The 288,358-nt window shown below is 45.5% G+C and overlaps 1 protein-coding gene across 1 annotated transcript; it reads left to right on the top strand.

The window, feature by feature from the left end:
- The first annotated feature begins 53,148 nt into the window (after window positions 1–53,148).
- LOC143767062 (uncharacterized) lies at window positions 53,149–272,691 on the top strand. The gene is made up of 3 exons (XM_077255084.1): window positions 53,149–53,183; window positions 268,056–269,149; window positions 272,675–272,691. The coding sequence occupies exons 2-3, from the start codon at window positions 268,513–268,515 to the stop codon at window positions 272,689–272,691; spliced, it is 654 nt and encodes a 217-aa protein (XP_077111199.1). The 5' UTR covers window positions 53,149–53,183; window positions 268,056–268,512.
- The last annotated feature ends 15,667 nt before the right edge of the window (window positions 272,692–288,358 follow it).

Raw genomic sequence — 288,358 nt, 5'->3', positions numbered from 1 at the left:
GTCCTGTACTCCCTCCTCATTACTGTCAGGTGGACAATTTTTGCGTTGGTGCTGCATGGAATTATTTCTGAGAGTGCGCACATTATCAGGGGTGCTTTCTCTGGAATATTTCTTTAATTTCTCAGCAGCCCCCGCTCCTTTAGAATGTTGCATGGCGGTTAGCAGAAGGACCCCACAAAAGGATCACACATATAGTTATAGCTGGTCTATTCTTCAATAACTGATCTGCCAATATTAAATACTGAGATGGCTCCCAGGAAGATCATCGGCTAGGCAAGGGACCTTTCAGATGTTCACAAAAACAGCAGCACAGGGTTTAACAGGCACTACATCCCAGAGCAGCCCACAGCCTCCACAGGCAGCACAGCAGATAGGGAGGGGTTAATCCCTCCAAAGTTTATGGCACAAATAGGGGCTTGTCAGACAAGGGGGGTGCAGAGCCCAATTTTCCAGGGCACATACCGCACTACCCCTTTATTATTGCTATGATGCGCTCACCTCCCAGATTGTACCGCTGTCTTATCATGGAGCGTCACTCTCCTTGCTGCTGGAGAGCACGCTGCAGTAATGGCCGCCGCCTCCCGGGTGCCGCCCGCCGCTCCGGACCCAGCACCTGTACTTCAGCGTTCCACAGTGCTCCCGTCCCAGCGCAGGTGCCCGCTCTCTCCAAGGGAGATATGTCCGGCTTCAGCAACCGCCGGCGCCGCGTCCCCGTGCAGTGGAACACGCGCCCAAGATGGCCGCCGCAGCCCGGGGATCACACTGCCCGTCCAGGCCACTTCACTTCCCGGCGTCCCCGGGCTCCAAAACTGCCGTTTTCAGGGGTCGCCGGTCTCCTGGGATCTTAAGGGCTCCTTTCCAGCCGGTGTAGCCGGTGAAACAGGGGAATTTATGGCAGGATTTGTTCAGGATGACCGGAGCTCTCTAAAAGTGCATCCTTTCTCCTGGATTACATAGCCACGCCCCAGCTGAAATAAATTTTGTGTGAAAAAAAAGTTAAATGTTCATTTTTATTTAAACATTCCAAAAATTCCTGTGAAACACCTGAAGGGTTAATAAACTTCTTGAATGTGGTTTTGAGCACCTTGAGGGGTGCAGTTTTTAGAATGGTGTCACACTTGGGTATTTGCTATCATATAGACCCCTCAAAATGATTTCAAATGAGATGTGGTCCCTAAAAAAAAATGGTGTTGTAAAAATGAGAAATTTCTGGTCAACTTTTAACCCTTATAACTCCCTAACAAAAAAAATGTTGGTTCCAAAATTGTGCTGATGTAAAGTAGACATGTGGGAAATGTTACTTATTAAGTATTTTGCGTGACATATGTCTGTGATTTAAGGGTATAAAAATTCAAAGTTGGAAAATTGTGAAATTTTCAACATTTTTGCCAAATTTCTTTTTTTTTTCACAAATAAACGCAAGTTATATCGAAGAAATTTTACCACTATCATGAAGTACAATATGACACGAGAAAACAATGTCAGAATCGCTAAGATCTATTGAAGCATTCCAGAGTTATAACCTCATAAAGAGACAGTGGTCAGAATTGTAAAAATTGGCCCGGTCATTAACGTGCAAACCACCCTCGGGGCTTAAGGGGTTAACGTGCAAACCACCCTCGGGGCTTAAGGGGTTAAATGTATAAAATTTCGAGGAAAGAGGCACAAAATGGCAATTTTAAACCTTTTACTTGCTGTTCCAGATCTTCCATTTCTTAGAATATTTGTAAACACTGCTATTGTTAGCCGGAAATTTCCATTCCAGAGCGCTATGTTAGTGAATTTTGTCCAAAATATCTGAGAATTTGGGTGTTTTGGATTTTTTCCACCATAATGCCAATGCATTTTTGGCAACTAGGAGAATCTGTATGATGACATATCTAACCGGGGGGTCAAATTGCTCCACATCAAGGGAAAGAAGCGCCCTTTGAGGGCAATCAAGGGTGATCACAAAGTTTTCAGAAAAGGAGTTAATATGGCGCGATACCTGGAACCAGAGATTTTTTATTATCGGACAACAAAAAAATAAGTGAAAGAGATTACCCCATTGTCCGCAGTCTCTCCAACATAAGGGAGAGTGTTCCTGGTTTATATGTGACAATCTGATGGGAGTGAGATACCATCTTGTCATTATTTTAAAATAGGACTCATGGAACGCCATTGAAGATTTTGCTTTATGTTTTGGATCATTGTCTTGTTGGAAGACAAATCTCCATCCCAGTCTCAGGTCCTGTATTTGGCATTGTTGCCAAAAAGTTCCCTTTTGGTTTCATGTGAGCAGAGCACCTTCTTTCACATGTTTGGTGTGTCTCCCAGGTGGCTTGTTGCAAACTTTAAAAGATACTTTTTATGGATATCTTTGAGAAATGGCTTTCTTCTTGCCACTCTTCCATAAAGGCCAGATTTGTGCAGTGTACGACTGATTGTTGTCCTATGGACAGACTGCCCCACCTTAGCTGTAGATCTCTGCAGTTCATCCAGAGTGATCATGGGCCTCTTCGCTGCATCTCTGATCAGTCTTCCCCTTGTTTGAGATGAAAGTTTAGAGGGACGGCCGGGTCTTGGTAGATTTGCAGTGGTATGATACCCCTTCCATTTCAATATGATCGCTTGCACAGTGCTCCTTGGGATGTTTAAAGTTTTTGAAATCATTTTGTATCCAAATCTGGCTCCAAACTTCTCCACAACAGTATCACGGACCTGCCTGTTGTGTTCCTTGGTCTTCATGATGCTCTCTGTGCTTCAAACAGAACCCTGAGACTATCACAAAACAGGTGCATTTATACGGAGACTTGTTTACACACAGGTGGATTATATTTATCATCATTAGGCATTTAGGACAACATTGGATCATTCAGAGATCCACAATGAACTTCTGGACTGAGTTTGCTGCACTGAAAGTAAAGGGTCTGAATAATATTGCACGCCCCACTTTTCAGTTTTTGAATTTCCACAAAAATGTAAAATAACCAATAAATTTCGTTCAACTTCACAACTGTGTTCCACTTGTTGTTGATTCTTCACCAAAAAGTTACATTTGGTATCTTTATGTTTGAAGCATGATATGTGGGAAAATGTTGAAAAGTTCCAAGGGGGCTGAATACTTTTGCAAGGCACTGTAACTATATAGGTTACTTGGGCTCCAAATGTTTTATTGTTTAGGTTGCACGGCAGTGATTTCAAGATTCAAGGCTTTACCGGTCAGGAGTTTTTGTATACTGTCCTTTAGCATAATAATAAGGACCAGTTCAGAAGAGGGTAAGTTGTATTTAGATTTTATCTCACTGAATGTGAGGAATTTAATCCCATTGTGAATATTCCCAATTCTCTGTGATTGTATTCAGGGACCCGGCTGAAATAAGCCCCTAGAATCCCGGCACCTCCGGGGAGGAGATTGTATGTTTGCATGACCACTGACTGCTATCAGTTCGGCAGTTAGCTTGTGCTCCTGTGAGTCTAACAGGGCGCAGTGCTTTCCTTTCAAGGCTACTCTGTGAAGTAACAGAGCTAGTCTATACCGCCAAATAGTGCCGCCATTCACTAGCAGCAGGTTCTCCTGCACGGTGGACCCCGGCCTGCGAACGCACCAATAATAATAAACATCTATATTTACTCGGTGCGTTCCGCTAGCCCTAACATACACAGATAGGAATAATAGAGGGAAATATTGGGGAACAATACATGTAATATTGAGATGGATCCAATCATTGTTTTATAAAAAAAAATCTACTTATTAAACGAACAAAGCTCCGCTCCATACACACACGGCTCTGCTCAGTACATGTCGTAGACACACGGCTCTGCTCAGTACATGTCGTAGACACACGGCTCTGCTCAGTACAAACATGGCTCCTGTCCATACACAAACAACTCAGCACCGTACAGCCTGTACACACGCAGCTCCACTCAACACACCCTGTACACAGGCGGCTTCTCTCCATATATCTCTTACACACACGGCTCCGCTCTCGTACACACGGCTCTGCTCCGTACACCTCGTACACATACGGCTCAGCTACATCCACACTGTAAACCCCTCCGGACCCCACACATAAACTTCCCCTCATCCAGCACCATGACAACCAGCACAGCAGAGTCCTGCATACACTGAGGCCCCTGATCATGTGACCCCTGACTCCTCACCTCATCACAGGTCCTGTGCGCACAGAGCAGCCATATATGTGGGTTGAGCCTAGACCCCCGGAAATGACGTCACACCTGGAAGGAGCCCATACACTCTAGCTTCGGTTGTGGCTAAATCCCAGTCGGCTAAAGGACCAGGTCCTTCTGTGCACTAGGATTTAGCTTTCTCACACACAGTCGGCTATTTCCCAGTCGGCAGAGGGACCAGGTCCTTTAGCCCAGAGGTCCCCAACCTTTTTTGCACCAGGGACCGGCTTTAAGCAAGACCAGTTTTCCATGGCCCGGTGGGGGTGGGGCAGGGGCGGGGCTTTGGTCATATGGGGGTGGGGTTATGGAGGGATGGAGCTTAGTGCATACTTATCATATAATTATGACATTTATAATGAGAATGTGATTCAACTTACCATAGGTTCAGAATGAGTGGGAGCACCATGCTTGTTTCCCTGGTGCTCTGCACCATTATTGCCCCATAGCTGTGCCATATAGTGCTCTGCACCATTATTGCCCCATAGCTGTGCCATACAGTGCTCTGCACCATTGCACCATAGCTGTGCCATATAGTTTGCCCCATAGCTGTGCCATATAGTGCTCTGCACCGTTGCCCCATAGCTGTGCCATATAGTGCTCTGCACCGTTGCCCCATAGCTGTGCCATATAGTGCTCTGCACCATTGCCCCATAGCTGTGCCATGCAGTGCTCTGCACCATTGCACCATAGCTGTGCCATATAGTTTGCCCCATAGCTGTGCCATATAGTGCTCTGCACCATTGCCCCATAGCTGTGCCATACAGTGCTCTGCACCATTATTGCCCCATAGCTGTGCCATATAGTGCTCTGCACCGTCCATTATTGCCCCATAGCTGTGCTGCTGCTGCTGCAATAAAAATAATAAAACACATACTCACCTGTCTTGCTTGCAGCTCCTCGGCGCCATCTTCCCAGCGTCTCCCTGCACTGACTGATCAGGCAGAGGGCGGCGCGCACACTATATGCGTCATCGCGCCCTCTGCCTGCAGTCAGTGCAGAGAGACGCCGGGAAGATGGAGACAGCGCCCGGCGTGTGGATCGTGGAGAGGTAAATATGTAATACTTACCTGCTCCCGGCGTCCCGCTCCTTCCCCCGGACAGCTGGTCTTCGGTGCCGCAGCCTCTTCCTCTATCAGCGGTCACCGGCACCGCTGATTAGAGAAATGAATTATGCGGCTCCGCCCCTATGGGAGGTGGAGCAGCCTATTCATTTCTCTAATGAGCGGTCCCACGTGACCGCTGAACCGGCGGTTGGGGACCTCTGCTTTAGCCGACTTGGATTTAGTCTGCTCTATATAAGAATGCTAAATCCCAGCAGATAGAAGGACCCTTATTGTATATAGATATATATATATATATATACTGTCATGTGATTTTTTTGCAGTAATATTGAGCCGCAGACTAGATATGACATCTGATTACACATTTATTTATATGTGACAATTATACACACGAATTTTCCCCGTAATCCCAGTGTGTACAATATTCTGCGCCAATCTCATCCTCGTCCCGTTTTATTTACTGGTGATCATTTTTGTAGATCACACAACCACAGATTTATTCCATGCATGCACCTAGGAGTGTTTAACCCTCAAGCGATTTTCAGTTTTTTTTATTTTTTTTTTCCTTCCCATAACTTATTTTTCCATCCACATCGCCGCTGGGAATTTTTTTTATTTTGGCGGGACGTTCTTATTGATACCATTTTGGCGCGGATACCATGTTTTGATCACCTCTTATGTCATTTTATTGCAATGTTGCGGCGACCAAAAAAAACTCAATTATGGCGTTTCTAGTTTTTTTCTCGTTATGCCGTTTACCGATCAGATTATTTTATATTTTGATTGGTCAGACCTTTCTGAACATGTCAAGTTCCAATTTTTTATTTTTATTTTTTTTTTTAATGCAGCAAAAGCGATATTTTTTTTTTCTTATATTTTTATGATATATGACGTAACTTGTAGATCACACAGCCACAGATTTTTTCCATGCATGCACCTAGGAGTGATTTAACTCTCCGGCGATTTTCATTTTTTTTACATTTTTTTTCCTTCCCATAACTTATTTTTCCATCCACATCGCCATTGGGATTTTTTTCTTATTTTGGCGGGACGTTCTTATTGATACCATTTTGGCGCGGATACCATGTTTTGATCACCTCTTATTTCATTTTATTACAATGTTGCGGCGACCAAAAAAACCGTAATTATGGCGTTTCTAGTTTTTTCTTGTTATGCCGTTTACCGATCAGATTATTTTACATTTTGATTGGTCAGACCTTTCTGAACACGTCAATTCCAATTTTATTTATTTTTTTAAATGGAGCAAAAGCGATATTTTTTTTTCTGATATTGTTATGATATATGACGTAACTACATCATGCGTTGTGAAGGGGTCAATACTATAATTATTGGCCAAATGGACCAGGTCCTTCTGTGCACTGGGATTTCGCTTTCTCACACAGAGTCGGCTATTTCCTGGTTGCAGAGGGACCAGGTCCTTTAGCCGACTTGGATTCAGCCTGCTCTATATAAGAATGCTAAATCCCAGTAGATAGAAGGACCCTTATTGTATATAGATATATATGAATACTGTCATGTGATTTTTTGCAGTAATATTGAGCCTAGGACTAGATATGACATCTGATTACATATTCATTTATATGTAAAAATTATACGCAAGAATTTTCCCCTTAATCCCAGTGTGTACAATATTCTGCGCCAATCTCATCTGCGTCCCGTTTTATTTACTGGTGTAGATCACACAACCACAGATTTTTTTCCATGCATGCACCTAGGAGTGTTTTATCCCTCGGGCGATTTTCCTTTTTTTTTTTTTGTTTTTTTTTTCCTTCCCATAACTTATTTATTTTTCCATCCACATCGCCGTTGGGAATTTTTTTTTATTTTGGCGGGACGTTCTTATTGATACCATTTTGGCGCGGATACCATGTTTTCATCACCTCTTATGTCATTTTATTGCAATGTTGCAGCGACCAAAAAAAAGTAATTATGGCGTTTCGAGTTTTTTTCTCGTTATGCCGTTTACCGATCAGATTATTTTACATTTTGATTGGTCAGACCTTTCTGATCACGTCAATTCCAAATTTATTTTTTTTTTAAATGGAGCAAAAGCAATATTTTTTTTTCTTATATTTCTATGATATATGACGTAACTGCATCATGCGTTGTGAAGGGGTCAATACTATAATTATTGGCCAAATGGACCAGGTCCTTCTGCCGACTTGGATTTAGCCTGCTCTCTGTGAGAAAGCTAAATCCCAGTCGGCTAAAGGACCAGGTCCCTCTGTGCACTGGGATTTAGCTTTCTTACACAGAGTCGGCTATTTCCAAGTTGACAGAGGGACCAGGTCCTTTAGCCGACTTGGATTTAGCCTGCTCTATATAATACAATACCCTTATTGTATATAGATATATATGAATACTGTCATGTGATTTTTTGCAGTAATATTGAGCCTCAGACTAGATATGACATCTGATTACATATTTATTTATATGTGACAATTATACACACGAATTTTCCCCGTAATCCCAGTGAGTACAATATTCTGCGCCAATCTCATCCGCGTCCCGTTTTATTTACTGGTGATAATTTTTGTAGATCACACAACCACAGATTTTTTTCCATGCATGCACCTAGGAGTGTTTAAACCCTCGGGCGATTTTCCGTTTTTTAAAAAAAATTTTCCTTCCCATAACTTATTTTTCCATCCACATCGATGTTGGGATGCCGGAAAGGTCAGAGAGGCCCGGCGTCTGCGCACTGCAGTACTTTGCTCTGCCCTCAACAGGGCAGACAAAGTACGCCTGCGTCGGAGCCGCGGCGTAAAGACCCGAAGAGGACGTCATGGAACGAAGATGGGAGGCGCAGGAGCGGACCAGAGACACCCATCCGACCGGACCACAGAGGGACCACCCCTGGGTGAGTATAATCTAACGTCTTTTTCTCCTCTTTCAGGATACATCGGCGGCTTATCTACAGCATTACAGAATGCTGTAGATAAGCCCCTGATGCCGGTGAGCTTACCTCACCAGCGATTTTGGGGGTGACAGGTTCCCTTTAATACTAGACCTAGCAGGCTAAAGGACGAGGTCCTTCTGCCAACTTGGATTTAGCCTGCTCACAGTGAGAAAGCTAAATCCAAGTGGGATAAAGGACCAGGTCCCTTGGAGTGGTTTAATACCACACAGTAAGCTAAAACACCAGGTCCTTCTGCCCACTTAGCTTTAGCTTGCTGTATATAACAAAGTCTAGTGGGCATTGCAGTCCAACAGTGATTCACCAATCTGATGCACTGTAATGATCCCACTGGTTCACTGTCGGACTTCCGTACTGTAGTGCCCCTGTGTCACGCTGGATGCAGTCCGGCAATCCAACCTACTACAATGTTTCCGCCAGGTTATGCGTATTGCCGGTCACTGTGCTCCTTGAGTTCACCTCAAGTGACAGTTGATAGCTCAGAGGGTGCTGTGATAACCGCAAACAGTAATCTCCAGTGACCTCACAGGTGGCGGCTTCCATGCCGCCCTTAGTGTGTGTACGGCGGACACGGGGAGGGGTCACGTTTTATGATGTCACTGTGGCTTCTGTATGTTTTGTAGCAGGGGATCGTCTTGGGACCTTGATGTGGATTACGCTGGACCTTGTGGATCTCATAGAACCTGCAGGTGTTTTTTTTGGTAAATGGGTGAAAGAGGGTGTCTGTTTTTATATTTTAATTACATGTTTTTAATCTGTGTTTCTTTATTTTTACTTACAGTGTTAGTAAACGGGGTGTTTCATAGACACCTCTCTATTACTAACCCTGGGCTTGATGTCAGCTGTGATTTTTGACAAGTCACAGTTGTAATTATACTAACAGCCCTGGCAAAAATTAAGAGACCGCTGCAAAATGTCCAGTTTGTCTGATTTTTCTCTTTATAGGTATATTTTTGAGTAAAATGTAAATTGTTCTTTTATTCTATAAACTTCTGACATGTCTCAGAATTTTCAAGCAATAAATTTAGTATTTTTTTCTAACAAAGAAAAATGGTCAAAATTAAAAACCCCCCAGTGCTTTCAGACCTCAAATAATGCAAAGAAAACAAGTTCATAATCATTTAGAAACAACAGTACTAATTTTTTAACTCAGGAAGAGTTCAGAAATAGTGATGAGTGAATGTGCTCGCCACTACTCGTTACTCGCCCGAGTATCGGGGTACTCGGCGAGCAGCGAGCATTTCCGGTACTATTCGGCGGTAACTGCAGTCTCCACCCAGCAGTTTTAGCGGACTTTAGAGACCCAATCATGGTGCAGAGATTGTCTGCCAGGCCATGAAACGCCGCAGCTATCTTTGTTGTGTCGTGCAGTGATTGGCTGGGCCGTACAGCATCATCCCGAGTATAAGAGACCTGGTGCCGCCCTGCTCGCCGCATTCTGTTCCTGTTTCAGCGAGAATAGGGAGAGCTGCTGCCGAGATAGCTTCAGAATCGTGGTTTTAGAGTTAGTGTAAGTATGCAGCTCTTACATCCACAACTCCTCAGAAACCAACAGTCCTTTTTAGGGCTAATTTGTGGGTCCCGATATTGCAGCACTAGGTAGGCAGGGCATAGCATATCCACATCAGTGCAAGGCCTGCAGGCACTGTATGTGCGTCCATTGCTCCCACTGCATCCTTCCCAAAGCTCCATAACTGCCTGCAGCTGCAGCTTATTTACTGTCTATATATCTATTTTTCCTTCTTTTTTTTTCAAAAATTCCCCCCCCCCCCCGAAAAAAAATACAGTCTGTTCTGTCATACTGAGGCCTGTTGAAAAGTTATAGTTTGTCAGGCATACGTAGCATAGTTGTCTGTGCAACCATTGTGCTCCCTTTTTTTTGGTGTTTTAAATTCACTGAAAAAGGCCTCATATATCTGCGTGCTCCATGTTTGGTCATTGGAGGCCTGTGTACTTATTTTTTGACTGTGTGATAGTCAAATTCTATACAGCACTATTTCGTATCAAAAAAATTCAAAGGCCACAGATTTGCCAGAGTGGTGTTTCCGTTACAGCCGTTATATAACTCTGTGCTCCAAGTTTGGGCATTGGAGGCTGGTGTACTTATTTTTTGGCTGTGTGATACTCAAATTCTATACAGCACTATTTTGCATAAATTAACTTAAAAAAAAATTAATACAGTCTGTTAGGTTAGGCTGAGGCCTGCCTGGTGTTTGGGCTTGAAAAATCATAGATTTGCAGGCATACTGATCACATATTATTTCGCTACTAATAAAGACATTTGTGTTGAGCATTTGAAATAGTGCAGTAGTCCATTTAAAATGGTTAAGGCAAGGGGCAAAGGACGGGGAAGTTGACGTGATGCTGATGGTGCATCCAGAGGATGAGGCCGTGGGCAAGGTGAAAGTGGGCAACAACAAAGACCCACATCTTCTCGCTCGACATTCCTGTCCCAGTTTCTAGGGGACCGCAGCACACAACTATTGAAGCCAGAGCAGTGTGTAACGGTTGTTGGTTGGATAGCGCATAATGCTTCCAGTCACTTAGCCACCACCACCACCACCTTGTCTTCCGCACGGTCAAGTCTGAGTAGCCGTGAGTGAGGCCAGGATATTCCTCACCCTGATCCTCCTTCCTCCCACCATGCCGAGTGCCCTGAGACAACTGATCCCACACTTGGACACTCTGAAGAGCTGTTCAGTTTTCCATTTCAAGATTCAGAAATCTCTCCCAGTCAACTTGAAGTGGGGAAAGATGAGATCGCATGTAGAGCTGCCCAAAGCTTTGACCAGCCCCAGTCACACGAAGGCAATGGTGGGAAAGTGTCACAAGAGGTGGACCATGATGAGACCTAATTTCTAGAAATACTTAAGGAAGGAACAGCATCCGTATCCAGGTGAAAAAATAAAGTCTTTATTCCGCCATTACAAGATGCAACGTTTCGGCCGGCAACCAGCCTTTGTCAAGCATACAATAAAACATCGGTGGCCATCTTAAATAGTGTAAAGCCCAAATCTGGGCCAATCACCACAAAAGGGCGGCCTTTAATACATATCTCAAATAACACACAATATATACATATATTAAAATCAATATCATAGCGGCAGTTTAATGTACCAGAAATCCAGATGTTGTATAAAAACTAAACAAAAATACATAAGAATAAAGCTAAAAAGGACATCACACAAGATGGAATCCACCAATCACCTCTTTGCTACATGGTTGTCATAGTAATCACCATTTTATATGTATAAACGCTATCCAATCATCATTGTCGATAATGTGCGCGCCACACTAACCTCACACCCCCCATTCCTGGAGTCCATCGGTTACAGGACGCCGGCGCAAGCGCACAGGGACACCCACGTCACCGGTCACATGACCGCACGTCGGTGAAAAACCTCCGCGCATGTGCACAGCAGCAAGGAGCCGAGCACTCACCCACAAGTCACCTGATCCCTAACGCAGGCACGCATGAGGCAGGGAGGCACTGGAGCGTGACGCACTCAGCCACACCCCCTGTCACTCACCGGCCGCGCTGGGTCCGTGTTCTCGGGGAGAGCAAGAGGACCAGCCATATCCATGGCTACTGAACCATAGAATGGGTAATGGTGTAAAAACAAGAATAAATATAGAGATACAGCCGCACAGTGATTTGGCAGGCAAGGAGAAAGGAGGAAATAGGCGGAGATACAGCATAAAGCTCATCATGGTCAGATAGTGGACCTAATCCACATATACATATCCCTTGTATCCTCCTGATGTCCCTGGGTGTCAAATCCCGTGGTTAACTAAAAACAAGAGAAAGAAAAAGAGAAAAAGAAAAAAAGCATAAGTACATAATATACAATATCGAACAAATAATATGTACAACAATACAAAAGAGGGACTCCAACCCTGTAAAGGGAAGGGGCTTCAGGGTAAACACACTTGGAGGTTGTATTCAATGTTCAACCCCTTTGGTTGCAAAGTCTCCAAAGTGGAGATCCACCTTAATTCTTTTTGCTTCAATTTTTGTATTCTGTCTCCCCCCCTCCTCAGTACAGGGACCCCATCGATAACCCTAAACCTTAGTTGATTAATAGAGTGCCTACAATCATGAAAGTGTTTAGGGACTGGCAAATCAAGCATTTTTGTCCTGATGGTACTTTTGTGTTTGTTCACACGTGCTCTTATCTCCATCGTGGTCTCACCAACATAGTCACCACTTTGGAGACTTTGCAACCAAAGGGGTTGAACATTGAATACAACCTCCAAGTGTGTTTACCCTGAAGCCCCTTCCCTTTACAGGGTTGGAGTCCCTCTTTTGTATTGTTGTACATATTATTTGTTCGATATTGTATATTATGTACTTATGCTTTTTTTCTTTTTCTCTTTTTCTTTCTCTTGTTTTTAGTTAACCACGGGATTTGACACCCAGGGACATCAGGAGGATACAAGGGATATGTATATGTGGATTAGGTCCACTATCTGACGATGATGAGCTTTATGCTGTATCTCCGCCTATTTCCTCCTTTTTCCTTGCCTGCCAAATCACTGTGCGGCTGTATCTCTATATTTATTCTTGTTTTTACACCATTACCCATATGGTTCAGTAGCCATGGATATGGCTGGTCCTCTTGCTCTCCCCGAGAACACGGACCCAGCGTGGCCGGTGAGTGACAGGGGGTGTGGCTGAGTGCGTCACGCTCCAGCGCCTCCCTGCCTCATGCGTGCCTGCGTTAGGGATCAGGTGACTTGTGGGTGAGTGCTCGGCTCCTTGCTGCTGTGCACATGCGCGGAGGTTTTTCACCGACGTGCGGTCATGTGACCGGTGACGTGGGTGTCCCTGTGCGCTTGCGCCGGCGTCCTGTAACCGATGGACTCCAGGAATGGGGGGTGTGAGGTTAGTGTGGCGCGCACATTATCGGCAATGATGATTGGATAGCGTTTATACATATAAAATGGTGATTACTATGACAACCATGTAGCAAAGAGGTGATTGGTGGCTTCCATCTTGTGTGATGTCCTTTTTAGCTTTATTCTTATGTATTTTTGTTTAGTTTTTATACAACATCTGGATTTCTGGTACATTAAACTGCCGCTATGATATTGATTTTATTATATGTATATATTGTGTGTTATTTGAGATGTATTAAAGGCCGCCCTTTTGTGGTGATTGGCCCAGATTTGGGCTTTACACTATTTAAGATGGCCACCGATGTTTTATTGTATGCTTGACAAAGGCTGGTTGCCGGCCGAAACGTTGCATCTTGTAATGGCAGAATAAAGACTTTATTTTTTCACCTGGATACGGATGCTGTTCCTTCCTTAAGTATTTCTGTGAGTATTAGTCCAATTGGATTCTTGGACTGTGGAGCGTGCACCGTGAACACCTGAGTGCTGTTGGTCAATTATCTTTTGTATGCTAATTTCTAGAAAGTCAGGAGGAGGAGCAGGGTGCACATGTGGAAGACGAGGTGGTGGATGTCATAGTAAATGACCCAAGCTGGCAGGAGGACATGCGTAGCGAGGACAGCAGCACAAATGGGGAAGGAGGCATATCCCCCAACAGGCAGGAAGAAGCAGTGTGGTGGCCACAGACAGAAGGCGTGCATCCGTTCCCTGTAACACCAACATGAGTGAAGTTGCCATTCCACCTGTGAGATCTTCCCGAGTCTGGCTATTTTTTAAAGACTCTGCCGATAACCCTAAACAGGCCATTTGCAGCACCTGCCATGCCTGCTTCAGCAGGGGTAGCAAAACAACCAGCCTGACCACCAGCATGATCAGGCACATGCAAGCAAAGCACCTGACTTCGTGGGCCGAACCCCAGGCTCGAGGAGCACTGCACACTGCATGCTGGTCACACCACTGCTTCTTCCACTGTTTTGCATAGAAGCCAATCCCTAGTACACCGTGCATGTGAAGATGACTCTAGCCCTGCACCTGTTGTGGCCCACAGTCAAGCAGCACCATCAGCAAGCCCGTCCACGTCCTTGACCCAGCACAGCGTTCAGTTGTCTATGACCCAGTCTTTGGAACACAAGCAGAAATACCCAGCCAACACCCCACAGGCCACAGTCCTCAATTCTAATATTTCTCTTCTGCTTGTGCTAGAAATGCTGCCTTTTAGGCTTGTTGAGACGGAAGCATTCCGCAACCTGATGGGGGCGGTCATCCCAAGGTACTCGGTCCCCAGTCGCCACTATTTCTCCCGGTGTGCCGTACCGGCATTACACCAGCATGTGTCCCACAACATTACCCGTGCCCTCAACAATGCTGTTACCGGGAAAGTCCACCTAACCATGGACACGTGGACAAGTGCTTGTGGGCAGGGACGGTACATCTCAATGACGGCACACTGGGTTAACATAGTGGAAGCCGGGACCCAGTTGGACCTTGAGATGGAACACATCCTCCCCACGCTGACTATTGCTGGCCCTATGTCAATCAGGGTTGCCCCCACAGTCTACAGCTCCTGCACCTCCTCCTCCTCCTCTTCATCCTCCATCTCTGAAATCAACACATCAGTCAGAAGCTGCAAGCACTGCAGCACTGCCTCAGCCAAGCAGCAACAGGCTGTGCTAAAGATAATCTGCATAGGTGACAAACCGCACAATGCAGAAGAGTTGTGGACAGCGCTGAAAGAGCAGTCAGATGTTTGGATGACACCGCTGAACCTACAGCCAGGCATAGTCATGTGTGACAATGGCCGTAACCTGGTGGCGGCTCTGAGGCAAGGTGAGCTCACACACGTACCTTGCTTGGCCCATGTGCTTAATCTCTTGATTCAAAGTTTTCTGAAAAGCTACCCGAAGCTGCCGGATCTGCTAGTGAAAGTACGCCGTCTGTCTGACCATTTTAGAAAGTCAGCTACAGCTTCAGCCGCCCTTGCCGTGCTTCAGCAGCGTTTTCAGATTCCAGCTCACCGACTATTGTGTGATGTCCCCCATCCCCACACGCTGGAACTCTACGCTGCATATGTTGGAAAGGATTTGTGAGCAGAAGAGGGCCGTTGTTGACTACCAACATTAACAAGGCCGTCGAATTTCAGGTCAGACTCCACACATAAGACCTTAGGAGTGGACATGGATGTCAGACATATATAACATCCTCCAAAACTTTGAGGACTGCACTAAGATGGTGAGTGGCGATGATGCCATAATTAGCATCACTATCCCGCTTCTCAGCATTCTGAAAAACTCTGCTCACAATCAAAGAGGATGCATTGCAGGAGGAGCACAAGGACATGGAGCAAGGAAACATACAGGGGGATTACACTCAGCCCAGCCTCATATCTTCTCAACGTGGATTGGTAGGCAATGAGGAGGAAGAACAGGAGCTACTTTCATGTGCTATAGATGGTACTACAAACACATCTGTATTAGCTTCTGTTCAGTGGGGATGACCTGAGGACAGGGAGGAGGAGGACAGCATCGTCAGTCGTCCTGTTGATGAGGACACGGAAGTCTTGCCTGTTAGCAGTCTGGCATGCATGGCTGACTTTATGTTGCACTGCATTTCACGTGACCCTCGGATTATCAAAATTTTGGGTGACACTCATTACTGGTTGGTGACACTTCTAGACCCACGCTACAAGGAGAACTTTCAATGTCTTCTGCCTGAGGCAAAGAGGTGTACTAAAATTTTGCAGTACCACAGGGCCCTTGTAGCGGAATTACTTAGAAAATTCCCGTGTGAGAACGCTGGCAGCAGATGTCAAGAGTTTATTGTACAACCAAGGACTCCAAGCAAGAGAGAGACAGAAGTACAATCCAGCTCAGGCAGGGGAACAATGGCCAAGTTCTGGGACAGTTTTCTCAGACACTCCCATCATGGCGGCACAGAGGCAAGGGGTGCTGTCACAAGAAGTGCAATGTTTGGGAAGATGGTGAGGGAGTACCTTGCAGATCGTGCAAACATCCTCCGGGATTCCTATGTGCCTTTGAATTATTGGGTATCCAAGCTGGACACGTGACATGAATTAGCTGTCTACACCTTGGAGGTCCTGGCCTGCCCTGCTGCTAGCGTTCTGTCAGAGAGGGTTTTTAGTGCCGCTGGTGGAATTATAACAGAAAAGCGCATCCGCCTGTCAACTGAAAATGCTGACAGGCTGATTCTTATAAAAATGATCAAGGGCTGGATTGGGAAAGACTTCTGCACACCACCAAGTGAAAACAGCGAAACATAACCTCAAATACATTCTCTCTTTTGGGGAGGCGTATTCTTATGCACCTCTTCACAACCCAACATGGGTATACGCTTACAGATTTGGTCTGTTTGTTCTTATCCTCCTCCTTATCCTCATCCTCCTCATCCAGAACCAATATATCACCAGAGTGAACGTGGTCTGTACAGTGCATTTTGGCCAAGGATGCTCTGATGGCACTCTTATTTTTTTTAAAAAGGACAACACATTGGGGAACTGGGCATGACATTTCATTGGGCCTACTTCTTAAACCGGTCTCCTGCAAACTGTCCTGTACCTGCCAGTAGATCACCAGGGTGAACGTGCTCTGTACTGTTATAGGCCAGTGAATTTTGGGCAAAGGGGCTGTGCTGGCACTATTTTTTTAAGTCCAAAAAGGACAACACATTGGGAAATTGGGCATGACATTACATTGGGCCTACTTCTTAACTCGGTCTCCTGCAATCTGTCCTGTATCTGCCAGTAGATCACCAGGGTGAACGTGCTCTGTACGGTGCATTTTGGCCAAGGGGGCTGTGATGGCACTCTTATTTTTTTAAAAAAGGATCCCACATTGTGGAATTGGGCATGACATTCCATTGGGCCGACTTCTTAACTTGGTCTCCTGCAATCTAAAATGTTCCTGCCACTAGATCACCAGGGTAAACGTGCTCAGTACTGTTATAGGCCGTTAATATTTGGGCTAGGGGCATGCGATGGCACTAGTCTACTTTTAAAAAAGGTACCCCCATTGGGGAATTGTTTGGCAGATCATGCACTGCATTACAAGTCTCAGAGACCCACACCACTACATTGGCCCTAATTCTTAACTGTCTACTGCAATGTTTCTTCCTTATCTCCGACAACATGACCTGGGTGAACATGCTTTGTATTGTTATAGGCCCTTGAAGTTTGGGCATGGGTGGCTGTGATGGCAATAGTATATTTTTAAAAAAGGTACCCCCCATTGGTGAAACCACATCCTTGATAGCAAACACTTCACATTTGTGTACCTTAAAGAGCTCACTGGAAAAGCTCCTTTTTGTGTTGCCTGGTTGCGCAAATTGGACACAATACACTTCATATAAATTTGATAACACAATGATGTTAGTTTGGCTCAGTAGTTTATTACAAATATTTATTTGTCCACTATATTAGTTTCTCTCCTTGAGAGCCATAACTTTGGCTGCCTCAAATGTACAAATGGCGAATATACAAATGGCGATTTGTAAACAAGATTGAAATACTGTACACCGAATGCATTCAGACAATCACATAGCTGCATGTCTTGTAAAACATTTACAGATGTGACAGACAATGCTCATAGTGACACAATCTTGATAAATGTTTGTTTTCTCACTTCAGAAACAGTTCGAAGCCTCTATATGTTTGCTGTTTGTCATTGTAAAACATTAAGGTTTACTGAAACTCTGCCTGTGGTGGTTTGATCTAAATCCTTGTGGTTTTTATTTTCTAGTGGTTTATGGTCACTTGTCTGATGACTCCATGATATCTCCGTTTAATACACCCGTGAAAGCTGGCCACTTGAAGGTCTGGGTGAAACTAGAGTTACTACATAGTGTAAATCACTATATAAGACCAGAGAAACATGACTAAGACAGATGCCAAAACTGGGGTACCTGTACATGTACAGTGTGCTGATACCTGCATAATTGGGGACGCCCATGCAGTGTAGGTAATCTCAAAGGGGTTCTCTGTCTTGGTGTTGCTTCTCGGATATTCCAGACGGATTATATTTAAAAGCCTCTTGGTGATGATCTAAGTAGACTGTATGAAGTTAATCTTCATATATACACGTAATCAGTATATTTATGTAATCCTTATATGTAATCATTAACTTTTTTATGTTAGTGGTAACATATACAAAAATGTACGCACTCACACTATTCAATCTTAATATTCCTTGAATTTTGTAGTTTGCAATGAAATTGCTTTGTATTGCTAGGATTAGACTTTTTTAAAGCCGTATCTGAACCTTAGTGTTAAAAACATGGCAAACACAATTGCCAAATTCTCCTGTAAATAATTCTGCAAAGAGGGAACCATCATACCATAAAAAATACGAGTGGATTTTCATGGGAACATCCAGTATGTGTGTTCCAAGGCCTAATGGGGTGCATATGACTATGCAGCAGGGCTGGCCTTGCCGCCAATGTGTAAAACAAAGGAGTACGGAGTACAAAATGCATATTGTGAAGTGGATTTTCATGGGCCCATCCACTATGTGGGTTCAAAGGCTTATTGGGGTGCATATGAATTGGTAGCAGGGCAGGCCTTGAATTCAATGCAACACTTTTTCAGGAGTCCCCCCTGGACATCTTATGACAGGGGTACTGTGGTGCGTCATAATTCTTGGCAGCCCTTCCACTCACAGCATAGGCTACAACAGCTTAGGAGACCCACTGTTTCATATTAGCCCTTTAAGAAGATTAATGCCACCTGATGCACCAGTAAAAATAGGCTCTGTGACTTTAAGAGTCCCTCCTTTGTAAATGAAACAAGATGGGTCTGCTTATGTGTCACACACCACATGGCCAGCTAGGGGGGTTACATGTTACAATGACATTTCCCAGTGAGTACATTTGTAGTGGTTGAAAGCAATGTTAAAGTTGCAAAACGCTTCAAAAATGCTGCGTCTGAACTAAGCCTAAGAGGGAGAGGAAATTTTCGGCCTGGGGTTAAATATTTGGCCTTACAGGCCAGCAAAACCCGTTTTGGTTTCGTTTTAATGTGTTTTTTGTGGCACCGGGAAAAATTGCATGAATGTCGGAAAAAAATGATTAAGGCTGTGAACTAGGAGTCAGGAATTCTTTCAGGGGCGATCCCCATGATGTTCCTGTGTCTTTTGAGCAGTGTTTCCATCATTTTTAGACCTTAAAAGGACCCCCAGGGGGGATCGTAGTAAAAATACTTGGGTCTCCCATAGACTTATATTGGGTTCGCTGTTCTGGCCGAGTACCCGAGTATTCCAATTTGCTCGACCCGAGCAACGAGCATTTTAGTGCTCGCCCATCACTATTCAGAAATTAATATTTTGTGTAATAACCATAATTTTTAATCACAGCTTTCATGCATCTTGGCATGCTTTCCAGCAGTGTTTCACACGGCTTCTGGCACAAAAATGTAAGCAGTTCTTTGTTTGATGGCTTGTGACTATCCATCATCCTCTTGATTACATTCCAGAGGTTTCCAGTGGGGTTCAGGTCTGGAGAATGGGCTGCCCATGGCAGGGTTTTGATGTGGTGGTCTCTTAATTTTTTGCCAGAGCTGTATATATTACCCCATTTGCCACTGCACACATGCAATCAGGAAGAGCCGAGTCGATGCTCAAGAATTAGCGCTTCTAATAGATGCTCCATTTCTCGTGCGGCTGAGGACTAGTCTTATTAGTGTTGGCAGGGGCCAATATCCATGGACCTTCACAGCTTTTTAATATCAGCCCTTAGCTGTCTGTTTTGCCGTAGCTGGTTATTAAAAATGGAGGGGGCCCCAATTAATTTTTTGGATGAGTCCACCCATTTTTTAATAACCAGCAAAGAAAAAGCAGACAGCTGTTCCCTGATTAATAAGCTGAAAAGTAAAATGTTTATTGGGCCCTTCCCAGCATAATGAGACCAGCTCACAGCCAATGTGGTGTCGTACTTTCACGTGGTAAAATGGGGGTAGTAAGCGGTAAAGGTGAAAAATAGAACAAAAAGGGGGTAAGGAGGACAATAGCCCTGAAAACAAATGTGGATAGTAAGATCACTTAAAGGGAACCTGTCACCCCGTTTTTTCCGTATGAGATAAAAATACCGTTAAATAGGGCCTGAGCTGTGCATTACAATAGTGTATTTTGTGGACCCTGATTCCCCACCTATGCTGCCGAAATACGTTACCAAAGTTGCCGTTTTCACCTGTCAATCAGGCTGGTCTGGTCAGATGGGCGTGGTGTCTTCCCCCAGATCTTGCTTAGTTTTCTGTTGGTGGCGTAGTGGTTTGCGCATGCCCAAGGCCCGAATCCACTTCATAGGTGTGGAAAAAGAGCGCAATCTGCGCCATTCCCCTGGTGATCGGTGGGGGCGGCCATCTTCCTGTGGCTGCGCGTGCGCAGATGGAGCGCTCTGCTGCACGGGGCTTCAGGAAAATGGCCGCGGGATGCTGCGCGTGCGCAGATGGAGATCACGGCGGCCATTTTCCTGAAGCAGAGCGCTCCATCTGCGCATGCGCGGCCACAGGAAGATGGCCGCCCCACCGATCACCAGGGGAATAGCGCAGATCGCGCTTTTTCCACACCTATGAAGTGGATTCGGGCCTTGGGCATGCGCAAACCACTACGCCACCAACGGAAAACTAAGCAAGATCTGGGGGAAGACACCACGCCCATCTGACCAGACCAGCCTGATTGACAGGCGAAAACGGCGACTTTGGTAACATATTTCGGCAGCATAGGTGGGGAATCAGGGTCCACAAAATACACTATTGTAATGCACAGCTCAGGCCCTATTTAACGGTATTTTTATCTCATACGGAAAAAACGAGGTGACAGGTTCCCTTTAAAATAACAGAGAATAAAAAGTAATAATAATCTTGAAAACAGAGGCATAGGTCCAAATGTAGGAGGAGGTGTAGTAGGTGGATGAGCTTGAGGCGAATGTGGCGATGAAGGTGGAAGAGGCAGGGGATGAGGTATCCAACAGTATTTTGGAGGGTTTCTTATAAATTTTTTTTTTTAGGGACAGCATTTAAAAGAACATAGTATAAAATAAAAAAGAACAATGTAGATACAGTAGTCGGATGTCCTAGTGGAGGAGGTGGTGTAGGTGGACATTGCAGTGTAGGTGGAAGAGGCAGGCCTGATGGTTTCCAACATTATTTTTGTTGATTTTACTTCTCTTCCTTTTTGTTAAGGCCCCAAAATAAAACAAATGGCAAATAAAATATAACAATGTCTGGGTGCAGATGGTAAATTTGTCTGGTTTGCCAAAGGCAAAGACAAGTCCTGTGGACTCCACTCCTGGTTTCTTTTAATGAATGCGAGAGTGCCCATGTTGGCTTTGGACAGGTGGATGTGCCTATGTGTGACTATATCCCCTGCTGTGATAAACACATGATTAGTGTTGAGCGATACTTTCCGATATCGGAAAGTATCGGTATCGGAAAGTATCGGCCGATACCGTCACAGTATCGGAATCCAATCCGATACCGATACCCGATCCCAATGCAAGTCAATGGGACTCAAGTATCGGACGGTATTCCTGATGGTTCCCAGGGTCTGAAGGAGAGGAAACTCTCCTTCAGGCCCTGGGAACCATATAAATGTGTAAAAGAAAGAAGTAAAATAAAAAATATCGCTATACTCACCTGTCCGACGCAGCCGGGACCTCAGCGAGGGAACCGGCAGCGTTGTTTGTTTAAAAATCGCGCTATTACTTGGTTACGTCAATTCCCGGCTTGTGATTGGTCAGGTCGGCCATGTTGCCGGGACGCGGACCAATCACAGCAAGCCGTGACGAAATTACGTCACGGCTTGCTGTGATTGGTCCGCGTCCCGGCAATATGGCCGCCCTGACCAATCACAAGCCGTGACGTCACGGGAGGCTGGACACGCGCTCATTTTAAAATGGGCGCGTGTCCAGCCTCCCGTGACGTCACGGCTTGTGATTGGTTGCGCCGCGGTCAACCAATCACAAGCCGGGAGGCTGGACGCGCTCATTTTAAAATGGGCGCGTGTCCAGCCTCCCGTGACGTCACGGCTTGTGATTGGTTGCGCCGCGGTCAACCAATCACAAGCCGGGAGGCTGGACACGCGCCCTTTTTAAAATGAGCGCGTTTCCAGCCTCCCGTGACGTCACGGCTTGTGATTGGTTAATGGCGGCCATGTTGCCGGGACGCGGACCAATCACAGCAAGCCGTGACGTATTTTCGTCACGGCTTGCTGTGATTGGTCCGCGGCCCAGCAACATGGCCGCCCTGACCAATCACAAGCCGGGACTTCGCGTAACCATGTAAAAGCGGGAATTTTAAACAAACAACGCTGCCGGTTCCTGCGCTGAAGTCCCGGCTGCGTCGGACAGGTGAGTATAGCGATATTTTTTATTTTAATTCTCTCTTTTACACATTTTAACATTAATGTTGTTCCGATACCCGATACCCGATACCACAAGAGTATCGGAATCCCGGTATCGGAATTCCGATACAGCAAGTATCGGCCGATACCCGATACTTGCAGCATCGGAATGCTCAACACTACACATGATCCAACATTACACTTGCCACGGGGCATGCCGGCACTTCCAAGTCAAAAAGTACAAGCCTAGGCCATGTGTCCAGTTTGGAAACCAAGAAGTTAAATGGGCAGACCCATCACTTAGTACATGCAGACGTGTGGACATTGACATGTACTCTTCCACCATGTTGTTATAACGCTGGCACCTGGTTGTATAGACCATATCAGATGGTGGTGCTGGATGCTGTGTCATGCTGACGAATTTTTTTCACATTTTAGCCATGTTAACCCTCCCTTCTGAGGTGGTGCCACAGCTGCGTTGGCGACTTCCTCCTCCTCTGCCTTGTGTTTCTTCTGTCAGGTGGGAACGCCGTCAGTAGTGCCTCTACCAGCATGTGCTTGTATTCACACATTTTGCCATTCTGCTCCAGTAACGGAACAAATAATGGTACTTTGTCTTTGCAGCAGGGTGGCCACCCGGTAATCAGTAGGGAAGATCTGGGCAACTCTGCGGTCGTTGCGCAGGCACAGCAGACTGTATTGGCTCATTCCGCCCTCTCTCTGTTGGAGTCCCTCAAGGCTCTGTCCTGGGGCCCCTACTTTTTTCCATCTATACCCTTGGCCTAGGATAACTCAAAGTCCCATGGCTTCCAGTATCACCTGTATGCTGATGACACTCAGATCTACCTCTCTCGCCCAGATGTCACCTCTCTGCTGTCCAGAATCCCGAAGTGTCTAGCAGCCATATCCTTCACCTCTCGCTTCCTAAAACTTAATGTAGACAATACCGAACTCATCATCTTTCCTCCATCCCACGTATCCCCCCTACCTGATCTATCTATTATGTTAAGCGGCATCACGCTCTCTAACACACCTGAAATACGCTGCCTCGCGGTAACTCTCGACTCTGCCCTGTCCATCAAACCGCACGTCCAAACTCTTGCCACCTCCTGTCGCCTCCAACTCAAAAATATTGCCATAATCTGTCCCTTCCTCTGCCCTCAATCTACTAAAATGCTTGTGCATGCCCTCATCATCTCTCGCCTCGACTACTGCAACATCCTCCTCTGTGGCCTCCCCGCTAACTCTCTTCCACCACTCCAGTCTGTCCTCAACTCTGCTGCCTGGCTAATACACCTCTCTCCTCGCTACTCCCGTTTCTCTCCTCTGCAAATCCCTCCACTGGCTCCCAATTCCACAACGAATCCAGTTCAAACTACTAACACTGATCTACAAAGCCATTCACAACCTGTCCCCTCCCTATATCTCTGAACTAATCTCCATATATCTTCCCTCACGTAATCTCCGGTCCTCCCAAGACCTCCTACTCTCCTCCACACTTATTCATTCCTCACACAACCGCCTCCAAGATTTCTCCCCAATATCCCTCATCCTCTCGAATTCCACGCCTCAACACGTCCGATTATCCACCACCCTTGGATCCTTCAGACGGAACCTGAAAACCCATCTCTTCAGGAAAGCTGACAGCCTGCAATAACCATTCTAACGCCTCACCACCACCAGAGCTACTGCACCCCTGACCTTTTGTCTCTTCCCCATTATCCCATAGAATGTAAATCCGCAAGGAAATGAAATTTCAACTCATAGCTGTCAAACAAGTTTATTACAAGACGAATAGTTAGAAATAAAAAAGAGAAATATATAAGTATGCATACATACAAATCAATAATAAAGAGTTTTAGAAATCAAAACAATGAATTAAACATTAAAGACAGATTAACCCCTTAATCCCATATGACGTACTATCCCGTCGAGGTGGGGTGGGCCTTAATTCCCACCGACGGGACAGTACGTCATAGCGATCGGCCGCGCTCACGGGGGGAGCGCGGACGATCGCGGCCGGGTGTCAGCTGCCTATCGCAGCTGACATCCGGCACTATATGCCAGGAGCGGTCACGAACCGCCCCCGGCACATTAACTCCCGGCACACCGCGATTAAACATGATCACGGTGTGCCGGCAGTACAGTGAATCATCGCACAGGGAGGGGGCTCCCTGCGGGCTTCCCTGAGACGATCGGTACAAGGTGATGTACTCACCTTGTACCGAGCGTCTTCTCCCTGCAGTGCCCGGATCCAAAATGGCCACGGGGCTGCATCCGGGTCCTGCAGGGAGGACTTCCGGGTCAGGAGCAGGCTGCAGATGAAAGCTGCAGCCTTCTCCGATGAAAGTATGATCGCCGATTTGACAGCATGCTGTGCACACTGTCAAATCGGCGATCTGTGATGTCCCCCCCGGGACAAAGTAAAAAAGTTAAAAAAAAAATTTCCCCATGTGTAAATAAAAAAAAATAAAATAAAAAAAATTCCTAAATAAAGGAAAAAAAAAAAATATTCCCATAAATACATTTCTTTATCTAAAAAAACAAACAAAAACAATAAAAGTACACATATTTAGTATCGCCGCGTCCGTAACGACCCAACCTATAAAACTGTCCCACTAGTTAACCCCTTCAGTAAACACCGTAAGAAAAAAAAAAAAAAAAGAGCCAAAAAACAACGCTTTATTATCATACCGCCAAACAAAAAGTGGAATAACACGCGATCAAAAAGACGGATATAAATAACCGTGGTACCGCTGAAAACGTCATCTTGTCCCGCAAAATATGAGCCACCACAAAGCATCATAAGCAAAAAAATAAAAAAGTTATAGTCCTCAGAATAAAGCGATGCCAAAATAATTATTTTTTCTATAAAATAGCTTTTATCGTATAAAAGCGTCAAAACATAAAAAAATGATATAAATGAGATATCGCTGTAATAGTACTGACCCATCGAATAAAACTGCTTTATCAATTTTACCAAACGTGGAACGGTATAAACGCCTCCCCCAAAAGAAATTCATGAATAGCTGGTTTTTGGTCATTCTGCCTCACAAAAATCGGAATAAAAAGTGATCAAAAACTGTCACGTGTCCGAAAATGTTACCAATAAAAGCGACAACTCGTCCCGCAAAAAACAAGACCTCACATGACTCTGTGGACCAAAATATGGAAAAATTATAGGTCTCAAAATGTGGAGACACAAAAACTTTTTTGCTATAAAAAAGCGTCTTTTAGTGTGTGACGGCTGCCAATCATAAAAATCCGATATAAAAAACGCTATAAAAGTAAATCAAACCCCCCTTCATCACCCCCTTAGTTAGGGAAAAATAATAAAATTAAAAAAAATTATTTATTTCCATTTTCCCATTAGGGCTAGGGTAAGGGTACCGTCTCACATAACGATTTACCAACGATCACGACCAGCGATACGACCTGGCCGTGATCGTTGGAAAGTCGTTGTGTGGTCGCTGGGGAGCTGTCACACAGACCGCTCTCCAGCTACCAACGATGCCAAGGTCCCGGGTAACCAGGGTAAACATCGGGTTACTAGCGCAGGACCGCGCTTAGTAACCCGATGTTTACCGTGGTTACCAGCGTAAAAGTAAAAAACAAACAAACCATACATACTCACATTTCAGTGTCCTTCAGGTCCCTCACTGTCTGCTTCCCGCTCTGACTGAGTGCCGCCGTACAGTGAGAGCAGAGCGCAGCGGTGACGTCACTGCTGTGCTGTGCTCTCACTTTCCGGCCGGCAGACAGTCAGAGCGGGAAGCAGACAGCGAGGGACCTGAAGGACACCGGAATGTGAGTATGTACGTTTTTTTTTTTTTTACTTTTACGCTGGTAACCACGGTAAACATCGGGTTAATAAGCGCGGCCAAGCGAACGCATCGCTGGATCTACTGGCAGATACAGGACAGATTGCAGGCGACCGAGTTAAGAAGTAGGCCCAATGTAATGTCATGCCCAATTCCCCAATGTGTTGTCCTTTTTGGACTTAAAAAAATAGTGCCATCACAGCCCCTTTGCCCAAAATTCACTGGCCTATAACAGTACAGAGCACGTTCACCCTGGTGATCTACTGGCAGGTACAGGACAGTTTGCAGGAGACCAAGTTAAGAAGTAGGCCCAATGTAATGTCATGCCCAGTTCCCCAATGTGTTGTCCTTTTTTAAAAAAATAAGAGTGCCATCAGAGCATCCTTGGCCAAAATGCACCGTACAGACCACGTTCACCCTGGTGATATATTGGTTCTGGATGAGGATAAGAAGGAGGATAAGAACAAACAGACCAAATCTGTAAGTGTATACCCATGTGGGGTTGTGAAGAGGTGCATGAGAATACGCCTGCCCAAAAGAGAGAATGTATTTGAGGTTATGTTTCGCTGTTTTCACTTGGTGGTGTACAGAAGTCTTTCCCAATCCAGGCCTTGTTCATTTTTATAAGAGTCAGCCTGTCAGCATTTTCAGTTGACAGGCGGATGAGCTTTTCTGTTATAATTCCACCAGTGGCACTAAAAACCCTCTCTGACAGAACGCTAGCAGCAGGGCAGGCCAGGACCTCCAAGGCGTAGAGAGCCAGTTCATGCCACGTGTCAAGCTTGGATACCCAATAATTCAAAGGCACATAGGAATCACGGAGGATGTTTGTACGATCTGCAAGGTACTCCCTCACCATCTTCCCAAACATTGCACTTCTTGTGACAGCACCCCTTGCCTCTGTTGAAAAAACACAAAAAACACAAAAGGGCGGGCACCGCACACAATAAAAACTGAAACCCTTGCCTCTGTGCCGCCATGATGGGAGTGTCTGAGAAAACTGTCCCAGAACTTGGCCATTGTTCCCCTGCCTGGATTGTACTTCTGTCTCTTGCTTGGAGTCCTTGGTTGTACAACAAACTCTGACGTCTGCTGCCATCGTTCTCACATGGGAATTTTCTAAGTAATTCCGCTACAAGGGCCCTGTGGTACTGCCTCAGGCAGAAGAGATTGAAAGTTCTCCTCGTAGCGTGGGTCTAGAAATGTCACCAACCAGTAATGAGTGTCACCCAAAATTTTGATAATCTGAGGGTCACGTGAAATGCAGCACAACATAAAGTCAGCCATGGGTGCCAGACTGCTAACAGGCAAGACTTCCGTGTCCTCATCAACAGGACGACTGACGATGCTATCCTCCTCCCTGTCCTCAGGTCATCCCTGCTGAACAGAAGCTAATACAGATGTGTTTGTAGTACCATCTATAGCAAATGAAAGTAGCTCCTGTTTTTCCTCCTCCTCATTGCCTACCAATCCACGTTGAGAAGACATGAGGCTGGGCTGAGTGTAATCCCCTCGTATGTTTCCTTGCTCCATGTCCTCGTGCTCCGCCTGCAATGCATCCTCTTTGATAGTGAGCAGAGAGTTTTTCAGAAGGCTGAGAAGCAGGATAGTGATGCGAATTATGGCATCATCACCACTCGCCATCTTAGTGCAGTCCTCAAAGTTTTGGAGGATGTTACATATGTCTGACATCCATGTCCACTCCTGAGGTCTTATGTGTGGAGTCTGACCTGAAATTCGACGGCCTTGTTGATGTTGGTAGTCACCAACGGCCCTCTTCTGCTCACAAATCCTTTCCAACATATGCAGCGTAGATTTCCAGCGCGTGGGGATGGGGACATCACCCAATAGTCGGTGAGCTGGAATCTGAAAACGCTGCTGAAGCACGGCAAGGGCGGCTGAAGCTGTAGCTGACTTTCTAAAATGGTCAGACAGACGGCATACTTTCAATAGCAGATCCGGCAGCTCCAGGTAGCTTTTCAGAAAACGTTGAACCAAGAGGTTAAGCACATGGGCCAAGCAAGGTACGTGTGTGAGCTCACCTTGCCTCAGCCGCCACCAGGTTACGGCCATTGTCACACACGACCATGCCTGGCTGTAGGTTTAGCGGTGTCATCCAAACATCTGACTGCTCTTTCAGCAACATCTGACTGCTCTTTCAGCACTGTCCACAACTCTTCTGCATTGTGCGGTTTGTCACCTATGCAGATTAGCTTCAGCACAGCCTGTTGCCGCTTGGCTGAGGCAGTGCTGCAGTGCTTCCAGCTTCTGACTGATGTGTTGATTTCAGAGATGGAGGATGAAGAGGAGGAGGTGCAGGAGCTGTAGACTGTGGGGGCAACCCTGATTGACATAGGGCCAGCAATCCTCAGCGTGGGGAGGATGTGTTCCATCCCAAGGTCCAACTGGGTCCCGGCTTCCACTATGTTAACCCAGTGTGCCGTCATTGAGATGTACCGTCCCTACCCACAAGCACTTGTCCACGTGTCCGTGGTTAGGTGGACTTTCCCGGTAACAGCATTGTTGAGGGCACGGGTAATGTTGTGGGACACATGCTGGTGTAATGCCGGTACGGCACACCGGGAGAAATAGTGGCGACTGGGGACCGAGTACCTTGGGATGACCGCCTCCATCAGGTTGCGGAATGCTTCCGTCTCAACAAGCCTAAAAGGCAGCATTTCTAGCACAAGCAGAAGAGAAATATTAGAATTGAGGACTGTGGCCTGTGGGGCATTGGCTGGGTATTTCTGCTTGCGTTCCAAAGACTGGGTTATAGACAACTGAACGCTGTGCTGGGTCAAGGACGTGGATGGGCTTGCTGATGGTGCTGCTTGACTGTGGGCCACAACAGGTGCAGAGCTAGAGGCATCTTCACATGCACGGTGTACTGGGGATTGGTTTCTATGCAAAACAGTGGAAGAAGCAGTGGTGTGACCAGCAGGCAGTGGTCCTCGAGCCTGGGGTTCAGCCCACAAAGTCAGGTGCTTTGCTTGCATGTGCCTGATCATGCTGGTGGTCAGGCTGGTTGTTTTGCTACCCCTGCTGAAGCAGGCATGGCAGGTGCTGCAAATGGCCTGTTTAGGGTTATCGGCAGAGTCTGTAAAAAATAGCCAGACTCGGGAAGATCTCACAGGTGGAATGGCAACTTCAATCTTCACTAGTCTGTGGCCACCACACTGCTTCTTCCTGCCTGTTGGGGGATATGCCTCCTTCCCCATTTGTGCTGCTGTCCTCGCTACCCATGTCCTCCTGCCAGCTTGGGTCAGTTACTATGTCATCCAGTACCTCGTCTTCCACATCTGCACCCTGCTCCTCCTCCTGACTTTCTAGAAATTGTGTCTCATCATGGTCCACCTTTTGTGACACTTTCCCACCATTGCCTTCGTGTGACTGGGGCTGGTCAAAGCTTTGGGCAGCTCTACATCCGATCTCATCTTTCCCCACTTCAAGTTGACTGGGAGAGATTTCTGAATCTTGAAATGGAAAACTGAACAGCTCTTCAGAGTGTCCAAGTGTGGGATCAGTTGTCTCAGGGCACTCGGCATGGTGGGAGGAAGGAGGATCAGGGTGAGGAATATCCTGGCCTCACTCACGGCTACTCAGACTTGACCGTGCGGAAGACAAGGTGGTGGTGGTGGTGGCTAAGTGACTGGAAGCATTATCCGCTATCCAACCAACAACCGTTACACACTGCTCTGGCTTCAATAGTTGTGTGCTGCGGTCCACTAGAAACTGGGACAGGAATGTCGAGCGAGAAGATGTGGGTCTTTGTTGTTGCCCACTTTCACCTTGCCCACGGCCTCATCCTCTGGATGCACCATCAGCATCATGTCCACTTCCCCGTCCCTTGCCTTAACCATTTTAAATGGACTACTGCACTATTTCAAATGCTCAACACAAATGTCTTTATTAGTAGCAAAATTATATCTGATCAGTATGCCTGCAAATCTATGATTTTTCAAACCCAAACACCAGGCAGGCCTCAGCCTGACCTAACAGACTGTATTAATTTTTTTTTTTTTTAAGTTAATTTATGCAAAATAGTGCTGTATAGAATTTGAGTATCACACAGCCAAAAAATAAGTACACCAGCCTCCAATGCCCAAACTTGGAGCACAGAGATATATGACGGCTGTAACGGAAATACCACACTGGCAAATCTGTGGCCTTTGAATTTTTTTTGATACGTATAGAATATGACTATCACACAGTCAAAAAATAAGTACACCGGCCTCCAATGACCAAACATGGAGCACGCAGATATATGAGGCCTTTTTCAGTGAATTTAAAACACCAAAAAAAAGGGAGCACAAGGGTCGCACAGACAACTATGCTACGTATGCCTGACAAACTATAACTTTTCAACAGGCCTCAGTCTGACAGAACAGACTGTATTTTTTTTTGGGGGGGGGGGAATTTTTGAAAAAAAAAGAAGGAAAAATAGGTATATAGACGTAAATAAGCTGCAGCAGCAGCAGGCAGTCATGGAGCTTTGGGAGGGATGCAGTGGGAGCAATGGACGCACATACAGTGCCTGCAGGCCTTGCACTGATGTGGATATGCTGTGCCCTGCCTGCCTAGCGCTGCAATATCGGGACCCACAAATTAGCCCTAAAAAGGACTTTTGGTTTCTGAGGAGTTGTGGATGTAAGAGTTGCAGACCTACACTAACTCTAAAACCAGGATTCCGACCCTATCTCGGCAGCAGCTCTCCCTATTCTCGCTGAAACAGGAACAGAATGCGGCGAGCAGGGCGGCACCAGGTCTCTTAGGCTGGAGTCACACATGGCGTAAGACAATACGCCACGTATTATACGTCCGTACTACGGAGAAATGTTCCCAAAATATTGATCCGTAGTCAGGGTGTGTCAGCGTATTTTGCGCATGGCATCCTCCGTATGTAATCCGTATGGCATCCGTACTGCGAGATTTTCGCGCAGGCTTGCAATACCGACATCTAATGGATTTATGTGCTCAAATGTTCGGGAAAACATATATACAGTATATATATATATATATATATATATGTCATTGAGACACATATATATATATTCTGTATATAGATTTCATTCAGCGCGATATCTGTGAACAGCCGGTAATTCAATTGCCGGCTTTTCATTTCTCCTGCACAAACCCGACAGGATATGAGACATGGTTTACATACAGTAAACCATCTCCTATCCCCATTTTTTTTGCATATTCCACACTTCTAATGTTAGTAGTGTGTATGTGCAAAATTTCAGCGCTGTAGCTGCTGAAATAAAGGGTTAAATGGCGGAAAAAATTGGCGTGGGCTCCCGCGCAATTTTCTCCGCCAGAATGGTAAAGCCAGTGACTGAGGGCAGATATTAATAGCCAGGAGAGGGTCCATGGTTATTGGCCCCCCCGTGGCTAAAAACATCTGCCCCCAGCCACCCCAGAAAAGGCACATCTGGAAGATGCGCCTATTCTGGCACTTGGCCACTCTCTTCCCACTCCCTGTAGCGGTGGGATATGGGGTAATGAAGGGTTAATGCCACCTTGCTATTGTAAGGTGACATTAAGCCAGATTAATAATGGAGAGGCGTCAATTATGACACCTATCCATTATTAATCCAATTGTTTGAAAGGGTTAAAAAACACACACACACATGATTAAAAAGGATTTTAATGAAATAAACACAGCGGTTGTTGTAATAATTTATTGTTCTCGCAATCCATCAGGAACACCCTCGCTTGGAAAAATAATAAACGCACAAGATACATACCTTCTGGTGAACCGTCTCGTCCCACGATGTAATCCATCTGAAGGGGTTAACTAATATTACAGGCACGAGCTGCGATAAACCACTCGCTCGTACCTGTAATCCCCGGGTGCTGAAAGGAAAGCAGTGATCTATACTTACATTGAGTCGCGGTGAGGCGCCCTCTGGTGGATGTTCTCATGAACTGCAGCCTGGGAACTTTTTCCCACGCTCCAGGTCATATGAGGACATCCACCAGGGGGCGCATCACCGCGACTGAAGGAAATGTAGGTCAATGACCTACATTTCATTAATTCGCCGGGGATTACAGGCACGGAGCACAGCTGCATTAGCAGGGCTCCTGCCTGTAATATTAGTTAACCCCTTCAGATGGATTACATCGTGGGACGTGATCTGACATCAGAAGGTATGTATCTTGTGCGTTTATTATTTTGCCAAGCGAGGGTTTGCAAATGGATTGCGAGAACAATAAATTATTACAACAACCGCTCTGTTTATTTCATTAAAATCCTTTTTAATCGTGTGTGTGTGTTTTTTAACCCTTTCCTACAATTGGATTAATAATGGATAGGTGTCATAATTGACGCCTCTCCATTATTAATCTGGCTTAATGTCACCTTACAATAGCAAGGTGGCATTAACCCTTCATTACCCCATATCCCACCGCTACAGGGAGTGGGAAGAGAGTGGCCAAGTGCCAGAATAGGCGCATCTTCCAGATGTGCCTTTTCTGGGGTGGCTGGGGGCAGATGTTTTTAGCCACGGGGGGGCCAATAACCATGGACCCTCTCTAGGCTATTAATATCTGCCCTCAGTCACTGGCTTTACCATTCTGGCGGAGAAAATTGCGCGGGAGCCCACGCCAATTTTTTCCGCCATTTAACCCTTTATTTTAGCAGCTACAGTGCACAAATTTTGCACATACACACTACTAACATTAGTAGTGTGGAATATGCAAAAAAAATGGGGATATGAGATGGTTTACTGTATGTAAACCATGTCTCATATCCTGTCGGGTTTGTGCAGGAGAAGGAAAAAGCCGGCAATTGAATTACCGACTTTTCACTAACACCGCTGCGTATTTCTCGCAAGTCACACTGCAGGTCCGTGTGGAATCCGTATTTTTCTCGCCCCCATAGACTTTCATTGGCGTATTATTTGCGCAATACGCTGACAAACGCAGCATGCTGCGATTTTGTACGGCCGTAGAAAGCCGTATATTACTGAACCGTAATATACGGCTAATAGGAGCAGCCCCATTGAGAAGCATTGTGCCGTATGTAATGCGAGTTTTACGTACGTAGTTTTTGCGCTCTTACGTACGTAAAACACGCATGTGTGACCCCGGCCTTATACTCGGGATGATGCTGTACGGCCCAGCCAATCACTGCACGACACAACAAAGATGGCTGCCGTGTTTCATGGCCTGGCAGACAATTCCTGCACCGTGATTGGGTCTCTAAAGTCCGCCAAAACTGCTGGGTGGAGACTGCAGTTACCGCCGAATAATACCGGAAATGCTCGCTGCAGTGTACTCGGGCGAGTAACGAGTAGTGGCAAGCACGTTCACTCATCACTATTTCTGAACTCTTCCTGAGTTAAGAAATTAGTACTGTTGTTTCTAAATGATTATGAACTTGTTTTCTTTGCATTATTTGAGGTCTGAAAGCACTGGGTTTTTTTTAATTTTGACCATTTTTCTTTGTTAGAAAAAAATACTAAATTTATTGCTTGAAAATTCTGAGACATGTCAAAAGTTTATAGAATAAAAGAACAATTTACATTTTACTCAAAAATATACCTAGAAAGAGAAAAATCAGACAAACTGGACATTTTGCAGTTGTCTCTTAATTTTTGCCAGGGCTGTAAGTATAATTACAACTGTGATTTGTCAAAAATCACAGCTGACATCAAGCCCAGGGTTAGTAATAGAGAGGTGTCTATGAAACACCCCGTTTACTAACACTGTAAGTAAAAATAAAGAAACACAGATTAAAAACATGTAATTAAAATATAAAAACAGACACCCTCTTTCACCCATTTACCAAAAAAAAAAACACCTGCAGGTTCAATGAGATCCACAAGGTCCAGCGTAATCCACATCGAGGTCCCAAGACGATCCCCTGCTCCAATACATACAGAAGCCACAGTGACATCATAAAACGTGACCCCTCCCCGTGTCCGCCGTACACACACTAAGGGCGGCATGGAAGCCGCCACCTCTGAGGTCACTGGAGATTACAGTTTGCGGTTATCACAGCACCCTCTGAGCTGTCACTGGAGGTGAACTCAAGAAGCACAGTGACCGGCAATACGCATAACCTGGCGGAAACATTGTAGTAGGTTGGATTGCCGGACTGCCCCCAGCGTGACACAGCGGCACTACAGTACGGAAGTCCGACAGTGAACCAGTGGGATCATTACAGTGCATCAGACTGGTGAATCACTGTTGGACTGTTGGACTGCAATGCCCACTAGACTTTGTTATATACAGCAAGCTAAATCTGCGTGGGCAGAAGGACCTGGTGTTTTAGCTTACTAAGTCTGGTATTAAACCACTCCAAGGGACCTGGTCCTTTATCCCACTTGGATTTAGCTTTCTCACAGAGAGCAGGTTAAATCAAGTTGGCAGAAGGACCTGGTCCTTTAGCCTGCTAGATCTAGTATTAAAACACTCACTGGGACCTGGTCCTTTAGCCAACGGGGATTTAGCTTTCTCACAGAGAGCAGGCTAAATTCAAGTTGGCAGAAGGACCTGGTCCATTTGGCCAATAATTATAGTATTGACCCCTTCACAACGCATGATGCAGTTACGTCATATATCATAGAAATATAAGAAAAAAAATATTGCTTTTGCTCAATTAAAAAAATACACAAATTTGGAATTGACGTGATCAGAAAGGTCTGACCAATCAAAATGTAAAATAATCTGATCGGTAAACGGCATAACGAGAAAAAAACTAGAAACGCCATAATGACTTTTTTTTGGTCGCCGCAACATTGCAATAAAATGAAATAAGAGGTGATCAAAACATGGTATCCGCGCCAAAATGGCATCAATAAGAACGTCCCGCCAAAATAAAAAAAAAATCCCAATGGCGATGTGGATGGAAAAATAAGTTATGGGAAGGAAATTTAAAAAAAAAAAAAAAAAAACGGAAAATCGCCCGAGGATAAAACACTCCTAGGTGCATGCATGGAAAAAAATCTGTGGTTGTGTGATCTACAAAAATGATCACCAGTAAATAAAACGGGACGAGGATGAGATTGGCGCAGAATATTGTACACACTGGGATTAAGGGGAAAATTCGTGTGTATAATTGTCACATATAAATAAATGTGTAATCAGATGTCATATCTAGTCTGCGGCTCAATATTACTGCAAAAAATCACATGACAGTGTATATATATATATATCTATATACAATAAGGGTCCTTCTATCTACTGGGATTTAGCATTCTTATATAGAGCAGGCGAAATCCAAGTCGGCTAAAGGACCTGGTCCCTCTGCAACCAGGAAATAGCCGACTCTGTGTGAGAAAGCGAAATCCCAGTGCACAGAAGGACCTGGTCCTTTAGCCGACTTGGATTTAGCCACAACAGTGTGTGCTCTGTCTTTTCTATGGAGGAAGAGGCACCGCCCCTTCCGGTCACATGGGCATGACGTCGGCAGAGGTCCTTTAGCCGACTTGGATTTAGCCTCTACCCATATGGTTGCGTCTAGTTTGGAGTTGATTTTTTGTGGTCCTCAAAAAATCAACTCCACTCTAGCTGATTCACTAGTGAGCCGTCTAGATCGGAGTTGATTTTTTGAGGCCTCATTTTATCAACTCCACTCTAGATGGCTCACTACTGAAGTGACTAGACCGGAGTGGATATTTTGTGGTCCTCATTCCAGCCACTCCACTTTAGCCGGTTCACTGGTGAGGTGACTAGATTGGAGTTGAATTTTTGAGGCCTCACTGCAGTCACATGCCTTTGATGACCTCATTTTAGCCACTCCACTCTAGACAATTCACTGGTGAGGTGACTAGATCGGAGTTGATTTTTTGATGATCTCTCTGCAGCTTCTCCATTCTAGACAGTTCAGTTACTACAGTGATGTCCCTCAAAAAATCAGCTCCAATGTTCAGAATGGAGCTGATTCCAGGAGCCTCATAGACTGCAATGTAGTGGAATTGGAATGTATACACACACATTGTGTGTGTGTGTGTGTGTGTGTATATATATATATCTCAGCTTTATAATTGTAATAATATAATACTTTTATTTTTTAGATACTTGCTTAAACTGTTATATTTGTTATGTATTTCCAAAGGGCCAATTTTTTTTTTTCATGATTAATCAAACTTGCATTTTATTATTGCTTTTTATAATATAAATAATTACACATAGCGCGGTTTGTTGATTTTTGCCTGAATTTTACTTTTGCTGTATTACCAGTCCTGGCCGCAGCACGGACATTGGAAGAGTGGACGGAGCCTCACGGGGAAAAACGTAACATAGCGCATCAACAGAGTCCTCATAATTAACATTGGATCGGAGTGGATTTTTTGAGGACCTCATTTTAGCAACTCCATTCTAGCTGATTCACCATTGAGCCGTCTAGATCAGAGTGGGTTTTTTGAGGACCTCATTTTAGCAACTACATTCTAGCTGATTCATTAGTGAACCGTCTAGATCGGAGTGGATTTTTTGAGGATCTCCCTGTAGCCTCCAATCTGTACAGTTTGGTGCTGAGGTGACTGGAATCTAGTTTTTCAAAGAGTGAGTGGAGCTTCGCAGGGAGAAACATAACATAGCACAGCAACAGAGTCCTCATAATTTACAATATTGGATCCTAGTGGATTTTTTGAGGACCTCATTTTAGCAACTCCATTCTAGCTGATTCATTAGTGAACCGTCTAGATCGGAGTGGATTTTTTGAGGACCTCCCTGTAGCCTACAATCTTGACAGTTTGGTGCTGAGGTGACCGGAATCAAGTTTTTCAAAGAGTGAACTGAGCTTCACAGGGAGAAACATAACAGAGTGAAGCAACAGAGTCCTTGTAATTTACAACATTGGATCATAGTGGATTTTTTGAGGACCTCATTTTAGCAACTCCATTCTAGCTGACTCACCATTGAGCCGTCTAGATCGGAGTGGATTTTTTGAGGACCTCATTTTAGAAACTCCATTCTAGCTGATTCATTAGTGAACCGTCTAGATCGGAGTGGATTTTTTGAGGACCTCATTTTAGCAACTCCATTCTAGCTGATTCATTAGTGAACCGTCTAGATCGGAGTGGATTTTTTGAGGACCTCCCTGTAGCCTACAATCGTGACAGTTTGGTGCTGAGGTGAATGGAATCTAGTTTTTCAAAGAGTGAACGGAGCTTCACAGGGAGAAACATAACAGATCGAAGCAACAAAGTCCTTGTAATTTACAACATTGGATCGTAGTGGATTTTTTAAGGACCTCATTTTAGCAACTCCATTCTAGCTGATTCACCATTGAGCCGTCTAGATCGGAGTGGATTTTTTGAGGACCTCATTTTAGCAACTCCATTCTAGCTGATTCATTAGTGAACCGTCTAGATCAGAGTGGATTTTTTGAGGACCTCCCTGTAGCCTACAATCGTGACAGTTTGGTGCTGAGGTGACTGTAATTGAGCTTTTCAAAGAGTGAACGGAGCTTCACAGGGAGAAACATTACAGAGCGAAGAAACAGAGTCCTTGTAATTTACAACACTGGATTGTAGTGGATTTTTTGAGGACCTCCTTTTAGCAACTCCATTCTAGCTGATTTACTAATTATTTATTACTAGATGGTGGCCCAATTCTAACTCATCGGGTATTCTAGTATCTAGTTTATTTATGAAGATTTTAGAATAATACAATGAATGCACAGGATTCGGCTGGCCGAGCGCGACCAATTAGCGGTGCGTAGTTCAAATCCTACGCCAATTTGCGACCGGACTGCGCGTGTCGCTGATTGTTCGCTGCCGACGACATAGTATATAGCACAGCCACGTAGTATATAACAGCCCACGCAGTATATAACACAGCCCACGTAGTATATAGTGCAGCCACGTAGTATATTGCACAGCCACGTAGTATATTACAGCCCGCGTAGTATATTGCACAGCCAAGTAGTATGTTGCACAGCCACGTAGTATGTTGCACAGCCACGTAGTATATTGCACAGCCACGTAGTATATTGCACAGCCACATAGTATGTTGCACAGCCACGTAGTATATTGCACAGCCCATGTAGTATTTTGCACAGCAACGTAGTATATTGCACAGCCCACGTAGTATATTGCACAGCCCACGTAGTATATAACACAGCCAACATAGTATATAGCAATGTGGGCACCATATCACTGTTAAAAAAAGAATTAAAATAAAAAATCATTATATACTCACCCTCCAACGGCCCCCGAATACAGCCCAGGCATTCAGCAATGCTCCTTGCGACACTCCGGTCCCAAGAATGCATTGCGGTCTCGCGAGATGATGACGTAACGGTCTCGCGAGACCGCTACTTCATCATCTCGCAAGACCGCAATGCATGGACTGGAGCGTCGCGAGGAGCGGGAAAGGCACCGGAAGGTGAGAATATAATGATTCTTTATTTTTTTTTATTATTTTTAACATTAGATCTTTTTACGATTGATGCTGCATAGGCAGCATCAATAGTAAAAAGTTGGTCACACAGGGTTAATAGCAGCGTTAACTGAGTGCGTTACACCGTGGCATAACGCGGTCCGTTAACGCTGCCAATAACCCAGTGTGAGTGCTGACTGGAGGGGAGTATGGAGGGGGCACTGACTGCAGGGGAGCGTAAGGAGCGGCCATTTCGCTGCCGGACTGTGCCAGTCGCTGATTGGTCATGGCCGTTTGGCCGCGACCAATCAGCGACTTGGGATTTCCATGACAGACAGACAGACAGAAAGAAGGAAGTGACCCTTAGACAGTTATATAGTAGATTATAATACATTTTTATAACGCCATTTATTCCACGGTGCTTTACATGTGAAAGGGGCAGATATAGGCAAGCACAATAAGCATTAGCAAAACAAGGCACACACAAGTACAGAAGGAGGACCCTGCCCGCGAGGGCTCACAGTCCACAGGGGATGAGTGAGGATACAGTAGGAGACGGTAGAGCTGGTCATGCAGCGGTTCAGCAGACTAAGGATCACTGCAGGTTGTAGGCTTGTCAGAAGAGGTGGATCTTCAGGTTCTTTTTGAAGGTTTCCGTGGTAGGCGAGAGTCTGATGTGTTGGGGTAGAGAGTTCCAGAGTATGGGGAGGCATAGGAGAAGTCTTGTATGCAGTTGTGGGAAGAAGAGATAATGGGGGAGTAGAGAAGGAGATCTTGAGAGCTTCGAAGGTTGTGTGTGAGTAAGTACCGGGAGACCATGTCACAGATGTATGGAGGAGACAGGTTGTGGATGGCTTTGTATGTCATAGTTAGGGTTTTGAACTGGAGCCTCTGGACAATAGGAAGCCAGTGAAGGGCTTGGCAGACAGGAGAGGCTGGGGAATAACGGGGAGACAGGTGGATTAGTCGGGCAGCAGAGTGTAGGATGGATTGGAAAGGTGCCAGAGTCCTAGAGGGGAGGCCAGAGAGTAGGAGGTTGCAGTAATCAAGGCGGTAGATGATAAGGGCGTGCACTAGCGTTTTTGTGGTTTCATGGTCATTGAATGCACGGATCCGGGAAATATTACTGAGTTTAAGTCAAAAGGAGGAGGCAAGGGCTTGGATATGAGGCTTGAAAGAGAGGGCAAAGTCGAGGATCACCCCGAGGCATCGAGCATGCGGGACTGGGGAAAGTGAGCAGCCATTGACATTGATGGATAGGTCTCATGGAGGGGCAGATTGAGATGGGGAAAGATGATGAATTCTGTTTTGTCCATGTTCAGTTTTTGAAAGCAAGCAGAAAAGAAAGCAGAAATAGCAGACATTGTGGGATTTTGGTAAGAATTTGAGGTCGGGTCCAGATTGGTAGCTCTGCATGTCATCGGCGTAGAGATGATACTGCAAACTGTGGGATTCTATGAGCTGTCCCAGGATGAAGGTGTAGATGGAGAAGAGCAGGGGCCCTAGGACTGAGCCTTGGGGAACACTGACAGACAGGGGGCGAGGTGAGGACGTGGTGTGGGAGAGGGAGACATTGAATGTTCGGTCTGTTAGATATGACGAGATCCAGGATAGAGCCAAGTCTGTGATGCCAAGAGATGAAAGAATCTGTAGCAGGATGGAATGGTCGACAGTATCGAAGGCAGAACATAGGTCCAGGAGGAGGACAGAGTAGTGGCGCTTGCTCTTGGCAGTTAGTAAGTTGTTGGTGACTTTAGTCAGGGCTGTATCAGATGAGTGATGCGGTCAAAAGCCATATTGTAACCGGACAAAGAGGGAGCAGAAGAGGAAGGAGGACAGTTCAAGATGGACATGCAGTTCAAGTAGTTTTGAGGCATAAGGGAGAAGAGATATTGGGTGATAGCTAAACACAGAGGATGGGTCAAGGGAGGTCTTTTTGAGGATGGATGTGATCGAGGCATGCTTGAAGGATGAGGGGAATTTGAGTGAGAGATTGAAGGTGTGTTAGGATTTTGATGAAGACTGTGGCGAGGTTAGGGATGAGATGGGACGTGAGCCGGTCAAGTGTGCAAGTGGTGAGATGCGATCTTGACAGGAGGGTGGAGATACGGGGTCAGTGGGTGCTCTCGTCCGCTGGCCCGGCTGTCTTTAGCAAGACTACATGGACCACGGCTCATACCACTGAACGCCCGCTCTATCTCCCAGTGGGCAATACACTACACAGACAACACAGGGTTAAGGTAAAACAGTGTGGCAATACTTTATTGAACCACAACACACAATAGTCAACAGAACACTCCCACCAATTACCCCAAGATGGTGCACATTACAGGGCCTCACCCTTCCGCTGACTCGCCGAGACAATGGTAGATGTTACGTCAGAGCTCCCAGGGTCGCTACTCCATCTGTGGATGCACGCACAGAGAAGGGATAACGACAAGCATAGGGAGATGACCAAGAACTGTCCATAGAGTCCATACAAGGGCCAAAGCCAGTTGACACGAGAGTCACCACCTGGCTTATCTGACCATCTTCATGGAACCAGGCGACCAGCGGGTCCCAAACCTGGCTTTCTCCAAACCTATCCATGGTTTAGAGATGGTCACTGGATCAGATCTGTGTCCTTCCAACCGGAGCCGAAAACCCCTAGGTTGTTTCCTATAGAATCATAGATCAGTGTCCCTCGTGATGGTGCCATGATGAATTGGCTGCAGTCCTTTCTCTTGTCTGTTGGGTGGTTTGCAGAATGTCTGGCTGGTAGCTCTGTGTTACTTCCGTCCCCCAGGATGTGTTCTCTGAGTCTTTTTATACCCAAGGCATGCAAGCTATTTTTAGAATTACCCAGGGTCTTTCAGTCCAACATCAAGATAAGGTAAACAATGGTGATGGAATTAAGTAGCACTATTAGCATATAAGCACACATCAATAAACAAAGCTTAACACTCTCAATGTACAGTCACTATTACAGACTGAGGGTATGTGCACACGTCCGGATTTCTTGCAGAAATTTCCTGAAGAAAACCGGAAATTTTCTGCAAGAAATCCGCATTTTTTTTTTTCCGTTTTTTTTTCCGTTTTTTTCAGCATTCTGCAAGCGTAATTAGCTTGCAGAATGCTAAAGTTTTCCAAGCGATCTGTAGCATCGCTTGGAAAACTGACTGACAGGTTGGTCACACTTGTCAAACATACTGTTTGACAAGTGTGACCAACTTTTTACTATAGATGCAGCTTATGCAGCATCTATAGTAAAAGATAGAATGTTTAAAAATAATAAAAAAAAATAAAAAAAATGCTTATACTCACCCAGACATCTCATCAGCGGCGTCCGTTCCTCTTCCTATAGCTGGTGTGTGCGCGCAGGACCTTCCATGACGTCGCGGTCATGTGAGCGGTCACATGACCGCTCACGACCAATCACAAGACAGTGACGTCACCGGCAGGTCCTTCACCGCACAGCAGCTATAGGAACCGAAGCGGTAGCATGCAGCGGTGAGGCGGGAAGACATCGAGGGTGAGTATAGGACTATTTTTTATTTTAATTCTTTTATTCTTTTTTTTTTTTTACCAATTATATGGTGCCCAGTGCGTGGAGGAGAGTCTCCTCTCCTCCACCCTGGGTACCAACCGCACATAATCTGCTTACTTCCCGCATGGTGTGCACAGCCCCGTGCGGGAAGTTATCAGATCAATGGACTCCTAGGTGTGCGGAATCCCCGCAATTCCGCATTTTTAATGAACATGTTGCTTTTTTTTCCGCGATGCGATTTTTTCGCGGAAAAAATCGCAACATTTGCACAAAAAATGCGGAATACACTGTAAATAGGAGGCATATGTTAGCGTTTTTTTCGCGTTTTTATCACGTTTTTATAGCGAAAAAAAAACGCTAAAAATCCTGAACATGTGCACATGGCCTTACACAGTATGTTAGATAGTATATCAGTTGGCAAGTCTGTCTTCTTGACCCACCAGACATAAACACTTAAATTCACAAGCCAATATACAGCTAAAAAGCCAGTTCTTTTGGTTTTGCAAAAACATGGTTGTCTGGGAAATTAAGATACAATCTGGTTTCTTCACAACATCTTCTGTCATGGAGAAGCTGGTTTGGGGGGAACAGTGTTGAGCAGCTAAGAGGGGTATTGGGGGCGGCGGGCCAAAGCTTTCTCTGATCATAACAATCTTCTGCTTAAAGAGGCAAAGTCTTCAGCAGAAATGAGGGGAGAGGGGGAGGTGCTGGGGGATGTAGTAGAGAATTGAAAGTGTTGAAAAGCTGTTTAGGGTTGTGGGACAGGGAGAATATGAGAGATGAGAAGTTTGCGTGAGCCTTGACTTAAAGCTGGGAAGGGACTGCTTGTATGCGATGAAGTGCTCGCTTCTATCTCTGCTCAGTGACCCTGGAAGCCCACCTCAGTTCTGTGGTCAGGCTGGTCAGCCAGGGCTGCCTGTTGATTGTACGAGTTTTGCTATGAATGTGGGGGCAGCGGAGTCAAGTGTTGCTGTCATTGTGCTGTGATATAAAAAGTGGCAGCAGTATCTGTGTCATGAAGGGAAGCTATGTCTGTTAGAGGGAGAAGGGACTCAGTGATTGTAAATTGAGGTGTTAGATTTCTGCGAGGGTGAGTTTGTGGAGTAGGGGTTGCACACTAGGAGAGGAGAGAGAAGAGAATGTCAGTAGGTTGTGGACAGACAGGGGGAGGGGTTAGTTAGTGAGATTAGTAAGGGAACAGAGGCGGGTGGAGATAAGGTCCAGCATCTTTGTGACAAAGAGGACCATTGAGTGAGGACAAAGGAGGCAGTGAGTGATAGAAGTTTAGAGGCAGCTGGGGTGGAAGCATCAATGGGGATGTTGAAGTAGACCATGATGATAGTGAGGATGTCAGCAGAAAGGAAATGAAATAGCCAGGTGATGAAGTGGTCGAGAAAGGTGGAGATGGCTAGTTCTGGGGGGTGGCAGATGAAGGCCAGCTGGAGGTTGGAGGGGGAGTAGATGCGGACGGAGTGTACCTCAAACGAGGGAAGAGTAGCTGAGGGTAGTAGTGAAATTGGGGTAAAGGAGCAGGTATCGGACAAAAGCAAGCCAACCCCTCCACCGCGTTTGTTGCTAGGGCGAGGGGTGTGAGAGGTGGAATCTGCCATAGGAAAGTGCAGCTGGAGAAGCTGAGTCAGAGGTAGTGAGCCAGGTTTCAGTGATGGCAAGGAAGGAGAGTTTGTTGGTGATAAAGAGGTCATGGATAAACGGCAGTTTGTTGCAGACAGAGCGTGCGTTCCATAGAGCGCAAGCTAAGGGGACCGGATGAGTGGGTATGAGGTTATCATCATTGAGAAAACATGTAGAGGATCGTGGTGGGGTGTTCGAAATGAGTGTGGGGATGTGTTGAGGAGGGCCAGGATTTGGGGATACGTCGCCAGCAACGAGGAGTAGCAGAAAGAGCATTAGAAGGTGGGAGCAGGATAGGACATGATGAACTGTCTAGACTGGCCTCTATTCTGTAGTTTGGTGCTGAGGTGACTGGAATTGAGTTTTTCAAACAGTAAGCGGAGTTTTTCCTTGTAGCCTCTATTCTGTACAGTTCATTGCTGACATGACTAGAATGGAGTTGCTGGAGTGATGTCCTCATAGGATCAAATCTAATCTAGACGGCTCATGACTGAAATTTCCAGAATGGAGTTAATTCCAGGAGCTCCTCCTAGATTCCAATCTAGTGGCATAGGAATTATAAATGTATGCATGTATGTATTGTCACTTTTTGTAAAAAAAATAATTACACACAGCATTGAATGTTCAGTTTTGGCCAAATTTGACTTTTACTGTATTCCAACCAGTCCCAGCTCCGACATTCCTGGAGTGGGTGGAGCTAGACCGGCTGATAACCTCTGAAGGAGCATACGACTTTTGCCATTTGTTGTGTGCCTGATTTTGCCTATCGGGACTTTGCGACGCGTCGGACCCTTCTGATGAAGATGTGGAGAGCCATCCAGAGGCCGAGATCTGCGGCGGCTCGTATGTGAGCTGTGTCTGTGGTGGTATAGGGAGGAATGACTTTTAGAGGGATAGGAGAAATGTTGGCGGGAATTATTAGATGATTGGGAAGACGTGTGGCGTCTACGCTTGCGTCCGCTGTGGCTATGGGGTAAATGAATGGGCAGCCAGGGGTGGGTTACTGGCCATAATCGGTAACGTTGTTTTGATGTTTAGCATTGGGGGTGTTATAGTGCTACTGTAATCAACATTATTGTTGGGATATGAAAGAGCGGGGGTTAATAGAAATTCTTTATTAACTATTTGGGCTATAGGGAATGATGTAGGATGCCCCAAAATTGCCATAGAAACACAGCTGTGACCTAATAAAATAGTCTGTAGGAGGAAAAAGATCTACATTATTGCAGACCTATTATTGTGGCTATTTGTGTAAATATTTCTGGATTTTTTTTTTAAAGATTTTGCAAGAAAACACGTTTACATAGCTTGATAGAGATCAAACAGCCAGTAACCTGTCATTAATGCCCCAACAAGCTTTTCTCAAACTGTTTAATTAACCCCTTAGTGACAGAGCAAATTTGGTACTTAATGACCGAGCCAATTTTTACAATTCTGACCACTGTCCCTTTATGAGGTTATAACTCTGGAACGCTTTAACGGATCCCCCTGATTCTGAGATTGTTTTTTGGTGACATATTGTACTTCATGTTAGTGGTAACATTTATTCGATATTACTTGCGATTATTAATGAAAAAAAACGGAAATATGGCTAAAATTTTTAAAATTTCGCAATTTTCAAACTTTGAATTTTTATGCCCTTGAATCAGAAAGATACATCACACAAAAAAGTTAATACATTTTTAGGGACCATCTCACATTTAAAGTCACTTTGAGGTGTGTACATGACAGAAAATACCCAAACTTAACACCCTTCTAAAAACTACATCCCTCAAGGTGCTCAAAACCACATTCAAGATGTTTATTAACCCTTTACGTGCTTGACAGGAACTGAAACAATGTGGAAGGAAAAAATGAACATTTACCATTATTTTTTTTTGCAAATATTTTACTTCAGAACCAATTTTTTTTATTTCGACAAGTGTAAAAAGAGAAAATGAACCACAAAATTTGTTGTGCAATTTCTCCTGAATACGCCGATACCCCATATGTGGGGGTAAACAACTGTTTGGGCGCACAACAGGGCATGGAAGAGAAGGAGCACCGTTTGACTTTTTCAATGTAGAATTGGCTGGAATTGAGATCGGACGCCATGTCGCGTTTGGAGAGCCCCTGGTGTGCCTAAACAGTGGAAACCGCCTCACGTGACACCATTTTGGAAACTAGACCCCCTATGGAACTTATCTTGATGTGTGGTGAGCACTTTGAGCTCCCAAGTGCTTCACAGAAGTTTATAACATAGAGGCGTGAAAATAAAAAATCGTTTTTACACAAAAAATGTTTCGCCCTCAAATTCTTATTTTCACAAGGGTAGCAGGAGAAACTAGACCACGAAAGTTGTTGTGCAATTTCTCCTGAGTACGTTGATACCCTATATGTGGGGATAAACCGCTGTTTGGGCGCACGGCAGAGCTTGGAAGAGAAGGAGCGCCGTTTGACTTTTTCAATGCAGAATTGCAGAGCTCCTGATGTACCTAAACAGTAAAAAACCCTCACAAGTGACCTCATTTTGGAAACTAGACCCCCCAAAGAGCTTATCTAGATGTGTGGAGAGCACTATGAAGCCCAAAGTGTTTCACTACAGTTTATAACGCAGAGCCGTGAAAATACAAAATCATTTTTTTCCCCACAAAAATAATTTGTCAAAATTTTTTTCTTTTCCCAAGGGTAACAGGAGAAATTAGACCCCCAAAGTGGTTGTGCAATTGTTCCTGAGTACACTTATGCCCCATGTTTGGGTAAACCACTGTTTGGGCGCACGTCGGGGCTCGGAAGGAAGGGGAACACCATTTGACTTTTTGAATACAAGATTGGCTGGAATCAATGGTGGCGCCATGTCGCGTTTGGAGAGCCCCTGATGTGCCTAAACAGTGGAGACCCCTCAATTCTAACTCCAACACTAACCCCAACACACCCGTAACCCTAATCCCAAACTTAACACACCCCTAACCCTAATACCAACCATAACCCTAACCACAAGCCTAAGCTGAACCCCAACACACCCCTAACACTATCCACAAGCCTAACCCTAACCTTAACCCTAATTCCAACCCTAACTCTAGTTCCAACCCTAACCCTAAGTGCCCACATTGAGGATTTTTCCAGTTTTTGAAAAATCCGCAGGCAAAACGCACTGCATTTTACTTGCGGATTTACAATGTTTTCTGTGCGGATTTCACCTGCGGATTCCTATTGAGGAACAGGTGTAAAACGCTGCGGAATCCGCACAAAGAATTGACATGCTGCGGAAAATACAACGTGGTGTTTCCGCGCGGTATTTTCCGCACCATGGACACAGCGGAGTTGGTTTTCCATAGATTTATATGGTACTGTAAACGTGATGGAAAACTGCTACTAATCCACAGCGGCCAATCCACACCGTGTGCACAGAGCCTAATTTTAACCCCAACCCTAATTATAACCCTAATTGCAACCCTACCCCTAGTGGAAAAAAAAAAAAATTATTATTTTGCCTACCTATGGGGGTGATAAAGGGGAGGGGGTATTTACTATTTTTTTTATTTTGATCACTGTGATAGGTTGTATCACGGGGATCATGTACCTGGAATTAATCTGCGGGCCGATTCGGCGGGCGCACTGTGCATGTGCCCGCCATTTTGGAAAATGGCGGCGCCCATGGAGAAGACGGACACCCTGACTTGGTAAGTATGGAGGGGTGGGATCGGAAAGCGGAGGGGCGCGGGCGGAGAGAAGACTGATGGCGGCAGATTGCCGCTGTCAGTCAGTGGAGGGGGCAGATCGGGGTCTCCAACCATGGCTGATGATATTGCAGCATCGGCCATGGCTGGATTGTAATATTTCACCAATTCTCAGTTAACCCTTTCACCCGATCTACAGGAATGCGATACTTAATTATTTGGGCCTACTGTGTCAGTCACTCATTACAGTTGTCGTCCACTGAACAAAGCAATGCCGCCTGTTTAGTCCTGTTACCAATTTTTAACTGCATTTAGCCTACATAATTATTTGGGCCTATATCTGTTTCCTCCTCATCCTGCCCATTGCCCAGCCACTGCTAGATGAGTCTGCTGGTACATTGACCCAGACCACTACATTCCCCTTGCACTCTACACAGCCAAAATCTGACCCTGCTGAAAGTCAGGTTCCCCTTCCCGCATACTATACCACCTTACACAGGGACAAAGAGGAAGGTGCAGATGAAAGTGCAGGTTCCTTCATCAGGTGGGGGGGAGGCATACTCGGCAACGTCACTGGCACAGGGCCCTTCATAGTACGCAAAAGTGTCTCTGCCGGTGGGAGGCGCCACCTGCCGTCAAACACACCGCCGTACTATGAGGGGCCCTGTGCCAGTGCCAATGAGTGGGTCCCCACTGCTTGCTCAGGATCACAGCACTTGCAAAGTTGAAATACTTACCTCTCCCTGCTCCACCGCCGTGACGTATTCCGCGTTTCCTGGGCCCACGAAAATCTTGAGCCAGGCCTACCCCCCAACTTTAGCCAAATGACCCCCAGTTTTCAATGCCTATTATTATAAAGTATATGAAGATTGACAAGCTTCAGTAATAAGAATTGATGTTTTTGGCATTAAAATGGGTACTGTTGGTGTTTTCCTGTCCTCCACTCACTGCCTACTTTGATTCCCCATTGACTTGCATTGGGTTTCGTGTTTCAGTCGGCCCCCGACTTTTCGCAATAATCGGCCGATTTCACTCGACCCGACTTTTGACAAAGTCAAACCCGACTCGATCCGAAAAAAGTAAAAGTCGCTCAACTCTATTCATTACTAAACATCGGGCTTGGTATTATCTATATATCTATCTATAGATTCATCTATTATCTATGTGTGTGTAAACATTATTCTCCAATGGAGTATATAAAGGAAAAGGTTGAACAAGTAATTACATCACAATTTTTTTGGGGGGTTAAATAATAGATCTTTATTTAGCTTACAAAAACACACACAAAGCCGCATGAAAATCCGCATCAAATCTGCACGGATTTTTCTGCCAAGAGATGCAGAATCTGCACAGAAAATTCCACAGGCAGATCTGCAACGTGTGCACATACCCTAACGCACATTTCCCCCCCCAAAAATTGGTGCGAAAACAGGGTGCATCTGAACCTTAAAAAAAAAACTTACTGAGGGGGGTTGTGGTGGTGGAGCAGTGATGCATGCCCCCTCACACCAGCCCCCTGGATGCAACACAGCCCCCTGGATGCCCATCTACATACCCCCTCACACCAGCCCCCTCTATATACCCCATGCCCCTCACACCAGCCCCTTGGAAGCCCCTCTACATACCCCCTCACGCCAGCCCCCTGGATGCCCTTCTACATACCCCATACGCCAGCCCCCTGGATGCCCTTCTAGATACCTCATGCCCCCTCACACCAGCCCCCTGGATGCCCCTCTACATACCCCATGCCCCCTCACAACAGTCACAAGCCCCCTCACCTACATACCCCATGCCCCCTCACACCATCCACACAACACTCTGGATGCCCCATGCCCCCTCACCTACATACCCCATTCAACAGCCCCCTGGATGCCCCATGCCCCCCCTACATACCCCTTTCCTCACACCAGCCCCCTGAATGCCCCTCTACATACCCCCTCACACCAGCCCCTCACACTATGCTACACAGCCCCCCCCGGATGCCCCTCTACATACCCCATGCCCCCTCACAACAGCCACAAGGCCCCCTGGATGCCCCCACTCACACCAGCCCCCTGACACTATGAATCACAGCCCCTGGATGCCCCCTCACCTACAAACCCCAGGCCCCCTCAACAGCCACAAGGCTCCCTGGATGCCCCATCACCTACACCCCCCATCCCCCTCACACTATGCAACACAGCCCCCTGAATGCCCCTCTACATACCCCATGCCCCCTCACACCAGCCCCCTGGATGCCCCTCTACATGACCCATCACACCAGACCCCTGAATGTCCCTCTACATACCCCATGCCCCCCACAACAGCCACAAGGCCCCCTGGATGCCCCTCTACATACCCCATGCCCTCTCACACCAGCCCCCTGTATGCCCCTCTACATACCCTATGCCCCCTCACACTATCCACACAGCACTCTCGGTCCTCTCCTCACTGGCTCCTTGCTGCAGCCCTTCGGTCCTCTTCTCACTGGCTCCATGCTGCAGCTCCTGGGTCCTCTCCTCACACGCTCCATGCTGCAGCTCCTCGGTCCCCTCCTCACTGGCTCCATGCTGCAGCTCCTCGGTCCTCTCCTCACACGGCTCCATGCTGCAGCCCCTCGGTCCTCTCCTCACACGGCTCCATGCTGCAGCTCCTCGGTCCCCTCCTCACTGGCTCCATGCTGCAGCTCCTCGGTCCTCTCCTCACACGGCTCCATGCTGCAGCCCCTCGGTCCTCTCCTCACACGGCTCCATGCTGCAGCCCCTCGGTCCTCTCCTCACACGGCTCCATGCTGCAGCCCCTCGGTCCTCTCCTCACACGGCTCCATGCTGCAGCCCCTCGGTCCTCTCCTCACACGGCTCCATGCCGCAGCCCCTCGGTCCTCTCCTCACATGGCTCCATGCTGCAGCCCCTCGGTCTTCTGATCACACGGCTCCATGCTGCAGCCCCTCGGTCCTCTCCTCACACGGCTCCATGCTGCAGCCCCTCGGTCCTCTCCTCACACGGCTCCATGCTGCAGCCCCTCGGTCCTCTTCTCACACGGCTCCATGCTGCAGCTCCTCGGTCCTCTCCTCACACGGCTCCATGCTGCAGCCCCTCGGTCCTCTCCTCACACGGCTCCATGCTGCAGCCCCTCGGTCCTCTCCTCACACGGCTCCATGCTGCAGCCCCTCGGTCCTCTCCTCACACGGCTCCATGCTGCAGCCCCTCGGTCCTCTCCTCACACGGCTCCATGCCGCAGCCCCTCGGTCCTCTCCTCACATGGCTCCATGCTGCAGCCCCTCGGTCTTCTGATCACACGGCTCCATGCTGCAGCCCCTCGGTCCTCTCCTCACACGGCTCCATGCTGCAGCCCCTCGGTCCTCTCCTCACACGGCTCCATGCTGCAGCCCCTCGGTCCTCTTCTCACACGGCTCCATGCTGCAGCTCCTCGGTCCTCTCCTCACACGGCTCCATGCTGCAGCCCCTCGGTCCTCTTCTCACACGGCTCCATGCTGCAGCTCCTCGGTCCTCTTCTCACTGGCTCCATGCTGCAGCCCCTTGGTCCTCTCCTCACTGGCTCCATGCTGCAGCCCTTCGGTCCTCTCCTCACTGGCTCCATGCTGCAGCTCCTCGGTCCTCTCCTCACACGGCCCTCACACGGAGGTATGTGCTGGAGGCTCCATTATTCTCTATGTGGAGTGCCGCTCTGCGGGTGGAGGTCGGTGCTGGAGGCTCCATTATTCTCTATGTGGTATGCGGCTCTGTGGGTGGAGGTCGGTGCTGGAGGCTCCATTATTCTCTGTGGAGTGCGGCTCTGCGGGTGGAGGTCGGTGCTGGAGGCTCCATTTTTCCCTATGGAGTGCGGGTGGAGGTCGGTGCTGGAGGCTCCATTATTCTCTATGTGGGGTGCGGCTCTGCGGGTGGAGATCGGTGCTGGAGGCTCCATTATTCTCTATGTGGGGTGCGGCTCTGCGGGTGGAGGTCGGTGCTGGAGGCTCCATTATTCTTTATGTGGAGTGCGGCTCTGCGGGTGGAGATCGGTGCTGGAGGCTCCATTATTCTCTATGTGGGGTGCGGCTCTGCGGGTGGAGGTCGGTGCTGGAGGCTCTATTATTCTCTATGTGGAGTTTGGCTCTGCAGGTGGCGGTTGGTGCTGGAGGCTCCATTATTCTCTATGTGGAGTGCGGCTCTGCAGGTTGAGGTCTGTACTGGAGGCTCCATTATTCTCGATGTGGAGTGCGGCTCTTCGGTTGGAGTTCGTTGCTGGAGGCCCCATTATTCTCTATGTGAAGTGCGGCTCTGCGGGTGGAGGTCGGTGCTGGAGGCCCCATTATTCTCTATGTGAAGTGCGGCTCTGCGGGTGGAGGTCGGTGCTGGAGGCTCCATTATTTTCTATGTGGAGTGCGGCTCTGCGGGTGGAGGTCGGTGCTGGAGGCTCCATTATTCTCTATGTGGAGTGCGGCTCTGCGGGTGGAGGTCGGTGCTGGAGGCTCCATTATTCTCTGCGTTATGGAAGATGAGTCTGAGAGAAACGTATTCAGCTGCCGACTCTGAAGAAGAAACTGCTTGTTGTCTGTGGCCTAAATATATAGGTTTTATTAGTAGATGTCAAAGAAGAAAACTAAATAGTGTAAAATAATCTCATATGTTTCCCTTATTATCTCCAGTAATTGTATTATTACACAGGACTTTTATGATATTACATCGGCTCATCTTCTTATTCAGGCCTCTGATCTTCTCAGTGAAGATCCTTCCATAGAAGAGAATTTTTTTGGCTTATCCGTCAAAGATGGATATGGACAGAGACAAGATGGCGGAGAGGATATTACACCTCACCCTAGAGATCCTCTTCCATCTTACTGGAGAGGTGAGAGATTCTGATGACGTCACATTACATCATTCTTATCTATGGGAATAACAGATGGACAGAACTGGAGAGGTGAGGACTCTGGAAATGTCTGTAGTGAGATTTATTAATGTGTCTCTCCATAACCAGGATTACACCGTAGTGAAGAAGACCTCTAGTGAGCGCGATCAGGCCCCTGTATCTGAGGGATGGGGAAGACCCCTGAGCCCAATCACGGGGCCTCCACCTCACCCCCTGATACATAAGGACATCAATGACCAGAAGATCCTAGAACTCACCTACAAGATGATTGAGCTGCTGACTGGAGAGGTGACACTGCTGGGACATTATATAGTAACGCTATGATGGGATCGGGGGGATGACGGTATCATTGTATGTGTCAGGTTCCTATAAGGTGTCAGGATGTCGCTGTCTATTTCTCCATGGAGGAGTGGGAGTATTTAGAAGGACACAAAGATCTGTACAAGGACGTCATGATGGAGGTTCCCCAGCCCCTCACATCACCAGGTAATACACAGGACTAAATACACACGGCCTATAATTATCTGTATGTAAAGAATGAATTCAGTCCCTGTATGTGTTTCCTCCAGATCTATCCAGTAAGAGGACAACACCAGAGAAATGTCCCCGTCCTCTTCTTCCACAGGACTGTAAACAAGAAGATCCCAATGTTCCTCAGGATCATCAGGTAGATGGAGAGAAGTTGTCAGGAGATCTCCCCTATGATGTGTAGACGCCGGTGAAGATCTTGTGCTCCGTCTTGTTTTATCCACCAGTTTTATGTTTTATACTTGTGTAATCATAACAATGGAGATGGCAGGATTAGAGCTGATCATAGATGTGACTTCTTCGTCTCTCTGTGATTGATACAATATATGTTTCAGGGTGAAGATCTGACCTATATTAATACTACAGAGATATATGTGAGGGGTGATGAGCGGTGTAAAGAGGAGATTCCTACATATGACTACCCAGGTGAGTAGTAACCACTAAGTATAGAGAAGTAAAGAAGTAGTTCAGTCATGTCACACTATCCAAATGACTGGGTATTGAAAGCTCTTTTCTATAGAACTTACAATCTGGGAAATCCACCTACCAACATAAATTAGGAGGCACTGACCATTACCTGTCCAGGTCTGTAAACTACAAAGCCAAATGACAAAGACAAAAGAGCACCACGCAGTCATAGAGTCCAAACATAGAACAACACTTTATTGGATAAAATTATACATATAACAACCAGAGAGTTAGTGTTAGAAAGGGCTAAAAGATGACAAAAATGCCAGCAGCAACATGTGAACAATAAACCAGCCCAAGGTACGGCGATCCCCAGCTGCAGAGAATTTAAAGTATACTATAAAAAGATGGTATATAGTGCAATTCGTAGAGGCACAGCCCCACAGGATAGCAGAACTTCATCCAGAGTACTTGGAAGAAATGTAAATAAACCAGTGATTATACAGGTAAAGGCACATAAATGAACTACTACACATCACCTGGTAATAGCGATCCCGTGGTAAACCTCCGCAGTATGGGGACCCCGATCCACCCCGACGCGCGTTTCAGTTAGGATACCTTCCTCAGGGGGCGCGTACATAGAATGGGCATAGAGGAGTATATATAGGAAACCCATAATGGAGACTGCATGCCACCGCAACACACTGCTTCCGCCCAGTCCAGCACGCCGAACAACGACGACCGGAAACGCATGGGGCCCCATGTGATCCGGAAGTACGTGCGCGGCTGTCAGAGAAGGACGGAGCAGTAACAGAGCGGCGCATGCGCCTAAAGTGATCAGTGCGTAGACGCCATCTACAATAGGGGCAATGGAAAGGGCAAACAGAAGCGTTTAGAAGCAACTATTAGCGTAGAAGGACAACAAGGAGATATGCAGATATAACAGCATATCAAATAATACATACGGACAAATGCAGTTATAAAAATGAATTGTACAAAGAGATAGACACATTGGCCAAGAGGAGACTGTGACCACTTTACATAATATAATATATCAAATAATAATATAAAATACAATGACCATAAACAAAACAATATAACATGGTACAGTCCCACAAGGCACATGAGCATTGATGATAGCATCATAAATAGTAATAACAGTACTAACAGCATGTCCGCATATGTCCCCTACACCCCAATGGGGAAGGGAAGAACCCAAACGATGGCTTTATCAGGGTAGGGAAAAATGACAAAAATAGCAGTCCATCAGCTTCAATTTCCATGTCACATAGTCCAGATGAGTTCCAAAAGCACAATAACCAATTCAGTATAGCGATATGGGAATCCTAAGTAATAAAAAGGTGAATTAAAAACAGAACAACAATAAAAGAATTAAAACAAAATGTGCACAAATTGCAAGAAGGCACACTAAGCACACCAGTGCAGCGACTACAGGAAGGGAGCATAACTAATGTTCTCATTCAGACCTGCAGGGTATACAGTATTGAGGGACCAAATCCAACGTGTTTCCAGTTGGCCCAAACGTTTAAACAAATTCCCGTCACGGATATTAACATTGAGCATATCTATACCCCGCACCCGAAAAAGGGAACTGTCACTATGATGTTTAGTCCTGAAATGTCTCGGGATTGTTTTGAGGCCAAATGACAGCGTAAGTAGACTGTGCTGACAGGTTAGAAAATCACTTGAAGAAAAATATTATAATGGGCCTGTAAGAGAAATCAGAGGGTAACGATGCTGTTACATTTGTAAAGGCAATTCTGACGTCCCAGTGTGGTCATTCTCACTCCTGTGGCACGGATGCCAACATGCTCAATGTCCCGGCCAGTCGGCGATCTATCTGTTCCCTGTTGTGCCTTCCTGCTTCTCTAGGTCTGCGTACACTCGCTCTGATTATTAAAGGGGCAGTGCTCGCACTTTGGGAGTTGCTCCAGCCAAAAGCTGGTAGGCATCAGGTACAGGTGCTTCTCACAAAATTGGAATATCATCAAAAAGTTAATTTATTTCAGTTCTTCAATACAAAAAGTGAAACTGATATATTTTAGAGTCCTTACAAGCAGAGTGATTTATTTCAAGTGTTTATTTCTGTTAATGTTGATGATTATGGCTTACAGCCAATGAAACCCCAAAAGCCATTACTTCAGTCAATTATAATAATTAACGAAAAACACCTGCAAAGGCTTCCTAAGCTTTACAAAAAGTCCCTTAGTCTGTTTCAGTAGCTCCACAATCATGGGAAACACTGCTGACTTGATAAATGTCCATAAAGCAGTCACTGACACTCCACAAGGAGGGGAAGCCACAAAAGGACATTGCTAAAGAAACTGGCTGTTCACAGAGTGCTGTATCCAAGCAGATTAATGGAAAGTTGAGTGGAAGGTAAAAGTGTGGTAGAAAAAGGTGCACAAGCAACCGCGATAACCGCAGCCTTGAAAGGATTAAGAAAAGGCAATTCAAAAATTTGGGGAAGATTCACAAGGAGTGGACTGCTGCTGGAGTCATTGCTGCAAGAGCCACCACACACAGACGTATCAGATGAAAGTGAATTTTGCTTTTCATTTAGCAATGAATATCTCAGAGTCTGCAGGAAGAGTGGAGAGACAGACAATCCAAACTGCTTGAGGTCTCATGTGAAGTTTCCACAATCAGTGATGGTTTGGGGAGCCATGTCATCTGCTGGTGCAGGTCCACTGTGTGTTATCAAGACCAAAGTCAGTGCAGCTGTCTACCAGGAAATTTTAGAGCACTTCATGCTTCCCTCTGCCGACATGCTTTTTGGAGATGAAAATTTCATTTTCCAGCAGGACTTGGCACCTGTCCACACTGCCAAAAGTACCAATACCTGGTTTAAAAATAACAGTATCACTGTTCTTGATTAGCCAGCAAACTCACCTGACCTTAACCTCATAGAGAATTCATGGGGTATTGTCAAGAGGAAGATGAGACACCAGACCCAACAATGTAGACAAGCTGAAGACTGCTATCAAAGCAACCTGGGCTTCCATAACACCTCAGCAGTGCCACAGGCTGATCGCCTCCATGTCACACCACATTGATGAAGTAATTGATGCAAAAGGAGCCCCAACTAAGTATTGAGCACATTTACTGAGCATACATTTCGGTAGGCCAACATTTTCGATTTTAAAATAATTTTTCAAGCTGGTGTTATAAGGTATTCTAACTTACTGAGATAATGACTTTTGGGTTTTCATTGGCTGTAAGCCATAATCATCATCATTATCAGAAACAAACACTTGAAATAGATCACTCTGTTTGTAATGACTCTATATAATATGTGAGTTTCACTTTTTGTATTGAAGAACTGAAATACATTAACTTTTTGATGATTTTCTGATATTGTGAGAAGCACTTGTATGTAAAGCACCCTCCTTAGGCTGCCGTCACACTATCAGTATTTGGTCAGTATTTTACATCAGTATTTGTAAGCCAAAACCAGGAGTGGCTGATAAATGCAGAAGTGGTGCATATGTTTCTATTAGACTTTTCCTCTTTGTTCCACTCCTGGTTTTGGCTTACAAATACTGATGTAAAATACTGACCAAATACTGCTATTGTGACGGCAGCGTTAGTAGGGAGGTGCCTGTACAACTCCTGTATTTTCTCTACTTAGTCTGTGTATGTAAGTAGTATGTAGCCAGGTCCCTGGTCCATAACCTGTTCCTGATTCCCATGTTGTCTAAATATGTTCCTGAAACCTGTGTTTATTGAATTAGTACCAGTGTCCTTCCTGGCTTGTCTCAAAATCTGCACTGTTTGAACAAGGATCAGTGTCTGTCATCTGGGTGAGCCAGAATCCATACCATCTGTATATTCTCCTATAGCTGGTCTACCAGTATCCAAATCCTGTACTGCCCTTGACTCTGAATCCATGTCCTTGACTGCCATCCTGACCTATTGGGTGAGCTTCTACAGTACCAGGGACTGCCCAGGACTGTTAACCGACGGCTATCTGCTGTACAAGCCTAACTCCATTACGAGAAGCTCTAGCAAAAACCAAGTAGCCACTCCTGGTTCTTCAACTATCGTCGTGCAGGAGCCTAATCCCTGGCTGCCCCTAGCGATGGACCCTCTTCTAGCTTGAGAAGACGCCAAAGAGATCACGCCAGCTATCCTTCCAAGAGAACACCAAGAAGGAACTAGTTGATTACAAGTACTTCCAACCAGACAAAGGGAAATAGTAGAACTATCACTGGCTCCTTGCTGAAGCGACTAAAGGAATTTAAACATCCAGCAAAGGTGTGTTAATCAGCAGTAGTGAAGATCACTGCTAGGTCCTAGAGGGAGAAGGATATCACTTCGCAACAGAGGTACAAGATCCAGAAATTGCCTGCAGAGCTCAGCGCAAAGACCTTCTGTAGCCGGATCCAGAATGACTGACTGATGCACCCGTGACAGTATCCTCCCCTTCTATGAGTGGCCTCCGGACACTCAGGACCTGGTTTTTCAGGATGAGGCATGGAACGAACGAACCAGCCTAGGGGAATTCACTTCTGATGCAGAAACCCACATCCTCTCTTCTGGACCATATTACCTCCAGTGCATTAAGTACTACAGGACACAATGTTGAAAACGGGAATAAACAATCATCAAAATCTGGAACTCCAAATTACCATCAATAAGGATTGAGGGTGGCAGCAGGGAGAGGACTCAAGAAGTTCTACATATTTATTGAGTAAAGACCTGTGGAACACATTGTGGATCTTAAGAGCCTGAGGTAACTCAAGAATGACAGTGGTTATTTTAAAGGGACCAATAAACCTAGGTCCCAGCTTCCAGGAAAGGATCTTCAACTTCATATTCCTGGTTGATATCCACAAAAAGTCATTCACATTTAGGTCTGGACCTGTCGAGTGTTTCCTGTCAGCAATAGGTTTCTACCTGTCTCCCACGATCCTCAAATTACTCTGAGCCCCTCACCACACAGAGGAGGCAGATAAAGCAAAACGTTCCTCCTCAGGAACTCCTGAAGCCCCCCTCCCTCACTAAAAGTACTAAACTGTGGAAGGAAACTGTATGCACAAACAAATACTGACCTGCCGGTAGATTCTTGGCAATGATTATTAATAGTATACTCGGCCAACGGTAAGTAAGATGCCCAATCCTTCTGGTTTTCAGAGATGAAACACCTGAGATAAGCCTCTAAATTCTGATTAATGCGTTCGTTATGTCCATGCAACTGAGGATGGAAAGAAGAGGAAAAGAACAGCTGCACCCCAGTCGAGAACAGAAAACTTTCCAGAACTTGGAAACAAATTGGGTCCGATGTAACACAACAGCGGAGGGAACCCCGTGAAGCTTCATGATCTCATCAAAAACCTGAGCGATAGTCTTAGCATTCAGAAGCAGCGTCGGACTGGAGTACCTTGGGCCCACCAGAGAAAAATCATTCTTGGGGCCCACCATGCAGTTTAAAAATACCACACAGGATAGATCCTATATGCCACACCACACATGAGAGCTGACAGATCCTCTATATACTACACCACACAGGAGAGCTGACAGATCTCTCTATATACTACACCACACAGGAGAGCTGACAGATCTCTCTATATATACTACACCACACAGGAGAGCTGACAGATCCTCTATATACTACACCACACGGGAGAGCTGACAGATCTTCTATATATGACACCACACGGGAGAGCTGACAGATCTTCTATATATGACACCACACGGGAGAGCTGACAGATCTTCTATATATGACACCACACGGGAGAGCTGACAGATCCACTATATACTACATCACACAGGAGAGCTGAGAGATCCTTTATATACACAATATATATATATATATATATATATATATATACATATACATATATATATATATATATATATATAATGTGTGTGTGTGTGTGTGTATATATATATATATATATATATATAATGTGTATATATACATAATCACATTAATCCCATAATCCAACAATTAAATTGGCAATAGCACTTCGATCATGGATGCTTACAAACGTTTACCTAATAAGGTATGAAGTGACTAGAAGATAAGTGAATACATTTTTTTTTTTTTTTTTATTAACATAATGTTAAAAACAGATAATATTATATAAAAACACAGAAAGATGTAATAATGGGACCTCCAAAACAAGTCAGGGCGTGACACTTGAAAAGTGGTGGGCGCCGAACAAAGACCATTGACAATCTCCCCATTCCCACCCTCTGCTGCTTACCACTCCGCCCTCCTAATTACTTTACACCCGCCCTTAGGATATAAAAACCTACTCCCCTACCTAGTCTCCATCACGCCCCCTTTATGAAGAAGCAGTCATGCGAAACGGCGCTCGTCGGGCGCAGGACGGGACATCATCATCTCCCCAGGCTGCCCAAACCCTCATTTACTAAATTCAGGTAAACTCTGACTGGTCTTCGACCAGCTGTATTATGTGCTAATCTAGTTTCTACATCTCTTGCATGTACTGCTTACCTGCCCTTATAACTGACTGCCATGTAGTGGTCTCTTTGTACTTTATGCTCATGATTATAGACACACCCCAGCAGAGATGTAACTTATTGCACTTTTTCTGTAGCCTGTGTTAGTAACTTAATCTTTGGCAGTTTGGGCACTTTGTGGGATGATCATTACTGTCGTTTCTTCTGGTCAGGGTTCCCTTTTTTTTTGGTAAGGATTGTGTAAGGAAACAATGAGATGCCTTATCGTGTCCATCCATTACAGCAAGTCCACCTAACCAGCCTATAGGGCCGCTTTCCAGTTGCTGTGAGATCACAAAACCATCACCCTTCAAGTGTCATGCCCTGACTTGTTTTGGAGATCCCATTATTACATCTTTCTGTCTTTTTATATAATATTGTCTGTTTTTAACATGTTAATAAATAAAAATTATTTTTTTTTCTTCACTCATCTTCTAGTCACTTTATACCTTATTAGGTAAATGTTTGTAAGCATCTATACATACATCTCTACATACTGCACCACACAGGAGAGCATAAATATAGGTCCAGTGTGTGTAGTAAAATACTTACCGGAGGCCATATTCCACTGCAATGAAGAAGACAGAAGAACGACACAGCGGCAGAAGACGGCGACTGCTGCGTATTTTATTACACACAGGGAAGCGGTATCATAGCTTTCTGTTGGGGGCGAGACATTGTTTTTGGCGAACAGAAAAAAGTGCATTTGGTGTTTTTGAGTTGTTTCTGTTTATGGTGTTTACTATGAATTGCAGCCAATCAGTGTTTACTCTGCTGCCCAGGGCTTTGTGGAAGAGGAGCAGAGAGATACAGTACAGGAAACGGGTGACTGCGGGTCAGCTGTTGTGTGCGTGTCTCCTCTCAGACTCAGCCGCACAGTCAGCTGTTCCGCTGACTTGTCTGGCTGAAGTGAGGGTCGGCACGCACCCAGAGCTCTCCTGGCAGAGTTACAGAAGTCCGGCAGCGACAGCAGGTGATGTGAAGGAGCTGCGCATGCACTTCCCATCACCTTTGCAGTCTGCCAGCCGGTGCCGACTATACAATAAAGTGCGCACTGCTGGACACACGCTAGGAGCATGCAGGGCAGGCACAAATGAAGGAGCTGGGGCTGGGAGCGGGGCCCACCGGAGGATTCTCCGGTGACCCAGTCTGACCCTGTTCAGAAGTCCCGGTAATGCCATGAAATGCACCATTTAACTGAACCTATCTACAACCACCAAAACACCATCTTGGCTGCCAATACCGGAAGGTCACTAATAAAATCCATGGACTAGTGTGTCCATGGTTTACTAGGAATGGGCAGTGGAATAAGAGAACCAGACGGACAGGTATGCGATATTTTAGAATGCGCGCGAACACTGCAAGCAGACACCTGTTCAACTACATCCCGATGCAACCATGGCCACCAAAAACAACGAGAATGGAGGTCTGCGGTTGCCTTACCCTCTGGATGACCAGCAAGCATGGAGTTACGATGTTCCTATATAGCTTTACGCGCAAATTATATGGTACAAATAATCTCCCCGAAAGGCAGGTGCATATCCCTGAGCATCGAACACCTCTCCCTCCAGGTCAGGGTACAAGGCTGTAATAACTACTCCCTTCTGTAGGACTGAGACAAGGTTCTCATGATCACCACCACCTGGTAAGCTATGGGACAAAGCATTAGCCTTGGTGTTTTTAACTCCTGGATGAAAAGTGACCACAAATTTTAATCTAGTAAACAGTGACCACCTAACTTGCCTTGGGTTGAGACGTTTAGCCAATTGAAGATATGACAGGCTCTTGTGGTCCATGATAACCGTAATAAGATGGACTGTCCCTCTAACGAATATCGCCATTACAGGAACACCAATTTAATTGCCAGAAGCTCCCTATTACCCATGTCATAATTTCTCTCAGTCGATAATAATTTTTGGGAAAAGAAGGCGCATGGACCCCATTTACCAGGTGACGGTATAGCCCCAACCCCCACCTCCGACGCATCCACTTCTACTATGACAGGTTGAGAAACTTCCGGTTGACAGAGTATAGGTGCTGTGTCAAAACAACTCTTTAAGGAGGAAAAAGCCTGCTGAGCAGCATTCGATCATTTAGAAAAATCAGACCCCTTCCTTGTCATGTCAGTAAGGGATTCCACCATTACCAAGTAATGAGCTTAACTAAGGTTGAGCAAGCAAGCCCATGAGTTCTAGAAAACTCAGCATCAACCATCTTGACTTCAGCTCCACTGTCTACAAACTCTGAAATTCTGTTGTGCTCTCTGTTATGGACCTGGTGGTTAGGAGCACCCGGAATGACCTGATGGTTAAACTAGAAATCGGGACAAGCTCTGGGGAAGTGGGAACTCTGCTGACCGCAAACCCTTATCCTACCACACACTAGAAATAGCCGTGGAGCGTACCTAACTCTCCCTAGACGCCTCTTCACAGCCTAAGAGCTAACTACCCCTAAAGATAGAAAATAAAGCCTTACCTTGCCTCAGAGAAATTCCCCAAAGGAAAAGGCAGCCCCCCACAAATATTGACTGTGAGTTAAGAGGAAAGTCACAAACACAGGAATGAAACAGGTTTTAGCAAAGGAGGCCAGTCTTCACTAAATAGTCAGAGGATAGAAAAGGAAACTGCGGTCAGCACAAAAAACTACAAAAACCACGCAGAGTGTGCAAAAAGACCTCCATACCAACTCACGGTGTGGAGGTGCAACTCTGCACCCCCAGAGCTTCCAGCTAGCAAGGAAATATCATGATAGCAAGCTGGACTAGAACTTAGCATGTACTAAGAAATATATTCAGAAAGCAATGAATAACAAATGAACTAGCAGGGACTTTGCTTCTGCTGGAGTAGACAGGTCATCAGAGAAATCCAAGAGAGATCTGAACCAGTACTGAGACATTGACAGCTGGCATGAAGTAACGATCTGAGTGGAGTTAAATAGGGAGGCCAGCATAGCAATAAACGAGGGCAGCTGAGAAAGCTAACCTCAAGGACCAGCAGTTCCACTCAAAGCCACCAGAGGGAGTCCAAGGACAGAACTCACCAAAGTACCATTCATGACCACAGGAGGGAGCCCGAGAACGGAATTCACAACAGTACCCCCCCCCTTGAGGAGGGGTCACCAAACCCTCACCAGAGCCCCCAGGCCGATCAGGACGAGCCAAATGAAAGGCACAAACTAAATCGGCAGCATGGACATCGGAGGCAACAACCCAGGAATTATCCTCCTGACCATAGCCCTTCCATTTAACCAGGTACTGAAGCTTCCATCTCGAAATACGAGAATCCAAAATCTTCTCCACCACATACTCCAACTCCCCCTCGACCAACACCGGAGCAGGAGGATCAACGGAGGGAACCATAGGCGCCACATATCTCCGCAACAACGACCTATGGAACACATTATGGATGGCAAAAGAAGCTGGAAGGACCAAACGAAATGACACAGGATTGAGAATTTCCGAAATCTTATAAGGACCAATGAAACGAGGCTTAAACTTAGGAGAAGAAGCCTTCATAGGAACATAACGAGAAGACAACCAAACCAAATCCCCAATACTAAGTCGGGGACCAACACAGCGACGGCGGTTAGCGAAACGTTGAGCCTTCTCCTGGGACAACGTCAAATTGTCCACTACGTGAGTCCAAATTTGCTGCAACCTGTCCACCACAGAATCCACACCAGGACAGTCAGAAGGCTCAACCTGCCCTGAAGAAAAACGAGGATGAAAACCAGAATTGCAAAAAAAAGGCGAAACCAAAGTAGCCGAACTAGCCCGATTATTAAGGGCGAACTCAGCCAATGGCAAGAAGGTCACCCAATCATCCTGATCAGCAGAAACAAAGCCTCTCAGATAGGTTTCCAAGGTCTGATTGGTTCGTTCGGTTTGGCCATTTGTCTGAGGATGGAAAGCCGAAGAAAAAGACAAATCATCTTAGCACAAAAGGACCGCCAAAACCTAGAAACCAACTGGGAACCTCTGTCCGACACAATGTTCTCTGGAATGCCATGCAAACGAACCACATGCTGAAAAAATAATGGAACCAAATCAGAGGAGGAAGGTAATTTAGGCAAGGGTACCAAATGGACCATCTTAGAAAAGCGATCACAAACCACCCAGATGACAGACATCCTTTGAGAGACAGGAAGATCAGAAATAAAATCCATGTAAACATGCGTCCAGGGCCTTTTCGGGACCGGCAAGGGCAAAAGTAACCCACTGGCACGAGAACAGCAGGGCTTGGCCCAAGCACAAGTCCCACAGGACTACACAAAAGAACGCACATCCCGTGACAAGGAAGGCCACCAAAAGGACCTAGCCACCAAATCTCTGGTACCAAAAATCCCAGGATGACCAGCCAACACCGAACAATGAATCTCAGAAATAACTCTACTAGTCCATCTATCAGGGACAAACCGTTTCTCCGCTGGACAACGGTCAGGTATATCAGCCTGAAACTCCTGCAGCACCCGCCGCAAATCAGGGGAGATGGCAGACAGAATTACCCCCTCTTTGAGAATACCAGCCGGCTCAGGGACTCCCGGAGAATCAGGCACAAAACTCCTAGAAAGGGCATCAGCCTTCACATTCTTAGAACCCGGAAGGTATGAGACCACAAAATCGAAACGGGAGAAAAACAACGACCATCGAGCCTGTCCAGGATTCAACCGCTTGGCAGACTCGAGATAAGTCAGATTCTTGTGATCCGTCAAGACCACCACGTGATGCTTGGCTCCCTCAAGCCAATGTCGCCACTCCTCGAATGCCCACTTCATAGCCAACAACTCCCGATTGCCAACATCATAATTAGCAGCAGGCGAAAACTTTCTAGAAAAGAAAGCACATGGCTTCATCACAGAGCCATCAGAACTTCTTTGAGACAAAACAGCCCCTGCTCCAATCTCAGAAGCATCAACGTCGACCTGAAAAGGGAGCGAAACATCTGGCTGACGCAACACAGGGGCCGAAGAAAAATGACGTTTCAGCTCCTGAAAAGCCTCAACGGCCGCAGAGGACCAATTCACCACATCAGCACCTTTCTTTGTCAAATCAGTCAAAGGTTTAACCACACTAGAAAAATTAGCGATGAAGTGACGGTAAAAATTAGCAAAGCCCAGGAATTTCTGAAGGCTCTTCACAGATGTAGGTTGAGTCCAATCATAAATGGCCTGAACTTTAACAGGATCCATCTCGATAGTAGAAGGGGAAAAAATGAAGCCCAAAAAGGAAACCTTCTGAACTCCGAAGAGACATTTAGACCCCTTCACAAACAAGGAATTAGCACGAAGGACCTGGAATACCTATCTGACCTGCTTCACATGAGACTCCCAATCATCCGAAAAGACCAAAATATCATCCAAATATACAATCATGAATCTATCCAGATACTTTCGGAAGATGTCATGCATAAAGGACTGAAACACAGATGGAGCATTAGAAAGCCCGAATGGCATCACCAGGTACTCAAAATGGCCCTCGGGCGTATTAAATGCTGTTTTCCATTCATCGCCCTGTTTAATACGCACAAGATTATACGCCCCTCGAAGATCTATCTTGGTGAACCAACTAGCCCCCTTAATCCGAGCAAACAAATCAGACAGTAGAGGTGAAGGGTACTGAAATTTGACCGTGATTTTATTGAGAAGGCGGTAATCTATACAGGGTCTCAGAGAACCATCCTTCTTGGCTACAAAAAAAAAAACCCTGCTCCCAACGGTGACGAAGACGGGCGAATATGCCCTTTCTCCAAGGACTCCTTTTATATAACTCCGCATAGCGGCGTGTTCTGGCACAGATAAATTGAAAAGTCGGCCCTTAGGAAACTTACTACCAGGAATCAAATTAATAGCACAATCACCATCCCTATGAGGAGGTAGGGCACTGGATTTGGGCTCATCAAATACATCCCGGTAATCCGACAAAAACTCAGGGACTTCAGAAGGAGTGGAAGAAGAAATTGACATCAACGGAACATCACCATGTACCCCTAGACAACCCCAACTAGACACAGACATTGATTTCCAATCCAATACTGGATTATGAACCTGTAGCCATGGCAAACCCAACACGACCACATCATGCAAATTATGCAACACCAAAAAGCGAATATCTTCCTGATGTGCAGGAGCCATGCACATGGTCAACTGAGTCCAGTACTGAGGTTTATTCTTGGCCAAAGGCGTAGCATCAATTCCCCTTAATGGAATAGGATACTGCAAAGGCTCCAAGGAAAAACCACAGCGCCTGGCAAACTCCAAGTCCATCAAATTCAGGGCAGCGCCCGAATCCACAAATGCCATAACAGAGTAGGACGACAAAGAGCAAATCAGAGTAACAGACAAAAGAAATTTAGGCTGTACAGTACCAATGGTGACAGGCCTAGCGAACCGCTTAGTGCGCTTAGGACAATCAGAGATAGCATGAGTGGAGTCACCACAGTAAAAACACAGCCCATTCTGACGTCTGTATTCTTGCCGTTCAGTTCTGGTCAAAGTCCTATCACATTGCATAAGCTCAGGCCTCTGCTCAGAGGACACCGCCAAATGGTGCACAACTTTGCGCTCGCGCAAACGCCGATCAATCTGAATGGCCAAGGACATTGATTCATTCAGACCAGCAGGCGTGGGAAACCCCACCATAACATCCTTAAGGGCTTCAGATAGACCCTTTCTAAAAATTGCTGCCAGGGCACACTCATTCCATTGAGTAAGCACAGACGACTTTCTAAACTTCTGACAATATACCTCCGCTTCATCCTGACCCTGACACAGAGCCAGCAAGATTTTCTCTGCCTGATCCACTGAATTCGGTTCGTCATAAAGCAATCCAAGCGCCAGAAAAAACGCATCTACATTAAGCAATGCAGGATCTCCTGGCGCAAGGGAGAATGCCCAGTCTTGAGGGTCGCCACGTAACAAAGAAATAATAATTTTTACTTGCTGAATGGGGTCACCAGAGGAGCGGGGTTTCAAATCAAGAAACAGTCTACAATTATTTTTGAAATTCAGAAACTTGGATCTATTCCCAGAAAACAAATCAGGAATTGGAATTCTAGGCTCTAACATCGGATTCTGAACTACATAATCTTGAATGCTTTGTAGCCTTGCAGTGAGTTGATCCACACAAGAGGACAGACCTTGAATATCCATATCTACACCTGAGTCCTGAACCACCCAGGAGTTAAGGGGAAAAGAAAGACAAAACACACTGCAAAGAAAAAAAAATGGTCTCAGAACTTCTCTTGTCCCTCTTTTGAGATGCATTAACACTTTGTTGGCCAGTTGTACTGTTATGGACCTGGTGGTTAGGAGCACCCGGAATGACCTGATGGTTAAACTAGAAATCGGGACAAGCTCTGGTGAAGTGGGAACTCTGCTGACCGCAAACCCTACTCCTATCACACACACACTAGAAATAGCCGTGGAGCGTACCTAACTCTCCCTAGACGCCTCTTCACAGCCTAAGAGCTAACTACCCCTAAAGATAGAAAATAAAGCCTTACCTTGCCTCAGAGAAATTCCCCAAAGGAAAAGGCAGCCCCCACAAATATTGACTGTGAGTTAAGAGGAAAGTCACAAACACAGGAATGAAACAGGTTTTAGCAAAGGAGGCCAGTCTTCACTAAGTAGTCAGAGGATAGAAAAGGAAACTATGCGGTCAGCACAAAAAACTACAAAAACCACGCAGAGTGTGCAAAAAGACCTCCACACCGACTCACGGTGTGGAGGTGCAACTCTGCACCCCCAGAGCTTCCAGCTAGCAAGGAAATATCATGATAGCAAGCTGGACTAGAACTTAGCATGTACTAAGAAATATATTCAGAAAGCAATGAACAACAAATGAACTAGCAGGGACTTAGCTTCTGCTGGAGTAGACAGGTCATCAGAGAAATCCAAGAGAGATCTGAACCAGTACTGAGACATTGACAGCTGGCATGAAGTAATGATCTGAGTGGAGTTAAATAGGGAGGCCAGCATAGCAATAAATGAGGGCAGCTGAGAAAGCCAACCTCAAGGACCAGCAGTTCCAGTCAAAGCCACCAGAGGGAGTCCAAGGACAGAACTCACCAAAGTACCATTCATGACCACAGGAGGGAGCCCGAGAACGGAATTCACAACAGCTCTCTAGCACCATCTCTGCTGTCCGAGCAAACCAAATATTACAGGTTGGCGACAAGCATTCCCCTTGATTATCCAACTCCAGACTCCCAAGGGTTACTCAAGACTTTTTTAGCTTAGGAATCAAGGGGCAGGCCCCAATAAAATGTCCGTTTCCCCTACAAAAGAAACACACTCCCTTTTTTCTTGCGAATCTCAAAGGAGACATATGACGTAGAAGCACCTCCTAACTGCATGCGTTCCTCCTAACTCCATAAGTACTGGTACACCCCCAGACCATCCCCCTACCGGCACAGGAGTATTGTCCCGGAAAGAGGGCTCCAGAGAAGGTGGTCTTACCCATCTATCCCGCAGGATGCTGTCCACATGTATAGCCAATGACATGGCAGCCTCCAAGGACTCTTTTAACCTTTCTGTAAGGTCTGCCTTGCTAAAATTGGCTTTTATGACCGGGTCATTCCACTTGGTATCGGTTGCCCACCTGTGGAATTCCTAGCTGTAAGGCTAGGTTCACTTTGCATTAGCGCATGCGTTAAACGGACTGTGTTAATGCAATTGCAGAAAAAGATCGCTTTATGCGATCGCGCTAGCGCAGATGCTCTATCTGCGCTAGCGGTGACGGACCCGGAAACGCTGCAGCCCACGTCTGGGGGTCCGTCACAGAATGACGGCACATCGCTAGCGCATGCTGATTATGGCATGCGTTGGAGATGTGCCTGATAATAGGGGTTAATGGCAGCATTAACTGACTGCATTACACCGCGTTATGCCGCGGTGTAGCGCAGTCCATCTAACGGACTGTTATAACGCAATGTGAACCCAGCCTAAATCTTCACTGAACTTTTCTCCTGCTGAAGGCGACACAGCCTAGAATCAGCCAGGGAAATGCAGTTGAGCATCATAGATAAGGGCTAAAGCCCCCACAGTAGGCGTCTGCAGCAGCTGCCATTGCTGCTGAACCTCAGAACATAGGTCAGTCACTTCCAGTGACAACCTCTGCAGCTGCTCTGCCAGCCCAGAAATGGGATCCAAAAAGAAAAAAAAAAATACACACACACACACAAAAAATGTCATAGAATGGTAGAGTTGGAAGGGACCTCCTGGGTCATCTGTCCAACCCCCTGTTCAAAGCAGGATTCACTAAATCATCCCAGACAGATGTCTGTCCAACCTCTGTTTGAAGGCTTCCATTGAAGGAGAACTCACCACATCTTGTGGCAGCCTGTTCCACTCATTGATCACCCTCACTGTCAAAGTTTTTTTTCTAATATCTAATCTGTGTCTCCTCCCATTCAGTTTCATCCCATTGCTTCTAGTCTTTCCTTGTGCAAATGAGAATAAGGGCTTATACTCACCTGTGAGAAACTGAGTCTCGCATGTTAATACCCGGCACTCAGATCGGAGCATGCGGCCGCATTGGAATACATGCAGCCACACGCTCTGCTCCTGAGTGCCGGCAGCAGCGCCGGGTATTGACATGCGAGACTCATCCATTTTTCTCGCAGGTGAGTATGAGCCCTAAATATGATCCTTTTACAATGTGACAGCCCTTGAGATATTAGTAGACAGCTATTAAGTCTCCTCTGTCTTCTTTTTTGCCAGCTAAACATTCCTAAATCTTGTAAACGTTCCTCATAGGACATGGTTTGCAGACCGGTCACCATTCTGGTCGCTCTTCTTTGATCTTGCTCCAGTTTGTTGATGTCGTTTTTTTTAAATGTGGTGCCCAAAACTGGACACAGTATTCCAGATGAGGTCTGACGAAAGAGGAGTAGAGGGCAATAATGACTTCACATGATCTAGACTGTATGCTTCTGTTAATGCATCCCAGAATTGTATTTGCCTTTTTTGCTGCTGCATCACACTGTTGACTCATGTTCAGTCTGTGATCAATTAGTATACCCAAGTCTTTTTCACATGTGCTGTTGCTTAGCCCTATTCCTCCCATTCTGTATATGCTTTTTTAATTTTTATTGCCCAGATGTAGTACTTTGCATTTTCCCTGTTAAAAATCATTCTGTTAGTTGCTGCCCTCTGCTCCAGTTTGTGTTTGAATCCTCTCTCTCTCTTCTCTAGTATTAGCTATCCCTCCTAGCTTTGTGTCATCAGCAAATTTTAATCAGTTTACCCTCAATGCCTTCATCTAAATCATTGATAAGATGTTGGACGTTACAGAGCCCAGGACAGAGCCCTGTAGTACCCCACGTGAGACATTCTTCTAACTGGATGTGCAGCCATTTACGACCACTCTTTGGGTCCGATTAGTGATGAGTGAGCACTAAAATGCTTGGCTGCTCGGGTCGAGCAAATTGGAATACTTCGGTACTCGACCCAAGCAACAAGCCCAATATAAGGGAAACCTCAGTATTTTTACCGTGATTCCCCCCGGGGGTCCTTTTTAAGGTCTGAAAATGATGGGAACACTGCTCAAATGACACAGGAACATCATGCGGATTGCCCCTGGAAGCATTTCTGACTCCTAGGTCACAACTGTAAGCAATGTTGTCAAAGTTTCACGTCATTTTTACAGGTGCACCAAAAATACTTTCCAAAACGTAAACAAAATGGATTTTGCTGGGAAATATGTTAAGGTACGTCCTTTCCAGGGTAATGACTTGTATGCAAGGCAAAATAATTAACCCCAGACCAAAATGTTCCTCCACCACTTGGGCTATGTTCACACGCAACGTTTTTGATGCACTTTTCAACTTTCACATTGCTTTCAACCAATACAAATACATTCACTGGGAAATGTCATTGATGCTTACAGATGTTACCTAATAAGATATGAAGTGACTAGAAGATGAGTAATTAAAAGAATTTTTTATTTATTAACATGATGTTAAAAACAGTATCATATAAAAACACAGAAAGATATAAAATTGTATATAAAAAGTCAGGGCGTGACACTTGGAAAGCGATGGTTTTGTGATCTGTCAGTACCTGGAAAGCGGCCTTATAGACTGGTTAAGTGGACTTGCTATAGTGCATGGACACAATCGAGCGTCTCATTATTTCCCTACACAGTCCTTACCAGGAAGAAGGAACACTGACCAGAAGAAACGACAGTAATAATCATCCCACAGTGTGCCCAAATTACCAAGATTAAATTACTGGGGCAGGCTAAGAAAGAAGTGCAATAAGTCGCATCTCTGCTGTGGTGTGTCTTTAAATATAATCATAAGCATAAAGTACAAAGAGACCATTAGATGGCAGTCAGGTATGAGGGTAGGTAAGCAGTACATGCAAGAGATGTAGAGACTAAATTAGCACATAATAAAGCTGGTCAAAGGCCAGTCCGAGCTTACCTGGATTTAGAAGATAAAGGCTTGGGCAGCATGGGGAGATGATGGTATCACGTCCTGCGCCCGACGAGCGCCGTTTCGCATAACTGCTTCTTCATAAAGTGGAGGCGTGGTGGAGACTAGGTAAGGAAATAGGTTTTTATATCCTAAAGGCGGGTGTAAAGTGATTAGGAGCGCGGAGTGGTAAGCAGAGGGTGGGAAGGGGGAGGTTGTCAATGGTCTTTGTTTGGCGCAGAAGTCCGGTCGAGTACACCCCCAGCACATGTAGAGTAAATGGGGAGGGCGGAGTTGTGTGCGGTGGGTGGGGATTTGCATGGGTGTGTCTGGCAGTGGTAGCCGGTCAAAACTCCCACAGCAAAGGGGACTTCCGGTCCTGTGCCTCATGACACGCGATGGGACGCACCGCGTGTCATGGAACTGGCGCTGATCGGAAATCGGATGGAGATATGAGACCGGCGCATGCGCACTAGCCAGGGGAATGGTGTTTGTGAATGTGACGGGCACAATGTGTAGTACCGCCCCCTCCATTCACCCTGTTCTACGCGGCCGTGGATGAACAATAAACAGCAGAGAAGGGGAAGGTAAAAGGGAAGAAAAGGACAATCATGAGGGTGGGGGGGGAAGCTATATCTTTTGGAGAGAGGGCCGGTGCCATTATATGCACCAAGTGAAAGGGGGCAAATGAGACTAAGTGCGGTTGGAAACCAAAAGTGAAGAGGGTTATAAGATGGGTGCTAAATTGGTTTTCCAAGCTGAAGATGGAGATACTAAGTAATTGTTTTTATAATAATGTGAGTGGATGAAAGAAAATCGAAGGACTAAAGAAGTGCTGAAAATAATTTTTTTTAAAAGGCAGCAAAGGTAGAGACGTTGTGTTGAGAAAATAAAAAAATATAATCATAACCGTAGTTATAACATATAGAAGGAGTGAGGTATGGGGGGATGAAGGGAGTTTATATATTGGGAAGGTGGTGAGATGGGGACCCAATAATTGGATCCAGTGGGGATGTTAGAAAATGCACCAGGGGTGCAGTGACATTGAATGGTGGGGAAAGGGTACATGCCTGTATAAGGTGGCAAGGACATTGTATGCTTATAAAATGCAATAGTACTGATAATATAAAAAGTTGGCTAGGGGTGAAGTGAATGGAAAAAGTGTAAAAATATATATCCATATATATTATACACATATGTAAATGTCCAACGAATATCTTACTTGTCATGTTAAAATGTTAAAAAACCAATGCTAAGTGATAAACATTACATAATGATGGAATGTCCGTATAGATCCCTTGTATAACGAAGTTTCCTTTTCTTGTCCTCTCACTCTATTTTCCAGCTGGGATGGTTTTTCTTGAGAAGAACTGCCAGGAACTGACCATTAGGGCTGCGCCAAAGACAGGAGACACATCAAAAAAAGAGTCTATACACCAGTCCTCCGGAGAACTAGCGGCCCAGAGAAGGAAGAATAGGATACCTACAGGTATAATTGTAACATTTAACAACCCTAGCTGGCCATGTGGTGTGTGACACATAAGGAGACACATCTTGTTTCATTTATGAAGGAGGGACTCTTAAAGTCACAAGCCTATTTTTAGAGGTGCATCAGGCAGCATTAATATTCTTAAAGGGACATTAATAAACAGTGGGTCTCCTATGCTATTATTGCCTATGCAGTGAGTAGCTGGGCTGCCAAGAATTACAATGCACCCCAATACACCTTTCACGAGAGGTACAGGAGGGCCTCCTGAAAAAATGTTGCATTGAATGCAAGGCCTGCCGTGCTATAAAGTGATATGCACCCCAATAATAAGCCTTTGAACCCAGGTACTGGATGGCCACAGGAAAACCCACTTCAGTGTTCAGTTGGTCCTGCCATACAGTTTCCTTATGCATTGAATGCAAGGGCTGCCTTGATCCAAATTTGCACCCCTTGGAAGAAACATGGTGGATGGCCTACTAAAAACAAAACTGTCCCATTTACAAAGGAGCGGGTCTCCTAGACTCGTGATGCCCATACACTAAGTGTATGGGCTGACAAACATTTCCCCATGGGGGGTGAAATTTATTTTTTTTTTAAATTCAGCTCAAAATAGTGTTTACTGTTTAGAGCTAGGGTAACACACAGAAAAAAAATGGTGAATGGAAGCCTGAAAAGCACACTTTGTAGACCAAAGATACATGAGGCATGTCACGGAGATACCACACTGTAAAATATGTGTCCTGTGTTTTTATTTTGGCCCCCAAAATAGTGTATAGAAATCAGGTCAAAGACAGCAAATACAGTGGAATGTAGCCCTCAAATACCACAATTTGTAGGCCACAGATACATCTGGCGTTTGACTGAGATACCAGACTCTTCAATATGTGGCCTGTATATTTATTTTTTTACTGCTAAATAGTGTTTAGAGCTAGGGTAGCACACCACAAAAAAAGGAGAATGGAAGCCTCAAATGCACACTTTGTATCCCACAGATAGATGAGGTGTGTCACAGAACTACCACACTGTAATATGTTATTTTTGCTTTTTTTTTTGTTTTAACCAAGATAGTGTATAGACCTAGGGTATTAGACATACCAAAAATTGGAATGTATGCATGAAAACAACTATTTTTAGATCACACGTATGTGGCCTGTATTTTTAAAACATTTAAAACAGCAAAATACTGTATACACAAAGGGTAGCAGACCAAAAACTGGAATGTATGGCTGAAAAGCCAAGATTTGAAGACTACAGATAGATGAGACGTGTGACTGAGATAAGACTTTCAATATGTTATTTTGTAAAAAAAATTTTAAACCAAAAAATTCTGTTTACAGCAAGGATAGCAGACCAAAAAATGATATGCATGCCTGCCAAGCAAGGATTTGGACGCCACAGATACACTGTGCATCTGACGGAGATAACAGTCGGGGGGGGACCGACAAAATCTTTTTAATAAGTAGGCTATGACACTATAATAAAACATTTGAATTACTAAAATTGTACAATATTTAGCGCAATGATATGCGATGCGTGTGGCGTACAAATCACAGTGATAAAATATTTAGCTACAGTTCTTATATTTCTTTGCCAGCTAAAGATTTTTTGGTCACCAAAATGTTGTTCAAAAATGTTGTAAGACACTCCAAAAAAAAACTATAGTACCAAAAAAAGGCCAGAATTTTATGCTCACTCTCATCTGATGCCTGGGACAAAAACAGGATTTTTGGTTGCTTACCGTAAAATCTGTTTCTTGGAGCCTTCATTGGGGGACACAGGAACCATGGGTGTATGCTGCTGCCACTAGGAGGCTGACACTATGCAAATAAAAAAAGATAGCTCCTCCTCTGCAGTGTACACCCCACCGACTGGCATTATACTCTTCAGTTAGTGAGAAAGCAGTAGGAGATAAAGAACAAGGTTGAAAAACCATAACCACAAACTTGAGAACTGTAACGTGAGAACAGTCATATAACAGATAACAGAAAACTTGGGAGGGAGCTGTGTCCCCCAATGAAGGCTCCAAGAAACAGATTTTACGGTAAGCAACCAAAAATCCTGTTTTCTTTATCGCCTCTCATTGGGGGACACAGGAACCATGGGACGTCCCAAAGCAGTCCCTAGGGTGGGAAAACAGACTTCCATCAGGTCAGAGGACTCACCACTGCCGCCTGCAAGATCCTTCTGCCTAGGCTGGCGTCCGCCGAAGCGTAGGTATGGACCTTGTAAAATTTGGCGAACGTGTGGATGGAAGACCAAGTTGCCGCTTTGCAAAGCTGTAGGGCGGAAGCCCTGTGGCGCACCGCCCAGGAGGCGCCGACTGCCCGGGTAGAGTGAGCCTTAATCCCAGGAGGGGGCACTCTGTTCTTGACCCGGTAAGCCTCCAAAATTGCCATTCTGATCCAGCGAGCAATAGTCGCCTTAGAAGCCGGTTGGCCTCTGCGCGTGCCATCAGGAATGACGAAAAAGGAATCAGTCTTTCGAAAAGTGGAGGTTCTATCCAGGTAGATCCTCACTGCCCTGACAAGGTCCAGCTTGTTCAAAGATCGCTCCAGAGGATGAGTCGGAGCTGGACAAAAGGAAGGTAAAATTATGTCCTCGTTGAGGTGGAAGGTTGAAACCACCTTAGGAAGAAAAGAAGGTGGAGGCCGGAAGACCACCTTATCCTGGTGAATGACCAAAAATGGAGGTTGGCAAGACAGAGCCGCCAACTCGGAAACGCGGCGAATAGACGTGATGGCCACAAGAAAGGACACCTTCCAAGATAGAACTGATTGAGGAATCTCCCGAAGGGGCTCAAAGGGAGAAACCCTCAGAACGTCCAGTACCAGGTTCAAATCCCATGCATCCACAGGAGCCCTGTACGGCGGGACAGTGTGGGCCACTCCTTGAATTAAGGTCCTAACCTGTGGCCAAGAAGCTAAAGTCTTCTGAAAGAGGATGGAAAGCGCAGAAACCTGGCCCTTCAGGGAGCTAAGAGCCAGGCCCGAATCCAGTCCTGCCTGAAGGAAGGCCAAAAGAGAAGGCAGGGAAAAGGTCATAGACGGAACGCGGTTGGACTCGCACCAACGGAAGTAAGCCTTCCAGGTACGGTAGTAGATCCTGGAAGACGAAGGCTTCCGAGCCTGAATCATGGTGTGAATCACCCGGTCTGAAAGGCCGGACGCTCTTAGAACCGCGGTCTCAACAGCCACGCCGTTAAACTGAGCGACCGAGAATTCGGGTGGCAGATCGGACCCTGAGACAGCAGATCGGGCCTGTCTGGAAGGCGCCAGGGAGCGTCCGCGAGAAGATTGACGAGCTCCGCGAACCAAGCTCTCCTGGGCCAATCCGGGGCGATCAGGATGACCGGCACCCCTTCCGCTTTGATCTTCTTCAACAGCTTGGGAAGAAGTGGAAGGGGTGGGAACAGGTAAGGCAGCCCGAACTGTGACCAAGGGATGGCCAGAGCGTCGACGCCCACTGCGAGAGGATCGCGAGACCTGGAGACGAACTGCGGAACCTTCCTGTTCATTCGAGACGCCGTGAGGTCCACGTCCGGAGTCCCCCATCGAAGACAAATCTGATGGAAGACCTCCGGATGCAAGGACCATTCCCCTGCCGCGAGGCCCTCGTGGCTGAGGAAGTCGGCGGCCCAGTTGTCCACGCCGGGGATATGCACCGCGGATATCACCGGAACTGTAGCCTCTGCCCAAAGGAGGATCTTGGATACCTCAGCAAGGGCCAAGGAGCTCCGGGTCCCCCCCTGATGGTTGACATATGCCACGGCCGTGGCGTTGTCCGTCTGGACCCGGACTGGCAGGCCCCTGAGAATAGTTTCCCAGTGGCGGAGGGACAGAAAAATGGCTCGAATTTCGAGGACATTGATTGGCAGAGACGACTCCTGCGACGACCAACGGCCCTGGACCGTCAGGTGACGAAACACCGCACCCCAGCCGAGCAGGCTGGCGTCCGTCGTCACCACCTGCCAGTGAACTGGAAGGAAGGACCTGCCCTGGGAGACAAGAGGTGACGTCGGCCACCAGTTGAGAGACCGTTTGACCCGAGAAGAGAGACGGATTGGCCGATCCAGGGAGAAGACAGACCTGTCCCATTGAGACAGAATGGCTTGCTGGAGGGGTCGCGGGTGAAATTGGGTGAAGGGAATCGCTTCCAATGTTGCTACCATCCTCCCAAGAGCCCTCATGGCCGAACGGAGGGAGGCCGAGGACCCTGGAGCAAGCGTATGTCCCGACAAAGGGTGGATTTCTTGTCTTTGAGGAGGAAGACTCTGGTCTGACGAGTGTCGAAGAGCATGCCCAGAAAGATGATGCGCTGAGAAGGGATAAGGCAGGACTTCTTCCGGTTGACCAGCCACCCGAAACGGACTAAGGTGTCGATAACAATAGACAGGCTTTCGTGAGCCTGAGCAAAGGACGGAGCCTTGATGAGGATGTCGTCGAGGTAAGGAAAAACGACCAGGCCTCTGACTCTCAAGATGGCCATCAGTGCCGCCATGATCTTTGTGAACACCCTTGGAGCGGTTGTGAGGCCGAACGGCAGGGCGTCGAACTGAAAATGTTCCCGGAGCACTGCAAAGCGCAGGAAACGGTGATGTCCGGGAAATATCGGGACATGGAGGTAGGCGTCCTGGATGTAGATTGAGCACAGAAATTCCTGGGCCTCCATGGAAGCAATTACTGAACGAAGAGATTCCATCCTGAAGCGTCTCAGATGAACTCTCCTGTTCAGCAATTTGAGGTCCAGAATGGGACGAACCTTGCCGTCCTTTTCCGGTACCACAAAAAGGTTCGAGTAGAAACCCGTGAAACGTTCTTTTTCTGGTACGGGAACGATAACCCCGGCTTTGAGAAGAGAAGCGATGGCTGCAAAGAAGCCCGGAACTAAAGCGGGATCTGTTGTGAAATTGGATTCTGGGCTCCCCCGGTGGCCACTTGTGGAATTTAACTTGTGTGCATCATCCCCTCTGTTCACCTGCTCCTATCAGGATGTGGGAGTCGCTATATAACCTTGCTCCTCTGTCAGTTTCATGCCGGTCAACAATGTAATCAGTAGCCTTTCTGTGCATGTTCCTGCTACTAGACAACTCCCAGCTAAGTTTGACTTTTGTCCTTGTGTGTTTTTGCATTTTGTTCCTGTTCACAGCTGCTGTTTCGTTACTGTGTCTGGAAAGCTCTTGTGAGCGGAAATTGCCACTCTGGTGTTATGAGTTAATGCTAGAGTCTTAAAGTAATTTCTGGATGGTGTTTTGATAGGGTTTTCTGCTGACCATGAAAGTGCCCTTTCTGTCTTCATGCTATCTAGTAAGCGGACCTCGATTTTGCTAAACCTATTTTCATACTACGTTTGTCATTTCATCTAAAATCACCGCCAATATATGTGGGGGCCTCTGTCTGCCTTTTGGGAAAATTTCTCTAGAGGTGAGCCAGGACTGTCTTTTCCTCTGCTAGGATTAGGTAGTTCTCCGGCTGGCGCTGGGCATCTAGGGATAAAAAAACGTAGGCATGCTACCCGGCCACTTCTAGTTGTGCGGCAGGTTTAGTTCATGGTCAGTATAGTTTCCATCTTCCAAGAGCTAGTTCTCATATATGCTGGGCTATGTTCTCTCGCCATTGAGAATCATGACAGTTTGACCGGCCCAAAAAAGGGTTAAATTACTGGCTGAGAAAGGAGAGAAAAAAGAAGTCTGCTACAATTTTTTTTTTTTTTTTCTCTCCCTCTAGTTCTGAGTGTGCTCTTAATTGAATCACTTGCTAGTCGGCCTATACTGCAGCCTTCCTCTCTTCCTCTCCTTCTAATCCTTGAATGGCTCTGTGTTCACCTGTTTCAAATGGATCTTCAGAGTGTAGCTACAGGTTTGAATAATCTCGCCACAAAGGTACAAAATTTGCAAGATTTTGTTGTTCATGCACCTATGTCTGAGCCTAGAATTCCTTTGCCTGAATTCTTCTCGGGGAATAGATCTCACTTTCAAAATTTTAAAAATAATTGCAAATTGTTTTTGTCCCTGAAGTCTCGCTCTGCCGGAGACCCTGCACAGCAGGTCAGGATTGTAATTTCCTTGCTCCGGGGCGACCCTCAAGACTGGGCTTTTGCATTGGCACCAGGGGATCCTGCGTTGCTCAATGTGGATGCGTTTTTTCTGGCCTTGGGGTTGCTTTATGAGGAACCTCATTTAGAGCTTCAGGCGGAAAAGGCCTTGATGTCCTTGTCTCAGGGGCAAGATGAAGCTGAAATATACTGCCAAAAATTCCGCAAATGGTCTGTGCTTACTCAGTGGAATGAGTGCGCCCTGGCGGCGATTTTCAGAGAAGGTCTCTCTGATGCCATTAAGGATGTTATGGTGGGGTTCCCTGTGCCTGCGAGTCTGAATGAGTCCATGACGATGGCTATTCAGATCGATAGGCGTCTGCGGGAGCGCAAACCTGTGCACCATTTGGCGGTGTCTACTGAGAAAACGCCAGAAAATATGCAATGTGATAGAATTCTGTCCAGAAGCGAGCGGCAGAATTTTAGACGAAAAAATGGGTTGTGCTTCTATTGTGGTGATTCAACTCATGTTATATCAGCATGCTTTAAGCGTACTAAGAAGCCTGACAAGTCTGTTTCAATTAGCACTTTACAGTCTAAGTTTATTCTATCTGTGACCCTGATTTGTTCTTTGTCATCTATTACCGCGGACGCCTATGTCGACTCTGGCGCTGCTTTGAGTCTTATGGATTGGTCCTTTGCCAAACGCTGTGGGTATGATTTGGAGCCATTGGAGGCTCCGATACCTCTGAAAGGGATTGACTCCACCCCATTGGCTAGTAATAAACCACAATACTGGACACAAGTGACTATGCGTGTTAATCCGGATCACCAGGAGGTTATTCGCTTTCTGGTGCTGTATAATCTACATGATGTTTTGGTGCTGGGATTGCCATGGCTGCAATCTCATAACCCAGTCCTCGACTGGAGAGCTATGTCTGTGTTAAGCTGGGGATGTAAAGGAACTCATGGGGACGTACCTTTGGTTTCCATTTCATCATCTATTCCCTCTGAGATTCCTGAATTCTTGTCTGACTTTCGTGACGTTTTTGAAGAACCCAAGGTTGGTTCACTACCTCCGCACCGGGAGTGCGATTGTGCCATAGACTTGATTCCGGGTAGTAAATACCCTAAGGGTCGTTTATTTAATCTGTCTGTGCCTGAACACGCTGCTATGCGAGAATATATAAAGGAATCCTTGGAAAAGGGACATATTCGTCCTTCGTCATCTCCCTTAGGAGCCGGTTTTTTCTTTGTGTCTAAGAAAGACGGCTCTTTGAGGCCGTGTATTGATTATCGACTTTTGAATAAAATCACGGTTAAATATCAATATCCGTTACCACTGCTTACTGATTTGTTTGCTCGTATAAAGGGGGCCAAGTGGTTCTCTAAGATTGATCTCCGTGGGGCGTATAATTTGGTGCGAATCAAGCAGGGGGATGAGTGGAAAACCGCATTTAATACGCCCGAGGGCCATTTTGAGTATTTGGTGATGCCTTTTGGTCTTTCAAATGCCCCTTCAGTCTTCCAGTCCTTTATGCATGACATTTTCCGCGATTATTTGGATAAATTTATGATTGTGTATCTGGATGATATTCTGATTTTTTCGGATGACTGGGACTCTCATGTCCAGCAGGTCAGGAGGGTTTTTCAGGTTTTGCGGTCTAATTCCTTGTGTGTGAAGGGTTCTAAGTGTGTTTTTGGGGTTCAGAAGATTTCCTTCTTGGGATACATTTTTTCCCCCTCTTCCATCGAGATGGATCCTGTCAAGGTTCAGGCTATTGGTGATTGGACGCAACCCTCTTCTCTTAAGAGTCTTCAGAAATTTTTGGGCTTTGCTAACTTTTATCGTCGATTTATTGCTGGTTTTTCTGATGTTGTAAAACCATTGACTGATTTGACTAAGAAGGGTGCTGATGTTGCTGATTGGTCCCCTGATGCTGTGGAGGCCTTTCGGGAGCTCAAGCGCCGCTTTTCTTCCGCCCCAGTGTTGCGTCAGCCTGATGTTGCTCTTCCTTTTCAGGTTGAGGTCGACGCTTCTGAAATCGGAGCTGGGGCGGTGTTGTCGCAGAGAAGTTCCGACTGCTCCGTGATGAGACCTTGTGCTTTTTTTTCCCGTAAATTTTCGCCCGCCGAACGGAATTATGATATTGGGAATCGGGAGCTTTTGGCCATGAAGTGGGCTTTTGAGGAGTGGCGTCACTGGCTTGAGGGGGCCAGACATCAGGTGGTGGTATTGACTGACCACAAAAATTTAATTTACCTTGAGTCTGCCAGGCGCCTGAATCCTAGACAAGCGCGCTGGTCGTTGTTTTTCTCTCGGTTTAATTTTGTGGTGTCTTATCTACCGGGTTCTAAGAATGTTAAGGCGGATGCCCTTTCTAGGAGTTTTGAGCCTGACTCCCCTGGTAATTCTGAGCCCACAGGTATCCTTAAAGATGGAGTGATATTGTCTGCCGTTTCTCCAGACCTGCGGCGGGCCTTGCAGGAGTTTCAGGCGGATAGACCTGATCGTTGCCCACCTGGTAGACTGTTTGTTCCTGATGATTGGACCAGTAGAGTCATCTCTGAGGTTCATTCTTCTGCGTTGGCAGGTCATCCTGGAATCTTTGGTACCAGGGATTTGGTGGCAAGGTCCTTCTGGTGGCCTTCCCTGTCACGAGATGTGCGAGGCTTTGTGCAGTCTTGTGACGTTTGTGCTCGGGCCAAGCCTTGTTGTTCTCGGGCTAGTGGATTGTTGTTACCCTTGCCTATCCCGAAGAGGCCTTGGACGCACATCTCGATGGATTTTATTTCGGATCTGCCTGTTTCTCAGAAGATGTCTGTCATCTGGGTGGTGTGTGACCGTTTCTCTAAGATGGTCCATCTGGTTCCCTTGCCTAAGTTGCCTTCTTCTTCCGAGTTGGTTCCTCTGTTTTTTCAAAATGTTGTTCGTTTGCATGGTATTCCGGAGAATATCGTTTCTGACAGAGGGACCCAATTCGTGTCTAGATTTTGGCGGGCATTCTGTGCTAGGATGGGCATAGATTTGTCTTTTTCGTCTGCTTTCCATCCTCAGACTAATGGCCAGACCGAGCGGACTAATCAGACCTTGGAGACATATTTGAGGTGTTTTGTGTCTGCGGATCAGGATGATTGGGTTGCTTTTTTGCCTTTGGCGGAGTTCGCCCTCAATAATCGGGCCAGCTCTGCCACCTTGGTGTCCCCGTTTTTCTGTAATTCGGGGTTTCATCCTCGATTTTCCTCCGGTCAAGTGGAATCTTCGGATTGTCCTGGAGTGGATGCTGTGGTGGAGAGGTTGCATCAGATTTGGGGGCAGGTGGTGGACAATTTGAAGTTGTCCCAGGAGAAGACTCAGCTTTTTGCCAACCGCCGTCGTCGTGTTGGTCCTCGGCTTTGTGTTGGGGACTTGGTGTGGTTGTCTTCTCGTTTTGTCCCTATGAGGGTTTCTTCTCCTAAGTTTAAGCCTCGGTTCATCGGCCCGTACAAGATATTGGAGATTCTTAACCCTGTGTCCTTCCGTTTGGACCTCCCTGCATCCTTTTCGATTCATAATGTTTTTCATCGGTCATTGTTGCGCAGGTATGAGGTACCAGCTGTGCCTTCCGTTGAGCCTCCTGCTCCGGTGTTGGTTGAGGGTGAGTTGGAGTACATTGTGGAAAAGATCTTGGACTCTCGTGTTTCCAGACGGAAACTCCAGTATCTGGTCAAATGGAAGGGATACGGTCAGGAGGATAATTCTTGGGTCACTGCCTCTGATGTTCATGCCTCCGATCTTGTCCGTGCCTTTCATAGGGCTCATCCTGATCGCCCTGGTGGTTCTGGTGAGGGTTCGGTGCCCCCTCCTTGAGGGGGGGGGTACTGTTGTGAAATTGGATTCTGGGCTCCCCCGGTGGCCACTTGTGGAATTTAACTTGTGTGCATCATCCCCTCTGTTCACCTGCTCCTATCAGGATGTGGGAGTCGCTATATAACCTTGCTCCTCTGTCAGTTTCATGCCGGTCAACAATGTAATCAGTAGCCTTTCTGTGCATGTTCCTGCTACTAGACAACTCCCAGCTAAGTTTGACTTTTGTCCTTGTGTGTTTTTGCATTTTGTTCCTGTTCACAGCTGCTGTTTCGTTACTGTGTCTGGAAAGCTCTTGTGAACGGAAATTGCCACTCTGGTGTTATGAGTTAATGCTAGAGTCTTAAAGTAATTTCTGGATGGTGTTTTGATAGGGTTTTCTGCTGACCATGAAAGTGCCCTTTCTGTCTTCATGCTATCTAGTAAGCGGACCTCGATTTTGCTAAACCTATTTTCATACTACGTTTGTCATTTCATCTAAAATCACCGCCAATATATGTGGGGGCCTCTGTCTGCCTTTTGGGAAAATTTCTCTAGAGGTGAGCCAGAGGTGGATCTTCCGGTCCTGGGCCTGGAAGATCTACCCTGGGAGTAGCGAGGACGCCAGGACGGAGTGGGCCTAAAGGACACCGCCTTCTTCTCTTGACGTGCCTGAGGCCTCTGTTGCTGCTGGGCAAAGGAGTTTGATGCCGCGAAGCGTCGAAAAGGCCGAAAGGATCGAAACTGCCGTTTAGGAGGAGGGCGGCGAGGCTTAGCCTGGGGGAGAAGAGAACTTGTACCCCCAGTGGCGTCCTTAATGATTTGGTCCAGCTGGGGACCAAAGAGACGAGAGCCCTGGAAGGGCAGAATGGTAAGGGACTTTTTGGAAGATAAGTCCGCCTGCCAGGCCTTGAGCCAAACGGTCCGGCGGATGGCAACAGCATTGCTGGAAGCCTGTGCCGCACAAGACGCGGTATCCAGGGAGGCGGATTCACCAGGTATTCACCAGCGTGGGAAATCTGGTTGGCAAGCTCCGCTAGTTGCGCGGGAGGCGCCCCGTCCAGGATACCTCGACGGAGATCCTTGGCCCATTTGGAAATAGATTTTGAGACCCAAGTGGAAGCAAAAGCTGGGCATAGCGCTGCCGCAGCTGCTTCAAAGGCTGACTTCGCGAAGGATTCTACAACTCTATTGTTAGAGTCCTTCAGAGATGCTCCGCCGGACAGAGGAAGCACCGTGTTGGTGGACAGCCTGGAAACAGGGGGATCCACCGAGGGAGAGACCGTCCAATTGGCGGTAAGTTCTGGAGGAAAAGGATATAACACACCCAGGCGTTTTCCCCTCTGAAACCGTCTGGTCGGGTTCTCTCTCTCTCTGGCCAAGATTTCCACGAATTCAGGATGAGGAGCAAAAAACTTGGAGGGTGGTTTGGCCCGTCTAAACTAAACCGCCTGATCTGCGGGTTCCGTAGAGGGATCCTTGATGCCACAGGTTTGGTTTATTGCCCCAATGAGATTCTGGACCATATCTCTCATGGTGGCGATTTGGTTAGAATCCAGCTCCGAAATATCCTCCGAGGGCGCATCAGAGAAAGCCTCGCCTGACTCAGGGGAGGAGGATCGGGGGGACACCGACCGCAGGGGAGGGCCGTGTGGCGAGATAGAACGCGAAGAGGACTCAGACCGACATACCTGCCTGGACCTTTTGTGGCTTATCAAAGAGGGCTCGGGCGGCGGTTCCTGGGACCCGCTGGCTACTGCTGGAGTCTGCAGGGGTAACCGATCCAGTACTGACACCAGGGTTTGAGACACCCGTGTTAAATCGGCCACGGATTGAGACAGAGAGGAGGCCCAGCCTGGGATGGGGGTATCACTCTCGGGCGGAGCGGCCGGGGGATCCTGGGCGGTGGGAACAATCGGGTTGCTGCAGGCCTGACAGAGCGGAGAGGACTGACCTGAGGGAAGTTTGCTGTTACAGGACGAACAAGCAAAGTATTTGACTAAGACAGAAGACTTAGAGGAGGAAGTAGGAGGACGAGAGCGGCCCCCTTTAGAGTTAGACATTATGGAGAGCTCCCTGAAGAAATGCCAGCAGGTTAGGGGACAGTGGAGCAGAGGGGGGTGTCAGTCTGCAGTGCAGAGCTACTCACGGCAGACGAAAAACCACGGAGGCCTGGAGGAAGATGCTGTGGATCTCCGGTGCAGATTTCCTGCTGTGTCCTCAGAAGAAGAGCGCTCTGCGGAGTGCGTGGCACGAGGCACAAAACTCGTGACCTGAGTGTCCAGCAGCGGCGTGGAGGAAAAGGCGGAGTCAGCCGAGATGGCGCCGGTGGGTGGGGAATGCAGGGCAGTCTGTCGGGCGGGAGAAAGCCCGCCCGAGGCAAAAGGAAGTGGGCGGAGCGCGGCACCGGAAGTAGGCCCCGGGAGAAGCCGGGGCCTAAATTAGAAGCCGGTGGCCGCCGAAGTGAACAGCGGTGCGGCTCTCTTAGCTCGCGCACCGCCGCCCGGCTAATAGGTGCGGCAGCCGCCGCATGTAATAAGGAAAAACGCCGGTACCGGCGCCGGAAGTAGGCCCCAGGGAAAGCCGGGGCCTATATTAGAAGCCGGTGGCCGCTGGAGGGTCGCGGCCGCGAGTCACCTCCAAAGGTGCGGCCGCCGGAGAAAACCTGGCACGGCTGCCTGAAGGGGAACCGCGCCGCAGAATTAACCGGAAAAACGGTCGCAGGTAAGCAGCGTGACTGCCTAAGAAACGCAGCCGCCATGGGAAGGAGCGCGGAAGGTCATCAGAAGCGTCGCGCAAAAGATAAGCCCCAGACTTTTTTTTTTTTTTTAAGTGTGCGGTGGGACCCTTGCGCAGAAAAGGTGCGGCCGCAGGGGCTCCCACAGGTAGCACAAATACTCACCTAATATCCCACGCCGTCGTACTAACCTTGAAAAAGCGTGGAAGATATTAGACGTCCGTGGAGCCGATGAAGGCTCTGGTGGGCGAGTGGGTGGGGGATGGAGCCAGGACCGGACTTCTGAGCACGCTTGTGTGCTAGGCTCTTGGTCCTGGAGAGGGATCTATGAGGATACGGGGTGGCAGTACACGCCGTACTCATAGTCCGCCTTGTGGGACTACAGGTGTGACTGTTCACCCTGTATCCCTCCGGAAAACCTGAAAAGGAACGACGCACATTGAGGTAGATAAGGGTCTAAAGAAAGACCCGTGTCCACCTCCTACTGACACTAAGCTAAACTGAAGAGTATAATGCCAGTCGGTGGGGTGTACACTGCAGAGGAGGAGCTATCTTTTTTTATTTGCATAGTGTCAGCCTCCTAGTGGCAGCAGCATACACCCATGGTTCCTGGGTCCCCCAATGAGAGGCGATAAAGAAAACAGCCATTTTAAATTATGTTTTAATGCTCTTGTATTTAAAATTACCTGGCTGTAGTCTGCAGTGTGACCAAGCCAATAAATGTAAAAAATGGGGTCCCGTATTGCTTTGTACTAAAATTTGCAGGTATAAGGTGCCTCCGCCCAAAAGAAATCATGGCCACGGATACCTGCAGCAGACAGTAATGGAGTCTTTTGATGTATGCAGGGAGATCTATAGACTCAACATACAGTGCCTGCATGCCTTGCAGTGATGTAGATATGTGCACATAGACTCTCCCGCCTGCCTAGCACAATTAAAAACTAGGCCCAATGTAAAGGAGTGTGTCTCCTAGACTTGTAATGCCCATACACAAAATGCATGGGCTGACAAACATTTCCCCATGGGGGTACCTTTTTTAAAAAATATTTTATGGGTATCATAGACACCCTTGTCAAAAATTGGACTGGCTGTAGCAGCACAGAACACTTTAACCCCTTCATGACCCAGCCTATTTTGACCTTAATGACCTTGCCGTTTTTTGCAATTCTGACCAGTGTCCCTTTATGAGGTAATAACTCAGGAACGCTTCAACGGATCCTAGCGATTCTGAGATTGTTTTTTCGTGACATATTGGGCTTCATGTTAGTGGTAAATTTTCACATTTTTAATTTTTATTCTGTTAAACCAGAGAGTTATGTGACACAAAATAGTTAATAAATAACATTTCCCACATGTCTACTTTACATCAGCATAATTTTGGAAACAAATTTTTTTTTGCTAGGAAGTTATAAGGGTTAAAATTTGACCAGTGATTTCTCATTTTTACAACAAAATTTACAAAACAATTTTTTTTAGGGACCACCTCACATTTGAAGTCAGTTTGAGGGTTCTATATGGCTGAAAATACCCAAAAGTGACACCATTCTAAAAACTGCACCCTTCAAGGTGCTCAAAACCACATTCAAGCAGTTTATTAACCCTTCAGGTGTTTCACAGCAGCAGAAGCAACATGGAAGTAAAAAATGAACATTTAACTTTTTAGTCACAAAAATTATCTTTTAGCGAAATTTTTTTTATTTTCTCAAGGGTAAAAGGAGAAACTGGACCACGAACGTTGTTGTCCAATTTGTCCTGAGTACGCTGATACCTCATATGTGGGGGTAAACCACTGTTTGGGCGCACGGCAGGGCTCGGAAGGGAAGGAGCGCCATTTGACTTTTTGAATGAAAAATTGGCTCCAATCTTTAGCGGACACCATGTCGCGTTTGGAGAGCCCCCGTGTGCCTAAACATTGGAGCTCCCCCACAAGTGACCCCATTTTGGAAACTAGACCCCCCAAGGAACTTATCTAGAAGCATAGTGAGCACTTTAAACCCCCAGGTGCTTCACAAATTGATCCGTAAAAATGAAACAGTACTTTTTTTTCACAAAAAAATTAATTTAGCCTCAATTTTTTCATTTTCACATGGGCAACAGGATAAAATGGATCCTAAAATTTGTTGGGCAATTTCTCCTGAGTACGCCGATACCTCATATGTGGGGGTAAACCACTGTTTGGGTGCATGGCAAGGCTCGGAAGGGGAGGCGTGCCATTTGACTTTTTGAATGGAAAATTAGCTCCAATCGTTAGCGGACACCATGTCGCGTTTGGAGAGCCCCTGTGTGCCTAAACATTGGAGCTCCCCTTCAAGTGACCTCATTTTGGAAACTAGACCCCCCAAGGAACTAATCTATATGTGTGGTGAGCACTTTGAACCCCCAAGTGCTTCACAGAAGTTTAAAACGCAGAGCTATGAAAATAAAAAATAATTTTTCTTTTCTCAAAAATGATTTTTTAGCCCACAATTTTTTATTTTCCCAAGGGTAACAGGAGAAATTGGACCCCAAAAGTTGTTGTCCAGTTTCTCCTGAGTACGCTGATACCCCATATGTGGGGGTAAACCACTGTTTTGGCACACGTCGGGGTTCGGAAGGGAAGTAGTGACGTTTTGAAATGCAGACTTTGATGGAATGCTCTGCGGGCGTCAGGTTGCGTTTGCAGAGCCCCTGATGTGCCTAAACAGTAGGAACTCCCCACAAGTGACTCCATTTTCGAAACTAGACCCCAAAGGGAACTTATCTAGATGTGTGGTGAGCACTTTTAACCCCAAAGTGCTTCACAGAAGTTTATAACGCAGAGCCGTGAAAATAATAAATGTTTCCTTTCCTCAAAAATATTTTTTTAGCCCAGAATTTTTTATTTTTGCAAGGGTAACAGGAGAAATTGGACCCCAAAGGTTGTTGTCCAGTTTCTCCTGAGTACGCTGATATCCCATATGTGGGGGTAAACCACTGTTTGGGCACATGCCGGGGCTCGGAAGGGAAGTAGTGACATTTGGAATGCAGACTTTGATGGAATGGTCTGCGGACATCACGTTGCATTTGCAGAGCCCCTGATGTGCCTAAAACAGTAGAAACACCCCACAAGTGACCCCATTTTGGAAACTAGACCCCCAAAGGAACTTATCTAGATGTGTGGTGAGCACGTTCAACCCCGAAGTGCTTCACAGAAGTTTATAACGCAGAGCCGTGAAAATAAAAAAATAATTGTTCTTTCCTCAAAAATTATGTTTTAGCAAGTAATTTTTTATTTTTGCAAGGGTAACAGGAGAAATTGGACCCCAACAGTTGTTGCCCAGTTTGTCCTGAGTACGCTGGTACCCCAAATGTGGGGGTAAACCACTGTTTGGGCACGTCGGGGCTTGGAAGGGAGGGAGCACCATTTGACTTTTTGAATGCAAGATTGTCTGGAATCAATGGTGGCGCCATTTTGCGTTTGGAGACCCCTGATGTGCCTAAACAGTGGAAACCCCTCAATTCTAACTTCAACACTAACCCCAACACACCCCTAACCCTAATCCCAACTGTAGCCATAACCCTAATCACAACACTAACCCCAACACACCCCTAACCCTAATCCCAACTGTAGCCATAACCCTAATCACAACCCTAACCCCAACACACCCCTAACCACAACCCAAACCCCAACACAGCCGTAACCCTAATCCCAACCCTAACCACAACTGTAACCCCAACACACCCCTAACCCTATCCGTAACCCTAACCACAAGCCTAATCTTAACCCTATTTCGAACACTAGCCCTAATTCCAACCCTAACTCTAATTCCAACCCTAACCCTAAGGCTATGTGCTCACATTGCGGATTCGTGTGAGATTTTTCCGCACGATTTTTGAAAAATCTGCAGGTAAAAGGCACTGCGTTTTACCTACGGATTTACAGCAGATTTCCAGTGTTTTTTTGTGCGGATTTCACCTGCGGATTCCTATTGAGGAACAGGTGTAAAACGCTGCGGAATCCGCACAAAGAATTGACATGCTGCGGAAAATACAACGCAGCGTTTCTGCACGGAATTTTCCGCACCATGGGCACAGCGGATTTGGTTTTCCATAGGTGTACATGGTACTGTAAACCTGATGGAAAACTGGTACGAATTCGCAGCGGCCAATCCGCTGCGGATCCGCGGCCAATCCGCTGCGGATCCGCAGCCAAATCCGCACTGTGTGCACATGCCATAACCCTAACCCTACCCCTAATTCTACCCATAACCCTAACCCTAACCCTACCCCTAGTTCTAACCCTAGTTGAAACCCTAACCCTAGTGGAAAAAGAAAAAAAAATATTTTCTTTATTTTATTATTGTCCCTACCTATGGGGGTGATAAAGGGGGGGGGGTTATTTATTATTTTTTTTATTTTGATTGCTGTGATAGAACCTACCACAGCGATCAAAATGTACTTGTAACGAATCTGCCGGCCGGCAGATTCGTTGGGCGCACTTAGCATGCGCCCGCCATTTTGGAAGATGGCGGCGCCCATGGAGAAGACGGACCGACACCGGGAGCCTCGGTAAGTATAAGGGGGGGGAGATCGGGGCACGGGGGGGGGCGTCAGAGCACGGGGGGGTGGCATAGGAGCACGGGGGGAGCGGACAGGATGACGGGGGAGCGGAGGACAGGACTGAGGGGACTACGGGACAGATCGGTGGCTTGGGGGGGCGATCGGTGGGGTGGGGGGGTCACATAAGTGTTTCCAGCCATGGCCGATGATATTGCAGCATCGGCCATGGCTGGATTGTAATATTTCACCAGTTTTTTAGGTGAAATATTACAAATCGCTCTGAATGGCTGTTTCACTTTCAACAGCCAATCAGAGTGATCGTAGCCACGGGGGGGTGAAGCCACCCCCCCTGGGCTGAAGTACAACTCCCCCCCTCCCTGCAGATTGGGTGAAAATGGAGTTAACCCTTTCACCCGATCTGCAGGGACGCGATCATTCCATGACGCCACATAGGCGTCATGGGTCGGATTGGCACCGACTTTCATGACGCCTACGTGGCGTCAAAGGTCGGGAAGGGGTTAACCCTGGTGATCTAGTGGTGGAGCATGAGGAGACATAACGATCAGTCATACTGAAATCAAACAAATGAATAAAGGATGTGAATCCACCTATGAAAGAAAATAACAAAAGGGAGGGGCGAACACGGGTTAATAGATATGAAGCCAGAATGTGTCCAACGAGATATGTTGGTCCCTAGCAACAGCTCAGAGACAGGCATCTAAATAAAAATATAATATAATAGTATTTCAATATATTTTATATTGGAGAGGTATATACTAGGTCCATAAGAGGATGGTCCAGAGATATAAAAAATAAAAAATATAAGAAGAAATGGGAAGAATATACGTACATCTCATTTTTATTGCATTTTTCCCTGGGGGAGTAACTTTTTTTTGTTTTGATTTCAAATTAGTAACTGGCATCATAAAAACACCATTGCACAAAAATGTAATGACTTTAGCATCACCGAATACGTTCACCCTGGTGTTCTAGTGGTTGTGGTTAAAGAGCATGAAGATAAGGAGGAGAATAACAGCAAACAGACCAAATCAGGAAGCGCATACCCATGTGTGGTTGTGAAGAGGTGCATGAGAATACACCTCCACAAAAAAGACAATGTATTTAAGGTTATGTTTCGCTGTTTTCATTCGGTGGTGTACAGAAGTCTTGCCCAATCCAGCCTTTGTTCATTTTTATAAGAGTCTGCCTGTCAGCATTTACAGTTGACAGGCGGATGCACTTATCTGTTATAATTCCTCCAGTGGCACTAAAAACCTGCTCTGACAGAACGCTAGCTGTTGTGAATTCTGTTCTTGGGCCCCCTCTGGTGGCTTTGAGTGGAACTGCTGATCTTTGAGGTTTCCCTTCTCAGCTGCACTCACTTAGGGTATGTTTCCACGTTCAGGAAACGCTGCGTTTTTGACGCTGCATTTTTCCGCAGCGTCAAAAACGCAGCGTCCAGATGTTACAGCATAGTGGAGGGGATTTCATGAAATCCCGACTCCACTATGCGTTAAAAAACGCATGCGTTTTTGCCGCGAAAACGCACGCGCGGTGCTTTTTTTCAAAACGCAGCATGTTGCTACAATGAGCAAAACACGCAGGAACACCGCAGGTGACCTGCCAGTGACCTCAGGTGCAGTTTTGGTCAGGATTTTACTTGCATAAAATCCTGACCAAAGCCTGAAGCAAACCTGAACGTGGACACATACCCTTATTGTTCTGCTGGCTTTCCTATTTAACTTTGCTCATGTCGTTAGTTCATGCCAGCTGTCAATGTCTTAGGACTGGTTCTGATCTCTCTTGGATTTCTCAGATGGTCTGTCCATTCCAGCAGAAGCTAAGTTCCTGCTAAGTTGTTTTTTGTGTCCAATTGCGTTGGAGGTTATTTCTCAGCGCCTGCTATTTTTCTTGTCCAGCTTGCTATTATGATATTTCCTTGCTAGCTGGAAGCTCTGGGGGTGCAGAGTTGCCCCTCCACACCGTGAGTCGGTGTGGAGGTCTTTTTGTATACTCTGCGTGGAATTTGTTAGTGTTTTGTACTGACCGCACAGTTCCCTTTCCTATTCTGTCTATCTAGTGTAGATTTGGGCCTCCTTTGCTAAAATCTGTTTCATTTCTGCGTTTGTCACTTCCCTCTTAACTCACAGTCAATATATGTGGGGGGCTGCCTTTCCTTTGGGGAATTTCTCTGAGGCAAGGTAGTTTTCTATTTTCCATCTTTAAGGGGTAGTTAGCTTTTAGGCTGTGAAGAGGCGTCTAGGGAGAGTTAGGAATGCTCCACGGCTATTTCTAGTGTTGGTGTTAGGATTAGGGATTGCGGTCAGTAGAGTTACCACCTCCCCAGAGCTTGTCTATGATTTTTGTTTTAACCACCAGGTCATTTCTGTGTGCACCTAACCACCAGGTCATTTCTGTGTGCACCTAACCACCAGGTCATTTCTGTGTGCACCTAACCTCCAGGTCATTGTAGTGTTTTCCTAACATCTAGGTCTGTTCAGTGTGCACCTTACCACCAGGTCATAACAGTACAGCTGGCCCACAAAGTGTTAATGCATCTCAAAAGAGGGAACAAAGAAGTTCTGAGTTATATTTTTTTTTCCTTTGCAGCTTGTTTTGTCTTTTTTTTTCCCCTTAACCTCTGGGTGGTTCAAGACTCAGGTGCTGATATGGATATTCAGGGTTTATCTTCTCGTGTGGATCAGCTCGCTGCAAGGGTACAGAGTATTCAAGATTATGTTGTCCAGACTCCGGTGTTAGAGCCTAGAATTCCTATTCCTGATTTGTTTACTGGGGATAGATCTAAATTTTTGAACTTCAAAAATAATTGCAGATTGTTTTTTGCTCTGAAACCCCGTTCCTCTGGTGACCCCATTCAGCAGGTGAAGATTGTTATTTCTTTGCTGCGTGGCGACCCGCAGGACTGGGCATTCGCCCTTGAGCCAGGAAATCCTGCATTGCTCAATGTGGATGCATTTTTTCAAGCGCTCGGATTGCTGTATGATGAACCTAATTCTGTGGATCAGGCAGAAAGGACCTTGCTGGCTCTATGTCAGGGTCAGGAAGCAGCAGAGGTTTACTGCCAAAAGTTTAGAAAGTGGTCTGTGCTCACGCAATGGAATGAGTATGCCCTGGCAGCGATTTTCAGAAAGGGTCTTTCTGAAGCCCTTAAAGATGTTATGGTGGGGTTCCCCACGCCTGCTGGTCTGAATGAATCAATGTCTTTGGCCATTCAGATTGATCGGCGCCTGCGTGAGCGCAAGGTTGTGCACCATATGGCAGTGTCCTCTGAGCGGAGTCCTGAGCCTATGCAATGTGATAGGACTTTGACTAGAGCTGAACGGCAAGAACTCAGACGTCAGAATGGGCTGTGTTTTTACTGTGGTGACTCTTCTCATGCTATTTCTGATTGTCCTAAGCGTACTGAGAGGTTCACTAGGTCTGTCACCATTAGTACTGTACAGCCTAAATTTCTCCTGTCTATTACTCTGATTTGCTCATTGTCGTCCTTTTCTGTTATGGCATTTGTGGATTCTGGAGCTGCCCTGAACTTAATGGATTTGGAATTTGCCAGGCGCTGTGGTTTTTCCTTGGAGCCGTTGCAGAGCCCTATTCCCCTAAGGGGGATTGATGCTACGCCATTGGCCAAGAATAAACCTCAGTACTGGGCTCAGTTGACCATGTACATGGCTCCCGCACATCAGGAAAATATTCGCTTTTTGGTGTTGCATAATTTGCATGATGTTGTTGTGCTGGGTATTCCATGGTTACAGGTACATAATCCAGTATTGGATTGGAAATCCATGTCTGTGACTAGTTGGGGTTGTCAGGGGGTACTGTTGTGAACTCTGTTAGTGGGCTCCCTCTTGTGGTCACAACTGGTACTGTGTGAGTGTTGTCTTTGGGCTCCCTCTGGTGGTTTTGGTTATCTTCCTGCAGGTTGGAGACAGGATCAGCTGTCTCGTTATCCACCAGTGAGGTTTGCTATTTAGCTCAGCTGCAACTTCACTTGTTGCCGGCTGTCAATGTGTTCAGACCTATTCTGATTTCATCTGACTACGTTTGGTCTCAGTCTTTCCAAGACAAGCTAAGTTTTGCTTTTCAGTTTTGTTTCTCATCAGTTATCAATATTTGCTCTGTGTATGATGAGTTTAATCCAGCTTGCTAACATGTGATTTTCTGCTTGCTGGTAGCTCGGGGGTTCAGACTTGCTCCCCTCACACCGTTAGTTGGTGTGAGGGCTCGCGCTTCTCTGAGTGGATTTTTAGAGGGTTTTTCTCTGACCGCATAGATCCCCTTTCTATTTTCTGCTATCTAGTATTAGCGGGCCTCCTTTGCTAAATCTGATTCATCTCTGTGTTTGTACTTTCCCCTTAACTCACCGTTATTATCTGTGGGGGGGCTTTTCTATATCTTTGGGGTCATTTCCCTGAGGCAAGGGAGGTCATGCTTTCTCTCTAGGAGTAGTCAGTTCCTCAGGCCGTGACGAGACGTCTAGGATTTTAGGCACGTTCCACGGCTGCCTATAGTTGTGTGTGGTTAGGATCAGGTATGCGGTCAGTCCAGTTACCACCCCCCAGAGCTGGTCTATTGTTTAGTACTTAGCAAGTCAGGTTTTTGGATCCTCAGCCACTGGGATCATAACAGTACAGCCGGCCAAGTGTTAATGCATTGCAGAAGCGGGATAAAGAGAAGCCTGGAGTTTTTTGGTTTTTTTTTCCTCCTCTGCTGCAGTGTGTCTAGCTTGTCTAGCTTCTCTCCTCCCCTTAATCTTTGTGTGGCTTTGAGTTCAGCTGCAGACATGGATATTCAAAGTTTGACTTCTAGTGTTGATCATCTTGCTGCAAGGGTACAAAGTATTCAGGATTTTGTTGTTCGCAGTCCTATGTCAGAGCCGAAAATACCTATTCCTGAGTTATTTTCTGGAGATAGATCTAAGTTTCTGAATTTTAAGAACAATTGTAAGTTGTTTCTCTCCTTGAAACCTTGTTCCTCTGGTGATTCCGCTCAGCAGGTTAAAATTGTTATTACCTTCTTGCGTGGCGACCCTCAGGATTGGGCCTTCGCACTGGCGCCAGGAGATCCTGCATTGCTTAATGTGGATGCGTTTTTCCTGGCGCTTGGAATGCTCTATGAGGAACCTAATCTTGAGAGCCAGGCAGAAAAGGCTTTGTTGGCTCTCTCTCAGGGTAAAGTTGAAGTAGAGGTGTATTGTCAGAAATTTCGGAAGTGGTCGGTGCTTACTCAATGGAATGAGTGTGCTCTGGCTGCAAATTTCAAAAAAGGTCTTTCTGAAGCCATTAAAGATGTCATGGTGGGGTTCCCCACGCCTGTTAGTCTGAATGATTCCATGACTTTGGCTGTTCAGATTGATCGGCATTTGCGGGAGCGCAAACCAGCGCACCATTTGGCGGTGTTTTCTGAGCAGAGACCTGAGTCTATGCAATGTGATAGAATTCTGACTAGAAATGAACGGCAAAATTATAGACGTCAAAATGGGTTGTGTTTTTACTGTGGTGACTCTACTCATGTTATCTCAGCATGCTCTAAACGCACAAAAAAGATCGATAAATCTGTCACCATCGGTACTTTACAGTCTAAGTTCATTTTGTCTGTTACCTTTATTTGTTCCCTGTCTTCCTACCCGGTTATGGCTTTTGTAGACTCGGGTGCTGCCCTGAGTCTAATGGATTTGTCATTTGTCAAGCGCTGTGGTTTTATCTTGGAGCCATTAAAATTCCCTATTCCACTGAGGGGAATTGATGCTACACCATTGGCCAAGAATAAACCTCAGTACTGGACGCAGGTGACCATGTGCATGACTCCTGTGCATCAGGAGGTGATTCACTTTCTTGTGTTGCATAATCTGCATGATGTTGTAGTTTTGGGTCTGCCATGGTTACAGACTCATAATCCAGTACTGGATTGGAAAGCAATGTCTGTGTTAAGTTGGGGTTGCCAGGGTATTCATGATGATGCTTCTTTGGTGTCAGTTGCTTCTTCCACTCCTTCTGAAGTCCCTGCGTTTTTGTCAGACTACCAGGATGTATTTGATGAGCCCAAACTCAGTTCCCTACCTCCTCATAGGGATTGTGATTGTGCTATAAATTTGATTCCTGGTAGTAAGTTCCCTAAGGGACGTCTTTTTAATTTGTCTGTGCCAGAACATGCTGCTATGCGGAGTTATATAAAGGAGTCTCTGGAGAAGGGACTTATTCGCCCGTCCTCTTCTCCTCTTGGTGCGGGGTTCTTTTTTGTGGCTAAGAAGGATGGTTCGCTGAGACCTTGTATTGATTATCGCCTTCTGAATAAAATCACGGTCAAATTTCAGTATCCTTTGCCTTTGTTATCTGATTTGTTTGCCCGGATTAGGGGTTCTAGTTGGTTCACCAAGATAGATCTTCGTGGTGCGCATAACCTTGTGCGTATCAAGCAGTGCGATGAATGGAAAACAGCATTTAATACGCCCGAAGGCCATTTTGAGTACTTGGTGATGCCTTTTGGACTCTCTAATGCTCCTTCTGTGTTTCAATCATTCATGCATGACATCTTCCGTGAATATCTGGATAAGTTCATGATTGTGTATCTGGATGATATTTTGGTCTTTTCGGATGATTGGGAGTCCCATGTAAAGCATGTCAGGATGGTATTTCAGGTCCTCCGGGCTAATGCCTTATTTGTGAAGGGCTCGAAATGTCTTTTTGGAGTCCAGAAGGTTTCTTTTTTGGGTTTCATTTTTTCTCCTTCTGCTATTGAGATGGACCCAGATAAGGTCAAGGCTATTCATGACTGGACTCAGCCTACATCTGTTAAAAGTCTTCAGAAGTTCTTGGGTTTTGCTAATTTTTACCGTCGCTTCATCGCCAATTTTTCTGGTGTTGTTAAGCCTTTGACGGATTTGACCAAGAAGGGTTCTGATGTGACTAATTGGTCTCCTGCGGCTGTGGAGGCTTTTCAGGAGCTGAAGCGCCGGTTTTCTTCTGCTCCAGTCTTGTGTCAGCCAGATGTCTCTCTTCCTTTCCAGGTCGAGGTGGATGCTTCGGAGATTGGAGCAGGAGCTGTTTTGTCGCAGAGAAGCTCTGATGGCTCTGTGATGAGGCCATGTGCTTTCTTTTCTAGAAAGTTTTCGCCTGCCGAGCGGAATTATGATGTTGGTAATTGGGAGTTGTTGGCAATGAAGTGGGCATTTGAGGAATGGAGATATTGGCTCGAGGGAGCTAAGCATCGTGTGGTGGTCTTGACTGATCACAAGAATTTGATTTATCTTGAGTCTGCCAAGCGCCTGAATCCTAGACAGGCTCGCTGGTCGTTGTTTTTCTCTCGCTTCAATTTTGTGGTCTCGTACCTGCCTGGTTCGAAGAATGTGAAGGCTGATGCTCTTTCTAGGAGTTTTGTGCCTGACTCCCCTGGAGATTCTGAGCCGGCTGGTATTCTCAGAGAGGGGGTGATTGTGTCTGCTATTTCCCCAGATTTACGATGTGTGCTGCAGAAATTTCAGGCAGACAGACCTGACCGGTGCCCACCGGGGAGACTGTTTGTCCCAGATAGATGGACCGGCAGAGTTATCTCCGAGGTTCATTCCTCAGTCTTGGCAGGTCATCCTGGAATTTTTGGTACCAGAGAGTTGGTGGCCAGGTCCTTTTGGTGGCCTTCTTTGTCGCGGGATGTGCGTTCCTTTGTGCAGTCCTGTGGGGTTTGTGCTCGGGCTAAGCCTTGCTGTTCTCGTGCCAGTGGGTTGCTTTTGCCCTTGCCTGTTCCGAAGAGGCCTTGGACGCACATTTCCATGGATTTTATTTTGGACCTTCCTGTCTCTCAGAGAATGACTGTCATCTGGGTTGTTTGTGATCGTTTCTCTAAAATGGTCCATTTGGTGCCTTGCCTAAATTGCCTTCATCTTCTGATTTGGTTCCGCTGTTTTTTCAGAATGTGGTTCGTTTGCATGGGATTCCTGAAAACATTGTGTCTGACAGAGGATCCCAGTTTGTGTCCAGGTTTTGGCGGACCTTTTGTGCTAAGATGGGCATTGATTTGTCTTTTTCGTCAGCCTTCCATCCCCAAACGAATGGCCAAACTGAGCGAACTAATCAGACCTTGGAGACCTATTTGAGATGTTTTGTTTCTGCTGATCAGGATGATTGGGTGACCTTTTTGCCACTGGCTGAGTTTGCCCTTAACAATCGGGCTAGTTCTGCTACTTTGGTTTCGCCTTTTTTTTGTAATTCTGGTTTTCATCCTTGTTTTTCCTCGGGTCAGGTGGAGTCTTCTGACTGCCCTGGGGTGGATTCTGTGGTGGATAGGTTGCAGCGGATTTGGAACCATGTGGTGGACAACTTGAAGTTGTCAAGAGAAGGCTCAGCGCTTTGCCAACCGCCGTCGCTGTGTGGGTCCCCGACTTTGTGTTGGGGATTTGGTGTGGTTGTCTTCTCGTTTTGTCCCGATGAAGGTTTCTTCTCCTAAGTTCAAGCCTCGGTTCATCAGTCCATATAGGGTTTTGGAATTTATTAACCCTATGTCATTTCGTTTGGACCTCCCAGTATCGTTTGCCATTCATAATGTGTTCCATAGGTCATTGTTGCGGAGGTATGTGGTGCCTGTGGTTCCTTCGGTTGAGCCTCCTGCCCCGGTGCTGGTTGAGGGAGAATTGGAGTACGTGGTGGAGAAGATCTTGGATTCTCGTATTTCAAGACGGAGGCTTCAGTATTTGGTTAAGTGGAAGGGCTATGGTCAGGAAGATAATTCCTGGGTTGTCGCCTCCGATGTTCATGCGGCCGATCTGGTTAGTGCCTTCCATGTAGCTCATCCTGATCGCCCTGGGGGTGTTGATGAGGGTTCGGTGACCCCTCCTCAAGGGGGGGGGGTACTGTTGTGAACTCTGTTAGTGGGCTCCCTCTTGTGGTCACAACTGGTACTGTGAGTGTTGTCTTTGGGCTCCCTCTGGTGGTTTTGGTTATCTTCCTGCAGGTTGGAGACAGGATCAGCTGTCTCGTTATCCACCAGTGAGGTTTGCTATTTAGCTCAGCTGCAACTTCACTTGTTGCCGGCTGTCAATGTGTTCAGACCTATTCTGATTTCATCTGACTACGTTTGGTCTCAGTCTTTCCAAGACAAGCTAAGTTTTGCTTTTCAGTTTTGTTTCTCATCAGTTATCAATATTTGCTCTGTGTATGATGAGTTTAATCCAGCTTGCTAACATGTGATTTTCTGCTTGCTGGTAGCTCTGGGGTTCAGACTTGCTCCCCTCACACCGTTAGTTGGTGTGAGGGCTCGCGCTTCTCTGAGTGGATTTTTAGAGGGTTTTTCTCTGACCGCATAGATCCCCTTTCTATTTTCTGCTATCTAGTATTAGCGGGCCTCCTTTGCTAAATCTGATTCATCTCTGTGTTTGTACTTTCCCCTTAACTCACCGTTATTATCTGTGGGGGGGCTTTTCTATATCTTTGGGGTCATTTCCCTGAGGCAAGGGAGGTCTTGCTTTCTCTCTAGGAGTAGTCAGTTCCTCAGGCCGTGACGAGACGTCTAGGATTTTAGGCACGTTCCACGGCTGCCTATAGTTGTGTGTGGTTAGGATCAGGTATGCGGTCAGTCCAGTTACCACCCCCCAGAGCTGGTCTATTGTTTAGTACTTAGCAAGTCAGGTTTTTGGATCCTCAGCCACTGGGATCATAACAGTACAGCCGGCCAAGTGTTAATGCATTGCAGAAGCGGGACAAAGAGAAGCCTGGAGTTTTTTTTTTTTTTTTTCCTCCTCTGCTGCAGTGTGTCTAGCTTGTCTAGCTTCTCTCCTCCCCTTAATCTTTGCGTGGCTTTGAGTTCAGCTGCAGACATGGATATTCAAAGTTTGACTTCTAGTGTTGATCATCTTGCTGCAAGGGTACAAAGTATTCAGGATTTTGTTGTTCGCAGTCCTATGTCAGAGCCGAAAATACCTATTCCTGAGTTATTTTCTGGAGATAGATCTAAGTTTCTGAATTTTAAGAACAATTGTAAGTTGTTTCTCTCTTTGAAACCTCGTTCCTCTGGTGATTCCGCTCAGCAGGTTAAAATTGTTATTACCTTCTTGCGTGGCGACCCTCAGGATTGGGCCTTCGCACTGGCGCCAGGAGATCCTGCATTGCTTAATGTGGATGCGTTTTTCCTGGTGCTTGGAATGCTCTATGAGGAACCTAATCTTGAGAGCCAGGCAGAAAAGGCTTTGTTGGCTCTCTCTCAGGGTAAAGTTGAAGTAGAGGTGTATTGTCAGAAATTTCGGAAGTGGTCGGTGCTTACTCAATGGAATGAGTGTGCTCTGGCTGCAAATTTCAAAAAAGGTCTTTCTGAAGCCATTAAAGATGTCATGGTGGGGTTCCCCACGCCTGTTAGTCTGAATGATTCCATGACTTTGGCTGTTCAGATTGATCGGCGTTTGCGGGAACGCAAACCAGCGCACCATTTGGCGGTGTTTTCTGAGCAGAGACCTGAGTCTATGCAATGTGATAGAATTCTGACTAGAAATGAACGGCAAAATTATAGACGTCAAAATGGGTTGTGTTTTTACTGTGGTGACTCTACTCATGTTATCTCAGCATGCTCTAAACGCACAAAAAAGATCGATAAATCTGTCACCATCGGTACTTTACAGTCTAAGTTCATTTTGTCTGTTACCTTTATTTGTTCCCTGTCTTCCTACCCAGTTATGGCTTTTGTAGACTCGGGTGCTGCCCTGAGTCTAATGGATTTGTCATTTGTCAAGCGCTGTGGTTTTATCTTGGAGCCATTAAAATTCCCTATTCCACTGAGGGGAATTGATGCTACACCATTGGCCAAGAATAAACCTCAGTACTGGACGCAGGTGACCATGTGCATGACTCCTGTGCATCAGGAGGTGATTCACTTTCTTGTGTTGCATAATCTGCATGATGTTGTAGTTTTGGGTCTGCCATGGTTACAGACTCATAATCCAGTACTGGATTGGAAAGCAATGTCTGTGTTAAGTTGGGGTTGCCAGGGTATTCATGATGATGCTTCTTTGGTGTCAGTTGCTTCTTCCACTCCTTCTGAAGTCCCTGCGTTTTTGTCAGACTACCAGGATGTATTTGATGAGCCCAAACTCAGTTCCCTACCTCCTCATAGGGATTGTGATTGTGCTATAAATTTGATTCCTGGTAGTAAGTTCCCTAAGGGACGTCTTTTTAATTTGTCTGTGCCAGAACATGCTGCTATGCGGAGTTATATAAAGGAGTCTCTGGAGAAGGGACTTATTCGCCCGTCCTCTTCTCCTCTTGGTGCGGGGTTCTTTTTTGTGGCTAAGAAGGATGGTTCGCTGAGACCTTGTATTGATTATCGCCTTCTGAATAAAATCACGGTCAAATTTCAGTATCCTTTGCCTTTGTTATCTGATTTGTTTGCCCGGATTAGGGGTTCTAGTTGGTTCACCAAGATAGATCTTCGTGGTGCGCATAACCTTGTGCGTATCAAGCAGTGCGATGAATGGAAAACAGCATTTAATACGCCCGAAGGCCATTTTGAGTACTTGGTGATGCCTTTTGGACTCTCTAATGCTCCTTCTGTGTTTCAATCATTCATGCATGACATCTTCCGTGAATATCTGGATAAGTTCATGATTGTGTATCTGGATGATATTTTGGTCTTTTCGGATGATTGGGAGTCCCATGTAAAGCATGTCAGGATGGTATTTCAGGTCCTCCGGGCTAATGCCTTATTTGTGAAGGGCTCGAAATGTCTTTTTGGAGTCCAGAAGGTTTCTTTTTTGGGTTTCATTTTTTCTCCTTCTGCTATTGAGATGGACCCAGATAAGGTCAAGGCTATTCATGACTGGACTCAGCCTACATCTGTTAAAAGTCTTCAGAAGTTCTTGGGTTTTGCTAATTTTTACCGTCGCTTCATCGCTAATTTTTCTGGTGTTGTTAAGCCTTTGACGGATTTGACCAAGAAGGGTTCTGATGTGACTAATTGGTCTCCTGCGGCTGTGGAGGCTTTTCAGGAGCTGAAGCGCCGGTTTTCTTCTGCTCCAGTCTTGTGTCAGCCAGATGTCTCTCTTCCTTTCCAGGTCGAGGTGGATGCTTCGGAGATTGGAGCAGGAGCTGTTTTGTCGCAGAGAAGCTCTGATGGCTCTGTGATGAGGCCATGTGCTTTCTTTTCTAGAAAGTTTTCGCCTGCCGAGCGGAATTATGATGTTGGTAATTGGGAGTTGTTGGCAATGAAGTGGGCATTTGAGGACTGGAGATATTGGCTCGAGGGAGCTAAGCATCGTGTGGTGGTCTTGACTGATCACAAGAATTTGATTTATCTTGAGTCTGCCAAGCGCCTGAATCCTAGACAGGCTCGCTGGTCGTTGTTTTTCTCTCGCTTCAATTTTGTGGTCTCGTACCTGCCTGGTTCGAAGAATGTGAAGGCTGATGCTCTTTCTAGGAGTTTTGTGCCTGACTCCCCTGGAGATTCTGAGCCGGCTGGTATTCTCAGAGAGGGGGTGATTGTGTCTGCTATTTCCCCAGATTTACGACGTGTGCTGCAGAAATTTCAGGCAGACAGACCTGACCGGTGCCCACCGGGGAGACTGTTTGTCCCAGATAGATGGACCGGCAGAGTTATCTCCGAGGTTCATTCCTCAGTCTTGGCAGGTCATCCTGGAATTTTTGGTACCAGAGAGTTGGTGGCCAGGTCCTTTTGGTGGCCTTCTTTGTCGCGGGATGTGCGTTCCTTTGTGCAGTCCTGTGGGGTTTGTGCTCGGGCTAAGCCTTGCTGTTCTCGTGCCAGTGGGTTGCTTTTGCCCTTGCCTGTTCCGAAGAGGCCTTGGACGCACATTTCCATGGATTTTATTTTGGACCTTCCTGTCTCTCAGAGAATGACTGTCATCTGGGTTGTTTGTGATCGTTTCTCTAAAATGGTCCATTTGGTGCCTTGCCTAAATTGCCTTCATCTTCTGATTTGGTTCCGCTGTTTTTTCAGAATGTGGTTCGTTTGCATGGGATTCCTGAAAACATTGTGTCTGACAGAGGATCCCAGTTTGTGTCCAGGTTTTGGCGGACCTTTTGTGCTAAGATGGGCATTGATTTGTCTTTTTCGTCAGCCTTCCATCCCCAAACGAATGGCCAAACTGAGCGAACTAATCAGACCTTGGAGACCTATTTGAGATGTTTTGTTTCTGCTGATCAGGATGATTGGGTGACCTTTTTGCCACTGGCTGAGTTTGCCCTTAACAATCGGGCTAGTTCTGCTACTTTGGTTTCGCCTTTTTTTTGTAATTCTGGTTTTCATCCTTGTTTTTCCTCGGGTCAGGTGGAGTCTTCTGACTGCCCTGGGGTGGATTCTGTGGTGGATAGGTTGCAGCGGATTTGGAACCATGTGGTGGACAACTTGAAGTTGTCAAGAGAAGGCTCAGCGCTTTGCCAACCGCCGTCGCTGTGTGGGTCCCCGACTTTGTGTTGGGGATTTGGTGTGGTTGTCTTCTCGTTTTGTCCCGATGAAGGTTTCTTCTCCTAAGTTCAAGCCTCGGTTCATCGGTCCATATAGGGTTTTGGAATTTATTAACCCTATGTCATTTCGTTTGGACCTCCCAGTATCGTTTGCCATTCATAATGTGTTCCATAGGTCATTGTTGCGGAGGTATGTGGTGCCTGTGGTTCCTTCGGTTGAGCCTCCTGCCCCGGTGCTGGTTGAGGGAGAATTGGAGTACGTGGTGGAGAAGATCTTGGATTCTCGTATTTCAAGACGGAGGCTTCAGTATTTGGTTAAGTGGAAGGGCTATGGTCAGGAAGATAATTCCTGGGTTGTCGCCTCCGATGTTCATGCGGCCGATCTGGTTAGTGCCTTCCATGTAGCTCATCCTGATCGCCCTGGGGGTGTTGATGAGGGTTCGGTGACCCCTCCTCAAGGGGGGGGGTACTGTTGTGAACTCTGTTAGTGGGCTCCCTCTTGTGGTCACAACTGGTACTGTGTGAGTGTTGTCTTTGGGCTCCCTCTGGTGGTTTTGGTTATCTTCCTGCAGGTTGGAGACAGGATCAGCTGTCTCGTAATCCACCAGTGAGGTTTGCTATTTAGCTCAGCTGCAACTTCACTTGTTGCCGGCTGTCAATGTGTTCAGACCTATTCTGATTTCATCTGACTACGTTTGGTCTCAGTCTTTCCAAGACAAGCTAAGTTTTGCTTTTCAGTTTTGTTTCTCATCAGTTATCAATATTTGCTCTGTGTATGATGAGTTTAATCCAGCTTGCTAACATGTGATTTTCTGCTTGCTGGTAGCTCTGGGGTTCAGACTTGCTCCCCTCACACCGTTAGTTGGTGTGAGGGCTCGCGCTTCTCTGAGTGGATTTTTAGAGGGTTTTTCTCTGACCGCATAGATCCCCTTTCTATTTTCTGCTATCTAGTATTAGCGGGCCTCCTTTGCTAAATCTGATTCATCTCTGTGTTTGTACTTTCCCCTTAACTCACCGTTATTATCTGTGGGGGGGCTTTTCTATATCTTTGGGGTCATTTCCCTGAGGCAAGGGAGGTCTTGCTTTCTCTCTAGGAGTAGTCAGTTCCTCAGGCCGTGACTAGACGTCTAGGATTTTAGGCACGTTCCACGGCTGCCTATAGTTGTGTGTGGTTAGGATCAGGTATGCGGTCAGTCCAGTTACCACCCCCCAGAGCTGGTCTATTGTTTAGTACTTAGCAAGTCAGGTTTTTGGATCCTCAGCCACTGGGATCATAACAGTACAGCCGGCCAAGTGTTAATGCATTGCAGAAGCGGGATAAAGAGAAGCCTGGAGTTTTTTGGTTTTTTTTTCCTCCTCTGCTGCAGTGTGTCTAGCTTGTCTAGCTTCTCTCCTCCCCTTAATCTTTGTGTGGCTTTGAGTTCAGCTGCAGACATGGATATTCAAAGTTTGACTTCTAGTGTTGATCATCTTGCTGCAAGGGTACAAAGTATTCAGGATTTTGTTGTTCGCAGTCCTATGTCAGAGCCAAAAATACCTATTCCTGAGTTATTTTCTGGAGATAGATCTAAGTTTCTGAATTTTAAGAACAATTGTAAGTTGTTTCTCTCTTTGAAACCTCGTTCCTCTGGTGATTCCGCTCAGCAGGTTAAAATTGTTATTACCTTCTTGCGTGGCGACCCTCAGGATTGGGCCTTCGCACTGGCGCCAGGAGATCCTGCATTGCTTAATGTGGATGCTTTTTTCCTGGCGCTTGGAATGCTCTATGAGGAACCTAATCTTGAGAGCCAGGCAGAAAAGGCTTTGTTGGCTCTCTCTCAGGGTAAAGTTGAAGTAGAGGTGTATTGTCAGAAATTTCGGAAGTGGTCGGTGCTTACTCAATGGAATGAGTGTGCTCTGGCTGCAAGTTTCAAAAAAGGTCTTTCTGAAGCCATTAAAGATGTCATGGTGGGGTTCCCCACGCCTGTTAGTCTGAATGATTCCATGACTTTGGCTGTTCAGATTGATCGGCGTTTGCGGGAACGCAAACCAGCGCACCATTTGGCGGTGTTTTCTGAGCAGAGACCTGAGTCTATGCAATGTGATAGAATTCTGACTAGAAATGAACGGCAAAATTATAGACGTCAAAATGGGTTGTGTTTTTACTGTGGTGACTCTACTCATGTTATCTCAGCATGCTCTAAACGCACAAAAAAGATCGATAAATCTGTCACCATCGGTACTTTACAGTCTAAGTTCATTTTGTCTGTTACCTTTATTTGTTCCCTGTCTTCCTACCTGGTTATGGCTTTTGTAGACTCGGGTGCTGCCCTGAGTCTAATGGATTTGTCATTTGTCAAGCGCTGTGGTTTTATCTTGGAGCCATTAAAATTCCCTATTCCACTGAGGGGAATTGATGCTACACCATTGGCCAAGAATAAACCTCAGTACTGGACGCAGGTGACCATGTGCATGACTCCTGTGCATCAGGAGGTGATTCGCTTTCTTGTGTTGCATAATCTGCATGATGTTGTAGTTTTGGGTCTGCCATGGTTACAGACTCATAATCCAGTACTGGATTGGAAAGCAATGTCTGTGTTAAGTTGGGGTTGCCAGGGTATTCATGATGATGCTTCTTTGGTGTCAGTTGCTTCTTCCACTCCTTCTGAAGTCCCTGCGTTTTTGTCAGACTACCAGGATGTATTTGATGAGCCCAAACTCAGTTCCCTACCTCCTCATAGGGATTGTGATTGTGCTATAAATTTGATTCGTGGTAGTAAGTTCCCTAAGGGACGTCTTTTTAATTTGTCTGTGCCAGAACATGCTGCTATGCGGAGTTATATAAAGGAGTCTCTGGAGAAGGGACTTATTCGCCCGTCCTCTTCTCCTCTTGGTGCGGGGTTCTTTTTTGTGGCTAAGAAGGATGGTTCGCTGAGACCTTGTATTGATTATCGCCTTCTGAATAAAATCACGGTCAAATTTCAGTATCCTTTGCCTTTGTTATCTGATTTGTTTGCCCGGATTAGGGGTTCTAGTTGGTTCACCAAGATAGATCTTCGTGGTGCGCATAACCTTGTGCGTATCAAGCAGTGCGATGAATGGAAAACAGCATTTAATACGCCCGAAGGCCATTTTGAGTACTTGGTGATGCCTTTTGGACTCTCTAATGCTCCTTCTGTGTTTCAATCATTCATGCATGACATCTTCCGTGAATATCTGGATAAGTTCATGATTGTGTATCTGGATGATATTTTGGTCTTTTCGGATGATTGGGAGTCCCATGTAAAGCATGTCAGGATGGTATTTCAGGTCCTCCGGGCTAATGCCTTATTTGTGAAGGGCTCGAAATGTCTTTTTGGAGTCCAGAAGGTTTCTTTTTTGGGTTTCATTTTTTCTCCTTCTGCTATTGAGATGGACCCAGATAAGGTCAAGGCTATTCATGACTGGACTCAGTCTACATCTGTTAAAAGTCTTCAGAAGTTCTTGGGTTTTGCTAATTTTTACCGTCGCTTCATCGCCAATTTTTCTGGTGTTGTTAAGCCTTTGACAGATTTGACCAAGAAGGGTTCTGATGTGACTAATTGGTCTCCTGCGGCTGTGGAGGCTTTTCAGGAGCTGAAGCGCCGGTTTTCTTCTGCTCCAGTCTTGTGTCAGCCAGATGTCTCTCTTCCTTTCCAGGTCGAGGTGGATGCTTCGGAGATTGGAGCAGGAGCTGTTTTGTCGCAGAGAAGCTCTGATGGCTCTGTGATGAGGCCATGTGCTTTCTTTTCTAGAAAGTTTTCGCCTGCCGAGCGGAATTATGATGTTGGTAATCGGGAGTTGTTGGCAATGAAGTGGGCATTTGAGGAATGGAGACATTGGCTCGAGGGAGCTAAGCATCGTGTGGTGGTCTTGACTGATCACAAGAATTTGATTTATCTTGAGTCTGCCAAGCGCCTGAATCCTAGACAGGCTCGCTGGTCGTTGTTTTTCTCTCGCTTCAATTTTGTGGTCTCGTACCTGCCTGGTTCGAAGAATGTGAAGGCTGATGCTCTTTCTAGGAGTTTTGTGCCTGACTCCCCTGGAGATTCTGAGCCGGCTGGTATTCTCAGAGAGGGGGTGATTGTGTCTGCTATTTCCCCAGATTTACGACGTGTGCTGCAGAAATTTCAGGCAGACAGACCTGACCGGTGCCCACCGGGGAGACTGTTTGTCCCAGATAGATGGACCGGCAGAGTTATCTCCGAGGTTCATTCCTCAGTCTTGGCAGGTCATCCTGGAATTTTTGGTACCAGAGAGTTGGTGGCCAGGTCCTTTTGGTGGCCTTCTTTGTCGCGGGATGTGCGTTCCTTTGTGCAGTCCTGTGGGGTTTGTGCTCGGGCTAAGCCTTGCTGTTCTCGTGCCAGTGGGTTGCTTTTGCCCTTGCCTGTTCCGAAGAGGCCTTGGACGCACATTTCCATGGATTTTATTTTGGACCTTCCTGTCTCTCAGAGAATGACTGTCATCTGGGTTGTTTGTGATCGTTTCTCTAAAATGGTCCATTTGGTGCCTTGCCTAAATTGCCTTCATCTTCTGATTTGGTTCCGCTGTTTTTTCAGAATGTGGTTCGTTTGCATGGGATTCCTGAAAACATTGTGTCTGACAGAGGATCCCAGTTTGTGTCCAGGTTTTGGCGGACCTTTTGTGCTAAGATGGGCATTGATTTGTCTTTTTCGTCAGCCTTCCATCCCCAAACGAATGGCCAAACTGAGCGAACTAATCAGACCTTGGAGACCTATTTGAGATGTTTTGTTTCTGCTGATCAGGATGATTGGGTGACCTTTTTGCCACTGGCTGAGTTTGCCCTTAACAATCGGGCTAGTTCTGCTACTTTGGTTTCGCCTTTTTTTTGTAATTCTGGTTTTCATCCTTGTTTTTCCTCGGGTCAGGTGGAGTCTTCTGACTGCCCTGGGGTGGATTCTGTGGTGGATAGGTTGCAGCGGATTTGGAACCATGTGGTGGACAACTTGAAGTTGTCAAGAGAAGGCTCAGCGCTTTGCCAACCGCCGTCGCTGTGTGGGTCCCCGACTTTGTGTTGGGGATTTGGTGTGGTTGTCTTCTCGTTTTGTCCCGATGAAGGTTTCTTCTCCTAAGTTCAAGCCTCGGTTCATCGGTCCATATAGGGTTTTGGAATTTATTAACCCTATGTCATGTCGTTTGGACCTCCCAGTATCGTTTGCCATTCATAATGTGTTCCATAGGTCATTGTTGCGGAGGTATGTGGTGCCTGTGGTTCCTTCGGTTGAGCCTCCTGCCCCGGTGCTGGTTGAGGGAGAATTGGAGTACGTGGTGGAGAAGATCTTGGATTCTCGTATTTCAAGACGGAGGCTTCAGTATTTGGTTAAGTGGAAGGGCTATGGTCAGGAAGATAATTCCTGGGTTGTCGCCTCCGATGTTCATGCGGCCGATCTGGTTAGTGCCTTCCATGTAGCTCATCCTGATCGCCCTGGGGGTGTTGATGAGGGTTCGGTGACCCCTCCTCAAGGGGGGGGTACTGTTGTGAACTCTGTTAGTGGGCTCCCTCTTGTGGTCACAACTGGTACTGTGTGAGTGTTGTCTTTGGGCTCCCTCTGGTGGTTTTGGTTATCTTCCTGCAGGTTGGAGACAGGATCAGCTGTCTCGTAATCCACCAGTGAGGTTTGCTATTTAGCTCAGCTGCAACTTCACTTGTTGCCGGCTGTCAATGTGTTCAGACCTATTCTGATTTCATCTGACTACGTTTGGTCTCAGTCTTTCCAAGACAAGCTAAGTTTTGCTTTTCAGTTTTGTTTCTCATCAGTTATCAATATTTGCTCTGTGTATGATGAGTTTAATCCAGCTTGCTAACATGTGATTTTCTGCTTGCTGGTAGCTCTGGGGTTCAGACTTGCTCCCCTCACACCGTTAGTTGGTGTGAGGGCTCGCGCTTCTCTGAGTGGATTTTTAGAGGGTTTTTCTCTGACCGCATAGATCCCCTTTCTATTTTCTGCTATCTAGTATTAGCGGGCCTCCTTTGCTAAATCTGATTCATCTCTGTGTTTGTACTTTCCCCTTAACTCACCGTTATTATCTGTGGGGGGGCTTTTCTATATCTTTGGGGTCATTTCCCTGAGGCAAGGGAGGTCTTGCTTTCTCTCTAGGAGTAGTCAGTTCCTCAGGCCGTGACTAGACGTCTAGGATTTTAGGCACGTTCCACGGCTGCCTATAGTTGTGTGTGGTTAGGATCAGGTATGCGGTCAGTCCAGTTACCACCCCCCAGAGCTGGTCTATTGTTTAGTACTTAGCAAGTCAGGTTTTTGGATCCTCAGCCACTGGGATCATAACAGTACAGCCGGCCAAGTGTTAATGCATTGCAGAAGCGGGATAAAGAGAAGCCTGGAGTTTTTTGGTTTTTTTTTCCTCCTCTGCTGCAGTGTGTCTAGCTTGTCTAGCTTCTCTCCTCCCCTTAATCTTTGTGTGGCTTTGAGTTCAGCTGCAGACATGGATATTCAAAGTTTGACTTCTAGTGTTGATCATCTTGCTGCAAGGGTACAAAGTATTCAGGATTTTGTTGTTCGCAGTCCTATGTCAGAGCCAAAAATACCTATTCCTGAGTTATTTTCTGGAGATAGATCTAAGTTTCTGAATTTTAAGAACAATTGTAAGTTGTTTCTCTCTTTGAAACCTCGTTCCTCTGGTGATTCCGCTCAGCAGGTTAAAATTGTTATTACCTTCTTGCGTGGCGACCCTCAGGATTGGGCCTTCGCACTGGCGCCAGGAGATCCTGCATTGCTTAATGTGGATGCGTTTTTCCTGGCGCTTGGAATGCTCTATGAGGAACCTAATCTTGAGAGCCAGGCAGAAAAGGCTTTGTTAGCTCTCTCTCAGGGTAAAGTTGAAGTAGAGGTGTATTGTCAGAAATTTCGGAAGTGGTCGGTGCTTACTCAATGGAATGAGTGTGCTCTGGCTGCAAGTTTCAAAAAAGGTCTTTCTGAAGCCATTAAAGATGTCATGGTGGGGTTCCCCACGCCTGTTAGTCTGAATGATTCCATGACTTTGGCTGTTCAGATTGATCGGCGTTTGCGGGAACGCAAACCAGCGCACCATTTGGCGGTGTTTTCTGAGCAGAGACCTGAGTCTATGCAATGTGATAGAATTCTGACTAGAAATGAACGGCAAAATTATAGACGTCAAAATGGGTTGTGTTTTTACTGTGGTGACTCTACTCATGTTATCTCAGCATGCTCTAAACGCACAAAAAAGATCGATAAATCTGTCACCATCGGTACTTTACAGTCTAAGTTCATTTTGTCTGTTACCTTTATTTGTTCCCTGTCTTCCTACCCGGTTATGGCTTTTGTAGACTCGGGTGCTGCCCTGAGTCTAATGGATTTGTCATTTGTCAAGCGCTGTGGTTTTATCTTGGAGCCATTAAAATTCCCTATTCCACTGAGGGGAATTGATGCTACACCATTGGCCAAGAATAAACCTCAGTACTGGACGCAGGTGACCATGTGCATGACTCCTGTGCATCAGGAGGTGATTCGCTTTCTTGTGTTGCATAATCTGCATGATGTTGTAGTTTTGGGTCTGCCATGGTTACAGACTCATAATCCAGTACTGGATTGGAAAGCAATGTCTGTGTTAAGTTGGGGTTGCCAGGGTATTCATGATGATGCTTCTTTGGTGTCAGTTGCTTCTTCCACTCCTTCTGAAGTCCCTGCGTTTTTGTCAGACTACCAGGATGTATTTGATGAGCCCAAACTCAGTTCCCTACCTCCTCATAGGGATTGTGATTGTGCTATAAATTTGATTCGTGGTAGTAAGTTCCCTAAGGGACGTCTTTTTAATTTGTCTGTGCCAGAACATGCTGCTATGCGGAGTTATATAAAGGAGTCTCTGGAGAAGGGACTTATTCGCCCGTCCTCTTCTCCTCTTGGTGCGGGGTTCTTTTTTGTGGCTAAGAAGGATGGTTCGCTGAGACCTTGTATTGATTATCGCCTTCTGAATAAAATCACGGTCAAATTTCAGTATCCTTTGCCTTTGTTATCTGATTTGTTTGCCCGGATTAGGGGTTCTAGTTGGTTCACCAAGATAGATCTTCGTGGTGCGCATAACCTTGTGCATATCAAGCAGGGCGATGAATGGAAAACAGCATTTAATATGCCCGAAGGCCATTTTGAGTACTTGGTGATGCCTTTTGGACTCTCTAATGCTCCTTCTGTGTTTCAATCATTCATGCATGACATCTTCCGTGAATATCTGGATAAGTTCATGATTGTGTATCTGGATGATATTTTGGTCTTTTCGGATGATTGGGAGTCCCATGTAAAGCATGTCAGGATGGTATTTCAGGTCCTGCGGGCTAATGCCTTATTTGTGAAGGGCTCGAAATGTCTTTTTGGAGTCCAGAAGGTTTCTTTTTTGGGTTTCATTTTTTCTCCTTCTGCTATTGAGATGGACCCAGATAAGGTCAAGGCTATTAATGACTGGACTCAGCCTACATCTGTTAAAAGTCTTCAGAAGTTCTTGGGTTTTGCTAATTTTTACCGTCGCTTCATCGCCAATTTTTCTGGTGTTGTTAAGCCTTTGACGGATTTGACCAAGAAGGGTTCTGATGTGACTAATTGGTCTCCTGCGGCTGTGGAGGCTTTTCAGGAGCTGAAGCGCCGGTTTTCTTCTGCTCCAGTCTTGTGTCAGCCAGATGTCTCTCTTCCTTTCCAGGTCGAGGTGGATGCTTCGGAGATTGGAGCAGGAGCTGTTTTGTCGCAGAGAAGCTCTGATGGCTCTGTGATGAGGCCATGTGCTTTCTTTTCTAGAAAGTTTTCGCCTGCCGAGCGGAATTATGATGTTGGTAATCGGGAGTTGTTGGCAATGAAGTGGGCATTTGAGGAATGGAGACATTGGCTCGAGGGAGCTAAGCATCGTGTGGTGGTCTTGACTGATCACAAGAATTTGATTTATCTTGAGTCTGCCAAGCGCCTGAATCCTAGACAGGCTCGCTGGTCGTTGTTTTTCTCTCGCTTCAATTTTGTGGTCTCGTACCTGCCTGGTTCGAAGAATGTGAAGGCTGATGCTCTTTCTAGGAGTTTTGTGCCTGACTCCCCTGGAGATTCTGAGCCGGCTGGTATTCTCAGAGAGGGGGTGATTGTGTCTGCTATTTCCCCAGATTTACGACGTGTGCTGCAGAAATTTCAGGCAGACAGACCTGACCGGTGCCCACCGGGGAGACTGTTTGTCCCACATAGATGGACCGGCAGAGTTATCTCCGAGGTTCATTCCTCAGTCTTGGCAGGTCATCCTGGAATTTTTGGTACCAGAGAGTTGGTGGCCAGGTCCTTTTGGTGGCCTTCTTTGTCGCGGGATGTGCGTTCCTTTGTGCAGTCCTGTGGGGTTTGTGCTCGGGCTAAGCCTTGCTGTTCTCGTGCCAGTGGGTTGCTTTTGCCCTTGCCTGTTCCGAAGAGGCCTTGGACGCACATTTCCATGGATTTTATTTTGGACCTTCCTGTCTCTCAGAATGACTGTCATCTGGGTTGTTTGTGATCGTTTCTCTAAAATGGTCCATTTGGTGCCTTGCCTAAATTGCCTTCATCTTCTGATTTGGTTCCGCTGTTTTTTCAGAATGTGGTTCGTTTGCATGGTATTCCTGAAAACATTGTGTCTGACAGAGGATCCCAGTTTGTGTCCAGGTTTTGGCGGACCTTTTGTGCTAAGATGGGCATTGATTTGTCTTTTTCATCAGCCTTCCATCCCCAAACGAATGGCCAAACTGAGCGAACTAATCAGACCTTGGAGACCTATTTGAGATGTTTTGTTTCTGCTGATCAGGATGATTGGGTGACCTTTTTGCCACTGGCTGAGTTTGCCCTTAACAATCGGGCTAGTTCTGCTACTTTGGTTTCGCCTTTTTTTTGTAATTCTGGTTTTCATCCTTGTTTTTCCTCGGGTCAGGTGGAGTCTTCTGACTGCCCTGGGGTGGATTCTGTGGTGGATAGGTTGCAGCGGATTTGGAACCATGTGGTGGACAACTTGAAGTTGTCAAGAGAAGGCTCAGCGCTTTGCCAACCGCCGTCGCTGTGTGGGTCCCCGACTTTGTGTTGGGGATTTGGTGTGGTTGTCTTCTCGTTTTGTCCCGATGAAGGTTTCTTCTCCTAAGTTCAAGCCTCGGTTCATCGGTCCATATAGGGTTTTGGAATTTATTAACCCTATGTCATTTCGTTTGGACCTCCCAGTATCGTTTGCCATTCATAATGTGTTCCATAGGTCATTGTTGCGGAGGTATGTGGTGCCTGTGGTTCCTTCGGTTGAGCCTCCTGCCCCGGTGCTGGTTGAGGGAGAATTGGAGTACGTGGTGGAGAAGATCTTGGATTCTCGTATTTCAAGACGGAGGCTTCAGTATTTGGTTAAGTGGAAGGGCTATGGTCAGGAAGATAATTCCTGGGTTGTCGCCTCCGATGTTCATGCGGCCGATCTGGTTAGTGCCTTCCATGTAGCTCATCCTGATCGCCCTGGGGGTGTTGATGAGGGTTCGGTGACCCCTCCTCAAGGGGGGGGTACTGTTGTGAACTCTGTTAGTGGGCTCCCTCTTGTGGTCACAACTGGTACTGTGTGAGTGTTGTCTTTGGGCTCCCTCTGGTGGTTTTGGTTATCTTCCTGCAGGTTGGAGACAGGATCAGCTGTCTCGTTATCCACCAGTGAGGTTTGCTATTTAGCTCAGCTGCAACTTCACTTGTTGCCGGCTGTCAATGTGTTCAGACCTATTCTGATTTCATCTGACTACGTTTGGTCTCAGTCTTTCCAAGACAAGCTAAGTTTTGCTTTTCAGTTTTGTTTCTCATCAGTTATCAATATTTGCTCTGTGTATGATGAGTTTAATCCAGCTTGCTAACATGTGATTTTCTGCTTGCTGGTAGCTCTGGGGTTCAGACTTGCTCCCCTCACACCGTTAGTTGGTGTGAGGGCTCGCGCTTCTCTGAGTGGATTTTTAGAGGGTTTTTCTCTGACCGCATAGATCCCCTTTCTATTTTCTGCTATCTAGTATTAGCGGGCCTCCTTTGCTAAATCTGATTCATCTCTGTGTTTGTACTTTCCCCTTAACTCACCGTTATTATCTGTGGGGGGGCTTTTCTATATCTTTGGGGTCATTTCCCTGAGGCAAGGGAGGTCTTGCTTTCTCTCTAGGAGTAGTCAGTTCCTCAGGCCGTGACGAGACGTCTAGGATTTTAGGCACGTTCCACGGCTGCCTATAGTTGTGTGTGGTTAGGATCAGGTATGCGGTCAGTCCAGTTACCACCCCCCAGAGCTGGTCTATTGTTTAGTACTTAGCAAGTCAGGTTTTTGGATCCTCAGCCACTGGGATCATAACAGGATACACAGTGATGTTCCTTTGATGTCAATTTCCTCTCCCCCCTCTTCTGAAGTCCCTGAGTTTTTGTCGGATTTTCAGGATGTATTTAATGAGCCCAAATCCAGTTCCCTACCTCCTCATAGGGACTGTGATTGTGCTATTAATTTGATTCCTGGTAGTAAATTCCCTAAGGGCCGACTTTTCAATCTGTCTGTGCCAGAGCATGCCGCCATGCGGAGTTATGTAAAGGAGTCCTTGGAGAAAGGGCATATTCGCCCGTCTTCGTCACCGTTGGGAGCGGGGTTCTTTTTTGTTGCCAAGAAGGATGGCTCCTTGAGACCTTGTATAGATTATCGCCTTCTCAATAAGATCACGGTCAAATTTCAGTACCCTTTGCCTTTGCTTTCTGATTTGTTTGCTTGGATCAAGGGGGCTAGTTGGTTTACCAAGATTGACCTGCGACGGGCGTATAATCTTGTTCGTATAAAACAGGGCGATGAATGGAAAACAGCATTTAATACGCCCGAGGGTCATTTTGAATACCTAGTGATGCCATTCGGGCTTTCTAATGCTCCATCTGTGTTTCAGTCCTTTTGCACGATATCTTCCGGAATTATCTGGATAAATTCATGATTGTATATTTGGATGATATTTTGGTCTTTTCGGATGATTGGGAGTCTCATGTGAAGCAGGTCAGGATGGTATTTCAGGTCCTTCGTGCTAATGCATTGTTTGTTAAGGGGTCTAAATGCCTTTTTGGAGTTCAGAAGATTTCTTTTTTGGGCTTCATTTTTTCTCCTTCAGCTATTGAAATGGACCCTGTTAAAGTTCAGGCTATTTATGATTGGACTCAACCTACATCTGTGAAGAGTCTTCAGAAGTTTTTGGGCTTTGCCAATTTTTATCGCCGCTTCATTGCTAATTTTTCCAGTGTGGTTAAGCCTCTGACTGATTTGACGAAGAAAGGCGCTGATGTGATGAATTGGTCCCCTGCGGCTGTTGAGGCCTTTCAGGAGCTTAAACGTCGTTTTACTTCTGCCCCTGTGTTGCGTCAGCCAGATGTTTCTCTCCCTTTTCAGGTCGAGGTTGACGCCTCTGAGATTGGGGCAGGGGCCGTTTTGTCTCAGAGACGTTCTGATGGCTCTTCGATGAAACCGTGTGCTTTCTTCTCCAGAAAATTTTCGCCTGCTGAGCGTAATTATGATGTCGGCAATCGGGAATTGTTGGCTATGAAATGGGCATTTGAGGAGTGGCGACATTGGCTTGAGGGAGTCAAGCATCGCGTGGTGGTCTTGACCGATCATAAGAATCTGATTTACCTCGAGTCTGCCAAGCGATTGAATCCTAGACAGGCTCGATGGTCTTTGTTTTTCTCCCGTTTTGATTTTGTGGTCTCGTACCTTCCGGGATCTAAGAATGTGAAGGCTGATGCCCTTTCTAGGAGTTTTGTGCCTGATTCTCCGGGAGTCCTTGAGCCGGCTGGTATTCTCAAGGAGGGGGTGATTCTTTCTGCCATCTCCCCTGATTTGCGGCGGGTGCTTCAGGAGTTTCAGGCTGATAAGCCTGACCGCTGTCCAGTGGGGAGACTGTTTGTTACTGATAAATGGACTAGTAAGGTAATTTCTGAGGTTCATTGTTCAGTGTTGGCTGGTCATCCTGGGATTTTTGGTACCAGAGATTTGGTTGCTAGGTCCTTCTGGTGGCCTTCCTTGTCTCGGGATGTGCATTCTTTTGTGCAGTCCTGTGGGATTTGTGCTCGGGCCAAGCCTTGCTGTTCCCGTGCCAGTGGGTTGCTTTTGCCCTTGCCTATCCCGGAGAGGCCCTGGATGCATATTTCCATGGATTTTATTTCCGATCTTCCGGTTTCTCAGAAGATGTCTGTCATCTGGGTGGTTTGTGATCGGTTTTCTAAGATGGTCCATTTGGTACCTTTGCCTAAGTTGCCTTCTTCCTCTGATTTGGTTCCTTTATTTTTTTAGCATGTGGTTCGCTTACATGGCATTCCGGAGAACATTGTGTCCGATAGAGGTTCCCAGTTTGTTTCTAGGTTTTGGCGGTCCTTTTGTGCTAGAATGGGCATTGATTTGTCTTTTTCTTCAGCGTTCCATCCTCAGACAAATGGCCAAACTGAGCGAACTAATCAGACCTTGGAAACCTATTTGAGATGCTTTGTGTATGCTGATCAGGATGATTGGGTGACCTTTTTGCCGTTGGCCGAGTTCGCCCTTAATAATCGGGCTAGTTCGGCTACTTTGGTTTTGCCTTTTTTTTTGTAACTTTGGTTTTCATCCTCGTTTTTCTTCAGGGCAGGTTGAGCCTTCTGACTGTCCTGGTGTGGATTCTGTGGTGGACAGGTTGCAGCAAATTTGGACTCATGTGGTGGACAATTTAACGTTGTCTCAGGAAAAGGCTCAACGTTTTGCTAACCGTCGTCGCTGTGTTGGTCCCCGGCTTCGTGTTGGGGATTTGGTCTGGTTGTCTTCTCGTCACGTTCCTATGAAGGTTTCTTCTCCTAAGTTCAAGCCTCGTTTTATTGGTCCTTATCCTTATAAGATTTCTGAAATTGTCAATCCTGTGTCTTTTCGTTTGGCCCTTCCAGCTTCTTTTTCCATCCATAATGTGTTCCATAGATCTTTGTTGCGGAGATATGTGGTGCCCATGGTTCCTTCCGTTGATCCTCCTGCTCCGGTGTTGGTTGAGGGGGAGTTGGAGTATGTGGTGGAGAAGATTTTGGATTCTCGTATTTCGAGGCGGAAGCATCAGTACCTGGTTAAGTGGAAGGGTTGTGGCCAGAAGGATAATTCTTGGGTCGTTGCCTCCGATGTCCATGCTGACGATTTGGTTCGTGCCTTTCACTTGGCTCGTCCTGATCTGCCCGGGGGCTCTGGTGAGGGTTCGGTGACCCCTCCTCAAGGGGGGGGTACTGTTGTGAATTCCGTTCTTGGGCCCCCTCTGGTGGCTTTGAGTGGAACTGCTGATCTTTGAGGTTTCCCTTCTCAGCTGCACTCACTTATTGTTCTGCTGGCTTTCCTATTTAACTTTGCTCATGTCATTAGTTCATGCCAGCTGTCAATGTCTTAGGACTGGTTCTGATCTCTCTTGGATTTCTCAGATGGTCTGTCCATTCCAGCAGAAGCTAAGTTCCTGCTAAGTTGTTTTTTGTGTCCAATTGCGTTGGAGGTTATTTCTCAGCGCCTGCTATTTTTCTTGTCCAGCTTGCTATTATGATATTTCCTTGCTAGCTGGAAGCTCTGGGGGTGCAGAGTTGCCCCTCCACACCGTGAGTCGGTGTGGAGGTCTTTTTGTATACTCTGCGTGGAATTTGTTAGTGTTTTGTACTGACCGCACAGTTCCCTTTCCTATTCTGTCTATCTAGTGTAGATTTGGGCCTCCTTTGCTAAAATCTGTTTCATTTCTGCTTTTGTCACTTCCCTCTTAACTCACAGTCAATATATGTGGGGGGCTGCCTTTCCTTTGGGGAATTTCTCTGAGGCAAGGTAGTTTTCTATTTTCCATCTTTAAGGGGTAGTTAGCTCTTAGGCCGTGAAGAGGCGTCTAGGGAGAGTTAGGAACGCTCCACGGCTATTTCTAGTGTTGGTGTTAGGATTAGGGATTGCGGTCAGTAGAGTTACCACCTCCCCAGAGCTTGTCTATGATTTTTGTTTTAACCACCAGGTCATTTCTGTGTGCACCTAACCACCAGGTCATTTCTGTGTGCACCTAACCACCAGGTCATTTCTGTGTGCACCTAACCTCCAAGTCATTGTAGTGTTTTCCTAACATCTAGGTCTGTTCAGTGTGCACCTTACCACCAGGTCATAACAGCTAGCAGCAGGGCAGACCAGGACCTCCAAGGCAGAGAACCAGTTCATGCCACGTGTCCAGCTTGGATACCCAATAATTTAAAGGCACAGAGGAATCCCGGAGGACGTTTGTACGATCTGCAAGGTAATCCCTCAGCATCTTCCCAAACATTGCGCTACTTGTGCCAGCACCTCTTGCCTCTGCGGTGGCACGATGGGAGGGTCTGAGAAAGCTGTCCTAGAACTTTGCCATTGTTCCCCCTGCCTGAGTTGGATTGTACTTCTGTCTCTCTCGCTTGGACTCCTTGGTTGTACAACATACTGTGACATCCGCTGCCAGCGTTCTCAGATAGGAATTATTTAAGTAATTCCGCTACTAGGGCCCCCTGGTACCGCAACATTTTAGTACACTTATCTGCCTCTGGAAGAAGAGATTGAAAGTTCTCTTTGTAGCGTGGGTCTAGAAGTGTCACCAACCAGTAATTAGTGTCTCCGAATATTTTATTAATGCAAGGGTCACAGGAAACGCAGCGCAACATAGCAGTCTGGCACGCATGGCTGACTAACAGGTGAAACTTCCGTGTCCTCAACCAACAGGATGAATGACCATGCTGTCCTCATCCTGCTCCTCCCAGTCCTCAGGCCATCCACGCTGAACATACGGTATGACAGCTGTGCTTGTGGTACCATCTATAGCGCATGAAAGTAGCTCCTGTTCTTCCTCCTCCTCCTCATTGTCTACCAATCCACGTTGTGTGACATGAGGCTGGGCTGAGTGTAATATCCCTGTATGGTTCCTTACTCCATGTCCTCGTGCTCTGCCTGCAATGCATCCTCTTTAATTGTGAGCAGAGAGGTTTTCAGAATGCAGAGAAGCGGGATGGTGACGCTAATTATGGCGTCAAAGCTGCTCACCATCTTGGTGCAGTCCTCAAAGTTTTGGAGGATGGTACATATGTCTGACATCCATGTCCACTCCTGAGGTCTTGTGTGGAGTCTGAACTGAATATCGACAGCCTTGTTGATGCTGATAGTCAACAACTACTCTCTTCTGCTCACAAATCCTTTCCAACATATGCAGTGTAGAGTTCCACACATCACACACCAGTCAGTGAGCCGGAAACTGCACACCCTGCTGAAGCACGTCAAGGGTGGCTGAAGGTGTAGCTAACTTTCTAAAATGGGCAGACAGACGGCATACTTTCACTAGCAGATCCAGCAGCTCCAGGTAGCTTTTCAGAAAATGTTGAACCACAAGGTTAAGCACATGGGCCAGGCAATGTATGTGTGTGAGCTCACCTTGCCTCAGAGCCGCCACCAGGTTCCGGCCATTGTCACACACGACCATGCCTGGCTGTCGGTTCAGCGGTGTCATCCAAATATCTGACTGCTCTTTCAGCGCTGTCCACAACTCTTCAGCATTGTGCGGTTTGTCACCTAAGCAGATTAGCTTCAGCACAGCCTGTTGCTGCTTGGCTGAAAAAGTGCTTCCAGCTTCTGACTGATGTGTTCGTTTCAGAGATGGAGGCTGAAGAGGAGTAGGAGGAGGAGTTGCAGGAGCTGTAGACTGTGGGGGAAACCCTGATTGACATAGGGCCCGATATCCTTGGCGTGGGGAGGATGTGTTCCATCCCAAGGTCCGACTGGGTCCCAGCTTCCACTATGTTAACCCAGTGTGCCGTCGGTGAGATGTACCATCCCTGCCCGCAAGAACTTGTCCACGTGGCCGTGGTTAGGTGGACTTTCCCAGTAACAGCTTTGTTGAGGGCACGGGTAATGTTGTGGGACACATGCTGGTGTAATGCTGGTATGGCACACCAGGAGACATGTGGCGACTGGGGACCGAGTACCTTGGAAAGGCCACCGCTTTCAGGTTGTGGAAAGCTTCCGTCTCAATGAGTCTAAAGGGCAACATTTCGAGCGCAAGCAGGCGAGAAATGTTAGAATTTAGTACTGTGGCTTGTGGGCGTTGGCTGGGTATTTCCCCTTGTGTTCCAGTGACTGGGGTATAGACAACTGAAGGCTGCCCTGGGACAAGGACGTGGATGGGATTGATGATGGTGCTGGTTGACTGTGGGCAACATCAGGTGCAGGACCCGAGGCATCTTTACAGGTACGGTGAACTGGGGATTGGCTTGTATGCAAAACAGTGGAAGAAGCAGTGGTGTCACCTGCAGACAGTGTTCCTGGAACCTGGGGTTCGGCCCACAAAGTCGGGTGCTTTGGTGCCATGTCCTGTTTGGGGTTATCGGCAGAGTCTTTAAAAAAATAACCTGACTCTGGAAGATCTAACAGTTGGAATGGCAACTTCCGTCATGTTGGTGTTACGGGGAATGGATGCACGCCTTCTGTCTATGGCCACCACACTGCTTCTTCCTGCCTGTTGGGGTGATATGCCTCCTTCCCCATGTGTGCTGCTGTCCTCGCTCTGCATGTCGTTCTGCCAGGTTGGGTCAGATACTTTAGTCATCCACCACCTCGTCCTCCACATCTGCACCCTGCTCCTCCTCCTGACTTTCTGGCAATTGTCTCATCGTCCACCTCTTGTGACACTTTCCCACCATCGCCTTCGTGTGACCGTGGCTGTTTAAATCTTTAGGCATCGGTACATGCGATCTCATGTGGCCCCACTTCAAATTGACCGGCCGAGAGTCTGGAATCTTTAAAGGGTAAACTGATCAGCTCTTCGGAGTGTCCAAGTGCGGGATCATTTGTCTCAGGGCACTCGGCATGATGGTAGGAAGGAAGATCAGGGTGGGTAATATCCAGTCCTCACTCACGGCTACTCATACTTGACCGTGTGGAAGACGTGGTGGTGGCTTAGTGACTGAAAGCATTATTCGCTATCCAACCAACAATCATTTCACAATGCTGTGGCTTCAATAGTGGTGTGCTGCGGTCCCCTAGAAAGTAGGACAGGAAGGTCGAGCGCGAAGATGTGGCTCTTTGTTATTCACTTTCAGCTGGGCCTCATCCTCTGCGTTCACCATCAGCATCACGGCCACTTCCCCGTCCCTTGCCCCTTGCCTTGCCCATTTTAAATGGACTACTAAAATATTTGAAAAGCTCAATACAAATAATTTTTCTCCAAATAAATCCATGTGATCAGTATGCCTGAAAAGCAAGTATTTGTCAGGCATCCAGATGTAGCAGAGCTGGGCTCATCTAGACTGTGTGCACATGCAACACACAACATACAACATGCGACCTACATGTTACGACATTTGACATGCACAACATAGAACATTGACCATGCGACATGCACCATGCGACATGCACCGTGCGACGTACAACATGCGACATGCAACATACAATATGCAACATACATGTTACATACAACATTTGACATGCACAACATGCAACATTGAACATGCGACATACATCATGCGACATGCGATGTACAACATGCGACATGCACAATGCGACATACAACATGCGACATACATACGACATACATGCGACATACATGCGACATACATGCGTCATGACACGCGACATGACACGCGACATGACACGCGACATGACATACGCGACATGACATACGCGACATGCCACACTCGACATGCCACACTCGACATGCCACACGCGACATGCCATGCGACATGCCATGCGACATGACATGCGACATGACATGCGCGACGCGACATACCACATACCACATGCGACATACCACATGCGACATACCACATGCGACATACCACATACCACATGCGACATACCACATACCACATGCGACATACCACATACCACATGCGACATACCACATGCGACATACCACATGCGACATACGACATCCGTTGATATGTATATTAGGGTATGTGGAGGAAATGTTAACTGGCAATACAACTAAAATTGTAATTGCAAGATTGTTTATTGCAAGGAAACTGATTGCAAAATATTGGGTTAGAGAGGAGCCTCCGTCCAGACGCGAATTCATTGCTCAAAAGAGCCACATAATTGAATTTGAGAAAAGTATTTACACCAGGAGAGACGGCTGGATTTATTCTCTTCATTATGGCAGCCGTGGTTGGATAGGATTAATTAATGTTATACCAGTATAGAGTACAACTTTTGGTAAACTGGAGCTCTGGTTGATATTGTCAACTATGGATGAATTATTGTTTCCACCTGATATGGTCTCCATGGGGGGGGGGTTAATTTACTGTAAAACATAAAAAGAGTATGAACATGTGATCTGTTGTGAATATCATGGTTAATAGAAATTTATCTGATTAAAAAAGGTGTGGTGCTTTCCAGTTGTCTAAAACAGGGAGCAGATTACTGCAGCTGACAGCACACATGCCCATACTGCCAGACTGGATGGTACTACAGATGACAGGCTCCCTAGTCTTAGTGGCTGGATAGAGCCTGCACTGCCAACAGCTTCTGGTTCCAATCCCATCTCTGTTACCAGCATCGCCTGCAGAATGAGTAAGCCGCGTCTGGTGTCCAAAGCAGACATTGCAGGAGCAGATACCAGAGGACATGGCAAACACCATTTGCAGAATCCCTAATATGACAAAATTTGCAGAATCCCTAATATGACAAAATTGCAGAAAACCATAGCGGATGAAATCCCTTTAAAGTGACTCCATTTTGTAAATTATAACCCTCAATGAATTAATCTATAGGAATAGTGACTATTTTGACTCCATTGGCAGTTTCCAGATATTAGCACGCACAGTGGATGTTGGAAAAAGAAAATTGCAAATATAAGTTATTACCCAACACCTAGTTCCCAGATTGTGCTCCAGGAGATACACATGCCGTAAAATAAGTGGTTTCTTCTCCTATAGTGATGCCAAAAGCATGGATGCTTAATGTGGTTTGAGCACAGTCTAGTTAACTGTAAACTGTCATTGTCTTGGTGAATAATTAAATAATTTTGCATAACTTTCCATTTTTACAGACCATTTAAGTAGAAATGTTCAAAAATATAGAATTCAAGGATATTTTATTCTAAAATAATAATTGGTTTTATTCTTGGCAGATGACCGTACCAGGAGATCAGCAGGACAGCTGACATCTTCAATGTTTAAATCAGATGATCTTGAGATCCCACAGGATACAATTGAAGTGAATGCCATTACTCCAGATACACCACCATCCCATCACAGCAAAGATCTGTCATCTGATCTTTTGGAAAAGGTCCTGTCTTCTGATTCATTACCTACTACTAAGGAAAATCAAAGTCACAAAATAAGCATTAAAAAAGGAACTGCTACTAAAGCAATGAAGACATCTTCATTATCAGAATATGGAAATAGTTTTCCCCTAGTACAGTCCTTTCTCAAACAACAAAACCTTCACAAAGCAAACAATGTATTTTCTTGTTCCAAGTGTGGGAGATGTTTTAACCAGAAATCAGATTTTGTCAGTCACCAGAGAATTCACACAGGGGAGAAGCCATTTTCATGTTTAGAATGTGGAAAATGTTTTATTCAGAAAGCGCAGCTTGTTACCCACCAAAGAACTCACACAGGAGAGAAGCCTTTTTCCTGTTCAGAATGTGGGAAATGTTTTACAGAAAAAAAAAGTTCTTATCAGACACCATAGATCTCACACAGGGGAGAAGCCTTTTTCATGTTCAGAATGTGGGAAATGTTTTAACAGGAAAGCGACTCTTGATAGCCACCAGAAAACCCACACAGGGGAGAAGCCTTTTTCATGTTCAGAATGTGGGAAATGTTTTAACAGGAAAGCGAATCTTGTTAGCCACCAGAAAACCCACACAGGAGAGAAGCCTTTTTCATGTTCAGAATGTGGGAAATGTTTTAACCAGAAATCGAATCTTGTTAGCCACCAGAACACCCACACAGGGGATAAGCCTTTTTCATGTTCAGAACGTGGGAAATGTTTTAATTACAAAGCTCATCTTGTTACCCACCAAAGAACTCACACAGGGGAGAAGCCTTTTTCATGTTCAGAATGTGGGAAATGTTTTAACCACAAAGTGAATCTTGTTACCCATCAAAAAACTCACACAGGAGAGAAGCCTTTTTCATGTTCAGAATGTGGGAAATGTTTTAACCACAAAGTGAATCTTGTTACCCATCAAAAAACTCACACAGGGGAGAAGCCTTTTTCCTGTTTAGAATGTGGAAAATGTTTTCTAGATAAATCAGTTCTTGTCAGACATCATAGATCTCACACAGGGGAGAAGCCTTTTTCCTGTTCAGAATGTGGGAAATGTTTTAACCAGAAAGGGAATCTTGTTAGCCACCAGAAAACCCACACAGGAGAGAAGCCTTTTTCATGTTCAGAATGTGGGAAATGTTTTAACAGGAAAGCGACTCTTGATAGCGACCAGAAAACCCACACAGGGGAGAAGCCTTTTTCCTGTTCAGAATGTGGGAAATGTTTTAACCAGAAATCAAATCTTGTTACCCACCAAAGAACTCACACAGGGAAGAAGCCATTTTCCTGTTCAGAATGTGGGAAATGTTTTAACCACAAAGCGACTCTTGATAGCCACCAGAAAACCCACACAGGGGAGAAGCCTCTTTCCTGTTCAGAATGTGGGAAATGTTTTAACCAGAAAGCACATCTTGTTACCCACCAAAGAACTCACACAGGGAAGAAGCCATTTTCATGTTCATAATGCGGAAAATGTTTTGTGAAGAAACAATCTTTCTAGCCAACAAAGAATTCACACAGGAGGGAGTGGCGGTGTAGTGGAGCTGAGAGGACATGTCCAGACAGAGCTCCTATAATCATGTCACAATCCTGACTTTGTTAAAGTGAGTTTACCTGCAAGCAGTGTAGTTCCCTGGGCTCTTGGAGGTCTCCGGCTCCTGGAGAAGTGCGGTCCGCGACTCTGGTGTGTCGGGTTCTGATTAAACTCTCATGGGACATAAGGCCTGTGGAGGAAGGTGGACATTTTCTACTGTGCGCTTGGGTGGAAGGAGGCATGGAGCTGTGGACTTTGCTCCTGCAGGGACTGACTGAGCAGTGCGGCTATATCCTGGAGGTACCTGAGGGGGAAGCACGGTGTGAGCTCTGAGAAATGAGCTCAGCGCTCCCTTATTGATAATATAGCTGGTTCGTCGGTTCCCGCCATTTCAAGGGTCTCTGGACTCTTGTTGCCATCCCTGCAGATGCTGCAGGTCATTCTGCTACACAGGACTTGTGCAACAGTTTCAGATTTGCCATAAAACCCAGCACTCTACCTTACTAAATACTTGGAGCTGTTTGCACTCCTCTGTATTAATGTGCCTAGACAAGTATATATGTATACTTTATAATAATACTGCTGCATCTGGAAGTAGAGAAAGAGGGAACTCTATAAATACACGTTTTCTCAACTTGCTATACTTTATATTTGTTAACCATGAATCATTTAAAATGGTCAGGGATGGCAAACAAACTAAGAGTTTGCAAGGATTGATCCATCTGATAATGCATGATCTCTCAGGAATAATCCATCACATGCTAAGACTGCGGATCAGTGTAAAAACCGCATTTCTGATAGTGAGAAGGTGGTGACCAATAGGATCTAACTCTTAAACAGTCATCCGAACAGTTAATGCAAGCCATATCTTTACCTAGAACATCCCTGACCGGAAAAATAGAGGATGTGCACTCTGAAGTAGGGCAAGATTTGCAAGCCATGGGGAGGCGCTTTACAGAAGTTGAATCAAGATTATCACACTTGGAGGACAATCTTACACCTATAGAGACTAAATTGACAAAAGAGGCTGGCTCCATAAATGCCTGGAAGCAAAATGCAGATGATCTGGAAAATAGACTGTGCCGGAATAACATTCGAATCATTGGATTACCGGAGCGTTTGGAAGGCCAGCAGCATGAGCAATTCTTTGAAGGTTGGCTAAAGGATACTTTGGGAGATGAATTCTCCACATTTTCTGTGGAAAGGGTCATAGGGTCCCTATAAAATCTCTTCAGTCTACCTAGACTCCGTCTCCTCAATAGTAAAGACAGAGATGCTATTATATGCATAGCACGACAAAAGAGTCCTATTAAGTTCAATAATGCAACGATTTCAATATTCCTTGATTTCTCTATGGAACTCTAGAAACAACGGGCACAGTTTATGGAGATCAAGAAGCAGCTCAGAAGAAATAATGTTCTATCTTCAATGATCTATTCAACTCGACTCCGAATTGTCCATGAGGGTTCTTCCATATTTTTTTACGGATCCAGCGGAGGCAGCTGAGTGGTTCCGATCCCATATGGGATCTCATGAAAAAAAGTCCTGATATGCTTGCAGCTAATTTGGAACTCTCCTAACAATTGTATGATTTGAGCTTTTTCCACTAGCGTCCAGTTGAACAGCAATACCGGACACTGTGTTCAGTGAGGGTATTCCCTTGTTCAATCCATGATAGGAGCACAAGACTTGCAACTTTATTTTTGAATTTTATTTTGTTCTCACTTATATCAGTTCTGTTTGTTGTTTATGTAGAAGCTGCCGCCAAGAGTCTTTATATGATTCCTGTAAATTTTACCTGTGTTATAATGTATATCATATTTGGATGAGAAAACATGGCTTCTAAAATTATATGTATGACTTGGAATGTGAGGGGTCTTAAATCTCTTAAGAGAGTTAAGGTATTTTAACAGATTAAGCGTTATCACCCTCATATTGTGGCTTTGGTTGAAACGCGCCTAACCAGAGATTCAGCTCGGTGCGTACAGAAACCATGGGTGCAATGGTTCATTCACACATCCCATACTAGTTATTCAAGGGGGTATATCATTATTGATACATAGAGACATTAGATGGGAGGTCAAGGAGGCTCAGAAAGACCCTGAGGGATGCTTTATTTTTGTACATGCATTGATAAATTCAAGTAGGTACCTTATATTGTGTGTTTTATAATCATCCCCCAGCCAATATCTCGGTTCTTCAAATGGCAATGAGCTTTGCTTTAAATTATCCGGATGCACACATTATTTGCATGGAAGACTTTAATCTAGTCATGGACAATTGTCTTGACAGAATTAGGCTGGATGGTGGGACTTCTGGATGGACCCCTTCTCCATCTTCGTCTCAGCTAGCACTGGTCATAGAGGGTAGTGGGTGGCTAGATCTATGGAGGATGCGTCATCCTAAGGTGAAGGAATATACTTGTCACTCATCTACTAGACGCATTCTATACCGTATAGACTATATACTTGGATCCAGTAGTTTAGCTACGTGGGTAGATGACATAAAGCATGGTAATAAAGGGTTCTCAGATCACAGTCTAATTATACATAGACTTAGATTTGGCCAAATGAACCGTAACCGCACCCCCTCCCTCCCCTCTCATTTCTGCTGAAGACTTAGCCTATATCTTAAAAAAGATTGATACGATCAGAGAAAGCTTTGGCTCACAGAGCCCAATGCCCCTCTTAGCTGCTTAACCCTGCTCCTCCAAAACCAGCTTCACCATGGCAGATCAGCTCTCCACCCTCCTGTCAAGATCACACCTCACCACTTGCACGCTTGACCTGCTCCCATCCCACCTCATCCCTAATCTTGCCACGGTCTTCATCCCAACCCTAACACCGCTCTTCTACCTCTCACTCACAACAAGTGTCTTCCTCTCATCCTTCAAACATGCCAAGATCACACCCATCCTCAAAAGCCCTCCCTCGACCCATCCTCTGTGTCTAGCTATTGCCCGATATCTCTTCTTCCTTATGCCTTAAAATTTATGGTACAACATGTCCATCTTGAACTGTCCTCCCACCTCTCCTCCTGCTCCCTCTTTGACCGGTTACAATCTGGCTTCCGACCCCATCACTCAACTGAAACTGCCCTAACTAAAGTCACCAGTGACCTATTAACTGCCAAGAGCAAGCGACACTACTCTGTCCTCCTTCTGGACCTGTCTTCTGCCTTTGACACTGTGGACCACTCCCTTCTGCTACAGATCTTCTCATCTCTTGACATCACAGACTCGGCCCTATCCTGGATCTCGTCATATCTGACAGACCGAACATTCAGTGTCTCCCTCCCCCACACCACCTCTTCACTCCTCCTCTTGTCTGTCGGTTTTCCTCAAGGCTCTGTTCTAGGACCCCTACTCTTCCCCAAATACACCTTCGGCCTGGGACAACTCATAGAATCCTACGGTATGCAGTATCATCCCCTACTCTGCCCTCTCTTTCAAGCCACATATCCAAGCCTTTGCCTCCTCCTGCCACCTCAAACTCAAATATATCTCCCAGATCTATGAATTCCTTGACCATGACACCACAAAAACACTAGTGCATGCCCTTATCTCCCGCCTTGACTACTTTGACCTCCTACTCTCTGGCCTCCCCTCTAGCACTCTGGCACCCTTCCAATCCATCCTACACTCTGCTGCCCGACTAATATATGTCTCCCCACTATTAACCTGCCTCTCCCCTATGCCAAGCACTTCACTGGCATCCTATTGCCCAGAGACTCCAGTTCAAAACCCTTACAATGACGTACAAAGCCATCCACAGCCTGTCTCCATATATCTGTGACATGGTTTCCCGGTACTTACCTACATGCAACCTCCGATCCTCTCAAGATCTTCTTCTCTACTCCCCTCTCATCTCTTCTTCCCAAAACCGCATCCAAGACTTCTCCCGTGCTTCCCCATCAGACTCTCGCCTACCATAGAAACTTTCAAAAAGAACCTGAAGACTCACCTCTTCCAACAAGCCTACAGCCTGCAGTGATCCTCAACCTACTAAACTGCCGCACAACCAGCTCTACCCTCTCCTAGTGTATCCTCACCCATCCCCTGCAGACTGTGAGCCCTCGTGGGCAGGGTCCTCCCTCTTTATGTACCTGTGTGCCTTATTTTTTGCTCATGTTTAATTGTATTTGTCTATATTTGCCCCCTTTTCACATGTAAAGCGCCATGGAATAAATGACGCTATAAAAATGTATAATAATATATTGTGGAAGTTAAATCTATTCTGGCTAAAGCTAATAGGTTCGAATGATAGAACTATTGATCAATTAGATCATTTAATTTCATCCCACCCTGAACCCCAGAATATTAACCTATTTTGGGATACCCTCAAGGCGTACTTAAGAGGATGTTTATGTTTTACAATTTCTTATATTAAACGGGTAACTTCACGGAAGGATGATGAGATGGAACAGTGATTGAAGGACTCAGAAGCTGCGTACATATCTAATCAAACTAATGAAAATAGAATTGAGTGGCTGACCTCACATAGACTATATACCAAATATATGGACACCAAATCTAAACGCAAACTATTTTTTACCCGTGAATCCTACTTTGAACTGGGGAACCAGGCAAGTTAATTTTTGACTTTTTTGGTGCACCAGCATAACACGTCTAATACTAGACTCCAAATTTGAAAATTGGATGGTTCAGTGGTGACCTCGACTGAGGATATACTTCATTGTTTCTTTGATTATTATAGCACATTCTATACCTCTAGGAGTGGTCTTGGTATCCCAGAATGTTTGGATTATTTATCAGATATAAAATTCCCCATGTTCAGTCCTACTCAGCAGGCCTTTCTGGATGCTGATTTTACTATAGAGGAGATAGAAGGTGCCATTAGGATATGGCTTCCGGGAAGGCTCCCGGATCGGATGGATTCCTTATTGAATTATACAGGAAATATCGAGATATATTTGCACCACTTCTTTTAAAGATGTTTCTAGGGATCTGGGAGGGAGGATATTTGCCAGACTCCTTTTATGAGGCAAATATTATTGTGATTCAGAAAGAAGGGAAGGACCCCCTTGAATGTGGATCTTATCGCCCCATATCGCTGATAAATGTAGATTATAAAATCTTTACTAAGGTTCTGGCCACTAGGCTGAACTCGCTTATATTGGATCTTATACTCCCAGACCAGACTGGTTTCATGCCTGGTAAAAGTACTTCTATTAATATAAGGCGGGTCCAGTCGGTGGTTCAATATAGTTCTTTGATGTCAGATAATATCTGGGCTTTGGCATCCTTGGATGCGGCTAAGGCTTTTGACTCCCTTGATTGGCCTTTCTTGTCTGCTTGTTTACAGAAATATGGTTTTGGTGCTAGATTTAAAAAAATGGATTGGCGTAATGTATGTGAAAGCTAAAACTCATATAATTATAAATCCCTCTGTATCGGAATCATTTTCTCTAGGGGAACACGTCAGGGATGCCACCTCACCTCGGCCCTCTTTGCTCTTGCGATTGAGGCATTGGCAATACGTATAAGGTCCTCTCCAAATATTAGGGCAATAAACATAGCAGATCATTTAAACACTATCTGCTCATATGCTGATGATATGGTGATATTTATAGATGGGACGTCACAGGTGATTACTACCATAGATACATTTAGTAAATGCTTGGGGTTATACATAAATTGGGATAAGTCTGCCTTATTGCCCCTTTCTCATAGCCAATGGTCCACCTTGATATCTTGTCTCCATTTCCTATTGTGTCTCATTTTAAATACTTAAAAATTAATATATCCAAATGCAGTGACCTTGACCTACAGCTTAATATTCCTCCACTATTGGAACTGATCAAGCTTAAATTTGGCTCTTGGAGTAAACTTCCATTATCTGTAACCGGTCGTATAAATTTAATTAAGATGATTTTACTTCCTAAGTTTAGCTACTCCCTACAACATAGTGCTGTATTGGTTCCTAAATCCTTTTTCCCAAATTTACATTCCATGATCACGTCTTTTATATGGGGGAAAATTAGACCTAAACTTAACTACTTTGCAGAGGTCTAAACAAACGGGAGGAGCGGCTGTCATGTTCTCAATGGCAAGAGAACATAGCATCAGCATATATAGGAACTAGCTCTTGGAAGATGGGAACTGAGCTGACCATGAACTAAACCTAACGCACAACTAGCAGTGGCCGGGTAGCATGCCTACGTTGATTCTAGATGCCCAGCACCAGCCGGAGGACTAAATAATGCTAGCAGAGGAAAATATTAGTCCTAGCTCACCTCTAGAGAAATACCCCGAAAGGAGACAGAGGCCCCCCACATGTATTGGCGGTGAATCAAGATGAAATAACAAACGTAGTATGAAAATAGGTTGAGCAAATTTGAGGTCCACTTACTACATAGCAGAAGACAGAAAGGACACTTTCATGGTCAGCTGAAATCCCTATCAAAACACCATCCAGAAATTACTTTAAAACTCTGGCATTAACTCATAACACCAGAGTGGCAATTCCTGTTCACAAGAGCTTTCCAGACACAGTAACGAAACTACAGCTGTGAACTGGAACAAAAATGCAAAAACAAACATGGACAAGAGTCCAACTTATCTAGTAGTTGTCTAGGAGCAGGAACAAGCACAGAGAGGCTTCTGATAACATTGTTGACCGGCAAGCAACTAACAGAGCAGCAAGGTTATATAGCGACTCCCACATCTTGATGGGAACAGGTGAACAGAGAAGATGAAGACACCAGTTCAATTCCACCAGTAGCCACCGGGGGGAGCCCAGAATCCAAATTCACAACAGTACCCCCCCCTCAAGGAGGGGGCACCGAACCCTCACCAGAACCACCAGGGCGATCAGGATGGGCCCTATGAAAGGCACGAACCAGATCAGAGGCATGAACATCAGATGCATTCACCCAAGAATTATCCTCCTGGCCGTATCCCTTCCACTTGACCAGATACTGGAGTCTCCGTCTGGAAACACGAGAGTCTAAGATTTTCTCCACAACGTACTCCAACTCACCCTCAACCAACACCGGAGCAGGAGGCTCAACGGAAGGCACAACCGGTACCTCATACCTGCGCAATAATGACCGATGAAAAACGTTATGAATAGAAAAGGATGCAGGGAGGTCCAAACGGAAGGAAACAGGGTTAAGAATCTCCAATATCTTATACGGGCCGATGAACCGAGGCTTAAACTTAGGAGAAGAGACCCTCATAGGGACAAAACGAGAAGACAACCACACCAAATCCCCAACACAAAGCCGAGGACCAACACGACGGTGGCGGTTGGCAAAAAGCTGAGTCTTCTCCTGGGACAACCTCAAATTGTCCACCACCTGCCCCCAGATCTGATGCAATCTCTCCACCACAGCATCCACTCCAGGACAATCCGAAGATTCCACCTGACCAGAGGAAAATCGAGGATGAAACCCCGAATTACAGAAAAACGGGGACACCAAAGTGGCAGAGCTGGCCCGATTATTGAGAGCGAACTCTGCCAATGGCAAAAAAGCAACCCAATCATCCTGGTCAGCAGACACAAAACACCTCAGATATGTCTCCAGGGTCTGATTAGTCCGCTCGGTCTGGCCATTCGTCTGAGGATGGAAAGCGGACGAAAAAGATAAATCTATGCCCATCCTAGCACAGAATGCCCGCCAAAATCTAGACACGAATTGGGTCCCTCTGTCCGAAATGATATTCTCAGGAATACCATGCAAACGAACAACATTTTGAAAAAACAGAGGAACCAACTCGGAAGAAGAAGGCAACTTGGGCAGAGGAACCAAATGGACCATCTTAGAGAAACGGTCACACACCACCCAGATGACAGACATCTTCTGAGAAACAGGCAGATCTGAAATAAAATCCATCGAGATGTGCGTCCAAGGCCTCTTAGGAATAGGCAAGGGCAACAATAATCCACTAGCCCGAGAACAACAAGGCTTGGCCCGAGCACAAACGTCACAAGACTGCACAAAGCCTCGCACATCTCGTGACAGGGAAGGCCACCAGAAGGACCTTGCCACCAAATCCCTGGTACCAAAAATGCCAGGATGACCTGCCAACGCAGAAGAATGAACCTCAGAGATGACTCTACTGGTCCAATCATCAGGAACAAACAGTTTATCAGGTGGGCAACGATCCGGTCTATCCGCCTGAAACTCCTGCAAGGCCCGCCGCAGGTCTGGAGAAATGGCTGACAATACCACTCCATCCTTAAGGATACCTGTGGGCTCAGAGTTACCAGGCGAGTCAGGCTCAAAACTCCTAGAAAGGGCATCCGCCTTAACATTCTTAGAACCCGGTAGGTATGACACCACAAAATTAAACCGAGAGAAAAATAATGACCAGCGCGCCTGTCTAGGATTCAGGCGCCTGGCGGTCTCAAGATAAATCAAATTTTTGTGGTCAGTCAATACCACCACCTGATGTCTGGCCCCCTCAAGCCAATGGCGCCACTCCTCAAAAGCCCACTTCATGGCCAAAAGCTCCCGATTCCCAACATCATAATTCCGCTCAGCGGGCGAAAATTTACGGGAAAAGAAGGCACAAGGCCTCATCACGGAGCAGTCAGAACTTTTCTGTGACAACACTGCACCAGCTCCGAACTCAGAAGCGTCGACCTCAACCTGAAAAGGTAGAGCAACATCAGGCTGACGCAACACAGGGGCAGAGGAAAAACGGCGCTTAAGCTCCCGAAAGGACTCCACAGCATCAGGGGACCAATCAGCAACATCAGCACCCTTCTTAGTCAAATCGGTCAATGGCTTAGCAATATCCGAAAAACCAGCAATAAATCGACGATAAAAGTTAGCAAAGCCCAAAAATTTCTGAAGACTCTTAAGAGAAGAGGGCTGCGTCCAATCACAAATAGCTTGAACCTTGACAGGATCCATTTCAATGGAAGAGGGAGGAAAAATATATCCCAAAAAGGAAATCCTCTGTACCCCAAAAACACACTTAGAACCCTTCACACACAAAGAATTAGACCGCAAAACCTGGAAAACCCTCCTGACTTGCTGGACATGAGAGTCCCAGTCATCCGAAAAAATCAGAATATCATCCAGATACACAATCATAAATTTATCCAAATAATCGCGAAAAATATCATGCATAAAGGACTGGAAAACTGACGGAGCATTTGAAAGACCAAAAGGCATCACTAAATACTCAAAGTGGCCCTCGGGCGTATTAAATGCGGTTTTCCACTCATCCCCCTGCCTGATTCGCACCAAATTATACGCCCCACGAAGGTCAATCTTAGAGAACCACTTGGCCCCCTTTATGCGAGCAAACAAATCAGTCAGCAACGGCAATGGGTATTGATATTTAACAGTGATTTTATTCAAAAGCCGATAATCGATACATGGTCTCAAAGAGCCGTCTTTTTTTGACACAAAGAAAAAACCGGCTCCTAAGGGAGATGACGATGGACGAATATGTCCCTTTTCCAAGGATTCCTTTATATATTCTCGCATAGCAGCATGTTCAGGCACAGACAGATTAAATAAACGACCCTTTGGGTATTTACTACCCGGGATTAAATCTATGGCACAATCGCACTCTCGGTGCGGAGGTAACGAACCAAGCTTGGATTCTTCAAAGACGTCACGATAGTCAGACAGGAACTCAGGAATTTCAGAGGGAATAGATGATGAAATGGAAACCACAGGTACATCCCCATGAGCCCCCTTACATCCCCAGCTCAACACAGACATAGCACTCCAGTCAAGGACTGGGTTGTGAGATTGCAGCCAAGGCAATCCTAGCACCAAATCATCATGTAGATTATACAGCACCAGAAAGCGAATAATCTCCTGGTGATCCGGATTAATACGCATAGTTACTTGTGTCCAGTATTGTGGTTTATTATTAGCCAATGGGGTGGAGTCAATCCCCTTCAGAGGAATAGGAGTCTCCAAAGGCTCTAAATCATACCCACAGCGATTGGCAAAGGACCAATCCATAAGACTCAAAGCGGCGCCAGAGTCGACATAGGCGTCCGTGGTAATAGATGACAAAGAGCAAATCAGGGTCACAGATAGAATAAACTTAGACGGTAAGGTGCAAATGGAAACAGATTTATCAAGCTTTTTAGTGCGCTTAGAGCATGCTGATATAACATGAGTAGAATCACCACAATAGAAACACAACCCATTTTTCCGTCTAAAATTCTGCCGCTCGCTTCGGGACAGAATTCTATCACACTGCATACTCTCTGGCGACTTCTCAGTGGACACCGCCAGATGGTGCACTGGTTTGCGCTCCCGCAAACGCCTATCGATCTGAATAGCCATTGTCATGGACTCATTCAGACCCGCAGGCACAGGGAACCCCACCATAACATCCTTAATGGCATCAGAGAGACCCTCTCTAAAAGTCGCCGCCAGGGCGCACTCATTCCACTGAGTAAGCACAGACCATTTACGGAATCTTTGGCAGTAAATTTCCGCTTCATCTTGTCCCTGAGATAGGGACATCAAAGTTTTTTCTGCCTGAAGCTCCAAATGAGGTTCGTCATAAAGCAACCCCAAGGCCAGAAAAAACGCATCCACATTGAGCAACGCAGGATCCCCTGGTGTCAATGAAAAAGCCCAGTCTTGAGGGTCGCCCCGGAGCAAGGAAATCACAATCCTGACCTGCTGTGCAGGGTCTCCGGCAGAGCGAAATTTCAGGGACAAAAATAATTTGCAATTATTTCGAAAATTCTGAAACCCAGATCTATTCCCCGAGAAAAATTCCGGCAAAGGAATTCTCGGCTCAGATACAGGTGCATGACAAACAAAGTCTTGCAAATTTTGTACCTTCGTGGCGAGATTATTCAAACCTGCAGTTACACTCTGAAGATCCATTACAAACAGGTGGACACAGAGCCAAAAAAAAAAAAAAAAAATCTCAGCAGACTTCTTATTTCTCTCCTTTCTCAGCCAAGGATTTTAACCCTTTAGTAGGCCGGTCAAACTGTCATGTTCTCAATGGCAAGAGAACATAGCATCAGCATATATAGGAACTAGCTCTTGGAAGATGGGAACTGAGCTGACCATGAACTAAACCTAACGCACAACTAGCAGTGGCCGGGTAGCATGCCTACGTTGATTCTAGATGCCCAGCACCAGCCGGAGGACTAAATAATGCTAGCAGAGGAAAATATTAGTCCTAGCTCACCTCTAGAGAAATACCCCGAAAGGAGACAGAGGCCCCCCACATGTATTGGCGGTGAATCAAGATGAAATAACAAACGTAGTATGAAAATAGGTTGAGCAAATTTGAGGTCCACTTACTACATAGCAGAAGACAGAAAGGACACTTTCATGGTCAGCTGAAATCCCTATCAAAACACCATCCAGAAATTACTTTAAAACTCTGGCATTAACTCATAACACCAGAGTGGCAATTCCTGTTCACAAGAGCTTTCCAGACACAGTAACGAAACTACAGCTGTGAACTGGAACAAAAATGCAAAAACAAACATGGACAAGAGTCCAACTTATCTAGTAGTTGTCTAGGAGCAGGAACAAGCACAGAGAGGCTTCTGATAACATTGTTGACCGGCAAGCAACTAACAGAGCAGCAAGGTTATATAGCGACTCCCACATCTTGATGGGAACAGGTGAACAGAGAAGATGAAGACACCAGTTCAATTCCACCAGTAGCCACCGGGGGAGCCCAGAATCCAAATTCACAACAAGCGGCATTGCTGGACTTCTTTTTATACTATTTGTCCTGGCAGGTTAAAGCTTTGGGTAAATGGATGCCTCGGAAAGTCATCTAGTCCATGCTGCAAGGGTTGATTGCCTGTTAAGTTTCCTGGAAACAAACAAACTTAATGTCCCTCGATTATTGCCCCTACTTCAATTAGCGCGGTCAGTTTGGAAACAAATGAAAAAAGTAATTAGCTTTAAGGACATTATAGCTGAAATGCAGCTATGGAATAATAATTATTTCCCAGTGTTACTAAACCACTCATCCACTGATTTCTGGATCTTACATAATGTTTCCGTGGTAAAAGATTTATATGATCATGATGTTTTAATGTCCTTTGAACAAATACAAACTAAATATAATATCCCGAGGTTCCAATTCTTTCGCATTTACGTTATATGAATACGACCCAAACTATCTCATCTCTCCCTTTAATGAGTGTCCTTAAATCACAAGGTCCCCAAGGTCTCATTTCCGTTTTATATACGTACATGTCTGTGGGAACTGACTCTGCTATAATGATAATTAAGGGGAAATGGGAAGGACTTATCTCTGATGCTTAAGGTGAAGACTCGGAGGAGATAAGGTATCCCCATCTGTTAATAATAGAATGATTCAGTTGTATATAATATATCAATCATATCTGACTCCGTTATGACTTTTTTAAATGGGTGGGCTCCAATCCTCAGAATATTTGACATGTCATTCACTAGACGCAGATTTTATACATATGATATGGGACTGCCTCATTATTCTTTCCTACTGGAGCGCGGTAACATCGTTCCTAACATCCTTAATACAAACCCCTGGTCCTCTTAGTCCACTAGTTTGTTTATTTGGGGTGTTGGTTGAGGAGACATGGGGACACTATGCTAGGATTTTCCTGCGCGAGACACTTTTTCTGGCCAGGAAAGTGTTGGCATTACATTGGATGGGTGGTTCACATCCCTCTCTCAGACCTTGGATTGAATTAGTAAATTTAGCTACACCATATGAGCGAATTCTATATCAGAATAGGGGGTATTTAGGGAAATTTTACTATACTAGTACGTAGCGGTCCAGTACCACCATGAATGTTATGTTTAGAATGCATCGAATTCTATTTTATGGCATCACAAGACTATTAATATTGTGTGACTATACTTGGCGGCAGGATAGTTGTAGTTTAATTAGTTATGTAGTGTCTTTTTGAGCTATATACTACTAAATATATATGGCTAAATATTGTTTTTTTGTTTATTTGCTAATTAATCTATCGTCCATACAGCATTATATGGATTTGAGAAACTAAAATTGTGCAGACAATTTAATGTACAAATTTGCTGTTCTTTTATAACCACTTTGACAGATGCATATGTATTATTGTGGTTGTATACTAATGGGTACATTTTGATTTGTGGTTTAATAAACGAATTAAAAAAAGAATTCAAAAAATGGGAGAAGCTTTTTTTATGTTCTTAATTGTTTTTACATAGTCACATACAAGTGCTTCTCACTAAATTAGAATATTATCAGAAAGTTAATTTATTTCAGTTCTTCAATGCAAAAAGTGAAACTCATATTATATAGGGTCATTACAGAGTGATCTATCTCAAGTGTTTATTTCTGTTGAATAAATCTACAGCCAATGAAAACCCAAAAGTCATGATGTCAGTAAATTAATACAAAAACACCTGCAATGGCTTCCTAAACATTTAAAAAAGTCCCTTAGTCTGTTTCAGTAGCTCCACAATCATGAGGAAGACTGCTGACGGGACAGATGTGTAGAAGGCAGTCATTCCAGAAGGAAGGTAAGCCACTGTAAAATATTAGTATTTCAATAATAAAAAAAATATATAGATTACTTAACATATGCAGGTTCTAACTAGCAAATAGATACTCTGGGTAGTGAGTGACTGAGTTATTCTGAGGATTTTGCCCATACATCTGTTCTCTGGCAGAACTATAGGGCTTTTGTCAGAACTGTGGCTATTTGCAGATAGTAAATGGCTCTTAACCCCTTTCTGACATATGACGTACTATCCCATCGAGGTGGGGTGGGCCCGTATGCCCACCGACGGGATAGTACGTCATCACTGATCAGCCGCACTCATAGGTGGAGCGCGGCCGATCAGGGCCGGGTGTCAGCTGACTATCGCAGCTGACATCCGGCACTATGTGCCAGGAGCAGTTATGAACTTCTGGCACATTAACCCCCCAGCACACTGCGATCAAAGATGATCACAGCGCTCCGGCGGCATAGGGAAGCATCTCGCAGGGAGGGGGCTCCCTGCGTGCTTCCCTGAGACCCTCGGAGCAACGCGATGTGATCGCTTTGCTCCGAGGGTCTCCTACCTCCTCCTCCCTGTAGGCCCGGATCCAAAATGGCCACTGGGCTGCATCCGGGTCCTGCAGGGAGGTGGCTTCCAAGCACCTGCTCAGACCAGGCACCGGGAAGCCTCCCTGCAGTGCCTGTCAGATCGCTGATCTGACACGGTGCTCTTCAAAGTGTCAGATCAGCGATCTGTCACTTTACTGTGATGTCCCCCCTGGGGAAATGTAAAAAAGTTAAAAAAAAAAATGTACATGTGTAAAAAAAAAAAATCCTAAATAAAGAAATAATATTTTTTTTTACAATATAGATTTCTTTATCTAAATAAAAAAAAATTAAAGTACACATATTTATCACCACGTCCGTAACGACCTGACCTATAAAACTGTTAACCGCTAGTTAACCCCTTCAGTGAACACCGAAAAAAGAAAAAAAACAAGGCAAAAAAACGACGCTTTATTATCATGCCGCCAAACAAAAAGTGGAATAACACACGATCAAAAAGACAGATATAAATAACCATGGTACCGCTGAAAACGTCATCTTGTCCCGCAAAAAACGAGCCGCCATACAGCATCATTAACGAAAATATAAAAAAGTTATTGTCCTCAGAATAAAGTGATGCAAAAATAATTATTTTTTTATATAAAATGGTTTTTATCGTATAAAAGTGACAAAACATTAAAAAAAATGATATAAATTAGATATCACTGTAATCGTTCTGACCCGAAGACTACAGGACTGGACTCAAATAGAGACACCGTTATGGGTAATAGAAGCTACGTTCACATTTGCGTTGTGCGCCGCAGCATGCGTCCTTTTTTTGGTTGATTTTGGACGCAGCAAAAATGCAACTTGCTGCGTCCTCTGCGCCCGGACGCGTGCGCCGCAGTGACGCATGCGTCGCAAAACACAAGTGCAACGCATGTCCATGCGCCCCCATGTTATATATATATAGGGGCGCATGACGCATGCGGCGACGCTGCGGCGCCCGACGCTCCGGCGCAGACCGCAAATGTGAACGTAGACTAACCCCTTATTTTGTTAATGTGTGTGTGTTTCTTTGCAACAGCGCTGTACCACGAGAAATGACCTGTGTCCTTTTTGGCTTAGGATTAATGGCATGATTATGAGCCCATGATTTGACACATGGTTCAGGTAGACATAGTTTTCAGCACTGTGTTACATTTGTCCCGGTTGGTGGCAGCTCTATATTATCACCTTTTAGGATCAATCTCTATAAATATGATATGTAATTAAACATTGTATTTATTTATGTATATAATTTCTGTATTATGTGTATCTAAAATTAACTTCTTTGACATAAATAAATAATGGAATTTTTTTAATATGTGAAAACTCTAGTTCTCCTATTTCTTTAATATTTGGTTTATAAAACACATCTTCCGCCTACTCGGTATGACGGACAAAATTGTCAGTGACCGGGGTCCTCAGTTGGCATCTTGGTTTTGGAGAGAGCTCTGTCGTCTTCTCAGCATTGAGTTGAATCTCTCTTCTGCATATCATCCCGAGACGAGTGGGTTGGTAGAGAGGGCCAACCAGACTCTGGTCACATATCTGCGACATTTTCTCTCAGCCAGGCAGGATGCCTGGGCATCTTTGCTATCGTGGGCGGAGTTTGCGCTGAACAACGCCGTAGCCGACTCCACTGGACAGACCCAATTTCTTAACTATGGTCAGCATCCGCAGGTACCTGTGCCTATGCCCGTGTCTTCCGCCGACTACAGGGTGGCAGACTGGGCTGTGGAGGCACGGGACATTTGGGACCGCACTCAGGATGCCATTCGGGCCTCCAAGGAGAGAATGAGGTCCTCCGACAATGCACATCGGTGCCCCGCTCCGACCTTTGCTCCTGGCGACTCAGTGTGGCTCTCCGCCCGTTACATCAGGCTGCGAGTTGAGTCCACTAAGTTTGCACCTCTCTACTTGGGCCCTTTCAAGGTCCTCGAACAGGTTAACCTTGTGGTCTACCATCTGGCCCTTCCGCCACGCCTGGGTATCACCGACACCTTCCATGTGTCCCTCTTGAAACCCTTATGCATGTCCTGGTTTTCCGAGTCATCTGCCGAGACATCGGGGTCGTCTACGGGTGATTACGAGGTGAACGTTATTTTGGGGTGCTAGGTGGTACGAGGCAAAAAATTTTGGTTGGTGGACTGGAAGAGTTATGGTCCTGAGGACAGGTCCTGGGAGCCTGCTGAGCACATTCAGGCTCCACAGCTCATTGCTGCCTTCGAGCGTAGCGAGGTCCAAGGAGGGGGGCCCTAGGAGGGGGGTTAGGGGTCGAGTTACCACCTCTGCACAGGGGGAATCTCGGGCCATCTCTGCTGCGGTCTCCCATTCTTCTGCCGCAGTGGAGTCTGCTCAGTGTGGTTATGTGTGATTGTCACAAAAACACTGAACTTTAGGAAGGCAAAGTTTGACCAGCTTAGAGATGCCCTTAATCTGGTAGACTGGGACTATATCCTCAGAAATAAGAATACAGATAATAAATGGAAAATGTTTAAGAACATCCTAAATAGGCACTGTAAGCCGTTTATACCTTATGGGAATAAAAGGACAAGAAATAGGAAAAACCCAATGTGGCTAAACAAAGAAGTAAGACAGGCAATTAACAGTAAAAAGAAAGCATTTGCACTACTAAAGCAGGATGGCACCATTGAAGCTCTAAAAAACTATAGGGAGAAAAATACTTGATAAATGTAAGGTTATACACATGGGAAGAAGGAATCAATATCACCATTACACACTGAACGGGAAACCACTGGGTAAATCTGACAGGGAGAAGGACTTGGGGATCCTAGTTAATGATAAACTTACCTGGAGCAGCCAGGCAGCAGCTGCCAAGGCAATCAGGATCATGGGGTGCATTAAAAGAGGTCTGGATACACATGATGAGAGCTGTTATGGACCTGGTGGTTAGGAGCACCCGGAATGACCTGATGGTTAAACTGACACAGGACAAGCTCTGGGAAGTGGGAGCTCTGCTGACCGCAACCCCTAATCCTATCACACACACTAGAAATAGCCGTGGAGCGTACCTAACTCTGCCTAGACACCTCTTCACAGCCTAAGAGCTAACTACCCCTAGAGATAGGAAATAAAGCCTACCTTGCCTCAGAGAAATTCCCCAAAGGAAAAGGCAGCCCCCCACAAATATTGACTGTGAGTTAAAGGGAACCTGTCACCACGTTTTTGGAAGATGGGATAAAAATAGCGTTAAATAGGGGCAGAGGTGGGCGTTACATTAGTGTGTGTGTTATGCGTTTATTACCCACCTAAGTTGCCGAAATAACTTTGCAAAGTCTCCGTTTTCGCCTGTCAATCAGGCTGGTCAGGTCGCATGGGCGTTGTCTTCCCCCAGATTTGGCGTAGTTTTCCGTTGGTGGCGTAGTGGTGTGCGCATGCCCAAAGTCCGGAATCCTCTTCCAGGGGATTTAAAATAGCGCGGTGTTCGTTATTGCATTGGTGATCGGTGGGCGCGGCCATCTTCCTTTGGCCGCGCGTGCGCAGAAGCGGCGCTCTGCTGGCCGCGGCTTCAGGAAAATGGCCGCCGCGATATCCATCTGCGCACGCGCGGCATCCCGCGGCCATTTTCCTGAAGCCGCGGCCAGCAGAGCGCCGCTTCTGCGCACGCGCGGCCAAAGGAAGATGGCCGCGCCCACCGATCACCAATGCAATAACGAACACCGCGCTATTTTAAATCCCCTGGAAGAGGATTCCGGACTTTGGGCATGCGCACACCACTACGCCACCAACGGAAAACTACGCCAAATCTGGGTGAAGACACCACGCCCATGTGACCTGACCAGCCTGATTGACAGGCGAAAACGGAGACTTTGCAAAGTTATTTCGGCAACTTAGGTGGGTAATAAACGCATAACACACACACTAATGTAATGCCCACCTCTGCCCCTATTTAACGCTATTTTTATCCCATCTTCCAAAAACGTGGTGACAGGTTCCCTTTAAGATGGAAGTCACAAACACAGAAATGAAACAGGTTTCAGCAAAGGAGGCCAGACTTACTAAACAGACTGAGGATAGAAAAGGTATCTTTGCGGTCAGCACAAAAAAACTACAAAAAGACCATGCAGAGTGTGGTCACGGTGCGGAGGTGCCACTCTGCATCCCAGAGCTTCCAGCTAGCAAGGCAAAATCATGATAGCAAGCTGGACTAGAAAACAATGAACAACAAATAAACTAGCAGGGACTTAGCTTCTGCTGGAGTAGACAGGTCATCAGCAAGATCCAAGAGAGATCTGAACCAGTACTAGAACATTGACAGCTGGCATCAAGTAACGATCTGAGTGGAGTTAAATAAAGAAGCCAGCCTAGGAATAACCTAGGTCAGCTGTGGAAGGAACCTCAGAACCAGCAGCTCCACTCACAGCCACCAGAGGGAGTCCGTGGACAGAACTCGCCGAAGTACCATTCATGACCACAGGAGGGAGTTTGAGAACGGAATTCACAACAGTACCCCCCCCTTGAGGAGGGGTCACCGAACCCTCACCAGAGCCCCCAGGCCGATCAGGACGAGCCAAATGAAAGGCACGAACTAGATCAGCAGCATGAACATCAGAGGCAACAACCCAGGAATTATCTTCCTGACCATAACCCTTCCACTTGACCAGGTACTGAAGTTTCCGTCTCGAAATACGAGAATCCAAAATCTTCTCCACCACATACTCCAACTCCCCCTCGACCAATACCGGGGCAGGAGGGTCAACGGAGGGAACCATAGGCACCACATATCTCCGCAATAACGACCTATGGAACACATTATGGATGGCAAAAGAAGCTGGAAGGGCCAAACGAAATGACACAGGATTGAGAACTTCAGAAATCTTATAACGACCAATGAAACGAGGCTTAAACTTAGGAGAGGAAACCTTCATAGGAACAAAACGAGACGACAACCAAACCAAATCCCCAACACGAAGTCGGGGACCAACACAGCGACGGCGGTTAGCGAAACGTTGAGCCTTCTCCTGGGACAATGTCAAATTGTCCACTACGTGAGTCTAAATTTGCTGCAACCTGTCCACCACAGAATCTACACCAGGACAGTCCGAAGGCTCAACCTGCCCTGAAGAAAAACGAGGATGGAAACCAGAATTACAGAAAAAAGGCGAAACCAAAGTAGCCGAGCTGGCCCGATTATTAAGGGCGAACTCAGCCAAAGGCAAGAAGGACACCCAATCATCCTGATCAGCAGAAACAAAGCATCTCAGATATGTTTCCAAAGTCTGATTGGTTCGTTCGCTTTGGCCATTTGTCTGAGGATGGAAAGCCGAAGAAAAAGACAAATCAATGCCCATCTTAGCACAAAAGGACCGCCAAAACCTTGAAACAAGCTGGGAACCTCTGTCCGACACGATGTTCTCAGGAATGCCATGCAAACGAACCACATGCTGGAAAAATAATGAAACCAAATCAGAGGAGGAAGGCAATTTAGACAAGGGTACCAAATGGACCATCTTAGAGAAGCGATCACAAACCACCCAGATGACCGACATCCTTTGAGAGACAGGGAGATCTGAAATAAAATCCATGGAAATATGCGTCCAGGGCCTTTTTAGGACCGGCAAGGGCAAAAGCAACCCACTGGCACGAGAACAGCAGGGCTTAGCCCAAGCACAAGTCCCACAGGACTGCACAAAAGAACGCACATCCCGTGACAAGGAAGGCCACCAAAAGGATCTAGCCACCAAATCTCTGGTACCAAAGATTCCAGGATGACCAGCCAACACCGAACAATGAACCTCAGAGATAACTCTACTAGTCCATCTATCAGGGACAAACCGTTTCTCCGCTGGACAACGGTCAGGTCTATCAGCCTGAAACTTCTGCAGCACCCGCCGCAAATCAGGGGAGATGGCAGACAAAATTACCCCCTCTTTGAGAATACCAGCCGGCTCAGGAACTCCCAGAGAATCAGGCACAAAGGCATCAGCCTTCACATTCTTAGAACCCGGAAGGTATGAAACCACAAAATTGAAACGGGAGAAAAACAGCAACCATCGAGCCTGTCTAGGATTCAACCGCTTGGCAGACTTGAGATAAGTCAGATTCTTGTGATCCGTCAAGACCACCACGCGATGCTTGGCTCCCTCAAGCCAATGTCGCCACTCCTCGAATGCCCACTTCATAGCCAACAACTCTTGATTGCCAACATCATAATTGCGCTCAGCAGGCGAGAACTTTCTAGAAAAGAAAGCACAAGGTTTCATCACCGAGCCATCAGAACTTCTTTGAGATAAAACAGCCCCTGCTCCAATCTCAGAAGCATCAACCTCGACCTGAAACGGGAGCGAAACATCTGGCTGACACAACACAGTGGCAGAAGAAAAACGACGCTTCAACTCCTGAAAAGCCTCAACGGCCGCAGAGGACCAAATGACCACATCAGCACCTTTCTTGGTCAAATCAGTCAACGGTTTAACAACACTAGAAAAATTAGCGATGAAGCGACGGTAAAAATTAGCAAAGCCCAGGAATTTCTGCAGGCTCTTCACAGATGTAGGCTGAGTCCAATCATAAATAGCCTGAACTTTAACAGGGTCCATCTCAATAGTAGAAGGGGAAAAAATTAAGCCCAAAAATGCAACCTTCTGAACTCCAAAGAGACATTTAGACCCCTTCACAAACAAGGAATTCGCACGAAGGACCTGGAACACCATTCTGACCTGCTTCACATGAGACTCCCAATCATCCGAAAAGACCAAAATATCATCCAAATATACAATCATGAATCCATCCAGGTACTTTCGGAAGATGTCATGCATAAAGGACTGAAACACAGATGGAGCATTAGAAAGCCCGAATGGCATCACCAGGTACCCAAAATGGCCCTCGGGCATATTAAATGCTGTTTTCCATTCATCGCCCTGTTTAATACGCACAAGATTATACGCCCCTCGAAGATCTATCTTGGTGAACCAACTAGCCCCCTTAATCCGAGCAAACAAATCAGACAGTAGCGGCAAAGGGTACTGAAATTTGACCGTGATTTTATTAAGAAGGTGGTAATCAATACAAGGTCTCAGAGAACCATCCTTCTTGGCCACAAAAAAAAACCCTGCTCCCAACGGTGATGACGACGGGCGAATATGCCCTTTCTCCAAGGACTCCTTTATATAACTCCGCATAGCGGCGTGTTCTGGCACAGATAAATTGAACAATCGGCCCTTAGGAAAATTACTACCAGGAATCAAATTAATAGCACAATCGCAATCCCTATGAGGTGGTAGGGCACTGGATTTGGGCTCATCAAATACATCCCGGTAATCCGACAAAAACTCAGGGACTTCAGAAGGAGTGGAGGAAGAAATTGACAACGATGGAACATCCCCATGTACCCCTTGACAACCCCAGCTGGACACAGACATTGATTTCCAATCCAATACTGGATTATGGACCTGTAGCCATGGCAAACCCAAAACGACCACATCATGCAGATTATGCAACACCAAAAAGCGAATATCCTCCTGATGTGCAGGAGCCATGCACATGTTCAACTGAGTCCAGTACTGAGGCTTATTCTTGGCCAAATGCATAGCATCAATTCCTCTCAATGGAATAGGATACTGCAAGGGCTCCAAGAAAAAACCACAGCGCCTGGCAAGCTCCAAGTCCATCAAATTCAGGGCAGCGCCTGAATCCACAAATGCCATAACAGAATAGGACGACAAAGAGCAAATCAGAGTAACGGACAAAAGAAATTTAGGCTGTACAGTACCAATGGTGGCAGACCTAGCGAACCGCTTAATGTGCTTAGGACAATCAGAGATAGCATGAGTGGAGTCACCACAGTAAAAACACAGCCCATTCTGACGTCTGTGTTCTTGCCGTTCAGCTCTGGTCAAAGTCCTATCACATTGCATAGGCTCAGGACTCTGCTCAGAAGATACCGCCAAATGGTGCACAGTTTTGCGCTCACGCAAGCGCCGATCGATCTGAATGGCCAAGGACATAGACTCATTCAGACCAGCAGGCGTGGGAAATCCCACCATATCATCCTTAAGGGCTTCAGAAAGACCCTTTCTGAAAATTGCCGCCAGGGCACACTCATTCCACTGAGTAAGCACAGAGCACTTTCTAAACTTCTGACAATATACCTCCGCTTCATCCTGACCCTGATACAAAGCCAGCAAGATTTTCTATGCCTGATCCACTGAATTTGGTTCATCATAAAGCAATCCAAGCGCCAGAAAAAAACGCATCTACATTACGTAATGCAGTATCTCCTGGCGCAAGGGAAAATGCCCAGTCTTGAGGGTCGCCACGTAACAAAGAAATAATGATTTTTACTTGCTGAATGGCGTCACCGGAGGAGCGGGGTTTCAAAGCAAGAAACAGTCTACAATTATTTTTGAAATTCAAGAACTTAGATCTATCCCCAGAAAACAAATCAGGAATTGGAATTCTAGGCTCTAACATCGGATTCTGAACTACAAAATCTTGAATGCTTTGTACCCTTGCAGTGAGTTGATCCACACAAGAGGACAGACCTTGAATGTCCATATCTACACCTGTGTCCTGAACCACCCAGAGGTTAAGGGGAAAAGAAAGACAAAACACACTGCAGAGAAAAAAAAATGGTCTCAAAACTTCTCTTATCCCTTTATTGAGATGCATTAACACTTTCTGGCCAGCTGTACTGTTATGGACCTGGTGGTTAGGAGCACCCGGAATGACCTGATGGTTAAACTGACACAGGACAAGCTCTTGGAAGTGGGAGCTCTGCTGACCGCAACCCCTAATCCTATCACACACACTAGAAATAGCCGTGGAGCGTACCTAACTCTGCCTAGACGCCTCTTCACAGCCTAAGAGCTAAGTACCCCTAGAGATAGGAAATAAAGCCTACCTTGCCTCAGAGAAATTCCCCAAAGGAAAAGGCAGCCCCCAACAAATATTGACTGTGAGTTAAGATGGAAGTCACAAACACAGAAATGAAACAGGTTTCAGCAAAGGAGGCCAGACTTACTAAACAGACTGAGGATAGAAAAGGTATCTTTGCGGTCAGCACAAAAAACTACAAAAAGACCACGCAGAGTGTGCAAAAAGACCCCCACACCGACTTACGGTGCAGAGGTGCCACTCTGCATCCCAGAGCTTCCAGCTAGCAAGGCAAAATCATGATAGCAAGCTGGACTAGAAAACAATGAACAACAAATAAACTAGCAGGGACTTAGCTTCTGCTGGAGTAGACAGGTCATCAGCAAGATCCAAGAGAGATCTGAACCAGTACTAGAACATTGACAGCTGGCATCAAGTAACGATCTGAGTGGAGTTAAATAGAGAAGCCAGCCTAGGAATAACCTAGGTCAGCTGTGGAAGGAACCTCAGAACCAGCAGCTCCACTCACAGCCACCAGAGGGAGTCCGTGGACAGAACTCGCCGAAGTACCATTCATGACCACAGGAGGGAGTTCGAGAACAGAATTCAAAACAGAGATTATACTGCCTCTGTACAAATCCCTAGTTAGACCGCACATGGAGTACTGTGTCCAGTTTTGGGCACCGGTGCTCAGGAAGGATATAATGGAACTAGAGAGAGTACAAAGGAGGACAACAAAATTAATAAAGGGGATGGGAGAACTACAATACCCAGATATATTAGCGAAATTAGGATTATTTAGTCTAGAAAAGACGACTGAGGGGTGATCTAATAACCATGTATAAGTATACTAGATTGTGGCCCGATTCTAACGCATCGGGTATTCTAGAATATGCATGTCCCCGTAGTATATGGACAATGATGATTCCAGAATTCGCAGCAGACTGTGCCCGTCACTGATTGGTCGAGGCAACCTTTATGACATCATTATCGCCATGGCAACCATGGCCTGGCAGCCTCGACCAATCAGCGACGGGCACAGCATGGCGACGATGATGTCATAAAGGTTGCCTCGACCAATCAGCGACGGGCACAATCTGCCACGAATTCGCCTCGACCAATCAGCGACGGGCACAGTATCGACGTAGATGTCATAATGGTTGCCATGGCGACCATGATGTCATAAAGGTTGCCTCGACCAATCAGCGACAGGCAGAGTCTGCCGCGAATTCTGGAATCATCATTGTCCATATACTACGGGGACATGCATATTCTAGAATACCCGATGCGTTAGAATCGGGCCACAATCTAGTTCTAGAATATGCATGTCCCCGTAGTATATGGACAATGATGATTCCACAATTCGCGGCAGACTGTCGTCGCTGATTGGTCGAGGCAACCTTTATGACATCATCGTCGCCATGACAACCATTATGACATCTACGTCGATACTGTGCCCGTCGCTGATTGGTCGAGGCGAATTCACGGCAGACTGTGCCCATCGCTGATTGGTCGAGGCAACCTTTATGACATCATTGTCGCCATGCTGTGCCCGTCGCTGGCGGCCTCGACCAATCAGAGATGCGGGATTTCCAGGACAGACAGACAGACAGAAAAACCCTTAGACAATTATATATATAGATAAGGGGACAATACAAATATCTCGCTGAGGATCTGTTTATACCAAGGAAGGTGACGGGCACCAGGGGGCATTCTTTGCGTCTGGAGGAGCGAAGGTTTTTCCACCAACATAGAAGAGGATTCTTTTCTGTTAGGGCAGTGAGAATCTGGAATTCCTTGCCTGAGGAGGTGGTGATGGCGAACTCAGTTGAGGGGTTCAAGAGAGGCCTGGATGTCTTCCTGGAGCAGAAAAATATTGTATCATACAATTATTAGGTTCTGTAGAAGGACGTAGATCTGGGGATTTATTATGATGGAATATAGGCTGAACTGGATGGACAAATGTCTTTTTTCAGCCTTACTATGTTACTATGTATTCAGGGACCCAGCTGAAATAAGCCCCTAGAATACCGGCACCTCCAGTGAGGAGATTGTGTGATTGTATTCAGGGACCCGGCTGAAATAAGCCCCTAGAATACCGGCACCTCCGGTGAGGAGATTGTATGTTTGCATGACCACTGACTGCTATCAGTTCGGCAGTTAGCTTGTGCTCCTGTGAGTCTAACAGGGCGCAGTGCTTTCCTTTCACGGCTACTCTGTGAAGTAACAGAGCTAGTCTATACCGCCAAATAGTGCCGCCATTCACTAGCAGCAGGTTCTCCTGCACGGTGGACCCCGGGCTGCGAACGCACCAATAATAATAAACATCTATATTTACTCGGTGCGTTCCGCTAGCCCTAACAAACACAGATAGGAATAATAGAGGGAAATATTGGGGAACAATACATGTAATATTGAGATGGATCCAATCATTGTTTTATTAAAAAAAATCTACTTAGTAAACAAACAAAGCTCAGCTCCATACACGTTGTACACACACGGCTCTGCTCTGTACATGTCGTAGACACACGGCTTCGCTCCGTACAAACATGGCTCCTGTCGATACGCAAAAAACTCTGCTCCGTACATACTGTACACGGATGGTTCAGCACCGTACAACCTGTACACACGCAGCTCCACTCAACACACCCTGTACACAGGCAGCTTCACTCCATACATCTCGTACACACATGGTTCCACTCCGTACACCTCATACACACACGGCTCTGCTCTCGTACACACATGGCTCGGCTCCGTACACCTCGTACACATACGGCTCAGCTACATCCACACTGTAAATCCCTCCTGACCCCACACATAAACTTCTCTGCAAGTGAAGGTATGTGGAGATTCCCCATTACTGGCGCATTAATATTAGAAATATATTGCTTGGTCTTCCAGACCTTATCTTGACCTCCACTGTTCCTGTTAACTGTTATTTCTTAATTACATTTAGGACTGAGAAAAGGGCAACTTGAAAATGCTTTGTTATCTTCTTATATCCTCCTGCTTTGTGGGCCTCCACCATTTTCAGAGTGCTAGGCAGCTGCTTAGAACCCATGACTGCTGTTTTTTGGCACAAGGTTAGAGGAGGCTTGGTTTTTACAAAGCTTGGAAATAAATTTGCATCACCTGGCCTTTCCTAACAATGATAGTGAACAAGCGATAACCCCAACAGGTTAATTAAGGTGTGAAACCTGGGTCAAAGATGACTGAGCACACATATCTCCAAGCATGCCCAAACTTTTTCATCACCCCCTTTTCCTTTTTGTACTTCCTAAAATGTAAAAAATGCATATATATATATATATATATATATATATATATATATATATATATATGTACTTATAGATATATATATGTATATGTACAGTTAGGTCCATATATATTTGGACAGAGACAACATTTTTCTGATTTTGGTTATAGACATTACCACAATGAATTTTAAACAAAACAATTCAGATGCAGTTGAAGTTCAGACTTTCAGCTTTCATTTGAGGGTATCCACATTAAAATTGAATGAAGGGTTTAGGAGTTTCAGCTCCTTAACATGTGCCACCCTGTTTTTAAGGGGACCAAAAGTAATTGGACAGATTCAATAATTTTAAATAAAATTTTCATTTTTAGTACTTGATTGAAAACCCTTTGTTAGCAATGACTGCCTGAAGTCTTGAACTCATGGACATCACCAGATGCTGTGTTTCCTCCTTTTTGATGCTCTGCCAGGCCTTCACTGCGGTGGTTTTCAGTTGCTGTTTGTTTGTGGGCCTTTCTGTCTGAAGTTTAGTCTTTAACAAGTGAAATGCATGCTCAATTGGGTTGAGATCAGGTGACTGACTTGGCCATTCAAGAATATTCCACTTCTTTGCATTAATAAACTCCTGGGTTGCTTTGGCTTTATGTTTTGAGTCATTGTCCATCTGTAGTATGCAGTTTGGCTGCATTTGGCTGGATCTGAGCCCACAGTATGGTAGCTCTGAATACCTCAGAATTCATTCGGCTGCTTCTGTCCTGTGTCACATCATCAATAAACACTAGTGACCCAGTGCCACTGGCAGCCATGCATGCCCAAGCCATCACACTGCCTCCGCCGTGTTTTACAGATGATGTGGTATGCTTTGGATCATGAGCTGTACCACAACTTCGCCATACTTTTCTCGTTCCATCATTCTGGTAGAGGTTGATCTTAGTTTCATCTGTCCAAAGAATGTTCTTCCAGAACTGTGCTGGCTTTTTTAGATGCTTTTTAGCAAAGTCCAGTCTAGCCTTTTTATTCTTGATGCTTATGAGGGGCTTGCACCGTGCAGTGAACCCTCTGTATTTACTTTCATGCAGTCTTCTCTTTATGGTAGATTTGGATATTGATACGCCGACCTCCTGGAGAGTGTTGTTCACTTGGTTGGCTGTTGTGAAGGGGTTTCTCTTCACCATGGAGATTATTCTGCGATCATCCACCACTGTTGTCTTCCGTGGGTGCCCAGGTCTTTTTGCATTGATGAGTTCACCAGTGTTTTCTTTCTTTCTCAGGATGTACCAAACTGTAGATTTTGCCACTCCTAATATTGTAGCAATTTCTCGGATGGGTGTTTTCTGTTTTCGCAGCTTATGGATGGCTTGTTTCACCTGCATGGAGAGCTCCTTTGACCGCATGTTTACTTCACAGCAAAACCTTCCAAATGCAAGCACCACACCTCAAATCAACTCCAGGCCTTTTATCTGCTTAATTGAGAATGACATAACGAAGGGATTGCCTACACCTGTCCATGAAATGGCCTTGGAGTCAATTGTCCAATTACTTTTGGTCCCCTTAAAAACAGGGTGGCACATGTTAAGGAGCTGAAACTCCTAAACCTTTCATCCAATTTTAATGTGGATACCCTCAAATGAAAGCTGAAAGTCTGAACTTCAACTGCATCTGAATTGTTTTGTTTAAAATTCATTGTGGTAAGGTCTATAACCAAAAATAGAAAATTTTTGTCTCTGTCCAAATATATATGGACCTAACTGTATATGTATTGTAGCATAGCGCCTACTACATGTCTTGGGGGACACTCGCTTGGCAGCAGAATCAAAGCACTCGGACACGGTTTTCTATCAAAACACAGTCTTTTCGGTTTATTTCACATAATGCAGACCACATCCACAGGAACTTGGTAACAGATTAAACACCGTCTGTAAATATTCATCTTTACCACAGTTCGTCTCTGACCCCAGTCAGTATTATACACGGTTTTCAGACCGTTACCCGTTGGCAACCTTCACGGGTTCCTGGACACCCCTTGGCCTCTGAGGTGCCCATACACAATGTCTCTCACTCTGACATCGGTCAGTAACACACGGTTCCTTCCCGTTACCTGTTGGTGCCCCACAGGTTTGCCGGATCCCTCTTCTCCACAGAGGTATCCATCAGACGTTTCTCACTCACACTGACTTCAGCTCAGTCCCAGGTCCTCAACACAGACCTCCCAGGTCTACGGTCTCCAGGTGCTTCCAGGATGACTGCCCTCGCCGGAGCCTCCAACACCAATCGTCCGTGCTATGTCCAGCACGCAGGCTCTCCAGCCTGGAATGGTCACTGTGTGCGTCCAGGACGTCTGTCCCCACCTGGGACCGTCCAGCACACAGGCCACTCTGCAGTGTCCTGCCAGGACACACGGAAGTGTGTCCACCCTGACGGACACTTACTCACTAACACTCACATTCCCATTCCACCACGTGCTCCACACACCTCCTTTACATAGGTGTAATCACACCCAGGTACCTGTCACATGGCTAGTCAGGTGAGCGTGACATCACCACAGGTCCTTGCACACCATATATATGCCTCAATGCATATCTCAAGGAGCACACACAGTGCCCCCTATCTGCCACAGGGGTCGCTATACCACAGTATATATATGTATATGTGTATATATATATATATATGTGTATGTATACATATGTATATATATATATATATATATATATGTGTATGTATATATATATATGTGTATATATATATATATATATGTATATATTTCCATATATATGTATATATTTCCATGTGTGTGTGTGTGTGTATATATATAAATATATATATATATATATATATATATATATATATATATATATATATCTACTATATAATTGTCTAAGGGTCACTTCCGTCTTTCTGTCTGTCCTGTCTGTCACGGATATTCATTGGTCGCGGCCTCTGTCATGGAATCCAAGTCGCTGATTGGTCTCAACTGCTGCCTGTCATGGCTGCCGCGACCAATCAGCGACGGCCACAGTCCGATTAGTCCATCCCTACTCCCCTGCAGTCAGTGCCCGGCGCCCGCTCCATACTCCCCTCAGTCACCGCTCACACAAAGTTAATGCCAGCAGTAGCGGACCGTGCTATGCCGCGGGTAACTCACTCCGTTACCGCCGCTATTAACCCTGTGTCACCAAGTTTTTACTATTGATGCTGCCTATGCAGCATCAATAGTAAAAAGATCTAATGTGAAAAATAATAAAGAAATAAAAAATAATTATATACTCACCTACCGCCGCCTTTCCCGCTCCTCGCAACGCTCCGGTAACCGCTCCATGCAAGTGGCAGGTTCCGGTGGCAAGGATGGTATGCGAGAAGGACCATGCCACATGACCGTGACGTCATCACAGGCCCTGCGCGCCTGCGCAAGAAGGACCTGCTATGACGTCATGTGACCGCGACGTCATCACAGGTCCTGCGCTCATACCAAGCCTGGGATCGGAAGCTGCCGCGTGCACCGCACACAGGCGACAGGACTACAAGGGGACCTGGGAAGGTGAGTATATGGTTATTTTTTAACCTGTGACATGCGTGGCTGGGCAATATACTACGTAGCTGGGCAATATACTACGTGACTGGGCAATATACTACGTGGCTGGGCAATATACTATGTGGCTGGGCAATATACTATGTCACTGGGCAATATACTACGTCACTGGGCAATATACTACGTGGCTGGGCAATATACTATGTCACTGGGCAATATAGTACGTAACTGGGCAATATACTACGTGGCTAGGCAATATACTATGTCACTGGGCAATATACTACGTCACTGGGCAATATAGTACGTCACTGGGCAATATAGTACGTCACTGGGCAATATAGTACGTCAATGGGCAATATAGTACTTGACTGGGCAATATACTACGTCACTGGGCAATATACTATGTGACTGGGCAATATACTACGTGGCTGGGCAATATACTACGTGGGCTGGGCAATATACTACGTGGACTGTTGTGAATTCTGCTCTTGGGCTCCCTCCGGTGGTTGTTAGTGGTAGTGCAGTGGTCTCTGGATTGTAAGCCAGGGCAGGTGTTTCTGCTTATTGCAGATCTATTAGGTATTTAGGTGTGAAGGAGCCTTCTATCCCTGCCAGTTGTCCATTGTATCTTGGAGGGATTGCATCTCTGTCTGGCTCCTCTTGCCCTGCTGTCATTTCAGCTAAGATAAGTGTCTGGTTTTTGTTCTCTGTAGCACGCATGCAGTGTGCTTTTATGTGCAGTGCAATCTATTGTGTTTTTGTCCAGCTTTGACTTTGTTTGGATTTTTCTGTCCTGCTGGTTTCTCTGGAGATGCAGATATACACTCTATGTCTTTAGTTAGATGTAGTTTATAGTATATTCTGCTGTGGATTTTTCTAGTGTTTAATACTGACCGCTTAGAACTCTGTCCTAGCTTTCTCTATTTAGCTAGAAGTGCCTCTTTTGCTAAATTCTGTCTTTTCTGCCTGTGTACGTATTTCATCTTAAACTCACAGTCAATATTTGTGGGGGCTGCCTTTCCTTTGGGAATCTGCTCTGAGGCAAGATAGTATTTCCCTTTTCCATCTTTAGGGGTATTTAGTCCTCCGGCTGTGTCGAGGTGTCTAGGCCATGTTAGGAACATCCCACGGCTACTTCTAGTTGCGGTGTCAGTATTAGGATTGCGGTAAGTACAGGTACCACCTACTCCAGAGATAGTCTCATGCAGCTTCAGGGTCACCGGATCATAACAGTGGACATGCATATTCTAGAATACCCGATGCCTTAGAATCTTAGAATCGGGCAACCTTCTAGTATATATATATATATATATATATATATATATATATATATATATATACCTAAGATGCAAAGGAAATGTGTCATATTTAACTTTAGGCCTTTTAGACATCATGTAATCTTTAACTTGCTTAACTGTTCACAATAAACAGCAAAAAATATCTTTTACAATTGGGATAATTTTCAGTTTAGTACTTAGCAGCACATCTGCACTTTTATTATTTCCCTTTTTGCACAGTAATATTACATACACTAGTCCCATATTTTCATTTTTCTTTTTAAAATATTTTTATTAGATTTTGTATTAAAAAGTGGGATTAGGGTAATGAGGGCAGGGAAGGGTTAACAGTGGACAGAGGAAGGGATCAATAAAATTAGAGAACCCTAATAACAGTCTCTAACAAATACTGATTTGCAATTTGAAGATTGTTGTGTGTAGATGTTATACTTAACCCCTTAATCCCATTGGACGTACTATCCCGTCAAGGTGACCTGGGACTTAATTCCCAGTGACGGGATAGTACGTCCAGTGTGATCAGCCGTGCTCACAGGGGGAGCGCGGCCGGGTGTCAGCTGACTATCGCTGCTGACATCCGGCACTATGTGCCAGGAGCGGTCACGGACCGCCCCTGGCACATTAACCACCGGCACACTGCGATCAAACATGATCGCAGTATTCCGGCGGTACATGGAAGCATCGTGCAGGGAGGGGGCTCCCTGTGTGCTTCCCTGAGACCCTCGGAGCAACACGATGTGATCTCGTTGCTCCGAGGGTCTCTTACTTCCTCCTCCCTGCAGGCCGGGATCCAAAATAGCCGCGGGTGGCCTTCCAGGTCCTGCAGGGAGGTGGCTTACCAGCGCCTGCTCAGAGCAGGTGCTGGCAAGCCTCCCTGCTGTGCCTGTGTGATCGCTGATCTGAAACAGTGCACAGCAAAGTGTCAGATCAGCGATCTGTCAATATAATGTGACGCCTCCCTGGGGCAAAGTAAAAAAAAAATTTTTTACATTTGTAAAAAAAAAAATAAAAAAAATTCCTAAATAAATAAAAAAAAAATATATTGTTCCAATAAATACATTCTATTATCTAAATAAAAAAACAATAAAAGTACACATATTTAGTATCGTCTCTTCCGTAACGACCCAACCTATAACTGTCCCACTAGTTAACTGCTTCAGTTAACACCATAAAAAAAAGTAAAAAAAAGAGGCAAAAAACAATAAATAAATAAAAAGTGGAATAGCACGCGATCAAGAAGACAGATATATAACCATGCTACCGCTAAAAACGTCATCTTGTCATGCAAAAAACGAGCCGCTATTCAGCGTCAGTGAAAAAATAAAAAGGTTATAATCCAGAATAAAGCGATGCAAAAATAATTATTTTTTTCTATAAAATAGTTTTTATCGTATAAAAGCACCAAAACGTAAAAAATGATATAAATGAGGCATCGCTGTAATCGTACTGACCCGAAGAATAAAACTGCTTTATCCATTTTACCAAATGCTGAACGGTATAAATGCCTTCCCCCCAAAAGAAATTCATGAATAGCTGGTTTTTGGTCATACTGCCTCACAAAAATCAGAATAAAAAGCGATCAAAAAATGTCGCGTGCGCGAAAATGTTACTAATACAAACGTCAACTCCTTCTGCAAAAAAACAAGACCTCACATGACTCTGTGGACCAAAATATGGAAAAAATATAGCTCTCAAAATGTGGTAACGCAAAAAAATATTTTTTGCAATAAAAAGCGTCTTTTAGTGTGTAACAGCTGCCAATCATAAAAATCCGCTAAAAACCCGCTATAAAAGTAAATCAAACCCCCCTTCATCACCCCCTTAGTTAGGGAAAAATAAAAAAATATTTTTTTTTATTTATTTCCATTTTCCCTTTCGGGTTAGGGCTAGGGTTAAGGATAGGGTTAGGGTTGGGGCTAGGGTTAGGATTACATTAACAGTTGGGATTAGGGTTAGGGGTGTGTCAGGGTTAGGGGTGTGGTTACGGTTATGGATGGGATTAGGGTTAGGGGTGTGTTGGAGTTAGGGGTGTGGTTAGGGTTGGGGTTAGGGGTATGGTTGGGATTAGGGGTGTGTTTGGGTTAGGGTTTCAGTTAGAATTGGGGGTTTTCATTGTTTAGGCACATCAGGGGCTCTCCAAACGCGACATGATGTCCGATCTCAATTCCAGCCAATTCTGTGTTGAAAAAGTAAAACAGTGCTCGTTCCCTTCCGAGCTCTCCCGTGTGCCCAAACAAGAGTTTACCCCAACATATGGGGTATCAGCGTACTCAGTACAAATTGGACAACAACTTCTGGGGTCCAATTTATCTTGTAACCCTTGGGAAAATAAAAATTTGGGGGGGCTAAAAAAAAATTTTGTAGGAAAAATTGAATTTTTAATTTTCACGGCTCTGCGTTATAAGCTGTAGTAAAATACTTGGGGGTTCAAAGTTCTCACAACACATCTAGATAAGTTCCTTGGGGGTCTAGTTTCCAATATGCGGTCACTTGTGGGGGGTTTCTACTGTTTAGGTACATCAGGGGCTCTTCAAATGCAACATGATGCCTGCAGACCAATCCATCTAAGTCTGCTGTTATGACCTGGTGATTACGGAGTAGCACTGAGATGACCTGGTGGGTAAAACCAATCATGGACAAGCTCAAAGGAGGCGGCAGCTCCACCGACAGCAATCACTGTTATGACCTGGTGATTACGGAGCAGTACTGAAATGACCTGGTGGGTAAAACAAATAATGTACAAGCTCTGAGGAGGTGGTAGCTTTACTGACCGCAATCCCTACTCCTAACACCAACACTAGAAATAGCCATGGGACGTTCGTATCTCTGCCTAGACGCCTCTTCACAGCCTAAGAACTAACTACCCCTGAAGATGGAAATGGAAAACTATCTCGCCTCAGAGAAACCCCCAAAAGGAAAGATAGCCCCCCACAAATATTGACGGTGAGTGGAGAGGGAAATGACAAACTCAGAAATGAAACTAGATTTTAGCAAAGGAGGCCAATACTATTTAAATAGACAGAGATAGAAAAGGATACTGTGCGGTCAGTATAAAAACTAAATATCCACGCAGAGTTTACAAAAATAACCTCCACACCGACTCACGGTGTGGAGGAGCAAATCTGCTACCCCAGAGCTTCCAACTAGCTGGAATATTTCATCATGACAAGCTGGACAAAAGAGACATAACTTAAACTAGAACAGAAGGTCAAAAGCAGGGAAACACTCAAGAACTTACAGAACTTATCTTAAGCTGAAATGGACTGGCCAACAGAGAACTTCCAGGAGAGGACTGAATCCAACAGAAAAACATTGACAGCTGGCATCGACTACAGACTAGAGCCCAGTTAAATAACAAGGCCAGGGAACCGATTAGTGAAAGCAGCTGCTAAGTTCCACTCGAAACCACCAGAGGGAGCCCAAGAGCAGAACTTCCAAAAATACCATTCGTAACCACAGGATGGAGCCCAAGAACGGAATTCACAACAGTCTGCATTCCAAATGGCGCTCCTTCCCTTCCGAGTTCTGCCATGCGCCCAAACGGTGGTTCCCCCCACATATGGGGTATCAGCGTACTCAGGATAAATTGGACAACAACTTTTTGGGTGCAGTTTCTCTTGTTACCCTTGGGAAAATAATAATTTGAGGGGCTAAAAAAAAACATTTTTGTAGGAAAAAAGTGATTTTTTATTTTCACGGCTCTTCGTTATAAACTGTAGTGAAATACTTGGGGGTTAAAAGTTCTCACAACACATCTAGATAAGTTCCTTGGGGGTCTAGTTTCCAATATGCGGTCACTTGTGGGGGGTTTCTACTGTTTAGGTACATTAGGGGCTCTGCAAACGCAATGTGACGCCTGCAGACCATTCCATCTAAGTCTTCATTCCAAATGGCGCTCCTTCCCTTCTGAGCTCTGCCATGCGCCCAAATGGTGGTTACCCCCCACATATGGGGTATCAGCTGTTGTGAATTCCGTTCTCGAACTCCCTCCTGTGGTCATGAATGGTACTTCGGCGAGTTCTGTCCGTGGACTCCCTCTGGTGGCTGTGAGTGGAGCTGCTGGTTCTGAGATTCCTTCCCCAGCTGCCCTCGTTTAGGGCTAGGCTGGATTCTCTATTTAACTCCACTCAGATCGTTACTCCATGCCAGCTGTCAATGTCTTAGTACTGGTTCAGATCTCTCCTGGATCTTTCTGATGACCTGTCTACTCCTGCAGAAGCTAAGTCCCTGCTAGTTATTTTGTTGTTCATTATTTTCTTGTCCAGCTTGCTATCATGATATTGCTTTGCTAGCTGGAAGCTCTGGGATGCAGAGTGGCACCTCCGCACCGTGAGTCGGTGCGGGGACTTTTTGCACACTCTGCGTGGTATTTTGTAGTTTTTTGTGCTGACCGCAAAGATACCTTTTCTATTCTCTGTCTGTTTAGTAAGTCTGGCCTCCTTTGCTAAAACCTGTTTCATTCCTGTGTTTGTGACTTCCATCTTAACTCACAGTCAATATTTGTGGGGGGCTGCCTTTTCCTTTGGGGAATTTCTCTGAGGCAAGGTCAGGCTTAATTTAATATCTTTAGGGGTAGTTAGCTCTTAGGCTGTGAAGAGGCGTCTAGGTAGAGTTAGGTACGCTCCACGGCTATTTCTAGTGTGTGTGATAGGATTAGGGTTTGCGGTCAGCAGAGCTCCCACTTCCCAGAGCTTGTCCTGTTCTACAGTTTAACCATCAGGTCATTCCGGGTGCTCCTATCCACCAGGTCCATAACAGTACAGCTGGCACGTAAAGTGTTAATGCATCTCAATAGAGGGATAAGAGAAGTTCTGAGACCATTTTTTTTTTCTCTGCAGTGTGTTTTGTCTTTCTTTTCCCCTTAAACTCTGGGTGGTTCAGGACACAGGTGTAGATATGGACATTCAAGGTCTGTCCTCTTGTGTGGATCAACTCACTGCAAGGGTACAGGGCATTCAGGATTATGTGGTTCAGAATCCGATGTTGGAGCCTAGAATTCCAGTTCCTGATTTGTTTTCTGGGGATAGATCTAAGTTCCTAAATTTCAAAAATAATTGTAGACTGTTTCTTGCTTTGAGACCCCGCTCCTCTGGTGACCCCATTCAGCAAGTAAAAATCATTATTTCTTTGTTACGTGGCGACCCTCAAGACTGGGCATTTTCCCTTGCGCCAGGAGATCCTGCATTGCGTAATGTAGATGCGTTTTTTCTGGCGCTTGGATTGCTTTATGATGAACCAAATTCAGTGGATCAGGCAGAGAAAATCTTGCTGGCTTTGTGTCAGGGTCGGGATGAAGCGGAGGTATATTGTCAGAAGTTTAGAAAGTGGTCTGTGCTTACTCAGTGGAATGAGTGTGCCCTGGCGGCAATTTTCAGAAAGGGTCTTTCTGAAGCCCTTAAGGATGTTATGGTGGGATTCCCCACGCCTGCTTGTCTGAATGAGTCTATGTCCTTGGCCATTCAGATCGATCGGCGCTTGCGTGAGTGCAAAGCTGTGCACCATTTGGCGGTATCTTCTGAGCAGAGGCCTGAGCCTATGCAATGTGATAGGACTTTGACCAGAGCTGAACAGCAAGAACACAGACGTCAGAATGGGCTGTGTTTTTACTGTGGTGACTCCACTCATGCCAAAATTTCTTTTGTCCGTTACTCTGATTTGCTGTTTGTCGTCCTATTCTGTTATGGCATTTGTGGATTCAGGCGCTGCCCTGAATTTGATGGACTTGGAGTTTGCCAGGCGCTGTGGTTTTTTCTTGGAGCCCTTGCAGTATCCTATTCCATTGAGAGGAATTGATGCTACGCCTTTGGCCAAGAATAAGCCTCAGTACTGGACTCAATTGACCATGTGCATGGCTCCTGCACATCAGGAGGATATTCGCTTTTTGGTGTTGCATAATCTGCATGATGTGGTCGTTTTGGGTTTGCCATGGTTACAGGTCCATAATCCAGTATTGGATTGGAAATCAATGTCTGTGTCCAGCTGGGGTTGTCAAGGGGTACATGGTGATGTTCCATTGTTGTCAATTTCGTCTTCCACTCCTTCTGAAGTCCCTGAGTTTTTGTCGGATTACCGGGATGTATTTGATGAGCCCAAATCCAGTGCCCTACCTCCTCATAGGCATTGCGATTGTGCTATTAATTTGATTCCTGGTAGTAAGTTTCCTAAGGGTCGACTGTTCAATTTATCTGTGCCAGAACACGCCGCTATGCGGAGTTACAGTGCCTACAAGTAGTATTCAACCCCCTGCAGATTTAGCAGGTTTAATAAGATGCAAATAAGTTAGAGCCTTCAAACTTCAAACAAGAGCAGGATTTATTAACAGATGCATAAATCTTACAAACCAAAAAGTTTTGTTGCTCAGTTAAATTTTTATAAATTTTAAACATAAAAGTGTGGGTCAATTATTATTCAACCCCTAGGTTTAATATTTTGTGGAATAACCTTTGTTTGCAATTACAGCTAATAATCGTCTTTTATAAGACCTGATCAGGCCTGCACAGGTCTCTGGAGTTATCTTGGCCCACTCCTTCATGCAGATCTTCTCCAAGTTATCTAGGTTCTTTGGGTGTCTCATGTGGACTTTAATCTTGAGCTCCTTCCACAAATTTTCAATTGGGTTAAGGTCAGGAGACTGACTAGGCCACTGCAACACCTTGATTTTTTGCCTCTTGAACCAGGCCTTGGTTTTCTTGGCTGTGTGCTTTGGGTCGTTGTCTTGTTGGAAGATGAAATGATGACCCATCTTAAGATCCTTGATGGAGGAGCAGAGGTTCTTGGCCAAAATCTCCAGGTAGGCCGTGCTATCCATCTTCCCATGGATGCGGACCAGATGGCCAGGCCCCTTGGCTGAGAAACAGCCCCACAGCATGATGCTGCCACCACCATGCTTGACTGTAGGGATGGTATTCTTGGGGTCGTATGCAGTGCCATCCAGTCTCCAAACGTCACGTGTGTGGTTGGCACCAAAGATCTCGATCTTGGTCTCATCAGACCAAAGAACTTTGAACCAGTCAGTCTCAGAGTCCTCCAAGTGATCATGAGCAAACTGTAGACGAGCCTTGACATGACGCTTTGAAAGTAAAGGTACCTTACGGGCTCGTCTGGAACGGAGACCATTGCGGTGGAGTACGTTACTTATGGTATTGACTGAAACCAATGTCCCCACTGCCATGAGATCTTCCCGGAGCTCCTTCCTTGTTGTCCTTGGGTTAGCCTTGACTCTTCGGACAAGCCTGGCCTCGGCACGGGAGGAAACTTTCAAAGGCTGTCCAGGCCGTGGAAGGCTAACAGTAGTTCCATAAGCCTTCCACTTCCGGATGATGCTCCCAACAGTGGAGACAGGTAGGCCCAACTCCTTGGAAAGGGTTTTGTACCCCTTGCCAGCCTTGTGACCCTCCACGATCTTGTCTCTGATGGCCTTGGAATGCTCCTTTGTCTTTCCCATGTTGACCATGTTTGAGTGCTGTTCACAAGTTTGGGGAGGGTCTTAAATAGTCAGAAAAGGCTGGAAAAAGAGATAATTAATCCAAACATGTAAAGCTCATTGTTCTTTGTGCCTGAACTACTTCTTAATACTTTAGGGGAACCAAACAGAATTCTGGTGGGTTGAGGGGTTGAATAATAAATGACCCTCTGAAAAGACTTTTACCAATTTAAAAAAAAAATAAACAAAGAAATAACATTATTTTTTGCTGCAGTGCATTTCACACTTCCAGGCTGATCTACAGTCCAAATGTCACAATGCCAAGTTAATTCCAAAAGTGTAAACCTGCTAAATCTGCAGGGGGTTGAATACTACTTGTAGGCACTGTATATAAAGGAGTCCTTGGAGAAAGGGCATATTCGCCCGTCGTCGTCACCGTTGGGAGCAGGGTTCTTTTTTGTGGCCAAGAAGGATGGTTCTCTGAGACCTTGTATAGATTACCGCCTTCTCAATAAAATCATGGTCAAATTTCAGTACCCTTTGCCGCTACTGTCTGATTTGTTTGCTCGGATTAAGGGGGCTAGTTGGTTCACCAAGATAGATCTTCGAGGGGCGTATAATCTTGTGCGTATTAAACAGGGCGATGAATGGAAAACAGCATTTAATACGCCCGAGGGCCATTTTGAGTGCCTGGTGATGCCATTCCGGCATTCTAATGCTCCATCTGTGTTTCAGTCCTTTATGCATGACATCTTCCGAAAGTACCTGGATAGATTCATGATTGTATATTTGGATGATATTTTGGTCTTTTTGGATGATTGGGAGTCTCATGTGAAGGTCAGAATGGTGTTCCAGGTTCTTCGTGCGAATTCCTTGTTTGCGAAGGGGTCTAAATGTCTCTTCGGAGTTCAGAAGATTTCATTTTTGGGCTTCATTTTTTCCCCTTCTACTATCGAGATGGATCCTGTTAAAGTTCAGGCCATTTATGATTGGACTCAGCCTACATCTGTGAAGAGCCTTCAGAAATTCCTGGGCTTTGCTAATTTTTACCGTCGCTTCATCGCTAATTTCTCTAGTATGGTTAAACCGTTGACTGATTTTACCAAGAAAGGTGCGGATGTGGTGAATTGGTCCTCTGCGGCCGTTGAGGCTTTTCAGGAGTTAAAACGTCGTTTCTCTTCAGCCCCTGTGTTGTCAGCCAGATGTTTCGCTCCCTTTTCAGGTTGAGGTGGATGCTTCTGAGATTGGAGCAGGGGCTGTTCTATCTCAAAGAAGTTCTGATGGCTCTGTGATGAAGCCTTGTGCTTTCTTTTCTAGGAAATTTTCGCCTGCTGAGCGTAATTATGATGTTGGCAATCGGGAGTTGTTGGCTATGAAGTGGGCATTTGAGGAGTGGCGACATTGGCTTGAAGGAGCCAAGCATCGCGTGGTGGTCTTGATGGATCACAAGAATTTGACTTATCTCGAGTCTGCCAAGCGGTTGAATCCTAGACAGGCTCGATGGTCGCTGTTTTTCTCCCGTTTCGATTTTGTGGTTTCATACCTTCTGGGTTCTAAGAATGTGAAGGCTGATGCCCTTTCAAGGAGTTTTGTGCCTGATTCTCCGGGAGTTCCTGAGCCGGCTGGTATTCTCAAAGAAGGGGTAATTTTGTCTGCCATCTCCCCTGATTTACGGCGGGTGCTACAGGAATTTCAGGCTGATAGACCTGACCGTTGTCCAGCAGAGAAACTGTTTGTCCCTGATAGATGGACTAGTAGAGTTATCTCTGAGGTTCATTGTTCGGTGTTGGCTGGTCATCCTAGAATCTTTGGTACCAGGGATTTGGTGGCTAGGTCCTTTTGGTGGCGGTCCTTGTGTTATGACCCCAATGGCAGAGGGTCTCAGGAATAAATACCAAGTCTGCAAACACAAAAAACCAGCTCATAGGGCAGTGGTAACTGGGCTGACCATATATCTAATCCTAGCACCACAAATAGAAGTAGCCGGGGAACGTGCCTACGTTGGTTCTAGACGTCTCGCGCCAGCCGGAGAACTAACTAACCCTAGAAGGGAAAAGAAAGACCTTTCTTGCCTCCAGAGAAAAGACCCCAAAAGTTGGATACAAGCCCCCAACAAATAATAACGGTGAGGCAAGAGGAAAAGACAAACATAAGAATGAGCTAGGTATTTAGCAAAGAGAGGCCCACTAGCTAATAGCAGAATATAGTAAGATGACTTATATGGTCAGCAAAAACCCTTTTAAAATATCCACGCTGGATATTCAAGAACCCCCGAACCGTCTAACGGCCGGGGGAAGAACACCAGCCTCCTAGAACTTCCAGCAAGGTCAGAAATCACATTTAGTACAAGCTGGACAAAAATAGTAGCAAAGCAAGTAACTCAAAAAACAAAGAAGCAAGACTTAGCTTAATTTTGCAAGAGCCAGGACCAGCAGACAGGAGCAACAGAAGGATCTGATTACAACGATGCCAGGCACTGGACTAAGGATCCAGGAAGTTTATATAGCGACACCCCTGGACTAATGGCCCAGGTGAGTGCCAAACTGAAGAAAGAAAATCCCAGAGTCATATCACTAGTGACCACAAGAGGGAGCCAAAATGTCTAATTCACAACACCTTGTCACGGGATGTGCGTTCCTTTGTGCAGTCCTGTGGCACTTGTGCTCGGGCTAAGCCCTGCTGTTCTCGTGCCAGTGGGTTGCTTTTGCCCTTGCCAGTCCGGAAAAGGCCCTGGACGCATGTTTCCATGGATTTTATTTCAGATCTTCCTGTCTCTCAAAGGTTGTCGGTCATCTGGGTGGTTTGTGACTGCTTCTCTAAGATGGTCCATTTGGTACCCTTGCCTAAATTGCCTTCCTCCTCTGATTTGGTTCCTTTATTTTTCCAGCATGTGGTTCATTTGCACTGCATTCCGGAGAACATCGTGTCGGACAGAGGTTCCCAGTTTGTTTCAAGGTTTTGGCGGTCCTTTTGTGCTAAGATGGGCATTGATTTGTCTTTTTCTTCGGCTTTCCATCCTCAGACAAATGGCCAAACCGAACGAACCAATCAGACTTTGGAAACATATCTGAGATGCTTTGTTTCTGCGGATCAGGATGATTGGGTGACCTTCTTGCCTTTGGCTGAGTTCGCCCTTAATAATCGGGCCAGTTCGGCTACTTTGGTTTTGCTTTTTTTCTGTAATTCTGGTTTCCATCCTCGTTTCTCTTCAGGGAAGGTTGAGCCTTCGGACTGTCCTGGTGTAGATTCTGTGGTGGACAGGTTGCAGCAAATTTGTACTCACGTAGTGGACAATTTGACATTGTCCCAGGAGAAGGCTCAACGTTTTGCTAACCGCCGTCGCTGTGTTGGTCCCCGAATTCGTGTTGGGGATTTGGTTTGGTTGTCGTCTCGTTATGTTCCTATGAAGGTTTCTTCTCCTAAGTTTAAGCCTCGTTTCATTGGTCCTTATAAAATTTCTGAAATTCTCAATCCTGTGTCATTTCGTTTGGCCCTTCCAGCTTCTTTTGCCATCCATAATGTGTTCCATAGGTCGTTGTTGCGGAGATATGTGGCGCCTATGGTTCCCTCCGTTGACCCTCCTGCTCCGGTGTTGGTCGAGGGGGAGTTGGAGTATGTGGTGGAGAAGATTTTAGATTCTCGTATTTCGAGACGGAAACTTCAGTACCTGGTCAAATGGAAGGGCTATGGTCAGGAGGATAATTCCTGGGTTGTTGCCTCTGATGTCCATGCTGCCGATTTAGTTCGTGCCTTTCATTTGGCTCGTGCTGATCGGCCTGGGGGCTCTGGTGAGGGTTCGGTGACCCCTCCTCAAGGGGGGGGTACTGTTGTGAATTCCGTTCTCGAACTCCCTCCTGTGGTCATGAATGGTACTTCGGCGAGTTCTGTCCATGGACTCCCTCTGGTGGCTGTGAGTGGAGCTGCTGGTTCTTGAGATTCCTTCCTCAGCTGCCCTCGTTTATGGCCAGGCTGGCTTCTCTATTTAACTCCACTCAGATCGTTACTTCATGCCAGCTGTCAATGTCTTAGTACTGGTTCAGATCTCTCTTGGATCTTTCTGATGACCTGTCTACTCCAGCAGAAGCTAAGTCCCTGCTAGTTCATTTGTTGTTCATTGTGTACTAAATATATTTCTTAGTACTTGCTAAGTTCTAGTCCAGCTTGCTATTATGATATTGCCTTGCTAGCTGGAAGCTCTGGGGTGCAGAGTGGCACCTCCGCACCGTGAGTCGGTGCGGGGGTCTTTTTGCACACTCTGCGTGGTTTTTTGTAGTTTTTTGTGCTGACCGCAAAGATTCCTTTCTATCCTCTGCAAAATAATAGAATGGCGGCTGACAGCACTACCGTGGAATGTGGCTGCACGTCCTAGCTCCACAGGATCCAAATGGAGAGTTACATACCAAAAGTTCAAAGTGAAGGACAGCATCCAATCCAGGTGAAGATCATAAATATTTTATTGTGCCAAAAATGCAACGTTTCAACCCCTAAGGGTCTTTGTCAAGCATACATAACAGTGAAAATGACGGCCTAATATAGGAAGTAGACACCTATCCCTAATTAGGTCCGCCCTTAAAAATTTACATACAACATAACCAGTGATCATAATAACAAACATTGTGCAATTAATATCATGTACATGATTAAAAACACATCATGATGTCCGTAAGAAACACATTAATTGATAATTCCATCCATGATCGATTAAGTGAGCACATGTTTCAGGTTCAACATAAATAAACAATGTTAGCTGTCAATTCTGGACCTATCAGCATAGTCGCCCATAAAGTTAGACTGCCAATAGCTACATCCGTTTCTCACCCCCAGATAGCCCGCCAATGCAAAAGGCCAATCCTATGGCTTGTTACTCTAACATTAAAGCCAATCCTGGCTTAATACCTGCATTTTAGCCAGCTACCCGCAGGACCTGATGACGGAGTCAGCAATCGTTCACATGACTGACCGAAGACAGGAAGCAGGAACCATCGCTAACGCGCATGCACCGTCTCCATGGCAGCGTTGTATATACACAAAAGGCAGCGCCGCAGCGTCGGCAGCGAGGTCCACCCACCACAGGGAGGGATGGCTGTTCTAATCTCCACCACGCATGCCCACCGCCACCATGGCAACGCTGTACATACACAAAGAACAGCGCCGCAGCGTCAGTAGCGAGGTGTCTGTATTGCATCCCGGAGTCAATCCAAACTCCATCCAGAAGCCCAAAGACTTAATCGCTGGAACTATAGCCCGCGATCAAAGGCTTCCGATCGCCATAAAGGCTGGGATTTAGAAAAATTATTGCACATGTACACCGGCCTCATGGCACCTAATACAGCGTCACCATGGTTACCCGCAGGGCACGCCCCACCAGGGTAAGACCTTCCTTTCGTTCCAACCCCTCACATAATACATCAGATAAACAATAGTATTAATGGCCAACATACATATTAATGAGCAACCATATTGGAGGGGGGGGGGGAAAGAGAAAAGGGGAAGAGAAAAAACAAAAACAAAAAGGGGGGGAAAAAAAGAGAAGAACCTAGACACTAAATCAATGTTGATCAATATTAAGAAAAGGAATCCCCAAAGAGGACAACATGATAACCAACCACCTTCTAAAAACATATCCCACAAAATCCGAGACGCACGAACCAGAAACCGCCTGCCAGGATAAGCTAATCAGGATGTAAACAATAGAAGATTATAGTCAATATTTAACCCACCCGGCTGGCGAGAACCCAACCTAGAAATCCATTTAAGTTCTTTCTTTTTAAGCAACTTAACACTATCACCACCTCTACTAAGAGGGGGTACACTATCGATTACTCTAAAACGTAACTGAATGACCGAATGTCCACATTCTACAAAATGTTTAGGTACCGGTAATTCTACTTTTTTAGTTCTGATAGTGCTCTTATGTTTGCCAATACGAGATTTAATCTCCATAGTGGTCTCACCTACATAGGTAAGTCCACAAGGACAAACAATAAGATAAACAACGAAACTAGAGGTGCACGTATATCTCTCTCTAATATAAAATCTCTGTCCCGTGTGTGGGTGACTAAAGTAATCTCCCTTAATCATATTCCCGCAACATGCACATCCCAAACAGGGAAAATTACCCAATCTCGGGGGGCCCAAAAGTCTCTGTATACTACCTGCTGACGACCCAACATCAGATTTTACAAGTTTATCTTTTAAATTATGTCCTCTCTTGTAAGATAAAATCGGTGGTGAAGCAAATTCTTCAATATCAGGTAAGCCTTGATGTAAAATATGCCAGTGCTTAAAAATCATATTTTTCACATATCCACTGGCCGTATTAAATGTAGAAACAAAGGGAATTCGCTTTTGCTTTACCCTCGCTTTCTTTTCCCTTACCAACGCTCTCGGTGTTTCCTTAGCCCTATTCAAAAAATTTTTTACACCATTCTCAGGATACCCTCTTCTCAAAAATTTATTACACATTTCATCAAGTCTAATGTCTAGACGAGAATCATCCGAAACTATTCTCCTTACTCTGAGCATCTGGCTCCAAGGCAGTGACTCTAACATATTCCTCGGATGGTGACTGTTAAATTGCAACAAACTATTCCTGTCCGTCGTCTTCACATATAAATCCGTTTTTAAAGAAGACCCATCCTTGTACACCATTGTGTCTAAAAATTGAACCTGCTCTTGGGAGTATGTTATAGTAAAGCTGAGTTCTGGAAATATATTATTGAGCTCATTGTGAAAATCTAAGAGTTCATTCAATGATCCCTCCCAGACTACAAATACATCGTCAATGTAGCGCCACCAGGCCCGAACCTGGGGCCAAAACCGGGAGGCATACACGTACTGGTCCTCGAGCACCACCATGTAGATGTTAGCATAAGTGGGGGCCACGTTGGACCCCATGGCGGTGCCCCTCAGCTGCAGGTAGTAATCATCCCCAAAAAGGAAATAATTCCTTCTGAGGATAAACTCCAGCAGCTGGAGGACCAGACGTGCACGGTCCGGCCCCACGTCTGAGCCCGATAGCGCCACATCAACAGCTGCCAGGCCTCTATTATGCTCAATGGAGGTGTATAACGAAACCACGTCAAAGGACACTAATTACGTGTCAGCTGTAACACTAAGACTTTCAATTTTATTCAAAAAATCATCCGTATCCCGGATGTAGGATTTCGCCTTTGAGGCAAACCCAGACAACACTTTATCTAGAAAAATTGACACTTTATTGAAAACAGAGCCCCGACCCGACACAATCGGGCGACCTGGAGGGTCAAAGTAATCCTTATGAATTTTCGGCAAAACGTATATTAATGGCCGTACCGGACAATTAGTAATCAAATACTCTGACAGCTTAGAGTCAATCAGGCCATCAACCAAGGCCTCATTGACTATAAGCTGCAATTCTTGTTGAAAACGCAAAGTAGGGTCATTTGTAAGTTTGCAATAAACGTTAGTATCAGCTAGTTGCCGTAATATCTCCCCTTTGTATTTGGTAGTATCCATCACAACCACCGCTCCGCCCTTGTCGGCGGCCTTGATTGTGATGGATGTATTCATGGAGAGATTTTTCAAAGCTTGTTTCTCATCAACAGTAAGGTTACATTGAACACGATTTCTATGTGTCCTTCTTAATGTTTCAAAATCTTTTTCAACCAATTGTATAAAGGCCTCAACCACATGGGTTTTAGTGGGTGGTACAAAGTCACTCTTATTATATAAACCAAGGCCCTGTAAGGAAAAAACATCAGTATTACCAACATCAGTATCACCAACACTAGCCGGACCACTCATATCCTGTTTCTTGTCTGCAAAAAACGATGTTAAGCGACATCTCCTGAAGAAGGCAAATAGATCCGTTTCAAGTTCAAACCAGTCAGGTAAGTTGGTAGGGCAGAGTGAGAGACCCTTCTCAAGAACATTCAATTCAATGGGGGACAAAGTCACAGAAAAGATATTGACTACTAGAGCCTTATCTCTTAGTTGTTGAGTCTCCGCCTCTCCTCTCCAGTCCTCTGCTTCATTGTGGTGTTTCGTGTTATTGTCTGCCCTTGCATTGGTTTTACCCCTTTGATGTTTCCTCCCGCCCCTCCGATGTCTCCTCCTGGAGCGGTGTCTGTCACTATCTCCTTCTCCAAAAAATGTGTAGATGCTGAAGCTCCCATGTTAGAGTCGTCCGTGGAATCAGAGTCGCCGGTAGTGAAACCAAAATGTTGCTTACCCTCCTGGGCTCTCCTACGACGACGAGGTTGAAAGGTTTTATTACTCCTATATGAGGACGACTGTTTCCCCATGTGCCAGGGAAAAACTCGTCCCGTCTTATAGTCACCATTATCACGAAACCATTTAGTCCTTTTGGTGCTCTCATTATCAGCATGGAACTTAGTCAGATTAGCATTCAACCGCATAACATAAGCACTCATGTCAGCTGTAGTCAAATTAACTGTAAGCAATTGCTCATATTCAATGATGGTTTTTTTGAGAGTCTCAATTTCCTTATTCAGAAATTCAATGTTCAACAACATTAAATCAAAACAGTACTTATTTGTTATAGACTCAAATTTCGAGCAAAACAGAGTGTTGTCAGCCAACAATGTAGGCCGAAGGTGCGGACGTAGTCCACGAGGTATCCTACGCACCTTATAATATTCAGTCAATGTAGACATATGCAATTCCAGTGAAATCAACCTCCGTTTTTCATTTTCATATTTCCTCTTCAACATGTCGCCAGATGGAACACTCAAGAAGGCAACATCAGCCTGTGCAGCGTTAATGATTCGTGCGGCATCATCATCCGTATAGGAAAAAATATTACTGGCACCATCCAGTTCACCAACATCTGGATTAAAGTTAACCTGAGTCATAGTTCACAGGTGCACGCCAACCAAGATCCAAATACAATGCAAAATAATAGAATGGCGGCTGACAGCACTACCGTGGAATGTGGCTGCACGTCCTAGCTCCACAGGATCCAAATGGAGAGTTACATACCAAAAGTTAATCGATCATGGATGGAATTATCAATTAATGTGTTTCTTACGGACATCATGATGTGTTTTTAATCATGTACATGATATTAATTGCACAATGTTTGTTATTATGATCACTGGTTATGTTGTATGTAAATTTTTAAGGGCGGACCTAATTAGGGATAGGTGTCTACTTCCTATATTAGGCCGTCATTTTCACTGTTATGTATGCTTGACAAAGACCCTTAGGGGTTGAAACGTTGCATTTTTGGCACAATAAAATATTTATGATCTTCACCTGGATTGGATGCTGTCCTTCACTTTGAACTTTTCCTTTCTATCCTCTGTCTGTTTAGTAAGACCGGCCTCCTTTGCTAAAACCTGTTTCATTCCTGTGTTTGTGACTTTCCTCTTAACTCACAGTCAATATTTGTGGGGGGCTGCCTTTTCCTTTGGGGAATTTCTCTGAGGCAAGGTGAGGCTTTATTTCCTATCTTTAGGTGTAGTTAGCTCTTAGGCTGTGAAGAGGCGTCTAGGCAGAGTTAGGTACGCTCCACAGCTATTTCTAGTGTGTGTGATAGGATTAGGGTTTGCGGTCAGCAGAGCTCCCACTTCCCAGAGCTTGTTCTGTCCTATAGTTTAACCATCAGGTCATTCCGGGTTCTCCTAACCACCAGGTCCCTAACAGGTCCCCAGCCACTTCTCTGCCCACGGCAGTGACTTACAGGTGCTGCCTAAGTCTTCGTATGGGCGGAAACCTGTTCTACGTGTTATCTGCCTGTGTTTTGGTTCAGTAAAGCTTTGCCACACTGTTTTACCCTCACCCTGTGTTGTCTGAGTAGCGTTACACCCACGGTAAATGGGGAGCGGTATTCGGTGGGATGATGAATGGTCCATGCAGCTCTGTCTAGCGAACCTGTGTGCCCGCCAATGCCCCCTCCCCAATGTCTCCACAAAATGGCGTGGGCACTCGCATAATTTTCATAACCAGCAGAGAGAAAGCGGACAGCTGAGGGCAAATGTTTATAGCCTGGGAAGGGGTTAATACCCATAGAGTTTCCCAGGTTATTACTATCCACTCACAGCTGGATATTGGCCCCAGACTAAAAACATCAGCCCTCAGCCGCCCCAGATTCCGATTCTGGCAATTTGCTCGCTCTTCCCACTTGCCCTGGTACAGTAGAAAGTGTACTAATAGTTGGGGGATTGAAGTCACCTTTGTATTGTTAGTACCTGTATTTTTTGCATCACGGCTCCGCTCCATACACACAGCTCCACTCCGTACAAAAAGCTCTGCTCTGTGCCTCGTACACATGATGCTGCTCTGCTACATACACTTTGTACACATGCTCCGTACACACAGCTCCTTTCCGTACATCTCGTACACACACAGCTCCGCTCCGTACACCTCGTACTCACACGGCTCTGCTACATCCACACTGTAAACCCCTCCTGACCCCACACATAAACTTCTCCTCATCCAGCACCATGACAACCAGCACAGCAGAGTCCTGCATACACTGAGGCCCCTGATCATGTGACCCCTGACTCCTCCCCTCCTGTGACCTCAACACAGGTCCTGTGAACACAGAAAAGCCATATATGTGGGTGGAGCCTAGACCCCCGGAATTGACGTCACACCTGGAAGGAGCCCATACACTCTAGCTTCTACCATATATATAGAGTGCGGCCCTGCAGGTGGAGGTAAGTGCTGATGATTCCTCATTACTGGGCGCAGGGGACATTAACCCCTTCAGCACTGAGATTCTTTGGGGGGTCTCTGTGTGGTGTGAACAGTGAGGTAACAGCTGTGGACAGAATGCAGCTTCGCTGGTTCCACATTAGACCCAGTCAGACACCTGCAGGATGAGAGGACAGAAGCCCAGAGAAGTTCTCCCACAATGCGATGATTCCTCTCCTGGCTCCAGCACAATAATGTAGATACTAGTGATGAGGGAGCCGCTCTCCACTACTCGATCCGGCATCGGGGGCTCGGACAAGCTTGTTACTGGGGTATCGCAGGTGATGGAGCGCCGTGCTCGAGTTCCCAGCCAATAAACATGGGGGGATTGCCCGCCATACACGGTGATGCTGCAGCCATGTTGGCCCCTGGTATTACTGTGACTGTGGGGTAGTGATGTGTCGTTCGCGAACAAGCCGACACAAAGAGACGGCTCCCTGTTGTGAACGATGGGAGCCGGCACACCAGCGAGAGCCACTAAAATTCCTGAATGGCTCTCACTGGGTGTAAAATCCCGGACTTAACTCCGCCCACCTGAGCAAACCCCACCCACTCTTCAATTTAATTGGCTCTAAGAAGTGGGCGGAGTGTCTGCGGTAGGTGAGCGGAGTTTCGGACGCCTGAGCAGTCAATAGGGATCCATTTAGGATCCAAAAGCTGTTTTGTGAGCGGAGCCATGAGAGCCGGATCATCAAAAAGAGCCGGACTGCCCATCACTACTGTGGGGGAAGAGTGTGTGGGGGAAGAGTGTGTGGGCGGAGACTGTGTGGGCGGAGAAGATGTGGGTATTTTGTGTGTATTTGCAGGGGTCTGCGGGGCTGTGTGTGTGCACACAGCTGTGGGTTTGTGGAGAAGATGTGCGGGGCTGTGTGCCGGTGTTTGTGTGTGCGGCTGTGTGTGTGTCTGTGGGCGACTGTGTGTAGGCAGGCATCATCCGGACTACTAGTCCCATCCGGCTATGCCTGCTACATTGTCAGCTAGCCAGATGATGGGAGTCTACTGTCCCATGATGGGACAGTAGTAGTCTGTGTTCAAGTGTAAAAAAAATAAACCAAAAAAAATAACACACATAAAGACATACAACATACAGTACTGTCATGGTTCTCAATGGCAAGAGAACGTAGTAAAGCATACAAAAGGACTAGCTCTTGGAAGATGGGAACTCGAGCTGACCGTGAGCTAAACCTACCGCACAACTAACAGTGGCCGGGTAGCGTGCCTACGTTTTTATCCCTAGACGCCCAGCGCCAGCCGGAGGACTGACTGACCCTAGCAGAGGAAAATACAGACCTGGCTTACCTCTAGAGAAATTTTCCCCAAAAGGCAGACAGTAGCCCCCACATATATTGTCGGTGATTTCAGAGGAAATTGACATACGAAGTATGAAGATAGGTTTAGCAAATTGAGGTCCGCTTACTAGATAGTAGGAATACAGAAAAGGGAACTGCACGGTCAGCTGAAAACCCTTTCAAAATACCATCCTGAAATTACTTTAAGACTCTAATATCAACTCATGACACCAGAGTGGCAATTTCAGCTCACAAGAGCTTCCAGCCTCAGAAATATTCAATCACAGAGAACTGGAACAAAAATGCAAAACAAACTTAGGACTACAAGTCCAACTTAGCTGATAGTAGTCTAGGAGCAGGAACATGCAACAGAAAGGCTTCTGGTTACATTGTTGGCCGGCATAGAAATGACTGAGGAGCAAGGCTAAATAGAAAACTCCCACATCCTGATGGAAACAGGTGAACAGAGGAGATGAAGCACACAAGTTCAGTACCACCAGTGACCACCGGGGGAGCCCAGAAACCAAATTCACAACAGTACCCCCCCCCTCAAGGAGGGGGCACCGAACCCTCACCAGAACCACCAGGGCGATCAGGATGAGCCCTATGAAAGGCACGGACCAAATCGGAGGCATGAACATCAGAGGCTGTCACCCAAGAATTATCCTCCTGACCGTAGCCCTTCCACTTGACCAGATACTGAAGTCTCCGTCTGGAAACACGGGAGTCCAAGATCTTCTCGACAACGTACTCCAACTCACCCTCAACCAACACCGGATCAGGAGGCTCAACGGAAGGCACAACCGGTACCTCATACCTGCGCAACAATGACCGATGGAAGACATTATGAATAGAAAAAGATGCAGGGAGGTCCAAACGAAAGGACACAGGGTTAAGAATCTCCAATATCTTGTACGGGCCGATGAACCGAGGCTTAAACTTAGGAGAAGAAACCTTCATAGGGACAAAACGAGAAGACAACCACACCAAGTCCCCAACACAAAGACGAGGACCAACACGACGACGGCGGTTGGCAAAATGCTGAGTCTTCTCCTGGGACAACTTCAAATTGTCCACCACATGCCCCCAAATCTGATGCAACCTCTCCACCACAGCATCCACTCCAGGACAGTCCGAAGACTCCACCTGACCGGAAGAGAAACGAGGATGAAACCCCGAATTACAGAAGAAAGGAGAAACCAAGGTGGCAGAACTAGCCCGATTATTGAGGGCAAACTCCGCCAAGGGCAAAAAGACAACCCAATCATCCTGATCTGCAGACACAAAACACCTCAAATAAGTCTCCAAGGTCTGATTAGTTCGCTCGGTCTGGCCATTAGTCTGAGGATGGAAAGCAGACGAAAAAGACAAATCAATGCCCATCCTAGCACAGAACGCTCGCCAAAATCTAGACACGAATTGGGTTCCCCTGTCAGAAACGATATTCTCCGGAATACCATGCAAGCGAACCACATTTTGAAAAAACAGAGGAACCAGCTCGGATGAGGAAGGCAATTTAGGCAAGGGAACCAAATGGACCATCTTAGAGAAACGGTCACACACCACCCAGATGACAGACATCTTCTGAGAAACAGGGAGATCAGAAATAAAATCCATGGAGATGTGAGTCCAAGGCCTCTTCGGAATAGGCAAGGATAACAACAATCCACTAGCCCGAGAACAACAAGGCTTGGCCCGAGCACAAACATCACAAGACTGCACAAAACCTCGCACATCTCGCGACAGGGAAGGCCACCAGAAGGACCTAGCCACCAAATCCCTGGTACCAAAGATTCCAGGATGACCAGCTAACGCAGAAGAATGGACCTCCGAGATGACTCTACTGGTCCAATCATCCGGAACAAACAGTCTACCAGGCGGGCAACGATCAGGTCTATCCGCCTGAAACTCCTGCAAGACCCGTCGCAAGTCTGGGGAAACAGCAGATAATATCACTCCATCCTTAAGGATACCTGTAGGTTCAGAATTACCAGGGGAATCAGGCTCAAAACTCCTAGAAAGGGCATCCGCCTTCACATTTTTAGAACCCGGTAGGTAAGAAACCACAAAATTAAACCGAGAGAAAAATAACGACCAGCGCGCCTGTCTAGGATTCAGGCGCCTGGCAGACTCAAGATAAATCAAATTCTTGTGGTCGGTCAATACCACCACCTGATGTCTAGCCCCCTCAAGCCAATGACGCCACTCCTCAAAAGCCCACTTCATAGCCAAGAGCTCCCGATTACCAATATCATAATTTCGCTCAGCGGGCGAAAATTTACGAGAAAAGAACGCGCAAGGTCTCATCACGGAGCAGTCGGAACTTTTCTGCGACAAAACCGCCCCAGCTCCGATTTCTGAAGCGTCGACCTCAACCTGAAAAGGAAGAGTAACATCAGGCTGACGCAATACAGGGGCGGAAGAAAAGCGGCGCTTAAGCTCCCGAAAGGCCTCCACAGCAGCAGGGGACCAATCAGCAACATCAGCACCCTTCTTAGTCAAATCAGTCAACGGTTTAGCAACATCAGAAAAACCAGTTATAAATCGACGATAAAAATTAGCAAAGCCCAAAAACTTCTGAAGGCTCTTAAGAGAAGAGGGCTGCGTCCAATCACAAATAGCCTGAACCTTGACAGGGTCCATCTCAATGGAAGAGGGGGAAAAAATGTACCCCAAAAACGAAATCTTTTGAACCCCAAAAACGCACTTAGAACCCTTTACACACAAGGAATTAGAGCGCAAAACCTGAAAAACCTTCCTGACCTGTTGGACATGAGAGTCCCAGTCATCCGAAAAAATCAAAATATCATCCAGATACACAATCAAAAATTTATCCAAATATTCACGGAAAATGTCATGCATAAAGGACTGAAAGACTGAAGGGGCATTTGAAAGACCAAAAGGCATTACTAAATACTCAAAATGGCCCTCAGGCGTATTAAATGCGGTTTTCCACTCATCCCCCTGCTTAATTCGCACTAAATTATACGCCCCACGAAGATCAATCTTAGAGAACCACTTGGCCCCCTTTATTCGAGCAAACAAATCAGTAAGCAGTGGCAAAGGATACTGATATTTAACCGTGATTTTATTCAAAAGCCGATAATCAATACACGGCCTCAAAGAGCCATCTTTTTTAGATACAAAGAAAAAACCGGCTCCTAAGGGAGATAACGAAACTACGAATATGTCCCTTTTCCAAGGACTCCTTAATATATTCCCGCATAGCAGCATGTTCAGGCACAGATAGATTAAATAAACGACCCTTTGGAAACTTACTGCCCGGAATCAGATCTATAGTACAATCGCAATCTCTGTGCGGAGGTAGTGAACCAAGTTTAGGCTCCTCAAAAACGTCACGATAATCAGATAAAAATTCCGGAATCTCAGAGGGAATAGATGACGAAATGGAAACCAAAGGTACGTCCCCATGAGTCCCCTGACATCCCCAGCTTAACACAGACATTGCTTTCCAGTCGAGGACTGGGTTATGAGATTGCAGCCATGGCAATCCAAGCACCAACACATCATGCAGATTATACAACACAAGGAAGCGAATAATCTCCTGGTGATCCGGATTAATACGCATAGTTACTTGTGTCCAGTATTGTGGTTTATTACTAGCCAATGGCGTGGAGTCAATACCCTTCAGAGGTATAGGAACTTCCAGAGGCTCTAAATCATACCCACAGCGTTTGGCAAAGGACCAATCCATAAGACTCAAAGCAGCGCCAGAGTCGACATAGGCGTCCGCGGTAATAGACGATAAAGAGCAAATCAGGGTCACAGATAGAATAAACTTAGACTGTAAAGTGCCAATTGAAACAGACTTATCAACCTTCTTAGTACGTTTAGAGCATGCTGATATAACATGAGTTGAATCACCACAATAGAAGCATAACCCATTTTTTCGCCTAAAATTCTGTCGTTCGCTTCTGGACAGAATTCTATCACATTGCATAATCTCTGGCGCCTTCTCAGTAGACACCGCCAAATGGTGCACAGGTTTGCGCTCCCGCAAACGCCGATCAATCCGAATAGCCATTGTCATGGACTCATTCAGACCTGTAGGCACAGGGAACCCCACCATAACATCTTTAATGGCATCAGAGAGACCCTCTCTGAAATTCGCCGCCAGGGCGCACTCATTCCACTGAGTAAGCACAGACCACTTACGAAATTTTTGGCAGTATATTTCAGCCTCATCTTGCCCTTGAGACAGGGCCATCAAGGCTTTTTCAGCCTGAATCTCTAAATGAGGTTCCTCATAAAGCAACCCCAAAGCCAGGAAAAACGCATCCACATTGAGCAACGCAGGATCCCCTGGTGTCAAAGCAAATGCCCAATCCTGAGGGTCGCCCCGGAGCAAGGAAATTACAATCCTGACCTGCTGTGCAGGATCTCCAGCGGAGTGAGATCTCAGAGACAAAAATAATTTACAATTACCGTATATACTCGAGTATAAGCCGAGATTTTCAGCCCAAATTTTTGGGCTGAAAGTGCCCCCTCGGCTTATACTCGAGTCACGGTCGGCGGTGGGGTCGGCGGGTGAGGGGGAGAGGGCGCTGAGGCATACTTACCTAGTCCCGGCGATCCTGACGCTCCCCCTGCCCGTCCCACTGTCTCCGGGTGCCGCAGCCTCTTCCCCTGAGCGGTCACGTGGGACCGCTCATTAGAGAAATGAATAGGCGGCTCCACCTCCCATAGGGGCGGAGCCGCCTATTCATTTCTCTAATCATCGGTGCCGGTGACCGCTGACAGAGGAAGAGGCTGCGGCACCGAAGACCAGCTGTCCGGGGGAAGGAGCCAGGGACGCCGGGAGCAGGTAAGTATCGCATATTCACCGGTCCTCGTTCCACACGCCGGGCGCTGTCTCCATCTTCCCGGCGTCTCTCTCTCTCCACACTGACTGTGCAGGTCAGAGGGCGCGATGACGCATATAGTGTGCGCGCCGCCCTCTGCCTGATCAGTCAGTGCGGAGAGACGCCAGGAAGATGGCGCCGAGGAGCTGCAAGAGAGGTGAGTATGTGTTTTATTATTTTATTGCAGCAGCACAGCTATGGGGCAATAATGGACGGTGCAGAGCACTATATGGCACAGCTATGGGGCAATAATGGTGCAGAGCACTGTATGGCACAGCTATGGGGCAATAATGGTGCAGAGCACTATATGGCACAGCTATGGGGCAATAATGGTGCAGAGCACTATATGGCACAGCTATGGGGCAATAATGGTGCAGAGCACTGTATGGCACAGCTATGGGGCAATAATGGTGCAGAGCACTGTATGGCACAGCTATGGGGCAATAATGGTGCAGAGCACTATATGGCACAGCTATGGGGCAATAATGGTGCAGAGCACTATATGGCACAGCTATGGGGCAATAATGGTGCAGAGCACTATATGGCACAGCTATGGGGCAATAATGGTGCAGAGCACTATATGGCACAGCTATGGGGCAATAATGGTGCAGAGCACTGTATGGCACAGCTACGGGGCAATAATGGTGCAGAGCACTGTATGGCACAGCTATGGGGCAATAATGGTGCAGAGCACTGTATGGCACAGCTATGGGGCAATAATGGTGCAGAGCACTGTATGGCACAGCTATGGGGCAATAATGGTGCAGAGCACTATATGGCACAGCTATGGGGCAATAATGAATGGTGCAGAGCACTATATGGCACAGCTATGGGGCAATAATGGTGCAGAGCACTATATGGCACAGCTATGGGACAATAATGGTGCAGAGCACTATATGGCACAGCTATGGGGCAATAATGGTGCAGAGCACTATATGGCACAGCTATGGGGCAATAATGGTGCAGAGCACTGTATGGCACAGCTATGGGGCAATAATGGTGCAGAGCACTATATGGCACAGCTATGGGGCAATAATGGTGCAGAGCACTATATGGCACAGCTATGGGGCAATAATGAATGGTGCAGAGCACTATATGGCACAGCTATGGGGCAATAATGGTGCAGAGCACTATATGGCACAGCTATGGGACAATAATGGTGCAGAGCACTATATGGCACAGCTATGGGGCAATAATGGTGCAGAGCACTATATGGCACAGCTATGGGGCAATAATGGTGCAGAGCACTATATGGCACAGCTATGGGGCAATAATGGTGCAGAGCACTGTATGGCACAGCTATGGGGCAATAATGGTGCAGAGCACTATATGGCACAGCTATGGGGCAATAATGAATGGTGCAGAGCACTATATGGCACAGCTATGGGGCAATAATGAATGGTGCAGAGCACTATATGGCACAGCTATGGGGCAATAATGGTGCAGAGCACTATATGGCACAGCTATGGGACAATAATGGTGCAGAGCACTATATGGCACAGCTATGGGGCAATAATGGTGCAGAGCACTATATGGCACAGCTATGGGGCAATTATGAACGGTGCAGAGCACTATATGGCACAGCTATGGGGCCATAATGAACGGTATGGAGCATCTATTTTTATTTTTGAAATTCACCGGTAGCTGCTGCATTTTCCACCCTAGGCTTATACTCGAGTCAATAAGTTTTCCCAGTTTTTTGTGGCAAAATTAGGGGGGTCGGCTTATACTCGGGTCGGCTTATACTCGAGTATATACGGTATGTTTGAAATTCTGGAAGCGAGATCTATCCCCGGAGAAAAATTCAGGTAAAGGAATTCTAGGTTCAGATATAGGAGCATGAATAACAAAATCCTGTAAACTTTGAACCTTCATAGCGAGATTATTCAAACCTGTAGCTAAACTCTGAGGATCCATTTTAATCAGGTGAAATCAGAACCATTCAAGGATTAGAAGGAGAGAGAGACGAAGGCTGCAGTAAGCAGAGATGCTAGTGAATCAACTAATGAGCAAACTCAGAAAAAAAAAAAAAAATTCTCTGCAGACTTCTTTTCTCTCCTTTCTTCTGCCAATTATTTTAACCCTTGGCCGGCCAAACTGTCATGGTTCTCAATGGCAAGAGAACGTAGTAAAGCATACAAAAGGACTAGCTCTTGGAAGATGGGAACTCGAGCTGACCGTGAGCTAAACCTACCGCACAACTAACAGTGGCCGGGTAGCGTGCCTACGTTTTTATCCCTAGATGCCCAGCGCCAGCCGGAGGACTGACTGACCCTAGCAGAGGAAAATACAGACCTGGCTTACCTCAAGAGAAATTTTCCCCAAAAGGCAGACAGTAGCCCCCACATATATTGTCGGTGATTTCAGAGGAAATTGACATACGAAGTATGAAGATAGGTTTAGCAAATTGAGGTCCGCTTACTAGATTGTAGGAAGACAGAAAAGGGAACTGCACGGTCAGCTGAAAACCCTTTCAAAATACCATCCTGAAATTACTTTAAGACTCTAATATCAACTCATGACACCAGAGTGGCAATTTCAGCTCACAAGAGCTTCCAGCCTCAGAAATATTCAATCACAGAGAACTGGAACAAAAATGCAAAACAAACTTAGGACTACAAGTCCAACTTAGCTGATAGTAGTCTAGGAGCAGGAACATGCAACAGAAAGGCTTCTGGTTACATTGTTGGCCGGCATAGAAATGACTGAGGAGCAAGGCTAAATAGAAAACTCCCACATCCTGATGGAAACAGGTGAACAGAGGAGATGAAGCACACAAGTTCAGTACCACCAGTGACCACCGGGGGAGCCCAGAAACCAAATTCACAACACAGTACATACTCACCAATCACCTAGTCCCTGAAGCCCTCGATCACCTGGAGAAAAAAATAACTTAACCCCTTAACGACCGCCGATGCGCCTTTTAACGGCGGCTATTAAGGGTACTTAAACCTCAGCGCCGTTAATTAACGGCGCCGTGGAAAAAGTGAATAGTGCCCCCCCAGAGTCGGATTTTCTCTGGGGTCTCGGATACCGGGGGTAGCCGAGACCCCAGAGAACATGATTCGGGGGTTTTTTTCCCGACCTCCGGGTGCGATTTCCAGGAATTAACCGTTTACCGCCGGTCGCAAAAAAAACAAACCGCGATTTCCCATTTAATTTCTCTGTCCTCCGATGTGATCGCACATCAGAGGACAGAGAAATGGGGTTCCCGATTGCCCCCCCGATACTCACCTGTCTCCCCCGGTGCTCCTCGTGGCTCCCGATGGGTGCCGCCATCTTGTTCTGGCCAAAAAATGGCGGGCGCATGCACAGTGCGCCCGCCGGCCGGCACCCGGAAGATCTTTGGGGTCTCGGCTGAACATGATCGGGGTCAGTTTTTACCGACCCCTGTTTTGCAATCGCCGGTAATTAACTGTTTACCAGCGACCGCAAAGAAAAAAAAAAGCGGTGTATCAGGGGGATTCAGGGACCCTGTTATACTTACTGGTGTCCCTGGGTCCTCCTGCGTCCCCTCCTGCCCGCCGTCTTCTTCATCCGGAAAGGAAATGGCGGGCGCACTGCGCATGCGCCCGCCATTTCCTTTCCGGATGAAGAAGCCGGCCGGCAGCTAGAGGAGTTGGGGCTAAATTTAGGGTTAGGGTTGGGGCTAAAGTTAGGGTTGGGGCTAAAGTTAGGGTTGGGGCTAAATTTAGGGTTAGGGTTGGGGCTAAATTTAGGGTTAGGGTTGGGGCTAAACTTAGGGTTAGGGTTGGGGCTAAATTTAGGGTTAGGGCTAGGGTTAGGCTTCTTTCACACTTGCGTCGGTACGGGGCCGTCGCAATGCGTCGGCCCGACGTACCGACGCACATTGTGAAAATTGTTCACAACGTGGGCAGCGGATGCAGTTTTCCAATGCATCCGCTGCCCAGTCTATGTCCTGGGGAGGAGGGGGCGGAGTTACGGACGCGCATGCGTGGTCGGAAATGGAGGACGCAATGTACAAAAAAAAGTTACATTGAACTTTTTTTTGTGACGATGGTCCGCCAAAACACAATGGATCCAGTGCACGACGGACGCGACGTGTGGCCATCTGTCGCGGTCCATCGGCAATACAAGTCTATGGGCAAAAAACGCATCCTGCGAGCACATTTGCAGGATCCGTTTTTTGTCCAAAACGACGGATTGCGACGGATGCCACACGACGCAAGTGTGAAAATAGCCTTAGATCAATGGTTAGGGTTGGGGCTAAAGTTAGGGTTACGGTTGGGACTAAAGTTAGGGCTAGGGTTAGGGTTAGGGTTGGGGCTAAATTTAGGGTTAGGGCTAGGGTTGGGGCTAAAGTTAGGGCTAGGGTTAGGGTTGGGGCTAAAGTTAGGGCTAGGTTTGGGGCTAAAGTTAGGGCTAGGGTTGCGGCTAAAGTTAGGGTTAGAGTTTAGATTAGGGTTAGGGTTTGGATTAGGGTTGGCATTAGGGTTACGTTTGGGATTAGGGTTAGGTTTGGGATTAGGGTTAAGGTTAGGGTTGGGATTAGGGTTAGGGGTGTATTGGGATTAGGGTTAGGTTTGAGGTTAGGGTTGAGATTAGGATTGGGGTGTGTTGAATTTAGGGTTCTGATTAGGGTTATGGTTAGGGTTGGGATTAGGGTTGTTTTGGGGTTAGGGTTGGGATTATTGTTAGGGTTGTGATTAGGATTATGGATCAGGTTGGGATTAGGGTTAGGGATGTGTTGGGGTTAGGGTTGGAGTTAGAATTGGGGGTTTCCACTGTTTAGTTATATCAGGGGGTCTCTAAACGCCACAGCCAATTTTGTGCTCAAAAAGTCAAATGGTGCTCCCTCCCTTCTGAGATCTGCCGTGCGCCCAAACAGTGGTTTACCCCCACATATGAGGCATCAGCGTACTCGGGATAAATTGGACAACAACTTTTGGGGTCCAATTTCTCCTGTTACCCTTGTGAAAATAAAAACTTGGGGACTAAAAAATCTTTTTTTGTGGAAAAAAAAATATTTTTTATTTTCACGACTCTGCATTATAAACTTCTGTGAAGCACTTGGACATTCAAAGTTCTCACCACACATCTAGATAAGTTCCTTGGGGGGTCTGTCATGATTTCCCAATGGCAAGGAAATAAAAAATAACAAAACGGACTAGCTCTCGGGTGATGGAAACTAAAGTTGACCGTGACCTGAACCTGACACAACACTTGAAGCAGCCAGGGAGTGTTCCTACGATGCCCTAGACACCACGCGCCAGCCGGAGATCTAACTACCCCTATCAGAGGAATATACAGGCCTGTCTTACCTCCAGAGATGTACCCCAAAAGGAGATAGCAGCCCCCCACAGATATTGACGGTGAGTTCAGAGGAAATGACATACGTAGGATGAACAGCAGGTTTAGCATAGAGAGGTCCGCTTTACTAGATAGCAGAAGGATAGGAAAGTGTTACTTCACGGTCAACTTAAAACACTACTCAAAAACACCATCCTGAAATTACTTTAAAACTCCAGTGACAACTCATGCCACTGGAGTGGCAATTTCAGTCCACAAGAGCTTCCGGCTGCAGAGAGTCACAATACTGCAAACTGGACAAGAAGTTAGCATAAACTCAAAACAAAATTCAACTTAGCTGAACAGGAACTTGAGGCAGGAGAATGCAACAGAATGCTACTGATACATTGTTGGCCGGCATAGGACTAACAGCCAAGCAGACTTAAATAGGAAACTCCCCTAATGGGTGGCAACAGGTGAGCAGAGATAGCAGAAAGCACACAAGTGGCACTACCATCAAACACCACCGGGGGAGCCCACAAACAGAATTCACAACAGTACCCCCCCTTAAGGAGGGGGCACCGAACCCTCACCAGAACCACCAGGACGATCTGGATGAGCACTATGAAATGCACGAACCAAATCAGGAGCATGAACATCGGATGCTGTCACCCAGGAATTATCCTCCTGACCATAGCCCTTCCACTTAACCAGATACTGAAGTCTCCGTCTGGAAACACGGGAGTCCAAGATCTTTTCCACCACATACTCCAATTCACCCTCGACCAGCACAGGAGCAGGAGGATCAGCAGAAGGAACAACCGGCACCTCATACCTCCGCAATAATGACCGATGAAAAACATTATGAATAGTAAAAGATGCTGGGAGGTCCAAACGAAAGGACACAGGATTAAACACCTCCAGAATCTTATAAGGGCCGATAAACCGAGGCTTAAACTTAGGAGACGAGACCTTCATAGGAACAAATCGAGAAGACAGCCACACCAGGTCCCCAACACAAAGACGAGAACCAGCACGCCGATGACGATTAGCGAACTGTTGAGTCCTCTCCTGGGACAACTTCAAATTGTCCACAACCTGTCCCCAAATCTGATGCATCCTATTCACCACGGAATCCACTCCAGGACAATCCGAAGACTCCAATTGACCGGACGAAAAACGAGGGTGAAACCCCGAATTACAAAAAAATGGAGAAACCAAAGTGGCAGAACTGGCCCGATTGTTAAGGGCAAACTCTGCCAACGGCAAAAAATCAATCCAATCATCCTGATCAGCGGACACAAAACACCTCAAGTAAGTCTCCAAAGTCTGATTAGTACGCTCAGTCTGGCCATTAGTCTGAGGATGGAATGCAGACGAAAAAGACAAATCAATGCCCATCCTGGCACAGAACGCCCGCCAAAATCTAGACACAAACTGAGTACCCCTATCAGACACTATATTCTCAGGAATACCATGCAAACGCACCACATTCTGAAAAAATAGAGGAACCAGCTCAGAGGAGGAGGGCAACTTGGGCAAGGGTACCAAATGAACCATCTTGGAAAAACGGTCACACACCACCCAGATGACAGACATCCTACGCGAAACAGGAAGGTCAGAAATAAAGTCCATAGAGATGTGCGTCCAAGGCCTCTTAGGAATAGGCAAGGGCAACAACAACCCACTAGCCCGAGAACAGCAAGGCTTGGCCCGAGCACAAACATCACAAGACTGCACAAACATACGCACATCTCGAGACAAGGAAGGCCACCAAAAGGACCTAGACACCAAATCCCTGGTGCCAAAAATTCCAGGATGACCTGCCAACGCGGAAGAATGAACCTCCGAAATAACTCTACTGGTCCAGTCATCAGGGACAAACAGTCTACCAGGCGGACAGCGATCAGGCCTATCCACCTGAAACTCCTGCAATGAGCGTCGCAGGTCTGGGGAGACAGCTGACAATATCACCCCATCATTCAGGATGCCAGTAGGTTCGGAATCACCAGGCGAGTCAGGCTCAAAACTCCTAGAGAGGGCATCCGCCCTCACATTTTTAGAACCAGGCAGATATGAAACCACAAAGTTAAATCGGGAGAAAAATAACGACCAGCGCGCCTGTCTAGGATTCAGACGCCTGGCTGACTCAAGATAAATCAGATTCTTGTGATCAGTCAAGACCACCACCTGGTGTCTAGCACCCTCAAGCCAATGACGCCACTCCTCAAATGCCCACTTCATGGCCAAGAGCTCCCGATTTCCAACATCATAATTTCGCTCAGCGGGTGAAAACTTCCGAGAAAAAAACGCACATGGTCTTCTTACTGAACAGTCAGGACCTTGCTGCGACAAAACTGCCCCTGCTCCGATCTCGGAAGCATCCACTTCAACCTGGAAAGGGAGCGACACATCAGGCTGGCGCAACACAGGAGCAGAAGAAAAGCGGCGCTTAAGCTCCCGAAAGGCCTCCACAGCCGCAGAGGACCAATTAGCAACATCAGCACCCTTTTTAGTCAAATCAGTCAAAGGTTTAGCAATGGCAGAAAAACCAGCTATGAATCGGCGATAGAAATTAGCAAATCCCAAAAATTTCTGAAGACTCTTCAGAGAAGTAGGTTGTATCCAGTCACAAATAGCCTGAACCTTAGCAGGGTCCATTTCCATAGATGAAGGGGAAAAAATATATCCCAAAAAGGAAATTCTCTGAACCCCAAAAATACACTTTGAGCCCTTCACAAAAAGAGAATTAGCCCGCAAAACCTGAAAAACTCTCCTGACCTGTTGAACATGAGATTCCCAGTCCTCCGAAAAAATCAGAATATCATCCAGATACACAATCATAAATTTATCCAGATATTCACGGAAAATATCGTGCATAAAGGACTGAAAAACAGAAGGGGCATTCGCGAGACCGAAAGGCATTACCAAATACTCAAAATGGCCTTCAGGCGTATTAAATGCGGTCTTCCACTCATCCCCCTGCTTAATCCGCACCAAATTATACGCACCACGAAGATCGATCTTAGTGAACCACTTAGCCCCCTTTATGCGAGCAAACAGATCAGTCAGTAAGGGCAAAGGGTACTGGTATTTAACTGTAATCTTATTCAGAAGTCGATAGTCGATACAAGGTCTCAATGAACCATCCTTTTTACCCACAAAGAAAAAACCTGCCCCTAGTGGAGACAAAGAGGGGCGAATATGACCCTTTTCCAAAGATTCTCTGATATACTCCCGCATAGCAGCATGTTCAGGTACAGACAAATTAAACAAACGACCCTTAGGAAATTTACTACCGGGAATCAACTCAATAGCGCAGTCACACTCCCTGTGAGGAGGGAGAGAATTAATTTTAGGCTCCTGAAAGACATCATGAAAATCTGACAGAAATGCTGGGATCTCAGAGGGAGTAGATGAAGAAATGGGAACCAAAGGAGCATCCCCATGAATCCCCCGACATCCCCAGCTCAACACAGACATTGATCTCCAGTCCAAGACTGGATTATGAATTCGTAACCAAGGTAATCCAAGCACTAGAACATCATGTAAATTGTATAACACAAGGAAACGAATAATTTCCTGATGGTCTGGGGTAAGATGCATAGTCACTTTTGTCCAGTATTGTGGTTTATTGCTAGCCAAAGGTGTAGAATCAATACCCTTCAGGGGTATAGGAACTTCCAGAGGCTCCAAATCAAACCCACAACGCTTGGCAAAGGACCAATCCATGAGACTCAGAGCGGCGCCAGAATCCACATAAGCATCCACGGTAACAGATGATAATGTACAAATCAATGTCACGGACAAAATAAATTTAGACTGCAAGGTACCCATAGAAAAAGATTTATCAACCTTTTTATCAACCTTTTTTATGCGTTTAGAGCATGCTGATATAACATGAGCTGGATCCCCACAGTAGAAGCACAACCCATTTTTACGCCTGTAATTCTGTCGCTCGCCTCTAGACAGAACACTATCACATTGCATATGCTCTGGTGCCTTTTCATAGCTCACCGCCAAATGGTGCACAGGTTTTTGCTCAGAAGATACCGCCAAATGGTGCACAGGTTTTTGCTCAGAAGATACCGCCAAATGGTGCACAGGTTTGCGCTCCCGTAAACGCCGATCAATCTGGATAGCCAATTTCATGGCATCATTCAGACCTGTAGGCACAGGGAACCCCACCATGACATCCTTCACGGCATCAGAGAGACCCTCTCTGAATTTTGCTGCAAGAGCGCACTCATTCCATTTAGTAAGCACCGACCATTTACGAAATTTTTGGCAGTAAATCTCAGCTTCGTCTTGCCCTTGGGAAAGGGCTATTAAGGCTTTCTCAGCCAAAATCTCTAAATTAGGTTCTTCATAAAGCAACCCCAAAGCCAGAAAAAACGCATCCACATTTAGTAATGCAGGATCCCCTGGCGACAAAGCAAATGCCCAATTTTGTGGGTCACCCCGCAGTAGAGAAATAACAATTTTAACCTGTTGTGCAGGATCACCAGCGGAGTGAGATCTCAGAGACAAAAACAATTTGCAATTCTCTCTGAAATTCAAAAAACGGGATCTGTCTCCGGTAAAATATTCAGGCATAGGGATCTTAGGTTCAGACATTGGAGCACGTATAACAAAATCTTGTAAGTTCTGAACCTTTGTAGCAAGGTTATTCAAACCTGCAACCAGACTCTGTGGATCCATGATTCAAACAGGTGTAACCAAAGCCATTCAGAGATTAAGAGGAGAGGAGAAAAAAAAAAAAAAAAGGCTGAAGACTGCAGTTTAAGCAAGAAGTACAAATGAACAAACTAAGGAGCAGTTTCAAACACAATAGAGAAAAAAAAACTTTTCTAATCCTTTCCTGCTTTAGTGCATGGTTTTAACACATGGCCGGCCAAACTGTCATGATTTCCCAATGGCAAGGAAATAAAAAATAACAAAACGGACTAGCTCTCGGGTGATGGAAACTAAAGTTGACCGTGACCTGAACCTGACACAACACTTGAAGCAGCCAGGGAGTGTTCCTACGATGCCCTAGACACCACGCGCCAGCCGGAGATCTAACTACCCCTATCAGAGGAATATACAGGCCTGTCTTACCTCCAGAGATGTACCCCAAAAGGAGATAGCAGCCCCCCACAGATATTGACGGTGAGTTCAGAGGAAATGACATACGTAGGATGAACAGCAGGTTTAGCATAGAGAGGTCCGCTTTACTAGATAGCAGAAGGATAGGAAAGTGTTACTTCACGGTCAACTTAAAACACTACTCAAAAACACCATCCTGAAATTACTTTAAAACTCCAGTGACAACTCATGCCACTGGAGTGGCAATTTCAGTCCACAAGAGCTTCCGGCTGCAGAGAGTCACAATACTGCAAACTGGACAAGAAGTTAGCATAAACTCAAAACAAAATTCAACTTAGCTGAACAGGAACTTGAGGCAGGAGAATGCAACAGAATGCTACTGATACATTGTTGGCCGGCATAGGACTAACAGCCAAGCAGACTTAAATAGGAAACTCCCCTAATGGGTGGCAACAGGTGAGCAGAGATAGCAGAAAGCACACAAGTGGCACTACCATCAAACACCACCGGGGGAGCCCACAAACAGAATTCACAACAGGGGTCTAGTTTCCAAAATGTGGTCACTTGTGGGGGGTTTCTACTGTTTAGGTACATCAGGGGCTCTGCAAACGCAACATAACGCCCGCAGACCATTCTATCAAAGTCTGCATTCCAAAACGGCGCTCCTTCCCTTCCGAGCTCTGCCATGCGCCCAAACAGTGGTTTACCCCCACATATGGGGTATCAGCCTACTCAGCATAAATTGCACAATAAATTTTGGGGTCCAATTTCTCTTGTTACCCTTGTGAAAGTAAAAATTTGGGGGTGAAAAAATCATTTTTGTGGAAAAAATATGATTTTTTTTATTTTCATGGCTCTACATTATAAACTTCTGTGAAGCAGTTGGGGGTTCATAGCGCTCACCACACAACTAGATAAGCTCTTTGGGGGGTCTAGTTTCCAAAACAGGGTCACTTGTGGGTGGCTTCTACTGTTTAGGTACATCAGGAGCTCTGCAAATGCAACATGATGCCTGCAGACCATCCCATCAAAGTCTGCATTAAAAGCGGCGCTCCTTCCCTTCCGAGCCCCGATGGGTGCCCAAACAGTGCTACCCCCACACACACACATATGGGGTATCAGCGTACTCAGGACAAACTGGTCTACAGATTTTGGGGTCCAATGTCTCCTGTTACTCTTGAGAAAATAAAAAATTGCAGGCTAAAAAATCATTTTTGAGGAAAAAAAAGGATTTTTTATTTTCACGGCTCTACTTTATAAATTTCTGCGAAGCACTAGGGGGTTTAAAGTGCTCACCACACATCTAGATAAGTTCCTTAAGGGGTCTAGTTTCCAAAATGGGGTCACTTGTAGGGGGTTTCTACTGTTTAGGCACATCAAGGGCTCTCCAAACACGACATGGTGTCCGATCTCAATTCCAGCCAATTCTGCATTGAAAAACTAAAACGGCACTCCTTCTCTTCCAAGCTCTGCGGTGCACCCAAACAGTGGTTTACCCCCACATGTGGAGTATCCACGTACTCAGGAGAAATCGCACAACAACTTTTGTGGTCTAATTTCTCCTGTTACACTTGTGAAAATAAAAATTTGGGGGCAAAAAGATCATTTTTGTAGAAAAAATGCGATTTTTTTTTATTTTCATGGCTCTACGTTATAAACTTCCGTGAAGCACCTTAGGGGCTCAAAGTGCCCACCATACATCTAGATAAGTTCCTTAAGGGGTCTAGTTTCCAAAATGGAAATCAGCAGGATCTGTTAAAGCATTCCAGAGTTATAACCTCATAAATTGACAGGGGTCAGAATTGTAAAAATTGGCTCTGTCACTAAGGGGTTAATAAACCAACCTATACTTAACTTTCTGCCATAAACCAGTTAATAATGAGTGTCCCACGATGATCTCCTGTGTAGAACAGTGACATCGGGCCCTACAGGGCCTTCGTGATGAACTAACAGGTGGAAGTAATCCTCCGCGATGTATCCTTCCGCCGCTGAATCAGTACCGCCCCAGGGTGAGTATAACTCGTTTTTGTTTTCTTTCAGGTTACATCGGGTCTTATCCACAGCATTACAGAATGCTGAAGATAAGCCCCTGAAGATGGTGGCCTTAGCTTATAGGCGAAAAATGGGGTGACAGATTCTTTTTATAGGGACTTTGAGGGGCCTATATGACATAAAGTACCCAAAGGTGACACCATACTAAAAACTGCACCCCTCAAGGTGTTCAAAACCACATTCAAGAAGTTTATTAGCCTTTCAGGTACTTCACAGGAACTGAAGCAACGTGGAAGGAAAAAATTAACATATAACTTTTTAGTCACAAAAATGATCTTTTAGCCTCTTTTTTTTTTTTCTCACAAGGGTAACAGGAGAAAATGGACCACACCATTGTTGTTGTGCAATTATTTCTCAGTATGCCGATACCCTATATGTGAGAGAAAACCACTGTTCGGGCGCATAACAGGTCACAGAAGGGAAGGAGCACCATACAATCTGGCTTTGGGACTAGTGTTGTGGTAACACGAATGGTGACAAGGGAGCTGTTGTCACGGTGTATGGTGGTCAAGATAACGACATCCCTTTTGTCCTTATACTTGACCACCATTATGTTGTCGCTGTATTGGGCTCTGCTATCTCCCTTTCTCAACATTTGTCCAATTAGCAGCTTAGGCAGGCCTCTCTGAGTTTTTCGCATGGTGCCGCATGCAGCTTGTACCTCTAACAGAGAGGGTCTTGAAAAGTGGGATGCTGGTGTAAAAGTTATCAATGTAGATGTGATAACCCCTATCCAGCAGTGGTTGCATCAATTCCCACACAATTTTCCCACTCAACTTCAGGACAGGGGGCATTCAGGGGTTCAGTCGGGGAGCCTTCCCCTTGTAGACCCTAAATCTGTGGGTGTAACCTAGGGTACTCTCGCACAGTTTGTACAGATTAATTCAGTACCTGACCCTCTTACTGGGCAGGTATTGTCGGAAATTTAACCTCCCTTTGAAATGAACCAGAGATTAATCTACATTTATGTCCTCAGCAAATTTTTTGAGGAGATTGTCTCGGGAAGGACACTGCGCATAATCACTGTAATGCAAAAAATTTGGGATTGCTTCAAATCGTGTTCTTGTCATTGCCATATGGAATACTGGTGTGCTGTAGAGAATATCAGTACTCCAGTATTGCTGAATTTCTGGTTTTCGGATTATGCCCATATGCATCACAATTCCCCAAAATATCATCATCTCTGCTGCATTTACAGGGGTCCATCTGGCGTATGATGACGTGGGATTTTGGGTGAAAAACTGATTGACATACAAGTTTGTCTGGGCCACCATAAGATTTATTATTTCTTCACTGAAAAGGAATTTGAAGAAGTCAATGTCAGTGAGGCCAGTGGTGTCAAACTGGATTCCTGAGCTGCTGATGAAATCCGGAATCACATGCTGATAATTTTCAGGGGTACAATCCATATGGGATCGATTGCTGTAGGTGTTGCCTGGGTCCTAGTTCTAGGGCGTCTTGCTGGGGGTCCTTCTTCAATAGATGAGGAGAATGAGGAATGTGGGATCTTCCTCACTGGCTGAATCCGTGTTGGAGGCAAGGAAAGCGTATGCCTCCTCTGGTGCATACCGTCTTGAAGGATGGAACATTTTTATTTTATTTTTCAAAACCCTGGGGATGTCTGTGTAAGGGGTGCTTTACACGTGTAATGTGTGTGGCTCATGTACAAGATGCTACTTATTATAAAAAGTAGAGAGAGAAAAAAATAGAAGAAAAATTGAAAAGAAAAATCAGATGTAACAAAAAAAAAGTTTGTATAAAAAAATTTGAGATGTTCACTACCCTAATGCCCTCCCTATAAATTTACCTAGTGCTAACTATTTTTTTTTTTTTGCAAAATAGAAATGGATGTCACCAACAATGCAATGTAGGGGGCTACAAAAGGTATAGGGTGCACGACACAAAAAGGCGTTAATGACCTATAGACGGGTGCAGCACCATGCATGAAGGGAAATGTGCCACAAAAAAAAGAAGAGATCAATGCATGGAAATGGTGCACTCCAAAAAAAAAATGCAAAAAGGTATAAATTTATTAACTCCGTGACATACAGAAGCACCAAAAAATGATTAAAAACATTTTAAAACAATACAAAACCAGCACAACCACATCCCTGGGATAAGTGGACAATAAATGGGACTGTCCCCATTTATACAACTCTGGCATAACAAGGCAGATATCAATAGACAATAAACAATGTGTAAAATTTTATAATGGAATAAAAATTTGAAAGCGGTATAATTTGCAAAGTAAAAAATAGCCTATAAGACCGAAAGAGGGGATCCCTAAAGACGGTAAGCAAGCACATGTAAATAGTTGGGCCCAACAAAACCCCCATAAACTGTTAGGACATAGAGACATGCATACAGTATATGCATATAACGCTCTGTCTGCTACTCCTCATCCCTGGTGATGTATCCCCAAATCCTGGCCCTCCTCAACACATCCCCACACTCATTTCTAACCCTCGGCCACGCTCCTCTGCACGTTTTCCCAACCATGATAACCTCATACCCATTCACCCAGCCCTGACTCCCCCGGTCCCCCTACCTGGAGCACTATGGAACGCACGCTCTGTCTGTAACAAACTGCCATTTATCCATGACCTCTTCATCACCAACAAACTCTCCTTCTTTGGCATCACGGAAACCTGGCTCACCCCCTCTGACTCAGCCTCTCCAGCTGTGCTTTCCTATGGCGGTTTCCACCTCTCTCACACCCCTCGCTCCACCAACAAGCGTGGTGGAGGAGTTGGCTTGCTCCTTTTCGACACCTGCTCCTTTTCAACACCTGCTCCTTTACTCCAATCCTGCTACCACCCTATGCTATCTTTCCCTCGTTTGAGGTGCACTCCGTCTGCATCTATTCCCCCTCCAACCTCCAGCTGGCTGTCATCTACCGCCCCCAGAACTAGCCACCTCCACCTTTCTCGACCACCTCACCACCTGGCTACTTCATTTCCTCTCTGCTGACATCCCCAGTATCATCATGGGTGACTTCTATATCCCCATTGACACTTCCTCCTCAGCTGCCTCTAAACCTTTATCAATGGCTACCTCCTTTGGCCTCACTCAATGGTCCTTTGAGGCCACTCACAAAGATGGCCACACACTGGACTTCATCTTCACCCGCCTCTGCTCCCTTACTAATCTCAGCGAGGAGAGGTGATTAAGTAATTTTTTTTTTAATCGCAGCAGCAGCATATGGGGCATATTAGTCTATTGGGCATCTTATGGGGTCATCAACATTTATGGAGCAGCATATGGGGCATATTATTCTATGGAGCATCTTATGGGACCATCAACCTTTATGGAGCAGCATATGCAGCATATTATTCTATAGAGCATCTTATGGGGCCATTATTAACCTTTGTGCAGCATTATATGGGGCATATTTTTTGTATGGAGCATCTTATGGGGCCCATCATGAACTTCATGGAGCATTATATGAGGCTCCTGATTCAATATGGATATTCAAAAATATTTAACCTACTGATGTCTCAATTAATTTTACTTTTATTGGTATCTATTTTTCTTTTTGAAATTTACCGGTAGCTGCTGCAGTTCCCACCCTAGGCTTATACTCGAGTCATTAAGTTTTCCCCGTTTTTTGTGGCAAAATTAGGGGTCTCGGCTGATACTGAGGTCGGCTTATACTCGAGTACACAGCTCTTGCAAAAATTCAACTGACACTGGAATGGAATGGCTGTCAGACATGTAGAGAAGCGGATTTTAATAAAACTGTGCAGTGGTCTCTTAATTTTTGCCAGAGCTGTATACGGTAACTAAAGAATAATAAAGGTGAAAGCACCAAGCCAAAAAGTCAAGAATGTCCATAATGAGGGGAAATCAGTGGTCACATTTCCCCTGACAAAGCTGCCGGAGCAATACGCATGGGCTCTCTTCCACCTCTCCGTGGTCCCGGGACTGCTTTCCTCTCATTATGGACATTCTTGACTTTTTGGCTTGATCCTCTGACTGCTTGACATAGGTGATATGCATTGATTCCCTACAGCTCTCATTGGTGCTTTTGCCTTTATTATTATTTAGTTACTTTATTACAATTTTGTATACAGGCTATCACCCCTTCATTCATAGGCTATCATACCTGGGGCTGTTTATCACCTAGCCTTTTTATAAATAAGTGACTTATATGCATATACTGTATGCATGTCTCTATGTCCTAACAGTTTATGGGGGTTTTGTTGGGCCCAACTATTTGCATGTGCTTGCTTACCATCTACGCCCACTTTTGGTCTTATATGCTATTTTTTAAGGCTACTTTCACACTAGCATTAACTGCATTACGTCGCAAATGCGTCGTTTTGCCGAAAAAACGCATCCTGCAAAAGTGCTTGCAGGATGCGTTTTTTCTGCATTGACTAACATTAGCGACGCATTTGCGACGCAATGACACACGTCGCAACCGTCATGCGACGGTTGCGCCGTGCTGTGGCGGACTGTCGGGAGCAAAAAACGTTACATGTAACGTTTTTTGCTCACGACGGTCTGCTTTTTCCGACCGCGCATGCGCGGCCGGAACTCCGCCCCCACCTCCCCGCACTTCTCCGCACCTCACAATGGGGCAGCGGATGCGCTGGAAAAATGCATCCGCTGCCCCCGTTGTGCGGCGGAGACAACGCTAGCGTCGGGAACCTCGGCCCGACGCTAGTGTGAAAGAAGCCTAATTTGCAAATTATACGGCTTTCAAATTTTGATTCCATTATAATATTTTGCATATTGTTTATTGTCTATTGATATCTGCCTTGTTATGCCAGAGTTGTATAAACGGGGACAGTCTCATTTATTGTCCACTTATATTATAGTATTTACTTTTCTATGGATTAATCCCAGGGATGTGGTTGTGCTGTTTTTGTATTGTTTGTTTGTAGTGTTTGTCATGGAGTTAATACATTTATACCTTTTTGCATAAAATATATTTATTTTTTTTCTGGAGTGCACCATTTCCATGCATTCATCTCTTCCTTTTTTTTCCAACAATGCAACGTATGTGCCCCTAATGCACTAGGAATTGCCCTTCGCGATGCAGCGCGGTGATCAGAAATAGTGGCACCGTACATACGGTATACAGTGCTTTGAAACAACACAGCTTCCACAATATTTCAAGGAGGGGTTAAAGGGATAAGACTTCACTAAAGGCCCCGTCTCAGCGACGCTAAAGCGATCCCGACAACGATACGACCTGTCAGGGATCGTTGCTGCGTCGCTATGTGGTCGCTGGTTAGATGTCAAACAGTGAGATCTTCCCAACGATCGCTGCTGCGATCTCACTGTTTGACATCTCACCAGCGACCTGTAGCGACCTGTACAACGATGTCACATGGGAGCTATTATGACGATTCAGTGTCTGAGTCGTCAACGAGGTCGTTGGTAAGATGTCAAACACAGCGATGTGTGCTACCCAGCGGGACCTCAACGATCAAAAAAAGGTCCAGGCCATTCCGACACGACCAGCGATCTCACAGCAGAGGTCTGGTCGCTGCTACGTGTCACACATAGCGAGATCGCTACTGAGGTCGCTGTTGCGTCACAAAACTTGTGACTCAGCAGCGATCTCGCTAGCGATCTCGCTTAGTGAGACGGGGGCTTAAGGAGAGCAGCAAGATGATGTCTTTAAATAGGCTACCTGGCATGAGCTAAACAGTATGGAACCTTTCTCTGGGAGAAGTGGGCAGAAAGCCTAATGAAAGGTGATAGGATTCCTTATCTCAGACAAACGAGATTTAAGCAAACAATTGTCTATGCTAGAGAGGAAGCGACAGTGTCACTAAACTGGGAAACAAGTTCTCCTAACCAGAGCTGAAGATACAGTGCAGTGTGACAGCAAGGAGTGTGCGACCCTCATAGAATGGACTTTGAGAGTACTAGGGAGCAGTCGTACCGATGCACCTCAGCCAGTGAGGTCCTCACCAATCAACTGGGAGCTGAGAGGAGCTCTGAGGGGCCGTAGTGACACATTTCAGTCCGTATGGTCCCCACAGGGGATGATAATGGTTTACTGAACTGTTGTGCCTTATAACACAAGTTATGTACCTCCACATGTAACCGGAAAGTTCCTGACTCTGCATAATGCAGAAGAAGCATTCATAAGTGTTGTATCTCCTATCTGATATATGTACTTCTCATCAAGTTCTTGTTAAGTAAAGGAATGTTTATTTTTGGATATTGATCTCCCTCATTCATCTCCATACCATCTGGGCCGGGCCTGCCAAGTACAACAGCAGCATGCGACCTGCAGAGTCGGCAGATATGACTCTGCCAAATATAAATATATAGATAATATTTTTCATTTTGATGTTTGGGGCCCAATTCCAGCTATTGGTGTTGGACCTGTGATTTCGATCTACTCCACTGTGTATAGGATAATAGAGTATAATAAAGTTGTTATGGACGTGACACCCCTTTCTGACATCTGACGTACTATCCCGTCGAGGTGGGGTGGGCCCGTATGACCACCGACGGGATAGTACGTCATACGCGATCGGCCGCGCTCAGGGGGGGAGCGCGGCCGATCGCGGCCAAGTGTCAGCTGCATATCGCAGCTGACATCCGGCACTATGTGCCAGGAGCAGGCACGGACCGCCCCCGGCACATTAACCCCCAATCAAACATGATCGCGGTGTGCCGGCAGTATAGGGAAGCGTCGCGCAGGGAGGGGGCTCCCTGCGGGCTTCCCTGAGACCCCCAGAGCAATGCGATGTGATCGCGTTGCTGCGAGGGTCTCTTACCTCCTCGCGCATGGTGCCCGGATCCAAGATGGCCGCGGCATCCGGGTCCTGCAGGGAGGGAGGTGGCTTACCGAGTGCCTGCTCAGAGCAGGCGCTGGTAAGCCTGCAGTGCTCTAAGTAAGATCGGTGATCTGACAGAGTGCTGTGCAAACTGTCAAAAAAAAAAATAAATAAAAAAAAATATATATATATTATTCCCATAAATACATTTCTTTATCTAAATAAAAAAAACAAAACAATAAAAGTACACATATTTAGTATCGCCGCGTCCGTAACGACCCAACCTATAAAACTGTCCCACTATTTAACCCCTTCAGTAAACACCGTAAGAAAAAAAAAAAACGAGGCAAAAAACAACTCTTTATTACCATACCGCCGAACAAAAAGTGGAATAACACGCGATCAAAAAGACAGATATAAATAACCATGATAGCGCTGAAAACGTCATCTTGTCCCGCAAAAAACGAGCCGCCATACAGTGTCCTCAGCATAAAGTTAGGGTTAGGGTTGGGGCTAAAGTAAGGGTACTGTCACACAGTCACACTTTGATCGCTACGACGGTACGATTCGTGACGTTCCAGCGATATCCATACGATATCGCAGTGTCTGACACGCAGCAGCGATCAGGGATCCTGCTGAGAATCGTACGTCGTAGCAGATCGTTTGGAACTTTCTTTCGTCACTTGATCACCCGCTGACATCGCTGGATCGTTGTGTGTGACAGCGATCCAGCGATGTGTTCGCTTGTAACCAGGGTAAACATCGGGTAACTAAGCGCAGGGCCGCGCTTAATAACCCGATGTTTACCGTGGTTACCAGCGTAAACGTAAAAAAAACAAACAGTACATACTTACATTCCGGTGTCTGTCCTCCGGCGTCTCAGCTTCTCTGCACTGTGAGCGCCGGCCAGCCAGAAAGCGAGCACAGCGGTGACGTCTGACGTCACCGCTGTGCTTTCCGGCCGCTGTGCTTACACAGTGCAGAGAAGCTGAGACGCCGGGGGACAGACACCGGAATGTAAGTATGTACTGTTTGGTTTTTTTTACGTTTACGCTGGTAACCAGGGTAAACATCGGGTTACTAAGCGCGGCCCTGCGCTTAGTAACCCGATGTTTACCCTGGTTACCCGGGGACTTCGGCATCGCTCCAGCGCCGTGATTGCAACGTGTGACCGCAGTCTACGACGCTGGAGCGATAATCATACGATCGCTGCGACGTCACAGATCGTGCCGTCGTAGCGATCAAAATGGCACTGTGTGACGGTACCCTTAGGGTTAGGGTTTGGATTACATTTACGGTTGGGATTAGGGTTGGGATTAGAATTATGGGTGTGTCAGGGCTAGGGGTGTGGTTAGGGTTACCGTTGGGATTAGGGTTAGAGGTGTGTTTGGATTAGGGTTTCAGGTAGAATTGGGGAGTTTCCACTGTTCAGGCACATCAGGGGCTCTCCAAACGCGACATGGCGTCCAATCTCAATTCCAGCCAATTCTGCGTTGAAAAAGTAAAACAGTGCTCCTTCCCTTCCGAGCTCTCCCGTGCGCCCAAAAAGGGGTTTACCCCAACATATGGGGTACAGCGTACTCGGGACAAATTGACAACAACTTTTGGGGTCTAAGTTCTCTTGTTATCCTTGGGAAAATAAAAATTTGGGGGGGCTAAAAATCATTTTTGTGGGAAAAAAAAGGATTTTTTATTTTCACGGCTCTGCGTTGTAAACTGTAGTGAAACACTTGGGGGTTCAAACTTCTCACAACACATCTAGATAAGTTCCTTGGGAGGTCTAGTTTCCAATATGGGGTCACTTGTGGGGGGGTTGTACTGTTTGGGTACATAATGCAACATGACGCCTGCAGACCAATCCATTTAAGTCTGCATTCCAAATGGCGCTCCTTCCCTTCCGAGCTCTGTCATGCGCCCAAACAGTGGTTCCCCCCCCACATATGGGGTATCAGCGTACTCAGGACAAATTGGACAACAACTTTTGGGGTCTAATTTATCCTGTTACCCTTGTGAAAATACAAAACTGGGGGCTAAAAAATCATTTTTGTGAAAAAAAAAAAAAATTATTTTCACGGCTCTGCGTTATAAACTGTAGTGAAACACTTGGGGGTTCAAAGCTCTCAAAACACATCTAGATAAGCTCCTTAAGGGGTCTACTTTCCAAAATGGTGTCACTTGTGGGGGTTTTCAATGTTTAGGCACATCAGGGGCTCTCCAAACGCAACATGGCGTCCCATCTCAATTCCAGTCAATTTTGCATTGAAAAGTCAAATGTCGCTCCTTCCCTTCCAAGCTCTGCCATGCGCCCAACAATCGTTTACACCCACATATGGGGTATCAGCGTACTCAGGACAAATTGCACAACATTTTTTGAGGTCCAATTTCTTCTCTTACCCTTGGGAAAATAAAAAATTGGGGGCGAAAAGATCATTTTTGTGAAAAAATATGATTTTTTATTTTTACGGCTCTGCATTATAAACTTCTGTGAAGCACTTGGTGGGTCAAAGTGCTCACCACACATCTAGATAAGTTCCTTAGGGGTCTAATTTCCAAAATGGTGTCACTTGAAGGGGGTTTCAATGTTTAGGCACCTCAGGGGCTCTCCAAAGGCAACATGGCGTCCCATCTCAATTCCATGTAGGATAGCTGCGGAGACACCATCACGTGTTTCTCAACGCAAGCAGTGAATAGCCAGACCTTTCCCCGGGAAGGAACAACCACGGGAAGGGCAGCATCCAATAAAGGAAAACATCCAATACAGGAAAACCACCTATGCCAAGCATGGTATCCATCCACAGACAGCTGTTTCGGGGTGTTTGTCCCTCATCAGTGTGGAGTAGGAATCTGGCTATTAGGAGCAGTGCCTAGTAAAAGGCTATAAAGGCACAGATGATTGGCCTCGGGGAGACCAAAACATCCAACACCGCGGAGACACCATCACGTGTTTCTCAACGCAGTGATCCAAAACACTGCCCCCATCCCTTATGGGAAATATGCAAACGCATGTAGGATAGCTGCGGAGACACCATCACGTGTTTCTCAACGCAAGCAGTGAATAGCCAGACCTTTCCACGGGAAGGAACAACCACGGGAAGGGCAGCATCCAATAAAGGAAAACATCCAATACAGGAAAACCACCTATGCCAAGCATGGTATCCATCCACAGACAGCTTTTTTTTTTTTTTTTCCTCAGATGGGAAGTTCAACAGTCAGGTAACCAAAACTATAAGGAACTCATCTCCCAAAACAGCGTGCCACATACTTAGTGCAACCGCCATTCCCATCATCATTGGAAAACACACAAAATTTTTTTCAAATTAACAACCAAAAAAACACTTCAAGATACATTAACAAAATGTTTCCACTTTTTAGTCTTCCAAATTCTCTCTGCATCCACCTCCCCTCTCCACCTCTGATCACACACAAAGCAAAAATACAATTTTCCCAAAATAATTTTTATACAATTTTTAACCTCAATATCCTTCCTTTTAAACACATACACATTCCTCACATCCCACAAAACCTCTTTTATACATGCCATCATCAACCACAATACTCTCTCCTTCTCCCCACACATACCCAATCCAAACATAAAAAGCTCAAGACAACAGATTCACCTCACACAGCTCCTTACACAAATGACCCAGACCTGCAATCACACTTCTAGCATACTGACAATTCCAAAACAAATGCACAACACTCTCACTCCCACCACATCCACTCCTCGGACACCTCTCACTCCTCACTAAACCCCGATTTTTGAGAGTCTCCCTCACCGGCAACACCTCATGCAATGACTGCCATACAATCTCACTCTGCCTATTTGTCATACCATTCACACGTACCTTCTTCCATACTTTCTGCACATCATCCCCTCTTACCACTTTAAAATCTGGCAAGAACAGCCTATGGGCTCGTCCTACAATAATGTCACATTCTATCTCTCTACAATCAATCATCTTATATACAGCTTTCTTCTTTTCTAACAATCTCACATCCACATCACACAGTTCATACTTCACTAAAAATTTGTAAACCCACACATACCACACAGGAACCTCAAAAGCCACTGGGCTCCTAAGATCTCTTTCACGCCATTTCAAACGAAGCAAGAAATTTCCAAACAAAAACCTGCACATACATGCATACTTCCCATCCATCCTAATCACACCTAGTACAAACACCATAATATTCACGCCGAAAAAAACATTCAAATTTGGGAATTCCAGTCCCCCCTTATCCAAACTCTTCATAACAATCTCTCTCCTCGCACGCTCCATACATGAACCCCAAAAAAAGACAAACAAAACCGTATTTAATCTTCTGATACACATGTAGCTTGGTGGAAAAACCATCGCAACATACAAAAAAATAGGTAACACAACACTCTTAATAACTAAAATTTTACCAAAAAACGTAAGATCCCTCAAACTCCAAAAATTAAACTTACGCTCCACTCTCTCTTTCACATCCACCCAGCTTTCCTCTCCATCCAATTTCTCTGAAAATTTCACACCCAAAATCTTTATCGATCCACTCACCACATTCACTCCAACATCATCGCTCAGACTCCTTCCCCCAAAATTCTTACACTCACTCTTCTCCCAATTCACTTTAAAAGCAGATGCTCCACAAAAAATAGAAACCAACAACTTCACACGCCGCACCGAACACTCTGAATCACACAGCACAAACACATCATCCATATAGCCACTCATCTTCCACTCTCTCCCCCCACCCCCGGGTACTTGCACACCCCGAATCACCTTATCTTTTCTTAACAGACATAACAAAGGCTCAATTGCGCAAATAAAAACGATAGGGGACAAAGGACACCCCTGCCGAACACCCGAAAATACATTTACTCTCCTCCCCACATTTCCATTCAACAACACGCAACTATAAATATTCTTATACAAACTTCTCACTCTCTCAACAAACTCAGAAGGAAAACCCATCTTCACCAACACACTAAACAAAAAACCATGCGCCAATCTATCATACGCCTTCTCAAAATCCAAACTCAACACATACACCCCCTTCTTACGATTCATGCAGTCCCACAAACAATCTCTCAACATACACACACTCTCATGTATTCGTCTTCCAGGCACCGCACAACATTGCTCCTCACCCACCACACTCCCAACCACGCCACGCATCCTGTTAGCCAAAAGTTTCGCATAAATCTTATAATCACAATTCAGCAATGTGATCAGCCTCCAATTTTTTAGATTTTTCAAATCACCTTTTTTTGGCAATAACACAACCACCCCTGCACGCATACCATTTGCCACCTCTGCATTCGCCCACATATACTTACATACATCCACAAAATCCTTCCCAATCACATCCCACATCACCCGATAAAATTCCCCCGGTAGACCATCCTCCCCCGGCGTTTTATTCAGCGCCATACTGCACACCACCTTCCATACTTCTTCACCGTCACATCACCCATCAAACTTTCCCTTTCTATCCTATTCAAACTATTTTCCAAAACACTCAACACCTCACCCTCCAAACCTTCATCCCTCCATTTCACAGCATACAAATCATCATAAAACTTTGCCACTTCCTCACACAAGTCCACGCCACTAACTTCATTTCCATCCATCCCATTCAAAACACTCATACTCTTTCTCTTCCCAAAAACTTTCTTAAAGAAAAAACGCGAACACTTCTCATTCTTTTCCAAATTCTCTAATTTGGCCCTATACACAATACTCCTCCCTCTTTCTAACAAAAAATCATTCACTTCTTTTTTCACTTTCACTAAATCTTCACTCACATCCATCCCTCCCGCCCTCAACTTATACAACACACTCAATCTTGCATTTAAAAAAACAAACCTTTCTCTCTTTGCAGCCGCACACTTGTACCCGAGTTTTTTAAAAAAACTCTTGGTTTTCCATTTAACCCAATCCCACCATTCACACACATTTCTGAAATCACTCCTGCACCCACACCACTCTGCATAATGTCTTTCATACTCCTCTCTCACCCCCCTCCTTCCAGCAAACTCACATTCAACTTCCACACACCTTTCCCAGCCACCTCATTAACATGCAAATCCAATTCACACTTCATACACACATGATCCGAAAAAAACACCCTCTCCTGTACATAACTAACAGGAATCAGATTTTTTGAAACAAAACAATAGTCCAATCTAGACTCCACCCTCCCACTGTCAGAAAAAAACGTATTTAACAACGGAGTTATCTTGCATGCCCGCTGCATATCTTTTAAACCAAAATCACTCACCATATCCATTAACACTTTCCCTGACGCATCGACATTCACACTTCCCACATCACAGTTCATATCACCCACTATCACAACAGGCACTCTTCCTGGAATAAAAAACTTAATTTTTTCAAATAAAACTCTACGTTCCTGTTTATCCACAGGTGCATATACATTAATAACGCAAAAACGAACATTTCTAAACTCAAAATTAGCCAACACACACATTCCAACCTCAATCACCATATAGTCACACAAACTCACATCATTTCCCTTCACCAAAAAACCCACACCATCATTTTTATTACAGGCACTCCCTGACCACACAGACGCACCATGAGGCCATTCACTCCCCTTCACACCATCCACAATCCCACACTCCTGCAGACCAAAAATTCCTGCATTCTGATTTGCAAAAAAATCCAAAATGGCTGCCCGCCGCCACCTGCTTTTAAAGACCCTCACATTTTGTGATATGATTACAAAACCCATCACATACACAAAAAAATACTAAAAAAAACAACCTACGAACATGACATTACTCAACTTACATGAAAAACACAAAAAACAAAAAACATTTTTAGAGGCAAATGCTATATACAAAACCACCTAGCTACTGAAATAATAGCACATATCTACACAGCACCGCCACTGTCCTCCTCCACCATCTGCGCTGAGCTGCTTTCAGAGCCGCTGACCTCCATACACTCCTGCACACGCGTCTTCTTCTGCCCAGCCTTCCTCTGGGGCCCTCCACCTTCATCACAGATTTCCCCACCACCCTCCCTGGGACACTTTCGACCTCCAGGCTCCTCTTCTGAGGAAAAAACGCCAATGCTTTCTGGATCAGAATCAAGAATCAACGACGCAGCCATCTCCTCCGCCCCAGAAGTGTCAAAATCCATCAAAACACCCAACTCCTCAGCTTTGGTAACTGGGGCCTCCTTTTTTTTCTTTTTAACCATAGCACGCTCCTCTTGCTTTGCGGCTCTCCAGAATAACTTGTCCTCCAGCTCCTCCTTCCTCCTTTCAGCCTCCTTGTCCTCCTGTCGTCTATCCTGCCGTCTCTCAACCATGGAGGGCGGAATTACCTCAGCGCTTTGCTGCGCAGATGCCTCGCTTTCCTCCCGCTTCCTCTCCTCCTCCCGTTTCTTGACCTCCTCCTCCCTCTTTTTTTCCTCCTCCTGCCTCCGCTCCTCCTTACGTTTCTTTTCTTCCTCCTCCCGCCTCTCCTCCTCTCTAGTTGGCCTCCTCGGCACACCATATGGACAGTCCTTATACACGTGATGGTGTCTCCGCAGCTATCCTACATGCGTTTGCATATTTCCCATAAGGGATGGGGGCAGTGTTCTGGATCACTGCGTTGAGAAACACGTGATGGTGTCTCCGCGGTGTTGGATGTTTTGGTCTCCCCGAGGCCAATCATCTGTGCCTTTACAGCCTTTTACTAGGTACTGCTCCTAATAGCCAGATTCCTACTCCACACTGATGAGGGGCAAACACCCCGAAACAGCTGTCTGTGGATGGATACCATGCTTGGCATAGGTGGTTTTCCTGTATTGGATGTTTTCCTTTATTGGATGCTGCCCTTCCCGTGGTTGTTCCTTCCCGGGGAAAGGTCTGGCTATTCACTGCTTGCGTTGAGAAACACGTGATGGTGTCTCCGCAGCTATCCTACATGCGTTTGCATATTTCCCATAAGGGATGGGGGCAGTGTTCTGGATCACTGCGTTGAGAAACACGTGATGGTGTCTCTGCGGTGTTGGATGTTTTGGTCTCCCCGAGGCCAATCATCTGTGCCTTTACAGCCTTTTACTAGGCACTGCTCCTAATAGCCAGATTCCTACTCCACACTGATGAGGGGCAAACACCCCGAAACAGCTGTCTGTAGATGGATACCATGCTTGGCATAGGTGATTTTCCTGTATTGGATGTTTTCCTTTATTGGATGCTGCCCTTCCCGTGGTTGTTCCTTCCCGGGGAAAGGTCTGGCTATTCACTGCTTGCGTTGAGAAACACGTGATGGTGTCTCCGCAGCTATCCTACATGCGTTTGCATATTTCCCATAAGGGATGGGGGCAGTGTTCTGGATCACTGCGTTGAGAAACACGTGATGGTGTCTCCGCGGTGTTGGATGTTTTGGTCTCCCCGAGGCCAATCATCTGTGCCTTTACAGCCTTTTACTAGGCACTGCTCCTAATAGCCAGATTCCTACTCCACACTGATGAGGGGCAAACACCCCGAAACAGCTGTCTGTGGATGGATACCATGCTTGGCACAGGTGGTTTTCCTGTATTGGATGTTTTCCTTTATTGGATGCGGCCCTTCCCGTGGTGGTTCCTTCCCGGGGAAAGGTCTGGCTATTCACTGCTTGCGTTGAGAAACACGTGATGGTGTCTCCGCAGCTATCCTACATGCGTTTGCATATTTCCCATAAGGGATGGGGCAGTGTTCTGGATCACTGCGTTGAGAAACACGTGATGGTGTCTCCGCGGTGTTGGATGTTTTGGTCTCCCCGAGGCCAATCATCTGTGCCTTTACAGCCATCTCAATTCCAGTCAATTTTGCATTGAAAAGTCAAATGGCGCTCCTTTCCTTCCGAGCTCTGCCATGCGCCCAAACAGTGGTTTACCCCAACATATGGGGTATCAGCGTACTCAGGACAAATTGTACAACAAATTTGGTGGTCCATTTTCTCCTGTTACCCTTGGTAAAATAAAACAAATTGGAGCTGAAATAAATTTTGTATGAAAAAAAGTTAAATGTTCATTTTTATTTAAACATTCCAAAAATTCCTGTGAAACACTTGAAGGGTTAATAAACTTCTTGAATGTGGTTTTGAGCACCTTGAGGGGTGCAGTTTTTAGAATGGTGTCACACTTGGGTATTTTCTATCATATAGACCCCTCAAAATGACTTCAAATGAGATGTGGTCCCTAAAAAAAAATGGTGTTGTATAAATGAGAAATTTCTGGTCAACTTTTAACCCTTATAACTCCCTAACCAAAAAAATTTTGGTTCCAAAATTGTGCTGATGTAAAGTAGACATGTGGGAAATGTTACTTATTAAGTATTTTGCGTGACATATGTCTGTGATTTAAGGGCATAAAAATTCAAAGTTGGAAAATTGCGAAATTTTCAAAATTTTCGCCAAATTTCCGTTTTTTTCACGAATAAACGCAAGTTATATCGAATAAATTTTACCACTAACATTAAGTACAATATGTCACGAGAAAACATTGTCAGAATCGCCAAGATCCGTCAAAGCGTTCCAGAGTTATAGCCTCATAAAGGGACAGTGGTCAGAATTGTAAAAATTGGCCTGGTCATTAACGTGCAAACCACCCTTGGGGGTGAAGGGGTTAACTAATATTGTGCAGTGACTCTGGTTTCTTTATAGTGACGCATAAGTTTTGTTGCCAAAACTTTTTTTTTCTTCATGTTAAACCTTTTTTTAAACACTTCTCATCAGTGCGATCATACAATATACAAGCTTCTGATTGCTCCAGTGTTAGGTGTTGAGTTCCCGCCGTTGCACAGGGGGAATCTCGAACCACCTCCGCTGTGGTCTCCCATTCTTCTTCAGCTGCAGTGGAGCCTGCTCAGCAGAGATGTCGGTCCCAGCTTCTGGCCCAGGCAGATACTGTGCGCTTGGTTACTGCTGTTCCTCCAGGCTCAGCTATTGTAACTAGCACTGTTCTGCGGTGAGCGGATGCTCCTGGGACTAAGTCCTGCTTTTCCACTGCTGAGCATGCCCAAGGGACGGCCTCTCGTTGGAGGTCGGGGGTCACATGCTCAGGTCCTGAAGCAGTTCCTATTGGACCACTAGGAAGGTCCTGGAGAGCTTTCTCTATAAAATGTTTGCGTGGCCTCATGGCCATGCGCTAGTATCAACCTATGTTTATGAGCCTAACTACTTTGTGGTCAGTGTCTGCATGTGTTCAGGGTCGGCTGTATAGCCACTAGAATTCCGGCACCTCCAGAGAGGAGTTCGTGTGTGTGAATTTAGGGTTGGAGTATAGCCACTAGAATTCCGGCACCTCCGGAGAGGAGTTGTTTGTGTGCTTATGCTGACTGTATGACCACAGTATGCTATCTGCTCTGTTAGTGAGCTGTGATCCTCTGTGAAGTTAACAGGGCACATCATTATCCTAATCTCGGCGACTCTGTGAAGCAACAGAGTTCGCTCCTATGCAAACCGGGTGACGGAACCCATGTCTATTCAGGCGTTATACCGCCTTACAGTGCTGCCATTTACTAGCAGCAGGCTCCACTCCTGCACAGTAGACCTGGGCTGCGAATGAACCTATATTATCTCAATATTTACTCTGTGCGTTATGCCAGCCCTAACATCTAGTGATGCACTGTCCTACTGTAATGCCGTGTATCTGTAACACCCCAGGTAACCGGTTGCTACAGTCGTATTGCCTTCCTTTCGGGGAGGGTGATGCCATACTTGGAAGCAAGGAAAGATCCCTTTATCAGGTAACCAGCACATGCAACGCTGTTCTGGTTCAAGGCCAGAAGGGGGAGCTCTGAACCCAGTTTCAGGGGAGCCTCCCTAGATAATATATATTCTGGCCTGTGGGAGGAGTTAAGTCAGTCTGAGAGAGGAGTCTGTCGGAAGGAGAGACAGAGAGAGGAGTGGATAGTCTGAGAGAGAAAGAGAGATGGAGCCATGCAGATTTGAGGTGCTGCTGCTCCTGTGAGGAAAGCTGGGGCCATGCAGACCCATGGATCTGCAGCTCCTGAAAGAGGAGAGAAACCGTGCAGTCTGTAATAGACTGAAAGGGGAGGAAAAGCACAGGTGAAGTAAAGAGCTGGAGGGGAGCTGCGACTGAGCTTCCTCCATGCTGAAGTGTAGAATTCTGGTAGCCGGGAAACCAAGGTTGTGGGGGTAACTCTATGCCCCCTGGCAGAAACCGGCGGACAGGAGATTGCAGGTCTCCTGCTCACCATTAACACCCGAAGGCACAGCAGCACATAGAGCCTAGAGTCATCATGAGAGACACCTGTAAAAAAGGATCGTGCTGCCTGCCATGCGGGTAGTGTCCTACCAACAAGGGGGACAGAGAGAAAGTGACGACCTTGTGTGAGGCCTAAGGCAGCAAGAGACTACATCACAGTGCAGAGAGGAAGGATTCCAACCCCCACCTGGCTAGGGGAATTCCTTAATCGCTTCCAAGCTGGCCAGACCACACCAGCACCTGTGATCCGTACTTTGGACTGTGGCTGCCTTGCACCAGTAAAAAGGTAAAGAGACTGCAACCTTGTGTCCTCTCCTCCTTTCTGGCACTACACCATCTTTGTGTACTACACCAGGAGCCCTGGGGACCCAGCTTCACCTGTGGGAAGCCATACCATCCCTGCTGCCATAACATCACCCGAGTGGACCCCTTTAAGCAGCGACGGTCATCCCTGACCGAATACCACAGGTGGTGTCACAAACAAACTTTATTCTTTATTCAATAACCCCTTTAATTTGGATGCCCAGGGCCATGGACTGGGTCACTGCCACCGTGACACATCCCTTTAAGAACTGGCCTGGTTCCGAGTACCCCACGGTACAAGCGCGCGCTCCATATCATCACTGCCTGTCAGTGTAATACTAACGGCCTCATACACATGAGATTAGTGTTGGCTGAATGGTCATTTGGCAGATGGCTATCTCTCCTGACTCCCCCATACACACAAATATTCCAGCTTTCCTGTGGTCTGTATGAGAGAGTCACCCCCAGACTCCTCTAGAGGAGGATTATCTACAGGAAGAACAAATGGATTAGCCTCTGAAATTCAGGATGCCAGATCCTTCTCTGCCCTGATAGCATCTGTTGGGAGACCCCCAAATACATTATAAGGTCGTGCAAATCTCTGAAATCTCTGTGGATACCCCCAAATGAAAGCTGAAAGTCTGAACTTCACCTGCATCGGAATTGTTTTGTTTAAAATTCATTGTGGTAATGTCTATAACCAAAATTAGAAAAATGTTGTCTGTGTCCAAATATATATGGACCTAACTGTATATATGTGTGTGTCAGTGAGAAATATATATATTTAATTCAGTGCTAGATAGCAGAAAAGCCAGTAATTCAATTGCCGGCTCTTCCTCTCTCCTTCACAAGCCCGACATGATATGAGACATGGTTTACATACAGTAAACCATCTCATATCCCTTCTTTTATTACATATTCATCTTTACTAATGTAAGAAGTGTCTTGGTGTCAAATTTGGAGGCTCTAGCTATTAAATTAAAGGGTTAAATCGCAATTTTCTCCACCAGCGTGGGAAAGCCATTGACTGAGGGCAGATATTAATAGCCGAGAGAGGGACCATGGTTATAGGACTCCCCCTGGCTAAAAACATTTGCCCCCAGCCACCCCAGAAAAGGCACATCTGTAAGATTCACCTATTCTGGCACTCTCTCTTCCCACTCCCGTGTAGCGGTGGGATATGGGGTAATGAAGGGTTAATGTCACCTTGCTATTGTAAGGTGACATTAACCCAGGTTAATAAAGGCGAGGCGTCAATTATGACACCTATCCATTATTAATCCAATAGTACAAAATGGTTAATAAAACACACACACATTATTAAAAAGTATTTTAATGCAATAAAGACACATGTTGTTTTAATATTTTATTATACTCTTAATCCACCTGAAGACCCTTGTCACCTGAAATAAAGTTAAACAAAACAAACAACAATATTCCATACCTTCCGTCGTTCAGTCTTGTCCCACACTGTAAATCCATCTGAAGGGGTTAAATCATTTTACACCCAGGAGCTCTGCTAATGCAGCTGTGCTCCTGTCTGTAAAACTTGGTGAATGAATGGAGTGCAGGGAAATGTACTGTAGTTACCTCGAGTCGCGGTGATGAACTCATATGAACTCGAGCCTGGGAACTTTTCAGAATATTTTCCCAGGCTCGAGTTCATATGAGTTCATCCAGCAGAGGGCGCATCACCGCGACTCGAGGTAACTACACCAATGTGATGCCGGCCTTAGTCTAATGTGTATGGGGACGTTAAAAGGTAACTTACTGGACGCTGCCTCTGGCCCGGCCTAATAGACCTTCATACATTGCAGGCACAGACACCATTATTAGGCCTGTAAGTACCGTAGTACCTAGGCCGCCCCATACTATCAAGTACTTGTGGGCGAAGGGGCATTCAGCTGAACTCTTTCACAATGTCTTAGATGCCATGTTTGCTTTTCAGAGAAGGAAGTGGTAAAACTGCCAGGGGTTTTGTTTTGTTGCAGCAGCTACTTTGCTGTCCCTGCAGTGTGCATCGATGTTCTGGGGCCCAAAAGGGTTAATTTTAAAAAAAACAAACAAATGTTTAAAAAAATAACAAACTGTGTCTTTTACTTTTTTAGTTTTTTTTTTCTTTTCTTTTCACAAGAATTGTTGGAGTAAATTTTTCTTTTGGAACGTCGGAAAACACTGTACATGGAGACTTTGGGATCAGATCATTTCTCTCTACAGTGTTTGAGCAAACAAAATATCTTTTATAAAAACCTGAAACTTCCGAGTGTGAATCGGACATGAGATCTAACGTGATAGCAGATTACAGTGCGGGGAAGACAGGAAACCTTCATATAGACGGCCGGTGGTGATGGAGTCAGTGATGGACTCTGGACAAATATGTTTCTAGGGCCGTAGTAGAAGATGAAGATGTCATCCTCATCATGAAGTAGTTATTTCTCCTGTCACATGTAATGAATATCTCCTGCAGTATTGCTAATGCCGATTCCAGTGTCGGTAAATGAGACGAGAATTAGCGTTATGGAAGATAAGTCTATGAGGAACGTATTCAGCTACCGACTCCGAGGAAGAAACTGCTTGTTGTCTGTGGCCTAAATATATAGATTTTATTAGTAGATGTAAAGAAGGAAAGTAAATACTGTAAACAAATAAATAACCTCATACGTTTCCCTTATTATCTCCAGTAATTGTATTATTACACAGGATGTTTACGTTACATCGGCTCATCTTCTCATTCAGGTCTCTACAATATCGGATCCTCTCAGTGAAGATCTTCTATTTAAGAGAATTTTCCTGATTTACCCATCAAGGATGGATATGGACAGAGACAAGATGGCGGAGGGGATATTACACCTCACCATAGAGATCCTCTTCCGGCTTACTGGAGAGGTGAGAGATTCTGATGACGTCACATTACATCATTCTTATCTGTGGGAATAACAGATGGACAGAACTGGAGATGTGAGGACTCTGGAAATGTCTGTAGTGAGATTTATTAATGTGTCTCTCCATAACCAGGATTACACAGTAGTGAAGAAGAGTCCTAGTGAACGCTGTCAGGACTCTGTGTCTGCGGCATGGGGAAGACTCCTGAGCCCAATCACGGGGCCTCCACCTCACCCCCTGATACATAAGGACTTCAATGACCAGAAGATCCTAGAACTCATCTATAAGATGATTGAACTGCTGACTGGAGAGGTGACACTGCTGGGAATGCTGGGAAATTATACAATAACGCTATGAAGGGACCTGGGGGATGATGGTATCATTGTATGTGTCAGGTTCCTATAAGGTGTCAGGATGTCGCTGTCTATTTCTCCATGGAGGAGTTTGAGTATTTAGAAGGACATAAAGAACTTTACAAGGACATCATGATGGAGGTTCCCCAGCCCCTCACATCACCAGGTAGTAGACAGGAATAAGATACACAGTCTATCATTATCTGTATGTAAACAATGAATTCAGTCCCTGTATGTATTTCCTCCAGATCTATCCAGTAAGAGGACAACACCAGAGAGATGTCCCCGTCCTCTTCTTCCACAGGACTGTAAAGAAGATCTCAGTGTTCCCCAGGATCATCAGGTAGATGGAGAGAAGGTGTCATGAGATCTCCCCTATGATGTGTAGACGGCTGTGAAGGTCTTGTGCTCAGTATTGTTTTATCCTCCAGGATTATATGTTTTATACTTGTGTAATGAGAACGGTGGAGATGGCAGGATTAGGTCTGATCATAGATGTGACTTCTCCATCTATCGGTGACATTTACAATATTTGTTTAAGGTTCAAGATCTGACCCATAACAATACTACAGAGACATATGTGATGGGTGATGAGCGGTGTAAAGAAAAGATTCCTACATATGATTACCCAGGTGAGTAGTGACCAGTAAATGCCGATAAATTACAGAGTCTTCTCAATCACCGGCTGTGGCTGCTTTATCGGTAGTGTAGTCCGGCCATATTGCCATGAAAACCATTTTGCCTGTAGACCTCAACATTCTCCTCCTCCTCCCAGAACTGTTCAAATTACTTTGGACATTGAAAGCCCTTTTTTATAGAATTTACAACTGGGAGGATCCACCTATTCCTGGGATTAGGTGACGCTGATGTTACCTGCCTATTTCTGTACATTTTAAAGCCAAATGACAGAGTATGTAGAATGTGCTGACAAATTAGAAAATCACTCGAAGAAAAATATTATGCTGGGTCTGTAAGAGAAAGCAGAGGGTAATTATCCTGTTGGCTTCCTAGAATCCTGATATCTTATTGGATGAATCTACCTTCTCTCCGTTCTGTGCTGCTGAATGTGCTCATATGGTCCCTACAAGACCAGGTTCAGTCTTTCTGGCCAAAGTTTGCTTTTATGATCAAGAACATTAAATGTGCAGTGAGGCCAGGTGTGAATTTCTATACAATAACAGAGTTTCCCTTTAGCCTGACTTTTCAATTTCTTTAAAAAAACGAATAATTTTAAACAGACTTTTGATTAACTATACAATAAACATTACACCTGTGCCAGTGCCATGATATATCTCTAAGCTGTATGTGGCTGATGGCTGTAATATAGATTTATTCACACCTGCAGGAGATGTGTTGGCATGGCTCGAGCTCTGGTTTCATGGAATCACTCCTAGTCATAAATTCGATTATGTTTTAAATCCTAAGGAATTCAGATTACTACAAAATCTCTCCTGAAATGGGGAGCACTAATACTTTCTCTACTCTTCTGGTCTCATAGTAGCTCCAATGGTCCACCATATATCAGTGCAACTCTGGTTTAGTGTTGGAGTTCTCCCCTCATCATTGGGAAAGTTATGAAATGTCCTATAAATGTCTGTCCTATTCCTGATCTAAGATCTAGACTTTTAGCTTAGATGAATCTGTGCTGCAGAAGTTCATGATAAGTAGTGAAGCTCCTCCTCTACAGATAAGGGGAAAAATAAACACACAGGGAAGGAAAGCCTACATTCATCTCAGAATTTTTGGAGTGAACAGGAAAGCAGGATTAAAGAAGGTAAGTACTTCCTAAAGCATATCTAAACTTTCAATAAACTGCATAAATCAATAGTCCAGTATATGTTGTCTCTGTATGCTTGATGTTTTAGTTTGTTTTTCCTCTTAGCTCATGTTTGGAAAAATTAGCTGCTCTGATGACTTATATACACTACACATAGAATATAAGGGGAAAAAATGTTTTCTGACATCTCAAATTCGGAAATGCAGTAACAGGATCAATGAGGACATATATATTTGTGTGTTTTCTGGAATGTAATTCAGTACAAACATGCTCCCTCCTCCTCTCTTTATAGACGGTGAAGAAATATAATGTAAAGCATTTAGTGAGCTGTACCCTGCTGAGACAATAATAAATAATAATAATTTTATTTATATAGCACCAACATATTCCGCAGCGCTTTAGACAAGCCTTGACATTGAAAGTTCAGAATAAAGCTATTTAACAACATATTTTACAAACTTTATATCTGTCCTATTGATTTATGCGAATATTGTTTTATTTCTATCCCAAGTTATACAGTGCATGATTCCCTGTTCTTGTAAGAATTACAATATACTTTTTTTTTTACCGGACAAAATTATTTTTAGAGCGAATTTACATAATTACAAAATGTCTAAAGGTACCTTCACACTAAACGATATCGCTAGCGATCCTTGACGTTGCAGCGTCCTGGCTAGCGATATCGTTTAGTTTGACACGCAGCAGCGATCAGGATCCTGCTGTGATATCGCTGGTCCTTGAACAAAGTTCAGAACTTTATTTGGTCGTCAGATCGGCGTGTATCGTCGTGTTTGACACCAAAAGCAACGATACCAGCGATGTTTTACACTGGTAACCAGGGTAAACATCGAGTTACTAAGCGCAGGGCCGCGCTTAGTAACCCGATGTTTACCCTGGTTACCAGTGTAAAATGTAAAAAAAACAAACTACATACTCACCTTCGCGTCCCCCGGCGTCCGCTTCCCACACTGACTGAGCGCCGTAAAGTGAAAGTGAAAGCACAGCACAGCGGTGACGTCACCGCTCTGCTGTTAGGGCCGGCGCTCAGTCAGTGCAGGAAGCGGACGGCGGGGGACGCGAATGTAAATATGTAGTGTTTGTTTTTTTTACATTTTACGCTGGTAACCACGGTAAACATCGGGTTACTAAGCGCGGCCCTGCGCTTAGTAACCCGATGTTTACCCTGGTTACCCGGGGACCTCGGCATCGTTGGTCGCTGGAGAGCGGTCTGTGTGACAGCTCTCCAGCGATCAAACAGCGATGCTGCAGCGATCGGCATCGTTGTCGCTATCGCTGCAGCGTCGCTTAATGTGAAGGTACCTTAAGAAGCATCTTATGAAGTCAGCTGTATTTGAGCATTTCACAGTGAATCAAGTTAATAAACATTTTGTGTGTAAGTGTACAAGTGACCCAGATAAAAACAAATGCTGTGAAGCCAAAATCAGTGCATACTCAGGCAGTGGTAAAAATGCTCCTTCAAGAGATTCCAATCTAAGAAGACATTTACAGCTGCTGCGTCGCTGAAGTTTACAAAGTTCACAGCAGCACCAAGAAACCAGAGACTAGCACTTCGCGCCAGTCAAAGGAGGAGGAAAGAGCATCTCAAATGTCAGTTACAAGATATTTTGTAAGTGAAAAAGTTACTGTAACAATGACAGCAGATGTGTATAAAAGACAGCTCATCGAGCTTATTGTAAGGACTGTGTACCATTATCATTATTTGCACAACCAGCTTTTACAGCTCTTAATGGAGAAATGGCTCGCAAACTTGGTGTTTCTCTGGAAAGAGAAAGTATTAGAAAATGAATAATTGAAGAAGCCCTTAACCAAAAGGAAGATCTTAAAAAGACTTTCAAGAGAAGCCTTGTATTTCTTAAAATAAATGCCTGCTCACATCACAGAGTGAACTATTTTGCTATGACACTGGCAGTAAAAGATACTAAAGCTCATCACAGCAGCCAGTTTCTCCAGACCTTAGTGGAAAAAGTTCTGCAAAATGATGAACTCAAAAAAGAACAGGGTCTTGCTATTTTAAGTGATAATGCTTCAAAAATGATAAGTACAATTAAACTGATGAATGAGAATAATGAAGGTGAACAGCAGCTAGAAGAATATTTCACATTCAGTATGTTGGAGATGGAAGGCCACAGTCCTGTTCCCATGACGGAGTAACAAACAGATGTTACTATAAAAGAACAGCAAAATGATTTTTTACAATTAGATGATCTTGTTGAAGCTGCTTCACACCTCTTTCCTATTCATCACTTGCACTGTGTTGTGCACACGCTGCAGCTGGTAATAAGAGATAGTCTGCAAGAGGGACATGCTGGAACTCTGATTAGCAAAGTGAGGGAATTGGCTATTGCTGCCAGAACCCCTAAAATTGATTCCATCATGAAGAGACTTGCTGGAAAAGGGGCAATTGTGGATCAAGTCACTCGGTAAGGCAGCACCTATTTAATGATTGATCAATTGCTTGAGCTGAAACCCTTCCTTGTAGATATGGCCAACCCTCATGTAACACTACATGAAAGTCAATGGACACAGGTGGCTAAATTGAAGGAATTGCTTCATCACCCATTTACAGTGACTAAAAAGTTACAAGCTGAGGATTTAACTCTTGTCATTTTTATAAAGGAGTGGAAGAACTTGTTGTTTTGCCTGTCTCAAAGAGGAGGTTTAATCGCAGATGGCATTGCTGATTCAATGAAACAGAGAGTGACACTTTTATTAGAAAATAAAATTCTTCTGGCAGCTGTTTTAGGTGGACCCGAGTCATTGTATATTGCTGGATGATCAACAGCTTACTAAAGGAAAAGAAGCTCTGATTGAGGTAGCATTTAGGATGAGTGGGCTACTAGATGGCCAAGAGCAAGAGGACTGGGGTCCTGCCAGTGCTGCTGCTGCCGTTCCTTCATCCTCATCAGATGAGGATTTTTATTTCATAGTAACATAGTAACATAGTAACATAGTTAGTAAGGCCGAAAAAAGACATTTGTCCATCCAGTTCAGCCTATATTCCATCATAATAAATCCCCAGATCTACATCCTTCTACAGAACCTAATAATTGTATGATACAATATTGTTCTGCTCCAGGAAGACATCCAGGCCTCTCTTGAACCCCTCTACGACATTGAGCAAGCAAAGCGTTGCTGCAGGGGAAAAGATTCCACTCCCATAGAAAACATATTGACCATATTTCAGAAAAAATTTCACTTGCTCCCAAAGAAGTAGAAGAGTTCAATCATTCATCAAAACTGACTGTGCATGAGGCAATTCCTTTTTTCCCTGAAATTGTTAGAGATGTTGCCCATGTGGTTACTGCTTTGCCACCAACCCAAGTTAGTGTAGAGAGGTTGTTCTCTAGCCTTAAAATAATTAGGTCAGATTTGAGGTCATCTATGAAGGAGGATCCAATGGAGGCGATACTATTTCTCAGAACAAATTCATAGACTGCACAAATGTTATTCAGTACGTTTTTGTTCAAAACTGTTTTTTTCCACTTACTGCAGAGTGTATAATAAATTGTAAATATGCAATTTTTTTTTTGTTTTAAAGTTGTATTCCAATAAATATATTTTTATGTTCTATCTAAATGGCTAGATTATTGTATCATAATAAAGATTACAATCCTGATGTTACCAATTTATTACAATAAATTTATTACTTAAACTTAAACATGAGCCATGTATGAGGGAGTTGTGGAGTTGGAGTCAGTGTCATGGGAATTGAGGAGTCAGAGTTGGAGTCGGAGGTTTGGCTTACCAACTCTGCAGCCCTTGTTTAGATTGTCAAGAGCCAACGAGCCCCATACTCTAATTTCCCCAGAGAGATTTCACCACTAGTTACTTATTCTTTAATTATGAAGACTGTTTATTTTGTCATTTCAGTAGATGTGTTGTCTTTACTTAGGGTACTGTCTCACAGTGGCACTTTGGTCGCTACGATGGCACGATCCGTGACGCTCCAGCGTCGTAGACTGCGGTCACACTTCGCAATGCACAGCGCTGGAGCGATAATTTAATGACGTATTTGCGATGTAGAAGCAGTTGGTTACTGTGCGCACATCGTATACAATATCGTGCACACCTTTGTTGCACGATGCGATCATGCCGCCACAGCAGGACACTTGACGACGAAAGAAAGTTTCAAACGATCTGCTATGACGTACGATTCTCAGCGGGGTCCCTGATCGCAGTAGCAGTGTCAGACACAGCGAGATCGTAAGTATATCGCTGGAACGCCACGGATCGTGCCGTCGTAGCGACCAAAGTGCCACTGTGAGACAGTACCCTTACAGTTTTTGACTACAGTAATTAGTGTCCAAAATAGGGACCTTGCCCATCACCCTCTACATGGATCTGGACTTATACAGAAAGCCCTAGGGCTTGGATCACTGTGTTACCTGCTGTTCTGTGGTCTGAAACGGCAAGAAGAATAATCAGGTAGTTGGGTAAGAACCAGGAGGACAGAAAAAATACAAAATGAGAACGTATAAGAGTAGTCAGTTAACAGACTGGGGTCACAACAAGAAACAAATGCACAAGCTGGGAGCTGAGTACAAAAGACTGAACCTTGTGTAATGGTCCCACACTGTGAGTGGTCGGAGAGTACTCACATGGCAGGTCGTAGAGGTAGATACCGGGACACTTAGGATTAAAAAGTCCATTCGGTTTATTAGAGTACAGCATAAATCCTCCTCATGAACTTGGTAGCATGGAACAGCCAGTTCACTGTCCGTTACACATTTGGCTCTATAGTATAACCACAGTCCCTCGCTAACCCCGGTCAGCATAACACGGATTACTGTCCGTTAACTGTTGGCGTCAGCCACATAGGTTCCCGGACACCTCTTATCCTCAGAGGCATCCTATAACCACTTCTCACTGACCCCCAGTCAGTATCTCATGGTTGTCAGTCCTGTTGTGAATTCTGCTTTTGGGCTCTCTTCGGTGGTTGTAGGTGGTAATGCAGTTGTCCCTGGGTTGCAGTCCTGGTCAGGTGTGTCTGCTGATTGCAGTTCTGACTGGGGTATTTAGGTGTGCAGGATTCATTAGTCCTTGCCAGTTGTCCATTGTTTTGGGAGGTTTGTCCTTGCCTGGTTCCTTCTGCCTTGCTGCCAAATCTGCAAAGATAAGTGTCTGGTTTTATTTTTGGGGCACACATGCTGTGTGCTTAATGATTCAGTGCTATTCATTGTTTTTTTGTCCAGCTTAGATTGTGTCAGTATTTTCTCAGTCTTGTTGGATTCTCAGGAGTTGCAGATATGCATTCCATGTCTTTAGTTAGATTGTGGAATTTTTTGTATTATCTGCTGTGGATATTTTTGGAAGGATTTTAATACTGACCGCTTAGTATTCTGCTATGAACTGGTGGTTTAGGAGCAACATGGGAAGAGCTCTGGAGGAGGTGGTACCTGTACTGACCGCAGTTCCTGAGCTCAACACAACACTAGAAGTAGCCGTGGGATGTTCCTGTCACTCCCTAGACACCTCGTCACAGCCGGAGGATTAACTACCCCTAAAGATGGAAACAGGAAAGCTATCTTGCCTCAGAGAAAATCCCCAAAGGATAGACAGCCCCCCCCACAAATATTGACTGTGAGTGGAGAGGGAAATGACATACCCAGAATGAAACCAAGATGTAGCAAAATAGGCCACTTCTAGCTAGATAGATAGAACAGGACAGAATACTGTGCGGTCAGTATTAAAAAGTAGAAAAATCCACCACAGAGTTTACAAAAAATCTCCACACCTGACTAAAGGTGTGGAGGGAAAATCTGCTTCCCAGAGCTTCCAGCTTAACTGAATAAATCCATACTGACAAGCTGGACTAGAAAAAACGTAGAATGAGCTGAACGATTAAGTCCACAACAAGTGGACAGCAAAAGAACAAAGCAAGGACTTATCTTTGCTGAACTGGACAGAATATCAGGAAAATCCAAGGAGAGATGTGAATCCAACCAGGAAACATTGACAACTGGCACTGGCTGAAGGATTAGAGCCAGGCTAAATAGCCGAGCCAGAATAGACAATCAGTGGAAGCAGCTGCTGACTGCTAAATCCAAGGAGCAGACGTTCCACTTAAAACCACCGGAGGGAGCCCAAGAGCAGAACTCACAAAAGTGCCATTTACAACCACCGAAGGGAGCCCAAGAGCGGAATTCACAACAGTACCCCCCCCTTGAGGAGGGGTCACCGAACCCTCACCAGAGCCCCCAGGCCGATAAGGACGAGCCAAGTGAAAAGCACGAACCAAATCGGCGGCATGGACATCGGAGGCAACAACCCAAGAATTATCCTCCTGGCCATAACCCTTCCACTTGACAAGATACTGAAGCCTCCGCCTCGAAAAACGAGAATCCAAAATTTTCTCCACCACATATTCCAACTCCCCCTCAACCAACACCGGGGCAGGAGGATCAACAGAGGGAACAACGGGCACCACATATCTCCGCAACAAAGATCTATGGAAAACATTATGGATGGCAAAAGAGGCTGGAAGGGCCAAACGAAAAGATACCGGATTGATAATCTCAGAAATCTTATAAGGACCAATAAACCGAGGCTTGAACTCAGGGGAAGAAACCTTCATAGGAACATGACGAGAAGAAAACCAGACTAAATCCCCCACCCGAAGCCGGGGACCAACACACCGACGGCGGTTAGCAAAACGTTGAGCCTTTTCCTGAGACATCGTCAAATTGTCTACCACATGAGTCCAAATCTGCTGTAACCTGTCCATCACAGAATCCACACCAGGACAATCAGAAGGCTCAACCTGCCCTGAAGAAAAACGAGGATGAAAAACAAAATTACAAAAGAAAGGCAAAACCAAAGTAGCCGAACTAGCCCGATTATTAAGGGCAAACTCGGCCAACGGCAAGAAAGCCACCCAATCATCCTGGTCAGCAGACACAAAGCATCTCAAATAGGTTTCGAAGGTCTGATTAGTTCGCTCAGTTTGGCCATTTGTCTGAGGATGAAACGCCGAAGAAAAAGACAAATCAATGCCCATCCTAGCACAAAAGGATCGCCAAAACCTAGAAACAAACTGGGAACCTCTGTCAGACACAATATTCTCCGGAATGCCATGCAAACGAACCACATGCTGAAAAAACAATGGAACCAAATCAGAGGAGGAAGGCAATTTAGGCAAAGGTACCAAATGGACCATTTTAGAAAACCGGTCACAAACCACCCAGATAACAGACATCTTCTGGGAAACAGGAAGATCAGAAATAAAATCCATGGAAATATGCGTCCAGGGCCTCTCAGGGACCGGCAAAGGCAAAAGCAACCAACTAGCGTGGGAACAGCAAGGTTTGGCCCGGGCACAAGTCCCACAGGACTGCACAAAAGAACGCACATCCCGCGACAAGGAAGGCCACCAAAAGGACCTAGCAACCAAATCTCTGGTACTGAAAATCCCAGGATGACCATCCAACACCGAACAATGAACCTCAGAAATTACCTTACTTGTCCATCTATCAGGAACAAACAGCTTCCCCACTGGACAGCGGTCAGGTTTATCAACCTGAAATTCCTGAAGCACCCGCCGTAAATCAGGGGAGATGGCAGAAAGAATCACCCCTTCCTTAAGAATGCCAACCGGCTCAAGAACTCCAGGAGAATCAGGCAAAAAACTCCTAGAGAGGGCATCAGCCTTAACATTCTTAGATCCCGGAAGATACGAGACCACAAAATCAAAACGGGAGAAAAACAGGGACCAACGAGCCTGTCTAGGGTTCAGCCACTTGGCCGACTCGAGATAAATCAGATTCTTATCATCGGTCAAGACCACAACGCGGTGCTTGGCTCCCTCAAGCCAATGTCGCCACTCCTCAAATGCCCACTTCATAGCCAACAACTCCCGATTGCCGACGTCATAATTGCGCTCCGCAGGCAAAAACTTTCTGGAAAAAATTCACACGGTTTCATCAAAGAACCATCAGAACTCCTCTGAGACAAAACAGCCCCTGCCCCAATCTCAGAAGCATCAACCTCAACCTGAAAAGGAAGAGAAACATCCGGCTGACGCAACACAGGGGCAGAAGTAAATCGGCGTTTAAGCTCCTGAAAGGCCTCAACAGCCGCAGAGGACCAATTCGTCACATCAGCGCCTTTCTTCGTCAAATCGGTCAGGGGCTTAACCACACTGGAAAAGTTGGCAATGAAACAGCGATAAAAATTAGCAAAGCCCAAAAATTTCTGAAGGCTCTTCACAGATGTGGGTTGAATCCAGTTATGAATGGCTTGGACCTTAACAGGATCCATTTCTATAGACGAGGGAGAAAAAATAAAACCCAAAAAAGAGACCTTCTGAACTCCAAATAGGCACTTAGACCCCTTCGCAAATAAAGCATTATCACGAAGGATCTGGAATACCATCCTGACCTGCTTCACATGAGACTCCCAATCATCGGAAAAAATCAAAATATCCAAATACACAATCATGAATTTATCAAGATAATTGCGGAAAATATCATGCATGAAGGACTGAAATACAGAAGGAGCATTAGAAAGCCCGAAAGGCATCACAAGGTATTCAAAATGGCCTTTGGGCGTATTAAATGCAGTTTTCCATTCGTCACCCTGTTTAATACGAACAAGATTATATGCCCCTCGAAGGTCAATCTTAGTAAACCAACTAGCCCCCTTAATCCGAACAAACAAATCAGAAAGCAAAGGTAAAGGGTATTGGAATTTGACCGTGATCTTATTAAGAAGGCAATAATCAATACAGGGTCTCAAGGAGCCATCCTTCTTGGCAACAAAAAAGAATCCCGCTCCCAATGGTGACGAAGACGGCCGAATATGCCCCTTCTCCAAAGACTCCTTAACATAACGCCGCATGGCGGCATGCTGTGGCACAGACAGATTGAAAAGTCGGTCCTTAGGGAACTTACAGCCAGGAATCAAGTTAATAGCACAATCAGAGGCCCTATGTGGAGGAAGGGAACTGGACTTGGGCTCATCAAATATATCCTGGAAATCCGACAAAAACTCAGGAACTTCAGAAGAGGGGGAAGAGGAAATTGACATCAAAGGAACGTCACTATGTACCCCTTGACAACCCCAACTTGTCACAGACATAGATTTCCAATCCAGCACCGGATTATGTACCTGCAACCATGGAAAACCCAGTACAACAACATCATGCAAATTATGCAACACCAGAAAACGTGTTATGGTTCTCAATGGCAAGAGAACATAGCCCAGAAAACATAAGAACTAGCTCTTGGAAGGATGGAAACTAAACTGACCATGAACTAAACCTGTCGCACAACTAACAGTAGCCGGGTAGCGTTGCCTACGTTTTTTATCCCTAGACGCCCAGCGCCGGCCGGAGGACTAACTAATCCTGACAGAGGAAAATATAGTCCTGGCTCACCTCTAGAGAAATTTCCCCGATAGGCAGACAGAGGCCCCCACATATATTGGCGGTGATTTTAGATGAAATTACAAACGTAGTATGAAAATAGGTTTAGCAAAATTGAGGTCCGCTTACTAGATAGCAGGAAGACAGAAAGGGCACTTTCATGGTCAGCTGAAAACCCTATCAAACACCATCCTGAAATTACTTTAAGACTCTAGTATTAACTCATAACATCAGAGTGGCAATTTCAGATCACAAGAGCTTTCCAGACACAGAAACGAAACTACAGCTGTGAACTGGAACAAAATGCAAAAACAAACGAGGACTAAAGTCCAACTTAGCTGGGAGTTGTCTAGCAGCAGGAACATGCACAGAAAGGCTTCTGATTACAATGTTGACCGGCATGGAAGTGACAGAGGAGCAAGGTTAAATAGCGACTCCCAATTCCTGATGGGAACAGGTGAACAGAGGGGATGATGCACACCAGTTCAATTCCACCAGTGGCCACCGGGGGAGCCCAAAATCCAATTTCACAACAGTACCCCCCCCCTCAAGGAGGGGGCACCGAACCCTCACCAGAACCACCAGGGCGATCAGGATGAGCCCTATGAAAGGCATGGACCAGATCGGAGGCATGAACATCAGAGGCAGTCACCCAAGAATTATCCTCCTGACCGTATCCCTTCCACTTGACCAGATACTGGAGTTTCCGTCTGGAAACACGGGAGTCCAAGATTTTTTCCACAACGTACTCCAACTCGCCCTCAACCAACACCGGAGCAGGAGGCTCAACGGAAGGCACAACCGGTACCTCATACCTGCGCAATAATGACCGATGAAAAACATTATGAATAGAAAAAGATGCAGGGAGGTCCAAACGGAAGGACACAGGGTTAAGAATCTCCAATATCTTGTACGGGCCGATGAACCGAGGCTTAAACTTAGGAGAAGAAACCCTCATAGGGACAAAACGAGAAGACAACCACACCAAGTCCCCAACACAAAGCCGAGGACCAACCCGACGCCGGCGGTTGGCAAAAAGCTGAGTCTTCTCCTGGGACAACTTCAAATTGTCCACTACCTGCCCCCAAATCTGATGCAACCTCTCCACCACAGCATCCACTCCAGGACAATCCGAAGACTCCACCTGACCAGAAGAAAATCGAGGATGAAACCCCGAATTACAGAAAAAAGGAGACACCAAGGTGGCAGAGCTGGCCCGATTATTGAGGGCAAACTCCGCTAAAGGCAAAAAAGCAACCCAATCATCCTGATCTGCAGACACAAAACACCTCAAATATGTCTCCAAGGTCTGATTCGTCCGCTCGGTCTGGCCATTAGTCTGAGGATGGAAAGCAGACGAGAAAGACAAATCTATGCCCATCCTAGCACAGAATGCTCGCCAAAATCTAGACACGAATTGGGTTCCTCTGTCAGAAACGATATTCTCCGGAATACCATGCAAACGGACCACATTTTGAAAAAACAGAGGAACCAACTCGGAAGAAGAAGGCAACTTAGGCAGGGGAACCAAATGGACCATCTTAGAGAAACGGTCACACACCACCCAGATGACAGACATCTTCTGAGAAACAGGAAAATCCGAAATAAAATCCATCGATATGTGCGTCCAGGGCCTCTTCGGAATAGGCAAGGGCAACAACAATCCACTAGCCCGAGAACAACAAGGCTTGGCCCGAGCACAAACGTCACAAGACTGCACAAAGCCTCGCACATCTCGAGACAGGGAAGGCCACCAGAAGGACCTTGCCACCAAATCCCTGGTACCAAAGATTCCAGGATGACCTGTCAACGCAGAAGAATGAACCTCAGAAATGACTTTACTGGTCCAATCATCAGGAACAAACAGTCTACCAGGTGGGCAACGATCAGGTCTATCCGCCTGGAACTCCTGCAAGGCCCGCCGCAGGTCTGGAGAAATGGCAGACAATATCACTCCATCCTTAAGGATACCTGTAGGTTCAGAGTTACCAGGGGAGTCAGGCTCAAAACTCCTAGAAAGGGCATCCGCCTTAACATTCTTAGAACCCGGCAGGTAGGACACCACAAAATTAAACCGAGAGAAAAACAACGACCAGCGCGCCTGTCTAGGATTCAGGCGTCTAGCGGACTCAAGATAAATTAGATTTTTGTGGTCAGTCAATACCACCACCTGATGTCTAGCCCCCTCAAGCCAATGACGCCACTCCTCAAAAGCCCACTTCATGGCCAAAAGCTCCCGATTCCCAACATCATAATTCCGCTCGGCGGGCGAAAATTTACGCGAGAAAAAGGCACAAGGTCTCATCACGGAACAATCGGAACTTCTCTGCGACAAAACCGCCCCAGCTCCGATTTCAGAAGCGTCGACCTCAACCTGAAAAGGAAGATCAACATCAGGCTGACGCAACACAGGGGCGGAAGAAAAGCGGCGCTTAAGCTCCCGAAAGGCCTCCACAGCAGCAGGGGACCAATCAGCAACATCAGCACCCTTCTTAGTCAAATCAGTCAATGGTTTAACAACATCAGAAAAACCAGCAATAAACCGACGATAAAAGTTAGCAAAGCCCAAAAATTTCTGAAGACTCTTAAGAGACGAGGGTTGCGTCCAATCACAAATAGCCTGAACCTTGACAGGATCCATCTCGATGGAAGAGGGGGAAAAAATATATCCCAAAAAGGAAATCTTTTGAACCCCAAAAACGCACTTAGAACCCTTCACACACAAGGAATTAGACCGCAAAACCTGAAAAACCCTCCTGACCTGCCGGACATGAGAGTCCCAGTCATCCGAAAAAATCAAAATATCATCCAGATACACAATCATAAATTTATCCAAATAATCACGGAAAATGTCATGCATAAAGGACTGAAAGACTGAAGGGGCATTTGAAAGACCAAAAGGCATCACCAAATACTCAAAGTGGCCCTCGGGCGTATTAAATGCGGTCTTCCACTCATCCCCCTGCTTAATTCGCACCAAATTATACGCCCCACGGAGATCTATCTTAGAGAACCACTTGGCCCCCTTTATGCGAGCAAACAAATCAGTCAGCAGTGGCAACGGATATTGATATTTAACCGTGATTTTATTCAAAAGCCGATAATCAATACACGGCCTCAAAGAGCCATCTTTCTTAGCCACAAAGAAAAAACCGGCTCCTAAGGGAGATGACGAAGGACGAATATGTCCCTTTTCCAAGGACTCCTTTATATATTCTCGCATAGCAGCATGTTCAGGCACAGACAGATTAAATAAACGACCCTTAGGGTATTTACTACCCGGAATCAAATCTATGGCACAATCGCACTCCCGGTGCGGAGGTAATGAACCAAGCTTAGGTTCTTCAAAAACGTCACGATATTCAGTCAAGAATTCAGGAATCTCAGAGGGAATAGATGATGAAATGGAAACCACAGGTACGTCCCCATGCGTCCCCTTACATCCCCAGCTTAACACAGACATAGCTTTCCAGTCAAGGACTGGGTTATGAGATTGCAGCCATGGCAATCCAAGCACCAACACATCATGTAGGTTATATAACACAAGAAAGCGAATAATCTCCTGATGATCTGGATTAATCCGCATAGTTACTTGTGTCCAGTATTGTGGTTTATTACTAGCCAATGGGGTGGAGTCAATCCCCTTCAGGGGTATAGGAGTTTCAAGAGGCTCCAAATCATACCCACAGCGTTTGGCAAAGGACCAATCCATAAGACTCAAAGCGGCGCCAGAGTCGACATAGGCATCCGCGGTAATAGATGATAAAGAACAAATCAGGGTCACAGATAGAATAAACTTAGACTGTAAAGTGCCAATTGAAACAGACTTATCAAGCTTCTTAGTACGCTTAGAGCATGCTGATATAACATGAGTTGAATCACCGCAATAGAAGCACAACCCATTTTTTTGTCTAAAATTCTGCCGTTCACTTCTGGACAGAATTCTATCACATTGCATATTCTCTGGCGTCTTCTCAGTAGACACCGCCAAATGGTGCACAGGTTTGCGCTCCCGCAGACGCCTATCGATCTGGATAGCCATTGTCATGGACTCATTCAGACCCGCAGGCACAGGGAACCCCACCATAACATCCTTAATGGCATCAGAGAGACCCTCTCTGAAATTCGCCGCCAGGGCGCACTCATTCCACTGAGTAAGCACAGCCCATTTACGGAATTTCTGGCAGTATATTTCAGCTTCGTCTTGCCCCTGAGATAGGGACATCAAGGCCTTTTCCGCCTGAAGCTCTAACTGAGGTTCCTCATAAAGCAACCCCAAGGCCAGAAAAAACGCATCCACATTGAGCAACGCAGGATCCCCTGGAGCCAATGCAAAAGCCCAATCCTGAGGGTCGCCCCGGAGCAAGGAAATCACAATCCTGACCTGCTGAGCAGGATCTCCAGCAGAGCGAGATTTCAGGGACAAAAACAACTTGCAATTATTTTTGAAATTTTGAAAGCAAGATCTATTCCCCGAGAAAAATTCAGGCAAAGGAATTCTAGGTTCAGATATAGGAACATGAACAACAAAATCTTGTAAATTTTGAACTTTCGTGGTGAGATTATTCAAACCTGCAGCTAAACTCTGAATATCCATTTTAAACAGGTGAACACAGAGCCATTCCAGGATTAGAAGGAGAGAGAGAGAGAAAGGCTGCAATATAGGCAGACTTGAACCCCGAATTACAAGCACACTCAGAACTGAAGGGAAAAAAAAAAAAAATCTTCAGCAGACTTCTCTTTTCTCTCCTTTCTCTGTAAATTAATTTAACCCTTTTTTGGGCCGGTCAAACTGTTATGGTTCTCAATGGCAAGAGAACATAGCCCAGAAAACATAAGAACTAGCTCTTGGAAGGATGGAAACTAAAGTGACCATGAACTAAACCTGTCGCACAACTAACGTTGCCTACGTTTTTTATCCCTAGACGCCCAGCGCCGGCCGGAGGACTAACTAATCCTGACAGAGGAAAATATAGTCCTGGCTCACCTCTAGAGAAATTTCCCCGATAGGCAGACAGAGGCCCCCACATATATTGGCGGTGATTTTAGATGAAATGACAAACGTAGTATGAAAATAGGTTTAGCAAAATTGAGGTCCGCTTACTAGATAGCAGGAAGACAGAAAGGGCACTTTCATGGTCAGCTGAAAACCCTATCAAACACCATCCTGAAATTACTTTAAGACTCTAGTATTAACTCATAACATCAGAGTGGCAATTTCAGATCACAAGAGCTTTCCAGACACAGAAACGAAACTACAGCTGTGAACTGGAACAAAATGCAAAAACAAACGAGGACTAAAGTCCAACTTAGCTGGGAGTTGTCTAGCAGCAGGAACATGCACAGAAAGGCTTCTGATTACAATGTTGACCGGCATGGAAGTGACAGAGGAGCAAGGTTAAATAGCGACTCCCAATTCCTGATGGGAACAGGTGAACAGAGGGGATGATGCACACCAGTTCAATTCCACCAGTGGCCACCGGGGGAGCCCAAAATCCAATTTCACAACAAAAACGGCAATCTTCCTGATGTGCTGGAGCCATGCACATGGTCAGCTGAGTCCAATACTGAGGTTTATCCTTGGCCAACGGTGTAGCATCAATGCCCCTCAAAGGAATAGGGCTCTGCAAAGGCTGCAAGGAAAAACCACAGCGCCTGGCGAATTTCAAGTCCATTAAGTTCAGGGCAGAGCCTGAATCCACAAATGCCATGACAGAGAAGGACGATAATGAGCAAATCAGGGTTACAGATAAGAGAAATTTAGGCTGTACAGTACTGATGGTAACAGACCTAGCGACCCTCTTAGTACGCTTAGGGCAATCAGAAATAACATGAGCAGAATCACCACAGTAAAAACACAGCCTATTCTGACGTCTGAATCCCTGCCGTTCTGCTCTAGTCAAAATCCTATCACATTGCATAGGCTCAGGACTCTGCTCAGAGGACACTGCCATATGGTGCACAACTTTGCGCTCACGCAGGCGCCGATCAATCTGAATGGCTTGAGACATAGATTCGCTCAAACCAGCAGGCGTGGGAAACCCCACCATAACATCTTTAAGGGCTTCAGAAAGACCCTTTCTGAAAATTGCTGCCAGAGCATCCTCATTCCATTTAGTGAGCACAGACCATTTTCTAAATTTCTGGCAGTATAATTCTGCCGCTTCCTGACCCTGACACAGGGCCAACAAGGTTTTTTCTGCATGATCCACAGAATTAGGTTCGTCATACAATAATCCGAGCGCTTGAAAAAATGCGTCTACATTAAGCAACGCCGGATCCCCTGACTCAAGGGAAAATGCCCAGTCCTGAGGGTCACCACGCAGCAAAGAGATGACAATTTTAACCTGCTGAATGGGGTCACCAGAGGAACGGGGTCTCAAAGCAAAAAACAATTTGCAGTTATTTTTAAAGTTCAAAAACTTGGATCTGTCTTCAAAAAACAAATCAGGCGTTGGAATTCTAGGCTCTAAAGCCGGAGTCTGGACAACATAATCTTGGATACTCTGTACTCTTGCAGCAAGTTGATCCACACGAGAAAACAAACCCTGAACATCCATGCCAGCACCAAAATCCTGAACCACCCAGAGATTAAGAGGAAAAAAAAGACAAAACAGACTACAGAAAAAAAAATGGCTCAGAACTTTTTTTTCCTTCTTTTGAGATGCATTTAACACATTTTGGGCCAGTTGTACTGTTATGAACTGGTGGTTTAGGAGCAACATGGGACGTGCTCTGGAGGAGGTGGTACCTGTACTGACCGCAGTTCCTGAGCTCATCACAACACTAGAAGTAGCCGTGGGATGTTCCTGTCACTCCCTAGACACCTCATCACAGCTGGAGGATTAACTACCCCTAAAGATGGAAACAGGAAAGCTATCTTGCCTCAGAGAAAATCCCCAAAGGATAGACAGCCCCCCACAAATATTGACTGTGAGTGGAGAGGGAAATGACATACGCAGAATGAAACCAAGATGTAGCAAAGGAGGCCACTTCTAGCTAGATAGATAGAACAGGACAGAATACTGTGCGGTCAGTATTAAAAACTAGAAAAATCCACCACAGAGTTTACAAAAAATCTCCACACCTGACTAAAGGTGTGGAGGGAAAATCTGCTTCCCAGAGCTTCCAGCTTAACTGAATAAATCCATACTGACAAGCTGGACTAGAAAAAACGTAGAATGAGCTGAACGATTAAGTCCACAACAAGTGGACAGCAAAAGAACAAAGCAAGGACTTATCTTTGCTGAACTGGACAGAATATCAGGAAAATCCAAGGAGAGATGTGAATCCAACCAGGAAACATTGACAACTGGCACTGGCTGAAGGATTAGAGCCAGGCTAAATAGCCGAGCCAGAATAGACAATCAGTGGAAGCAGCTGCTGACTGCTAAATCCAAGGAGCAGACGTTCCACTTAAAACCACCGGAGGGAGCCCAAGAGCAGAACTCACAAAAGTGCCATTTACATCCACTGCGGTCAGTACAGGTACCACCTCCTCCAGAGCACATTCCATGTTGCTCCTAAACCACCAGTTCATAACAGTACAACTGGCCAAGAATGAGTTAAATGCATCTCAAAAGAAGGAAAAAAAAGTTCTGAGCCATTTTTTTTTCTGCAGTCTGTTATGTCTTTTTTTTCCTCTTAATCTCTGGGTGGTTCAGGATTTTGGCGCTGGCATGGATGTTCAGGGTTTGTTTTCTCGTGTGGATCAACTTGCTGCAAGAGTACAGAGTATCCAAGATTATGTTGTCCAGACTCCGGCTTTTGAGCCTAGAATTCCAACTCCTCATTTGTTTTTTGGGACAGATCCAAGTTTTTGAACTTTAAAAATAACTGCAAATTGTTTTTTGCTTTGAAACCCCGTTCCTCTGGTGATCCCATTCAGCAGGTTAAAATTGTCATCTCTCTGCTGCATGGTGACCCTCAGGACTGGGCATTCTCCCTTGAATCAGGGAATCCGGCATTGCTTAATGTAGACGCATTTTTTCAAGCGCTCGGATTATTGTATGACGAACCTAATTCAGTGGATCATGCAGAAAAAACCTTGTTGGCCCTGTGTCAGGGTCAGGAAGCGGCAGAATTATACTGCCAGAAATTTAGAAAATGGTCTGTGCTCACTAAATGGAATGAGGATGCTCTGGCAGCAATTTTCAGAAAGGGTCTTTCTGAAGCCCTTAAAGATGTTATGGTGGGGTTCCCCACGCCTGCTGGTTTGAGCGATTCTATGTCTCTAGCCATTCAGATTGATCGGCGCCTGCGTGAGCGCAAAGTTGTGCACCATATGGCATTGTCCTCTGAGCAGAGTTCTGAGCCTATGCAATGTGATAGGATTTTGACTAGAGCAGAATGGCAGGGATTCAGACGTCAGAATAGGCTGTGTTTTTACTGTGGTGATTCTGCTCATGTTATTTCTGATTGCCCTAAGCGTACTAAGAGGGTCGCTAGGTCTGTTACCATCAGTACTGTACAGCCTAAATTTCTCTTATCTGTGACCCTGATTTGCTCATTATCGTCCTTTTCTGTCATGGCATTTGTGGATTCAGGCGCTGCCCTGAACTTAATGGACTTAGAATTCGCCAAGCGCTGTGGTTTTTCCTTACAGCCTTTGCAGAGCCCTATTCCTTTGAGGGGCATTGATGCTACACCGTTGGCCAAAGATAAACCTCAGTATTGGACTCAGCTGACCATGTGCATGGCTCCAGCAAATCAGGAAGATTGCCGTTTTCTGGTGTTGCATAATTTGCATGATGTTGTTGTACTGGGTTTTCCATGGTTACAGGTACATAATCCGGTGCTGGATTGGAAATCTATGTCTGTGACTACTTGGGGTTGTCAAGGGGTACATATTGACGTTCCTTTGTTGTCAATTTCCTCTTCCCCCTCTTCTGAAGTTCCTGAGTTTTTGTCGGATTTCCAGGATGTATTTGATGAGCCCAAGTCCAGTTCCCTTCCTCCACATAGGGACTGTGATTGTGCTATTAACTTGATTCCTGGCTGTAAGTTCCCTAAGGGCCGACTTTTCAATCTGTCTGTGCCAGAGCATGCCGCCATGAGGAGTTATGTTAAGGAGTCTTTGGAGAAGGGGCATATTCGGCCGTCTTCGTCACCATTGGGAGCGGGATTCTTTTTTGTTGCCAAGAAGGATGGCTCCTTGAGACCCTGTATTGATTATCGCCTTCTTAATAAGATCACGGTCAAATTCCAATACCCTTTACCTTTGCTTTCTGATTTGTTTGCTAGGATTAAGGGGGCTAGTTGGTTTACTAAGATTGACCTTCGAGGGGCATATAATCTTGTTCGTATTAAACAGGGTGACGAATGGAAAACTGCATTAAATACGCCCGAAGGCCATTTTGAATACCTTGTGATGCCTTTCGGGCTTTCTAATGCTCCTTCTGTATTTCAGTCCTTCATGCATGATATTTTCCGCAATTATCTTGATAAATTCATGATTGTGTATTTGGATGATATTTTGATTTTTTCCGATGATTGGGAGTCTCATGTGAAGCAGGTCAGGATGGTATTTCAGATCCTTCTTGATAATGCTTTATTTGTGAAGGGGTCTAAGTGCCTATTTGGAGTTCAGAAGGTCTCTTTTTTGGGTTTTATTTTTTCTCCCTCGTCTATAGAAATGGATCCTGTTAAGGTCCAAGCCATTCATAACTGGATTTAACCCACATCTGTGAAGAGCCTTCAGAAATTTTTGGGCTTTGCTAATTTTTATTGCCGTTTCATTGCCAACTTTTCCAGTGTGGTTAAGCCCCTGACCGATTTGACGAGGAAAGGCGCTGATGTGACGAATTGGTCCTCTGTGGCTGTTGAGGTCTTTCAGGAGCTTAAACGCCGATTTACTTCTGCCCCTGTGTTGCGTCAGCCGGATGTTTCTCTTCCATTTCAGGTTGAGGTTGACGCTTCTGAGATTGGGGCAGGGACCGTTTTGTCTCAGAGGAATTCTGATGGTTCTTTGATGAAACCGTGTGCCTTTTTTTTCCAGAAAGTTTTCGCCTGCGGAGCGCAATTATGACGTCGGCAATCGGGAGTTGTTGGCTATGAAGTGGGCATTTGAGGAGTGGCGACATTGGCTTGAGGGAGCCAAGCACCGCGTTGTGGTCTTGACCGATCATAAGAATCTGATTTACCTCGAGTCTGCCAAGCGGCTGAACCCTAGACAGGCTCGATGGTCCCTGTTTTTCTCCCGTTTTGATTTTGTGGTCTCGTATCTTCTGGGATCTAAGAATGCTAAGGCTGATGCCCTCTCTAGGAGTTTTTTCCTGATACTCCTGGAGTCCTTGAGCCGGTTGGCATTCTTAAGGAAGGGGTGATTCTTTCTGCCATCTCCCCTGTTTTACGGCGGGTGCTTCAGGAATTTCAGGCTGATAAACCTGACCGCTGTCCAGTGGGGAAGCTGTTTGTTCCTGATAGATGGACAAGTAAGGTAATTTCTGAGGTTCATTGTTCAGTGTTGGCTGGTCATCCTGGGATTTTTGGTACCAGAGATTTGGTTGCTAGGTCCTTTTGGTGGCCTTCCTTGTCGCGGGATGTGCGTTCTTTTGTGCAGTCCTGTGGGACTTGTGTGCGGGCCAAGCCTTGCTGTTCCCGCGCTAGTGGGTTGCTTTTGCCTTTGCCGGTCCTTGAGAGTGTTGTGAATTCCGCTCTTGGGCTCCCTCCGGTGGTTGTAAGTGGCACTTTTGTGAGTTCTGCTCTTGGGCTCCCTCCGGTGGTTTTAAGTGGAATGGCTGCTCCTTGGATTTAGCATCAGCAGCTGCTTCCACTGATTGTCTTTCTGGCTCGGTATTTTAGTCTGGCCTTATCTGTTATGATCCTAGTGGTAGAGGATCGCAGAAGTTCCATCTAAGTCCGCAAACACAAAAACCAGCTCATAGGGAGGTGGTCACTTGGCTGACCGTATAGCTGATCCTCTACCACTAGGATCATAACAGTATTCCAGGCCAAAAAGTGAATATTTATTGCATTGCAGAAGCGGGATTAAAAGAAAAGAAGTTCTGAGTTGTTGTTTTTTTCTTCTTCCCCTTTTTCCTCTGAGTGGCTTGAAGCTCTGCTGCAGACATGAATGTTCAGACTCTGATTACTAGTGTGGATCAGCTTGCTGCACGAGTGCAGGGCATTCAGGATTTTGTTATTAGTAGTCCTATGTCAGAGCCTAAGATACCTATTCCTGAGCTTTTCTCTGGTGATCGATTTAAATTTGGGAATTTTAGGAATAATTGTAAATTGTTTCTATCTTTGAGACCGCGTTCGTCTGGAGACTCAGCTCAGCAAGTTAAAATTGTTATCTCTTTCTTGCGTGGCGACCCTCAGGATTGGGCTTTTTCATTGGCGCCAGGAGATCCGGCATTGGCAAATATTGATGCGTTTTTTCTGGCGCTTGGATTGCTTTATGAGGAGCCCAATCTTGAAATTCAGGCAGAAAAAGCGTTGCTGGCTATCTCTCAGGGCCTGGAATCGATGTAGTCAGTCTATGTCTGTTTTCTCCTGACTCCTGGTCTCCTGTTCTTTGCAAGATAAGCTAAGTCCTGCTTTCTTATTTTTGTTTATTCGCTTTGCTTCTATTTTGTTCCAGCTTGTTCATAATGTGATTCCTGATTTTTGCTGGAAGCTCTAGGGGGCTGATATTCTTCCCCCACACCGTTAGTCGGTGTGGGGGTTCTTGGATATTCAGCGTGGAAATTTTTGTAGGGTTTTTGCTGACCGTATAAGTCCGCTTCCTATTTTCTGCTATTAATTAGTGGGCCTCTCTTTGCTAAATCTAGTTCATTCTTACGTTTGTCTTTTCTTCTTACCTCACCGTTATTATTTGTTGGGGGCTTGTATTATAACTTTGGGTCCTTTCTCTTGAGGCAAGTGAGGTCTTATTTTCTCTGAAAGGGTTAGTTAGTTCTCCGGCTGGTGTGAGACGTCTAGAATCAACGTAGGTACGTTCCCCGGCTACTTCTAGTTGTTGTGCTAGGATTAGATATACGGTCAGCCAAGTTACCACCTCCCTATGAGCTGGTTTTTGAGTTTGCGGACTTAGCTGGAACTTCCGAGATCCTATACCACTAGGATCATAACACTTATCCCTCAGTCAGTGCCAGTTGTCAATGGTTCCTGCTTGGAGTCACATCTCTTTTGGATTTCCCTGACACTCTGTCCAGTCCTTGCTTGTCCTTTTGCAGTCCACTTGTTTTGGACTTAATTGTTCAGCACATTCTATGTTTTTCTTTCTAGTCCAGCTTATCAGTATGGATCTATTCAGCTAATCTGGAAGCTCTGGGCAGCAGATTTTGCCCTCCACACCTTTAGTCAGGTGTGGAGATTTTTGCATTCTCTGCGGTGGACTTTTTCTAGTTTTTATTACTGACCGCACAGTGTTCTGTCCTGTACTATCTATCTAGCTAGAAGTGGCCTCCTTGCTACATCTTGTTTCATGCTACGTATGTCATTTCCCTCTCCACTCACAGTCATTATTTGTGGGGGGCTGTCTACCCTTTGGGGATTTTCTCTGAGGCAAGATAGCTTTCCTGTTTCTACCTTCAGGGGTAGTTAGTTCTCCGGCTGTGACGAGGTGTCTAGGGAGTGACAGGAACATCCCACGGCTACTTCTAGTGTTGTGTTAAGATCAGGAACTGCGGTCAGTATAGTTACCACCTGCTCAGAGCTCGTCGCATGTCACTCCTATACCACCAGTTCATAACATGAGAGGCCCTGGACGCATTTTTCCATGGATTTTATTTCGGATCTTCCTGTTCCCAGAAGATGTCTGTTATCTGGGTGGTTTGTGACCGGTTCTCTAAAATGGTCCATTTGGTACCTTTGCCTAAATTGCCTTACTCCTCTGATTTGGTTCCATTGTTTTTTCAGCATGTGGTTCGTTTGCATGGCATTCCAGAGAATATTGTGTCTGACAGAGGTTCCCAGTTTGTTTCTAGGTTTTGGCGGTCCTTTTGTGCTAGGATGGGCATTGATTTGTCTTTTTCTTCGGCGTTTCATCCTCAGACAAATGGCCAAACTGAGCGAACTAATCAGACCTTCGAAACCTATTTGAGATGCTTTGTGTCTGCTGACCAGGATGATTGGGTGGCTTTCTTGCCGTTGGCCGAGTTTGCCCTTAATAATCGGGCTAGTTCGGCTACTTTGGTTTTGCCTTTCTTTTGTAATTTTGTTTTTCATCCTCGTTTTTCTTCAGGGCAGGTTGAGCCTTCTGATTGTCCTGGTGTGGATTCTGTGATGGACAGGTTACAGCAGATTTGGACTCATGTGGTAGACAATTTGACGTTGTCTCAGGAAAAGGCTCAACGTTTTGCTAACCGCCGTTGGTGTGTTGGTCCCCGGCTTCGGGTTGGGGATTTAGTCTGGTTATCTTCTCGTCATGTTCCTATGAAGGTTTCTTCCCCTAAGTTCAAGCCTCGGTTTATTGGTCCTTATAAGATTTCTGAGATTATTAATCCGGTATCTTTTCGTTTAGCCCTTCCAGCCTCTTTTGCCATCCATAATGTTTTCCATAGATCTTTGTTGCGGAGATATGTGGTGCCCGTTGTTCCCTCTGTTGATCTTCCTGCCCCGGTGTTGGTTGAGGGGGAGTTGGAATATGTGGTTGAGAAAATTTGGGATTCTCTTTTTCGAGGCGGAGGCTTCAGTATCTTGTCAAGTGGAAGGGTTATGGCCAGGAGGATAATTCTTGGGTTGTTGCCTCCGATGTCCATGCCGCCGATTTGGTTCGTGCTTTTCACTTGGCTCGTCCTGATCGGCCTGGGGGCTCTGGTGAGGGTTCGGTGACCCCACCTCAAGGGGGGGGTACTGTTGTGAATTCCGCTCTTGGGCTACCTCCGTTGGTTGTAAGTGGCACTTTTGTGAGTTCTGCTCTTGGGCTCCCTCCGATGGTTTTAAGTGGTACGGCTGCTCCTTGGATTTAGCAGTCAGCAGCTGCTTCCACTGATTGTCTATTCTGGCTCGGGTATTTAGCCTGGCTCTATCCTTCAGCCAGTGCCAGTTGTCAATGGTTCCTGGTTGGATTCACATCTCTGCTTGGATTTCCCTGCTATTCTCACCATATCAGCAAAGATAAGTCCTTGCTTGGTTCTTTGCAGTGCAGTCCACATGTTGTGGACTTAATAGTTCAGTGCATTCTATGTTTTTTTCTAATCCAGCTTGTCAGTATGGATTTATTCAGTTAAGCTGGAAGCTCTGGAGAAGTAGATTTATCCTCCACACCTTTAGTTAGGTGGTGGAGATTTTTGTAAACTCTGTGGTGGATTTTTCTAGTATTTTAATACTGACCGCACAGTATTCTGTCCTGTTCTATCTATCTAGCTAGAGTGGCCTCCTTTGCTACATCCTGGTTTCATTCTGCGTATGTCATTTCCCTCTCCACTCTCAGTCAATATTTGTGGGGGGCTGTCTATCCTTTGGGGATTTTCTCTGAGGCAAGATAGCTTTCCTGTTTCTATCTTTAGGGCTATTTAGTCCTCCGGCTGTGACGAGGTGTCTAGGGAGTGACAGGAACATCCCACGGCTACTTCTAGTGTTGTGTTAAGTTCAGGAACTGCGGTCAGTACAGGTACCACCTCCTCCAGAGCACGTCCCATGTTGCTCCTAAACCACCAGTTCATAACAGTCGAGGTGTCTAGGGTTTGTTAGGCACACCCCATGGCTACTTCTAGTTGCAGTGTTATTTCAGGGTTTGCGGTCAGTATAGTTTCCACCTACTCCAGAGAAAGTTTCATGCGGCTCCAAAGTCACTGGCCAACAATGAGTTAAATGCATCTCAGAAGAAGGGAAGAAAGGTGCTGAGGCATTTTTTTTCTGTAGCCTGTTCTTCCCTCTTTTTCTCTGGGTGGCTGATGAGTCTTGTGTTAGCATGGATGTTCAGGAGTTAGCTTCTCGTGTAGACCAGCTTGCTGCTAGGGTACAGGGAATTTCTGATTATATTGTTCAGACCCCTATTTTAGAGCCGAAGATTCCTACTCCTGATTTGTTTTTTGGTGACCCGTCTAAATTTTTGAGTTTTAAAAACAACTGTAAACTGTTTTTTGCTTTGAGACCTCGTTCCTCTGGTGATTCCATTCAGCAGGTTAAAATCGTTATTTCCCTGCTGCGTGGCGATCCACAGGATTGGGCATTTTCCCTGGAATCTGGGAATCCGGCTTTGCTTAATGTAGATTCCTTATTGCAGGCTTTAGGACTATTATATGATGAACCTAATTCTGTGGATCAAGCGGAGAAGACATTGTTGGCCCTGTCTCAGGGTCAAGAGGCGGCAGAATTGTATTGTCAGAAATTTAGAAAATGGTCTGTGTTGACTAAATGGAATGATGATGCTTTAGCGGCAATTTTAAGAAAAGGTCTTTCTGAATCCATTAAAGATGTTATGGTGGGGTTTCCCACGCCTGTCGGTCTGAGTGATTCTATATCTCTGGCCATTCAGATTGATCGGCGCTTGCGGGAGCGCAGAACTGTGCACGCTGTGGCGTTGTCCTCAGAGCAGTGTCCAGAGCCAATGCAGTGTGATAGGATTCTGTCTAGAACAGAACGACAAGGATTCAGACGTCAGAATAGGTTGTGTTATTATTGTGGCGACGCTTCTCATGTCATTTCAGTCTGCCCTAAGCGGACAAAGAGGATCGCGAGTTCATTTACCATCAGTACTGTACAACCTAAATTTCTGTTATCTGTGTCCTTGATCTGCTCATTGTCATCATTTTCTGTCATGGCGTTTGTGGATTCAGGCGCCGCTTTGAACTTAATGGACTTGAGTTTGCCAGGCGTTGTGGTTTTCCCTTGCAGCCTTTGCAGAACCTTATTCCTTTAAGGGGCATTGATGCTACACCTTTGGCTAAAAATAAGCCCCAGTTTTGGACACAGGTGACCATGCGCATGGCGCCAGCCCATCAGGAAGATTGTCGATTTCTGGCATTGCATAATTTACATGATGCTATCGTGCTGGGTTTTCCGTGGTTGCAGGTACATAATCCTGTGTTGGATTGGAAGTCTATGTCTGTGACTAGTTGGGTGTTGTGAATTTGGATTCTGGGCTCCCCCGGTGGCTACTGGTGGAATTGAACTTGTGACATCATCTTCCCTGTTCACCTGTTCTGATTAGATCTGGGTGTCGCTATATAACCTGGCTTCTCTGTTAGATGCTTGCCGGTCAACAATGTTATCAGAAGCCTCTCTGTGCTTGTTCCTGCTCCCAGACATCTACTAGATAAGTTGGACATTCGTCCATGTTTTGTTTTTGTATTTTGGTTCCAGTTCACAGCTGCAGTTTCGTTACTGTGTCTGGAAAGCTCTTGTTGATCAGGAATTGCCACTCTGGTATTATGAGTTAATGCCAGAGTCCTAAAGTAATTTCTGGATGTGTTTTGTTAGGGTTTTCTACTGACCATGAAAGTATGCTTTCTGTCTTCTGCTATCTAGAAAGTGGACCTCAAATTTGCTAAAACTATTTTCCTGCTGCGTTTGTTGTTTCATCTCATATCACCGCCAATATATGTGGGGGGCTTCTGTCTCCTTTTTTTTTGGGCATTTCTCTAGAGGTGAGTCAGGTCTTATATTTCCCTCTGCTAGCATTATTTAGTTCTCCGGCCGGCGCTGGGCATATAGGGATAAAAAGTAGGACATGCTACCTGGCTACTTCTAGATGATGCGGTAGGTTTAGTTCATGGTCAGTATAGTTACATCTTCCAAGAGCTTGTTCCTATAGAGGCTTATGCTAGTTCTCTGGCCATGGAGATCATGACAGTTTGACCGGCCCACTAAAGGGTTAAAATCCTTGGCTGAGAAAGGAGAGAAATAAGAAGTCTGCTGAGAGTTTTTTTTTTTTTTTTTTTCTCTGTGCTCTTAATTGGATCACTTGCCAGTCTGTCTATGCTGCAGTCTTTCTTTTTTTTCTCTCTCCTTATAATCTTTGAATGGCTTTGTGTTCACCTGTTAATAATGGATCTTCAGAGTGTAACTGCAGGTTTGAATAATCTCACCACGAAAGTACAAAATTTGCAAGATTTTATTATTCATGCTCCGGTATCTGAGCCGAGAATTCCTTTGCCGGAATTCTTCTCAGGGAATAGATCTAGCTTTCAGAATTTTAGAAATAATTGTAAGCTATTTTTGTCCCTGAAATCTCGTTCTGCTGGAGACCCTGCACAGCAGGTTGGGATTGTGATTTCCTTGCTCCGCGGCGACCCTCAAGACTGGGCTTTTGCATTGGCACCAGGGGATCCTGCGTTGCGCAATGTGGATGCGTTTTTTTTGGCCTTGGGCTTGCTGTATGAGGAACCTCATTTGGAACTTCAGGCAGAAAAAACTTTGATGTCCCTATCGCAGGGGCAAGATGAAGCTGAAATTTACTGCCAAAGATTCCGTAAATGGTCTGTGCTTACTCAGTGGAATGAGTGTGCCTTGGCGGCTACTTTCAGAGAGGGTCTCTCTGATGCCATTAAGGATGTTATGGTGGGGTTCCCTGTGCCTGCGGGTCTGAATGAGTCCATGACAATGGCCATTCAGATCGATAGGCGTCTGCGGGAGCGCAAACCAGTGCACCATCTGGCGGTGTCCACTGAGAAGACGCCAGAAAGCATGCAGTGTGATAGAATTCTGTCCAGAAGCGAGCGGCAGAATTTTAGACGGAAAAATGGGTTGTGTTTCTATTGTGGGGATTCTACTCATGTTATATCAGCATGCTCTAAGCGTACTAAAAAGCTTGATAAATCCGTTTCCATTGGCACTTTACAGTCTAAATTTATTTTGTCTGTGACCCTGATTTGCTCTTTGTCATCTATTACTACTGACGCCTATATCGACTCTGGCGCCGCTTTGAGTCTTATGGATTGGTCCTTTGCCAATCGTTGTGGGTATGATTTAGAGCCTTTGGAAACTCTTATTCCTCTGAAGGGGATTGACTCCACCCCATTGGCTAATAATAAACCACAATACTGGACACAAGTGACTATGTGTATTAATCCGGATCACCAGGAGACTATTCGTTTTCTAGTGCTGTATAATCTACATGAGGATTTGGTGCTGGGATTGCCATGGCTGCAGTCTCACAACCCAGTCCTTGACTGGAGAGCTATGTCTGTGTTGAGCTGGGGATGTAAGGGGACTCATGGGGACGTACCTTTGGTGTCCATTTCATCATCTATCCCCTCTGAAATCCCTGAGTTCCTGTCTGACTATCGTGACGTCTTTGCAGAACCCAAGCTTGGTTCACTACCTCCGCACCGTGAGTGCGATTGTGCTATAGATTTAATTCCGGGTAGTAAATACCCAAAGGGTCGTTTATTTAATCTGTCTGTGCCTGAACATACTGCTATGCGAGAATATATAAAGGAGTCCTTGGAAAAGGGACATATTCGTCCATCGTCATCTCCCTTAGGAGCCGGTTTTTTCTTTGTGTCAAAAAAAGACGGCTCTTTGAGACCATGTATTGATTATCGGCTTTTGAATAAAATCACGGTTAAATATCAATACCCATTGCCGTTGCTGACTGATTTGTTTGCTCGCATAAAGGGGGCCAAGTGGTTCTCTAAGATTGATCTCCGTGGGGCGTATAATTTGGTGCGGATCAGGCAGGGGGATGAGTGGAAAACCGCATTTAATACGCCCGAGGGCCACTTTGAGTATTTGGTGATGCCTTTTGGTCTTTCTAATGCCCCTTCAGTCTTCCAGTCCTTTATGCATGATATTTTCCGCGATTTTTTGGATAAATTTATGATAGTGTATCTGGATGATATTCTGATTTTTTCGGATGACTGGGACTCTCATGTCCGGCAAGTTAAGAGGGTTTTTCAGGTTTTGCGGTCTAATTCTCTGTGTGTCAAGGGTTCTAAGTGCGTTTTTGGGGTTCAGAGAATTTCCTTTTTGGGATATATTTTTTCTCCCTCTTCCATTGAGATGGATCCTGTCAAGGTTCAAGCTATTTGTGATTGGACGCAGCCCTCTTCTCTTAAAAGTCTTCAGAAATTTTTGGGCTTTGCCAACTTTTATCGTCGATTTATTTCTGGTTTTTCGGATGTCGTTAAGCCATTGACCGATTTGACTAGACAGGGTGCTGATGTTGCTAATTGGTCCCCTGATGCTGTGGAGGCCTTTCAGGAGCTTAAGCGCTGTTTTTCTTCTGCCCCTGTGTTGCGTCAGCCTGATGTGACTCTTCCTTTTCAGGTTGAGGTCGACGCTTCTGAGATCGGAGCTGGGGCAGTGTTGTCGCAGAAAAGTTCTGACTGCGCCGTGATGAGGCCTTGTGCCTTCTTTTCCCGTAAATTTTCGCCCGCTGAGCGGAATTATGATGTTGGGAATCGGGAGCTTTTGGCCATGAAGTGGGCGTTTGAGGAGTGGCGCCATTGGCTCGAGGGGGCCAGACATCAGGTGGTGGTATTGACTGACCACAAAAATTTGATTTATCTTGAGACCGCCAGGCGCCTGAATCCTAGACAGGCGCGCTGGTCATTATTTTTTTCTCGGTTTAATTTTGTGGTATCGTACCTACCAGGTTCTAAGAATGTTAAGGCGGATGCCCTTTCTAGGAGTTTTGAGCCTGATTCACCTGGCAACTCTGACCCCACAGGTATTCTTAAGGAGGGAGTTATCTTGTCAGCCGTTTCTCCAGACCTGCGGCGGGCCTTGCAGGAGTTTCAGGCGGATAGACCGGATCGTTGTCCGCCTGATAGGCTGTTTGTTCCTGATGATTGGACCAGTAAAGTCATCTCTGAGGTGCATTCTTCTGCGTTGGCAGGTCATCCTTGAATTTTTGGTACCAGGGATTTGGTGGCAAGATCCTTTTGGTGGCCTTCCCTGTCACGAGATGTGCGAGGCTTTGTGCAGTCTTGTGACGTTTGTGCTCGGGCCAAGCCTTGTTGTTCTCGGGCTAGTGGATTATTGTTGCCCTTGCCTATTCCTAAGAGGCCTTGGACACACATCTCGATGGATTTTATTTCAGATCTGCCTGTTTCTCAGAAGATGTCTGTCATCTGGGTGGTGTGTGACCGTTTTTCTAAGATGGTTCATTTGGTTCCCCTGCCCAAATTGCCTTCTTCTTCCGAGTTGGTGCCCCTGTTTTTTCAAAATGTTGTTCGTTTGCATGGTATTCCTGAGAATATCGTTTCTGACAGAGGAACCCAATTTGTGTCTAGATTTTGGCGGGCATTTTGTGCTAGGATGGGCATAGATTTGTCTTTTTCGTCTGCTTTTCACCCTCAGACTAATGGCCAGACCGAGCGGACTAATCAGACCCTGGAGACATATCTGAGGTGTTTTGTGTCTGCTGACCAGGATGATTGGGTTGCTTTTTTGCCATTGGCGGAGTTCGCCCTCAATAATCGGGCCAGCTCTGCCACCTTGGTTTCCCCGTTTTTCTGTAATTCGGGGTTCCATCCTCGATTTTCCTCCGGTCAGATGGAATCCTCGGATTGTCCTGGAGTGGATGCGGTGGTGGAGAGATTGCATCATATCTGGGGGCAGGTGATGGACAATTTAAAGTTGTCCCAGGAGAAGACTCAGCTTTTTGCCAACCGTCACCGTCGTGTTGGTCCTCGGCTTTGTGTTGGAGATTTGGTGTGGTTGTCTTCTCGTTTTGTCCCTATGAGGGTCTCATCTCCTAAGTTTAAGCCTCGGTTCATCGGTCCGTATAAAATATTGGAGATTCTTAACCCTGTTTCCTTCCGTTTGGACCTCCCTGCATCCTTTTCTATTCATAACGTTTTTCATCGGTCGTTATTGCGCAGGTATGAGGCACCGGTTGTGCCTTCCGTTGAGCCTCCTGCTCCGGTGTTGGTTGAGGGTGAGTTGGAGTACGTTGTGGAAAAAATCCTAGACTCCCGTGTTTCCAGACGGAGACTCCAGTATCTGGTCAAGTGGAAGGGATATGGCCAGGAGGATAATTCTTGGGTCACTGCATCTGATGTTCATGCCTCTGATCTGGTTCGTGCCTTTCATAGGGCCCATCCTGATCGCCCTGGTGGTTCTGGTGAGGGTTCGGTGCCCCCTCCTTGAGGGGGGGGTACTGTTGTGAATTTGGATTCTGGGCTCCCCCGGTGGCTACTGGTGGAATTGAACTTGTGACATCATCTTCCCTGTTCACCTGTTCTGATTAGATCTGGGTGTCGCTATATAACCTGGCTTCTCTGTTAGATGCTTGCCGGTCAACAATGTTATCAGAAGCCTCTCTGTGCTTGTTCCTGCTCCCAGACATCTACTAGATAAGTTGGACATTCGTCCATGTTTTGTTTTTGTATTTTGGTTCCAGTTCACAGCTGCAGTTTCGTTACTGTGTCTGGAAAGCTCTTGTTGATCAGGAATTGCCACTCTGGTATTATGAGTTAATGCCAGAGTCCTAAAGTAATTTCTGGATGTGTTTTGTTAGGGTTTTCTACTGACCATGAAAGTATGCTTTCTGTCTTCTGCTATCTAGAAAGTGGACCTCAAATTTGCTAAAACTATTTTCCTGCTGCGTTTGTTGTTTCATCTCATATCACCGCCAATATATGTGGGGGGCTTCTGTCTCCTTTTTTTTTGGGCATTTCTCTAGAGGTGAGTCAGGTCTTATATTTCCCTCTGCTAGCATTATTTAGTTCTCCGGCCGGCGCTGGGCATATAGGGATAAAAAGTAGGACATGCTACCTGGCTACTTCTAGATGATGCGGTAGGTTTAGTTCATGGTCAGTATAGTTACATCTTCCAAGAGCTTGTTCCTATAGAGGCTTATGCTAGTTCTCTGGCCATGGAGATCATGACAGTTGGGGTTGTCAGGCGGTTCATAATGATGTTCCTTTAATGTCCATCTCCTCTTCTTCCTCTTCCGAAATTCCAGAGTTTTTGTCTGATTTTCAGGATGTATTAGATGAGCCCAAGTCCAGTTCTCTTCCACCGCATAGGGACTGTGATTGTGCGATTGATTTGATTCCAGGCTGTAAGTTTCCTAAGGGCCGACTCTTCAACCTGTCTGTGCCTGAACATACCGCTATGCGGAGTTATGTTAAGGAGTCTTTGGAGAAAGGGTATATTCGGCCATCTTCTTCACTGATGGGAGCAGGTTTTTTTTTTGTTGCTAAGAAGGATGGCTCCTTGAGACCCTGTATTGATTATCGCCTCTTGAATAAGATCACGGTCAAGTTTCAATACCCTTTACCTTTGCTTTCCGATTTGTTTGCTAGGATTAAGGGGGCTAGTTGGTTTACAAAGATTGACCTTCGGGGGGCGTATAATCTTGTTCGTATTAAGCAGGGTGATGAATGGAAAACTGCGTTCAATACGCCCGAAGGCCATTTCGAATACCTTGTGATGCCGTTCGGGCTCACTAATGCTCCATCTCTTTTTCAATCTTTCATGCATGATATCTTCCGGACTTATATTGATAAATTCTTGATTGTATATCTGGACGATATTTAGATTTTTTCTGATGATTGGGAGTCTAGTGTGGAACAGGTCAGGATGGTATTTCAGATCCTTCGTGACAATGCTTTGTTTGTGAAGGGGTCTAAGTGTCTTTTTGGGGTGCAGAAGGTTTATTTTTTGGGTTTTATTTTTTCTCCTTCATCTATTGAGATGGACCCGGTTAAGGTTCAGGCCATTCATGATTGGATTCAACCCACGTCCATAAAGAGCCTTCAGAAATTTTTGGGTTTTGCAAATTTTTATCGCCGTTTCATTGCTAACTTTTCCAGCGTGGTTAAACCCTTGACCGATTTGACGAAGAAAGGCGCTGATGTGGCGAATTGATCCTCTGTGGCTGTTTCTGCCTTTCAGGAGCTTAAACGTCGATTTACTTCTGCTCCGGTGTTGCGTCAGCCGGATGTTTCTCTTCCGTTTCAGGTTGAGGTTGACGCTTCTGAGATTGGGGCAGGGGCCGTTTTGTCTCAGTGGGATCCTGTTGGTTCTTTGATGAAACCGTGTGCCTTCTTTTCCCGTAAATTTTCGCCTGCTGAACGCAATTATGATGTCGGCAATCAGGAGTTGTTGGCTATGAAGTGGGCGATTGAGGAGTGGCGACATTGGCTTGAGGGAGCTAAGCACCGTATTGTGGTCTTGACCGATCATAAGAATCTGATTTACCTCGAGTCTGCCAAACGGCTGAATCCTAGACAGGCTCGATGGTCTTTGATTTTTTCCCGTTTTGATTTTGTGGTCTCGTATCTTCCGGGTTCTAAGAATATTACGGCTGATGCCCTTTCTAGGAGTTTTTTGCCTGATTCTCCTGAGGTCCTTGAACCGGTCGGCATTCTGAAAGAAGGGGTGGTTCTTTCTGCCATTTCCCCTGATTTACGACGGGTTCTTCAGGAATTTCAGGCTGACAGACCTGACCGCTGTCCAGTGGGGAAACTGTTTGTTCCTGACAGATGGACTAGTAGAGTGATTTCTGAGGTTCATTGTTCTGTGTTGGCTGGTCATCCTGGTATTTTTGGTACCAGAGACTTGATTGGTAGGTCCTTTTGGTGGCCTTCTTTATCACGTGATGTGCGTTCTTTTGTGCAGTCCTGTGGGACTTGTGCGCGGGCCAAGCCTTGTTGTTCCCGTGCTAGTGGGTTGCTTTTGCCATTGCCGATCCCTGAGAGGCCCTGGACGCATATTTCTATGGATTTTATTTCTGATCTTCCGGTTTCCCAGAGGATGTCGGTTATCTGGGTTGTTTGTGACCGGTTCTCTAAGATGGTTCATTTGGTGCCTTTGCCTAAATTGCCTTCTTCTTCAGATTTGGTTTCGTTGTTTTTTCAGCATGTGGTTCATTTGCATGGTATTCCGGAGAATATTGTGTCTGACAGAGGTTCCCAGTTTGTTTCTAGGTTTTGGCGGGCCTTTTGTACTAGGCTGGGCATTGATTTATCTTTTTCCTCTGCATTTCATCCTCAGACAAATGGACAAACCGAGCGAACTAATCAGACCTTGGAGACTTATTTGAGATGCCTTGTGTCTGCTGATCAGGATGATTGGGTGGCCTTTTTGCCATTGGCCGAGTTTGCCCTTAATAATCGGGCTAGTTCGGCTACTTTCGTTTCACCTTTTTTTTGTAATTTTGGTTTTCATCCTCGTTTTTCTTCTGGGCAGGTTTAGCCTTCTGACTGTCCTGGTGTGGATTCTGTGGTTGACAGGTTGCAGCAGATTTGGACTCATGAAAGCACACCAACAGAAACAACATGGATCCCACACACTCCGTGCGTAGTTGTAAAAAGATGTATAACTTTACCCATGTATGTGCAAGGACGATAACGTATACTCCAAATATTCATTAATGAAAAAAGAGAAAAAGGAGTTCTATGCGAATTTAATTATAAAATCAATATTTTTATTGTAGAAAAATGTAAAAACTGGTAATATACAAAAACACGTATGAAAAAAGGAGACCCTAGTACAAGAACATCCACATCACAGGCACATAAGTTATGTGTAACACCAAGGTAAATAGCTATAAATGAGCATTCCTATTTAGCACATGATAATGTGATCACGTGCTGGCTCCCATCTGGATAAATACCCACCATACAAAAAACAAGTGAAGGAGCCAAATAATATAATCAGATATAAGGTTTCTTACCCATGGTGAGGTGACAGGTGCCTGGGACTTTGGAGACCCCCTGACGCGCGTTTCGCGTTGCTTTCTCAAAGAGGGAATAACATAAAATGCCCAGAAATTGGTGTTTATATAGTAGCGCCCATAGACCAGCGTCCCTAAAGTGCGCAGGCGCGCCCAAACCAGCTGAAAGTAAATTCCCCGTCCCCAGCATTCACCAGGAGCGCACGTCAAGGGGAAATCCCCTGCTGACGTCACGGACATGCGCTCTCAGAAAATTGAAGCCGAAGACAAGGGGACTTCCTGACTGGCATGGAGCGCATGCGCCGGTAAGCGGTCTGGCGTACACTGTTGTTTCTGTTGGTGTGCTTTCATTGCTAATTTATTCTGTGTTGTTCACAGCAGCTGATTCCAGACAGATGGACTTTAGAGCCAGAGACTCTTCATGGCTCAGTAAAATTAATGAAGTATTTAAGGATGACCCCAGTTTGATTTTAATTGTAATCACAGAGAAAATCAGGAATTGATTTAAAAATTAAAATTACTCTTGCACAAACGAATGAGGACATGGTGGAACAAGGGCTTTTTGGAGAAGTATGTCTCTAAAGGGTTAATACCTAGGGGCCTGCGGGTGCAGGTTTTTCCTTCTTTTGAAACTGATTTGTCATGGTTTAGAAATGGATGGGAAGAACTAGCTAGTAATTGTTCTAAAGGCTTCATGGAGTTGCTAATCAAATTTAATGAGCTTACGCTCAGTGAACTTGAAAGGGAAATAGACATTATTCAAACATCCCTAAAAAAAGATTTGACAATTTAAGCCATTAAAAAGGTCAATGAGGATCTGGAAAAAGACTTTCTTAAATGGGAAGAAGATATTAAGATCACCAAGGCAAAAAAATTTCAAAGAGATGTGCTTGATTTTCAAAATAATCAAGTTTACAGATGGAGACATCCAAATAGGAGAAGGGGTCGCTCAGTATCTAGAGCTCGCAACAAATCTTTTTCCTCTGTAACATCGGGGGAGGAACCTGACAGTGATGTCCCGCAGGCGGCCAGTTCGAGTCACATGAGACAAACAAGGTCGAGTTACAAACAGTTAGAATATGGGAAGGGTAAATCCTCTACCAAGCGAAAAATATCTCCATTACATCAATCTGATGATAAGAAAAAGAAATCCGGAACATTGGAGGTAATTAATTTATCCCACCATAGATTGTCTGAAGCACAACGGGAGGTATTATCTCTTGGTCTCACATTTGTGCCTAACAACCCATTTAATTATTTTTCAGCTATGAAAGATGTACACCTCTTTTCCCGTAAGTTAATTTTGAAAAAATTACACAATAAAAGGGAAAATGAGGAACAAGAACTGACATCTGAAATTGATAAAGAGACATTGGCCGTCCTGGAGGATTTGTTAAAAGAACAGAAACCCGAATCCAGAGGTACGTTCCCTAGATCGATCCTACCCAAGTCTACCACGTTCCCTCCCTTGTCCATATGCCCTCAGGTAGAAATCTTTACTAGGCTAGTACTAGAGGATTTCAAAAAAATCCCAGAGTTTGTCACAAATGACAATGTGACAAAATCTCAGCGACAAGTGCTACAAGAACTTGGTAATATGGATGACATTGTCATCAAGGCGGCGGACAAGGGAGGGAACGTTGTTATTTGGCCTACGGTCAAGTATGAAAGGGAGGCACTGAGACAGTTGAATTGTAGGGACACCTACACTCGGCTGTCTCACAGCCCCGTGGCATCATACAAAATGGAATTGGATTTAATTCTACGGAGCGCACTGGATGAGGGCACCATCAATAAAAAAGTGTTTGAAGGGTTGGTGGTAGAATTTCCGAAAACACCCACCTTGTACTTGTTACCCAAGATACACAAAGATATGACAAATCCTCCGGGGAGACCCATAGTCTCTCGGATTGGTGGCCTATGTGACCCCATTTGTAGATATATTGATTTTTATTTAAAATCTATGGTGGAGACATTACCTTCATATGTTCGGGATACTACAGATATGCTAACCATGATAGAGGGGATGATTTTGGAGCAGGACATGTGGCTCGTAACAGCAGATGTCGAGTCATTATATACGTGCATCTCACACGACGACGGAATTGAGGCGGTCCGCTTCTTCCTGGAGAATGGCAACTGGGATGGCCAGATTTGTGACTTTGTTGTGACCTTGTTGAGGTTTGCTTTGACCCATAATGTCTTTCTTTTCAAGGACAGGCATTACCTCCAAAAACGCGGAACTGCCATGGGGGCAGCTTGTGCCCCAGCCTATGCCAACCTGTTCCTTGGTCTATGGGAGAGATCCATATTCCATCAGGATGGGGTCTCTTCTGTGGACCGGGTGCAGTGTTGGCATAGGTACATTGATGACATCTTTTTTATATGGCAGGGCAGCGAAAGTGGTATTAAGGAATTTGTGGGTCAACTTAATTGCAATCCTCACAATATTAGGTTAACATACAAGGCACATAAACAAAGAATTGATTTTCTAGATATTTATCTTGAGGTGGATGAGATGGGGACACTACATACGGATGTTTTCAGGAAGACTACTTCAGTCAATTCCCTGCTCCATGCGTCCTCAACCCATACCACACATACCATCAAAGCCATCCCAGTTGGCCAATTCCTCAGGATGAAGCGGATCTGCTCCACTGAACAAAAATTTGAGGCCCAATCTGAAGACCTCAAAAGTAGATTTAAAGCCCGCGGCTATAGCAATCGCTGCATAAAACAAGGGTATATTAGAGGCAAAAAAACAGAGAGACATCAACTACTATATAAAAAAGAGAAGAGAAGTACATCAGAGACCAATGTTAGGTTTGTCTCCACATACAACTGTTACTGGAAACGTATGCATTAGATAATCAACAAACATTGGCCTGTTCTTCTCACTGACTCTGTTTTGGCGACTAATATTCCCCAAAGACCCAGCTTTACAGCTAAACGAGGTAAAAGCATTAAAGATTTATTGGTTAAAAGCCATTATGTGGCAAAAATTACCAATCCTCTTAATCCAACTAATAGAGGTCCAACATGGGGTTGTTATCCCTGCGGCGATTGCTTGGCCTGTAAGGAGAAGAACCTTGTTAGGGGCACTCATTTTACGTCGTCGTGTGGGAGGAGGAGATTTCAGATTCGACATCATATACGCTGTAATAGTACTTTTGTCATATATCTGGCCACATGTCCTTGCTCCAAAATATATGTGGGGCTCACGTCACGTCAGCTTCGTGTATGTGTGAGGGAGCACGTAAGGGACATCATAGGTGCACAAAAGGGCCTACAGGTCATTGGGATCGATTTAGTTCACGGTGGCAATAGAGGAGGGAACACTAAACGTTTGCTTGCGCAGGTAGAGTGTAAATGGATGGTGACCCTAGACTCCATGTCTCCAGTGGGACTCAATGAGACAATCAGTTTTGTCCCTTTTCTTTAGGAGGCCTGTTCCCCCTATATATTCTCTTTAGGTGCTGAATATCAAAACCATTCTGTCATTACATTTTATTATATGTGTTTTTTCTGTCCATTTATTTTCTTTTTTCATCTTTTACATCCCTAGATATAATTGCCCTTAAAACTTGGTTTTTTATGGTTACTCTGTCAGCAATTTATGAGGAACCAGGGAAGAAGTTCAAAAAGGATCAGCGAACCGTGTCATTATTAACACTTGAAGACAATTCATTACTGGAAGAATTTGTCATTTCACTTTTTTCTAGTATTTTTCTTCGGGGGCTCATTTTTGTATGTTTTGTTATAACAACACTTTGCATTTTTTATTTTTCACTATGTATGCACATTTTATATTATACTTATTATCACATAATGTCATTTCATATGTATTATCATATATGCATTGATGCGGTATTAGCCCGTTTCTTTGGGTTTTTCTCCCTTTTTGTTTTTTGTGGGTTCATTTTCGATGAACTATATATATGTATTTTTCGTCATTATATCACTTTGTATTTTTATTGTATTCATTATGTATGCACTTCTATATTATATTCATTATTACACATTGTCATTTTATATGTACTATCACATATGCATTGATGCGGTATTAGTCCGGTTCTTTGGGTTTCTTTCCCTTTCTGTTCCTCTATCCGCAGCCTTTTGTACTTACTGGTAAGCTGCCTTCAATTGCAGCTTTAGATGCGCGGACTCTATTCTGTGCTGCCGTAGTCTTTATATTCTTCAGTGTACGCCAGACCGCTTACCGGCGCATGCGCTCCATGCCAGTCAGGAAGTCCCCTTGTCTTCGGCTTCAATTTTCTGAGAGCGCATGTCCGTGACGTCAGCAGGGGATTTCCCCTTGACGTGCGCTCCCGGTGAATGCTGGGGACGGGGAATTTACTTTCAGCTGGTTTGGGCGCGCCTGCGCACTTTAGGGACGCTGGTCTATGGGCGCTACTATATAAACACCAATTTCTGGGCATTTGTTATTCCCTCTTTGAGAAAGCAACGCGAAACGCGTGTCAGGGGGTCTCCAAAGTCCCAGGCACCTGTCACCTCACCATGGGTAAGAAACCTTATATCTGATTATATTATTTGGCTCCTTCACTTGTTTTTTGTATGGTGGATATTTATCCAGATGGGAGCCAGCACGTGATCACATTATCATGTGCTAAATAGGAATGCTCATTTATAGCTATTTACCTTGGTGTTACACATAACTTATGTGCCTGTGATGTGGATGTTCTTGTACTAGGGTCTCCTTTTTTTCATACGTGTTTTTGTATATTACCAGTTTTTACATTTTTCTACAATAAAAATATTGATATTATAGATTTGGACTCATGTGGTAGACAATTTGGTGTTGTCTCAGGAGAAAGCTCAACGTTTTGCTAACCGCCGTCGGTGTGTTGGTTCCTGGCTTCGGGTTGGAGATCTGGTCTGGTTGTCTTCCCGTCATGTTCCTATGAAGGTTTCTTCTCCTAAGTTTAAGCCTCGGTTTATTGGTCCTTATAGGATTTCTGGGATTATTAATCCGGTGTCTTTTCGATTGGCGCTTCCGGCCTCTTTTGCTATCCATAATGTCTTCCATAGATCTTTACTGCGGAAATATGTGGTACCCGTTGTTCCCTCTGTTGATCCTCCGGCCCCTGTGTTGGTTGATGGGGAGTTGGAGTATGTGGTTGAGAAGATTTTGGATTCTCGTTTTAGGAGGCGGAGCTTCAGTATCTTGTCAAATGGAAGGGTTATGGCCAGGAGGATAATTCTTGGGTTTTGCCTATGATGTCCATGCTGCTGATTTGGTTCATGCTTTTCATCTGGCTCGTCCTGATCGGCCTGGGGGCTCTGGTGAGGGTTCGGTGACCCCTCCTCAAGGGGGGGTACTGTTATGGTTCTCAATGGCAAGAGAACATAGCCCAGCAAACATAAGAACTAGCTCTTGGAAGGATGGAAACTAAACTGACCATGAACTAAACCTGCCGCACAACTAACAGTAGCCGGGTAGCGTTGCCTACGTTTTTATCCCTAGACGCCCAGCGCCGGCCGGAGGACTAACTAATCCTGGCAGAGGAAAATATAGTCCTGGCTCACCTCTAGAGAAATTTCCCCGATAGGCAGACAGAGGCCCCCACATATATTGGCGGTGATTTTAGATGAAATGACAAACGTAGTATGAAAATAGGTTTAGCAAAATTGAGGTCCGCTTACTAGATAGCAGGAAGACAGAAAGGGCACTTTCATGGTCAGCTGAAAACCCTATCAAAACACCATCCTGAAATTACTTTAAGACTCTAGTATTAACTCATAACATCAGAGTGGCAATTTCAGATCACAAGAGCTTTCCAGACACAGAAACGAAACTACAGCTGTGAACTGGAACAAAATGCAAAAACAAACGAGGACTAAAGTCCAACTTAGCTGGGAGTTGTCTAGCAGCAGGAACATGCACAGAAAGGCTTCTGATTACAATGTTGACCGGCATGGAAGTGACAGAGGAGCAAGGCTAAATAGCGACTCCCACATCCTGATGGAAACAGGTGAACAGAGGGGATGATGCACACCAGTTCAATTCCACCAGTGGCCACCGGGGGAGCCCAAAATCCAATTTCACAACAGTACCCTCCCCTCAAGGAGGGGGCACCGAACCCTCACCAGAACCACCAGGGCGATCAGGATGAGCCCTATGAAAGGCACGGACCAGATCGGAGGCATGAACATCAGAGGCAGTCACCCAAGAATTATCCTCCTGACCGTATCCCTTCCATTTGACCAGATACTGGAGTCTCCGTCTGGAAACACGGGAGTCCAAGATTTTTTCCACAACGTACTCCAACTCGCCCTCAACCAACACCGGAGCAGGAGGCTCAACGGAAGGCACAACCGGTACCTCATACCTGCGCAATAATGACCGATGAAAAACATTATGAATAGAAAAAGATGCAGGGAGGTCCAAACGGAAGGACACAGGGTTAAGAATCTCCAATATCTTGTACGGGCCGATGAACCGAGGCTTAAACTTAGGAGAAGAAACCCTCATAGGGACAAAACGAGAAGACAACCACACCAAGTCCCCAACACAAAGCCGAGGACCAACCCGACGCCGGCGGTTGGCAAAAAGCTGAGTCTTCTCCTGGGACAACTTCAAATTGTCCACCACCTGCCCCCAAATCTGATGCAACCTGTCCACCACAGCATCCACTCCAGGACAATCCGAAGATTCCACCTGACCAGAAGAAAATCGAGGATGAAACCCCGAATTACAGAAAAAAGGAGACACCAAGGTGGCAGAGCTGGCCCGATTATTGAGGGCAAACTCCGCTAAAGGCAAAAAAGCAACCCAATCATCCTGATCTGCAGACACAAAACACCTCAAATATGTCTCCAAGGTCTGATTCGTCCGCTCGGTCTGGCCATTAGTCTGAGGATGGAAAGCAGACGAGAAAGACAAATCTATGCCCATCCTAGCACAGAATGCTCGCCAAAATCTAGACACGAATTGGGTTCCTCTGTCAGAAACGATATTCTCCGGAATACCATGCAAACGGACCACATTTTGAAAAAACAGAGGAACCAACTCGGAAGAAGAAGGCAACTTAGGCAGGGGAACCAAATGGACCATCTTAGAGAAACGGTCACACACCACCCAGATGACAGACATCTTCTGAGAAACAGGAAGATCCGAAATAAAATCCATCGAGATGTGCGTCCAGGGCCTCTTCGGGATAGGCAAGGGCAACAACAATCCACTAGCCCGAGAACAACAAGGCTTGGCCCGAGCACAAACGTCACAAGACTGCACAAAGCCTCGCACATCTCGAGACAGGGAAGGCCACCAGAAGGACCTTGCCACCAAATCCCTGGTACCAAAGATTCCAGGATGACCTGTCAACGCAGAAGAATGAACCTCAGAAATGACTTTACTGGTCCAATCATCAGGAACAAACAGTCTACCAGGTGGGCAACGATCAGGTCTATCCGCCTGAAACTCCTGCAAGGCCCGCCGCAGGTCTGGAGAAACGGCAGACAATATCACTCCATCCTTAAGGATACCTGTAGGTTCAGAGTTACCAGGGGAGTCAGGCTCAAAACTCCTAGAAAGGGCATCCGCCTTAACATTCTTAGAACCCGGCAGGTAGGACACCACAAAATTAAACCGAGAGAAAAACAACGACCAGCGCGCCTGTCTAGGATTCAGGCGTCTGGCGGACTCAAGATAAATTAGATTTTTGTGGTCAGTCAATACCACCACCTGATGTCTAGCCCCCTCAAGCCAATGACGCCACTCCTCAAAAGCCCACTTCATGGCCAAAAGCTCCCGATTCCCAACATCATAATTCCGCTCGGCGGGCGAAAATTTACGCGAGAAAAAGGCACAAGGTCTCATCACGGAACAATCGGAACTTCTCTGCGACAAAACCGCCCCAGCTCCGATTTCAGAAGCGTCGACCTCAACCTGAAAAGGAAGAGCAACATCAGGCTGACGCAACACAGGGGCGGAAGAAAAGCGGCGCTTAAGCTCCCGAAAGGCCTCCACAGCAGCAGGGGACCAATCAGCAACATCAGCACCCTTCTTAGTCAAATCAGTCAATGGTTTAACAACATCAGAAAAACCAGCAATAAATCGACGATAAAAGTTAGCAAAGCCCAAAAATTTCTGAAGACTCTTAAGAGAAGAGGGTTGCGTCCAATCACAAATAGCCTGAACCTTGACAGGATCCATCTCGATGGAAGAGGGGGAAAAAATATATCCCAAAAAGGAAATCCTTTGAACCCCAAAAACGCACTTAGAACCCTTCACACACAAGGAATTAGACCGCAAAACCTGAAAAACCCTCCTGACCTGCTGGACATGAGAGTTCCAGTCATCCGAAAAAATCAAAATATCATGCAGATACACAATCATAAATTTATCCAAATAATCACGGAAAATGTCATGCATAAAGGACTGAAAGACTGAAGGGGCATTTGAAAGACCAAAAGGCATCACCAAATACTCAAAGTGGCCCTCGGGCGTATTAAATGCGGTCTTCCACTCATCCCCCTGCTTAATTCGCACCAAATTATACGCCCCACGGAGATCTATCTTAGAGAACCACTTGGCCCCCTTTATGCGAGCAAACAAATCAGTCAGCAGTGGCAACGGATATTGATATTTAACCGTGATTTTTTTCAAAAGCCGATAATCAATACACGGCCTCAAAGAGCCATCTTTCTTAGCCACAAAGAAAAAACCGGCTCCTAAGGGAGATGACGAAGGACGAATATGTCCCTTTTCCAAGGACTCCTTTATATATTCTCGCATAGCAGCATGTTCAGGCACAGACAGATTAAATAAACGACCCTTAGGGTATTTACTACCCGGAATCAAATCTATGGCACAATCGCACTCCCGGTGCGGAGGTAATGAACCAAGCTTAGGTTCTTCAAAAACGTCACGATATTCAGTCAAGAATTCAGGAATCTCAGAGGGAATAGATGATGAAATGGAAACCACAGGTACGTCCCCATGCGTCCCCTTACATCCCCAGCTTAACACAGACATAGCTTTCCAATCAAGGACTGGGTTATGAGATTGCAGCCATGGCAATCCAAGCACCAACACATCATGTAGGTTATACAGCACAAGAAAGCGAATAATCTCCTGATGATCCGGATTAATCCGCATAGTTACTTGTGTCCAGTATTGTGGTTTATTACTAGCCAATGGGGTGGAGTCAATCCCCTTCAGGGGTATAGGAGTTTCAAGAGGCTCCAAATCATACCCACAGCGTTTGGCAAAGGACCAATCCATAAGACTCAAAGCGGCGCCAGAGTCGACATAGGCATCCGCGGTAATAGATGATAAAGAACAAATCAGGGTCACAGATAGAATAAACTTAGACTGTAAAGTGCCAATTGAAACAGACTTATCAAGCTTCTTAGTACGCTTAGAGCATGCTGATATAACATGAGTTGAATCACCGCAATAGAAGCACAACCCATTTTTTCGTCTAAAATTCTGCCGTTCACTTCTGGACAGAATTCTATCACATTGCATATTCTCTGGCGTCTTCTCAGTAGACACCGCCAAATGGTGCACAGGTTTGCGCTCCCGCAGACGCCTATCGATCTGGATAGCCATTGTCATGGACTCATTCAGACCCGCAGGCACAGGGAACCCCACCATAACATCCTTAACGGCATCAGAGAGACCCTCTCTGAAATTCGCCGCCAGGGCGCACTCATTCCACTGAGTAAGCACAGCCCATTTACGGAATTTCTGGCAGTATATTTCAGCTTCGTCTTGCCCCTGAGATAGGGACATCAAGGCCTTTTCCGCCTGAAGCTCTAACTGAGGTTCCTCATAAAGCAACCCCAAGGCCAGAAAAAACGCATCCACATTGAGCAACGCAGGATCCCCTGGAGCCAATGCAAAAGCCCAATCCTGAGGGTCGCCCCGGAGCAAGGAAATCACAATCCTGACCTGCTGAGCAGGATCTCCAGCAGAGCGGGACTTCAGGGACAAAAACAACTTGCAATTATTTTTAAAATTTTGAAAGCAAGATCTATTCCCCGAGAAAAATTCAGGCAAAGGAATTCTAGGTTCAGATATAGGAACATGAACAACAAAATCTTGTAAATTTTGAACTTTCGTGGTGAGATTATTCAAACCTGCAGCTAAACTCTGAATATCCATTTTAAACAGGTGAACACAGAGCCATTCCAGGATTAGAAGGAGAGAGAGAGAGAAAGGCTGCAATATAGGCAGACTTGCAAGAGATTCAATTACAAGCACACTCAGAACTGAAGGGAAAAAAAAATAAAAAAATCTTCAGCAGACTTCTCTTTTCTCTCCTTTCTCTGTCAATTAATTTAACCCTTTGGGCCGGTCAAACTGTTATGGTTCTCAATGGCAAGAGAACATAGCCCAGCAAACATAAGAACTAGCTCTTGGAAGGATGGAAACTAAACTGACCATGAACTAAACCTGCCGCACAACTAACAGTAGCCGGGTAGCGTTGCCTACGTTTTTATCCCTAGACGCCCAGCGCCGGCCGGAGGACTAACTAATCCTGGCAGAGGAAAATATAGTCCTGGCTCACCTCTAGAGAAATTTCCCCGATAGGCAGACAGAGGCCCCCACATATATTGGCGGTGATTTTAGATGAAATGACAAACGTAGTATGAAAATAGGTTTAGCAAAATTGAGGTCCGCTTACTAGATAGCAGGAAGACAGAAAGGGCACTTTCATGGTCAGCTGAAAACCCTATCAAAACACCATCCTGAAATTACTTTAAGACTCTAGTATTAACTCATAACATCAGAGTGGCAATTTCAGATCACAAGAGCTTTCCAGACACAGAAACGAAACTACAGCTGTGAACTGGAACAAAATGCAAAAACAAACGAGGACTAAAGTCCAACTTAGCTGGGAGTTGTCTAGCAGCAGGAACATGCACAGAAAGGCTTCTGATTACAATGTTGACCGGCATGGAAGTGACAGAGGAGCAAGGCTAAATAGCGACTCCCACATCCTGATGGAAACAGGTCAACAGAGGGGATGATGCACACCAGTTCAATTCCACCAGTGGCCACCGGGGGAGCCCAAAATCCAATTTCACAACAGGGTACTGTTGTGAATTCTGCTTTTGGGCTCCCTCCGGTGGTTGTAGGTGGTAATGCAGTTGTCCCTGGGTTGCAGTCCTGGTCAGGTGTGTCTGCTGATTGCAGTTCTGACTGGGGTATTTAGGCGTGCAGGATTCATTAGTCCTTGCCAGTTGTCCATTGTTTTGGGAGGTTTGTCCTTGCCTGGTTCCTTTTGCCTTGCTGCCAAATCTGCAAAGATAAGTGTCTGGTTTTGTTTTTTGTGGCACACATGCTGTGTGCTTAATGATTCAGTGCTATTCATTGTTTTTTTTGTCCAGCTTAGATTGTGTCAGTATTTTCTCAGTCTTGTTGGATTCTCAGGAGTTGCAGATATACATTCCATGTCTTTAGTTAGATTGTGGAATTTTTTGTATTATCTGCTGTGGATATTTTTGGAAGGATTTTAATACTGACCGCTTCTGCACCCCAAAGAGACACTTAGACCCCTTCACAAACAAAGCATTGTCACGAAGGATCTGAAATACCATCCTGACCTGTTCCACATGAGACTCCCAATCATCAGAAAAATTCAAAATATCGTCCAGATATACAATCAAGAATTTATCAATATAAGTCCGGAAGATATCATGCATGAAAGATTGAAAAACAGATGGAGCATTAGTGAGCCCAAACGGCATCACAAGGTATTCAAAATGGCCTTCGGGCATATTGAACGCAGTTTTCCATTTATCACCCTGCTTAATACAAACAAGATTATACACCCCCCGAAGGTCAATCTTTGTAAACCAACTAGCCCCCTTAATCCTAGCAAACAAATCGGAAAGCAAAGGTAAAGGGTATTGAAACTTGACCGTGATCTTATTCAAGAGGCGATAATCAATACAGGGTCTCAAGGAGCCATCCTTCTTAGCAACAAAAAAAAAATCCCGCTCCCATCGGTGAAGAAGATGGCCGAATATGCCCTTTCTCCAAAGACTCCTTAACATAACTCCGCATAGCGGTATGTTCAGGCACAGACAGGTTGAAGAGTCGGCCCTTAGGAAACTTACAGCCTGGAATCAAATCAATCGCACAATCTCAGTCCCTGTGCGGTGGAAGAGAACTGGACTTGGGCTCATCGAATACATCCTGAAAATCAGACAAAAACTCTGGAATTTCGGAAGAGGAAGAAGAGGAGATGGACATTAAAGGAACATCATTATGAACCCCCTGACAACCCCAACTAGTCACAGACATAGACTTCCAATCCAACACAGGATTATGTACCTGCAACCACGGAAAACCCAGCACGATAGCATCATGTAAATTATGCAACACCAGAAATCGACAATCTTCCTGATGGGCTGGCGCCATGCGCATGGTCACCTGTGTCCAAAACTGGGGCTTATTTTTAGCCAAAGGTGTAGCATCAATGCCCCTTAAAGGAATAAGGTTCTGCAAAGGCTGCAAGGGAAAACCACAGCGCCTGGCAAACTCAAAGTCCATTAAGTTCAAAGCGGCTTCTGAATCCACAAACGCCATCACAGAAAATGATGACAATGAGTAGACGAAGGACACAGATAACAGAAATTTAGGTTGTACAGTACTGATGGTAAATGAACTAGCGATCCTCTTTGTCCGCTTAGGGCAGACTGAAATGACATGAGAAGCGTCGCCACAATAATAACACAATCTATTCTGACGTCTGAATCCCTGTCGTTTTGTTCTAGACAGAATCCTATCACACTGCATTGGCTCAGGACTCTGCTCTGAGGACAACGCTACAGCGTGCACAATTCTGCGCTCCCGCAAGCGCCGATCAATCTGAATGGCCAAAGATATAGAATCACTCAGACCGACAGGCGTGGGAAACCCCACCATAACATCTTTAATGGATTCAGAAAGACCCTTTCTGAAAATTGCTGCTAAAGCATCATCATTCCATTTAGTCAACACAGACCATTTTCTAAATTTCTGACAATACAATTCTGCCGCCTCTTGACCCTGAGACAGGGCCAACAATGTCTTCTCCGCTTGATCCACAGAATTAGGTTCATCATATAATAGTCCTAAAGCCTGAAAAAAGGAATCTACACTAAGCAAAGCCGGATTCCCAGATTCCAGGGAAAATGCCCAATCCTGTGGATCGCCACACAGCAGGGAAATAACGATTTTAACCTGCTGAATGGAATCACCAGAGGATCGAGGTCTCAAAGCAAAAAACAGTTTACAGTTGTTTATAAAACTCAAAAATTTGGACCTGTCAGTCACCAAAAAACAAATCAGGAATAGGAATCTTCGGCTCTAAAACAGGAGTCTGAACAATATAATCAGAAATTCCCTGTACCCTAGCAGCAAGCTGGTCTACACGAGAAGCTAATTCCTGAACATCCATGCTAACACAAGACTCCTCAGCCACCCAGAGAAAAAGAGGGAAGAAAAGGCAAAGCAAACTGCAGAAAAAAAAATGACTCAACACCTTTCTTCCCTTCTTCTGAGATGCATTTAACTCATTGTTGGCCAGTTGTACTGTTATGATCCGGTGACTTTGGAGGCACATGAAACTTTCTCTGGAGTAGGTGGAAACTGTACTAACTGCAAACCCTGAACTAACACCGCAACTAGAAGTAGCCGTGGGGTGTGCCTAACAAACCCTAGACACCTCGACACAGCCGGAGGACTAAATTCCCCTATAGATAGAAATAGGAATACTACCTCGCCTCAGAGCAGAACCCCAAAGGATAGGCAGCCCCCCACGAATATTGACTGTGAGAAGGAGAGGAAAGACACACGCAGGCAGAAAACAGAATTCAGCAAAAGAGGCCACTCTAGCTAAATAGGGAAAGATAGGACAGAATACTAAGCGGTCAGTATTAAAACCCTTCCAAAAATATCCACAGCAGATAATACAAAAAGTTCCACAATCTAACTAAAGACATGGAATGTATATCTGCAACTCCTGAGAATCCAACAAGACTGAGAAAATACTGACACAATCTAAGCTGGACAAAAAAACAATGAATAGCACTGAATTATTAAGCACACAGCATGTGTGCCACGAAAACAAAACCAGACACTTATCTTTGCTGGTTTGGCAGCAAGGCAGAAGGAACCAAACAAGGACCAACACCTCCCAAAACCATGGACAACTGGCAAGGACTAATGAATCCTGCATGCCTAAATACCCCAGTCAGAACTGCAATCAGCAGATACACCTGACCAGGACTGCAACCCAGGGACAACTGCATTACCACCTACAACCACCGGAGGGAGCCCAAAAGCAGAATTCACAACACCAGACCCAGGTGCACTAAATGACAGCTTAGTGCTCACGTGCAATAAAGACAAAATATTCCGGGTTGCAATGCAGGGAGCAGCCATCCTTGTGACACATATCTCCCATTGATTAAGCAGCCATTAGCCGATTTACATATTCCCCCCTCTGCTTAAAGCCGTGGGGCTTGGCACCTTCTATTACCCAACCAGAAACCCTTTTCAGTCGCCTTTTGATAGTACATCCGTCTGTCAAAGTCAGGCCCTGTCACTGAAACTTTTTGGAACAAGGTATCATTCGACTCAGTCACGTCCTCTGATAGAGTTGCCCCCTTGCGAGACCATTATCTCCCTGACCGCCTCCACTGCTTTGTGCGACCGCAAGACTCCCTTACAGTCGAGCCTACTGTGTGGTCTGAGTCTGGCCCTTTGTCACTATGTCCGCTACAGGGTCTCCTGCCTATGCTACTCAGCACTGAGTTAACAGAGGAGTCACTACTTCTAACCCTTTTAGCTTCAGATTGAGCACTGCTAGTCTTTAGAGAACCCCTTCATCTCTCTATACCTCAGGTTGGAAGTGGTTGCCACCTTCTTTCCATGTCCTGTAGCTGTACCTTAATCTGCCATCTTTCCGGTCTCAGCTGCTCTACCTCTCGTAGGTATGTCACACGATATTCCAGGTGCATTTGCAGATTTTCAAGGCTCTCCCTTGATCCAACCATGTAGAACGGGACCATCCCATCTTCAGCTGCTACCTGGGCTTCGGCATCAGTCAGGATCCACACACTTGCCACACTAGACTTATTCACAATTTCTTGCATCACTTGACCAAGTCTTCCAATGACTTTCCTCACCAGATTTCTAGGCACTTGAACGATGTCTTCCACAAACCCCGGACGTCTTTGAGCTTTTTTCCATGCTCCAGATGTCAAGTGTCTTCCTTATTCCTCAACAGGATCATCTGTTTCATGTGAAGACAGGGTAGGTGCATATCACTCAGGATAGACACCTGCTTCACTGTGACTTCCCTAGCCGACAGTATCACCAACTGTTGAATCTCTGGTTCCCAGTTCACACTTCATTCTTCCACTGCCTTTCTAAATGCCTCATGCACAGCGTGACCGGCACAAGCATCTCTCACATCCTTGGGTACCTCTACCTTGCATTTGAAGAGCGGAGTCGCATCCTCTTCATGGACACACAGCTCCTTATTTGCGCTGGACTATTCCCTCAAGTCATCATCCATCACACGGTGATTGTCTGGTTCAGCTTTTAACGCAGACTCTCCCTGAGCTTTATACTCTTCAAGACCCCTCAACAAGATGGGTATTTGCAGCTCGACCTCCTTACCATTCTGGCACTGCCACTGTAAGTCTGCGATCACCATCTTCTTCTTAATGATTCTCTGAGCACCTGCATATCTTTCAATATGGCCTTGTTCACAGTTTGACACACTGACAAGTGACCTCTGAGCTCAGAGACTTCCTTCTCCAGCTCATCCACTCTGCGCTCAGCCACTTGTCTCAGGACCTTCTCTCGCTCAACAGTCTTTTACCGCCTCTAGGATCTCTGCTGGGTTCTCTAAACCTTTCATGTTCTCGTTCCCATACACGATCTCCCCAGCCTCGGGTTCTCTGGAGTCCTTACTCTACACTGTCATGGGGTCATACGCCTCATCATGGTTCCCTTCCCCTTCAAGAGTTTTGATGCAGTTGTCATTTTCTGCCACATTAGAGTTGAATGGTCCACCAGTCTGCTCTCCGTGACCTTTGTGGGTTTTCCCTCCATCTGCAATCAGATCGGAAGAGCGTGACAGTTCGTTCGGTAGAGTGGAGAACTCATTTTTATGGCCGTCCAGGTATATCTGGAGCTGGGCTTTGGCAACCGAGAGCTTGGACTCCCATGTGACGCATCTGATCCAGCTGCGCAGAGTTGGCAGCTTCCATACTCAACATCTTCATCCTCTCGTTCGCCAGCTGCTAACAGACCTTGTCATGCTCTTTTGCCCTTGCATCACAGTCTGGATCGGAGTCTCTAATGCTCACCCTGGAACAACAAATCCCCACTTAAACAGGTGTTGGACCCCTTTCCTGGAGCTACCCCATTTTCAGTGGTCACACATTTGGTCACCTCAGCTAAGTCCCCGAGTTGGTCAGACCCACACTTTCTTCCGGTCACCCCTAACTCTGGGACATCGACCTTAGGGGTGCTACCTCTTCCTCTTTATACATCACACCAACCGGAACCACTACAGCCACCTGCTGTGGTGGGGCTTCCTTTCCTTATGGTCATTCTAGCTCCCCCTGAACAGACACTCCCTTTTCCTCCCACAAGTCCCAAAACAATTCAAAGTCCTGAATGATTACAATAGGGTACGGCAAGTCCAGGACTACAGGGACGTCATGGCTGACAAAACTAGTGGGCGTCTCAACGGTTACCCTGGACTCCGGGTAGTCCCTAACGACCCCATGAATGCAATGGACTTCCATCTTTCTTCCGGGAATCGGATAGACAGGGAGTGTGGCGCTCACCTGGATCACAGAGCTCCATGAGTCTAGAAGTCCAGTCACGCACTCTCCATTTACTTCTACAGAACAGCTCTGTGACATCTTGTCAGATTGAAAGTCAGTACAACATCCTGGACATACTCTGTTCGAACACTGAACCCGGCAACAGTCCATCGGCCCATTCGCTGTCTCCCATTTTTTGATCATCCCCCTTTTGCGACTCCACCCCCCTTTTGAGCCACCATCCCTGTTTGGGATGCCACCCCTTTTTGGGACTTCACCCCCTTTCAGGCAACCATCCCTCCTTGGGGTGCATGCTGTGGCCTCCTCATGGCCCTCTCACCTCCTGTGCACTACAGTCTATCTGCCCCAAGAGTACCACACAGTGAGGCTCTGCAAGACTCTGCATGGCTCCACACAGCGAGGCTCTGCACTGCTCTGCAAGGCTCCACACGGCTCTGCAAGGCTTTTCTCCTCTACACAACTCTGCACGCCTCCACAAGGCTCTGCACCACTCTGCACGGCTCCACAAGGTTCTGCACTGCTCCACACGGCTCCGCTCTGCTAACTTCGAGGACACACCGAACCACAACTTTTAATCTTTATGGCCCCACCGAACCACCACCAGATGCTTGCTGTACTCCTCCCAGGTACCTTCTGTGCCAATGCCCGCAGTCTTGCACTAATTGTAACGGTCCCTCACTGTTAACTGTTGGCATCAGCCACACAGGTTCCCGGACACCTCTTATCCTCAGAGGCATCCTAGGACCACTTCCTAGAGACAGAAGAAGATGCTGCAGAAGCAGATCCCAGAGGACATTGGACACACTATATGAAAAACCCTATTATGACAAAATGTCAGAAAACCAGAGCAGTAGAAATTCCCATAAAGTCACTTCAGTTTGGAAATTATAACATTCAGTTAATGAATCTATAGGAGTAGTGACTATTTTGATTCTAAAGGCACTTTCTGGATTTTACCATTCAGTGGATGTTAGAGAGTGATCATTGCAAGTATCCCAGTTTATTACCCAATACACAGTGCCCTGATATTTTTCCAGGAGACGCACACACCATAAATTAAGTAATTAAGTGGGTTCTTCTCACTATAGTAATGCCAAATACATGGAGTCAAAATGTGGTTTAGGCACACTGCGAGGCTCAGAAGTGAGGGGGAGATTTTACTTTGGGAGAGCAGATATTGCAGGATTGGTTTATGGAAACCATGTTGTTTTCAAGAGCTTTTGAGCTACTAATAATGTGGAAACCTCTGTTTTTCCACTTACAGATGATGGACCTGAGTGGGGACTTGTTTTTTTCTGAGATGAGTAGAAGTTTTTATGACTATTATTTTCACCTGCATAACATTTTTTGGTAGATTTTAATTCCAAATTTTTGAGGCAGAATAAACATACAGTTGAACACCATGCCCCACTGGTTCATGCTATGAAATTTTCTATTAGATTAGGAACTGTCATTATCTTCGTGAATAATTCAATATTTTTAAAACACTTGCCATTTTTATCGACAGTTTAAGTAGAAATATTAAAAAATATAAAATTCAAGGATATTTTATTTAAAAAAAAATGGTTTATTCTTGGCAGATGACTTTACCAGGAGATCAGAGGAACAGCTGACCTCATCAATGTTTAAATCGGATGATCTTGAGATCCCACAGGATACAATCAAAGTGAAAGCCATTACTTCATCATCCCTTCACAGCAAAGATCTGTCATCTTATCCTTTGAAACAAGTCCTAACTTTTAATTCAATACCGACAAATAAAGAAAATCAAAGTAAAAAAATAAGCTTTAAAAAACAAACTACTCCTAAATCAAGTCATTTTCACCTTCAGAATATGGAAACAGATTTCTCCTTGAAAAGTCTGTTCTTAAACCTCAAAAAATTCACACAGCAGAGAAAAGATTTTCCTGTTCCAAGTGTGGGAGATGTTTTAACCAGAAATCAGATTTTGTTCGTCACAAGAGAACTCACAATGGGGAAAAGCCATTTTCATGCTCAGAATGTGGAAAATGTTTTAATCAAAAGTGGAGTCTTGTTATGCACCAGAGAACCCACACAGGGGAGAAGCCTTTTTCCTGTTCAGAATGTGGGAAATGTTTTATCCAGAAATCAGATTTAGTTAAGCACCAGAGAACCCACACAGGGGAGAAGCCTTTTTCCTGTTCAGAATGTTTGAAATGTTTTATCCAGAAATCAGATTTAGTTAAGCACCAGAGAACCCACACACGGGAGAAGCCTTTTTCATGTTCAGAATGTGGGAAATGTTTTATCCGGAAAACGCATCTTGATGGCCACCAGAGAACACACACAGGGGAGAAGCCTTTTTCATGTTCAGAATGTGGGAAATGTTTTAACCAGACATCAGATTTGGTTAAGCACCAGAGAATCCACACAGGGGAAAAGCCTTTTTCATGTTTAGAATGTGGGAAATGTTTTAACCAAAAATGGAGTCTTGTTATGCACCAGAGAACCCACACACGAGAGAAACCTTTTTCCTGTTCAGAATGCGGGAAATGTTTTATCCAAAAATCAGATTTGGTTAAGCACCAGAGAACTCATACAGGGGAAAAGCCTTTTTCCTGTTCAAAATGTGAGAAATCTTTTAACCAGAAATCAGTTTTGTGTAAGCACCAGAGAGCTCACACAGGGGAGAAGCCTTTTTCCTGTTCAGAATGTGAGAAATGTTTTATCCAGAAATCAGATTTGGTTAAGCACCAGAGAACTCACACAGTGGAGAAGCCTTTTTCTTGTTCAGAATGTGAGAAATGTTTTATCCATAAATCAGATTTGGTTAAGCACCAGAGAACTCACACAGGGGAGAAGCTTTTTTCATGTTCAGAATGTGGGAAATGTTTCTTATGGAAATCACATCTTGTTAGACACCAAAGAAGTCACACAGGCGAGAAGCCTTTTTTAAATTCTTAATTCCCTTTACCCCGGAGGTTGGTTTGTATGTTTGTCACTTTATGAGGCAATAACTCTGGAATGCTTCAACTGATCCCGGTGATTCTGAGGCTATTTTTTTCATGAGATATTATACTTCACGATAGTTGTAAAATATCTTTGATCTGACTTGCGTTTATTTGTGAAAAAAATGGAAATTTGGCAAAAATTTAGCAATTTTCCAACTTTTAATTTTCATGCCCTTGAATCACAGACATAGGTTACACAAAATACTTAATGAGTAACATTTCCCACATGTCAACTTACACAATTTTGGAAACAACTTTTTTTGTTAAGAAGTTATTATATTGACCAATGATTTCTTATTTTTACAACAAAATTGACAAAACCATTTTTGTTAGGGACCACATCACATTTGAAGTCACTTTCAGGGGTCTACATGACCCTCCACATACAATCCTTTTTTCGCCAGACACACACGGCCACATCATGTCCTATCCAGCTCACATCTTCTAACGCTCTGTCTGCTGCTTCTCATTGCTGACGACGTATCCCCAAATCCTGGCCCTCAACACATCCCCACACTCATTTCTAACACCCTGCCATGATGCTCTACATGTTTTCGCAATGATGATACCCTCATACCCATTCATCTTTTCCCTACTTCCCCCGGTCCCCCTACCTGGAGCACTATGGAACGCACACTATATCTGCACCAAACTGTTGAATATCCATGACCTCTTCATCACCAACAAACTCTCCTTCCTTGGCATCACTGAAACCTGGCTCACCCCCTCTGACTCAGCCTCTCCAGCTGCACTTTCTTATGGCCTCAGCCTCTCACACCCCTCGCCCCAGTAACAAACGTGGTGGAGGAGTTGGCTTGCTTCTGTCTGACACCTGCTACTTTGCCCCAATTCTGCTATCACCCTCTGCTACTCTTCCTTCATTTGAGGTGCACTCCGCCCGCATCTACTCCCCCTCCAACTTCCAACTGACTCTCATCTACCGCCCTTCCCCCCCAGAACTAGCTATCTCCACCTTTGTCGACCACTTCAACACCTGGCTACTTCATTTCCTTTCTGCTGACACCCTCACTATCATCATGGGTGACTTCAATATCCCCATTAACACTTCCTCCTCAGCTGCCTCTAAACATTTATCACTGACTGCCTCCTTTGGCCTCATTCAGTTGTCCTCTGGCCACACACTGCACCTTATCTTCACTTGCCTCTGTTCCCTTACTAATCTCATTAACTCACCCATCCCCCTGTCTGACCACAACCTACTGACATTTTCTTCCCTCTCCTCTCCTAGTGCGCAACCCCCACTCCACAAACTCGCCCACCCTCGCAGAAATCTCAAACACCTCAATTTACACTCACTCTTTTAAGGCTGAGTCACACATAACTTTTGGTGACGTAGCAACGATCCCGCTAACGATCTCGTTATGTGTGACAGCGACCAACGATCAGGCCCCTGCTGGGAGATCGTTGGTCGTTGGGAATGATCAGGACCATTTTTTGGTCGCTGATCACCCGCTGTCATCGCTGGATCGGCGTGTGTGACGCCGATCCAGCGATGTGTTCACTTGTAACCAGGGTAAATATTGGGTTACTAAGCGCAGGGCCGTGCTTAGTAACCCAATATTTACCCTGGTTACCATTGTAAAAGTTAAAAAAAAACAGTACATACTCACATTCTGATGCCTGTCACATCCCCCGGCGTCCACAGGGTTAAAACTGCTTTCGGCAAGAGCGCTGCTAATGCACGCGCTGCTGCGGAGAGCTTCCCTACACTGACTGTGTCAGCGCCGGCCGGAAAGCAGAGCACAGCGGTGACGTCACCGCTGTTGCTGCCGGCGCTGACACAGTCAGCGCAGGGAAGCTCTCGGCAGCAGCGCATGCATTAGCAGCGCTCTTGCCGAAAGCAGTTTTAACCCTGTGGACGCAGGCGGGGGCCGTGACAGACATCAGAATGTGAGTATGTAGTGTTTTTTTTTTTTTTTTTACTTTTACAATGGTAACCAGGGTAAATATCGGGTTACTAAGCGCGGCCCTGCACTTAGTAACCCGATGTTTACCCTGGTTACCCGGGTGCTGCAGGGGGACTTCGGCATCGTTGAAGACAGTTTCAACGATGCCAAAGTCGTTCCCCTGATCGTTGGTCGCTGGAGAGAGCTGTCTGTGTGACAGCTCCCCAGCGACCACACAACGACTTACCAACGATCACGGCAGGTCGTATCGCTGGTCGTGATCGTTGGTAAGTCGTTTAGTGTGACTCCAGCTTTAGTCCCTTCTCCCTCTTACAGACATAGCTTCCTTACATGACACAGATGCTAGTGCCACTTTATACAACACCACAATAACAGCAGCACTTGATTCGGCTGTCCTCCTAATGCACAGCAATACTCGTACAATCAACAGGCAGCCCTGGCTGACCAGCCTGACCAAAGAACTGAGACGGGTTTCTGAGGGGAGATGAAAGAGATCCCGTTCTGCTGATCACTTTATCGCATACAAGCAGTCCCTCACCAGCTTCAAGTCCACACTCACTGCCGCAAAACAAAATTACTTCTCATCTCTCATATCCTCCCTGTCTCACAACCCTAAACAGCTTTTCAACACTTTCAGTTCTCTACTCCATCCCCCATCACCTCCCTCTCTCCTCTCATTTCTGCTGAAGACTTTGCCTCTTTCTTTAAGCAGAAGATTGATAACATCAGAGAAAGCTTTGGCCCGCAGCCCCCAATGCCCTTCCTCTTAACTGCTCAGCCCTATTTTTCCAAAACTAGCTTCTCCACCATGACAGAAGATCAGCTCTCCACCCCTCTGTCAAGATCACATCTCACCACTTGCACACTTGTCCCGCTCCCGTCCCACCTCATCCCTAACCTCGCCACAGCCTTCATCCCAACCCTAACACATCTCTTCAACCTTTAACTTGCAAATGGTGTTTTCCCCTCATCCTTCAAACCGCCTCAATCAGACCCATCCTCAAAAAGCCTTCCCTCAACCCATCCTCTGTGTCTAGCTATCGCCCAATATCACTTCTCCCTTATGCCTCAAAAATACTGGAACAACACGTCCATCATGAACTGTCCGCCCACCTCTCCTCCTTCTCCCTCTTTGACTGGTTACAATCTGGCTTCCGGCCACCTCACTCTAATGAATCTGCCCTAACTAAAGTCACCAATGACCTACTAACCGCCAAGAGCAAGCGACACTACTCTGTCCTCCTTCTCCTGGACTTGTCCTCTGCCTTTGACACTGTGGACCATTCCCTCTTGTTCTAGATTCTGTCATCACTTGACATCACAGATTTGGCTATCCTGGATCTCATCCTATCTAACAGAAAGGACATTCAGTGTCTCCTTCTTCCACATCACCTCCTCATCTCACCCCGTCTGTCGGTGTCCCCAAGGCTCAGTTCTAGGACCCCTACTCTTCTCCATCTACACCTTTGGCCTGGAACAGCTCATAGAATCCTATGGTCTGCAGTATCATCTCTACGCCGATGACACACAGATCTACCTATCTGGACCTGACATCACCTCTTTATTGACCAAAATCCCACAATGTCTGTTTGCTATTTCATCTTTCTTTTCGACTCGCTTTCTAAAACTGAACATGGACAAAACAGAATTCATCATCTTTTCCCCATCTCACTCTACCCCTCCACCAGACCTATCCATCAATGTCAATGGTTGCTCACTTTTCCCAGTCCCACATGCTCGGTGCCGCATTGTGATCCTCGACTCTGCCCTCTCTTTCAAGCCACATATCCAAGCCCTTGCCTCTTTCTGCTGACTCCAACTCAAAAATATTTCCCAGATCCGTACATTCCTTGACCAAAAAACTGCAAAGAGTCTTGTGCACGCCCTCATCATTTCCTGTCTTGACTATTGCAACCTCCTTCTCTCTGGCCTCCCCTCTAGCACTCTTGCACCACTCCAATCTATCCTAAACTCTACTGCCCAACTAATCCACCTGTCTCCCAGTTATTCCCCAGCCTCTCCTCTCTGCCCAGCCCTTCACTGGCTTCCCATTGTCCAGAGACTCCAGTTCAAAACCCTAACTATGACATACAAAGCCATCCACAACCTCTCTTCTCCATATATCTAAGACATGGTCTCCCGGTACTTACCTACACGCAACCTTCGATCCTCTCAAGATCTTCTCTACTCCCCTCTTATATCTTCTTCCCACAACCACATACAAGACTTCTCCCGTGCTTCCCCAATACTCTGGAACTCTCTACCACAACACATCAGACTTTTGCCTACCACGGAAACTTTCAAAAGGAACCTGAAGACCCACCTCTTCCAACAAGTCTACAACCTTCAGTGATCCTCAGTCTACTCCACCGCCGCATAACCAGCTCTACATTCTCCTAGTGTATCCTCACCCATCCCCTGTAGACTGTGAACCCTCACGGGCAGGGTCCTCTCTCCTGTACTTGTGTGTGTCTTGTATTGCTCAAGTTTATTGTACTTTTCTATGTATGCCCCTTTTTCACATGTAAAGCGCCATGGAATAAATGGCGCTATATAAATGAATAATAATAATAAAATACCAAAAGTGACACCATTCTAAAAACTGCACCCTTCAAGATGCTCAAACCCACATTAAAAAAATTAATCCTTCAGGTGCTTCACAGGAATTTTTGGAATGTGGAAAAAAATGAACATTTAACTTTTTTTCACAAAAATTTACTTACGATCCAAAGGGTAACTGGGAAAAAAAATGGACCCCAAAATTTATCTAATTTCTCCTGAGTACTCCGATACCCCATATGAGGGAGAAAACCATTGTTTGGGAGGGAGCATGGCAGAGCTTGGAAGGAAGCTCTCCAAATGGGACATGATGTACGCTAATGATTCCAGGAAATTTTATTAATGCTAAATTTGCTGGAACAATTGTCAGATGCCATGTCATGTTTGGAGAGTCTCTGATGTGCCTAAACATTGAAAATCCCACACAATTGACATTTTGGAAACTAGCACATTGAACCCTCAGGTGCTTCACAGAAGTTTTTAACATTGATCCGTAAAAATAAGAAAAAATACAAATTTCCTCACAAATGTTTTTGGCATAAAATATTGTATTTTCATAAGGCTAGCAGGAGAAATTACACCATACAATTTCTTATGCAATTTCTCCTGAGTACGCCGATACCCTATATGAGGGAGAAAACTACTGTTTGAGTGCACGGCAGAGCTCGGAAGGAGTGTCATTTGACTTTTAGAATGTAAAATTTCCTGGAATCATTAGTGTACATCATGTCCCATTTGGAGAGCCCCTGATGTGCCTAAGGAGTGGAAACCCCCTATAAGTTACCCTATTTTGGAAACTAGACCCCTCAGGAAATGTATTTAGATGTGTGGTGATAACCTTGAATCTAGAGGTACTGCACAGAAGTTTATAAAGTTGAGCCATAAAAATAAAAAAAATCACATTTTCTCCACAAAAATGTTATTTTGGCCCCAAATTTGGCATTTTCATAAGGGTAAATTGCACCATACCATTTGTTGTGCAACTTCTCCTGAGTACGCTGATACCCCATATGTTGGGGGAATACTACTTTTAAGGCACAGTTTAAAGCTCAGATTTTGATAGAATGGTCTGAGGGTACCATGTCACATAGGAAGAGCCCCTGACGTGCCAGAACAACAGAAACACCCTATATGTGAACTCATTTTACAAACTACACTCCCCAATGAATTCATTTAGGGGCGCAGTGATCATATTTGATCAAATGTGCCTCACAGAATTTTATACCACTGAGCAGTAAAGAAAGAATTAATTACATTTTTACCACTAAAATGTTGATTTAGCCCAAGTTTTTAATGGCTAGTAGGATTTTTTTTTTACAACAAACTCATGTACATTTTTTCCTGAGTGCGCCAATTCACTACATGAAGTTGGGAAATATTTTTTCAGGCACAGTGCAAAGCTCAGAAGGCAAGGAATGCCAGATTTTACTGTAACGGTTTGTGGGTGCCATGACCCACTGGGAGAGCCCATGAGGTGCCAGAAGAGCAAAAAACTCCATCAGTGCCTCTATTTTACAAACTATACCTCTCAATTAATTCATCTAGGGATGCAGTGATCATATTTACACCACGGGTGTGCCACAGAATTTTATACCATTGGGCAATGAAGGAAAAATAACTATGGTACATTTATAAAGGGAATCTGTCCCTGGGTGAGTATAATATAACTCAATTTTTCTTATCTTTCAGGTTACATTGGGGGCTTATTTACAGCATTACAGAATTCTATAGATAAGCCCCTGATGGCGGTGGCCTTAGCTTATAGGCCAAAAATGGGGTGACAGATCCCCTTTAACACCAATATTTTGTTTTAGTCCCAGAGAATAAAATTTCACACAAGAAGTGGATAAAAATGGCACCGTAATTTGTGCCACAATTTCTACTGAAAGTGGCAATGCCCCATATGTGGCTGTAGAGTACTGCAAAGGAGCGCAGATTTTGCTTGAACAGTTTGCGAACTTCATGTACAGAGCCCCTAATTGCTAGAAGAGCAGAATCCCCCCCACAAGTGAACCCATTTTGGAAACTATTCCCCTTGGGTGATTTATGTACAGGTGTAAGGACAATTTGACTCCATGGGTGTTTTCCAGAAACAAGCCGCAATGAATGTTGACAAGTGAAAATTGCAAACTGCCATTGTAGTGAGCAGTACGCTGTAGTGATCAGTAGGTTGCAGTCACCAGTACGTTATGCCCAGCCCTTACTTCTGGAGACATGCACCTGTAAGTTAGGCGGACTCTCTTCGCTTCAGAAATGAAAAACATGTGGATGCTATATGTGGTTTAGGTATACTGTGAATCTCAGAAGGGAGGGGGCATTTGAATTTAAGAGCAGAGAATGTGCTGAATTTCTTTTGGCGGATGAGGAGCCATTTGGCTTTTCCGGAGCTTTTGTGCTACCAGTAACGTTGAAGCCCCTTATATTTCCGTTAACAGGTGATGGACTTGAGTGGGGACATGCTTTTTTGTGGATTGAGTTGAAGCTTTTATTGGGTACATTTTACATAACGTTTGGGATCACATTTATCCGGCGCTCTATGCTGGGCACTTACTTTGAGGTTTCCATCTAAATTTTCTGAGTGATTCAGATGAAACCAAGGGATCCATTCACTCTAATGATGCAGCAGAGTTACTCTGGACTCCGTCTGGCCTCTATTCAGCAGTGTTCTTCTTTTCAGAAGTGCACATCTGACCACATGACCTTCCTGTTTGCCTCATCTGGATCATCCAGATGGTCATTGGCGAATTTCAAGAGGCCTGGACATGTGCTGGCATTAACAGTGGGATCTTGCGTGCCCTACTTAAATTTAATCCATGACTCCGTAGTGTGTTACTAATGATATTGTTTGAGACTGAGGTTCCAGCTCTCTTAAGGACACTGAACCAACCAGAATTCTTCCTGGTGGGTAGGTGATCAAATACTTATTTAATGCAAAAAAAATGCAATTTATTCATGTAAAAATCAAACAATGTGATTTTCTTTTTACAGTTACCTTTGATAAATATTACAGTCATTCTTTGTAGGTGGGAAAACTTGCAAAATCGGCAGCGTATCAAATACTTATTTTCCCCACTGTAAGTTGCTGACAAATTGTACAAAATCAAATTAGACAGTCGTATAATTAAATGAGAAAGGGAAATTCCTTGCCGCAGAGGGTGACACCCTAAATTGAGCATGCAAGTTGTGGTTTTACACCATTCCTTCTGCGGTGTAAGTGATTAGGCGACTTTATTCTTTGGGTCAGTACGATTACAGGGATACCAGATTTATAGCGGATTTTTATGTTTGGTTGCTGTCACACACTAAAAAACGCTTTTTATTGCGAAAACTAGTTTTTGCATAACCATATTTTGAATGCTATAATTTTTCCTTATTTTGTCTGACAGAGTCATGTTATGGCTTGTTTTTTACAGGATGAGCTGTACCATTGATTGGTACCATTTCAGGCACGTTTTTTTTTTAAATTGCTTTCTTTTCTGATTTTTGGGAGGTAGAGTAAACAAAAAAACAAAAATTCAGGAATAGTTTTTTTTTTTTCTTTAAACCCCTCTGCGACATGCGCCGTACTAGTTCTGCTCTGCGGGAGGTGCATTCGTGCCAGCCACAGTACTAGTACGGCGCCACGATTGCATGGTCTCACACTGAGCGCTGCGGCGATCGCGTTCAGGTGTCAGCTGTATGTGACAGCTGACACCCCACAGCAATGCCCACGATTGGTGTTAGTAGTAGCAGTAGTGACAGCAGAATAGAGAAGCATTGATCAGGGAGGGGGCTCTCTGTGCGCTTCCATCCGTACATTGTAATCGCAACAAAATATTAAAAATTACAACTCTCAAAATATGGTGACACAAAAACTAGCGAGGCCGCGACGTCATCAGAGGTCATTGCATGCAAGGCATTGGGAACGCCAGCTGCCTGGAGCATCGCGAGCATCAGTAACGCTGCGTGGGATGCCGGAAGGTAAGAATATTGCAATTTTTTTTTAGTATTATTTTTAACTTAGGTAGTGCTGCGAATGCGTTTTTGCAGCGGAAAACCGCTGCAAAGACGCATACACAACAGGTGCACATAGCCTCGACGGATCCTGTGCAGATTGTAAAAATGGAAGTGTGAAAGAAGCCTTATATAAACAGGTGTGTGCCTTTCCAAATCAAGTCCTATCTGTTTAAACACAGCTGAACTCCAATGAATGAGTAGAACCATCTCAAGGAGGATCACAAGGAAATGGACAGCATGTGACTTAAATATGAATGTCTGAGCAAAGGGTATAAATACTTAGAACCATGTGATATTTCAGTTTTTCCTTTTTACTAAATTTGCAAAAAGTTCTACATTTGTATTTTTAGTCAAGATGGGGAGCAAATTGTACATTAATGAAAAAAATTAACTTTTTTTTTAAAATTCACCAAATGGCTGCAATGAAAGAGTGAAAAATGTAAAGGGGTCTGAATACTTTCGGTACCCACTGTAAATCTTGTATCGTTGTAATTGCACCGACCTGAAAAATAAAGTTGCCTAATCACTTATACCACATGAGGAACAGCATAAAAAATAAAAGCAATTCTTCACATGCTGTTGATTTTTTCATTCTGCCTCCCAAAAGTCTCAGTAAGGCTCCGGGCATATTTATTCTGCGCTGAGTGATTACACTGGGGTTTCCCTTTAAATCTCTGAAATACATGATTCAGACAGAATCCCCAGCAAACGATTCCCTAAAATGAGGCAGATGGAGGAACTGTGGACACCATCTGACCTATGATCTGGCGGTGACCGTCTTTTCAGGATTGCATAAAACTGCTGTTGGCCACAGTTTTGTGCACTTCTGAAAAGAAGGATGAGTCGCCCGCCAGGGCCGTGGGGTACTCGTTACTGGGTCCGGTGTTCACAGGAGGATGTCACCTGGTGACCCGGTCCGCGGCCCTGGGCGCTCATGTAAAGGGGGAAATTCTTTAAAGGGATTTGGTGAATAGAGTTTATGTTCGTGGCGCCACCTGTAGTATTTGGTCAGTGGGCACCGATGCTGCTTTAAGGGGTCCGCTGGGGTGATGCTATGGCATTTTCCCACAGGTGAAGTGTATCCCCAGGGCTCCCGGGGTGTAGATGGAAGATGGTGAATGGCGCAGTAAAGAACGAGGACACAGGTTTACAGTCTCTTTACCTGGTTTACTGAAGACTTCAGGCAGCCACAGACCAAGGTACCAGATCACAGGGCAGGCAGGGTCCGGCCGGCTTGGAAGCGAATCCGAGTCCCCTTTACCAGGTGGAGTTAAAAGCCTTCCTCTAGCACGGTGGTGTTGTAGTCCCTTACTGTCTATGGCTTCACATAAGGTCCTCACAGTTGTTCTCTGAGCCCATATAGGATAGGACATAACCCGTATAACTGGTGACTTGTGCCTTTTTACAGGGACTCTAGCACGCCCCGGGTTCTATAGGTGTTGCCTTGCCTCCTGGGTACTAAGGCAGACAGGTAACTTGCAGTTCAGCTGTCCAGCCAGTTTCTGTTGTAAGTCGTAGAGTTCCTTACAACCTTGGTGGTCCAGCTACCAGTTATCTGCACCTCAGAGGGAGGCAGCCTGCTCTTAGCTGGTCTCCCATGATATCACTCTCCTGTGCTTCGCTCTCCTGCACGCTCACTGAACAATGTTCAGCTTTCTGTATGTCTCTTTCCAGGAGCTGTGGTACTTCAGACCACACGGCCCCTTTTGACCCTCCAAGTCTGTCGGCTCTTTTCTGTCTCTCTGACAATCTAAACACTCTTTCCCTCCAAACCACAATGTATATAGGGGAGTCACCTAGTAAAATAGAATCAAAAGCTCCCCCTTGTGGCCTGGAGTGTGATCATGTTGTGTGTATGTTGGTTACCTGATAAGTTATCCTTCATCACTTCCAAACGTAACATCACTCTCCCCGTGAGGAAAGCAATGCTACTGTGATGACCAGGACCCAGGGACGCCACAAGGACATTGCTGAACAGAAGCCAGATGGAGTCCAGAGTAACTTTGCTGCCTCACTGCAGTGAATGGATCCCTAGGGGTTTTCATTTGAATCACGTCACTCAGAAAATTTAGATTGAAACCCCAAAATAAGTGGTCAACGTAGAGCACCAGATAACTGTGATCCCAAACATTACATAAAATGTTCCCAATAAAAGCTTCCATTCAATCCACAAAAAAAGCAAGTCCTCACTCAGATCTGTCATCTATTACCAGAAATATAGGGGGCTTCCACGTTACTGGTAGCACAAAGGCTCTGGAAAATCGAAATGGCTCCTCACCCACCAAAAGAAATTCAGCAAATTCTCTGTTCCCAAATGCCCCCCTCCATTCTGAGCCCCAGTGTGCCTAAACCATATATAGCGCCCACATGTTTGGCATTTCTGTAGTGATGAAAGCCCGATTAATTTACAGTTGCGTGTCTTCAGAAGCCTGAACTGGGCATAATGTACTGGTGACTGCAACGCACTGGTCACTACAACTGCAGTTTGCAATTTTCACTCGGCAACATCGACTGCTGCTTGTTTCTCAAAAACACCCATGGAGTCAAAATGGTCACTACATCTGTAGATAAATTCTCAAAGGGTTATAATTTAAAAAATGGGGTCACTTGAGCGGGGAATTCTGCTTTTCTAGCACTTAGGGGCTCGTTACATGGAATCCACAAACTAGTCTAGGAAAATCTGCACTCCAGGAGGCAAAGAGCGCTCTGTCTCTCCAGAGTCACTCCGTATGGCAAAGTAGTACTGTACAGCCACATATGGGGTATTTCTACATTGAGAAGAAATTGTGGGACAAATTCTGGTGCCATCTTTACCCATTTCCCAGTGTGAAAATGTAAAACTTGGGGCTAATACACAATCTTGGTGATAAAAATGTAAATTATTTTTTCTTCACTGCTCAATGGTATAACAGTTTGTGATACACCTGTGGAGTCAAAATAATCACTGCGCCCCAGATGAATTCATTGAGAGGTTTAATTAGTAAAATGGGGTAACTTATAGGGGGTTCTGCTGTTCTCGCACCTCAGGGGCTCTGTCAATATAACATGGCACCCTCAAACAAGTGCATGAAAATCTGTACTGTAATATGGCGCTACTTCCCTTCTGAGCATTGCACTGTGCCTCAAAAGTAGTTTTTGACCACATATGGGGTATTGGTGAACTCAGGAGAAATTGCATAACAAACTTATGAGCCCATTTTCTCCTTTTGCACTTGGGAAAATACAAAATTTGTAGCTAAAAAAGATTTTTGTTGGAAAAATGTGATTTGTTTTATTTTCACAGCTTAATATTATAAACTTCTGTGAAGGACCTAGGTGTTCAATTTGCTCAATACAAGTCTAGATAAGTTCCATAAGGAGTTTAGTTTCCAAAATGGTGTCACGTGGGGGTTTCCACTGTTTGGGCACATCAGGGGCTCTCCAAACGCGACATGGTGTCCGCTAATCCATCAAATTTTACATTCAAAAAGTGAAATGGCGCTCCTTCCCTTCCGAGCCCCGCAGTGTGCCCAAAGAGTAGATTTCCCCCATATATGGGGTATCGGCATACGCAGGAGAAATTGCACAACAAAATTTATGGTCCATTTTTTCCTTTTACCCTTGCAAAAGTAAAAAAAAAATTAGGTCTAATGTAAAATTGTTGTGAAAGAAAAGTAAATGTTTATTTTTTCCTTCCACATTCCAAAAATTCCTGTGAAGCACCTGAAAGGTTAATAAACTTCTTAAATGTGGTTTTGAGTACGTTGAGGGGTGCAGTTTTAGAATGGTGTCATTTTTGGGTATATTCTGTCACATAGGCCCATAAAAGTCACTTCAAGTGCGAGGTGGTCCCTAAAAAATGGTTAAGCAAATTTTGTTGTAAAAATGAGAAATCACTGGACAACTTTTAACCCTCATAATGTCCTAATAAAAAAAAATTGTGCTGATGTAGAGTAGACATCTGGGAAATGTTATTTATTAACTATTTTTTGCAATACGACTCTCTGATTTAAGAGCATAAAAATTAAATCTTTGAAATTTGCTACGTTTTCAAATTTTTTCGACAAATTTCTGTTTTATTCATAAATAAGCGCAAGTTATATCGAATACATATTTACCACTATCATAAAGTACAATATGTCACGAAAAAAACAGTTTCAGAATCACCAGGATGCGTTGAAGCATTCCAGAGTTATTACCTCATAAAGTAACAGTGGTCAGAATTGTAAAAATTGGCCTGGTCAGGAAGGTGAAAACGGGCTTTGTCTCAATGGGGTTAATGTCTTTCCGTGTGTGGAACTGCACATAATCAAACTAACTTCCTAGTGTCTGGTGATCTGGGTGTCATAATGATGACATGGGATAACCATGGCAATGATCAAGACCCCGCAATGACGTCGCGGGGTCTCCAATCCAAGGGCACAGGGGCTTTCTTCCCTCTGCACCCCTCTGTCCGCTCTCTAAATGTTACGATTGAATTCATTTGTAACAGTTAGGGAGTTAAAGTGCTGGGAGCGGTGCAGGATCACTCCTGGCACTGAGAACAGGGTGTCAGCTGTCAGTAACAGCTGACAGCCAGCGGCGATCGCCATGACATACATGTTACAAATGTTGGGAAATATCCAAAAATATGAGAAATCATCTGACACATTGGCCAAATTGCAAACTTAAAGATTCAGACTTATTACATGACTTGTGGAATTGCCCTATAGTACAAGAATTCTGGAAAGACATAAAATGTGCTGTATTTTTCGTTTTATAAGACGAACCACAAATTTTACGGAGAAAATTAGGAAAACATTTTTTTTTAAATAAAATGGTCGTGCTTCTTATAATCCATACATCTTATTGCTTACCGAGAGTGGTGGCTGCAGTGAAGCGGGGCCGCTGCTGGAGGAGGCAGAAGTGGAGTGATGCTGCAGGCCGCAGGCTGGGATTAAGGGGTGTCCATCAGTGCTGCTGGTGTCTGGCGCTGCTGCCCGGTGCTCTGCAGGTGTCTCCGGCGGTCCTACTACGGGTGTAAGGCGGTCCTGCTGCAGGTGTCTGGCGCTGATGCCTGCAGTGCTCTGCTGGAGTCTCTGGCGCTGCAGGAGCCCACATGGCACTTCCCGGTGCTGCTGTGGCGGTCTCTGGTGCTGCCGGGGCTCTGCTAACATTTTGTCCCATGATTTCCTGTGTGGTGGACTCTGGTAAAATGGCCGCTGGGTGGGAGGCGCATGCGCAGATGGAGATTTCGGCACCGAGATCTCGGGAGATGAGATTTCAGCGCTGAAATCTCATATTCTGAGTTTTCAGTACCGAGATCTCCATCTGTGCATGTGCCACCTCCCAGTGGCCATTTTCCCAGAAGGAATCCACCGCACACGCACAGTAAAGCATGGAAGGAACGGCAGAGCCCCCCACACAGCACGGGACAGAGCGCGACAGCGGCAAGCATCGGGGGACAGTGTGGCGGCAGCACCAGGGACAGAGCGCGGCGGCAAACAGCGGCAGCACAGATAAGGTATATCCGCATTGTAAGACACACCCATTTTCCCTCCAAAGTTTGGGGGAAAAAGTGCATCTTACAAAGTGAAAAATACGGTATATTGGGAAATATGGGTGATAGAGTGTTCCTCTATATATCCATTACCATTTTATTTCTGTTACTGGAGGAGTGAGGAAGGTGTACAAAGAGAAGGAAAAACGAACCCCAATATTACACAGAATCTGTGTAATAGCCAAAAGAAGCTTGTTACAACGTTGGTTATCTGAATCTATTCCAAATTGGAAAGAGACAATCGGCCAAGTGACCGCCATATTCGACATGGAAAGGATGGAAGCAGAACGTGACAAGGAGAGATATGGAAAATCACTTAAATGGAAAAAATGGAAAGGCTTTTTACTCAATTATTATACAAAGGAGGAACTTCATAAAATCACGAGGCCCTTTGACCAGACCAGTTGGTAATTTCTGGAAGACTTGGGTGGAACATTGGGGAACTAAAAAATAATTGATTTGAATGTAGAAGGAAAACAAGGGAGAGATACCGGCTAACAGAACATTGTATACAGTAGATTAAATAAGGAAGTGCAATATCTGAGGGATCACTGTGGTCAAGAGAATGATAGGATAGACGTGAAAACTGGAAATATAAATAGTATAACCTGAGTGTCTGGGTGGATGGAGGGGAGTTAGGGAATTACGTTTTTTTTTTCTTTTTTTATTACACTGTTTCTGACCCTTTCATTTTGAAAATGGAAAAAAGGAAACTAAATCTTAGTGTTTGTAAACTAAGTGTACATAATTCATTGTGTAATTGTAGATATTAAAAATCAATAAAAAGTATTGTTAAAAAAACTAGTAATTATTCATTGTGTCTATCCTACCTGCGCATTGTCCACAATCCCCAATGAGTGTTTTGTGTAATGTCACTTCCTCAGGGGGAGTGACTAAGTGTGGCAATCATCCAATATATAAATGAGGCCATTTCAGTCACATGACCAGATAACGGCCAATAGTGCTGGCTGTTTTCATGCATGCGCACCAGAACTAAGGAGTCCAAACACCACCCTCATTACGATCATGTGGGGCAGCTAGCGCCTAGCTGCATACCACGCAGATGGGAGGTGTTAGGAAAGGAGGAAATGAGCGGAGAGGAAATCCCAGGGCTGGAGCGCATGCGTGCCTTCAATTTAAATCCCACAAAGTGCGCTGTGTAATATAAGGTGCTAAGTGCTAATGGAGTGGTCGCCAGGGTCAGCGGGTACTCGGTACCGGGTCCTGCGTTCACAGGGGGATGTCACGGTGGCTGCGACCCAGTCCGTGGCCCTGGGCGCCCATGTTAAAGGGAAAGGTCTTTAAAGGGAATAAAGTTTATGTTCTTGATGCCACCTGTGGTATTCAGTCAGTGGGGACCGACGCTGCTTTAAGGGGTCCACTGGGGTGATGTTATGGCAGCTAGATGGTTTAACTTTCCACAGGTATAACTTCCCACAGGGCTCCCGGTGTGTAGATGGAAGATTGTGAAAGGCGCAGTAAAGATTGAGGTCACGAGGTTGCAGTCTCTTTACCTTTGTTTACTGAAGACTTCAGCATCCACAGTCCAGAGCACCAGATCACAGGACAGGCAGGGTCCGGCTGGCTTGAAGGCAAGTTAGGAGTCCCCTTACCCAGGTGGAAATCAAAAGCCATCCTCTAGCGCTGTGGTGGTGTAGTCCCTCACTGCCTAAGGCCGGCGTCACACTTAGCGTAAGACAATACGGTCCGTTTTTTACGGCCGTAATACGGAGAAATGTTCCCAAAATAGTGATCCGTAGTCAGGGTGTGTCAGCGTATTTTGCTCATGGCATCCTCCGTATGTAATCCGTATGGCATCCGTACTGCGAGATTTTCTCGCAGGCTTGCAAAACCGACATCTAATGGATTTATGGGCTCAAATGTTCGGTAAAACATATATACAGTATGTATATATATGTCATTGAGACACATATATATATATATTCTGTATTTATATTTAATTCAGCGCGATCTATGTGAAAAGCCGGTAATTCAATTGCCGGCTTTTCATTTCTCCTGCCTAAACCCGACAGGATATGAGACATGGTTTACATACAGTAAATCATCTCAAATCCCCCTTTTATTTTGCATATTCCACACTACTAATGTTAGTAGTGTGTATGTGCAAAATTTGGGCGCTGTAGCTGCTAAAATAAAGGGTTAAATGGCGGAAAAAAATGGCGTGGGCTCCCGCGCAATTTTCTCCGCCAGAGTAGTAAAGCCAGTGACTGAGGGCAGATATTAATAGCCAGGAGAGGGTCCATGGTTGTTGGCCCCCCCGTGGCTAAAAACATCTGCCCCCAGCCACCCCAGAAAAGGCACTGGCTTTACCACTCTGGCGTAGAAAATTGCGCGGGAGCCCACGCCAATTTTTTCCGCGATTTAACCCTTTATTTTAGCAGCTACAGCGCCCAAATTTTGCACATACACACTACTAACATTAGTAGTGTGGAATATGCAAAAAAAAGAGGATATGAGATGATTTACTGTATGTAAACCATGTCTCATATCCTGTCGGGTTTGTGCAGGAGAAATGAAAAGCCGGCAATTGAATTACCGGCTTTTCACTAACACCGCTGCGTATTACTCGCAAGTCACACTGCTGGTCCATGTGGAATCCGTATTTTTCTCGCCCCCATAGACTTTCATTGGTAATTTTTTTTGCGCAATACGGTGACAAACGCAGCATGCTGCGATTTTCTACGGCCGTACAAGACCGTATATTACAGATGCGTAACATACGGCTGATAGGAGCAGCCCCATAGAGAATAATTGTTCCGTTTGTTTGGCGAGTTTTACAGACGTATTTTCTGCGCTCATACGTACGTAAAACTCGCTAGTGTGACGCCGGCCTAAAGCTTCACATAAGGTCCTCACAGATGTTATCTCTCTCTCTGTCCCCCGGGTAGGGTAGGACATAATCCGTATGACTGGAGGCTTTAGGCTGTTTATAGGGACACTAGCACGCCCAGGCCTAGGAGGGGTGCCGCCGTGCCACCTGGGTGTAAGGTCGGACAGGTAACGTAGAGTTCAGCTGTCCTGCCGGTCTCTGATGTAAGTCGTGGAAGACCTTACAATCTTCGGTGTTCTGGCTACCGGTCCTGCACCTCAGAAGGAGGCAGCCTGCTTGGGGCTGGTCTCTCCCTGATATCTTCTCCTGTGCTTTGCTTTCCTGCATGCTCTCGGCAATGTTTTCAGCTTTTTGAATGTTTCTTTCCAGGAGCTGCTGCACTGCCGCTACACAACTCCGTAAAACCTTCTTCTGCCCAGACTGATCCAGTCTGTTTTGTGGCAATTACTGTTCTGTTCTGACTTTCCCTACCGACTACCAGTTATATGTATATGGGGAGTCACCTAGCAAGTAGGTTCAAAAGCTCCCCCTGGTGGCCTGGAGTGTGAATGTGTTGCATGTTTGTGGTACCTGGTTGCAGTTATCCCTTCTTGCCTTCCAGCGTAACATTACTCTCCCCATGAGGAAAGCAATGCTACTGTGACGACCAGGACCCTGGGGCGCCACACTAATAGCTGTATAGAAGTATATATGAGCATGACTAAATGATTATTACACATGAATCAAGTGAAAATAAGCTGGAAGAATAAAAAGAAGAAATGGCACATGCTAATAATCTCCACTTTGAATTAGGAAATGCAATATACAATATATTCAAATAGTATATGAAATGGTATATTAACAATAGGAATGAATAAAGTGCACAGTGCTATAGACAAAAAAAATATAAACTCACATTGTAAGTAGATAAAGTGCACAGTGCTACTTCCACAAGCCAAAATAATAATAATAATTTTATTTCTGTAGCGCCAACATTTTCCACAGCACTTTACATTTTAGCTGGGACTTGTACAGTCAATAGACATTACAGCATAAGAATAAACACATAGATAAAAACAGATACCAAGAGGAATGAGGCCCCTGCTCTCAAGCTTACAATCTATGAGGAAATAGGGGAGACACGAAAGGTGGATGGTAACAATTGCTTTCGTTGTTCGGACCAGCCATAAGGTAGGAAATCGGGTGTTCGTGCAATGCTGCATGAACCGGTTATCAGCCAGAATATGTAAAAGTACAGACACAATGGGCTATTAAATGCATAAGGTGTATGAAAACAAGATATGAGGAACCTGGTTATGGTAAAAAAATTTGAATGGGCAACACAGGGATAGATTAATGTGCTGAGGCGGTAGGCTAGTCTGAAGAAATGCATTTTTATTGCCCGGTTAAAACTGTGGGTATTGGGGATTGTGATGCTGTAAGAATCGGGCTGCACTCAGATGTCATCCGAGTGCAGTTCCATTTGAGAGAGTGGATTCAAACAGGGACAACGGAGAGTGGACCCACTGGACCGTGACGACGAACCCCTCTCGGACGAGCTGACCAGGTGGACCGCCCCCTATACAGGGAGCGTTAGGGGCAGGCCCGTGAGGGACTATCGCCACGGAAGCTGGAGGGTCGACTGAGATAAGAAGGGTACACTGCAGGAACACAGGGACCGAAGGAAACAGCGGAGGAAACAGAGGGAATGGCAAGGAACTACTGAGACGAGGGAGAAGATGGGAATACTACAGAGACACGGAGGCTGACGAGACAATATGGAGACACAGAGGCTGACGGGAGCAAGGAAATGGTGAAGGAGCCGGGCAGGTACCGCACAGAAACAGGAACTGAAGGAACAAAGCAGGAACACAGGAAAATCAGGCAGGTACTGCAGAGGAAGGAGGAGTCCCAAGGTCAGAAAGCTAGGAATGCACAGAGACCACAGGTGACCAGAAGCACTTGTAAACACAAATGATCATCAGGCACAGAGGAGCAGCAGGAAGCAGCTTATATACCAGCATGAGAGCTACTTCCGGGTTACAGTCCTCCAGGATGACGGAGAGGACAGGAAGGAGTG

The sequence above is a fragment of the Ranitomeya variabilis genome, chromosome 4 (genome assembly GCF_051348905.1).
Source record: "Ranitomeya variabilis isolate aRanVar5 chromosome 4, aRanVar5.hap1, whole genome shotgun sequence".
In the NCBI taxonomy this organism is placed as follows: domain Eukaryota; kingdom Metazoa; phylum Chordata; class Amphibia; order Anura; family Dendrobatidae; genus Ranitomeya; species Ranitomeya variabilis.
This window is presented reverse-complemented; position numbering and strand designations above follow the sequence as displayed.

Coding starts and splice junctions, on each gene's coding strand:
- LOC143767062 (XM_077255084.1), top strand. CDS start 268,513: ATGCACCAGAGAACCCACACAGGGGAGAAGCCTTTTTCCTGTTCAGAA.